This window comes from Phaethon aethereus, assembly GCF_964289735.1.
Source record: "Phaethon aethereus genome assembly, chromosome: 9".
Lineage (NCBI taxonomy): Eukaryota > Metazoa > Chordata > Aves > Phaethontiformes > Phaethontidae > Phaethon > Phaethon aethereus.
This window is the reverse complement of record NC_138585.1, coordinates 26,653,056-26,941,413: the sequence shown is the minus strand read 5'-3', so window position 1 is coordinate 26,941,413 and position 288,358 is coordinate 26,653,056. Positions and strand designations below refer to the sequence as shown.

The following is a 288,358-nucleotide window of genomic DNA, read 5'->3' as shown; positions in this document are numbered from 1 at the left end:
GCTTTTAAACCCCAAACACCTTCACAACGTTGTGTTGACTGCCATTGTTGCTAAACGCAGCGGGTTTTTTTCTCCCCAGGAATCGTTGGCAAGTGGAATTGTTTTGATAGTTAGCTCTATGGTTTTAGGGTGCTACTGTAAATATGTGTGTCTCCTTTTTAAAACACATGTGGATTTGCTTGTGCTCTTAAAAGCGCCCACACTCTTTAAGAGAAAATGAAATACAATTGATTATTTGGAGGAATATACCTGGAATATTGTTTCCAATTACTGGTTTGGTTTGGTGCCTAATTTTTTGGTACAGTCTGTTGTCTTCTTCTTGGATTTGCTTCTGGTCTTTGGTATGCATGCACTTGATATTGACAACAGGCGGAGACTTTGTCTTCGGATACAACACTGTAGCAAGGCAGCTCCCGGCATCTTCCTGTAAAGGTAGAATTTAAAACTGTTATCTTTAATCGAGATTTTATTTACCAGCACCACATTCTTAAAAAAAGCTCTTGGTACTAACATGTGAAGTATACATGTGGAAGTACGTATATGTCTTTGTGACACGCTTTGTATGAAGCTGTACGGGGGTCAAGAAAGTCTTTAGAAGGATATATTTTTTTTTCCCAGAAAAGTAAATAGGTTAAAACCACAAGGCTAAAGTGATTTAACAGAAGTTTTTTAATTAAAAAGTGTAGCAGAAATGCACAAAGTCATCTTGGAAATACGTTTGAGAGTTCTCAAGAAATAACATTAATTGATAAGAGGGATTTTAATTGTGTGATACTTCATTCTTGAAACAAAAATAATCTAATGCTTCATATTCTGAAAATAATTTGAATTTCATAAAATGTGCATGTAATGGAAAAGCAGATGCTTACAGTAAAATTGCTAATGACAAAATGACAACTCTCTGACAGAATGAGTGTGTGGGGGGGTATAATTAAAAAGAACACACAACTGTGTCAGCTCTTTATTCTCATTTTGGTGTGTGGACACAGCAGGAGCTACAAGGGGATCATGAGGACCATACTGTCACACTGACTTTGGACCATTGCAGAGTTTCGCTCAGGCGCTCGGTGGCCTGACGGAGCCAGTCTCTTCAGGCACTGAGCGAAGCGGGTACCTCGGTGCTCCGACCACTTGGACCCCGGCGGAGGCAGAGGACTGATTAGTTGAGATAGCCTGGTGGTGCTAAGAGTAAACCATGCCCCATGCTGGCCAGGCAGGTAGGAGCATAAAGGTGAGCCTTCCCATTGTGAAAGATCCGTTTACGACAGCAATTAAATGTACCCTGTTTTGGAAATGTCGAAGTTCGTTTAACGTACGCTGTCGGAAGAAACGCGGAGGGTCGTAAACTCACCCCACTTCTGTAGTCTTCGGTCGTGAACTGCAGGTAGTACTTGTGTCCGGAGTCGGGGATGCTCTGGAAGAGAGAAGGATTCAGCCATCAGTGTACCTATAGCCTTACCTACTGTCACATGCTGAGGTGTGACATCAGCACTGAGGGGGGAAAATGAGGGTGCGGTGCCGCGGCGACCTCACGGCCTTGTAGCACCAGGAAATTGCTCAGATGAGATGCACCGAGATGATCCCAGCAGCAAACACAAAGGGTCTTAAAACCAACAATAAATATCCTTTTTGTTAAGGGAAATTTTAAAACCTTTCTTCACAGAGATACGCAAGAAAAAAAATGCAGCTCCAAGTCCTTCACAGGACAGATTGATACTGAGTAACTTTAAAAATAATAAAATTACAAATCAGCGTTCAGCTTCTGAGGAGGTATTTTTTGCACAGGCTATCACAGTGCCCTTGAATATATAATTGAATCGAATCTTGCTGACCGATTCACAGCCGAACAGGAATTACACAGGCTAATTTAATCTTAGGGATGCTGACCTTCCTAGGGTTTTCTTCTGTGGTGACTGGAAAGGGACTAATTTCACCACACAGCATGTCAGAGCAGGATTCTGATCTGTCTGCTCTCTTTTGCCCTGGAAGTACCAGTCAGTTAGTTGCCCAATCGACTATCCAAAATTCCACTTGTTGAGGAAAAATAAAAGAATACTCCTTGCTGATGGGAAGCAGGCAGTAGCACCTCTTGTAGCACAAAACATCAGAAAAGCCTTAGAAATGTACACCTTTGAAAGTTGTCATTTTCTTGGATTTGGGGGTTTCTCGGTTTGTTTTGGTTTTTTTTTCCTGTTGCTGACAGAAATGGTTCAGTTAACAAATTGTATTTTTTAGTGTGGGATGTTGCAGCCTGTCCTGGCCTCACACGTGCTGAAACGTTAACTAGCTTTTAATGTTGGCCATGAAAAATACTAATTACCCTGAAACAGGATCGGTGTCTCATTTAATAGTGTAAGAGCAGAGCCTCATCAAAAGTATTTGCATTATCTGGTCTTTACTTCATTAGTCAGTCTCATGTTTTCCTACCAACTTGTATATTCACTTCTGAAATTTCTATATATATTTTTGAGTGGGGATTCCGAATACCACATAGTACGGAAAACTTTATTCAACTAATCTCTTGTAAAATGACATTATGTGTTGTATGTGACTCAAATTGCTGTATTCCAGCAACGGCACCAATTTGTTAGTCTTACTCATTTTTTAGACAGTGCTCTTCAGATAAACAGGGGAATTCTGGCAGTTTGCACAATTTTGAACATTAGAACGCAAAGCAAACGTGCATGTGTTTTATTTCTCTGAACTTGGGCCTTTGTGTTCCCACCATACTTTCTTCCCCACTGAACACACAGCACAGTGTTAGCAAAGTTTCATCCCCAGGGCAAGGTCGTCGGCCCGGCACCTGCCTTTAGTACATACGCACTGCAGATAAGAGGGCAAATTGGTTCAGTCACTTGCTCTATTTTTATGAAATCCCCTCTAGAAGCTTTACGATGAGGCAAGTCTGGAGCTGGACCCAGCTGGCACCGTGAAGGGAATGGAGGGCATGGAGAGAGGATGAGTTCAGACTTACAGGCTCTTCTCTGCCTCCTCGTTTTGCGTATTGGCTAAAATCTTGTCCTCAGAATGACAGAGATCATGGCATGAACAGACACTCTTAGCATAGCAAAAACTAGCTTTCTGAAATGGAAGTTTACAAAAGAATCAATAACTCATGGCGCTGAAAGAAGGGTCTGATCTCTCATGATAATCTGTGCAGTTAAATCTAAGTTTCTAATTATTGTAAAGCTACCCAAGAGGTGTTATCTCTATCGTTTCTAACGTTCTTCATTTGATCAATTATGGGTATTTTTTAAGCACAGTGACCTAGGCTTACTCCTTTTCGTGTCATCAGTACTGCAGATGAGAGAACCTGAAATTGAGTCAGTTGAACTACAACGCTTCTGAAGCGGGAGAAAAAAAGCCCCTTTTCCTCAAGGGGCACAGTACAGCAGCCTGACTGCACCGTTCCAGTTACAACATCAGGGTCTTAAAGTCTGTAACAGAAGCTCTTTTATGGTTAAGCTGGATCTTTTCTGTCCAGCATATTCAGTCATTTAAAATATGTTCAATTTTTCTTCCGATATTATTCGTTCTTGCGTTGGTGTCGCCTCTTCTGTCTGCTGAAGAAAAAATTGTTTATATGGCTGCGATAACTTTGAGAATAGTAATCAGATTCTGACAAAATGTCTCAGCAGTTTCATTGCATTTGGCTGATATCAAGCACCAATGAAGAAAACAAAATCAATTGGAACTTTTTATAAACTAATTATTCAGCCTCTGATTCTTCTCAATAGAAGGATATAGAAAAGCTTCATGACTAATAACTGGGTAAACACTCACTTTAAAAAGAATACATAACTCTGTGCGTATGTGGTTTTTGAAGCAGATATTCTCTCTTCATTTGCAACAACTCCACCGTAGCAATACTACTCACCTAGAAAACTTTGAAGTGGCACTACACAGCTAAAATACATGTTCAATCTGGGTACACATACCAGAGGGTGGCTTTGATCTTACCAGGGAGAGGGAGAAGGTACATTTGGCAGGAAATAATTTTACCTTGTACTGAAGTATTTCTAGTTTTGAAGAAAAGCACCACTTTTATTTCCACTATCATCCCAAAATGCATCACTGTAAACCATCACATAGTGTGAGTTAAATAAGAGCTCAGGAATATTTGACATCACACAGTGATGGCTGGCTAAAGGCAGCCAAAGATAAAAGTGTCCAGAAGAGAAGAAAACAAGTGAGTAATTCATTTTTCCACCGAATATCTGGGTCACGGGATTGCTTTATTTCCAGGCTCAAAATTAATGCAACTGTCACGACAGATTTTTTAGTACTGTAAAGGCCAGAATAGCAATTTAAGAGCAGTTCATTCCAGTTTTGCAATTGGTTTACACTGCTCTAACTCCCCACTGGCACAGAAAGGGGTGATCCCTCTCTCACCCCTTGCCACAGGTTTCCATCTCTTCTCCTGTGTGTCCCCCCACCAGCCTTTCTTCCCGGGGACCAGTTTTTGTCACTGGATCAGAGGGCTGACCTGGTCACTAGGCACGGAGAAGCCAGCCCTGCTGGGAGAGGAGCGAGAGGCATGTCCTTTGGGGTCTTGCCTAGGGGGATTCCCTCCTTGCAGCCCTGCCACCGTCCCTGCTAGCCAGCTCAGGTGGCCTGTGGCTTCTGGAAGTGCTGCAGATGTCTGATCCACAAGCAGCCAGGTGTGCTCTCGGGCTGCCCCAGGCAGGAGGGAAAAACCAGCAGAGGAGGCTCTTTTCTCCACCTCTCCATATCTAGCTTTCCCTAGACAATCTACCTACCCTGCCACTGATTCTACCTTTCTCACCCGAACGTGGGGTCCTGACTGTTGGAAAGAGTAGAAATCTTTTAACTGACTTCCTAATATTAGGACCATAGTCCTGATACTGCGCTGTTTTGTGTCAAGATGAGCTTGCAAAGAGAAATATCCACCTGTAAAACTGTATTTTGTAGTCCTATTTAAGCAAATGTTGCTATTTAGTTGGGATTACCTTTAGACTTCACCTCCTGGTTCACCTACCTACCTACAGCTCAGCTATGATTTCCTGGACAGCTTGGTACCAGAGACTGCTATGTCAGTGTTTTGAAAGTTTCTCTCTTGAATTCTAGGCTCTTCAGCTGGCACACAGTAATGCTTCTCTTCTCAAAGATGTATTTGAAAGTGCAGCTGTCAACAATTCCAGGAGATGCATGCTGCTGTTTCCTAGAAGATACTCCCTTAAATTAAGAAAAAACCCACATCAACGAGAAGGGACAACAAAAAGAAAACTGCAGCCAATGGCAAGGTAGGAATTATAGTATGTTTGGCATATCTCTGATATTTGTTGCTAGGAGGGAAAAGCACTGAAGTCTCATTTTACCTGAACTTGAAGAAATCCTTCACATTTAACAGAGTTACCGTAGTGGTGATTGTCTCCAGTCCTGTTTCTAATTACCACAGTTTCACTGGCTAATAATGTTACTTTTAAAATACAATGCTCATGATTAAATTCCATGATAAAATTATACTATTTTTACTAGATCCAGTAATATACTAACCAATTAGGAAACTACCCTTATTAAAAAGAAAAAAAATATTAAAAAAATGAAAACCCAACCAAACAAGAAAACCCAATACCCCAACATTTCTGTCTCTTGCATTCATGTAATATAGCACATTCCTTCCAGGAAATTCTTTTCATTTTTTTACAGTGGAGGACAGGAAAGAAGGAAGTGACCGTGTGTAGCGCATTTCTCCTCTCGTTTTCACACAGCGTGCAAAGAAAAAGGGGAAATAAACAGCAGAAAGGGGTTACAGCAAGCTCCTACAGCATCAAGTACTGTGAGGAAATAATGAGGCATTTCACTTCTCTATAATGAACCAATTTTTGTCTTTCCTATATTAAAAGGCAGGTGGCTGATGGTGGAAAAAATCCCTTCCCCTCCCCACAACCAAAACTACCTGGCAAATATTCAGTTACACTGGGGTTGGAAAGAGGATCTGCACTGACCTCTTACTTCCGCTATGTCTCTTTACAAGACCAGTGCGCTGCTCCCAGGGGCCATGCTGTTGTTCTTAAAAGAGGCACAAGCATTTGTATATGTAAATATATACGTCCGCACACTGCCCAGTAAATACAAAAGGAGCACTTGAGGCTTTTGAGAGAAGTATCAAATCTCATAGTACATTTCTGTCATAGATGTCTGCAGCAATTTCACAGGAAGAATGCAATGCCACAACCATCCTCAGCACCTATTACGCTACCAGTTTACTGACGTGTTTGGGAATGATGATGAGAACAGAGTTACCTAAAGGCTATGGTCTCTGATAAATCTATAGCCGGACGTCGTCTTTGCATTCCCAGACAGGCAGCATGAATAACACTATCCTTCAGCCTTGCGTTACGCAAATATACAAATTCCAAATAGTTATGCAGTAGTTTGTGTTTTGTCAAATGTAATTGGAAATTGTTCTGGTCTGTTAAATATTGTGCGCAACTCAAACATGCTTCAAATTGTTCTGGAACCACTGTTCCTAAGCTATATGTGAAAGATTGACGCTCAAGTTCAATGATGTAAGGAGCACAATAGTACATCTTAAGGCTGGCTTGGAACTTCTTTCTTGAAACGAAAGATTTTACACTACACCATCTTATTCTCAATTTTAGGAGTGAGGACTGAACAAGCTGTGCATGTGCTGAAGGGCAAATGTTGTAAGATCTCCTTTTCAGATGCCAGAGCCATGAAAAGGATCCAGTGGAATCCAGTGCTGTATTGGGCACTTCAAGACTGGGAATCCAAAACAACCGGCCCTTGCTTTAGGGAGCTGCCCAGCACTAGCTGAGAGGGAAAGGGTAGAGCGCAAGGACTGGTTTTAAATCCCATCCACTGTGATAGCTTAGACCCTCCTCAGCTCTCCAGGAAGGTGGTGCTTTCCTTCCAGGAGCTACAGCCTTGGCCAAATGTTCCCCAGAAGTTTCTGCCTGTTGTCTTACTTTCAGAAACTGAGTAAGCTGTTAAAAACCCAAAAACCTCCAAAAAACAACCAACAACCCAACCTGTGGCCAAAGGAAGGGCGGGTGGCATGGCACGGTGCTCGCAGGCAGCGGCTCTGCCCATCGCGGTGCAGGCACACCAGTCATGCTCTGGGCACCTCCTCGAGCATCCCTGACACGCTCTCCACGACGTGAAAGCTCTGGCCCTGTAGCCGCTCCTATCGGGGACTCCTGCCCCTTTCTGTCACCTCACTCTGACATGTTTTTTGGCAGGTAAAGGCATGTTTTCTGATGGGAAATGCATTGCCTTTAGTTTGCCTCTTGGACTCTGGAGACAGAAAGAAAAAAAAAAAAGCCGAAGCCCTTTCCGTCCCTACTCACACGAAGTAGACGGCCGCTCCAGAAGCGGTTCTGCTGAATATGCTCCCTTATCAAACTGTTTTCCTTCCATCATGTGCCCGCCATGTCCCTCGGTTTCCTCTCCCTGGCCTGCGCTACGCTGCTTCCGATTCCAGGACCGGTCCCTCGGAGCCACCTCGGACAACACACCGGCCGCTGGGCTTGGATTTGGGGGATATTTAAATCGTGACCTTTCCGGGTGGATCGCTGCTCCCCACGAGCCCCCTGAGGGAAGGGGCGGCGGGACAGCGGCTCCCTGACCGAGGGAGGCGGGAAGGCGCCCGGTGCCCAGCGCGGGCCCGCGCTAACCTCCGGGCGGCCCCGCTCCGCACCGCTGCGCTGCTCCGTTACCCTTATCCAACCGCGCTTTGCCCAGCGCCGCTAAAGGCCGCGCCTGCCCGCCAGCCGAGCCCCTCGCCCGCGCAGCCTCCCCGATGCCCCGCCGGCTTCCCCCCTACCTTCAGCGTGGCCTTGCGGACCTGCCCCAGCGCCCGCAGCGCGCCGGGGGACGCCGCCTGCAAGTTGAGGTAGTGCAGAGCCACCCGCGCCGCCCCCGCGGCCGGGCGGCTGCCGGGGTTCAGCTCCCGCTCGGCGCCCGGCGCCGCGGCCGCCGCCAGCAGCGCGCTGAGGCGGAGGAGGAGGAGGAGGAAGAGGAAGGCGGCGGGCGGCGCGGCGCTGAGCCCCGGCATGGTGCGGAGAGGTGGTGAGTGACCGGCTCCGCACTGAGGCGGGCTCCGCCGCGGGCCCGTACTAATAGCGGGGGAGGGGGGGGCCCGGCCCGCTACCTCCCGCCCTCCCTGTCAGTGCCGGGAAGCGCTTGGGGAGAACTCCTGTCTCTGGGCTACTCCCCTTCCCCTCATCCCTCCCACCTGCTGCAGCCCGGCCGGGGGGCTTGAGGGGGGCCGGGGGGCCTGAGGCCAGCAGAGGTGCCGATGTGAGGCGAGAGACCAGATGTCCGGTCATAATAATACGTATCAGAACAAATACAGGCAATTGCACGGGCAAAACCCCAGTTACCTCCTCCTCGGCCTTACGACAGCTCAACGCTTCCCAAAACTGAACAGGCTCGCTTGGAGAGGAACACGCTTTCCCTGAGACGCAGCTGAAATATTCCCAAAATTGCGCACGAGAAGCCGAAGGAAGCATTTCCTCCCTGAAATAAATGTCGCTACGTGAAGATTTTTGGAACCAGTGCGGTCATCTCTCTCGTGGCGTGAAGAAAATGAACCGTGACAGCAGCCCGGCGGCCAGATTCCCTTAAGATGATTTTTAGGACACAAGCGGGCTTGCTGCCTTGCTGCTCCTGGGAAGATCTCTTCTGGAAAGACTGAATGTGGTATAACGTAAAAGACTGCAATACTTCCTGGGTTAAAAACGCTGGTTTTTTAATGACCTACGCTGTTACTGAGCAGATGGGTATTAGTATGCGCAGCTGGGAATCTATTTTTATGCTTCTGCATGTGTATTGGGGCATGCTTCTGGGCTGGGGCGTCAAAGAATTAGATCAGAACTCTGGTTAAAGGCTCAAATTGCCTCTCACAGAGCATTAGGTTGCCTTTGTTACTGTAATGCTTTTTCACAGAACTTACTTAAAATTCAGTATTTTTGAGGTTTTCTGAAGTGAGGGAGAGAATTACTACAATAAAGGCACAGTAGCATTCCTTATTACACTGTTTTCTGTGCCACCCAACTCATTTAATTACCCTGATTTTGTCGGTGATTCTGATTGTCCTTCCCGAAATACTTTCAATAAATAATAGTTTGTATCTTCACGTTCTCTTGCATGCTGTTTTCTTTCTTTCCACTGGGGCAGCAGATGCAAATGTAGTTCCTCCCTTTTCTCTTACCTTCCCAGGGACCCCATGCTGTTTCTGTTCTGTCCCTTCTTGCTTTATTCCTTTTTGTTGCTTGTCAGCCATGCCTTTGCAACAAATTCTGAAATAACTAAGCAGAAATGGGCCATGTTTTGTGTGAAAATGTAAGACAAAGACAGCTGTATCGGGTCAGGCCAAGAGCTCGTCCAGCCCAGTATCCTTCGACAGTGCCTTTGCTTGGTGAAGGCTGAAAGAATAGGTGATGCTTCCCAGGAATACGCTCCCGGCTTCCCGCCACTTGCGGCTCCGGGATCTCCCGAGTCGCAGAGGTCTCCTCTGTCTGGTTAGTAACCTTCAGTAGATTTCTCTTCCGCAAACTAGTCCAGTTTCCCCATGAGCCCATGTCAGGCGCAGGCAGGCGAGGCTCTCAACACTACTTAGTTTCATCTTTTTTTTGTGCTGACTGTACTCCTACCCTAGTCTAATGATTTTTTTTTCCTAATACACTACGTTTGGATCCAGACAGAAGTACAAACATGTTCTTTTCTCATCTCTTTCTTTGACATTATTTAGCTTTCTCTCTTCATCCCCAGAGTGTCTGTATAACCTGTTGGCAGTTTTCTCCAGGACTTGTACTAGGAAAATAAGTTTAAAAAATTGTTCTCTGATACCAATCGTACTAGAAGACGGTAAACTTTTAGTAGATTCGGACAATTTCAGTAAGTTCAGCATCCAAGAGAGAGTGTGCAGCTCTGCAAGTTTGGGGTTTTTTGCCTTCAGTCTTAACTGACACCGTCGATAACTTATGCAGCAAATTAAGTTTCTTTTGTCTAATTTAGGGGCCAAACTTCTCATCTGCACCTGAGTTATATCCCATATAGAACTTTAGATTAATTTGATATCTCTCCCAGTTTTACAATGCGCTGCTTTACTTAACATCTTATCTGGAGTCACACAGCTGCTTATTAGAGGGTAATGGCATTTTTCATATAATTTTTGGGGGAACTATTTATAAAATTTTGCAGAGGGAGCAGGCTAATTTTTTCCTTATTGGAACAGTTGCCATGTTTGTCTCCAATATTTTCTGTTTAGCTGGAAGAAACCAAGATCCAGCCTTTTCTCATTTATCCTCGCCACGATGACAGCTCCGATGTTACTTCTAAAATGAAATAGAAAGCGTGATTCTCCTTAGCTGACACTGGAGGAGTTTGGGCAGCACCAATTGTTTCCCGATGCTACCAGTTTGCTTCGCGCACTTCATTTCTCATGGCAGCGCTGTGGAAGGAGGACGAGGGGCTGAGGACGTCATGGGAGCGGAGGAAGCGCCGGCCACGGAAGGGCAAGCAGCGGGCTGAAGCAGGGGTGGCTGGTGAGAACAGCTTTGGTGCAGGATGCGTTACAGAGGGTGGGGAGGGAGGAGGCGAGGACTGCGAGGGGCCAGCTTCTCCAACTCAGGACTTTTGTATCCTCGTGTGCTGCAGCTGTCCCTGTTCAAGGAAAGAAGTTAAAACCACCCTGCACAGAAGTTGCACGCTCAAGGTTTTGATGCCTTAGGTTTTGTGGGAGTTGAGAGGCTTAAATGAGAGGTAAGAGCTGAAAAAGAGGTAAGAGCTTGTAAATCGGGCTCTTCTGTCACGCGTGCTGGAAGAGCCTGCAAACCCTAGATGTCTCAGCACTGAGCCATGAGGCTTTGACCTGGTCCGTAACTTTCTATGCACTTCCTTTTCTCTCAAGTTCTCCTCCTTTTCCTGCTTTCTCGGTCAGCATCGCTGTCAGTGATATGGTTGTTTCCTTCCTCCCCAGTGCAACAAAGACGGTTGTGAGTAACTGGGACCTGAGGGTCAGTATGACAAGGACAGAGAACCTGTATCACAAAGCAGGGACAAGAAGGAATTTCCATGGCAATTTCCTAAATTGCTGTAGAGATTATGTTGCTATAATTTGCTGTTGATCAAACATGACTCTGAATTGACAAAGCATTTTGACTTGGGAAAACAAAAGCTCAAATGCTGAACAGGTCCAGGTCAGGGCTGGGAGGATGTTCCTAAATATGTACAACACAGGCATTTGCTGCTTCCACAACATTTAGAAAATTTATTTGTTTTAAGCCTGGATTTTATGTGGCCCTTAAAAGCTGAAAGTGCATCCTCTGACAGCCAGGCCTCAAGTGAGGCTCTGCTCACTTGCTTCAGACTCTTTGCTTAGAGTAAAAACGAAGCTCTACGGCATGTAACGTCTGAACAAAAGGCACCGACGTGAGTGATCTAACTTGAAGTGACATATATATTCGAGTTAGCCAGAATGCAGTGCATGTAGGTTCTGTCCTTCTGTAACATCTTTTTACCTCTCATCCCACTTAACTTGGTCCAGGTTCAGAGAGGACGGCGGTGGTGCAAGTTACACTTTAATAAGCCTCTCTCACTCTTGCCTTCTCCGTTCTTCTTTAGTCAACTGTACATTATGACAAATTTCCCAACATTAACACTGTGCGGTGGTTTGCATCACGCTTATGTCACATCTGACTTGGACCCTTTGGAAATGGAAACGAGGGTTGTTTCAGGCAGCTGGTCTAAAAAGCGTTCTGAGGTTTTCATTTTTGTACCATCCTTTTTCATACATCAAATGCTCGTTTCGAGGCCAGTTATGCCTAATTTGTTTCATATTTGAAGACTGTTTCTATATCCTTTGTAAGCATTTTACAACAGACCGCACTGGCTTATAATCACTAACAGATGGCTGTAATATAACACAATGAATTTGGACAAACTTCAGTTTATTTTGTTTTGCAACTTTTCCAGTTCTAACTTAAGCATCTTGCTGCAGTTAAAAACAAGCTCTGTTACTTGATTTTAAGTGAATTGCTTATGGCTTCCCCCCCACCCCCCATCAATAATTACGGCTTGATTTTATTCCTAATAATTAATCACAAGAGCTTATTTTCTGTGTATTTAGTCTCCAGGTTTTTTTCTGGATAAATCAAGCTTTGAATAGGTGATCTTCTAATGCATTGCTGGGCTGACCTTGCCTATGGCGAAGCATGTGCATAAAAATATGTGTGGTGGTGTTAGTGAGGCTCATTTTTTCCAGGGAAATTTGCTTCTGAAGGCTTCTGACTATTTTTAAATCTTTCTGGTTACGGATAGGATTTTTTTAGAAAGACAAACGTGTATGTTCAGTGTCAGCAATGACAGACACCATTCTTGCACACTCAGGTAACAGAATTTTCACAAGGGATTTTATATATGTGACTCAACACAGACTGTGTTTCCTGCAGGTGTTAGTGCTCAGTATCTATGATTTTGCAATATCATTGCATTTTTACAAAAGGGCAGGCTATGTTAAAGCCAAAATGAAGTCTCTTGTGTTTTGAGTGAGTATGCGGTGGACAAGTTTTCTAAAAACCTGTGTGTAACATGTCGATAGGCCTATGGGGAAGTTTGCTGTGTAGCTGCAATAGTTCTATAGGGAACTAGTAGAAAAATAAACAAGAAGACAGAAAGCGGTTGAAGCCAATAAATACTCACTGTGACATGAATTACCTCCCAGGCCTTTGACTTGGTCTTCTGTTAAACTTATGAGATGGTTGTTGACTGGAATTGTTAGAGCCAGGAAATGAAGAAAAGTGAAAGGACTTGAAAGCCATCACTTAAATGCAAGTTATTTGGGTCAGTACAGGAATAACACTTGACATGTAAGGGACTGCAATATCTATGTCAGTCAAGAAGGTCTAGTAACCCCTTTGGGTCAAAAACCTGGAAATTGATTGGTGCTGTTTCCATTATTTTGTATATTTTTATATCGCTTTTAAAATGCATGCCAGCATCCTGTAAAAGCACAACAGTCACGAGCAAGTCTCAGAGCTCTCTTTTAACTGCTTCTGTGCTGTTGACAAACTTTTCCAATGAACTATCCATCAGGGCTTCTGGACTCGTTGCTTGGAGGCTACTGCAGTTCAGAAGCGATGTTTGATGGTGTAAATCATCTTTATCTCCCATTCTACTCTCTTCCCCTAAGGTGTTTGAAGCCACATGGCATTTCTTTCAACCTACTGTGGCTTTAGTGTATCGAATCAATACCTTTTACAGTGTCAAACATTTAAGTGCAGAAAAAACTTTGTGAACCCAGTGAAAAAGAGAGGCACAGAAATTCTCTAGTACACGAGCATTTACAGGATCCTCTTTTATTGTACTTCCCCAAATACGAACGGTGGTTGCGGTGTAAATGTGCTAGCATCAATTCTAGTAACACAAAGCACGTGCAGTTTGGATCCTCGCTCTTTCATGGCGGCGTGGTACGTACCTGAGGAATTCAGCATGAAACCGTGCGTCACTGGGCTGCATCTTCGGCCGTTTCAAGCGACTGATGCAACGCACTACACTGATTCTTCAGGGGTTTCTTGAGGGGTATTTCATTTAAAGTCATCTACCTTGGGGAATAGTCACAAAGCTAAGATTTACCGCATTTACAGCTATTTTTTAGTTTTTTAATTAGATTCATTCTTAATTAATTTCTTAACCTTTACCAAGTGTACAGGACTGGTGCTACATGAGTTGCGGGGCCAGCACCTCTGGAGTCTGGTAGAAAAATAAGCTGCTCGGTGTGTCAGCCTGAAAGGTTTGGAGGGTATTTCTTGGGATGGGCTTTGCTTGGGGGTTGCTGGGCTTGGGAAATGAAATATGCTTGTAGCAGTTGGCTAAGTTTAAGAAATAAATAATGGAATCAGAAATGATATTTTGCTAGAAAATTGGAATAAGTATGAAATAACCTAAACCCAAGAAACGTGAAAGGCCATGCATTATAACCGGGGGAGCAAGTCGTTGCAGATTATTATCACTGTTATTCTAACACTGAAAGGAGACACAGAACATTTTGCTAACCTATTTGGATAATTTTCTTTCGATTATGGAGCAGGTATGGAACAGAGAAATCTTAGTTTATAGACTGGCCCCAGCAAACAGATCCCTTACATGCCCAGGGAGATGTAAGCATGCAGAGCCAACAATAAACCCAAGCAGTAAATAATGCCTATTAATGAACTGAAATCACAATTCTGCCTTGTAAAACTGTAACAAATGGATCTTGAACACATGCTCGGGCCTGTTTAAAAATAAATAGAAATTAAAGCAGCCATTTAAAGATGAAATGCTGATAGGAATACACACCTATTTGAGTGTTTTGTACCACTGATGGCTGTCACAGAGGAACGCAGCTGAAAGGTTGGGGAGAGCTGTGATGTCTGGTTAGATTTAGTTTCTTCATGAAATTGATTTTAATTTTAATTTTGTCCTTCCTTTGTACAGCTCTGACAGCTGTACTGTCTCTCCAGAGATGTTTGGACAGTGCTCCAGATCCCCAAAAGATGGGGTCTGAAACGAAACCTCTAAAGCACTTGTTTATATTAAATTCCTCCCGGCAGATCCAGATGGATGCTAAGTCACGACCCCTTGCCCCACACACAAACTATTTTAATTTGTTTGAGGCTAACATTTACTCATAGCCGATAGCAATAAAAATCCCCTTGAAATACTGGCTTTTTTTGACATTGGTTTTATAAAGAATCAATGTATGTCACTATTAAATAACTATTGCAACAGAACAATTATTTTTGAAGTGTTTAGTTGCACAATGTTTAAACAAGGCATTAAATATTTGCACAATAAGGGAATGACGGCTCAGTCTTTTTAAAAGATGGGGACAAATGAGCGAATTCTTACACTAAATTCCACACCATTGTATCACAAACTGCCTTTCTTATGAGGTGACGTGTTTGAAAAGATCCAGCAGAAGTAACAACTGAGAGGAAACGCATTTTCCATGTCTTGCTCCCTATATCCTCCCGTTCGCCCTCTCCTTTGTGACCGCTGTTCTCTCTGTCCTTCGCAGCGACCATTTCCAGGTGTCTGCTCTCCCCAGGAGCCGTGGATGCCAAGGTGTAAGGTTCCAAGCTCCTATAATCAAAAGCCAAAATGGGCAAAACACTGGTAGAAGCAGAACCGGGGACAGTCCTACACGGTCACTCCTGAACAGACCATTCTGGGCAGACAGCCCTAAAAGGTGATCCTATTTTTTTTTTTTCCTTCGTAATTTCTGACATCTCTCAGACAAAAGATAAAACACACACAAAAAATATGCCTCACTGCGGAGTTCCCTCGATTAGCTAGGGATGATATTTAGGCTGGAAAATAGATAGAATTTACTGTTAATTCTCTGGTAAGAAGAAGTTTTGTTGCAGGGAGACATTTCAGAGGTTAATTGATTTACGTGTGGCATTTTATCTTCAGATACTGAATTTTGTACTTACATTTTTTTAAAGATTTGCTCAAAAATAAATAATGTTATCTGTATTTATGTTAGTAGACGTATTACCTCATTTCCATCTCGCTCCTATAAAGTGGTGTGATGACAATTTCCAGGTCACAAATTTTACTCTTCTGTGGGGTTTCTGATATCACCAGATGATAAAGTCCTGAAGCCAGCTGACCGCCGTGATAGCAATAAAGGCAGATTACTCTTCAGGACCTTCTAAAACAATCTCACAGAACAAATCAAAATCCATATTACGATTTTTTTTTTTTTCCATTGCAAGGGTCATAAGTAGTATCTACAATAACCAAATATGTGTCTTAAAAAATAAACTTAAAAAATAAACTATATTTTCACTTTGAACATTAGATGAATATAGTATAAAGTCATTAGAGCACCTGTCTCCAGTTCTTTAAGTAATTCATGTATGTATTATCTCCTTTACATACTAATGAATGGTTTGTTTTCTCAGCACGTCTTTCATTGGTCAATGACAGTTTTCTTATCATTGCTCCATCTCATGATAATCTCATTTTCTCATTTCTGATTAGGAATAATTCCTTCTTTGTTCTTTTCTGCATCACCGTATGTTCCCAGAACTTCTGAGAAAATGATCTTTTTTCTTGATTAGTCATACTGTTTTGACAAATACGTACTTGTTTCCTCATGTATACATATAAGAACTATTGTGTTTATTTCTCCACATTGCGTAGTTGCTGGATCATGCTGGAGTCGAAATTAAAATCTCTCTGTTAGATTTAAGGATTAAAGAAAATATGGAAAAATAACACCGCTTACAAAATGCAGACTTCAGCATGGCCAATGTGGTCATGGCCAATATAGTCACTGAAACACAGTTTATACTGAAAAAAATCCAAGTGACAACCGGAATCTATGATCTCAGTGGTGGCTTTGATCCTGTAGTAAGACTGACTTGTAGCTGTTTAAAGCTCAAGGAAAGAACAGTTTGTGAAGAACAGTAGAGGAGCACTACACAGTAATTTTCAGGGCCATTAATTCCAGTTGGGAGAGACTACAAGGAGAATGTTCTTCAACTTTCATTGCCATTAAATTTAAGTGAGTTTGTGTAATCTGGCAAACCTCCACTGCCAAGAGCTGAATGCTGCACAACTGCATCACGCTACAACAAGGAGTGAGCCGAGCACTTGTGTGGTCGCCTCTCACCTCACTGCATGCCGTAGTAAAAACGAGTTTTATGCCTCTGGTCAAAAATGCTGAAATAGGCATTGATGCTTTGCATTTTTCCTTTCTATTAGGAGTTTCTATGAGAAATAGAGCAAATGAAAATGGGAAGTGTCTAATGTCATGTGTAGTCTAAACAGTAGTTCTGGTCTGGGAAAATAAGCCTGTGGTATATTCAAATGTTCGATATATTTGATCAGATTTTTTTTAAAGCTACACCCCGGTCTCTTAATTTTACACATCAACAGATTGGTAGGTCAAGACTCAAGAATTTTATTGATTTTTACTGGTATTTTACTGATGGTGAATGTGATGTTAAATGAGTTTCCCTGGAAATGATTGGCATATTAGTATAGATTAGGACATGTTTATGCCCAGCTCCAGCACAAACCACAGGCCTGTTTTTGGGGGATTTAAAAAAACCCCCTAGATCTAGACGTAACGGCATTGAGCAGTCATTGGGTTTCTCCTGCTATTTGTAGAACACATTATTTTTCACCTGGTGACCAGCCTTTCGAGCACTGTGTCTGTTATCACCAGCAAAATGCGTCTAACTCATTAGCCAAGCTGCTTCTGACAGGGGATACAACGTGAGCTGGGGTGTTAATCTGCTGTTTCACTAGATCAACCTGAAATGTCAGGGATTTGGGTTTGATAGCCTCCCTAGTCTTTAAGAAAATGCAATTTATGGCAGAAACCGGGTGAGTATTTTATATTTTACCGATGCAAATTTGACATTTTCTGGTGGAAGATCTCTGGTTCTCCTGCTGACACGCATTTGCAATGAAAGCCTGGGATAGGGCAAGTTCTGACCAGAAGTTGTATGCGATGCATCAAACAAAATACTGCCATTTTCCTCTTATGGACACTCTTTTTAATGTCAGAGTGTCTGTACTGATTCAGTGCTGGCATGAGGTGAGGGGTTTGCATTACAATGTAAAACTATGTTCAGGATGGTTTTGCTAATTTTTTAAAAAAGAAAAAATGCATTCACAGTTGTGGAATTTTATTCTTCCTGATATTGATATTAGGTGTTATTATAATGTGCTGAAGTATTTGTGTCGACATCTCAGATGAAATTATTTGCTGCCAGTTTAAAAGCCTGATGCTATAGCCTTCTGTGAGGTAGGACTGGGCTTCAGATCTGTAATAAGTTCACGAACAAAACATATTGCCACATATGTAATTGCCATATACATATGAAGCAAATATATATATATTGACAGAGGTGTAACACTCATCATTGAAGTACTGCTGTGAATATTGTGTTTAAGATTTCCTTCCTGAATTCCTGATCGCATCCACCCCTTCCTTTTGGAAGAATTTGCAGTTCTTTGGAAAAATGGGTAGTATTCCATCCTTGGTCTTGTCCAAACACATCTAGAAGATTTAAGGGAAATTATTGTGTAAAAGAAAAAGGAGGAGAACTTTTACTTTTTTCTGTGTAAGACATGACAATTATTGCAGAGTTTTCCAGGCAGATAGCTCAAACCTATATTGACATTTTGGTTTGACTTTTTTTAAATAGTCCTGGCTGACCTTGCTTTGAAAGGGGAATGTGACAAACAATAGCAAGGGAGTGAATGTTGAGCACGTTTAAAGCACAATAATGGGAACCGCTGACGACCTCCCATTGCCACCGAGTCCTTTTCCTTCCCCTGGCAAAACCTACGGCTTGTCCCACCACTGCGCTACTGGCCCCTGGTTCCGTGAGCCTCTTCAATAGGATAACTGTTATCAATGTTAAACACGTACATACTCCAGTGGTAACATTTTAAGGGTACAATGAAATCTTATCACAACAGGACTAAGATAAATTTTTTAATGCATGCATAAGGTGCTGTTTATGATAGAGACGCTAATTTTTTAACAGCAAATTTCTCTCAGTAGCATCTTCCAGTTTAATTTCTAATGAGTTTGGTCAAGTACTATTAATGCTCACTTTGAATATAAACACTGCTGATTGTATACTTCTTGGATTTTTCCTCTTCACTTTTTTGGGAAATGGGAGATTATGTTCCAGAGGTCTGTTATATATTGGCTTCTATACAATAATAGATTCGTTTTAATAACTGGACTATTGTACTGACCTGAGTTAAAACAAAAGCAAAAGTAACCTGATGTAGCACAGCCATGATTTAAATTGAGAAGCTGAATACAAGTTCCTGTCCTGCTCTCATTTCTGTATATTCTGTTATGCCATGGAATCATAGAATCTTTGGGTTGGGAGGGACCTTTAAAGGTCATCTAGTCCAACCCCCCTGCAGGGAGCAGGGACATCTTCAACTAATATTCCAGATAGTTAATTTCTATAATATTCATATTCCAGAGGGCTTCTTTGGAAGGTTAAACATGAATTTTTAACTGCTATAACTTTGCTGTAACACACAAACTGCAGACAGATTGAGAGAAGTGAAGGACTTCCACAGGAGCTGAGCATTTTCAGCAGCCGGTGCTTGGCCCTGTGCAGGTCGCAATTGCAAAATTGCACAAGAGGACGCCCAGGCAAGGCAAAATGTGTTAACGGGCAGAGAGGAGAAGGCAGGGGATTTTATAACGCACTTGTGAGAGCAACGGAGTTTTGCCCGGGAATACATCACCAGAGGCAGGAAAAGCAGGGAGGATGACACTTCTATCCCATGTTTCCTCCTGGGCATAAATGCAATCCCCATTTTGCCCTCTGAACATTTGTCAGTGCAGAAGACTACAGATTTAACCTCCTGTTACTCCTGCAGAGCTTTCATTCAGCCTTTGAGGTGGAACCCAGTGTGATCCAGTGGTTTTGTAGTATTAAATCGGTGAAGTGTGACCCTGTTAAAAAAAAAAGTCTCAATTGTGCAAGTGCCTCATTGTGAACACTGGGACTGCTCAGGGGTCTGGTTGTAGTTGAGAGTACATCCTTTGTGGAGGGTGAGCTCAAAGCTGCACGCCCTTTACCATCACTGAGGAATTAAGATTAAAAGGCACAAAGAAACACGCTGCCTACAAAGGTAGAAGGAAATGCCTCTGGCTGGTTTTCACAAGTGATGTTACAAACTGGGCACTTACCAGCCTCTGGTGAAGACAGATAAAAATATTTTTGCAATTATAAAGAGAACCAAAATCTACTGGAATAGATTAGTTTCAACTGAGATTATACAGATGTTATGATTCAGGTATTTATTTTTAATGAATTATTTTTTCTACCCTTCTGGATTCTAATAAGCAACTTTGCATATTTGTAGTGAACGCAGGATTCTAGAAGGAGCAGAGTAAATTTGGCATGAGAACTTGTTCCTTAACAAGACAAAATGGAGGGGGGTTGATACTAATATTTCACTTACGAAGGCAGCCCATTGAGCCAAGGAGGAAATGCCTGGCAATCCCAGTGAAAGAGTCACAAGCACCTGCTCTTAACTCAAACAGATTCTTGGCAGGAATGATCTAACTGCTCATGGTAAGTGTGGTAGAAAACATTTTCTTATACAAATAATAAAGGTACCTGAAAATAGAAGACCGTATCATGATGTGAGCTCACTGAAATTGAAGAAAATTTTAGATGAGAGAAGGGAACAGAAATCTGCTGTTTTATTAAGAAAATACGAGATGGTGGAAGCTCAACACCAAAAATCACAGACAATGGGATGGAAATGGACCTGGGGAAGTCACGTAGCCCATCTCTCACTGATTGACTCTCCTGAGAATAAAGATTATTGTTTATCACAGGAAAAGCCATGGTTTTGTCAGGGTAGAACCTATAAAAACCTTGACTCCTGATACAGCACTGGATCTTGGCCTGCAGTTTGTGGTGCTCTGGTGTGGGCTGCATGTGTGTGTTTGTGCCTGTTTGTAGACATATATATATTGATATACCGGATACTACAGATACTAGTTGTCAAGTCTGTAGGTAGCTATATCTGTTTGTATTCTTTGTTAGACACTGTACAATTATACCTGCCAATACAATTCCTCTTTGTTTTGTTCATGAGGTTGGCGCTGTGAGGACTTAGTGTGACAATGTCCTTTTCTAAAAGCTTGCTGGAGAAGGGAACAAAATTTCAGATATGAAAGCAAAGGTACTATCTAACCTATTGAGATATTTTTAATTAATCTTGAATATTAGCACATAATACTTTCCAGTAGTTCTATGAAGTGTTAAGAAAATTTTTTTTTTTTTCCCTTCAGTTATTTTTGCTGTGTTTCCATCTGCCAGCAAAGTAAAAAGGGAGCAGGAGTTTAGGACAGTCTTGTTCAGGACAGTCTTGCTGACGCTTTAAGCAGTTCAGGTTTCCCCAATCAATCTGTCTAATAAAATAAAAAAACAGAATTGAAAAAGATGCTGGATATTTTTGCATTTTTCTGAAGTAGGCTGCGGTAGACTTTTCTCAGACTAAAACAAAGACAACCTGTTTATGAAGCCAGCGTGCGTCCAGGGGCTGCAGCAGCTTTGCAGTTGTTGATGGGAGAAGGAATTGAAGACATAAACTCCTCGGTTTTATCCCTCTTTTTTCTTGCTTATCCCTTAGCTGAGAGGTGATGAGAACAACCAGCAGCCCCTCAGGCGGGTGTGCAGGAGCACCCGACAAGCCCTAGGAGTGAGTTGCTGTTTGGGAGCTGGACTTTTGTTGGGCTCTACAGCTTACCCTAAGACAACAGCATCAAAAGTAAATCGTCACTTTAGGGCGAACGTTTAGTGCTAACTCAGAGACACTGCCGGATTGCTGTGGCAGATATTAATAGTAAGCATACAAAATAAATCCTGAAGGAGGAGAATATCTTAACAATGCCTGGTTGCTAAATCTATTTGCCAAGTAGCCGATGCACACGTAAATGAGAAAAGCATTGCAACAGCACAAAGATATTCTTACAGATTCAACACATCATGCTGCGTCAGCAAGACTATTTGCTGCCAGACGCCATCTCTTTTCTTTTCTTACAGCCTCCCTGCCCAGACCCTGCCCAAGACAGTTGCTGCATACATCAGGGTCGGCGTGGCACGGCTGTAGGATGAAGCATGGTTGTAGGCTTCAGCAAAGGGTCCCCCTCAGCTCCCCCCGCGAGCCAATTACGACATTTGGAGTTCGTTTATTTTTCTGACTTCCTTGAAGACAAGCGTTGTGAGCAGTGATTCATCTGCCAGTTCTTCCCAGTCCCGTGGGACCCGTGAAGGGGTTGTTAAAAGCGCTGTGTTTCTTTTCCATTTCCTGGAAGCACTTGGTGTTTGGGGCAGGTCGCTGGGCTACACGCCGCTGCTGGACACCATCCACAGCCGCGCCGGGGCCAGGGCTGGCCATCGAAACGTTATCTCCTGGGCGTAATGTCCGTGACATTATCATCTCCCTGAAAATCCCAGCCCTTCAGTTTTGTAGGAAAACTACTTTTCCTATGGGGGACAGAGGGTTTGAGGCTGGCTGTGGGCAATGTACCCAGGGAATAAAGGCTGGGAATGTGCTGAGAGCAGCATTGCTCTTTCACGTGTCAGTCTAAGAAACTTACAAAAAACCTTTGGTCTTGCTTGTTGAGCAGAAAGTGCAGTAAAATGGGAGCCAGAGCTAGGAAAAACTGGACTGGAAGCTGAAAAGGTGTTGGGACAGCCAAGGATGGAGGCAGGAGGGTCCTGTAGGGAAGATCCCTATGAAGAGTCACCCTTGAGTGAAAGCTTATACTGAGGTGTTTTGTTTTGCTGTTATTTGCATTCACGAAAAAGCAAAGCCTGGAAAACGTGGAAGCCTAAACCCGGAGGCTGTCTTTTCTGCTAAAGCCTCTTTTGCAGACTCCTTCTCGCGGGGTTATTGTTATGGGTGCAGAGTTCCTGCCTTTGCTTTCTTTTTCAGGGGGGGCACAGTAATTTTCAGCAGCCAGTCAGTGACGCTCACTTCACCCGCATCCAGGCTGTACACAAGTGCTGTGTGTCATGCACGTCTTGTCTAAAGCATCACTGCTGCCCAGGTACCGCTGGTCCATCCTGCCCCTCACCCTGGGAATATTTGATGCCGCAGCTCTGCCTGGGCTGGTGTGCTTCTTAGTAATTGCCAAATTACCACCCTGGTAGTGGTAATAACCACCGACGGAATTTTATTTTGGGCCCATTCTTCACAAGGCTTACAGCAGATAGGGATCTCAAGGTGCTGGAAAGGTTTTTCACTTTGTCAGTCAAAGTGTGCATGTCATTGTCACGTGCATTTGCCAGTCAAAGCATGTGCAATACTTTCAATAACCATAACAGATCTGTTGGAGCATACTAATATACCAAGAAGAATTTGGTCAATGCTCAGCAAGAAAAGCTGAGCTGGGCATAGTAACAGGAAGCCTTTAAAGGAAGAGAAAACTTGAAAATGTAGATTCTAGGCAAAAATTTATAGATGAAGAATTATGATTAGTTTGCAGTGTGACTTTGGTACATGTGAACTGACTTTGGAAAATGAGATTTTTGACTCCTAAGTAGTGCAGATTTTGAACACCTAGCTATCAAAGCTATGTTTTTGCTCAGTGTGAATAGTTGTGACATTTGTTCACTAAATCATCTAAATCTAAACAGTAAAACATCTAAATCTGATTCAGACATACAGGTCTAGATCCTCAGTCACACTGAAGTGCTTTTCAGGATGCAGGACTAAATTATTGGAGGAAATGTAATCTTTGGGAAGTACATACACGCTACCCTGGGCGGAGGAATGACCAAGGACAACGCCACTTTTAATGACATTTAATGGCATTTAAAACGTCATTGCAAAATGGTCCTTTTTAAAAAAAACCCACCACCATATGATCCTGGCGCCTTTGTGAGTTTAGCCCTGTGTCAGCAGCCCCTTGGCTGCAAGAGGAGAAGGAAGCTTTGTGCTTGCTGGTGCCACCCCTCCTGCACAGCATGTACCGGAGCAGGATTTAGATGCAAATGCCCTGCTCCACCCCTCTCACCTCCAATGAATCTGCTGACTCTCTAATTCCCTGGAATAATCAGGTTTTAAGAAGTTATAAAAACACCAATTGTTTGTTTTTTCTATTTTTGTAGTGATGTAAAGACTCCCATGCAGCACAGAAAAGCCATCTAAAACAACAGTCGTTACCAGTGCTTGGACAGAATCCGAGGGATACATTCCACAAAGAAATTAAGAGTCAGTTCTTGTTCACCAGCGGGTTATATGTAAATTGGATAGCAGGGCATTTAATAAGAGATCTCAGAGACCAAGTTTGCCCCAAAGCACTTATTGTTTGGAGTGTAACTATAAGCTGGAAGAAGTGTGATTTTGTACAGTTTGCTAAGGGTTGCGAACACCCCAGATCTTGTGCAGGAGCCAGGGTGGGGTGTTATTACTTGGCGTCACTCTCAAAAGTAGGATTTTTATCTGCTCCTTTTCCTGAGTTCAGTTTTTCTCTTTCCATTTCACATTCCCTATAATTTTACAAAGCAGTATGCTTGGCATTTGGTGTTAGGTGTTAGATAATTTGAAATAAAAGTGTCACAGCAGTTCACTGCCTTGTTGTATGTTATTTGAATGCTTTGTGGTTGCAGATCTCCTTGTAGATACTTCACAGGAACTGACTGCTCAAGTTTCCAGAAAAAAAATCGTGTTAGCTTTCCAGATAAGAGAAAAGAAGAAAACTTCCTATTTTTTCCTCTTTAATTTCTTCTAAACTAAGACTTCGTCTAATGGTTACCATGCAGACCCTGGGCTAGATCTGTGTGAGCAAAGCACTGGATGTGCAAGGGAAGTCTCGGTAGAGAGCTGGTGTTCACCCAAGGTCCGGGCTGGGCAGGAAAGGAAGTGGAGGCTGGTACTCATGGAGCATGCAGCCATTTACACATGGAGCACCTGAGATGGAAGGAATTCTGACAGCTCAGGATAGGTGAAGCCAGTACGATGTCTTTCCAAGCCATCCCTCCTAGGCCGATGGAGAACTCCGGGGGTGTTCAAGGGACAATGAGGAGTGCTCAGACGTTTCCGTACAGGCGTCTGCGTGGTGTGAGCTCTTTGAAGGTTAGCTTTCCCTTCAGCCTGGGGCTCTGTTTAAAAAAAGCAAACAACTTCTTGTAGCTCAGAAGGGTAGCTGCACGTCTGAATGGTGTGTCATCAAAACAGAGTCCACAGGAGATGTCCACAGCCAGTTCAGTGTAGCGTGATTTGCTTTACTCTTCCAAGTGAAATCATGATTTCTATGTCCAGTTACAGTAATTTAAATATTATTACTGGGAATTTAATTCCTGACGGAAGCAGGGAGAGGTAAGGTCGCAGCCTTCCTGTACCACTGGGATCGGTTTCTTGTGTTGCCCAACTGCTGGTGTTTAGAAGCAGACATAATTCAGGATTTACCTAATGGATGAAGTTAATATATAAATAAAATGAGTTGTAAGTGGAAGGTTATACAAGCAAAGTGTAATTTCCAAGAAGAACTATCTCAGAAGTTTTGCTTCACTCATTTGCTTAAGCTCAAATAAGGTTATTTTTCTTTTAAAAGTCTTTTTCTTTTTCTCAGGAACCAATGTGCTTTGCTGTGTGTAGGTCTGGCTCAGGCTGCAAACAGGGGACACGCACAGCACGATTTTTCCCGGCTGCACGTGTCAAGGAAGGACACCTTGCATGGCAGCGGGGTTAGGAGTGTGTGCCCTCTCTGCTCAGCCCCGACCCTGGACAGTGCCCGGGCAGTTCCCGAGCTCTCGCCACGCAGGAGGGAGGGAAAGAGGGACCATGTCTTTCCACCAGCTGGTGTACAGCGCCCTTGGAGCTGTGGTGTTGGTGGTGTTGCGTTGATGGTCGGACTTGATGATCTTAAAGGTCTTTTCCAACCTTAATGGTTCTGTGATTCTGCAATTCTGTGTTTGCTTCTCCAGGCACTCGTGCAAATGAACTCACGTCTCCAACATAGAACAAGAGTATTTAAAAACTTCAGACAGAAATCTATGCAATATATCCATTTTACACACCATCTACAGACTTACACATAACAGTATATGCTATACATACAAAGCATACAGTATATACAACAAAAGGATGCATGCCTGACACTAAACCGTCCTCTCCACCTGTCCCTACATTGTAGAAGGAAGGTCTCATTAGAAACAAAAATAAACGTAAGGTAGAATTTTCCACATTAACAAAGCTAGAATGACCTTTCATTGAAACTCTGCCCTAGGGATAATATTTACTTTAACACACATTTACTCAGTATTGGTTACCTCCATGTATAGCAATCATGATATGCCTATAGAGCCAGGAAACGTTAGTGTAATATTTCAGTTAGTCACCCATATAACCTGTATTTATTCACTTGTCATTTATGTGGAAGAACATGAATCTACTTGATTTTTTTTTTCTGATGCTATGAATAATATTTATGAAGTTGTTTGCACTACAAAACCACAAGGTGGTGAACGCCAAGATATAAAAATGCAAAGAATTGTAATCTCTAAGGAATGAAAATGTAAAATCGGGTATTGAGCAAGATGCTTCTAAAGGAAACAATATATTTTCTGAATTATATTACAAGTGATTTTCTTGCTGTGCAGAATAATTTTTCATTCACTCTTGGAAGGAAAGTAAAAAAGAAAACCGTGCATTTCATCCCCTTCTCCAGCCCCTTACTTTAACAAATGCTTAGGCAGAGTATCTTGTCCTCATTTTATTTTTGATTATCAGTTGGGGAAATTTTTTCCTCCCCTTTCCAGGTAGATAAACTGCTAGTTTCCAATTCTTTGCCAAAGAGGAAAGAATTATGGTGGTTTTTTTTTCTTTCTCCCTCTTTTTTCTTCTAAATGAGAGCTTTTTGTGGTTTTTTCCCATGGTATCACTTTCTTGGAGTCATGAAACAGAGCAAAGCCTCATACTCTCAGAGATAAAGCTGGATATGTGGAGACGACTCAGAATTATTGGAGTGATACTGATTTTGCATTTCTTGGTTTTCTTTTGAAAGGTCTCAATCCAGTAAGGTATTAACATATCCAGAGATTAACATAACCATGTCAACTACAGGTAAAGGGTTTTTTTTAAAAGAAACTAATAGGTGAAACTACATCACTCTCATCTTGATTATTTGCTGCTCTTTATGGACAATCATGCAAGATGACTGAATTTTGAGAATTCTTGCAGCGGATGAAATATCTTCTTACACTTGTGCCACCTGCTAAAAGCATTGCAGCTAGAATACGAATTCATGTAAATGCTGGAGCAGCGGAGCAAAGGGGAAGTGACCATAAATCAGGAAACTAAAAATTGATGGCAGGGTGTCTCCTGGAATAACAATTGCTGGATAAGAGCATGTGTGAAGTGGGGCAGTAGTTATCAGGGTGTTGTCAGGAAAGAGCTCGTGCTCTGAAACTGGTTGTACCGAGATAAATAGGATCTCAAGTAGAAGGTCGCACAGTGGAAGAGACATTTCAAACAAACACGCTTACAGGTCAAAAGTGGAAAGCAGTTCCTCAGATCAGGGCCTAGGAGAGATGGCGAGAAGTGAACGGCACAAAGGTGAGAGGATTCACTTGCAAGCGAACGATCAGGTGTATCAGCAAAAGAATTAATGACAAAGTTCAGGGAACAGCGGTGCCACTGAATAAAGCTGTTTGCTTGGAAAGATCTGCTCAACTCTGGGCTGCAGCCTAGAGAGAGAGGGGAAAAACCCAACCCGCCTTACCCACATCTTGGAAACTCTCCAGAAAAGTTCAATAACTTGAGGGTGGAGGAAATGCCTGATGAGGAACTGCTTGATTTGCATAAAATACTCAGCCTTGGGGGGAAAAAAAAGGAGTTTGACAGGAGATTTTGTATTGCTTTTGCAATACAAGTAACTAAGGGAGATAATATCGAGCTAGGTGGGGACATGGTGAGGCTTTATGCTGCAGTTTGGAAAGTGGGGGTTCTTGTTGGGTACTTAGAATGTATGGCAGCCTGCTAGCTAAATTACTGTGTGGTAGTTATAATCATCAATTTAAGACAGAATGGTATCTGTGCGTGAACTATGCACATTATGTATTTACAGGGTTATTAAGGGTAGACTGCAAGGCCTGCAGCAGCATCAGTGGGAAACAGTTTCTTTCTCTCATCCGTTTCTATATGCTTTCATTTCAAAAGGAAGAAAAGTCTAGCCCCGGTGACAAAGAGCGCCTTCGCACCGCTCTCGCTTGGTCATCAGCCAGCGGGAGGGGAACAAAGCCCTCGTCAAGGGTGTGAACTTCCTTCGTTCCCAGGGTGGCTGGGCCAGCGAGTGGTGGTGGCGTGTCCCACCAACTGTTTGGCATTTTATTCAAAATCAAAGCTTCCTTCCGAAATTGCTGGGCTTTGTTATGAAATACTTCATGTCCATCCTGCTGACAGAAACAGAGTTTTAAAAAACGTTTAAATGTTATGCGAATGCATCTTTCCAATAACACACTATCCAGTAAATGCTTTGGTTCAGTGTCTCAGGCATCTGTAGCTGTTCAGTATTTCAACCAAGTATCCCAGAGGTTTTTAAAACTTAGTACTGTTAACATACAGTGTTACTGTGGTGAGAGACGGGAATATGTGGACCCTGAGGAAAACCTTTGCAAGCACAAAGGGAAAATTGTACATTGAGCAAAGCTGAAGTGTTATCTAGTAACTCAACTATAGTCCCAAAAGCCAAAAGTTGTGAATTCCCTCCTCTCCCGGCTCTTCACACGTTATTATTTGGCTCTAGCCTCATTTGTGCATGTTCAGATAAACTTTATCAGCCTTCGATAAACGTTTTTTCCTTAGAAGGCGTGTTAGGCATAATAGCTGTTTCCAAAGTGAAAAACACTTTGAACTTCTCTAGGTTACACTTGGGAAAGCAACAAGATGAGAGAGCTGAAGTGAGCTCTGGAGTAGACATGCCGTGCCCTCCTGCAGGGTGCTTGAAATTACACAGCTCCGCTCACCGCTGTCTCCGCTGGGATGCGCAGGGAGAGCGGGAAGCAATCTCTCAGAGCCACACGACTGGACCCAGCAGCTGGGAAATGGGCCGGCTACACAATTACACCTGTGCAGGCGAGCCTGTGAAAAACAGCAGAGAAACTATAGGGAAATGGTGATTTCTGAGGCAAGGTGATAGATCCAGAGGCCTTTTATAGTGAGACGTTATTACATATGTGTGCTGTGGCCACCACACTTAGAGTTACACCACTCAGCAATGCTTTGGCCGGTGTGTCCTCACTAGAAGCCGGCCGCCAGCATCTGCCTGTGTTTCTGCCTGCCCCTGGGGTGAGGCAGTGAGCCAGCCCCACAGCCGGTGCCCCTCACGTTGGTCTGCATTGGGACGTTAATGCCTGCGGAAGCGCAGGCACCGAGCACCTACCTCTTTATGAAGGGTCAGTGTTGGCAACAAGAGCAAACGGGTCCCCAGGGCTTGAAAGCGTCCAGCTACGGCAAAGCAGCCTAAAAAGGAAACGGTACGTGAAGGTTTAGAGGTCTCCTACATTGCATTATATGTCAAATGACAGTCTCATCACAGGAAGTTAAATGAAGTTAATTAGCAGTCATTTTATCAGTCTGCTCTGATTCTTTTTTTTTTTTTTTTACATCCGGCTAGGTCAAAGTACCCAGGTAGTCATACTAAAAAAAAGCCTCCTGAAAGTCCTGGCTTGGCTGAGGGACTACACATCATTAATGATGCCCTCACACTCTCACTGCATGTCTTTTTTTATTACGCGAGGAGATCTGGCTATTAGAGATACAGCCTGGTACCCACTTGTCTTAGGGAATAGCAAGGAGCTTTAAGTAATTATGGGAAACACAAAGAGCAATCTTTCTTGATGAGTGTACTCAGAAAAAGGAGCAATAAACCCGCAACACTCAGTGCTGTGGTCTGTTGTCTGACTCAGCTGAGAGGGGAGGAGGTGTTTGCTTTGGCAGAGTATCCTTTCGAACCTCAGGAGGTTCCTTATGCCAAGATCTTTAGTCTCAGATAGATTTATGGTGCAAAAATGCTTCCTCAGCCTTTTCCCAGCTGTTTACAGAAATTAGATGTGTCTTAAGGAGATTGTACACAAGTCCAATAATACTTGAGTGAGACAGGAAGAGCACAGGACACGGAGAGCTTTATAATAACACATTCCTTACCACATGAAGTGATTAAAGAAAATGTTTGCATGCCTGTGTATGACAGACCTTTCATAACAGGTTTCTAATGCATGCTGGAGGCAAAGCACAAGATTTTTCTTTCAAAGAATGGATAACAGTCTAATGATGGTGAAGTAAATTTAATCATGCTAAATGTGGTTCCTGCTTCTTTGCAATTTTGCCATATTTTGAAGCATCTTCACTGAAGATGGTAGTTAACTTAGAAGAACTGAACTCTGAAAGCTAATCGTTGTTTCACGTGAGTATTTACTATCCAGAGTGTTCATCGGACTTGATTGATCTGGGCAATGCAAAAAGGTGAGGCCACAAGCACAAGAATTTTATAGCACCTATAAAGTACTGTATACAGTTTTTGCTCAATTTTATGCTGTTAAACTAAGCAGTTGGTATCATATGGCACTTTAGGTACTTTGATTTATGTTAAGACAGAAATTGCATCTGCAATAAACATTCTAAAGTACGAGTTTAAGAGCAATCTACTGTATTTATTTGTGACATAAACACTCACCTGCAATGCATTTGAGAATCATCTTAGACTTAACTCACACTGCGCATTACATCCATTAAGCTTCAGGCACAGCAAGGTCATATCCAAGGTGAAGACGGAAGTGACTGGAAGAAAGGGGTGGCATGGCAAATATTTTGAAATAGCAAATGGAAAAATATTATTCTTCTCCTGTTAAATATTCCGGATACCTGAGTGTAATTTCTTACCAAACAAGATAAAGTACAAATCCAGTCTCGTTTAATATGAAATATTTAAACACACAGCCATGAAAATAACACGAAAAACCCACTGACATCTTTGAAAATAAATACAACAAAATTGCATGCGTTTATAAAAATTCCCTCACGGATGGATGAAAGCACAGAAAACCCCTTGTTATACTGGAACCTGCCACGGCTGTGCTCCATGTGATGAATCCTCTCACCATTATATTTACTATTTTGGTATTGAATTATGCTCAGTGGAACCTGCTTAAGAGTGACATAAAGTAGTAATTTTAAAATTCTTTAGGTAACTTTTTAAATAGCTTAAATAGCTGAATCCTTCCATCTTTACATATTTTTGTATGATAGTAGTAGAGTGGGGGAATGGCAATAATGTGATTGATATTATAATGGATGAATGACAACGCTTTGTTGGCAGAGCAGGACATTAACATTTGTGCATTTATTTCCTAGGAAATCATAGAATAAGTGAATTCAGATAGATCTCTGGTCTCCCAAGAGCAGGCAGAAGAGAGGACAAGAAAAAGCAAGACACATTATGGAATCATGAAGTTTTCAGGATAACACAGCTCATTTGGGTCATGACTTCAATAAAAAAGACAAAACGAGGATTGTTTAGTATAGATAATAAAATCAGAGAGAGATTACTAAACAGTATTTGCCCTTTGAGGTGGTATGTGCTGAACTAGCCTTGTTTCACTGTTTTTACAGGAAAAGGAAGGAGATGCTGTCTTTTTATGTTTCTGTTACCTATTGATGCAACAATGGCACACAGAATTTCTTATGGTAAAGAAGACTTGGACTGTAATGCTACAGAGATTTCCATAAACTAAAATGGGACAAGAAGACAAGAAACCAGTGCTCCTTTTTAAAATCCTTCTGCTAAGTTAGCAGAGAGTCAGGATGATATTCATTGCTGAGGATTTATTTTTCCAGGAATCCTTTGTCATCGTACTTGGCAGAGGCGATCTGCCACGGTTGTCAGAAGCCCTCAAAAGTACTTCTGCAGAGCACATTTTTTTGGTCTTTAGTGTACAAAGCACCACAATAAAAGTACCCAGGATGAAATCCTGACCCACAAGCCAGCTTGAAAGATTGCAGGATTTTCTGTGGTAGTTAATTGATTAATTGAAGTCAGCCAAACAAGAGCTCTGGTGAGGATATCCCTAGAGCCTCTGAAAGCTGTCCCCTTCCGTTCTTCCCATTGGCATACACAGCTGAATCTGGGCCAGAATATTATCACCCTACAACGGAAACTGCAGTTTAATATGTTTACTTGCTATGTGGTTTTGCCTATTACTTTCATTATGGGGCTAGAAAGCCTTTTTGAGACTTAAGAGGTAAAATCTGTTTTTCTAGATCTTCCTTTAAATATCCTCACTGATAAAATTGATCAAATGTTACATGAGACAGTTTCTATGAGATCCTTCTGTCGAAGTGCTGGCATCATGTCACTGTCCATATGAGTTATACATTAGGTTGATTTGAAATTGATATGAGAGTGTATAGTTTAAAGAATAAAATAAAAATCAAATCAAATCATTATTACAGCTTAAGACAATGACAAATCATTAAAACGGCACCTCGGAGCGTGTACTGGTTACATCTCTCTCGGCTTGAACTACCACTTCTCTATGTGCTTTTTGAACCGACATTTAAAAAGTTAGAGGGAAAAGGCCAGTATCTTTTTGATGATAATATTCTGGCACTCTACAGATTTGTTAAGTTTAACTTTGCTGGGTACATCAGCCTGGAATTGGTGCCTATCATTTTATGGAGTAAGCTGTGCAGTTCATTTCTTGTTGGTGAGGATTACCTTCCTTGGCCCACAATATAACATCTCAGGAAATCCTGTGGTTAAGATTATGCTCGAAATGGAGCAGGAGAAGCAGTCACAAGCCATAGAGAAACCCATTCCATTGACTCTGGCTCTGTATTTCACGATCAGAGTGGGCTGGAGCTCCCATCGCCCTCACCAACGATGGATCCAGCTGTCTCCTGAGGTTTCTCAGCATTGTCTTTCTGAGAATGGTGGTGGAAGGGTAGTTTGGGGACTCTGGCCTTTTGCATCAGCCATATTTGTGTCCTGGAGGGAAACTAGAGTGTGTGCATGAATAAAAACCATTTTCTGTGGATCAGAGAGACCTAGGAAAGTAGCAGGTGGCATGACAATGGTCTCCTGGAATAATTGGGCTAGTTAGCTAGGAAAAAGACTACTTTTTTTTTTTCCCGTACACAGGCTTTCACTCTGCTCTCCAAAGTTACCCCGTTTATCTACATATGTAAACTATCTCCCTTTAATTATATCCCTATGAAACTCAAGGTGATCTGCATAGCAACGCATTACCTTTGAGCTCCCTCAAGCGGCAATGAAACCCTGGAGTTTATTGCATGGGTGCTTTTGCAACAAAGATTTTAAGTTCAAGACTATGTTTTTAAGAGCAACTATAGTAAACTGAAGGAGCAGCTTCAATTTCAAGGAATCTAGACTAGTTTAGGGCAGTTGAAAATGTGACCCCATAATTTTCTAACATAGTTCTCTTTTGACAGATCTGTTGAAAGGCACATATTGAGCAAAAAGTAAGCATTTTCTGCCCAATAGTAGTTCACAGTAGATGCACAACAAGCACATGACACCATGTTTTGAAAACTTATTTTGATTTTCTTGAATGGTTGCCCACCCAATTAATGGCACAGCAGCTGGAAAGTGGACCTCTTCGTTCACAGCATGTCAGGTAGAACTCAACACTTTCCTCCCTATCATCCTGAAAAGGTAATAAAACCTTTGGCTTAAGAAAGAAGTATTTCTGTCCTCATTAAGAACATATTTTAATAAAAAACCAGCATCCATCGCTTGATGACATGCACACAGGATTCAGGTCATCTTTGGTGTAAGAAGATGAAATGTGACAGAAGGCTGTATCTTTTACAGTGAATAAGTAGCTTGTTCAATGGTTTGTCTAACATGGGAAGACCTTTTCGGATGAAACAGCTCAAGTAAAATGACATTAATATCCAAAAGGAGGATAATGGGGCAATTTTATGATCTTTTGCATTTCCCTGCATGCTTATTGTAGGGTTTATTGCAGTCTATACTTTAACCTTTTTTTTTCCTAGCTTGCTGTTGCTTATGAGAGGTTTATTCCTCTTGAATGTCTCAAGTAAAATACTGAAATAAAAAAAACAAAGCCCAGCCACAGGAGGAGAAAGGCTGGCGAAGCAGTGGAGGAGGCAGGGACTTGTCTTGGCCAAAGCATGGGCTGAGATTGCTTCTTAGCACCTCCAGCTCCAGGCAGAGAGCGTGTGGACTGGGCAACCTGCCTGCAAGAAAAACAAATGTACCTCTGGGGTTTTATGTTTTAAACCAGCCAGAGGCAAAAGAGGCACCCTTCCCTCGCTCTCCATTTGACCAAGACGGGCCTGCCCTTAAAACGCCTTCAAATAGAAGAGGAGGCTATAGGTGCTAAAACCTGAAATAACGTCCTGCCAGCTGTGTTCCTACCACACAGTTTTGTCACTGCTGCAGTGCTGGGCATGCTTTATGTAGCTAATGCCCTCACCATGCCATGAGGTCAGTTTAGGGGTGCGTTTCAGGGGGATTTCAAGGTTTTTTTTGCCACTGGTACGTTCCTGGTTTAACTTGGAAGCCTCAGGAGTTACAGTACCTGGTGCTCGGCATTTCGCACGTCTCACCTGAGCGACCTCCTCGTCTCTGACAGGCGTGGCAGGTTTGAGGGCTTTAGGGCCCACAGCCGCCGCAGCCCGCGCGGCCGCTGCCATAGCAACGAGCCGCGGCGCATTGTGGGCCGTGCCCGCTGGCCGCTCACGTGACGCGCGGGGAGCTCACGTGACGGCAGCAGCTCACGTGACGGCGGCAGCGATGGTGGAGGAGGAGCGGGCGCTGCTGGGTCCCGGTGCCGGTGATGGCGGCGGCGGTTCTCCGGGGCCTCCCCGTGCCCTGCCCGTCGTCTGCGATCCGCGCCGCTTGCCGCACCGCCTCCTTGTCCTCGCGCTGATGTGCTTCCTGGGCTTCGGTGGGTGGTGGCGGGCGGGGGGGCTGGGGTCTCGGGTGCTGGAGGCAGAGATCTGAGGCGTCCCCTTCCCCTTGCAGGCAGCTACTTCTGCTACGACAACCCGGCGGCTCTCCAAACGCAGGTTCAGCGGGTGAGCAGCAGCCTGGGACGGAGGCTGGGGAGGTGCGGGCGGTGGCCTGCGTGGCTCCGGCTAGGCGGGGCCGGTACCTCGCCCTAAGTGTCGCCGCGGTAGAGCGGTCCTGAGCCTGGTCAGAATGTCTACTTAATTTCTAAGTAGTTCTGCTTGGGTCCATGTTCTGTGTCCCTGTAGTTACCTTGGGGGTAATTACCTTTTTTAATTCCCCCCTCCTTTATGTAGGATATGAAGGTGAACACAGCTCAGTTCATGGCACTCTATGCCTGGTATTCCTGGCCCAATGTGGTTCTCTGCTTCTTTGGAGGTTTTCTGATAGACAGAGTGTTTGGAATACGGTAAGTGTGGTGTTAGTATCACTCATGTTCCATGGGTGGTAGACTTAAAGTGCATGTGAAGCATAGGCTTTATAATATAAAGGGGTTTTTTTTTAAACTACAGTAGGCTTTTTCAGATTTTATTTTGCGTGATCTAAATTTTTACTGGTATAAATGAGCTTCCTTCCCTTTATGACTTAAATAAACTTCAAAAATGCCAGTCTGTACTACTTTTTTTTAGGAAAGCTGTCAAGCTGTAGCATTTATTGCAGAGACCTTTCATGGCATATCAACCTCCCCTCGTTTCCTTGGTGTAGGTCTAATACAGTGTTTTAGAGGAAAAGAGATCCTAGCCATGCATTAAGTGATTTTATTTTTCTTACAGGTTGGGAACTATAATATTTAGTATCTTTGTTTGTGTCGGGCAGGTAAGTGCAGATGAGGGTGAAGGATGATATATGTCTGAAGCATCTCTACCAGGGGTGGGGGGAAAAGCCCAAATGGCTTCTCGCTTAGTAGTATATATTTCAGATGGAGTAGGCAGGTGAAAAGAACTGAAATGGGAGAACCCTGAATTGTATTGGGGTAACTGGGAACAGATGTCCATGACAGGTGAGTGAAATAATGTGAAGGAACCAAATGTTTTATCGGTTTGATGTGAAACTACTCTGTAGGTATATTTGGGTAGGATGTGATGATAAAGGTGAAGCATGACTTGAGCCTCTAGAGGTGTTTTCTAAGTGCAGTTTCAGGGTGGGCTGGGTTGGATATTGTGTAGCCGGCAGGATGATGTGTAAGGCATAAGGAGCAACGGCAAAAAGCTAGGAGTGGGAAGTGGGTGTGAAGTATTTCTGCAGGTCTGGGACGGGAAAAGCCTTTTTGTTTCCAGTTTGAGATGGTTCTAGTTTGTTCCATGTTTCAAATATAAAATCATAATTTTCCCCAAAATGTTTATCTGGCAGGTGATTTTTGCTTTGGGAGCACTACTTAATACTTTCTGGCTGATGGATGTGGGCAGATTCATATTTGGGTAAGTCTAGAAGAGTGTATTATGTGCTGTCTGAGGTAAGGACCACCTTTCAGTGTCCTAGAAAACTGCTACCACATTTACACTTGGAGACAAAACTGTTGGATTTTGAGATAGGCTGGGAATGTGACTGAAGATTTTTGCATAACTTAAAGTTAGGAAACAACAAATAGGACTTTGCAGGTCTTATTGAATTCAGAAATTACGAAATTACCCAAATAAAGACATGGAGTAAGCTCATAAAACTGTGTGAGTCCTCCTTTTCTCTTAATTCTTACTTTCCTCAGTAAAAAAATATTCTTAGCAACAGTACATGTAACAGGGCTCCTATGGTGGCAAAAAATGAGGGCAAATGTCAGAAGAAATACCTCCAAGTTTGTGAATGTGCCACAGCATAAAAATGTTAGAAAATCTGACCAACGGTACTGGGAGGTGGGCAGATGACTCTGTTAAATATGGATTCCAGGTAAGAACGATGCCTGCTTTTGGTTTCATCTGGGTCAGGATCTATACCACTTGGTTCTTTAATACAGAAGAGAAATTAGAAGCTGCTGCCCATTGATTTAACTTCTGTAAATAATTGCCTTTGGTCATAATCGCTCCTAGACTAATTAAGATACCTTGTACTCTTAATTATTCTTAAGACACTGCAATTCTCTTTTGAATTGTCTTGAAGATGCTGCCTTATATATATGCATTAAATCTACCTGTACATAGATAAATTTCTCTGTCCTCTTGGTATTACCAGCAACTGATGGACTGCTTCCTTGTTGCTTTGCACGTTGCAACTCGTGTGTTTTGTGCCTTCCTTCTTTTTTAGAATAGGTGGAGAGTCCTTAGCGGTGGCACAAAACACGTATGCAGTCAGTTGGTTTAAAGGCAAGGAGCTAAATCTGGTGTTTGGATTACAACTCAGCATGGCCAGAATTGTAAGTGTAAAACTGTATGGCTTTAATTCGTAGACTTTAAGGTGTGCAGCTTGTCTGGGCAGTGAGGTGAGTGGAAAACAGCGTTTCTAATGCTCCCTAGGGAGTTTTAGTTCAAAAATGGATGTGAAATTTAAATTTAAAATGTTAAAAATTTGTGGTAAATGGGCAAAGGGTACACAAGGAAATGCGTTAATAAGATTTCTTAGAACCCTGGTCACAGCTGGTTCCGGGTTGATGTTCAGGCTGTTGCTAATTAGCAGTTGCCTCATCGCAGCTGAAGTGTAGTCTGTTGTTAGCCTTGGGATTGCAGCCATGGATCCCTTCTCTAGGGGGAGAATGGTGGGGGGGAAGTGCTTCTTCCTGATGCCTGTCAGTTGGGATTTGCTTTAACATGTGGTATTAAATTCAACTCAGTTTATGAGGTAATGCAGTGTATGATGTGGAGTTTATGGCATATCTGAAGTCTCCATCAAAACTCTCTTAGAGTTGTATAAAATTTCAGTTTGTGATGGTATATTATTGTTGTAATGATTAAGCTGTTCCCTGCTGGTTTGGTCAGTATTTGTAATAATTTTATCGTTGTTGCTGGTGGTCTGTGTTCTCTGTATCGCTTCTTACCTGTTTGTTTTAAACAGTGTTCAATAAGCAGTTTGCCTGATGTTCCCTCTGAATTCGTAGAATTGTGAAATACATGATTCTTCACATAAGTCTGTTCTGCCTAGGGGAGCACAGTGAACATGAATATCATGGGATGGATATACTCTAGAGTTCAAGATCTTCTGCGGTATACTGGTCCCAGTACTCTTGGGTTAACTCTTATGATAGGTCAGTAATATTTTTGATTTGATGTCACCTGCTATTTTAGGCTTCTGAATTTGAACAGCATGCATATATGCTAATGATTTCTTACTAAATTGAAAGTAGGACAAATACGTTTGAGAGTAAGAAGAGCAATTCAAACACTGTTTGTATCAATGGCTAGTATTCTTATGCAGAGCGTACGATCATTGCATCTGATAAAATGCTCTGTGGTTTTTGTGGTTGCCACATTCAAGTTTGTATCTCACGGCAATAAAACATTTAATGTGCTTTGAATAAAGGACAGACTTGAAGAATCTTCAGAAGGGCGTTGTGTCAAAGCTTGCATGTAATTGTCGGATGTGCAAAAGCGAAATCTCAACTGCCTTTGGATCTGTGTTGTTCCTTCAGAGCCATGGGTAGTAAGGCCTTGGTGTTGGTAACATGGCCCAGGCTTTCTTTCTGTTCTTACCAGGTACAGATGAGCTTGGCTGTGCTGGGTGGGAGCGGTGGTAATGTTTTAAATAATGTGTAGCTACATTTTTCTACTCCAGTCCAAGGCAGATGTCTCTCCTGTGGCAGGCTTCACTATTTACACCTTAGTGTATGTATGGCTATGGAGTCTTATACATAAGACAGCCTGGTGTTGAACTTGGTTTGTTTTAGATATGTAAAGGTACACTACACTAGTGCTTAAAAGCCAAATTACTACTTGAGTCAACAACTTAAACATGTCGCATTGCCTTCCTGCAGGTGGCATAACGTGTCTCTTTTCACTGACCTGCGCGTTAATCCTTGCTTATCTGGACAAGAGAGCAGAGAAGCTCCTTTGTAAAGAGCAAGGGAAGACGGGTGAGTGGTGTGGCTGAACCTGCCTTGGTCTTCGTTCTTTCATCCTCGAACAGACCATTCCAGCTACTCTGTGCATGGTGCAGGTTTGCATTTTAGGCAATTCAGTGGCTGCTGCTTAACAACCTTTTCACAATTATAGCTTTAATCATAACTCTTAGTTCATTTTTATATCAGTAGGAAGTTTTAGTAGTTTTAAACACCAGTTTACAGGCAGATGCCCTGTCATCCGCTTCATTTATAAAGCGTGTGGAGAGCCTCACAGTTCACACCAATTTGATCTGTGCCATTGCCACTGATACTTTGTTTTGTTGGAATTGGTCTTATTTCCTTTAATAGGTGTGCAAAACCGTGCAGCTCTTCTCTGTCAGCCTGTGTAGTGTTTTAGTTTGTGGTGTGGGAGAATTTAGACCAATTAAAAATAAACTAAATTTGAGATCCGAGTAAAAGCATATGACATGAGGCTTCAGATGTGAATTTTGCTAGCTGATTAAACATTTCCTCAAAAAAGTGGTTTGTATTTAATTCTGCTGCATAAGGCTTTCAGAGGCTTTAGAGAACCTGTACATCCAGCTTAATGTGGGAGAGACAATTTGTTCTTGGCTTTGGCACTGTTGATTTAGCACTTAACTGACTCTCACTGTATAAACTTTGAACAAGAGTGTAGACAGTGGCAGGAATACATGCTTTAGTAGTGACTTGTGATCTCTTCAATGTTTATTCAGTGTGGATGAATCCCAGGTATGCTTATGCTGACTGAAACAATATTGTTTCTTGCCCCACTGCAGGTGAAGTGATTAAGCTAACCGATGTGAAGGACTTCTCTTTGTCCTTGTGGCTTATATTTGTAATCTGTGTCTGTTACTATGCAGCGATTTTTCCTTTCATTGGACTTGGAAAGTAAGTCTCTCACGTATGTAGCTGTTCCGCTTGAATTTGGCTGGGGTTTTGACTAGCTACTTGCAAAGGGAGAGTTGCAGACTAATACTTAAGAATCCCAGATGGCTACAGAACCACTGGTCTCCCAGCAAGTCTGTGCTGTGGTTTGTCACTTCTTTTGTGGCGTAGTTCACTACACTTGGTGATACAAATGAGCACGACTTATAGTTTCCTTATCTGCTGAGCTTTGTGGGAAACCATTGCTTAGCATAGGCTGAGTTGTCAGAACTCAAAAGCATAATGCATGCTCCATTTCTTGATTAAAACTTGATAATAGATTTAAAGCATGGCATGAGTTTTGGTGTGGAAAGCTGTGGACAGTTGTCATGTAGAATTCCTTCCATACTCAAGCTATTGACTGAGTGTGGGGTGGGGGCTTAAATGTAGTTACAGCTTTGGACTGAAGTTCTCTTACTGTGCTGACTTTGGTATATATCAAGTTGAAACTTGAAGCATTCATATGTAGGTTTCCCTTTTGAAGCACATGATCTAATAGCTCAGTCAACTGGGTTTTGAATATACTTGGAAAAGAAAGAGATCTCTTGTGCTCAATGCGTGTTTTGTGTTGAGCGAGATGGAAAAGTCTGAGATGTCTTGGAGAAGTCCGTATGACTTGGAAAAGTCTTACAGTCAGCAGTGTAGATGCCTTTTTTTTTTTTTTTTTTTTGCTTCTGCGTGTATTCCAGAAATCCTCACTTTGGTCTCTTGCAGTATGCTCATTGCTAATGTCTCATTATTGGGTTACATGTCAGTTATGTACTTCAGATGTTTTCCCCAAAGTTTAATTTGAATAGTCCTTACACAAAAAATTGCAGCGTCTAATAATAAGCTCCAAAGTGCATTATAAATGAGGATCTGTAATGAGATGTTTGTCAAAGCTATATTTAAGTTTTCTGTAAACTAGGTTATTGTGTTTTTACTTTGTCTAGCTTAATTTTTCCTTCATGTGATACAAATACGCATTTTTCTAAATCTGTTTGGCTTTTTTCTTTAGGGTTTTCTTTATTGAGAAATTCGAATTCTCATCTCAAGAAGCAAGTGCAATTAACAGGTATATTGTAGTTGATTCAACAAGTAAATGTGCTACTGCCATATTCTAGGGGTGTATGTATCCTTGAGCTCTGACCATGTGTGAGGAAGTTTGGGATCTGCTGTTGCAGGTGGTGATTCGCATTTAAGTGGACAGATAGATTTCACATGGCCTAAGGAATATTTGGGAGGTTTGAGTATTTGTTTAAATAAAATGTCTTAGATGTTCACATTGAGGAATCAGAAACAAAAGGATCTGTCTGAAGGGTATTATTTTGGTATTTGGTAGTATTTGGTATCCCTTCTGAGTGATAGAAGCAGTTTAATAGCAACACTAAATGAACTACATTTTCCTGGTTTGAAGTTGAATTTGTGATGTGGCAAAAAACCAAATGAATACAAGCCAAAACAGTTGCTGGATTCCAGGAGCTCCAAGAGTATCTCTAATTCCTTGGATGTTGAATGTTTTCATGTCCCCAGATCTTTTGGTAATTTTGAGTTCTGGAGTCTATTGATTGGGGTTTTTTTTTGTGTGCGTTTTTTCTTATGGCCTCACAGGTAACGGGAATATGGTGTTTTAGCCGGAGACACTTGTATTGCGTAACACCTAAAGCTGTCCGTGGCTAGATAGTGTTCAGTTCTCTTATTTTTATACTTTTGTAGTATTGTGTATATCATATCGGCACCCATGTCTCCAGTCTTTGGCCTCCTGGTGGATAAGATCGGAAAGAACATCATCTGGGTTTTATGCGCTGTAATAACTACGCTTGCTTCTCATATTATGTTGGCTTTTACCTTCTGGAACCCCTGGATAGCAATGGTAACTACTTCTCTGAGACTTACGGCTAAATATGACAAAATAAGAAATCGAGCTGATGAATTATTCTGCATGAATTGCCACTGTCTTCTGACTTTTCAGTTAGTCCTCAAAACCTACTTTGATATCCCTGACTTTAAGAAAGATATACTATATGAAACTGAGTCTAAAGCTAAGATGGTAAAAAAGCAAAGCACGCATCATACAGGCAAAACTAACGTGAGCTATCTGTGCTACTACAGGTAACGCCTCAGGTTTTGGTTTATCGTGGAGGGAGGCAGTAGTTACGTGTGGTTTGGGGTGAAAAAGACTGGCTGCTGTCTGTAGCAGTAATTCTAGAGTGCAAAAGGGTGTTCAGCTTCTTAGGGAAGATGGGATTAGACTGGAGGGCTGTATGGAGCAGCAGTTCCTTGTCCCTTCAGAGACAGCCTTAATTCATCACAATATATGCAGCTTGGCAGCGCTGTGTTGCACAGGTCTGCTCTCTTGCTTCATGGACACTGCTTACAACTAGCTATCGCTAGATTACTGTGCTAGGTGCTCGCTTTTCTCCTAAAACTTCTTCTTTTGGTGTAGCTCTGAAGCTTATTACTATCATATAATTCAGCTACTTTCAATGATTTTAAACTGTACTGGATAGTGGTAAACCTCAGTAAAAATCTTGGTTATTGATTTTCCCTTCCTAGGACAGATTCCCTGAGAAATTGCCTTTGAACTAAGGTTTACAGCCTTAAAAGCGCTCACCAGTGTATCAGGGTTAAAAATAGGGTCCTTGTTTTTCAGGTATTTTTCTAGTGAGTTGCAGCGTTGATCTCGTCCTCTGCGTATTTGAGTCAGGCTCTTTACTTAATGCTAATTAGATAGGGTTTAATTTGTGGGTCACTCCTGGAAAAAGTTCTTTCTCCTTCTAAATGTGCATATTTATTTAGGATGGTATTGGAGAAAGTGTTACTTGTGTGCTGTGTTGTTTCCCTTTTCGGGGAAGGGTAAACCTAATATGTTCACTTGTTAGAACTTTACAGCAAAAATGCATCTCATCTAACATCTGTTTACTTGTTCTTATTTCACCAGTGTTTGCTAGGAGTGGCCTACTCACTGCTTGCCTGTGCCCTGTGGCCCATGGTGGCCTTTGTTGTTCCAGAACACCAGCTGGGAACAGCTTACGGCTTGTAAGTACTTAGATCTGCTGCTCTACAGAGACCATGCCCTGATACTATTGAACCATTGGATGTCAAGCAATTCTAACATGTCAGTGGTTAATAATTCCTCTAGGTTCAGTCTAGCAGGAAGTTTTGGGATGTCCATGTGTGGTAGAGCACGTGGTTGTGGTAAATGCACAGAAACTTCTGCAAAATGTGGACTCGTGACTGTCATATATGTCATAACATATGGGGAGAAGTTAACCTCATTGTTTGTTCAGTGCCACTAATGGTGTTTTCTTTAAAAATAAGTTTCTGCACAGTGGTAATCCTTTGTTTATGTGTCAGTATGCAGTCTATCCAGAATCTCGGTCTGGCGATTATTGCTATAGCAGCTGGGATGATTCTGGACACAAGAGGATACTTGTTTCTTGAAGTCTTCTTCAGTGCCTGTGTTTGCTGTAAGTAGTAAAGACATTGAAAATGGATACTGTACATTTAGGACACTATATTAGGCTTTTTAATATTTCCTGTAAAACAGTAATAACTTCCTTCTATCCAGTGGAATAGTACGAGGTTTCAAACAGGGCAATGTTGAAAGTAACTCAAGCATAGTGAAGTGTTTAGTGGCTTTCTTGAACTGATTTAGTGTAAGTAGTTTAAGTGTTTGGGAAAAAAAATCAAGAGTAAGTAAAAGGGTAGGTGAACGATAGTCCTAAAGGCTATGTTTATGAGAGCAGTTATTAAAATAACTAAAACTAAAATAACCTTTTCTGAGTTACTGTGCTACTTATGAGCATAGTGGAATTTTCCAAAGTGATTAAGAGATGCTGCTGGCAATAATATCCCCTCCGTTAAAACGATCATGGAAAATCTCAGTTGCTTGGTTGTATGTTAAAGCTGTTCTTCTGTCATTGTTGTAAATAATTTATTGTCAGCTAAAACGGTCCCCCCCTCTTTTTTTTTAGTGTCGCTAATAGCTGTAGTCATGCTGTATTTTGTGAATCACCTCACAGGTAAGTGTTCTCAGCTTCTTTTCATATTTTTATAATATTTTTTCATAATTCTTGAAGTTATAAAGCTGATCTGTGTATAGGTGGTATTGTACAGTCCCGTGTCAGGTGTGACATATCCAGCTCATGGATTTGGTAGCAGGAGCATCTCTTAATGAGGCCTGTCCTTTTAACACCTTCTTTGTAGATGCTGTAGTGTGTAATTCCTTGAACCTTGCTGTGAAGTTTAATCTCATCAGCCAGGGCAGTTGTACCTACCCCTTCACCTGACTTGCACAAATATGTAGGATATTCTGCAGCTCTTTCTAAACTGCATATGAAACCTGACTATGTATGTATCTGCAAATATAAAAACTGAATTCTGTAGACTTTCCTTCAAATAGCAGTGTTTTTTCTCTCAACTATTTTTTGAAGCAGTAACTACTGAAAGATCTGGAAGGGATATTAGTTTCTTTCCTTTTGTAGATTACTGATTTCTTTTGTCAAGTGTTCTGAGAATTTCTGTAGTACAGATATCTTCTGATGTAGGATATCAAAGATATAATACAAAAAGACACAATTTTAAAGTTTCAGAATACATCCCACTTCGTTGCAGGTGGTGATCTCAACTGGTCTGCAAAGGAAAGGGAAAAACTGCAAAAAGTAGCTGCAACTGAGTAAGTATAAAGAACAGTGTCGTTATGAAATGTTTAACCTGAAGTAATTAAATAGATCACTGTCTGAACTCAATCTGCCATTTATATCGAATGTTATTTTCCCACTTACAAGGTAGTAGTAGGATTTTGTATTCCTGCCTCTTGTGAATAATTAGAGGAAGTAGCAATTAACCAGGTCTCCTTTCCTGGCACTCTAGCTTGTTGTTTCTCTTTATTAATTCCAGTTACCTTCCAACTGAATGGAACTGAAGTGTTTTAAAAAACAACAAGTTCCATCACTTATTTAAAAATGTGCTTCATTTATATATAGTGCAAATATTAACCTGGATTTAATGTCAGGTAGTGTATGGACACTTTTTTAAGCATCAAATTAAAAACCAGATCTCTCTTCAGAAGGTACTACACTCCAGTCACTTCCTCTTCACTTTCAGCTTGGTCCTCTTGCTGTCTTATTGAGAAGTCTTAATTCAACTTGTCTGAAAACTGCGGCTTGGGTCTAAATTGCAGTGCTAGTGTGAAATTCAGTTTGTGGTCAGATCTATGTCGTAAATGTTGTTGACTGAAGTTTCCATTTTTAGAAAAAAAAAAAGTAAAATTGGGCCAGGGATATTTCAATGAAGTGGAATCCTTTTGCTTTAAAAGCAAATGGAGCACTTGAGGTGGGCTTAGGGCAGAAATTGTTGAAATAAGCAAATTTTGACAGTTCATCCAAGTAAGCAAACTTCATTTTGCAGGGGACTTGAATGTCCTGCTTTCCTCTGTACAGAAAATAAGTGACACTCTTTAGAAGAGTAATTTAAAAAATCCTCTTCCTTGGTCTTGGGAAAACATTGGGTCCGTTGCTGTGCATAGACCTAACAGCTGGAATTGGGTACACTTGCTTTTTAAGAGTGGTGTTTGATCAAGCATGAAGGTATCAGTCGCCTGCTGTTGGGATATTCCCTGAGTTCTAGGGCACTGGACTTATCCCCTCTGCACAGTAGAAAGTTTACTTGCTTTTTTGTTTGCTATCTGAGAATGCTGAATGAGGGGTAAAGCTCTCACTGGGTGTGGAATGCTGTACAACAGAGAGAAACACTGGATTAGTCTTATAACTTTCAAAATAATTGCCTTGTATTTGGGAAGAGGAGAGAAAAAGCATTGTATGGCAAAGTCCATTAAGAGATGTCACCTTAAAGGCAAAACAAAAGACTCTTCCACTCCAGCTTCTCCATTATCTACTTGACTGTCTAGAAAAACTGCTTTTTTTCAAGTAGACATAATGTAACGTCTAGAGACCAAGACTGAGTTTGGGCAGCTTAGTTTCTGTCCTGATGACCTTGATGAAGATGCTTCTTCTAGGGGTGTTGCAGCACCCAAAAATGCTGTTACATTTTCCTAATGGAATGTCAATAGGGATGAAGTCTTGGTTAATGTACTGATTATTTTTAAAATGTATTTAAAGCAGATGTTTACTTTGCGTAAGTGTTAGAACCAAGTCTAAAAAATCTGAAGTTCTGCTGTTCTGATTTGAATTTGTTTTGGTGAGAGTGTGATTGGGACCTGTGGGAGAGGGCACAGTATATGCATTTTGTGACTCTAGTCATAGTTTAACATTTGTCATGTGACAAAGAAAGTCAATATGCAGCTATGTCACAACTTTAAGGATAACAACTGTAGAATTCAAGCTGCTTGTATGTGAACAGCACAGAATTTTCTTCTTTTGAAATGCTTTCTGTTATGACCTAATTCATCTCAGTGAGTCTCTTCAGATCTTGAAGAGATAAATACTTTGCTAACAAGACATTTTATAAATGGACTTTATGGATTTCTCTGAAATGATACTTGTAACTGTCTACATGATGATACTTAAGTTGGTCTTGAAAAAAACAACAGGTGGGGTGTAACAGGGTTTTGATTCTTGTCCTAATTTGTGGGCTTGTTACACATCAGTCTTGAAAAAAGCTCAAGGAAACTAAAACCTGGCCAGACCTGGTGAACATGCTAGCTTAGTTGTGATGAGTATCATCCTCGAGCCAAAAGGTCACAGCCAGTTTTTAATACAAATGCAACAAAAAACACCTTGTACCCAGGAGCAAAGGAATTCTGTACCCAAGCAGAGCTGCTTTTCAGTCTGGCTGGCCCATGTGGGATGGGTGTAACACTTCCAGCGTTTCCTGTGAAAGATGGCTTTGTATTAGTGTATGCTGTGGGATATAGTGCCTTAGAACAATATTTTCAGTAATTTTTATTACAATGTTTTTTGCAGAAAAGAAATTTGAATAGCAAATATCATCCAGAAGTGGGGAGCATTTGATCAGCATCATGTCAACTTGAAGAATATAGTGTTGTTTAGTTTGGTGGTCGCTCTGCACAGTAGTTCTTTGGAAAAGAAACTAACACGCTGGGCATTTTACAGTAAATGGCTAAATTTTATGCTTTGTAACCAGTTTTAACTAATGCCAAATCATCTCTTAATTTGAACGGAATGGGTTTACAGTGTTTTACACTGTGTTTATGCTCTGTCATTGGAGAGGGTACTCTGCAACCCAAGACAAACATCTTCATCTGAAGATAAAGACTAGTATAAAGTGTATTCTATGTGCAACACTAATATTCTGGTGGGGATGGAGATTTCTTAACGTAAGGGCGTTTTATGTTCTGTAATAAGGCTTGTTGCCTTACAGAGCTTAGAAACGGGTCACTGTCACTACCTTTGTCACTGTCTTAATGCAAAACACTGTCTTAAACTTATTTAGAGCTCTGTTTGGTCCTGTTTCTCTTTAAGTCTTATAGGAAGATGAGCAGCAACGCTCTTACCAAATATTGACTCTTTTGTAGGAGACTGCCATTAATTCTGAAGACTGCTGAGCAGTCTTTTATTTGCTTTTTTGACAATTGATTTTTTTGTATTGTAATCTTAAGGAGTGAAAGCTTGTTTAATAAAGAGATAGTAAAATTGTTACAAAAGCTCATTGAGCATGTTGTAATTTGTGGAAACCAGAAGATTTATCTTTCTAGTGAAGTCTTGCGATCTAAATAAAAGGAAACTGCAGAAAACAGCCTCTCTCTTTCTTTACATTGAATTAGAGTAATCCATTCTTTACATTGAATTAGAGTAATCCATACACATCTTGTAGTCTCTTTTTAATCTGATATCCAGTATTCATCTATAAACATTACAAGCTTTTTCTAGTTATTAGAAATCACATACACAAGATAAAGTTGCTTGGGTTTGCACTGAGGGGTGCAAATATCTTAAACCAATTTTCTTTTCCAGAGCGGAAGAACAAGAGAGACTCAGACGTCAAAATGAAGATGACTTGGCTAAATTACGGCCAAAAGCTGATGACTTTAGTTTAAGGAATAAATACCTCTCCAAACTAGGCGCTCAGGTATTAGTAACAAAGTAGGGGTTTTGATAACAAAGAATAGAACAATGAGGTTTGTTTTAAGAACTTGGCTTATTGTTTCAAAGAGCCAGCAAATCAATCTCTGACTAAAATGCTAAATGTATGTTTCTTCTCAGAAATGAGGTCTCACCACTGGTAATTAAAAAATCTAATGAAGAAAATGAAAATGAATCAATAGCTGGCAGACCAAATAAGTTGAGGAGCAGGCTTACTATGATGCATGACTTCTTAATTTTATTTTTTTGCAGCTACCAGGTAATTACTCCTCCTATTTATCAACAATGGTACACAGAAGTGTGTTGAAATAGCATCTTGCCCCACTTGCAAAAGCAGAAAGACATTGAAGTTCCTGGGACATAAAACTTGGTTTCCAGTACTGACGACTGCCACAGCAAAAGCAGATTGATGCACCATACTTTTTCTGCAAGCACAGATACTATTTTTAAAATACTTGGCTTATGTCTCTTACCCCCTCCGCACCGTGGGTAAATAACACAGATACTGATGGAGAACCATCTGGCTCTTTATTTGAACCCATGAGCTACGTACTACACCCTCCTGTCTAAAATACTCAGCAAGTAGCTTGAGTCAATAGCTAAGACTGGATCTCTTCTCACTACACAACGATGTCTGAAAGGTGAAAGCTTTGTTTCAGTCATCAAATTCCTGCGAAATGAGCCTTGATGTAGGTATGGATTACCTAGCCTCTCAAGTTGGACAACTTTGTTACCATGGTGGAAGTGGTCTGTTTCATCTTTCTTATAGAAAAATGTGAGAAAAGACTACCTTCTTATTTTGGTCCTAGCAAGTATTTCAGAGGAAACTAAACTATTCCATTTCAGTGTTATAGATCATTGAGTACTAGCTCACAGGCTTAGCAGTAAACCTCGTGTAAGTCCTGATTAATGTGAAAATTGATGTATTTTTAAGAGGTTGCGACTAAAAAAAACAATGAAGAGTTAAATGCAAGAACTGAAGTTTGGTGTCCAGTGGAAAAATGTTAAATTTCATAAAGAAACTTAACACTTTCCTATCATTTCAGTGGAAGGCTTGCTGCCTAAGAGCTAGCTCCTAGCAACTCCTGCACAGTGCGTTTTTGTTACTCATTAAGGCTTGCTTATGTGATTGGACAAACTGTTCCTAAACTAAGCTAATCTTGCTTTAAAAGACAAGAGCATCTGGCTTTCTGGAGCAGTAGGTACACCAAACTGCTCTACAGCTAGAGGATAAGGTGCACAGGGGTGAGTGAGATTTCCTTGGCTCGCTTCAGGGAGTCTGCGTGCCACAGAATGCTTAAGAGCCTTTGAATTGCTTGACTGCAGAAAAAGATTTGTTGTAACAAAAATGTCACATTATACCCGTAGTATTTTTTTTTTTTGCCTACGGGAATTTAAGCAGAACTTCTGGAACTTAAGTTGGGTTTTTTTTAGGATACTTTTTAGCAGAGATTTCTTTTCTGTTCCTAAAAGATTAAACCAGGACTACTCTGGTTCATAGTTCTGTATGCAGAAGAACAATCTAGGAAAATAAAGGAGCAGGTTGTGAACTCTGCCAAGCTTACTGCCAAAGGGGAGTAATACACTGAGCTGTGACAACCTTTATTGGTGCTTTCTGTGCTCTCTTCAAGAACCAAACACTGTCAGCTCTGAGAATGGTTGATGCAAATTGGTTTATTTTTCCTTGTAGACTTGTAAATTCTGGATTTTTTTAATAAAAGCTTCAAATGGATGCTGGTACCTGTATTTTTCTTACCTGTTTAGTGATGGATTGTTGCCCTTGCTGGTTGTTGAGACATATATGCCTTTTTTTTTTTTTTTTTTTTTTAAACAAGCATGACTTCTGCTTTCCACTGAGAAATATTTAGTTTCCTGGGGAAGAATCTTTGAGAATCCAAAGGCAAAGTTTCCCCCAGTTCCCTCCACTCATGGGTTATGCATTTTTCTTTCTTGGGGCAGGAAAGGATTAGATTCTTGTTGTGCTGCTCTTCATCTCCTTCCGCTACCTGCTTCTGCTCTAACGCTGATACGTTACGGTTGTGGATAACTCTTCTGCTCTTACCCATAGGTCAGCATTTCATGTGTGACGTGACAGACAGTAACTGTGAACTTAATGTCTTGTTGAAACTTTATTTTCAGTTCCTAAATTCTCTGTGCCATTGAGCATCTTGCTCTGGTGGCCTTCTGCAAATGGTGTAACTTCCCACGTCAGCTCAACTCCAAACGCCCTCACCTTTGCTTTCTGAGGGATTTCAGCCCGCTGATCTCCTTGCCTTTTCAGTTGTGGATGTGGAGCATGGGAGGGATGTGGCCTTTGTTCCCTTATCCCCCATTTCTCTAATATATTTCTGGTAGGATGGAGCTTTCCTCTTTATATGGCCAGCCCTGCGTTAGAACGTCTCATGGCTGTGCCTCAGGCTTTCGATGCATACTTCATAGGTTCGGGTTGATCATCAAGAGGAAGATGGGAAGAGGGATTTTTGATTTCTGAAATGCGGTTTCTTTTTGAGAGTAAAGAATCTGGTTGTGATCATTGTGGGAGGGATAAGGCCAGCAGTGAGCAGGGTGCCTGCCTCGGCCAGGGCAGGGATGGAGCTTGTGCCGCTGGAGCGTTATGTGGCAATATCTGCACAAGTCCTGTTTGCGATCAATTAGGAATGGCTTGAGCCAAAAGCTGCTTATCTTTGTATGACTGCCTATTTTTGCTTGCAGATCTTCCCTTAATGGCTTCTACCCCCACCAGCATGAGAAGCTGTTGGTACGATGCAGCTTTCCTGACTTTTTTTTTTTAAATACAGAGCTTATGGGCTGGGCACCGCCTCTAGACTGTAATGTTCTGACTAAGTCCTGCTGGTCGATGTGCACACTTGCCTGGAGATGTTTATAGAAGACTTAATAAATATGGTAGTAAACAGTAGTTCAACACTGTATTTTATTAAACTTATCTAGGCAAATTTCAGAGGGAGATATAACTTCAGAAGAACATAAATGGTGTTACCCATCCCTGCAGTTACTCTTGCTGCTCGCAAGGGGTACCCCCAGGCATGGGGCAATCCCAGTTCTGCTGTGGCTTTAGGGTGGTTCTGTTCCTTTCCTTTGGGTGGGGTGGTTTTTTTCTTTCTCCTTTTGACATGACTTTTCTTCAAGGGCTATTGCTGGATGTTTCAATAGACGTCGTCATTTCAAAAACTGGTTAATATTCCATTGCCTATCTTACTACTGTAGGTGCTCTCTTATTGCTTCTCCTGTTGTGCATATGGTCAAGCAAAGAGGCAAAGCAGAGCTGTTCAGGTGAATGCATCTCGGAGTAATGTGAACACCTCTATTCCTAGTATGTTCACGGCGTGTTCTGTTGGACGGGCAGATGTGCATTGGCATGAATGGGAAGCCAGAAGGCCCTAGACTTAAGTACACACAGTATGTTGTATTGTGCAGACCTCTTCAAAAGGAAATGTTTAAAGCATAGAAATACTCGGTAAATATTTAAACTTCCCATGCATATGAATCATGATGTACCTCTTTCAAACGTTCAGTAATGGAGTAGCTGCCCCAGTGACACTGAGGTGCTTCAGATCTCGTGGTGTTCTCCAAGTGTGCAAATGTGTTTGCACATTTGAGATTTTTTTTGTAAATACTGCTCACTAAGAACGGCACAAGAAGAGCATTTGTGCCATAAAGATAGTACTTCTGAACAAGCTCTTTATCCTCCAGCAAGTTTTATAACAGTAGTAGTAGCAAACTCTTCTTCACCCTGAACCTCGCAGGAGGCCTGTCTTTGAGGTGGCCCCAGAGCAAGACAGCAGGAATGGTTTTGTTTGTCATTATCCATGAGGAACTGTGCTGAAACCAGCTTGTGTGGCCCTGCTAAAGAGCTGTCAGAAGGGATGGATTTCAGTTGCTACCAACCTCTGCTGAATTTGAATCAACAGATTGGAAGTTCAAGCTGCACCGTCTCATCGCCAAGCCCCCGTCTGCTCAATGTTAGAGAAAGAGCTAGAAGCAGCTTTGGCTAACGGGGTGGCTTACTCTGGATTCCCTAATTGAGTTTGCCGATGATACTTGGTTACGCCAACCAGGCTCAGGTGGGGAGAAAGCAAATGCACTTCTGCCCAGACTTCTGATGGAGGTGATCGGGAGCATTGGAAGTAAGCGCTTTGGATTTGTTTCAATTAAACAAGGAGAAAATGTTCATAAAATAAGTCAAAGTGGTTCTGTTTGCTCTGGGTTCTGGTTTGTGGCAGCATATGTAAAATTGGGTAACTGAAGCAGTTACCATGTCCTGGCCATCTGGTCTGCCCTTCTGAGAGAAGCTGCCACTGCTGTTGCAGAGATGATTTGAAAAACATTTTTTTTCCTGAATTTTGGGTTTTTTTTTGCCAAGTTCCTTAAAGTGAGTACTATGAAGAGATGATGAACAAATGGGACCCAGGTTCTTGGCTTTTCCTAAGCTTGCTTTCTGCTGCTTCCCAGGCGTATACCATGACTGCTTTTCTGCTTTTTTTTTTTGATTCTGATGCTTGTGTGGACGCGGTCAGGCAGTGTCCCAGCTAGATCACTTGTTGCCAGCCTCTAGCAGTGTTTTCTAGGTCTTGTATGGCTGGCGGCTCCTGATGTCTTACCTTGCTTCCTCTCTAATTGCTGCTCCCAGCTGGCTCCAGCGGCGGGCTGTGACTCAAACGTGGTGGGCAGCGCTGGGTCTGCAGTTGCCTCTAGCTCAAATACGGGGTTGGCAGCGATTAGCACTTTCCAGGAACAACAGCTCTAATTGTATTTCTGTTATGGTAGCTGCTGAGGTCCTTATCAGCTTCTTGCACATTAAGTTCTGTACAGATAGTCGAAGCTTGTTCCTATCCCATAGTGCCCACAGCATTGAAACAAAATGTAATGGGGTTTGACGTTGTGGGTGGGAAGAGAGCAGAAGCTCCCCATTCCTCTGAGCACCAGGTTAGCTATTTTATTTAGTTGCCTTTATTTTATTATGGCCTTATGTTAGGCAAACCCCTGCTTCTTGGCTAGTGAGCTCCCTGAAACCTTTGGCTCCTGCTGCTGTTACGATCTGCAGGGTGGCTAAGCTGTGTCTGAAGATGCTGTGGAGAATAATTCTGTTACCTTTTCTGAAATACACTACGCGTAAGGTAAAAGCCTCTCTTCGTAGTGCATTTAGTGTGAATAGTCCTGGCTAGCAACAGAAGGGGTTGCTACCCCTTAGCGAGGGTGCTGATGTGATGGACCCACCAAGGATCAGATAGTAGCTAGGTGGTAGCCATCCTCGAGGTAGCTCTTTGAAATATGCTCATAGCATTTTAAAAAATCGTCACCTAATGACTGGTTACCTCTGCTCTGGTGTCTTCCTCAGCTATTCACCATCATTTTTCGTTACAGCCCTCCTTACGACTGGAAACAGTAGATGTGCCTCTTGGAAAGCATTTCAGCTGTATTTAGTCACAGCTGGACCAGGAGATGATGACATCTTGCTCCCTTGGTCCTTCATAAAGAGACTTCCTTTGTTCTTCACCTAAATTTATCCTTACTAGAGTTTGCCCTCACTCTAGGAGAGTCGTAATTATACTTTTTTTTTTGATTGTGCGAATGAGTTTTATGTCTCTTCAAGTCTCATACCCAGTGAAGGGGATCAAATCTATGAGAGAGCAGCAGGGATGTGCTTCCTCAGCGAGGGGCAAGTCTGTCCCCACTGTGTTCATGGCAGGCCTGGCAAGGGGACCTGCCTCGGGCAGTCTGAGCTCCGAAGTGAGCCTGGCCCTGTTAGTTTGGCCAGGAAGTAAGTAGAGGAGGGGGTTGATGCAGCTTTTGAGGCTCACCAGAGGCCTCCAGACCTTGTAAAGCAAACTCCGGCGCTGTAGGAGTTGGCGGTCAGCTCCAGGTACACGCGAGTGAAGAGGTAAGTGCTGCGCCTGACGTGAAATGGCGGTGAACAGGCAGCAAAAAGCCCGCAGAGGAGCAGAATGGTTCAGGTCGACTCGGCTCGGGCAGCGCCGCTGGTGGGGTTGGTGTCTCCAGTGCGCTGGGTGAGGCTGCTGGTCCTGGCACCACAGCAGACTGAAACGATGAGGGAAGGGAAGAGGAAAGCGGATGCAGTTAAAACCGTGCCATACGGGGAGTAGCTGCCGAGGTTCTCCGGGCTCGCCATGCCGTAGCAGACGCTGTGGTTGTTGATAACACCCGTGCGAGCTTAGATCAAGGTGGGCAGGAGCTGCAGGAACGCCAGCGCCCAGGCCGGAGCTGTGCCGGTGCAGCCAGGAGCCGGGTCCGGCAGGGTGGGGGGTGCGCGGGGTAGCAAAGGCCCGGGAAGCGGTGGGCGCTGACGGAAGCCAACAGCAGGAGCCGTACCAGTTCGCAGGGCAGCTCCCCAAAAGGCCTCGTGTCCTGCAGGATGCAGCTAGTGACGAGCCAGGGCGAGGAGAAAAGGCGGAGCAGGTCCGCCACAGCCAGGTTCGCCGGGTGGATGGCCCGGCCCTCGGGCCTCCCCTCGGCCACAGCGTGGCTCCGTTGGGGAGCCCAGCACGAAGAGGGGGCTGTAAGTAAGGGGTGACCAGATGTATTTACAGTTTTCCGTGAGAGGGCACAGAGCCTTCCCGGAGGTGCTGTTCTCCCTTTCCTTCAGCCCCTCCATCGCTGGGTGCAGCTTGAGGCACCACACAGTGCTTTGCCGTTGCTTTAAAGCTCTCCCTGCCAGAAATAGAAACACGAAACACCCAAGAGTCGTCTGTCACTCTTGGCCCTTGCCAAGAAATCTGTAAAATCCTAATTAAAGCACGTGCAATCCTCTGAAGAGATGAAACTGCGATGGAAATGGTGCGTCGAAATGCAGGCTCTGCCGCGCGCCGAAATTCCTCTGAGCTTCGGTCGCTTTAGGGGGGCAGTTGAGGGAAGGGCTCAAGCGAGCACACGTTTTGCAAGGGGCAGTGCCTGGGACTGCTGCTGGTTTGGCACTGCAGTTGCCTGCAGGCTGGTTGAGAAGAGGCGAGTTTACAGCTGGCCCATCGCCGCAACAAGAAAACAAGCTTGATGGATAGCCGCAGGCAGCCTCGCTGGGGTGAAGGCAGAGCCAGGCTGGGGAAGGGTTTGCTCAAAATGCATCTTCGGTGCAATCTGAGAACATACGGATGTCGTTGCCCTTTTCCCACAGGAGTGGGGAAGAGATGTTTTTTTGCTTTCCTCTTAGTCCCATTTAAAAAATATTACTATAACTTGTATAGACTAAATTTTTTTTGGCGGTTGTCCCCAATATGCCTCCTGAATGTCCCAGAAAAGCAAGGGAACCAGGAGGGGTTCGTGAGCAGGCATCCCGTTCTAAAGAGGGCAAGGATCAAACCAAACCGAGAAATGACTGAATGTCTTTTTTTTCTTAATTTAGGGGAAAGCTTGGTGATTTCTGTGTGTGGTCACCTGAGCCAGAGCTGTTGAAGAGTTTTATTCTGGCAGGAACGATGATGTATGTGTTTTGGTGAGGCTCTCTGGTTTTATCTCCCTGGGATGCCCGTTTTACACTCTCATGCCAGCCGTGGAGGGTCCCGGCTGGCTCCTCTCTGCCCAGCCTCTGCCTGATCATCGTCCTTACTGCACAACCCCTCCAGACACGCACCGGCCCCTGCGTATGGAAAAGGGGTTTAGCCCTCATGAGGTAGTGATGTAAATATCTTACTTAAATATCTCAAAATCAGTAACCTACTACTTGGCTTTTGAACCGTTGTACTAATTTCTTCATAATCTGTTTCAGGTAATTTGAGCAGCAAACTTTTCACTCGGGTACCTTTTAATATTTTGACCCTTGGAAAAACTGTTTTGTGTGATAAGGAGACCACGTCCGTGGTATTAACTGGGAGCCCAGTGCCCAGGGTTGCTGGGAGCTGCTCACCCTCCGAAGGTAGGGGACATGGATCTGGGCTGGTGGATGGGATCAGGAGGGAAGAAGTGAGAAGTAAGGTTTATCCCAACAAATGCTCCTGTCTTCTGGGTTATCTGTCACTAGAGGTCAGCACTGCAACGTTAATACACAAGAAATGTTTTCTGTATTAGGACAAAAAGTCTTATTTCAAGGCTGCAACTGCTGTCATTCATTTCTGTCACTTATTTACGTGACTTTGGAGCTTGGTTTCCAAAGAGAAAGATTGATACCAACAGTCTTCAGCAGGAAGAAGTCGCTTTTATTTCTTCTCATACAAATAAAGCAGGGTAGGGTAATAAAGTGGCCAAACTTGCCAATTTTTAAAGCTGAATTACGGAATGGTTGAGGTTGCAAGGGACCTCTGGAGATCACCTAGTCCTGCTCGAGCAATCATAAAAGTGTATGTCAAATTTTCTGAAATCCTGGCCCATTTGTGTCCCCTGCCAGCTGCCTGAGGCTGCCGCGGTTTGCTGCTCAGACTCTGCTACAATTGTCTTCAGTCCAATCTTTGGAAAAAGCACTTGTTCCCCGCAGCTCTGTTGGATAATCTGGTGGAGATGATGGTTAACTCCAATCGAGCCTAGGGCAGAACTAACTGAAGCTGCTACCATCCCACCTAAGATGAATGCAGCAATGGCTGCAGCCATTGCGTTGTCTCTTTGGTGGATGTGCAGCAAACCGTGGCCCCTGGTTCATGCAAGGGGATGGGTGGCACCACAGCCCCCTCCCCAAACCGGCACTGTCGACTGGCAGCATTGGCAACCTCAGCAAAAATCCTTTTGACCCCACTCAGATGTGTTTTGTGAAGCCTGAAGTTGCCTAAAAGAATGTAGGTTTAAATTCTAGCTGGAGTGATCCCTGCTGTCATCCATTATATATATGAAGCAAAGTTCTTTAAAATAACTCTCCAAAAAAATCCAACCTCCTGGATTTGATGGAAAAGGAAGTCTCCTCAAAAAAGTCCTCACATTTTGCAGTCTAAGACCTAAATTGTGTCCTTCATAGAGAAGTGTTGTGTGCACTCGGTCGTTTCTTACATAGCTGCGTGCGTGTTCAGGCGCAGGGAGCACTGCTGACCCCTTTCATGATCAGGGATTGGTGTTCCTGTTAAAAAACCTTCTTGTTTTCTGTAATTTCACTTCTATCAAGAGCTCATTCAGTTGGTACAGTCTTGCTGGGTTGCAGCAGAATAGAGAAGTTTCTGCTGCATGGAGTCCTGGTCCAGGTAGTTACGTCCCCCAAATCCCTCACTTCTCTTGAATTGAAAGTGTCTCCAAGGTGGGTAAATTCTTGGTCTTCTGTTTCCTTGGGAGAGATTCAGTCCATGTCGCTGGCCTGGGAATAATTGGTGTTGGAGACTGGTGCATTGTTCATCGTGTTACTGAGCAATTTTGGGCTGTTGTGGGGCAGCTTTGTCCGATCCGGCTGGAAAGGTGCCACCGGCGAGGTGTCACCTGGGTCCTGTAGCTGGACCTGACCTTTGGAGGAAAACCTATGTATCCGTCTAGGGTATCCGTGGATTTAGGGCTGAAATCTTTGTTCTGCAAGGAAAAGGTGGGGCTTTCCAGCAAACAGAAGGAAGGAAGCAGTTGTTTCCTCTGTACAAGCAAGTTTTACTCTTTCTGATATTTTTACACAGCATCTACAGGTCTGTAAATATCAGGCTGTTTCTCAAATTATTACAATCTATGTTACTATAGTATCTTAATTAATTGTCTTGCTTACATATTTACAAAGCTCTGTCTGTAGGTATAAAACAGCTGTTAATGTCAGTAATTCAGAAATAGTGGAGCTGGCATCCTGCATTTCTCTTGTCAGCTGAAATGATGATGGAACATAACTGGCCACTTCAAATTAAGATAAGTGAAGTAACTGCCTTATAGAAGCTGGGGTGAAAAGGCTCACTTATGGCTGTTACAAATTGATGAAAAAATCTTAGATGTCCCTTAAAGACTTATGGGAAATGTTAACCTACTTAATACTGAAGACTTAAGGATGTTTTTAAAAAATTCTACTTTATTCACAGAGACAGAAAATGTCTACAGGTGATGGTTACATATATATAAAAATATTTTATATTTCTAGATATATATATTTGGGGTTTGTCTTAGGGTGCAGTAGGAACAAATCAGCTTAGATCTGTTGGTCAAGATGAGGTCTTCTCGGGAATTATCTCTTAAAACACCTTCACAGTGTTTCCCACTGGCCTCTTCCATGCTGGATGGTTTCTCGTGGCTGTTGGGCAATCTCTTCCAGTCAATATTTCTGGATAAATCAACCTGCTAACCCAAGTTTAAAAGCATTTTGTTTGGCTTTGCCGTTGCTTTAATGTCAGCTTTAATGTCAGGCTGACTTGTGGTGACCCTCATTTACTGTCCTGCATTTCAGACCTACCTTGAATACGAGCTAAAGGGTAAAACTTCATTTGTGACGCTTAGGCCATCAGAAACTAATATTGCTTTTAAGAAGAGTTTCCAAAAGCAGATTTTTTCAGTCTTTGTATATAAAATTCACTTAAAATATTTTTTTGTGAGACTAGAGGTGATATCCCAGTGTATAAAATCTGTCAGAAATGATTGATACACATATGAGAAGCTGAGCGAAAATTCAAGGAAAGATATGGATGGCATTGCCAGGCTTCATTTAAATACAAGAGCTATGCATTTAGATTGATTTATTTTTATGCCAATAGGTTCTGACATAAAAATAGTGATATATAATGTATTGACTATAATGTCAACATTATTTTAAAGCTGACTCGAGATAAGATATCACGTTGTTAGTGCTGAAATACAACGCTTTGTTCTGCTGACGGGGAAAGCCTACAATTAAATAACCTCTTTCTTAAGACCCTTTGTAATGGCTCTTAAAATGAATCAGTAACAACAGAGGTGACCTGTCTCAGGGCAACATTATTATGTCGTGAAATTATTTTGGGACTTCAGGGCAACAGCAGAATGAATAAGAGAAGCACATCCCGTGCCGCTGAGGCGGTGGCTGTGCTCAGGCAGCCCACTGCTGTGGCTCATGCCTTTGCCTTCTGTTTTGAAGTATCTTAAGCTTGCATCCACACTACACAGCAGGTTGGCCATTAGTTTTTAATGCTAATTACAGTTTTATACTGTGCACTATAGATGTTGTACTATGTTAAACTACATGGATGTTTGTTAAACTAATGAAGTCTGTTGGCAAAATGCTATTGCCCTCAACCCATGCTAAGATGTCAAATGACCTTATTTGAGTTTTGCTTTGAGGTCTTTATTTTTCTGGTGTGTTTTGGAGCTAAGCTTGCTAGGGGTGGAGGAACTGCTAGATGTTTTTTTGGGGAAAGGATAGGTATGCATTGAATGAACAGTCTGATGCGAATGAGATTCACCCTTTTTCTTTACTGCCTCTGCTCTTTACCTTCTGTTCTGAATTTTCCAGGTTAAATCTCTGGATAGTTAGTGAAGCAGCATGACCTTCAGGACCAGGTTAATTGGTGTTGGCTGTAGCCATTGGAAGTCAGTGGAAACTGCAGGCTCACAGTGGGTCTGCCTTTCTCAGTCCACCCTCTTGTTGGTCCCCAGGAGGAATCTTCCAGCCCACTTCTGAGTTAGACACACTTCTTCCACATCCTTCTGCACCTGCTTTATTTGCTTTCTTTAAAAAAAAAAGCAATCAAGCCAAAAAAAACCCCCAAAATCCCCAAACCCAAACCCTGAAAAGTTTCTTTTCCATTAAAAACATCAGTTGACTGATGCCTTTGCATTCCCTCAGTGTAGGTATGGGAGCTTTGCTGTGCAAATAGTGGAAATGGTGGCCCCAGGGTGGCTGCAGCACGCTGGGCTTGTGGCGTGGTCCTGCTGTAGCCCATGAACCATAATGGCAGAGAGAGACTGGGCTAACTGAAGGCTTTTCTTCTGTTGAGTATATTGTTTCTTAGCTGGCATTTAGTCTGCTTAAATTATGCCAAACTGTATCAGTTTAGCTTAAGTCTACCTGGGCAAATTTTACCAGCTTACATCCCGTTTTATCCTTAGTAACTTTGCAGTAACTTATTCTGAGCGTGTAAAATGCATAGGAGTGGTTGGGGCTCGCTGCTCGGCGCTGCAGCTGAGAGGCGAGGCACAGTCTGCCGTTTTGCTGGGAGCCCGCTGCCGGTGTACGACTTCGGAGAAGCCCCTTAGACCAGTAATGCTGGGTTTCCTGAGTGAGGTGACCTCCGGGTGCAGATGTGCTGAGGATCTGCCGGTAAAAGCTCCACCTGATTATCACCTCTGCAAATCACTGCCAGGTAACTTCATCCCAGCAACCCCGACTCGTGTCTACGGTACTTTTAGGCTGGCTTCAGCCCGCCAGCAGGGAAGGGCAGCTGTCGGGAGCAGGGGCTCAGCAGAGGACTTGACTCCCTGCCTGCGTCGCAAGCCCTTGCAGCGGGACCGGGGCGCTGCCGGCTGCCCGCGAGAGGCACGATGCTCAGGAGTAATGCTTCCACCTGGGTCTGGTTCTGCCTTAACCACTGAATGATGCATTAATAATTACATATATGTGTTATAGCATATGACCATAATGGCATTATAGTCACTTCCATATTGCTGTACCTATATGTTTTGGTACATCGGCAACCGTGACGTTTCTATTCGTATTTGAATTGTTTTAGAAGTGTCAGATGGAGAGTGCTATACATAAATGTAAGCGCTTTCCCTTTGCATGAGATTATTTTTTTCTTTCTCATTTTCTCCTGCATTTTTTTACTTTCACTTTGTACAGGCTGCCGATATAAAGTGTTTATTCATGAGGCTAACCTAATTACTGTCTTCAGAAACAAAGCCTGTTTCTACAGTGAATATCCTTTTGATATCCATCATCTGAATATTGCCTAATAAAGTTAGCAAATGGCCTCCAAATGAACCAAAATGATTCAGTATCTCATCTAGCAAAGAATGTATTATGGCCTTACCGATACTGACAGGAATGTTTAAAATTCTCAATGCATTGCTTTGCTGGTGGATTAATATGCATTTTTTCTGTCTTGAGATGAAAAACACTGTCTGGATTTAATGCAACACTTACAAAATTGCTGATGTGAGTCTCTGTTAAAGCTATTTTATATACACACTGGAGAGTTTACCGGGGACAACTGGAAAGTTCACTTTGAGTAGCTCCAATACTTGTAATCAGTAACGAAAATGTATTCATGGACTTGCAAGACTAAAAGGCATGAATTTAAGTGCCTTCATATATTTTCCTTGCTTGGAACAAAGGTGATACATTTTTCATGTAAGCAAAGCTCCTTGGAGTTGAGTATGCTCTGGGGAGATAATTAAGAAAGATCAATATATACTGATTGATTGCATTTTGAGCTGAACATATGGTCTCTGTCCACATATGGCGATGGCCAAGCTCTAGAGTACGCAGCGGGTGGCTGGATCCCTGGGCTGGCTTAGCTTCTGCTGGAGTCATAGAATGGTTTGGGCTGGCAGGGACCTGCCAAGGCCACGTAGTCCAACCCCCTGCTGTGAGCAGGGACAGCCCCAACCAAAGCAGGGTGCTCAGAGCCCCTTCCAACCTGACCTGGGGTGTTTCCAGGGATGGGGCATCCACCACCTCTCTGGGCAACCTGGGACAGGGGTTCACCAGCCTCACTGTCAAAAATTTCTTCCTTAGATCTAGTCTAAGTCTGCCCTCTTTTAGTTTAAAACCCTTACCCCTTGTTCTGTCGCTACAGCCCCTGCTACAAAGTCCATTCCCATCTTTCTCCTCAACCCCTCTCAGCCCTGGCAGCTGCAGGAAGGTCTCCCCGGAGCTTCTCTGCTCCAGGCTGAGCCCCCCCAGCTCTCCCAGCCTGTCCTCCCAGCAGAGCTGTTCCAGCCCTGGAGCATCGCTGGGGCCTCCTCTGGCCCCGCTCCAGCAGGTCCGTGTCTCTCCTGTGCCAAGGGCTCCAGAGCTGGACGCAGCACTGCGGGGGGGTCTCCCCAGAGCGGGGCAGAGGGGCAGAACCCCCTCCCTCGCCCCACCGGCCACGCGGCTTTGGGGGCAGCCCAGGACACCGCTGGCTTCTGGACTGCGAGCGCACGTTGCCGGCTCATCTTGTAAGATCTCAATGTTGGGTTGACATGGGGAATAGTTTACATTTGGTCAGAGTTCTCTGGCTTTTGCGTGAATGTTAGTTTAAAAACCTGACAGAAAAGCTTGTTTCAGCCCTTCCTGGTACTTGTCTCAAGACAAATATTCCTCGCTCTACTCTTTCATTTGTCTCTTCTTTTTGGGGAGAAACAGAAACGGTAAAGTGAAGGAAAAAATGACCTTTTTTTTCCCCTAAAGATGATAATTCTATTAAGTGAATTCCTGGACATCAAAATTTAGATTTTGCTTGCCTTCTCTGAAGCAGAAACCCAGCTAATCCTGCTAAAAAGAGTGTAACCAGCAGATTTCAATGTTCTCACTGCTGCCTACCTGCTTGATTCTTGCAGGTATTCATGAAGGAGACTGGGGCAGTCTTTATGTTCTTAATCTTCTGCCTCTACTTGGACTGGAACTTTTATAAATAATTTAACTTAATTATATCTTTATTGGGAAATATTAGTTTGCAGGGGAACATTTCAGAAAGCATACTGACGAACTGCCTTGCACCGAGTGCAAAAATCCAGCATTAAGCGACAATAATGTTCGATGTGTCCAAAGGAAAATCATTATTTCAGTTACTTCTTAAATAGCTCTCTGGATTGGAAAGAGTATCTGAATTAATGGTAGTTTGGCATCATTATATATTAATGGGCTCCATCTGATTTGTTTTTTCTGGCAGTTATCCACTTGCACGATGTATTACGCCTGCCCGTTCCATTTCCCCTACTATTGAGTGGTAGATGGTAGATTAGTACCTTGAACCAACGAGAGAGGCTGCGTGGGAACATAACGGGACCTCGCATCATTTTTAATGGTGAGTTATGGACTGTCACACAGAATATCTGGACACACGTAATAACCTTCTGACGACAACTGTTAACAGACATAAAGTTACGTGTGGTCATCGAGCTGCTAGAGAGGCAGGCCCCTGCTCGCCAGATGCTGTTACACTGCACTGGGCTGTCTTTGTAGATATTTTCATAATTACAAACTTTTTCCTAGCTCCAGTAGTGCTTAAATAAGAAATTGATCCCATGGAATTATATTGCTGAATATTAAAGTCAGTATTTATTTGCAAGAGTCACTTTGGGGTGCCTAATTTGTCCGTGAGAGCAAGGTTTTCTGCTCAGGCTGCAAAACGGTGCAATAAAAATCAGTGATTGATGTTTATTATCAGATTAAATGGTTTAGCTGTGGGGATCAAAGTTATAAATTACAGCCCTCCCCAAGCTGTGATTGGCCACCAGAGATCTTTCGAAGTGCCAGCGTTTTGTAATGAGATCGTATATTTTCAAGGCTCTAACAGTATCAACTTTTGTAGTTTATTGAAATTGCGTTTAAAATAACTGCTTACCAGGTGTCAAAATTATTGGATATGTTTTATATTTGCTTGGTCAAACATCCCAGAGGGAAAAAACCCACGAGTGAAAAGCGGGGATTTTGATTCCCAAGCAAAATGTGAGGACTTGGGGATGTGCGAGGGATGCCATCCTCTGGCTCTATGCTGGTGTAATTTTTGCTGTTTCTGTTTTTTGGTAATTTCACTATAAATGTGGGGCCTTAGCATGCAGCATATGCAGATGCTCTTGGGCTGCCGCCCTGGCACGCTGCAAAGGGGAACTGTAACCTCGTTATTCATAGGAATTAAATGTTTCCATTCCCCAGTGTCATGGAGAGACTACGGCGTTAGTGTAGTACTGGTAGGATCAAAGTTTAATGGTAGCTTTTTCCCTGTTGGGAGGCTGGCCCCAGTGACACCAGTGTTTTAGCGTGCTGTTCATCCGAGTAGAGGAAACTGGAGATTGCTCTAAATAGCAGAAAAATGTAAATACCCTAATATTATTTGCCTATAGCTGATAGGGCATGCCCTAAATATCAAAAGCATAATATTTAAATAATAGACATTTGATGAAAGGCATACTGGAATAATGTTGTTAGATTGCTTTTAAGCTCTGTATCTGAAAACCAGCAGTCAAAGAATAGCTAAAATTTAGTCTGCTATTAGGGAAGACTAAATTATATTTTGTTACTTGCTATGGGAGATTTATAATTGGGGCAAAATCTTAACTGTGAATGCATTAATCTCAAGTACGGTATTGGAGCATCAAAAGCATGACATTGTCTTCTTGTCCCCAGGACATTCTTTGTTAGAAAATAATTTGTTTTACTCAAAGCAGGCCTTTTTTTCTTTTTATATTAAAAAGTTGGGGTTTTTTCTTTCTTTTTTTTTTTCCTTTTTTTTTTTTTTTTCCTTGTGGCTGCCTTTACTCTCCGGAGGTTCTGATTAAGAAGCTCAGTTCAAAAGAGTTTGCACTGTACGGTCATTTGAGGGGGGGGAATCATTAGCCATGCTGTGGGTATTGCAGCTGCTCAGCCGGGGGGAGTTTCAAGGCAGGCTCTCTTCTTCCATTCCTCCTGCATCAGCACATCGGATGCTCTTCCCTGGGCGTCAGGATAAATGAGGGGCTTTTTCAAAGGTGAGAAAATATTATTTAAAGTGATGTACAAGTATCGATTGGCTGCAAAGCAATCAGCCGTGCGGGTGTTCTTTCCCTCGTTATACTGGTGTGGGAAGGACTCGCCCCCAGCACACCTTGGGCGCAGGGGAACCCCGTTGCTGTGCCCTGCTTTGGTGTACGCGTCGCCGGAAGGACATAACGAAGTAACGCTTGCTGTAATTACCACAGGTTCATACATAGAGCCGTTTGGTCTCTTGGCGAGTCAGATTGGGACAGTTAATTTTTTTTTTTTTAAATTAATTATTTTTTTAAAGGCTAAAAGGAGCAGAGGCAATCTGCGACTACCGCGGCGGAGGCAAAGCCCGACGCGTGGCAGAGGTCTGCGCTCAGTGGCGGGGCGCTGGTGTGGGGCGGTCAGGGCAGCGGGCACTCCCCGGGCGCGAGGAGCGGCCCTTGCTGCTCCAATTGCACCTTTACCTTGCAAGCCCTGGTGGAAAATAATTAAACTTCATAAAAGCCTGTCTCGTTTTGAGCCCCTGAGGGTATCGAATGTAATAATGGTAACTGCAGCTTTTAAGCAAATACGTAGTGCTTTTTTAAAGAAACGAGGTGATGTCTTTTGCACAGCATGGAGCAGAAGACTTTATTTCCACGTTCCCCTCGCTGTAAGTAACCACTGCTGTAATGGCTCAGGAGGGACCTTTCACACCCAGGAAACAGAGGCAGGAAGGTGTTCAGGGGTTTCTCTGGTGGCCAAAGGCAGGTCTTGGAGCTACCAAGCAGTGCCATCACTTTGTGTCATGTAGCTGGGATATTAACCTTAAGCTGCCCGAACCAGCTATTGCCATTGATCATCTGGCATTTTTAGGAGCAAGTCACCATAGATTTTTCCAGTGTCTTGCCACAAATGAACACACTCCCCACCCCATGCTCAGGTGCAATGCAAGGATTTCTTCACCTTGGGATAGCTGCTTAAAAAATAAATCCATGTGGACTACCCGCCCAATCTGGAGGCTGGCCCCTTCGGATGCTCGTCGCTGGGCTGCAGCTCTGCTAGCAGCAGCACAAGTTGCTTTAAAGGAGCATTCGAGAAACAGCACGCACCTTCTGCAAGGTTGCATCAGAGGGAACTAAACCACTGAAATTATCCTAATAAATTATAATAATTGTGCCTGGCAACATGCGGTAATTTAAAATAGATTAATCTAACAGACCTTAAATATGAATAAATAATAAACATCTTCATGCATTGGGAATCTTATTCTGCTTACTTCTGAATGAATATTAATTACCCCTCATAAACCCAATGCAAAAATCAATCCGTGTGGAGAAGGCACAAGGTATTAAGTACACCAAATTGGACAGAGCCCAGATGAATATTCTCAGCATCAATTAAAGTCAGATTACACTGCTGCTCGACTCTGTCCCCAGCTGCCTGGTGAGCAGAAGCAGGCTTTGAAATGGGGTCTGCGCTGTTGCGGTTTATATTTGATTTTGCATCCCTTGTTTCCTGGCAGGGCTGGATGGCTGGCTTACTGCTGGGTGGGATAATTACTGATGGGTCAGGAATTATCTAGTGTCCCTGTGAGAAAGAAGGAAACCACAGGTGATGCTTGGCCATCGGAGCGGTGGCTGGCGCCGGCAGCTGGCATCCCCCGTGCCACGGCACGTCCTCCATCCTGTCGCCTGCAAATCCACGGAGCTGAGAATCGGGAGTCTCGCCTCCCAACTTCTGCAGGGATAAATATCAGAGAAAAACTTTCTTGCCTGACAAAATGACCCCTGGGGCCATGGTGACATATTGGGTAGGGCAAGGTGCCGTCCTGGGCGGTGGTGCGATACTCTGGTGCTTGTTGCGCTGTACCTCGCGTGGACAATGAGTGGGGATTTCAAGCGGCACAAAACTGAAGACCTGCTCGGTTTTGAGTGGGAACATATGGAAGATGGATGAGAGGGAACATCTGCACCATCTGCTGCAGGGGAGCTCTATCCTTCATCCTCTCACCTCGCCACGTTGCTGTTGTGTTTGGATGATATCCTTCATTCCCTCCCATTATCGCCGTTCTCCGAAGGCCAAGTCTTTCTTTGCTAAAACGCTTTGCTTAGAGTAGGCTGCACTGGGAGCTCCTAAACGGAAATTTCCTCTGCTGCCTTTTTCTGTGCATGGCAGATATATTTTGCCTGTACACATTGCCTGTCCAAGTGGGCATTGGGATCTTGTTTTGGGCGAATGTAGGCTGCGTGCCAGAGGGAGCCGGCGGGGCGTGCTGGCTGCGGCGCGGGGCGTGGTACGGCAGGAGTGATGCTCGGGTGGGAAATTGCTGGGTAAAACCTGGTTTGTGTACGGGAGGGGAGAGCCCAAGGCAGGCGCATCGTGACCAGCGTGCTCCTGGGGTTGCGGGGACGGCGTTTCGCATCTTGCTTTAAGTCGAAAAGCTGGGCAGAGTTAAATGAAGGTCACTGGCTGTAAAAAGTGACAGGGACGTTTTAAGACATATCGTAAAATAAACTGTAGCCTAGAAAAAGCTTGTGATGGTATCTGCTGCGGACTTTGGCCTCCATTTTAAAGCTGCCTTGATCTTTTAACATGGAAGCGATTCACTGCCATTGTGCCATGCCTGAGATCTGCAGATACCGTACTTAAAAGTGTTTGGAGGCTGCTGGTATCCGCAGGGTTTAAAGATAAGGGGGAAGGGACGGGGGGAGGAGGAGAAATACGTCCTTGTGGCTTCCTGAGCTGGGCCGGGGGCTTTTTTTCGGGTGGATATTGAGCAGCTGCTGACGGGCTGAAGCGTGCAAGTAACGGGCGGCCAGGAGGGCGCGTGGGACGGGAACGGATGAAGAGCACCGGCGGGGATGCTGCTCGCCTCACTGGGGTCTGTGCGCCTGCAGGTTCTTCTGGGACCTAGGAATCCAGAATGCTGCCGGGTCGGTCCAATATCCGAAATTACGTGGCTGTCCGGAGCTGCTAGGAGATGGAGTGACGCAGCATATGTGTGCAAGGGGGTGTTCAGGTTAAAAGCAGGTTTGCTGGGAATTGCACAGAAATCTTCATCCTTTTCCTCTGCCTGTGTTGTCGCTCTTGGGTAAGTGAAAGGTCTTCACCATATACTGCATGTAAGAAGTGTTACAACGTAATTAAAAAACCCATTGGCCCCCAAGTCTAAATAGTTCCCATTTCCCCAGAAACCAGCAATTAGCAGATGTCTCTGCAGATTACCTACAGCACAAATACCAAATAAATATCTTCCCTACTTGCAGCAAAATTCAAGAAGCATTAGCAGTCAGCTTTTCGTGCTGAGATGGACTATTACAGCAATATTTGCTCCAGTTTATGAACCAGACCTCTGCAATCTGGAGCACAAGTCTGATGAGGAGCGGCTGAGGGAACTGGGGGTGTTCAGTCTGGAGAAGAGGAGGCTGAGGGGAGCCCTCATCGCTCTCTACAACTACCTGAAAGGGGATTGTGGTGAGGTGGGGGTTGGTCTCTTCTCCCAAGTAACCAGTGATAGGACAAGAGAAAATGGCCTCAAGTTGGGCCAGGGGACGTTTAGTTTGGATATCAGGAAAAATTTCTTCACCGAGAGAGTGGTCAAGCACTGGCACAGGCTGCCCAGGGAGGTGGTGGAGTCACCATCTCTGGAAACGTTCAAAAAACGTGGACATGGCGCTTCAGAACATGGTTTAAGGGGCATGGTGGGGTTGGGTTAACAGTTGAACTTGATGATCTTGAAGGTCCTTTCCAACCTGAGTCATTATGTGATTCTGTGAGTCTTTTTTGAATATTTAATAAAAGTTTTCAGAGACCCTTTATATGAGAAGAGAATTCTTAAATGGAAATGTGAGATCTGAACCTCAACATGAAGTAAGAACCACCCTGGTATCAGGAGGCCAGGACTTAGACTTAAAATGATACAGCTATTTTGAAGAATTTGAAAATACAGTGATGGCTTTAATGTTTGTATGAATTTGAGGGGTTTCTGTATTTCTACTTATGGATGTTTTCTGAATTTCCTGACAGGTCTTTACCGAGATTACAGATTCTTTGGGTTAGTGCCTTTTGTGAGGGTTGTGAAGAGCCTGGGAAAATGATCTTCTGGTACACAAATGGGCTTGCTAAATAAAAGCACTGCATAAAAAGGTGACAGAAGGAGCAGATGATCTATGGGCCAGTTTCCCTTCCGCTTAGAGCCTGCACTGTCGTTTACCATTTGTCACCCTAAGGGCAAATTCTAGCAGTGACAGGTACACATTTTTGCCAAACCTGACTTTTTTCCATTTCATTTAATACGTTTCCCCAACCAGCAGATATTGCATTTGTGGGGAAGGAGGAAAAAAATCAGTATTAACATCTGTGGAGCCCGGGCATAGTCAAAGGTTTGTTGAGCTTTGGACCAAGCGCAGTGGCTGCTGTCTCCGCAGATCTCCTCGTCAGGGGAAGGTTTCCCAGCCCCTGCCTGGGCAGCGGAGGGATGGGGATCTGGGAGAGGAGCAGGCGATGGCTTGCAGAGCATCCTGAAAGGCACTCGCCCGGGGTAGTTAATCGATATCTAGTATCGCCGTGGCATCTCCTCGGTGCACCCAAGTATGCTTTTAAATCCAGAACAGCCATGGGAGCAGAACTGCCAGCTGGTTGCTGGTTTCCAGCTGGCTCGTTTTCATCACTCTGGTTGCAATGGTTTGTGCATATTTTGAAGCACCCGTGCCATGGGAGGCAGCGATGGTACCAGCCCTCGCACTGTGTGCTCCTAAAAGCCACTGTCGATGATAGCCAGCAATATGAAAACAAGGCAGAAAAGTGCACAAAAAGGGGGTTTGTAAGACTGGAAGCTTGTGTCTTTAGAGGATACTTCATCATAGCTTAAAGCATTAGCTCAACGTATAGCATGAGGTTTTTTTTAAGATGGGGAGCCCTGGAGCAAGGACCAAGTTGCAGCAGCTCATGCGGATGTCACAGCATCCGCAGTGCTTGGGGAGGTGAGGCAAGCCAGGGGAAGCACGTACAAAACACAGTGAATTTTAAACATAATTATAAAGTAGCTTGTTTTCATCCAGGGTTTTCTGGAAATACCTTAAATCTGATAGATCCCATTAAAAAAAAAAAAAAAAGAATTCCTGTCCTCCATGCTAACCTGGAGACCACCAGCCATTTTTTACAGTGCAGGGAGATTGGCTTGATGTCATGGGGACAGAAATCACTCGTCGGTTGGCATTTTTTTCATCCTGGTGTGTGGGGGTGTGAGTGATCACTGGCTTGGCCCCTGCTTGAGCCACACCGCTTGCTGTGGTGCGGTGGGCTGATTCCCAGGAGAAAGTGTTTGGGCACAGTCGGCAGCGGGTGAACCTGGCATTTACAGGGCAACATCCTGAAAGCCGCGCGTGACCTGCAGTATGGTACCGGGGAGAATGGAAGTTGCAGCAAATATGGTCTAGCTGGGGACTTTTAAAAGCAATTTATATAGATCCATTACCAAGGACTTCGGAGAGATTGCTCTTTGGACTTTGCTGCAAAGGGAGCAAAATATTATGAGTTTGACCTGTCTGGAGAAGCAGTTGCTTTGCCTTGCTGCTAGGCAAGATTTAAATCCTGCTGCCATATTGCATTGATCCTGAATAATTGCTTTAATAGCAGTCTCAGTGTAAACAGTGAGTAGGTTTCTGTCAAGTAATGAAATTACATATATTTTTGCTGTGAAAGAATTTATCCTGCAGCTCAGTGTTGTCTCCCTAGGATGAGGAAACTCCTTGTTCTGAGCCTGGGCGGTATGAGCCTGCATCTCCCAGGAAAAACGAATTAGGGGGAATGATGTAGGGAGGGCAGAGGTTTGGGAAAATAAATTCTTTAAGGCATCAAGGCAGTTGCTTCAGTTAGACAAGAGGATAACAGGTTATTGCTTGTATTGTAGACTGTAATTCCAAGAAAATGTCTCATGGTTTCCCTTTGTCTAGACTCCTTTAGCAACACCCAGCATGATTTCCCATTTCACTGAGTAGCTGCTCTCCACTTCGGGTGATGCTCTTTCTCCATTTGATCATATGGAAATCATATGGGTTTTGATTAGAAAAAGTCAGCAGCATCTTTCTCTCTCCTCCCCATCGCAGTCTATCTATCTTGTGACCAAATACAGACCACTTCTTGCTCTTCCCATGACAATCTTCTATTTATTTACATTGGTTTGCATTTCTCAATTTCCAACAGCGGGCAAGAAGCTAACAGAAATTGTAAGGTGGGAAAAAAGTAGTTTATAAACCAAAGGTCCAAGTTCAAGAATAAGAATCACATCATCCCAGCTCAGCAAGGTGAACTTTTGCTGTACCAGAGCTTGGGAGCTTAGTTTCCTTTTTCTTTCTTTATATTTTTAAATACCCATGAAGCACTTTGAACGGCCCGGCACGCAGCCCAGGCTTCAGCCCTGTCTTTGTGCAAGCGCATTGCTCCTGGTGAGAAACAAATTTGTGACACCTGCAAATTTGTCTGAGAGTTTTGTAGAGATATTTACCCTTTGGCATAAAGCAAGTGAAGAAGATTCTAGCACAAAAATGAAACTCATAAACAGCCCAAAAGGGAAACCATTACAAAACCACAGCAGTCACAGCATCTCCACATGTAATGAATGCCTTTTACTTGAAAGAGTCATTTGCAATATAGCGATAACTGGCAAAATGTGTATGCTTGGGTCATAAATTCTCAGTAATGAGGAGCTCTATAAACAGTTAGCAAAATTCACCACGTCTTTATAAAGTGCGGAAAGTATGCTTGAAATATATATATTTGCTACAGCACGGTAGTTTCATATGGTTCTATCTACTGCGTACAGGCAATTTGCATGTGATTTAGTGTGATATTTATGCCAGGCATTTGATGATGGTCTAAGTAAATAACGTAGTGCCAGCAATCCTTTTCATTATTAATACCACTAGAAGTAATGATTTTGTATACCAAGTTGCAGGTTTTCAGCGAGCAGATCCCTAGTTAACGTAATGTGTTTGACCTTCACGCTTAGCGGGGTGAGCTCTGATAGTCTATCTGTTGCGTAATTGCTTTTTGATGATTATTCACCAACCCTGGTATTGTTTAATGGGCAGATTAGTATCTTGCTTGTGAGCTTTGGTTCATAACCACGGCTCTACTAAACATTGTGCTATTTTGTCCTTAGTGAAATCACCATAGTAACATTGCAGAGAAAATAACGTGCCTTATATTATTATCCTATGCCGAAATATCAGGGCTGGCTAATATTTTTCTTACTTTTGTCCACCTCTCATCTTAAACACTTGTGGAGGCCAGAGGAGGTTGTACCTTTGGCTTCAAGATGATTGCAGTTTCTCCTGTGGACGTGGATACAGCTGGTCTGTGCAAGACCCCAGGATGCTCGTGGAGTGCAGGAGCACATTGGGTAGTAGGCTTCTTATGCCTACTGTAGTAGTAGGTAGTTGTGTAGTAGGCTCCTTATACCACACTGCTCTCAATCCCTTGGGCTGACCGCTACAAGCAAGACAGAAGATAGTCCTTGTTTCAACCAACTGGTAATCAAATGGCACAAAACCAAACTTGATTTTATGCACAGGCGATTGAGAAACTGGAGTGATTTCAGGGTATTGTGTAGAGTGTTGGGGTTGTGTTGTGCCAGCCTGGGTGTTTGCTTCCTGCAGAAGGTCTCTGCTCTTTGAGTCCTGTGTCATTCTCATTAATCAATCTCTGTGTTCAGCAAGCATTTGTCTGTTTAGATGGATGTTTTTGAAGGTAGACTTATCTTCCTCCTTTCTTCCAAGAAGACTAAAGGATTTAGTTCCCCAGCAGATCTGTGCGTTCTTGGGGGAGTATGACCGCGATTTTGTTGACAGCGATTGCTGAGCTCTGTTACCTTCAGGTTCAAAAGCACAAGCAGCACAAACTATGCTATTGCACCCAACGCTGCACACGGTGACGAGAGCACCCTTGTCCCAGGGAGGAGTGGAGTCCGGGATCAGTTGGCCCATCCCGGTGCTGCGATGGCTGCAGCCCATAGGTGCTGCGTGCCTTCTCCCCGTTACCTGCATGGGGGGCTTTGGCTGGGGTTTCCCTGCTCTTTAAAGCACATTCCGCTGTGTTATGTGAAATAATACATTGATAAGTTAAACTCTGTAATTCTAAAAATAATAATTGGGTTGCCGGTACGTTTTTAAACAAGGGATAAATTATACGTGGGTTTTGGCATGCAATTTTACCCCTACTGGTCCAGAAACTCATTATAAAGGTAGGAGTGATCGCTAGCCAAGATTTCCAGCTTCCATTCTCTTTCCAATAAGACTTTATACTATTGCCTTATAATCTTTGGCTGATATCAGCATGTATCTTGCCCTAACTGCCACGGGTGATAAAACGTTTGACAGTTTTCTGCATCTCCATTAAATAAAACCCAGTAACGGAAAAATCATCCAGAGCAATGTCCCTTGGCTGGGTACAGAGCACGTTGTTTTTCAGCCTGAACCTCTCTGAGATGTGAAAGGTGATAATGTGTGTTTTCCAGCCCCATGCAGCATTGCCCCTTTCCTAAAAAATATTGGGGATGGTTTTGGAAGCCCTTATGGTTGCTGTTACGACTCTTAAGTAAGGGGGATCCTCCTGTAGTGATTTTTTTTTCCAGAGAAGTCCTGCTGTGTGGGCAACCAGCCCAGTGTGGCCAAGCTGTGGTGGGAGGCTCCTCTGCAAACCTCACTCCCCTCCCTACCCGCCTTCCCGCCACGGCAAATAGAAATCATCTGCTCTACTTGAGTTATTTTGCTTTGATATGGAGAAGAATACGTTAAATGTGTTCCTTGGACTATGGCTGAATAGTGGGTCAAAAACGTGATGGTATTTTTGTTTCTGATCTGAAAAAAAAAAAAAATTACTCTCTGGGGTGTATACTGAGAGGTATCACACATGCAGCTTCCACAAACAGAGCACAGCTTTGGCAGGGGTTAGCTATCCCTCTTTGGCACAATGATTTGTGGCTGTGTTGCTGTGTTATTGGGTTGTCAGCTTGAAAGAAAAAATACCCCTCTGCTTTCATTCATTACGCCTGGAAAAGAGGGCCCCCGTTGCTCTCCTCTTGTCTTGATTCATCACGATGTGTAAGCCCGAAGCACGCGGGGAGGGCTGGCTGCGTGCTGGGATCTCTGCTCCCCTCCTAAATACTTTTGTAAGTTATGGTTTCACTTAGGGCAAAATGGAAGATGAAACCTGGCCTCTTGCAGCTGCTTGCTTGCCATTTTTGAGGTATTTATGGGAGAAAATGGAACCCGCATGTTTGAGGAAGAAGGCTAGCATATCAGCTGGGATATTCTTTGTAGAAATTCAGAGAGGAGGAAAAAAGGGTCACCGTGGCCTACCTTTAGCTTGAATTTTTCCTGTTTTGTGCAGAAAAATGCTATTGGAAGACATGGGCCCAAAATCATTAACGAAACCATCTGCAGACCGTACGTTGGCACAGATGGGTGTTTTGCTTCAGTTCTTGATTAATTGAAGACAAAAGTGTGTGTTTCCCTGCTCCTTATGAAGAGAAACTGTTCCGTAGAGAGCAGTAAAGCTTGTTTTGGTGCTTGAAGCAAAACCTGTCCTCCTCCTGGAGCAGCTTGCTTGGTGGTGTGACCAAGGTCAAGTCTGCAAGTGTGGGATGGGGCCGGAGCGGGGCTGGATGCCGTGAGTTGGGGAGGCAGAGACAACACTGCTCCTGCCAAAGCAAATAGCGGTGTGAGGAGTTTATAGTTTGGGTTGAAATAGTTTGATATATAGATAATAATAGAAAAGCACTCAATTCAGAAGTGCTTAACATCAGGATATTTATGCATCTTCGTTGTTACAAAAATAGTATTACAGTTTATAGTATTAAGTATAATAATATTAATAATATAAGTATGTATAACAATAACAAAATAGAATAATACAATATAATATATAATAGTAATATAATAGTATAAGTAAGTATAATAGTATTAAGCTACTCCTTATTGCCTTTCTTTCACTTACTATTCTTATTGCCTTCTTTATGTGTTTTGGTTTTTGGGAAATGCATTTTTAATAGGCTGCTTCAGGAAACAGGTGTCAATTTACAAAAACTCTCCATCTATCTATCTATCTATAGTAAATTATATATATTGTAAAGGGTACCTACTTTTTATTGGGTTTTTGTTTTTTTAGGTTGCTTGCACAACTTAACATTAGTGAAATCTATCCAGGCAACACACCAATAGAGATTCCCTTAGCGTAATGTATTCAAAATGAGGTTTAACCATCCTGCAGAAAAAAATATACCGCCTGCGATTTTATTCCCAGGTCACGTTAAGTGCAATTACATTTATGTGGCTCTGAATCAGTTTCCTTAAATATCTGGGCTATATATTTAACGTCCCAATGAAATGGCTTATGTTGTAAATATTGAGGCCATCCAGGGTGATTAAATATTAAAAATGACATTTAAAGAAAACCCTAGTTGCTGTGCAAGCTGAGCTTTCCCAGCTTTTGGCAAAGTGCAAGCGGATAGCCAAGCTTTGCATCCGGCCACTGATGCTTGTTTCTGTGGAAAAAGTGGGAAATCCCCCGGGAAATCCCACCCGGGGGTTATGGGTGGGTGTCAGAGCCCTCCGTGTCCCCAGGATGAGGGCAATGGGTCCTGAGCTTTAATGTCTTATTACCTCTCCCTCGCTCAGCATCTGGCCAAAAATTTCCAGCATCACAGAGAAGAAAAAAATAACCCCAGGTCTAGAGGGCACTCCTGGTGTTGGGGAGAAGGACCCTATTTACTGTCAGCTTGCAGGGGGCTTCTCCCACAGGGACTTGTGGCGTTCAGCCTGTGAGCCTTGATGTGGGCATGCCATCAGGTGGTAGATTTACTACGTGAGTTTCCAAAGAGCAAACCAGAACCAAAACACCCCAAACCCGCGGCAGAAATGCTTTCCCCTGACATGTGCGCCAGCTCCTCGGGCAGGAAGGTGTCTGGCTGTCCAAGTCTCCTCTCCCAAAAGGTTATAGCATCGCTGAGGGCAACGATGGAGGCACTGCTCTAGTGTCAGAGTTGTAACGAGTCAGGCAGTGGGATCGCTATGTTATAAGGCAATTGGTAAATTAAATCTTATTTTGCGTAGCGTCTTTCCGACAACTGGTATGAAACTCCTGAAGCAAATATATATAGAACAATTACAACGGTCTGTTCAAACGCTGCAGAAAATGAAGCAGATTTAAGGAGAAACCTTAAAACAGCCTACTTGCTTCAGGTATCACAAGGTAATTCATTCCCCCATGAGGAGCATGGTAATAAAGACTAAAGCTCTCCTGCCCAGGGTTTGACTTCTAGAGGTCAGGACTTTCACAAGGAAAGAAGTTGCAGAGTAATAATTCAGGGCGAAGGCACCCTACCCGAATACAAAGACTTTCTATATGTAATAAAAATCCAGTGCATGTGCAGCCCTTGGCTCTGTTGTAATCAGAATTAAATAGCCTGACAGATACTGTTGATTTTTTAAAATTACATTTGTACTGTACCGTTAAATTCCACAACTGACCTAGATGGGAAGAGGAGGATGGGGAGGGAGGGCGGGTCTGTGCGCAGTGTACGCAGGGTGGTACCCAAACGAGGGGGTCTCGTGTCGGGGCAGCTGCAGGCAGTAGGAAGGGAGGGGTAATGGTCCAGCTCAGCCTTGTCTTGCTCTGATGTGGCTGCAGGGGTACACCCCAAATCCAGCCTGGGCTTCCTGGAGACCTTTGCCTGGCCATCCGGTGACACCAAGCATAACTTTCTTTATTACCCTCTCTGACAAGGCTTACTGTTTGTCAGTCTTCAAATAAAGTAGTATTAAAAGTCAGAAATTTATGGGATCTGCACGCCTGTGGGAAGGCTGTAATTTCAGGCCATTGATTTAAGGGGATATAAATCAGGAGGGAAAAATAAATAGAGTAGATATCAACTTTAAGATTGCAGGTGACATGCATTGTATTTGGTTAGGTTTTTTTTTTTTTTTTTGAAGAGCATATAGCCATCGTTTGCTTTCAGTGGAATCAGGAAATGCTACAGATGGGTTGCACAGTGATCTCTGTCCGAGTGGGAATGAGCTCCTGACCACATCTCATTCATTATCCTGCAAAACCCAAAGGGAGCCTGGGAGGCTCCTCAGGCTGTAGATAAGTTGCTGCCTGTGCCATCTCTCATGACTCGTGGGTACTTGTAGTTCACTTTGTTCAGCAAGATAAACCTGTTGTAAGTGAAACGGAGGAGACAGTGGATAAAAAGGCCCGGGATGTCTTTGCACACTGGTCCTGCAACTGTTGTGTTCACCAAAACAGAGTGTGTGGAGAGGACAGAGAAATCTGTGGCTTCCGAAAAAACAAAGAAAACCCAACTAAAAAAACACCCAAACATACAAATGACAGCTGTCATGTTATCACAGCAGCCATGTACTGAATCTGAAAAACACCCAACACAGCTAAAATTCTGAAATAAATTTTACAGACCATGGGAGAGAATAAAAATTTTGGTTTCCGTCTATGTGAGCAGTGAAATTCAATACAACTGTGCTCATATTAGTGGTTTCAGTGACATACGGTGAATGCATGCTAATTTTAACTTTCCATCTGGAAACGTCACTAGTTAAATGGTGAAGTGTCCTCATCATACTTTATTTCAACAGGAAGGTACTTGAGGCTTTTGAAAACCTCAGATTTGAAAAGGCATTTGCAGAGCGGCTGAAAACCCTTTACTGAACCTGTATTAATGTGTGCATTAGACGTATGGGTTTACCTGTGGAGCTGGAGGTCTGCAAAGCTACGTGCAGAGGAATGCTCCTCTGCACATCTGCTGAATCACTTCTTATATTATTTGTGACAACCCAGTATGTCCCCAGAGGTCAAGAAACGTGAATGTGTGTCCCCTTCAATCGATTCCCATCAAGGACGGTCATGAAGAAGGACTTTTCTCAACTCAACAAATATTGGTTTTTTTCAAGACCTCCGAGATGTTTTGACTCAGCAGGTGAGTTGCTACTTGAGTTTATCCATCAATGGTCTTGGAGAGACTTTTGTAATAAAAGCCAGTATCTGAGATTAGTGAGAGGTTTTGTTTAGGTTCCTGTTGGGTGCCTGATTGCTTTCCAGCTGTGAGCAGGTATTCAGTTTTGGCCTGGATCTTGCACTAGAATATAGAGCTGCCCACAGCTCCTGGTGTTTTCTTTTATGTTTTTCCTTCACTATTTTTTAAAATTCATTTAGCCATTCATGAATGTTGTAAACAAAAATTTTCCTATGTTTTTATGCCAAATGATCTTTAGATCTGCAAGAGAACTGTGGGCTTTTTATGTTATTGCTGAGGTTGCACTGAACTCTACTCAACCTGCATCTCCAGTAACACTTCCCAAATGTGGAGATATTTCAAAAGCCTGCTCCGAAGTTAACGCTTTCTTTTGGTTGCTCTAGCGGATCAGGCAGGTCTGCATACAACCCCAAGCTAGGAACCATGGTAATGTAAGATAAATTAAAGATGATTAAACGCTTTCCTTCTTCCTAGGGTGAAGGGCAAGTTGGGACACCATATCTAACTAATTGGTCCTGGGTTATATGGGAAATCTATAGTATAGTAGGTACTTGAACTCACATATGAAGGAAGTGTCCTATAACTGCATCTTCAGCAGGCTGTGGATAGATCTGTTGCTCAGCTGTCAATGGGATAATGGACTTGCTTGTTCCCTGCCCTCCTCAGAGAGCAAGATTCAATGTATGTGTTACTATGGTCACAAAAACAGTGATTCTTCTTGCCTCCCCCCATTGCAACTATGATGGTTTGAAGGTGAAAGTAGTCTACTGCACGTTCTCCGAATTGGTAATAACATGCAGCAGCGCTGATGGTCTGACTGTGGGTATGGAAAGCCCTAGTGCCTAACTTGCTTTTAATGAGAAAGCATCAGCGCAAGAGTCATTAATTTGTCGGTATCAAGAGGCTCTGCCATGTGTGTTGGCAGCAGCAACGGTGTGTGTGGTTCCCCCCATGCAAGGACTGGAAGTTGATGTAGGCTTGTCATGTCTGTGCTTTTAGGAAGACTGTAATGGAAAAAGGAAAAGATGTTGTGACTAATCGTCTTTTTTTGTTCATTTAAGCTTCTCATGTCAAATGTCAAAGTATTAAGATCTCAGTCCAAGAAGTTACGGTAAGAGAACTGAGCTCGTGAGCAAAATTTTTGCCTTGGCTGCTGCTACCTGTGTTTCTCTGCAACTGATTTTTCTTCTTATGGGACTTGAATTCTACTTCTAAACTCTATTAAAAGAGTATCCAAATACAACATGCACTTGAATTAACCAGCACCTTCATGCCACAGACTCACATAGAATCATTAAGGTTGGAAAAGACCTTTAAGATCATCAAGTCCAACTATCAACCCAACACCACCATGTCCACTAAACCATATCCTGAAGTGCAATGTCCACATGTTTTTTGAATATCTCCAGTGATGGTGACTCCACTGGGCAGCCGATAACAATGCCTGACCACTCTCTTGGTAAAGAAATTTTTCCTAATATCCAGTCTAAACCTCCCCTGTCACACCAGAGCATGTGAGTAGACTGCAACCCTCTGCAAGCTTGCACCAGGGGGGCCAGGCTCAGGTGAGGGGCTTAGTGTTGAGTTTTCCTGAGCAACAAATGAGCTGAATGGGTATGTACACACATCTCCTCTGAAGATTTCCTCTGTGCCCAATGCAGGCAGCTCATCAAACACAATATCTGAGAGTGTTTACTGAGCTGCTGGGTCCTTTCTGCATTTGGCTGAGAGATCATTTTGCATTTTGTCCCTGAGACACAGGAGGGATGGTACCAACCCACTTCTCCTGCACCCACCACCCATTTTCCCCATCCCAAGGGGACAGCCAAATGCTGCTTTTTTGGGATAACTTTCTTCTATTTGCACATGTTGATTTTAAATCTTGGTAAAAGGTTATGCTAACCAGTTTGAACTTTGTAGGATTGCAGTACAAGGAAAACCTGTTGGTTATTAATATGTGGGGAAGGGACGTGAAACATTGAAGGTGAATCCTGCAAGAAGCCACTGAAACCTTGGAGCTGGGGATCACAGTGAGTGAGTCCTCCCCTCCCTACTAGAAAGCACCTGCAAGCTAATTTTTATTTACTCACCCTTTCTTTCTGAGGTATGTGTCGTTTTCTGCTCGCTTCAGCCCGTAAGGTGGTTGCACGTGAGCCAGCCTCGTGCTCAGCTTTGCTAGCTGCAGAGGGCATGGACGTGTTTAATTGCAAACCACTGGCATGGCCTCATTAGCCACAACCTAATAAAGCAACGTTTTGACACACTGGGAAGCAAGCATCGCTTTTGTGCACTGAGAAACGTTTAAGACAGAAAAATTGTTCTTTTGCTTGGTCTGCACGCTCCACAGAAATAACTCTGGTCGTCAGTTTTAACGGGGGCTTAGTTAATGGCAGACTTTCTTCTGCCATTCACTCCCCTTCCATTCCGTGGTACCAATAAAGAAGAGGCTAAATAATATCCACCTCTCCCAAATCTGTGGATATTGCCTTCGCCCCAGTGCCACCCACCCTATCAGCCCCTGGCTCCTGCCTGTCTCCTGCCTGCAGGCAAGAGCTATTGATTAACTCGCTGCCATTAACTAATGGCAAGCATTAGCACGCAAGATGGAAAATGCTAACTTTATGTTAATAAATGCATTTGAGTAAGTGCTTTTGGTAACACTGAGGTGTATATATATATTTTTTTTTTTCTTATAGTACTGCAGAATCTCCTGGGGTTTTTAATACAGTTTAAAAACAAAATTGAGCTGAGTAATAGTATTTAAAATAATCCAAACACTGCTATTTTACCTGTGAAGTGGCCTCTGGCTTAGTTCCAGTATAAATCTACCTGGCTATTAAATCTGCCATGACTGATGTGGCCCTTATTTTTCAGGGATGCATTAAGGGAACTGTGATTGAAAGATGACATAGAAATTATGTGGTGTTACTGCTGAGATATCTGTGATTATAGCTGCCTTTTATATCTTCTGTAAATTCCTGTGTTTACTGTGTTATTTCCCTGCAAGGGTTTGTAAGTACTAAATTAATTTGGTGGCGTGAGGTTCTAAGAAACAGAAGATATTCGTGTGCCAAGAAAAACTGTAAACACAACCTTATCTGAACTTCATCTCCTCCTTAGCAGCCTTGTTCTTGCGGTAGGTGAGTAGCTCAAGGAAAGGACCTAATTCAGGATGCAGTTGTGTGACTGTTGACTAATTGCAAGAGGAGGCACGAAGCAGAAATGAATTTCCTTTAATGTTAATTTTTCTTTCCGTGGTTTCCCTGAAAATGTAGTGTTTATCCATAAGGCATTGCAGAATATACATCTATGTGTGTGTATACACACATGTGCCTCGTTTGTTAGCTACTTCTGTGGGGTCTGTCTTTCCTCTGATGGTTAGGGCATGGAGCAGCACCCAGGAGGATTTTAGTTTGTTTAAGATGCAAATGATGGGGGTCACACAGTTGTTTATAAAAACATACAAATATATATAATGTTTATAGGCTTTCTGACTAACTCCAGGACTGTTGCAGCCTGTTTCAGAAGGGCAACATCAAGTAAGAGGTGAAGATCAGAACCGTGTAACTGAAAAATAAGGCGAACGCAGCATCTGGTTTTCTTTCTGTTGCAGCACAAGACTTCACCTCTACCTTGCTAAATAGTTCTTAAGAGAGCTTATCATTAAAATCTGGCAGTGACTCAACTGGAGTACATATGTGCGCTGCGAAATCAAATCTTTATTTGAGTGTGGAAAATTTGAATCAACTGACTGCTCAGTTCGTGGATTAAAAAAAAGAAAAAAAAAAAGGAAATCTATAGTAACAGTATTAAATAAACCCCATTTTCAGTGCAAAGCTGGAATAAAGAAGGTCACTGCAGCAATTCCTCCTTTGGTGAGTGACCAGGAAGGAGCAGCGGCTGGTTCCCCAGCGCTACCTCCTGCCATGGCTCCTGTTTGCCCTCGCACCCCTGGGAACCAGCTCAGCAATTGCAGAATTGTTGTAAGCCAGTTTTTTCCCACTGCTGGTGCCTGTAGAAATACACCCTTGCTACAGACAGCCCTTCTTGTGGCTGTGCGTCTTCCCAGGGCGGGATGCCCACCACCACGAGAGAGGGGCTCAGACTGGAGTGGGATGACCAAACCCCAATGATGTACAAATGAATACAGAAAACATAATACTTTTAACGAGATATAGGACATAGAAACATAATGGATTATTAACTAGCCTATATTTAGATAACATGTGTTTTATTGCCTCTGCATGTTTTATTTAGCAGAAATTCTTCTTACAGTTAGGAAATTAACTGTTGTATTATCTGTGACTATAAATTCTTACATCACTGGATCCAGCATTCGTACTTAAAACAATTCAATGAATTATTATTTTGAATGAAGAATTATTGTCTGATGAAGAACGTAAGTAATATTTTTGCAGATCATAATGTCAGAACTTGGATATTTGGGATCAACAATGTTTGCTTTGAAAATGTCAAAGCTGTTGGCTTCTGAATTGTGTGCCTGCAGGAACGGGAATGTCCTTGGTGTGAAAGGCTTTGTAGAGCGATGCTTGGTATGGTTGTACTTCATAGGGTTAGACACCAAAATCACACCTTGGGGTTCTTCTGTCCCGTCAGAGCTAATTGGCAAGTGCACATGGAAAAGAATGACTGCTGGCAATGAGCTATTCGTTATAATCCTTGGAGTGATCTCTTCTTGGGGTCTGTCCTGTGTCACTGCCTTTCTCCTGTTCTTCATGTTCAGTGATAAAATGGAGGAAAAAAGGAAAAAGCAGTAAATGGTTGAACAGAAAACAGTCGAATACAATTTTTCTGTATACACATTCACTAAAAACTTAAATGAAAAAATCTTTTTTGATACTGCAGATTTAAATGAAAATAATTGTCTTTTTAGATACTGCAGATTTTTTTCTGTAAGTAATATTCCAGTCATCTCAAGTGTATTAAATACATTCCAAGTAGTTACTGTTCTCCTGCATAATAACAATCTGAAGAAGCTAAAATGCTTGCAACTATTTTTTCCGGCATAAATAAACCTGAATTTTGTAGATACTGAAAGTTATGAACTTGATGTGTGCAATGAGGCAGAATGCTATATTTTAGGTACTTACTCATTTACTAGTTGGAAACAAGAAATGGTGAATGAACAGTACTGTTTTTCAATAAATATTATTCCATTTCCCTCACTAATTCTTGACCTACTGCAAAATTTCTTGTTACAAAGATTAGGTCATTAATTATATTAAAAAAAAAAAATTTACATGTCCTGTCTTTAAAAAAGAAACTCATGGAAATGTAGAAGCTTGGAAGTAATGGTTTTCATTTTCACCAGGGCTTTAACGCTTTACAAAAGACTTGCTTTCTGTCACTGTAAGGCAGGTCATGCCCTTTGCTTTAGAGGAGTGCAGCCAGCTGTGGCCTCTAAAGTTAGGGCTCGCTGCCGTTAAACGGCTCTTTTAACGTGGTCCCTGCTTTGCACAGATGTGTTACTGATACTTTCTTTATCCGGCTGATTAGGAAAGAAGCAGCCGCCTGGGTCGGCGAGAGGCATTATCGTGGTTTCTGCGGGTTGTGCCGGGGTGCTGGGCTCCAAGTCACTCGAAAAGCTAGTGGTTCATCCAAGGCATCGGCTTCAGCAAGACCACGCTGATGCACGTGAGAAAGGCTCGTGGGGGTGCAAGAAATGATGCGGTATGTGGTTGAAGTGTGTTTGCACCAAGCAATGCCGCTCTGTGCGCTCAGGCCCGCCTCCAAACCCAATGCCCGTTGAGATGAGAAGTAGACCATAGTTTGCCTGCCATCAGTAGTAAAAAAAGACACATTTGAGGAGGCATCTTCAGTGCATGAACCAATACATGTCGCATGGGCTATTGTGCTGGTTGGCAGGATGTTCTTATAAGGAAAAGTGTGCCAGTTTCAGGAGGTTTGTCCCTCTGCAAACACAGTCTGTGGCATTTTCTCCTTCACTAGTAAGGACATAAGTTTCCTTCTGAGGCTTCCTAGGACTCTGCAAGCTTTAATGCACATTAAAAATGCATACTTTTTAGATTCCTGCTTCATCACCTTGTCAGCTGCTATTGAGCTGCCACAGGGAAGGGGAGGGATGGTTCTGCCGCGTGTCAAGCAGTCGGCTAAAAATGCCTCGCCTCTACGGGGGGTGCTCTGAATGAAGGCTTTGCAGCGCAGCACTAATCGCTTCGGGAGGAAAGATTGAATACTCTTCAGCTGGGAGGGAAAATTATAAATACAGATATCAGAGCAAACACATTTTTGATGACAGAGGCTTTAAGACCCCTTAGAGGCAAGAGATCCAAGTCATGATAGGGTGCACCTTGTCTCTGAAATTAATTGAAGGGCAAATGAGAGGGAAGGCTAAAGTCTGTGGAGTCCTTGGTGTGACATATCGTTTCTGAATTCCTGGGAAATGTGTAGCACTGTCTTAATAGTGAGCTTCCAAAAAAGGCAAAAGGATTAGATTGAGGGAGAAAGAAGAGATAAGAACGATCAGGTGGCTGAGCAGCCAGGTGGAGGGGGTAATTGCTCACTATAATTGAGGAGGAATATCAAAAGAACTTGACACGAATGCTTGACTTAAAACAGTAGGAGGAATTATGAAGAGACTTTAGAAAGAGTAATTAATAAGGGAACAAATTTCATCGGTTTTGTAGGTGGAAGAAGATGTTCAGACATTTAGCTGGTCCAAAAACCTTCTACACTTTATCCTATAGAAAGTTAATTCATCTTCCCTCCAGTCGTATGTGGGAATTTGGTGTAGGAAGCTCTGGCTGCTTGTTCTTTGGCAGAGGAGCAAGCCACGTTTCATGGTGCAACAGCTTATCAAAACCATATCAAACTACATGCAAACTACTAAATTATTGTTTATACCCTAATACTTTAATGGACCAAAATTGTAAAATTGTGTAGCTCTGAGGGTTGAAAAACAGCATTACAAAAAAGATGGGGGAGCGAAAGTTCAGGAAGAGACATACAGGGGGATAAAACCTCTCATTGACATTTTCAAGCCGTGGAACTGCTGCATGAGAGTAACGTGCTAAATTAAAGGCTAGGGTCTGATGTGCTTGCTTATGTTGAGTAAGTACTTTGATCCTGTTGATTTTAGTGTACTGATGCATGCTCATGGTATTTTACTCCTTGAGGTACTTAAAATCCCTGGTTTCAGTGACTCACTTGAGGAGTAATCCTGCTTAATATGAGGAGAAGTATCAGAAAACAGCAAGGCTGTTTATGTAAATTCAGGTGGTCTCAAAGTTTTGGGTTTCTGTCCTTTACCAGAGACTCCAGCATTACTTATAACTTTAAAGATCTTTAAGCAGTCATTTTCACTTGAGCAAAATTTATCATTAACTGCTTTTTAAGAAAAATGGATGTTAGATCAGAGGTTGGCAAAGTAACTGTTCCAGACTACAGTTGTCCAAACGTTGTAATAGCCCTGCAACTGGTACGGAGTGTTTGACAGGCAGGAAGGGTTAAGGATTTTCCTTATGACTGGAGGGATGCAGACCTGATCTGAAATAAAGGCTGTGTGTGAAGGATTTTTCGAAAGCACACAAGGCAATTGAAAAACAGATGAGTGACGATTTGTGTGACTTCCCTCGAGTAGGTATGATTTAGTTGCACCCAGAGATGCACTGAGGTGGGAAATGATGCTGTCCTTCCCTTTCAAGTCAGGAACCAAAGTAGCAGGAGGCTCCCAGGAGCCTCCTCCAGCATGTCACAGTGCAAGTGTGCTGCTCCACAGGGACAGGAAGGTTTTGCCTGAAAGGAAAAGTATGCCATCACCAAGGCTAATAAAAATGTTGATTTGGTGTCATATAGGTTAGCCCAGGCACCTTCCTTCAGCGTACCTCGGGATTTTGAAGTCTTAATTTATGTTACCAGTCCCAAATAGCTAAGATCAGCTCATGGGAAAGCATGCAAAGATGTTTCTGTTAGCAGCATGGCTTAACAACCTCATTTACAAGGTACTTTGAGATGGTCCAGTGGGATAGCCCATGTGCATGAACCTGAGGACAGGCAGCCCGAGCCGCACCCAAAACTCATCAGAACTCTTATACAATTCTCCCCTGCCCAAAACATACACGGTCCCTCCCAAGAACTGTTTTATTCAGATGTGGCCAAGAAACTGGCCAAAAAATACAAGTGTTTTTGAGAGAGACTGATAATTGTAGATAGCTAAATACGTTAAAAGTGCTTTTAGCTACTGCCCTGTGTCGAAGCGATTCCTCTTCCTTTACCTGGTGTTGCATTGTCACTTTGGGGGACTCGAATCATGTCATGATTTGTGTGTGAAGACTTCTTAGTCTCAGGGCAGGGGGGACTCTTCAGAAGGAAATATTTCTTAAGGGGGAGATGGAAAGTCTTTTTTGAACTTTCAATGTGTAATACACATTACACTCCCCAATACAAAGACTATTCATAATTTTCCAAGAAGAAAATTGTTTCTTTGCTGCTTGTCTGCTGGGGTGTTTCCTAATTGTGTTCATTTTCTGGATTGCCGGTTCAGTGTTTGAGAGTTCTACAACCTCTAGAAGTCTCTTGCAGAGCCGGGACACACCGTTTAATCACTGTAACAGTCTCACCTTCCCCCTTTCCCAAAAAAGTGTTCAGATCCTGTCACTGAAGCATTACTTGGGAGGACAAATGCTTCCCTCAGTGCCATCAGCTTTTCCCCCAAATGCAGGCAATATGAAGAGCTTCCAGTGTTTTATCATCTTTTTCTGGGAAGACCTTGCTTGAAGGTGGATCGCTTTAGGTGTCTTGCCTCTGTGGTGTAAGAACTCGCTGCCTTTGAACCCTTCTGTCTTTATCGTATTGTCCTGACTGATGGCACGTCATCTCCATGGATTTGAACCACCTTGGACTGCACTCATATTTCTGTGTGCTGAGGAACGGAGGTGGCACCAGATCACCCAGCCTTCTGCCTGTCTCCTCCCAGCTCTGAACAGAGGGTTTCCTAAACAGTTTTCTAACAGCAATGAGTGAGAAAGTCAGTGAGATATGCCCTACGTCCTATATATGTGTACACATGTATATACATACACCTACACACAGAAATTAAGACAAAGGCCTTGTTTGTATGTGTGTGTGGGTGTGTGTATGCCTATATATATATATAAAAACATAAACCAGAAGTCATCCTAGAAAATGACTTGTGTTCCCTCTTGGCAGATCTTCTGGTCCATTTTTCTCTGTTCAATCTTCCTTCCACAGCAGCCACCACACCATAAGCGCTTTCAAAGATGAGTGTTGCACCTCAGGCTGGAGGGGAGGGTAATGAGGGACTTGTGTAGGACTCCTTCTGGAGGTGAAAATCAAAGGAATATGTAGCTTTTTATTTCCCTGGGAAAGAATTTATGCACATTGTTCAGAAGACAAAGGCAGATCAGTAGATTGCATATGATGGTGGTATTTGAGATCATAGCTTGACTTTGGGTGCTTATTTTCATTTTTTTCAAGTGTTGTAACAGAAACGCTGATTGTCTGCAGTCGTGGTGCAGAGGTGGAAGGTCGTGGCTGCATCTGCACCCGTTCCCTTCTGCTGAGGATAAAGCACAAGACTACTAAGAGAAAGCTGTATCGCCCATTTTTTGGAGCTCCAGCACAAACCTTCTCAAAAAGTCTGTAGAGGTTAATAATTTATTGCACGTTTTTACGGATCTCACCTGCATCTCTTCTGCTGTAGCAGAACGGAGAAGCCGGTGCTCAACCTGCTGAGTGATCGGGGCTTTGGGCACAGGTCAGGGTAGGCAGCGGATACCCAACAGCGGCCACTTCCCAAATTGCTGCCCCAAGGGCCTCCTCTCCTGGAGGGGAGACAGTGCTCAGGGTGAGAAGCCACCGTACCTGTCCTGGCACACCTCAGCGTGCACAGGGCACTGCGTGACCCTGACTTCCTCCGTCCCTTTGGATTCAATTCCTGCACAGCAGCAAGACCAGGGCTGCATTACAAGCATTTAAAATTAAAAAATACATGCGTATGTATTTTTAACAGGGCTACGAGTTCACTGTTTGGGGTCAAAATGGGTTTCCTACCCAAGGTTTCAGCGCTGTGCATGACTCAAGCTGCCCTGGGAGCCCCGACTGGCATTTGCAGTTACAGCATCTTCAGCCGACAGCAGGAGACCTTTTGCATGTTTTGCTCTCAATCCTTGCGTCTTCGTGTCTGGAAAGCAGATCGTTTTCTGGGAAACGGTAAGTGGCACTAAGAACAGAACAAGGAGGCTGGGGGCAGGTCGTCTCTGTTCGCCGGAAAAAGTTAATAAATGATGTGACAGGATGGAGTAGTAGGAACATAAGTCTCTTTTGATCTTCACTGCTGGCTTATGAATCATGTGAATTTAAACAAATTTGATTATACCTCAATCTATTAGTGATACACACTGTCATTACAGGTCTTTTATATTTTCTGTTTATGAAGCCTTATTTAACACACAACAGTCAAAGTGTCATCAGTCAGCCAGAGATTTATTGTTCAAACAACAGTTTGTCACGTATCTTATTTCTTCCTAGACTCTTCTAGGTTTGTATATGAATCTTTATCGTTCACTAATGAGAGCTGTGGGGATTTGCAAAACTGAGATCTAGTTCACCTTGGCATTGATAAAATGTCAGCAGCGATAAATACAGCACTTGCTTTGCAGTGGAGGAGAGGTGGTTTCCTTAATGAGTTAAGATATAAAGGTAATAAAGAAGCTATCACAATTTTCTTTGATACATGAACTACCTTGTTATTTAACGTTGCTTCTGTACATTGTCATTCACGGCGATTCCTCTTCGGAAGCATCCACAAGCATGTTAATGCAACCCAATCCCCAACTGTCTGCTTTTTACTGAATGAAGTGACAAATTTCAAATACAGTCTTCCATTTAAATTCAGTGAATATTTTGTGTAACTATAGATTGCCCCTTATTTGCTATATAAGCTTCAGCCTGTTCTCGGTGGTACTTGAATCACGCAGTAAATTTTGAAAACAATTAAGTATTGCCATAGCTGTTAGACGATGTTGGTCTTCTGTGTTTGACTTTGGAGAGACTTTGTCACGTTGTCTGTGGCTCTCGTCCAAACCCTTACAACAGATGATTTCATATATAATTTTGTTAGGGATTGTTCAACAGTACAGGCACAGCAGGCTAGTCTGATGGTGAAATGATAGAACAGTCCTCAGAATGAAAATAATAATAATAAAAAAATAATCCAGGACTCTATAAAGAAGTGGTTGTACAGAGAAAGGGCAGGTTCTTCACTGTAAATATTGGAGCTGGTAGAAAACCAAGAATGTAGTGGATAATATGCCAATTGTTAATTTTAAACAGGGCTTTAACTACTTGGCACTCCCTGCTGGCTGCTGCTCAGTGCCCGGGGAGTGGTGGAGGTTGAAGGAGATGCTGGGGAGCATGGCTGGGAGCAGGTCCCTGCCAGGCCAGGGGCAGGGGGCAAAGCTGGGCAGCCCTGGAGGTTCCCATCTGCTCAGAAATTAATTTTTAGGGTGGTCATGGGGCAGCGTGAAGTCAAAAATTATCATTTTAGAATAAACATGGAAATCTGTGGCTTTAACTTTAGTTAGGCTTTAGGGGTATATTTTATTCAAGCTGCTGCTGAGTAGAGAATTTGCTCAATAAATAGCCAAAATTATGATTAGGATGAGCCTGAAGAAAGTTCAGCTGCAGATCCACATCCATGTTAATAGCATCAGCCTCATCTCTAGTGAGTTGTGATTTGTTTCCTCATAGTTTGGAAGCCAAGTTGGCCGCATTGTCCATACCTTGCTGTGGTAACGTGCAGCGTCTGCAGCAGAGCCACGCTTGCATTTTGGACTACGTGCCGTCAAGTGCTGATATTATTACCATTTAAATAGACATAGGATGAATTATGAGTTTATCTGGGGGTTCGTTATTGTAAAGTACCACGGACGAAGTATCCTGGTGCAGCGCAGCAGCAGGACTGCGCAACAGCTTTTTTCCCAGGACGTTTCATGGTGTGGTATGAGGCACAACCCAATGCACGTCCTCCTCGGTGTGTGACTGACTGAAATTTGTTTGACAAAGGGAGAAAAGGAGTAATTTCAATTAAGGTGGACAGGAAAGACAGTTAGAGGGAATGGCTCTGAACTCACTTAATCCACAAAATTAATTTGTGAATGCGTATTAATTTCTACATTTAATGCCGTGGCTTACCCGACTTCATTTTCCCCATCACGCCAAGGAGCAAGTGTTGAGTGTCATCCACTGGGCAGCGACGCGGGAGGTGAAGGTGCCGTGTCTCAGCCCGGGGGGTGCGAGGGCAGCAGTGAGCCTTGCCTGGGGGCTTGCCCGCTGGGGGATCCTCGGCACGGTCACTGGTCGTACTGCACGGGGCTGACATCAGCGGAGGTGCTATGTCTTACTAAACCGCGGTGGGTTTTAGCAGCACAGTGTCGGACTGCGCAGGAGCGCGTGCATTCTGCAGCCTGCTGCTCTGCCTGGCAGAAGCCGCTCAGCAGCAGGTTACAACTCGGGATCTGAATTTTAGTTCAAGAAATCAAAGGAGGCTCAGGGGGATGTCCTAATGTGAGATTATTATGTGTTGAACATGGAGCAAGACTTGAATTAGAAAAGATGTTACCACAGCTCAAAAAACGTCTTACCAGTCCTTTTCTAAATTAGAGCAGAAATTGCAGGTTTTCCCCAGGTGACATTTAATTTACATAAAACCCAATAAATTCAAAGTTTACTCATCTATTATTCCATAAAACAAGGTGCAATGCATTGCTCACGTTTGGCTTTGCTGGGATTGTATTAATGAACTTGTTGCTTGTGCAATGCAAACACGTTCAGGAGTGGTGAGGAACCTTCCCTGCACTGCCTGGGCTGCAGCCCTGGGGCAGGGGACTTTGCTCGGAAGGGGAATTCAGTATGAGGTGTTCGTGGCTAAAGGATTGAACCACTATCTAGAGGTGCTGTGCTTATATAGGTTTATATGCAAATCAAAATACCCTATTTTCACCCAGCTGAAATGATGTTTTGTTTGTTTGGTTTTTTTTTTTAGCCCGTCACGTAGTATGTAGTAACTGCCTCTAGGAAAAACGTTCAGTGTTGTGATGTGAAAGCAGTCTCTCTCATTAATCCAGACTGATCTATATGGATTAATGCATTGATTTTAGCTTCAGATAACGGGAGAGTTTCTTGCAGGGGCGGTGGGTATGAAGAGACGTGCAGAAGCTGGTGATGCAAAGGTCTTTGTTCAGTTTGCTGAAACTCATTAAGGTCTTTCTTGCATAATCTGGTATTATGCAATTTCATTAAAAAGAAAAGTTGAGCATATTTAAGGGTGGTTCCTATAATTACCAAATTTCTTTGAAAACTCAATTAAGAAGCCATCTGGCCTAGGGATTTTATTGACCTGTCACTGGGTAATTATGTTGAAAATTTAATCTTTTATGATTACCATTGGTAACTGCCCAGCGCTTTGAAAAAACCTTTTCGTCTCCAAGTGTTGCCATCTTTAAATTTCAGAAAGTAATGAGGGGAGTGTTTTTCTAGCATTAGAGGAAATATTCTCTTAAGAGTGAAAACCAATATATTATAAATATAATTGAAATGCACAGCAGTCAGGAAATGTGAAAGTCTGGTTTTAGAGCCCTAATTTCAGAAAACACATGGAAGGGCTTGAATATATATGTCCTTTCCCATAAAGTCATCTTGAGACCATGGGACTCGAGGTCAGTACTTTACGTGCTCCAGCAGACGGGGCATCCCGTGTCCTTCCATGTGCTTCACCTCTCTGCGTCCCTTCACACAGAGCGTGTCCAAGGTCCTGCGGGTATCCGCAAGCTAGAAATGAAGCCAAATCTGCAGACCACTCTTTTGGGGAAGAATACTGTTGGACTGTGTTGTCATCTTGGTTTTATTTCATGTCTGCATGCTGCTGGTGCTTCCCCATAGCTGCCAAGCCCTCAGCTCACTGAGCGGCAGTGACTGCGTGGGCAGCGGCAGATCAGCTTGAAGAAGCCTTGCTTGGGAATAGTGAATCTGTGTGTGAAGCATGAATGGAAATTCAAAGTATTTTGAATTTTAGGTGATGGCTGGGAGATGCCCAGCCTGCTTGTTCTGCTGGAGCAACAGCCTGGGGATGCTGGAGGGATGTGCCACCTCCCTTCTCCCATTCACTGTTCTGGGTTTTGTCTGTGTGAGCTCCAAACACCCCTTTGGGCTGTAGCCTAAACATGCGTATCAAATCCTGCCCAAGACAGATGAAACCCCACTCACGTCCTGGAGCTGGAGAACCCAGGCATGAGTCTCCCTGCCCGTCCCATGCATCCCATCTAGGCAGAGTTGCTGGGTCCGTACAGAGGATTTTGGCTTCAGGCAGGCTGAGTCCAACCCATCCCCATCAGTCACCCGGAGACAGCGCTTCCTTCCTGGGACACCCTCTGGAAACATCCACTCCCCTTTTCGCTCCTTTGGCTCTGATGTTTTTCCATCCTGCCCTTGCATCCCACGAAGAGTTGCTCCGTCATCTTGCTATTAATTATGGATAGTATGACACTGTTCTTCAGTGTAAACCAATTAAAATAAATTACATTCAGGTGAGCATTAGGGCATATTGCTTTCGTTTCCCTGAAGCATCTCACAGCGTTTGCCAGCGGGAGCTCCTTCCTCCCTGGGGATTTTCTCGGCCTGTCGTGCATGGAGAGCTTCCCATGGCATTGTTTTAAATGGAGTATTTCCACTACTGGTTATTTCTTAGCACATGCTTTCTCACTGCTGCCATCATTTTGGAGGCCATATGGATACCAGGCAGCTGATAGCCTTCGCTGCAGACCCCGGGACCAGCTGGGTGGTAGAGGAATTTTTTATGTTGAATCCTCCACAGACAGGTGGATTGTGGCAAATTATTAAGTACTGTAAGGAGAAAAGTTTTCCATCCCACTTAGCCTTATCAGGACAGACACTTCTTCTGTATAAGCAATAATTTAGCAAAGGAAAGTACTGTGCTAATCTTTGGCAAACCCATGTTGCCTTATAGGTGTTCTTGCCTTTGAAGATCTCTTTTGAAGTCTTATGTATGTTTGAGGTCAGACTAACAGGTCCCAATCTCTTTCCCTCCATGGCTTAAATAGGAATAATACATTTGGAATTCTTCAATGGACTATGTGAAAAACCTCAGCTTAGCAGGTAACAGTACAAGGCGCTGAGTTCTGGGCTTGTTTTAGGATATATTGGATTAAAAAAAGTGTTTACCTATTAATGACTCATTTTCCAGTTGAGTCCTTTAATATGAATTGCTGTTACCAAAGAAGTACTATTTTATCTGGGTTACCGTTAGCCTTCCTCCATTGGCTTCTTACTGCAGCTAATTTAGCAAAATTGCATTTAAATGAGTCCCTGATGAGAGACCCAGAGTTCACATTTTTCTTTTAATAGACATGTTAGTCTTCCTGCATGCTAAAATTCCATAAATGGCTCTTTACTCTTCACATGCGAGACAGCTATTATATATCAGCCAGTGCATTATATTCCCAGCCTCACCTTGGGGAATTACCAAGTAGTCATGGCGCGTCTTTCAGCTGAAAGACAGGCTTTTTAAATTGGATAATTTATATTTATCTAGTGGTTGGTGTCCTTTATCAGAGAAGTCTTGTAAAAAAGCTTCTTTCAACAAAGTTAATTTCAAAAAATAAATTAATTCAATACAAATAAGATTATGTCTTTCTTCAGGCTGAAGCCTTTGAAAGTTAAATTGTTTTAATTTTGGGCTTGCTGTGGGCAGCCTATTACATAGTCCCGTGAAATCCCACAGCTGATGCGTGAAACGCTTTAGCTGGTGAAAATACTGGGATGATGCAGGGATTCGCTGCTCCTCAACCTCAGTTTGACTTGTGTGGAAGTACCTTTCTGGCTAGAGATGAAAAAACACATGAGCACAGTGGGTAAATGGGTCCTTTCTCTTTAGGCAGGGGAGCTGTAGGTAGAAAAGCCAGCTAGAATAAAAGGAATGAGCCCACAAACTCCCCTGTGGGGTCTTGCACCGTTTCACGTGTAAGAGGAGCATCTGCTCTGCAGGCGTGCTGGTCTGTGGCAGCTCCGCTGCTGTTTTAGTAGCAAAAGTTGTAAGTCCAATTAAAATATTTGTCTTATTCCTGCCTGACCCGTGGAAGCCTGCAGCTGCTGTTCGGTGCTGGGAGGAAAAAACCTTGCTTTTCTCTAATGGGTTTCTACCCACGGCAGTTTAAGCTGGATTTTGTGCTTTGCAGGGTGGAATACTTTCTGTGAGTTTAGTGCCGTGGTCGCGGTGCGAACCCAAAGTCAGTCCCTGAACCAGCCCCACGTGTGCTACGAGAACCAGCTGACATATTCTTAATTCTCTGTACTCAGTATGAGCACAAAGAACATGTTTTGCTCCTACATACTCAGGTGCAGGCCCTGCGTTGCCTACAGCTGCCTATAGAAACGCGTGGAGCAATTTGCCTTTTATGCATGAAGAAAAAAACAGTAAGGCAGTTGCCATCCAGTTTGCATCCTCACAGGACTTACTTTTTTCAGATGGTTCTTGGCAGAGGCAAAATGAACTAAAAGTGGCAGATTTTTTAAAATTTTCTATTCATCTGAAGTAGCTTACACCGAATTTAGTAAAAAAAAAAAATCATGTCAATAAAATGTCATTTTCTTACTTGTGACTACAACATCTGTGCTATTGATTTTGCAAATCTATTTGCAAAGTTCTCATTTAAGGCAAGGCTCTCCCTATTCTCTAATATTTGCAACTTTAGGTTTGGGGTTTTTTTTTGCCCTAGAAGCTGTGTTTCTGATGCACGTGAGAAGGGTTGTCGGGGAGGATGGATGAGAGATGTTGGTAAGCAATGGTGATGCAGGATGCTCGGGGCTGAGCAGGGGACACGCCTGTGGCCCTTCCTCATGCCGTGGATGCGCTTCCCATGAAATCTGAGCCTTGAACAACACATCGGTTGTGGGATGCAGCACCCGAGTCCTTTGTTACTTGAAAAATGCATGTGAAGGCAAAGTGTGGGTACAAATGGTACGTTTCTGTTTAAATTAATTTTATTCGTAACATGAATGCCATATTTCAGATAGGTTGGCTGTGTCACGTCCCCCTGTACCTCGATGTCACCTGAGCAGTCTCTTGAGAAGAACATACTTAAATTGTCCCTGTAACATCAAAACCTCTTCAGGCAGCCGGTAAAACTGCAGCAAATGGTTTGGTTGGCGTTCCTTGCCCAGAAAAAAGGGAGGTATGGATCAAGGGAAATATTCGATGAATTCCCATGAATTTTGGTTAAATGTTTCTGGTTGGGAAAAATTCTACACAAAAATGTTCATTTTGATATTTCAAAGAGAAACACTGATTTTTTTTTATTTTTCCTATTCCAAATCATTTTATGTCTAGTGTAACCAAACTGTACATTAAGTGCTGGTGTTGGTCACAGAGTTCTTGTGAACCCCGTTAAATTGGCTTTGGCAGATGCTGTTGCCTATATAAAAAAAAAAATACGGCAACATCCTCCCACAAAGAGGGACTTTGCTGTCATTGCCTTTCCTGCCCGCTGGGTTTCTGTGACAGCCTCCAGTGGTCCTTTACAGTTTAGATCCACGTTGCCACCAGGACAGTTTGGTTGCAAAGCTGGTGCCCGCTGCTGTGCCGATGTCGAGGTCTTCGCTGCACCACGAAGGTGACGCCGATTCCCGCACTGCACGAAGTCCCGTTTGCAGGGTACAAGCTTTGCCACTTGGCTTGTGCTCCCAGGGAATGCAGATGAATCTCTTCTCCTTATTTTGGAGGTTTCCTATATGTCTTGAATAGCACGCTGGCAGCGGAGCTCCTTGCCACGGTGCACCTTTTGGAGGAGGCTCCCCGCCGATGCCATCCAGGCTCCCGCAGCAGCCCATCAGTCAGGTCCGGGCTCAATTAGTGATAATCCAAGGTTTTACTTTATTTAGACTGATGCAATCTTTTAAATTTTATAAATCAGAAGAGACCATTTATCTTATTCCCCAGGCACCACTAATGACTAATTAAAAACCATAATTAACTGGAGAAAAAACATGAGAAATTGCAAGGCAGCAGAAGCGCAGCTCCCGGCCACCTGGAAGAGCCCCCCCTGCGCTTGCACCCCGAGGGCTGGCCTGAGAAGGGGGCTGACATAGGCAATGTAATGACTTTTTTTACTGTTTGCTCTTGAACGTAAAGGTTTAGTATACAAATAAGATGATGAATTTTTCCAGATGAATTTTGGCTTAAAACTCAGAAAGGACGATGGGCTTGAGCTGATAGTGCTGAAGGGATAGAGCCAATGAGCAGACCTGCCCTGAGCAGGGGTGGATACCCACACGTATACAGCGATGTATATGCTCAGTTATTCAAGGGCTTTGTCTCTCAACAGCAGCCAAAACCCCAAACTCTTTTAGTCATGCAACACTAGCATTTACCCCCACGTAAGACTTCGTGTTCCCTTGCGAAGCTTTGGTGTTTCGGCTGGCTGTAATCCCCGTACTCCTGAAACGTACAGGCTGGAAAGGGCCTTTTAAAGAACTTAAATCATGTCGGTAGGAAACAGGATGGTATTTTGAATTTTCTCCTTTCATTCCTACTTCAGTCTGACAGATGCGATGTCTGGATTTGATCTAAGCTCAGTGGGAGTTAGTCGGGACTGCGCTTTAAATGAGCAAGGGCATCTCGCCAAGTAGCCTATGGAAAGACAAATGTCGTACGTTCCAAGTGCTTCCACTTGTCTTGCACGGTGCAAGGGCATTCAAAATAAACATTTTTGAGATAAATGAGTTTCTAAAATATATCATTCGCTCAAAGTACTGGTCATTGCTCTTGGAAGCCTCCTGATGAAAAAAATAAGCATTGTGAAGCTGTAAATAGGGCAGGATTCACAATAAAATTGGAAAGGAGAACTACAGCTGAAACACGTCCTGGGCAGACTAATTAATTCTAAATGACAGCTAATGAAAGCGATAGGAATGAGAGCACCGAGTTTAAAGAAAAATTAATGTGAATCTGCATTATTTCTGCTGCTTTTCCTGGGCAGGCTGGGCTTTGTACCATACAGCTCTGCTCTGGCATTGTAAGGGGGGTTTGTGCTACAAATTTGTTGGGTTTAGAACAGAGATGTTGAAAATATACCATTATTTAAAAAAAAAGTGGAGACTGTAGTTGGACCAATAAATATATAACAGACTGAACCAGGAACAATATCATGGGAAAAGACTTCTAAATCAGCCATGGTATTAGAAGAGTAATTGAGCAGTATTTACTTACAATTATATCAAATAACTTTTCTATGCTGTGATTAATTAAATTCTAAGATTTCCTCATAGTCTCCACATATATTAAACATGGAAATTAATTTTCTCCAACAACTCATTAAGGTCCTGAAATGCTGTGTATTCCACTGTAATAAGTTATTCTTTACTTTGCATTGTAAATCTTTACATGCATATCAATCAGTCTGAGCTCTCAAACACAGCCAGTGGGGAGCTGCAAATTATGGCCGAAGCCACTTACCTCTGCTTTTATACAGTAAATTCCAGCTCTGAGTCTTCTGAGGAAAATAAAAACAGTTCCCACTTAAGCCGTTAAATTTTTTTTTGAACGTTGGGTTTTAGTAATCTGCCAGGTAGGACTGAAGGGGGAATTTCACAGCATCAAAATGCAGGCACTGGAGTTACCTGCTGATGTATACGGGAGCACTCAAAGTCATCTCCAGGTGCTTTCGCGTCTAAATCCTGTATTTGCCAGGTGTTTCTATGTGGAATGGTTTTATTTTAAAATAATCGTTCAATCATAAAGTCTTATTCAAATACACAAATGCTTCCATTTTGTGCACAAAATAGGTGAATTCTCTCTTTTCATCCAGAGAAGGATATCTGAAGCAAAATCTGAGGTCTGAAAGTGGTGAGTCCTGGGGGAGCTGGGACTGGGCACACCACATCCTACCAGAAAAGGTGGGGTTTTGTACGTACCGCTTGGCCCCCTCAATCCCCTTCCTCTGGCAAAATGGGAGATGATAACAATGTCTTCATGGGTGCTAGGAAATGGCATTTTCCTGGCTTAAAATGAAACAGCCATTTTGAAAGGAGTTAAGAGATTCATACAGATACCCCCGTGTAGTAACACCGCAGCAAGCCGTGTCCAGGATTTGTTTTCTGTTGGATAAATATGTCTGGAATCAACAGAGTGCGGGCAGGATGAGACAACTTCTGCTTAGTACAATATTTGAATGAGACAATTCAAGAATTGCATTCTTAATTATATTAAACTCTGTTTCCTGAAATCTGGCGAAGGCTGTTAGAATGGTCCAGTAGGTTTTGTTTGGCGGTAGTATCTAAGAGTAGAAATCCCAACCAGATACAGTACTAAGAGATTGCTGGAAATTTCCAGCAAGTGTTTCCACGCTAATTAGCTCCCCAGAGGTCTGAGATTTGAGCAGAGGGAGCTAACTTTGCTCTCCTTTTCCATTGGCATTCAGGGAGGGTAGGGCTTAAAATCTCAAGCCATAGCTGATTGCCATAAATGATTAATATGCTATTTATAGGATACAATTTCTCCAGTATACAATAGGCACATTTTAGTCAACCTTTCAAGGCTCTTAAACCCAGATTACAGTGAAAGACTGCTTGCTAGGTCCAGCACTGGTCAAAAGCCTGAAACAATTCAACCCATAGCCTTTGGGTCTTGTGAAGATGTATTGACATAGCACATACAACACACGTCCTGTTTGATGATGTCAAGGACAGACCTTACAAATCCCTTTTCTTTGATAGGTGACAGATTGCCTGGGCTGTGGTTCGGGAGGAGTTGCCTGTACCACGGACGCGCCCCGGAGAAGAGGGGCGAGACGTGCCCGGCTCTTGCCCTGAGAGTTGGGGATGCCAAGGAGCATCCTGCTCCAGCTGGACCAGCCTGCTCCAGCCCTGCCTGGGCAGCGAGGGTCAAAGCACTGTAAAACACAGGAGAAATACAGTTAACTTCAGCAGATGGGAACTGCTGCTTTGGAAAAAGCTTTGGTTAAACCATATTGTCCCTAGTTAAATTTTATGTATGTATATATATACACACACACACACACATGGCTGTATATATATTTAGTGCTAGCTCCGTAGACCACATTGCATATCTCTTATCCAACTAATTAGTCGGATGAAAAAATGTGTGGGCTGACACTGGCTGGAGGCCAGGTGCCCCCAAAGCCGCTCCATCACTGCCCTCCTTGGCTGGGCACGGGAAAGAAAATATAAAGAAAGGCTGGTGGGTCGAGAGAAGGGCAGGGAGAGATCACTCACCTCCTTACTGTCATGGGCAACACAGACTCAACTTGGGGGAAAATTAGTTTAATTTATTACCAATCAAATCAGAGAAGGGTAATGAGAAATAAACCCAAATCTTAAACCACCTTCCCCCCACCTCTCCCTCCTTCCCAGGCTCAACTTCCCAGGTTCAAAAAACATGTAGACGTGGCACTGTGGGACATGGTTTAATGGGCACGGTGGTGTTGGGTTGACAGTTGGATTTGGTGAACTTTTCCAACCTTAATGATTCTGCGATTCTGTGAACTTCACCCCCAATTTCTCTCCCTCCCCACCGAGCGGTGCAGGGGGACGGGGAATGGGGGCTGTGGTCAGTCCATCACATGTTGTCTCTGCCGCTCCTTCCTCTTCCCTCACACTCCTCACACTCCTCCCCTGCTCCAGCGTGGGGTCCCTCCCACAGGAGACCGTCCTCCCCCAACTTCTCCAGCGTGAGTCCTTCCCATGGGCTGCAGTTCTTCACGAGCTGCTCCAGCCTGGCCCCCCCACGGGTGCCGTCCTTCAGGAACAGGCTGCTCCAGCCTGGGTCCCCCCATGGGTGCCGTCCTTCAGGAACAGGCTGCTCCAGCCTGGGTCCCCCCATGGGTGCCGTCCTTCGGGAACAGGCTGCTCCAGCCTGGGTCCCCCACGGGTGCCGTCCTTCAGGAACAGGCTGCTCCAGCCTGGGTCCCCCACGGGTGCCGTCCTTCAGGAACAGGCTGCTCCGGCCTGGGTCCCCCCACGGGTGCCGTCCTTCAGGAACAGGCTGCTCCAGCCTGGCCCCCGCGGGGTCCCAGGTCCTGCCAGCAAACCTGCTCCAGCCGGGGCTCCTCTCTCTCCCCACGGGGCCACAGGCCCTGCCAGGAGCCGGCCCCAGCGCGGGCTGCCCACGGGGTCACGGCCTCCTTCGGGCATCCCCCTGCTCCGGCGTGGGGCCCTCCCCGGGTGCGGGTGCAGATCTGCTCCCCCGTGGGGCTCCATGGCCGCAGGGGCACAGCCGGCCTCCCCGGGGGCTTCCCCGGGGGCTGCCGGGGACCCTCTGCCCCGGTGCCTGGAGCCCTCCTGCCCCGAGCCGGGGGCTGCAGGGCTGCTCCTCTCACACCTGCTCACTCCTCTCTCCGGCTGCGGCTGCTGTGCCTGTTTTTCCCCCTTTCCCCCATTCCCCAGAGGCGCTGCCCCCGTCGCCGATGCTCGGCCTCGGCCAGTGGCGGGTCCGTCTCAGCACCAGCTGCGCTGGCTCTGTCGGCCATGGGGGAAGCTTCTGGCAGCTTTTGGCCGCCGCCGCCCCTGCAGACCCAGCCCTGGCCACGCGAAGCCGGTACAGAAAAACGCTCCTTTAGCTTTGTTGATTTAATTCCTGGGTTGATGGCTGTGTACAAGGGGGTTCACAGGCAGTCTTGGGTGAGGCACAGGAATGCAGGAGCTCCTGGGTTTTGGTTGACTGGCTGTCTTAAAATCTGCTAGTTGGGCAGAAAGCCCTCATTATTTAAAGCCACAAATGGGAATTAAGCAGATTGGATACGAGCAACTTGCACAGACCCTCGCTTTCGTAGCTACAGCTGCATCCTTCCTGCTCTGCCAGGCACCGTGCAGGAACCAGCTCTTCTTCCTTTCCACCTGCTGCCCCAAGGCCGCCCATCAAACCCTTGCCGTGGTCGTGCTGCTGGGCCATCGGCCCTTGGGAGCGTCGGGAAGGGCACCCATGGCTGCTGGGGAGAGCAGAGAGGGCTTTCCTGCATGGAGGTGAGGAGGGGGGGCTGGAGCACAGCAGACCCCATAACGTCGTGGAGAACTGGGTTTTGAAGCTGTGAAGAAGCACTGAGGGTTGGTTTTGTCCTCTTGGCACCAGACTTGGGAATGAATGGAGGAATGTACTGCCCGATCCATCGACAGTCAGTCTTTCCGGCTTTATTTTGTGCTCAGAAATCAGGGTTTCTGGCTGAGAGCGGGCGCGCGTGTAGCTTTAGTGCGGCGTGGCGGGAGGCGGTCGTGCAGCCTTGCTGGGCAGTGTTTCATGGCGCCTTGCCGTGGCTTGCAAACTTTCTCGAAAAAGGCTTATGGACATAATATTTTAGATGGATTTTTCTCTCTCTCTTTTTTTTTTTTTTTAAACTTGGGGTATAATGTGGCAAGTTTAACTCCAAGGCATCATTAACAAGGCATCATCTGCAGCATCTGCAGGGCAACTGCAGGGCAGAGAAAGGCAGCACGTAACCTTTGGAAAATCCAAGTTTCTCAGTAATTCTGCTCATTCCTCCTTTAAACAAACTGGGTGTTAAAAAAATCAACATCTTTGCAGTGGCTGTCAAATAGTGGTGCTCAGGCTTCATTTACAGGAATAGGTGAGTATTTATTTTCGAATTCACACAGTTGATTGATTATGAAATCAAAAACGCTCTTAAAAATGAGGTTTGCTGCAGATGGAAAGGAGAAGTGTCACGGCCCTGCATGGACGGTGGGCGCCTTATGTGTGAGGGGCTCAGAGTGCGCGAAAGTCGCTGGGACCCCCAGGCAGGGCCAGAGGGAGGGCGTGAGGGGACACAGTTCCTTCTGAGTCTGATGGAGCCGGTCTGTTCCTAGAAAATAGATCCTCCTTGCCGGATTTATAATTAGCTGTCTTGGAATGATATTAAACTGCAGTTAATTTTAGTTTCTGATAAAAATTGGATAATAAAAATCGGATCTTTTTCTAATGGTGCATTATTATATTACCGATAGAGTAATTCAGCTTATTAATTATTCCAAGATTCCCAGACTTCTTTTCTTTAAGAAGAAGAAAACCCACATTTCTTTTTCTCCATAATCTTGTCTAGGACTAGTAAAAGTTGTCACCATATGCCTTGTGTAACTGTATTTTTCTGCAAAGCCCTGTTTGGGATCCCTCTTTCGGAGGGGGACAACAGCTCGCAGCCATGGGCTGTGCAGGGTCTGCCAGGAGGACACGGATGCTGCGACGGGGTCACAACAGCCCACCCCGGGGACAGGGAGGACCCGTCAGCCCCGCCGGTCCCAGCCTCAGGCGGGTGCCAATGCACCCAGTTCAGATCCTATGTCTGGAGGAAGAAGCAACAAGCATCATCAGCTGCCTAAAAAAATTTGGGGCTGACGTCCAGGCAAAAACTCACTTCCAGGAGGAGCCACCCGGTTTTCTCACAGCGAGGCCAGAGAAAGTCCTTTTCCCTCTCTGCACATGGATTCGTGCACGACATGGCTCATCTGTGGTAGGCAGGTGGTTGCTGCTGTTGACTTTGCTGTTTCTTTCTTCTTCTGAATTGTTTTTGGTTTAGTGTATGAAAAAGTGGTTATGAACAGAACCTCAGAAACCTGGTTAAGCCCAAGTCCTTCTGACGGGGTGTATAAAACTGAGCTGACCGCAGTGCGGCAGACACGGGGGTAAGCACGGGTGGGCCAGAGCTGGACCTCTGCCACAGACCGTGTTTCCTCTCTTTTTTGCGTAGGCAAATGATAGAAATGAGCTCTGGGATCTTGATAAAGCTCTTGGCTCAAAGAGCAGCTTTCTAGTGATCTTTTTATTCGAGCGAAAAATTAAATTTTTCTCTAACCAATACTATCCAGACTAGAGATGCACCTTTTTATGGACATAATTTTGGTGCTGTTATAGAAAATGAGTGTGCCTGGAAATTGAAATGTAAACCGAAGACTGAATTTGGAAATGCTGTCACTGGTGCTAAGGAAGCTGCGGGGGGTGCGTGTGTGCAACGGCCTCGGGTGTCCTGCGGAAAGGGGCCCGGTGCTCCCCTCCACAGCACTCCCCTGAGCCCCTGGCACCAGTCGACCGTAACTTTTGGCACTGGAACTGGATTTTGACAGCAGGGGAGAAGTGCAAATGACTTGTTTTCTTTTGTTATTTATGTAAGTTATATTATATAGATTTATATAAATGATATTGCTCTCTGCAAAACTGCTCGAAGGGAGACAGGGGTTTTCAGTCAATCACCTGCTGTTATTAATTGAAAGGAACTTTGTGAAGTGTCTGAAGGCAGAAATCCAACAGTCTGAGGAAAAAAACCCTGGGGCGCACCTGAAGGCTGCGTAACAGAGACCTTAAAGCCGTTTCAGGCCAAGGTGTTTTGAGTTCTGTCTTTGCTATGAGAAAAGCAATTGCACGTCAAGCTAAATGAAGAAGTGCTGGAGCTGGAAGTTATGGCTGTGCTGGTGTGGTTGTTGGGGCACGCTGGCTACGAGAAGTGATGTGCACAGCAGGCTGTCAGACAGCAAATAGAAAAACAGCAAAAAACCCCCCAACCTCCAATGACATTAGCTCCGAGCAAAACATGCTTCATCAGCTCAGCAACTTTCATTACCTATTGGTAATGATCTCTCTTCAGTCACAGGGAGACAGAGGACAAATTGAAAAAAAAAAAATCTACTGAGCATGTTATACATTTCAGACTTTCAGCGCAATATATAATTTAGACAGAATCCAGCTCAGGAAAATCCCTTGTATAGCTAATATTCAGATGCTGGCTTTCTGCTACCGCTCATTCCTCTGCCCAGCCCCTCGGAGCCTGTAACTCTAACAAGTTACGACAGTTTCAGCATCTTCCCAGTCAAAAAAGCACGTGTTTCTTTTTGTATGCCAAAATACTTGACAGAAATGGGTATTTTAAATGCACAAATGTAGCAAGAGGGAACGTGGCTGAGGACGGGATACTTTCCAAATATTTGCTCATGTTCATCGCGAGGCGATGCTGGGTCCGCGCAGCTGCATCTTGGACGTCAGGGACTGCACATGGGAAAGTCTTGTGGTGCAAAGAAGTACCTTTGTGAGTTAGTTTTGCAAAATCCAGAGCTGTTTGTGCTGGGACAGCTTTTGTCCCCGGCTCTGCCCCAGGTGTGGAGCTGTTGTTTTGAGGGGGATGCTTTAAAATTGATGGACTCTTGCACAAAACCCAGGAATATTTTCCCGTGATGCAATTACTCCTCAGGTTAAATCCTGCAAGTGGTAGAAGATTCTTTTTAATCTCAATCCTTAGAAGGAACCATTGATCATCTGGTCTGACCTTTTCTTCATCACAGGCCATGAAGTCTCACCCGGATGCTTCTGTTTTGAGCCCAGAGACATGAGTTAGACCAAAGTGTTAACAATCCTTGAAAAACTCACAGTGTGAGGCACCTGTAGGGGCAAGGAACTTGTGGAATAAGATATGATCCTACCTTTCACAGGTCTCCCAGCTTTCACTTCCTCCATGCAATCAGAGGTTTAATCCATTTTTATAGCCCTGATGCATTTTGTTAATTCTTGGCAGGGTTGCTTGCTAGATGGTGAAACTGGCTGCTTCGGTCTCTAGGTCCTTTCCTCCCGTGGCAGCAAGAAGGTTTGGGGGAGCTGCTGGTGCTACATGGGGAAAGTCAGGGAGAGTGTGATTGAGCAAGTTCAGCTATCACTTATGGTTGGGGGGGGAAATTAAAATAGGATGCGGGAAGTGTGATGCAAATCAATGCTCTGAGTGAAAATACTTCTCAGCTGATCGGTAAATGAAGATACATGGAAAAGCAAACTCGCCACAAACAATATCCCAGTGAAAGACGGATTAAATTTAGGGAATTCTAAATTTGAAAAAAAAAAAAAAATTGGGAGAAACTTAGGGAAAAGTGGAGGAGAAAATGTGCATAAGTGAGAGCACAGAAGGATTGTTGGAAAGTCAGCATGGATTCACATTAAAAACCACAAACCCAAGCATGTGTGAAAAGCCAGAGGCTGTTCCCGTCTCAGGGGCATGTTCTCGGGGCAGGTGCTGCCAGTACCTTTCCCTTCTTTATTGACTTATTAATAAATAAGGGAGTGGGGCTGTGCTGCTCCTTTGCGTGTAAGTCAAAGCAGGCTTGCTCTCGATTGCTTCCCACTTGCTGCCGGCAATAAGATCCCTGCCTGAGAAGCCGGTGGGTGACCGTGCTGGGGGACGAGGCAGGCGAGGAGACAGCTTGCCCCGCTGCAGCATCCCGGGCTCTGCCCCAAGCCCACCTGAGCCGGCACCTCACCGGGAACTGAAGCACGGTTTTTAACTGGGTGTCCGGGGTTCAGGTGTCCCACCGATGCTCTGCCTTGCCTCTGCATCAGTCTTCAGCTTCCTACGTTTGTCCTGCCAGCTGGTGGTTTGCGCGGGAATTTCAATCCAACTTGGAGGCAGAAAAAGCCATCAGTCCCATGCTCAAAGTGGAGTTTGCCAGCAGTTTTAGACAAAAATGTCCAGTATCGACCTGGACACGATGGTACGTGCAGTCTCCAAATCATCGCTTTTACTTTCAACAGTAATGGTGCCTGGGCCGGTCTCTTCATGTCCTGAAATGCCTGATCTTCCCTACTTGGTTAGAGATACCCCCTTTATTTCGCACTAATGAAGCTCTTAAAAAACAGGTTACCCACCAATATAAACACCCACCTTCCCTGGTGAGAAATGCAGATTTGCAATGCAAACCAGCTAGAAAGTAAGTTTTGGACAGAGTTTTCAGCTTATCTTTAGGAGCTGCGTTGTGGCGGGTTGGTTGCTCAGCCACCACAAGGAAACCTCCTCCTTCCCAGCCCAGCCTTGGCTTCTGTGTGTGTGTCTGTGGAGAAGAAATGATCTGAGGTCGTGAGCAGGACACGCAGCCAGCTGCAGGGTGGCCATGGACCTCCCCAGCCAGGATGCACTTGCCCCGTCGGAGCTCCCACCCAGCAGCAGCGTGCCGCCGTCTTCGGAGCCAAGGGGAGATGCGCACGAGAGAAGAAAAATGGGATTATTTGAAAAATGCCTTTGTGCTTCTCCGGGTGGCAGATGGACGTGGCCGGTGATTACTGAACGCAGGCACGTCCCAGCGCTGGGGCGGTGGGGCCAGCCCGGGTGCCGGCGGCCATACGGTGCCGTGCTGGACTTGCCATCACCACAGCTGGGCACAGCTGGTGCCGCTTGGCCGCTCTACCTGCAGGGCTGGAACTGAAAACTGGAGAAGAACCAAATGTTGTAGCATCACGGATGTTAAGGATGTTTCTGCTTCTTTATATCCAAAAATAGGTGGCAAATATTTTGCTCTTTGTCCTGGAGCTCCTCTGCCTTCCTCGGCATCGCCTTCCGTGTCACTAATGAATTCTTGTTTGTTTGTTGCTGTTTGATTTTCTTCCCACAGAGGACTGATTTATTAATAGGAAGAAAACAAGCAATAAAGCATCCCTCCAGTTATTTAGCTTAGCTTGACTTCTTACTTTTCTTTGTCAGCTAAATTAAAAGCAATCCAAATCTACAGGAACCTTACTTCTAATTTGGAGAGCTGTAATTATTAGGAGCTATATTTACCAAGACACTGTCTGAACTTGCAACCAGATTTTAAATGAGTGCATTATCAGAGTAGGGAATAAAAGAAGATGAGTTCAGTTATGCAGTTTAAGCCATGCTGTGTGGAGCCTCTTTTCCCTTCTCATGCCAAGAAAATGTTTATTTACAAATTTTTCATGAGTTGACATTCACTTTGCATACACGACTGCAAAATATCTAAATGCAGCAGACTGCACATTCCTGAAACGTGCCGGAGCCAGGGTTCAGTGCAAAACACCAAAATTATCCATGTTGACTCCCAGCATTTAAAAACACCAATTTTTGCATTTTCCACAAATTCCTATTTGAACTCTTTCTTAGTGATCAGGGTTGCTTATGCCTTATGGAGTCTTTTGACCTATGAAAAATTTGCAGCTAACAATATTTCTTCCTTATTATTTCAACTACGGACTCGTTTATTTTCCTTCTATTGGCTGAAAATGCATAAATGTTTGGACAATTTTAGTCTCAGTGTGCTGACACTTTTGCCACATGCTTGAAAGCGTCCGAATTATCTCTGTAAAATGTATTTTGGCTTCCTGGTAATGCTAGAAAAAAACTAAACAAATTTGTTTATGAGCCTAAAGAGCATTATAAAACCTTGTGAATCCACTTTGATACATAAGAGGAATTTGAGTTGCCACTGTAGCTCTGTGCTGGGTTTAATAAAATTCACAGCAAATAGCTGATGGAATGAGCCATCTGAAGTTTGTGCTGGCACCTTGGCTTATATACGTCTGTGTGTGTGTGTGTGTATGTGTGTATACATACATACCGTACCATTCGATTTTTGATCCAGCATTGTTCCTAGATGAGCCTTGTAAAAAGAGCTGAGCTGCAACCTGCGCATCTTTGCAGAACGATTAGAGCAGGATCCAAATCCGCCTGTAAATTCAAGTTTCCCTTCATTTCCATCGCTATACGTCTCTGAATGACAACGAATTCATTCCTGCGCTGGAGACTTGCCAGAAGTTTCTCATCTCGCTGTCTGTGGGCTGCTCGCTCCCTCTCTGGCTCTTTTTTTTTTTTTTTTTCTTTGAGGTTTTTCTGATGCCTATAGAGTGAGCTCAACTCAAAGGTTTGCAGCTTCGCTCTCCTCTGCTATTCTGTAAGAGCCAGCCTGGGCGCCGGTACAGTCAGGAGCGGTGCGTGAACGTCGGATTTCTGCCTTATTTCCCTGCAGGTGACTCAGAAACTTCACAATGCGTCTGGTAATGTATTTAATTTTCTAAATAAATACTTAAGAGTTTCTCTTGTGCTGCTTTGTCGGCTTTTGGATAGACCGGCTTTCTTAGAACTAATTAAATGAAGAGATGTCGGGGGGTGGCGGATGCCTACTGGGACACGGATGCTGTTTGTTTTACTCGCCAGCCAGAGATGTACAGGCAGATTTCCTCAAGGAATCTTAAATCAAGCAGCACTTTTTCCTTTAGATAAGGAGGCTTGAACAAATACAGATTAGCAGATGCAATTCCTAAGGTGCTCAGAGCTGCAGTAAGTTTATTGGGGAACTGAAATTTAAGACTGCATTACGTTGTAGGCTCAGAAAGGAGAGAATCCTCTTCATGTGCTAACAATTTAAAATAGTGTTTGAAAAAGATGCCTGAGGATTCAGAGGGCTTTGCTGAGCAGTGGTCATGCTGCTGTGGCAGAATTTCTCTAGGTTTAACTGCCCTTTTCTTTTTGCTCTGTAATTATTGGAAAAAAATGTGGCTACGGTTCATGGGGTAACCCTACAAGGCTTTTCAGCTTCGGCATTCAGCAGGCATTTCAGCTCCTCTTAAGCGCAAGCCCTTGAATAGTGAGCAGAGCAGTGCAGGGCTCCTGTAGCCAAGAGTTCAGCTGTTTGTCAACATGTAAAATCTCACAGCTTTTGTCGGGTGATTCCTAGAATCAAGAATCTAGCTTGCTAAATTCCTATGAAGTCATCCAGGAAATGCTGCAGGGACCAATCCTGGCTCTGACAACGGTCAGAAGACTGAAGTAATTAATCTCAAATTGATTTTTTTTTTTTTTGTATTCCTAACAGTAGTTGTAAGTAGCCAGAGATTTAGTTTGGAGGGGCTGGTTGTACGTATTTAGCACCAAAGCTCTTTTAAGAGCGAATTCCCTCTGTCTTCCTTTAGCAATACTTCCCTCAAGACTAGTTTACGCAGCGTGTTACCTTTATACCTGATGCAAAACTGTACATCATCTCAGTACAGGGCAGGAATAGCCCATGAGACTTCTTCATTTTCTTCTGCTTACAAACAGACCGCTTCAACGTTGTCTGCATCATTACAAAGCTATCCATCCAAAGGCAACGTATTGAAATGGCTGTATGTAAATACCGCAGGGTAATAAATAAAACCAGGTGCTATTAACCCTGAGGAGATAGAGCAGACTAACGCGCTCCTGAGCAACACATGGGAGTTAAAGCGAACGGTGAGTGGTAGCTCAGGCATTTCACGGTGAGGTTTCTGACGCAGCAGGTGAGGATACATCCTGCGCGGGCAATTCCTCACCGCGTGGCGTCCGCTGCTTCTCTTAATTCAGTGGGAAAGGAGGAGGAGGTTTAACATGTTGGTATTGATATATCTGACATGGCATAGAAGATATGGCTCTTAGCTCTAGTGTGGGTGGATGTAAATAAGCAAATATTGAATTATCATTTCTACAAAGCTAAAATTAATCTGAGCTTTTATGTTTTCCAGGATGACTTATCAGACAATGTAAACTAATTTGCTAAATTACACAGGAAAAAAGAATGCATTAGGAATATCTAATTTACCTAGAGCTGAATATATTTTGATTCCCTTTATTGCCTGTTTCAAGTTTTCCAGCTTTCCAAAAGGCTGGATAAGCTCTATAGGTAGTCTTATAAATGAAAAAAAATACATCAAGAACTTACCTTAGTAGTAAGATGCTGGGATTCACTTAATGTTCACAGTGCCGCACCGTAAAGCCTTGTGCATTGTGTCAAAATACTTTTTGCACCTGCTTGCACTATGCACTTCAAAGTGCAGATACCATATGAGACCTTCACTTGCTTTAAATTTCTGGCCTCTTAAAACTCTGATTTTACGTTACTTAAGGGTCCTGCGGGTTCTTAATCTTGCAGTTCGTGGACTCATGTAATCTCAACAAAATGAAGGAGACTCTTTATATGCCCAAGGGCTGGATGATCTGGTTTGTGTTTAAAAGCTTGTATAGACCTGAAATACAGAAATGAGATCAAATGCAAGGAGGATGCCTATACTTACAGTAATTTCCCTGGATGCCAAAGAAAATACAGTAACAAATGCCATTGTTTGCTAGTATGCTCTCTGAAGGTGAAGTCTTACTGTTTCAGAATACCTGGAATTATTACACAGACTTGTAGCTTCACAGTAAAAACAATATTTAACACTTTTTACACCTGAAGAGCCTGCATTGTGGCATCCTGGAGCATTAGAAAGGCAGTAATTCAGGTGGAGAGGAGAAGCGTAGCCTCCAGATGTTGTCCCAGGTCACTGTGCTTGTCCACTGAGCAACGGGGCTGCTACCTGGGTTCAAATATACTCCTCTGTGACAAGTTGGGTGTGTAAATACAGTGTGCAAAATCACCCACAGCAACACCAGAGGTAACACGAACATTTCTCAGGAAACAATGATGCTGTCAGGAGTTTAACTAGAGCTTGGTCATGAGACACATGAAGTCAGCTCTGCTCTCCCTGAATTTGGCAGATGCTAGATGTGGAGACATTTTGACTTGGCAAGGTCAGATCCTTGGAAGAGTGTAGAATGTGTTTTTGAGAAAAAACAGTACTTGGGAAAATATCTACTAGGTAAGAGTGATGATCAGGTCTCTTCTTCAACATCTCTGTAAGAACAAGAGAGTCAACTGAACTTAACCAATACTTCATTTAAAGGTACATCAAATAAACGAAGATAGACATGGCCTAAAATTCTCCTTAGGAAAACTGGGAACAATGATAAACTGGTGTTGGTAGGACCAGGCTAATATGACGTGGTTTGTATGTAGACATGGAAATGGGCCATCAGATTGGACTAGACGATCCAGACTGGGCTGTTGGGAGACAAAGTGGAAAGAAGCTCCCAGCCACACGACTGGGTGCATTTCCCAGGTAGTCTGTGTGACGGATGTAGAAACCTTCAAGCAAGAGGCTTCAAAGCAGAGGCAGCTGCCGTTGGAGACAGCATTTGGCCCCAAGCATCAACCGTAGCGACACATCTCAGCTGCGGTCAGTCCTCCTGCTGGCCACGACTCCTTGGAGGATCTGGTTCCTGGGAAGACGCTAAAAGTGAAATACATATAATTTGGCTAAACAGGAAAGGATTTGGAACATAAACTACTCGCCAGTCTGAAACTCTGTAGTTTTCAAGGAAGGCAATTACAAGGAATTATTTATTGTGGTAGGAAGAGATATAATGAATAAGATGATAAAGTCATAGTTATGCTGAATATAAGAAAATTTTCCTGTTGTAGGGTCTTTTTATAACATGCAAAATAACCTCTACAGGGAGCCGAATGAAATTTTACTACTTAAGCACTGAAAAAGAGCTGTGACAAGCTTTGTGCCCAAATGAATATCGCACATATTGGATCAGGCAACTGGATTCATTTTTTAAAAATCTCTATTACCATTCTGTGGCAAAAGAAATTTGTAGTAAAACTTGAAGTTATTTTCAGAATTCAATGAGGTGTTTAAATAGGGCTATTAAATTACAAGTGTTTAAAACACCTATAAAATGTAGGTGTTCAACAGGACTATTAAATGCAAAGCGTAGCTGAGGTGCATGTCAACATCAGCAACACCGTTCAACTTTTCTGGCAAGAAATTAGAACAATAAAACCAGGAGAACATGGTAAACTTTTCCAATAATTCTTGCTCAGGTCTGAGAATATTGTATCTGATGCTCTGTGCGAGTCAGCTGGATGTGGAGATTGTTGTAATCAACCCACCATGCCCAATTTTACTGACATATCTGAAAAAAAGCTGAGCTACTTAAATAAAAGGCATCTGCAGGGGAGTGCTCCCGAGCCCTTCGCCTCTCGGGGCGGGGGGCAGCACGGTTGCCAGTCACTTTATGGAATTACCCGAAAGTACTTGTAAAAACCCTTTGTAGTACCGGTACAATTCGCAGCGGCACGGATCCACCGCTGCCACCAGCAAGAGATTTCGCTAAACTTTCTCCACCCAAAGCTCCCCTTCCCACCCAGGCAAACAGCGTGGGAGCAGGAAGAAGTTAAACGTGGTGGTGGTCTCCAAGCACATTTCCCTCCTGGGAGGTTTAGTTCTTGCAGCAATTCAGAGGTTTTATGAAACGCACTCAGTGCATTGAGCTAAAGCCAAGAGAGGCTTCTGCTGCAGGGTTTTCTGTTGTAATTACTCTTACTGCTGCACCTGAAATACCTGTAATTAGCCCCAGCCTGGCTGGCTGAGGGTGTAAGGAGCCAATTACTGAGGTACCAGCATCTCCACCCCAGTGGGGTGGGAGCCAGCACTGTTCCTTTCCCTGCCTCCTCCTTGGGTAGGAGCCAGTGCCTCCCGGAGCAGGGTGAGGGCAGGTTTGTCCTTCCATTGCCAGATGTCCAAGCCATCCTCTACCTGCTGCTTCGCTCTTGCACTTGAGTGGTAGTGGTGAAAAACAGGTAAGAGAGTGTTATTCCCCTTCCCTTCTTGGATAGGGCTGGGGATGCGAGCGCTGCGCCTGTTTGCGTGAGAAGGATCTCCTGTCGCTATTTATCTTTTATATTTCCACCTTCAAGAAGGAATCTTAAAGTATGTCAGGGGAAAAAATGTGTAACTTATCATATAGAAACATCCTGCAGACTCTGGAGAGAGGTGACTGCTTTTCTCAGGCAAGGCTTTTCCCTGCCTGCCAGGGTCCCAGGTGGGTCTGGTCTGCTACCGCGTTTGTCCTGCGGCTCTCTGGAAAGCAGGCTTTGTCCCCAGGCTGTGCTGAGGTGGGAATGGGAAAGCCTGTTGGGATGCTGTTGGGCAGAACCTGCTTTTCTGAACAGGTAGGTTACAACCATGTTGTCTATGCAGAACTCCGGTGCCTCCCTGTACGGGATTTTGCGACTGCGCTCTAAAGCGGAACGACCCCCACAGACCCTATAGCTAATGCGTTTTCTTTGATTAGATGTCAGTAGGATGCACCTGACCCGGCCTCGGTTTCCTTACTGCTTCCAAATTTAATGACTGACCGAACCTTTATACGAGGGAACGGACTGTACTTTGTAATGTTGTTCACGTGGTATGTTTGTCTACCTGAAGAACACAACGTACTATTTTCTTTGGGGATAGATACTTGCTAAACACCAGATTTGAGAGGAGGCAATTTTCCCTGATCACAAACTGGGGAGAAAAAGAGAAAAAAAAAAAAAAAAAAGCGCCTTTTGTTCTAAACTGTACCAAGCACCCAGCAGCTATTCTGTTAGTGTGTGCCGGTGCTGGGAATGCTGCTCTGGTCCATGCCTTCCATCTGCTACAGCCTCGTGAAGGTGTCTGCCAGGGCCTCCTGCACATAGATGGGACCGAGGAAGGTCCCACCACAGGTCCTGCCCAGTGGAGCAAGACCCACCAGGGACAGGCTGTGGTCAGATCTGGAGGGGACCTGGGGTTTAGCGAGGGAAGGGGCAGAAAGCTCCTGCCTCTCTCTCTCCAGAAGCTACGTAGCATTTTGGTACCTGGAGGCATTGCAATACCCGTTTGGTGCTGTTAGTGAAGGGTCTGCGGTACTGCTGTTCCCAAACCATGAGGGAGATCAGAAATCTGGTTTTTTTACAGAATACAGTGTTACAGACGGGTGAGATAGGGTGCAGGTATGAACCATCGCCTATAGTCCTGACGACGCTTTTAATGGGGCAGGGCTGGGGCTAGAAAGTTCATGGTGGTGAAAGATGGCCGTGCCAGACCCCCCTGCTGAGGGACTCTGGTGGCAGCACCATGGCATCCTTGCTATACCATCTAGTGGTGTTCTGCTCCAAGCCATGGTCATCTTGGTTTGCGTATCTAGAGTGCCAGCAGTTTTTCTCATCTTGTATCTCACTCTGTCACCTGCTGTTTGCTATCTCGGCGCTGGAGATGGCTCCCGAGTCCGGGAGCTTGGCTAGTGTTTCCAGTGGCATCAGCTGGTGTAATGAAAGATAGTAGCTCTGCCCACAGACCTGCTCTCTCCCACAAGAGAGAAAACAAACAAACTGGCAAGTTCAAACAAGTGATTTTGTTCCTTCTGGAGTTTCAGGGCAAAATATTTTTCGTTTCCTGTACTAAAGATAAGTTGGGCAGCACCGTGTCTTGTGGAAGAGTTGCAGGGGTTACCTACAGCCAATTTAGTTGCAGATAAATGAATACTCTGCAAGCTGCTGCACAGTAACATTGCATTGAGAGGTGATGGCACTGTAAAACTTGTTATTAATTTTTAATAATCTATGGATACCTGTTGGAGGGATGCCCTCCATACAATATTAGTCCTTGCCCTTTAAAACTCCCGCTGGAAAAATTGTATGGTAGCAAATACCTATTTCCAGGGGCTTACAATCAACTTCTGCTTGTTTGAAAGTAAGTGGCAAGGACCGTGTGTCTCCTGTCCACAGGAGGCATGTCTGGCTGCAACTGCTCAGGACAGAAGCTTTTGATTACGGAAAATGTAAGTTGTTCCTAGATTGATAGAAGCGTTTTGAGAAGGCCCTAAGGAAAAGGTAAATCAAGTTTTAAGAACGTTACAACTCTGCTCTGAGAATGATCAGAAAGGCGGAAAATCCTTTTGGAGTGACTTTTTTCCCCTCCCCTTTCCACAAGCCCTACCATATATTCATCCATGTTAGTGAGTCTTAACTCTGGTGTGTTAATTTAGTGCATCTTGCTTATTCTTGATAAGCATGAGACAAATTAGGGCATGTTAACACCTACCGCAGTCCTGCCTCAGATTGCCTCTTGGCAGATATCCTCGCATCAATTTCTGCAGCACCGGAGGTAGCTGAGCTTGATCTTTCTTTTGCCATCCTGGGCATAATCCCAGAAGCATTAGGTTTGGATATCTTTCAGCAGAAATGGCTGGTGATTATGCTAGCTGCCTGCCAACGCGTCCCTCGCCAGGAAGCCGCAGGAATAATGGCCACACCTCGACAAATGGCTTAACGAGCTGAATTCACGTCGTTTGGAAACAGGTTATTCGTGAGTGAAAAGCAAACCCAACAGCTCTTTTATTTCCTTTTATACTCTTTTAAATATTGTGTTTTCTTGCTTTTGGTAGATCAGTTTTGAATAAGCAACTACTTCTGTGTTGCTGCTTGAGCGCTGGTCAGTCACTGGTGTCGCAGAGGGAGCGCGAGGGCTGACCATGGATGGCCTTTGCTGGTTCCCCAGCTGCCCCATCTCTGCTGGTGTGATGTGATGTAGCCAGCTCTGCCAACAGCCCATCTTGCGCAATGTAAGATATTGCAGGCTTTCATATTTAAACGAGGACATAAACGACTCTTATGAAAGCACAAGGAAAAAAAAGTATCTTGCATGCAAGCTCAAGGGATGTGGAGATTAGTGGGGCATCGCGACCTGTAAAACAGCGAAGGACAACCAAGGATGTTCTTGGTGGGCTATTCCTATCATTGACTTGTTGGTACCCACTGTCGACAGGAGTGAGTCTCAGTGGATGTGCCTTTGTCACCAGCTGTAGGACTTCTCTTTTCCTTCTTGTTTTCACATCCTTCTCCAGGATGAAGCTGCAGCTGCAAAGGTCGCCAGACGTCAGATGCTGCAAGTCAGTGTTGTTATCCTTGGAAGAAAATTGCATCACTTAACTACCAAATGGCATTTCTCTTCTGAAAAATTACATACCCGGGCTCTCTAGGAACACAGAGTGCACAGCTTTGAAAGCAAAGTCATTCCTAAGGCTTTTTGAGCGATGTGATTTAGTTAACCTACTTCCTAAAGCACAATTAAGTGTAGCTGAAGAATGGCTACACAGAAATGACCTTTCCTCAAAAAAATCTGGTCCTTGTGCATTTGGTGTTTCACTAAGAAGGTTTGTACAGCAGCTAGCATACCGTTAGTGCTCAAAGAGTTACCAAAGGCGTGCCCTGGGCGGGTGAGCTCCTCTCTGCTCTTGATTTCCTCTTGGCTGCAGAAGGGTTAGCACATGTGAGCTGCTAGCCAAAGCACCCTCCCTTCAATTTGTCAGCTTCACGGAAAGCAAAGGAATTAAAATCTTTGGCGCTCGGACACTGTTTGAAGATGTGGGGAAGCAGAGGTGTTTGAGAGTATTGTCTGGTCTGTAGGTAGCTGTTGGAGGGGTTGACAGGCAGAGTGGCTTCTAGGTTTTGTGGTCTGTATTTGTTGTGTTGCCTTTTTTCTTTTTTTCTTCCCCCCCCCTCCTGTAAGAGGATGGGTGAATAGGTGGTTCCCCTTTCGTATGTTCCCAGCAGTTCATATCTTATGCTGGATAAATTCTTGCATAAGCCTGGATGTTAACAGCAGTGGTACAACCCAGGAAAGGTTTGGTCTTGTTTCTGAGCACTTTCAAGATATTTTAAAGCCAGATGCAAAATCCTTAATGTAACCCTTCCTTTCATCCTTTCTACATCCTTTATTAATAAAATAAAACTCTAATCAGTACAAGAGAACAAGTTTTGAAAAATTGTAGTCAAAAAAGTGACCTCAGCCGTGATTTCTCAAGCCAGTTGGTTGTCCCTGAGTCTCTGGTATGAAACCCGAAGGCAGGTTTTGGTGTACCTATATGCCATCAAAAAAAGTACTGAAAGAGCAAAACCTGAAAAGGGAAGGTTGACTAAAATCACATTTTTCAGATTTGCTGAGCTTTTTTGCATCAGGCAGGGTTGGATGAGATATTGTTGATGCATCAGTATTAAGAAGAGCTTGCTGTTTGTTTTTCAACTCCATGTTTCCCAGAAATATTCTTGCTTCACCTTTTTAATGAAATTTTTTGCCTTCTGTGCAAATGTGAAGTCCAAAGGCTCAAAAACCCAAGGGCAAATAAAACACCAATATTTACAGCTCTCTAGAGTCACTCTTTTTAAATTGAGTTTCATGACATTTGGTGTTTTGGTTTATGGATTTTGAATGATAATACACTGTTTTTGAAGTATATTGCAAATTACTAAAACTGGATCAGATTTCGTAAGTTAAGCACTAATGCTATAAACTGCCATTTGAAAAACATTTCTTTTTAAACATAGAATTATATTTTAGAAATGCTGTTTTGAGAGATTTTCTCCCGACTCATAAATTACTTGGAAATTATTTAAGGAAATAAGAAATAGAAAGCAAAATTGAAGCCTTTGATGTCAGGTTTTGTCTATTTTTATCTTTCTCCTCACTTTTTATCCCTTTGCATTCCAAGTCTTTCATGCAGTGACTGAGGACAGCATTCCTCGTCCTTTGCATAAAATGTAATAAATGGTAGGCTTATTTTTAACTATTGCTATATTGTCTAACTGTCTAGATTTAACAGACATTATGTGCATTAATACTGGCAACATGCAGTCTCAAGGAGGGGGGGAAAAAAAATCTTCCTGTTCTTATTTTTCTTTTCTTATATTTTTAAGAATCTGTCTTACTGAAGCCGCAGGCTCCGGGCACTGCGCTGGCCATCGCGCAGAAGTGCCCCCACCGCAGCGGTAGCCTGGATCCCGAGCGGTGGTGGCCGGGGCGGGTGACATCCTCTTAGGTGAAATCATCCACAGTCCAGCTGTGACTTGTGGCCCTCTGTGGTCAGCTATACGTTGCATTATCCTTTCTCCCTATACACCTAGACCTGTCTTGCCCTTGACATACTGCTGAGCTGTATCTTCTCCTGATAAGGAGCTCCTAAGCTCAGTGCCTGTTGTGTGAGAGCATTTCATAGAATCGTAGAACGGTTTGGGTTGGAAGGGACCTTTAAAGGTCACGTAGTCCAGCCCCAAGTTTTCTTCTGGTCACATTTGAATTTGCTGTTTATTTTCCACTGAATGTGAATATTTGGTCCTGAAGGTTGCTGACATATGGTCCCTGTAATGTGCCAGAGCGTTTATGGGGACTGTTCTTCTCCATCCTCTTCCTGGTGGGAGAAGCTCCAACACTTTCTCTGGGGATGAGGAACTTTCTCCATAGCTTGGCCAGGCTGATGACTTGTCTACAGGCTGTTGCTTCTCAGTGGAGGGACCCGGGTCTAATATCCCAGCTGCAGGAACCATAAACACCGTTAGGTTTGCGTGTAAATCTAATTATATCCTCCAGTGGCCATTGCATTTCACGTGTTAATGGTAAGTTTAATCTGCCCTCAAGTTGACCAAATTTCAGTGTTCTTTATGGCCTTTGCTAGGTTTGACTGAATAGTAGTATCATCTGCAAATCTTGCACCCTTGCTGCTCATATATTTTTCTGTACCGATAATGAAAGTAATATGATGGAGCTCTGTGAAGCTCTTCTCAAGCTGTGAAAGTTTTGCTCATTTTATTCCTGAATGCCGCACAATGTAAGTCCTGATATTCAATCAGGGAATTCACTTACATGCTATGTATCGCTCAGCTACTGCCATTTTGTCCCTGTTTCAGAATATTATTTACATTTATTAAAAAAAAATCAACAGTATTTGTCTAAGTTTATTTAAAAAACCCAATGTAAACCAGCTGCTTTCAGAAATACACAGATATTTCAGATGACTTTCCTATTAAAACTTTAAGCAGCTTCTATTAACCTGTTTTTGAAGTATTTAAAGTGTTTTACATGCTCATAACTGCATAAATGAGCCGTTCTTTAAGCAAGCTTTTGTTTAAGACAATCTCTGCGGCTTGTGCATCTCCTGTAGAAATACACGGTTGCAGGGTGAGAGTCATTTTAGGTGATTCTGCGTTTGTGCTCTGTGCCAAATAGTCTTGACTCTGGTAAAAGGTTACTGGATTTTAGGCATATATTAAAGAATTTATTTTCCTTGAGCAAAAGCTCATTGCACAGAGGTCGCTTGGCACCAGCAGTGTTCCTAGGTGGGCAACTTTTGATTTATATGGAAATAAAAGTGGCAGAGCAATCCTATTTCCCACCTTACGACGCGTCTCCCCCGCTGTTCTCTTGTCATTCTGAACGAGGCCACTCTTGCTGGGTCTCACTGCGTAAACTGAAATGCTCAAACCCCTTAACGTTGTTGGCCCTGCGGTGTCCGCATCTGTGCTGAACTTCAGCGCATCCCTCGCTAGAGCTGATGCGGGGTTTGCTTCATGTGGGAAACGTGGTGTTGTTGCTGCCCAGTCCATACGTCATTCGTCTGAATTTCATGTACATGCATGTGATGCACGAGGTGTGTAGAACATCACTGTCTTTGCACCATGTGAGAGAGAGCAGGGGGGAAAAAAAATCCTGAAAACTCAAATGAGCAACAGAAACCCAGAGGCTTGTTCCCTCTGTTCTCATGGAAAGTAATGTTCTCATTAACAGTAATGCTGATTTTTCTGTTAACCTTAACAGGAACAGGCTGAAGCAAATGCTGAGAGCATTTAAAATTCCCTTCTGTGTATTTAATATAATACTGTGAAAGATCTTAGTGTCACGAAACAGGTTTTGGTTTCTTTTGGTCTTAGGACTTCAAATTTACTATGAAAATTGTCATAAATCACACAGCAGCTGAGTTCTGTTCTCACTTTCTACGAGACACACATCACCACCAGGCCAGTCTGGCATGTCCTACCTGTTTTCATACCACCAAGAAGGTAGAAAGTGTTTCATATGGCCAGACTTGTCTCACAAACGTGGAATCTTACTGGTTTTGTCGACCGAGTGGGATTTTTGCCCTTTAAGTTCTGCAGGTGATTTTTTTCAAATGTAATCCAAATATGTAGTTAAAAATAACCATCTTCTCTGTTGCTTTGTTTGGCTGCTAGCTTGGTGTGGTTTTGCATCTTTTCTGGCTATGATGGACAGGAAAACCTGGCTGGGTGAGCCTTCCTTAAGGCTCATCCCTCTGGAGTCAGCGGGCACCTTCCAGAGCCCTTGCTTGGGCTGGGAAAGGCTTTCAGGCAGCTCATCGTGTGCCCATCGCTTTCGTTGTCTCCCCACCTCATTCACCGCTTTTGCTTGGGAGAGAGCAACGTGACTTTATTCCAGTCCTTTTGTCTGTTTGTTTTTGTTGTCTTGCTTTGGATGAAAATTGCCAGTCAGGGCAAATGCTGTCTTCAAGACTGTTTCAACTACACGGTGAGGGTGGCTGCCTTCGGGCACTACTGTAATCATTGCTTTTTTTTTTTTTAATGTTTTATTTTAAATCCACCACAAAAAAATTCTTGAGACTATAACTTCTTATCCTACTAGGAACCTACAGAGTGGTGCATTCAGTTTTTCTAAGTTAGTACTTAGATGCTTAAATTTTAGGGTAGTATTAAAATAGTCTACCTCCTTCTTTTTCCTCTCCACAAAACGGGCTGAGCTACTAGCCTCTTTTTGTCTTTCTACGGGAAATGCAAGAGGCAACCCGATAACGTCAGCAGTGACTGATGGGGCATTTTCCATTGAACAGCAACACGGTGGTGGTGGTTATTGACCTGAAACGTGGGCAGCAGCGTGATCACTGTGAAATCGTGGTGGAAAATGTCCTCTCGCAAAGGAAGAGATGCAAAAGCTGCCTGGAAATGCTGGTGGGTTTTAGCTCAGCAGGGTCAAGTGTTGTACATGTAAGACCCTCTCAGGTCCATTCTTTGGTTAAGCGTTTCAGCAACCTATTAGATTTTTGTCAAACTCCTCATCCTGCTGATGTCACAGAAATGGGATCTGCTTATACACAAAAATAAAGACCCAAACTGGGTAAGATTAAACCGGACTGTTAAAACTGAACTGTATGTACCAGGAAAAATGGATCTTAAATTGATCGATCTTAAGTTATCCATTTAAAAGCATTGCTGCTAATTGGAAATTATTCTCAGCGGAGGCCTTAGTTAAAGGCAGTATCACAGAAGCACGTGGACACAAAATGCAACTGATTTTAATGTGATTGTGACTTTGGGCAAACTTATCTTTTCACGAAGTCTGAAAGCAAGGTAACATCATCTCTTCCTTAGTACAAAGAGCACCAGCAAATTAATGTCACTGAAGCAGAGAATTTAATGGCTGTTCTGCAAATTAAAAGCTACTTTCTCCTTAGGTTTATGATTTGAAGCACAATTCCTGAGTGAAGTGTTGTAATTAAAAGTAAGACAGAGGCCCGAGGATGATAGATGTGACCCGCGGCGCTCACATGCTGAGAAGTCTGTGTAACTCTTCCCCAGCAGAAGGTAGATGGGAGATTCATCATCAGGACAGCAAACATATCCAAGCAGGGGTGGGGGAAGCAATTGCACAGAGACCTGTCACTACGAGAAGCCTATGAATATTCTTACACAAATTTTAATTTAAAATATTGGTTTAATTGTCTGTTAGGGAACTTCATGTTCACTCCATAAGCGAAGCAGTGCGTTTGGTGATGGATATGTCCTATCAGACTGGGAGGTGTTCTCTGCGTGAAGATGAAGTGGCCTGAGACACCGAGTACTAGTGGTGCCTGTCACAACCCTAAAAATAACAGTATTAAGTAATTTAGCATCTTAATTTATAGCTGAGTATGACTTATCCAGTGATCTCTGACAGTGTAAATTGTATTGTACCAGGGGAGCTCAAACCAGTGGGCAAGATTAATGGTCGTATAATGGGAAGAGAAGTCTGAAAACACTTTCTTCATACAGAAATTAAGAGGCATTAATTTAGACATAGAAGGCATAAATGTTTGAAGACATTGGCTTCCTAGGAGTGATAACATGTATAATAACAGCACTTTTCAAGTTTATTATTGTTTTCGGTAACACAGATGGCTGCAAATTGTAGGGCTCTCTTCTATTGTGTCTTTCCCCTCTGCCAAATTAACAAAAGAATGTTAAATCTTGGCTAGCCTTAATACGGTGCATATGTTAACGAGGGAAATTGCTTCATTGTGCTACTAAATTGATGGAAGCAAGACAAGATGTGGGGAAATGTGTGTGTTTTAGTTGGTACTGGGTATTATTTTGGGATTGAGACTTATGTTCTGCACATAGTGGGGCTCTCTGGAAGATGAATACATTTGCATTTTATGTTTGCCAGCACATTTCTGTTTTGAGTGCTTTCATGTTTGAGTTGCTACTGGGTATATTTCGGGACAGAAACTTATGTTCGGTATAAACTGGAGCGCTCTAGAAGGTGAATGACTTCATATTTGGCAGTAGGCTTCTGTTTTGAGTGATTGCATCCCAACTGGCCATGCATTTCTGATCAACGTGTTGCTTTGGATTATAAAGAGGCAATTGCCCCGATCTCAGCCTGGCTTCTGGTGACTGGAGAGGCAGACTATGAACAAGCCCTGGAGATAACGCAGGGCTATAGCATGCAGGAGGTTATAGCTGGCCAAGCCCTATGTCGCTTGTTGCAGATTTTGGGAAGTGTGTGGGTGAGATGAGGGACTGCAGATAGATGAAGAGTATTCTCCTAACTAATGGATTTGAATGCTATGGGGCGATCTTGTCCTCTGAACTTATCTCAATGACAACATTTGTGTGTGGATCATTCAGGTCATGTTTCAGAGATCCTGGTGTGATCTTTGCTATTCTGGATGCTCAACTAATGACCTTGGAGTCTGAGCAGTCACGGTTGCATCTGAAGTCTGTAAGTCCCAGTACTCTCCAGTTCTCCTCTCCCACTCCCAACTCCAGTCTGTGTACCCAAAATGAAGGAAAAGCTTTGCTCTTGGTCTCTCTGTGCCTCTGATCCACTATGTGAAATGGAAATTGTTTCCATTTCTTCCCCAGACTGGATAATGAACTGCCCTGATGATATTGCAATAAGCATATAGGAGAGACCAGAAAGAAAAGTAGTGATTTGGACAAAGGTTTGAAATGTGTCTGCAAAGGTGTTGGTTCCCCCACCAAACAAAGAAGAGAAAGCAATCAGTATAGAATAGAATATTATTTATAAAATAAAACAGCTTTTTGTGAAATAGTTTTAACTTTGATGGACTCCATCCTATGGAATAGGATGGAGGTGAGGTAGAGTTGAGTTTTGTAGTTAGAAAAAGCACCAGGAGTGCATGAGGTGGCTGAGTGTTTGGGTTAGGCTACTTTAATTCTGACATTTAATTTGGCATTTAATTCTGGCAGCTTAAATGCTGACATTTAGTGTGACATCATTTTTCGTGCTATGCATGTAAGGTCTAAGACCTTTTTGTTCATCCTAGCTTTCCAGGCAGGCACAGGAGTAATATCTCTGCTAGTCCCAATCTACTCTGGACCTTGTTGGCAGAGGTCACTGGGCCAAGAAAGCATTGCACCTGACAGATTTGGCTGGTCAGCATAACTTTCTATCCTTGCTTTTTCAGTGGTGTGCTCTTAGTTTCTCTATCAATTTGCAAAGAAGATAAGTTCTAACACATCCATGTACAGAAAGAATTTTTGTAGCATCTGCCATATGACGTGGAAGCCCTCCCCTGTAAAACCAGTAGAAAACTGGATATTTGTATTTTCTTATAAATAGATCTGCCTCTGCTACTGGAAAATGTCTCCTGCTCTTACCCACCCATGGTTTAAGGAAAGCAGACTGATGTGAGAGCATAGCCACTTTGCTCTGCACTGGTTTAATATCACTTTTGTGCAGCTCAAGTGGCTTTTACTGAAAGTCTTAAATTATGCGTTTAGTGCTTTCTTTCTGCTCATTTTAGGCTCAGTGGGAAAAATTGCATTGCCTTTGTCCACAATTTCCTGGAGTCAGCAACTGGGCTTTCTTGAAGCCTATCCTCTTTATTGTTCAACAAAACATAGCTCTGTTTTCACTTATTCTGCTTTTGAGCCATTTTGTAAGGCATTGTGTGGCAGGGAGGCATGGGAAGACTCCAGGATTTTCTTGTCATAGTGACTTGCTGATCACGTGGCTGTTTTCTTATCTGTGTCCAAGTGTGTACGTACAGGTGTGTTGTGCAATTCTGAACTAACACATTGGTCTCGGTACAGATCCCCCTTCAAGCCCCATCCAGAGTGGGGCTGTGATTATCTCCTGAAGATCCTGAGATTTTCCTTAGTGTGTGTTTGAGCTGTGGTAATATGGTTTGCCAAATAAAGACTTGATATCAAAACTTGATATAAATAGGTCTCAGTGACAAAATATTTGCAGGGAGGTGTATCAAATTTTCTTGGAAATCAACACATTGAGCTAAAAACTAAAGCTGTTTTATTTCAATAATAAAGAATTGAACATATACTTTGTGTAGGGATGGTAAGGAAGAAAATCACAATTCATTTCAGCCTGCTTGGAACACAACCTATTCTGTATATTTCCTTGTGAGAAGGTCCAAACGTGTAACCAGATGCTCTCCTTGACCTTTCTGCACTAGAGTAGCCGTCCAGCTAAGTCTGCTAATGGGCTTCACTTTAATACAGTAACGTTGCTGTTTGGGGCCCATTCAGATATAAATTATGGCCATGAAGGAATCTTTTTTTCCGATTCAGCTCTTCCACCTGCGGAGCTGCCCTGCGCAATCTCTGAGCTCGTGGCTCTCCAGGGCCACCTGTGATCCATCACCGCGCACGGGCACTGCCGAGACCTCGGTGTGAGCAGCACGGGGAGCTGGAAGAAAAACCCGCTGTGTGTTGTGATATAATTTATGCTAGTAAGCAGATTTAAATTATGTAAATTACTGTCTGCGCTGAATCTGCCATCTGGAAAAAGTTATGCATACAAAAATCTGTCGGGGCAATGCGAGGGACAGAGTATCATTGAAAAGGGAGATGGATTGATGGAATAAAACCAACCTGCTCTGGAAAAATTTATTCACCTGCTACAGTCCAGTGGTAAAGCTATTCTTCTGTAATAGCCAGTTTAATTTAGTAGGACTGAAACAATTGTTTAAAGCTACTTTGGAGTTTGAAGACTTCCTTGTTATCAGGACCAGAGAACTGCTGGTTAGGATGTGAAGAAGGAGCGGGAGGGAAAGCTGGTACACCCAGAGCTGCAGGCGTGCAGGGACCAGTCAGCACTGTAAGGGGAGGTGCAGGGGAGACGAGATCGAACTTGAAAATTTTGGGGCAGAGGATAGGTTCTGCACCTGTTCTACATGTAACATTTCGTGCAGTAAATGAGAATTAGAGGGACAAAAGGCTTTGTACTGCCTCTCTGGCGTTAGCCATGCCGGTGCCTCTTGGGTCGGAGCAGACATGTCTGGTTCCTTCTCTCCCAAAGCGAAAGCTCCCGTGAACTGGAAGAGTGTGCATCTTGGAGTTGTGTCACCTACACCACGTGTGTTTTGTGGGCAACGTGTCCTTTTATGAGCGGGTATTGCCTGCTCTCAAGAGGTCCCAAGGTAAGACCTCTGCAGAGTATGTTACAGAAATCAATGTTAACAGGGGGATAAGGACTTGTACGACTGCCTAGAAAGGCGGAGTTTCATTCTTCACGTGCACGTGAATAGTAAAGCTTCTTGGCTTTTCAACAAACCCACTTGCACATTTCAATGCTACTTTTGTCTGCCTCTGGTTTAAGGAAGCAGCAGGCTCTCAGTGATGTGTCATTCATTACAAGAGCGGCACAGTACGTGTGTTAGTAATATTCTATAAAGCAGAGCAGTAATTACAGAATGCTTTGTCAAATTTTATTATCTGTTACTACAAAGTATTGTGTATGCTATTACAGGAACTTATAGAGAAACCTTACTGACTGCACGCCTATTAACTCGGTAGGCATGGTGTTTAATTTAAAAAAATAACAGTTGGAGACTGTCAATGATGCTCCCATAAAAAGTACGCCAGCTTCTGCTGCAATGCAGAAGGGAAACAAATGGTTCCCATTTAGACTTGGCATAGTGTAACCCTACAGAGCTGGCTTACCATGATAAACTATTGTCATGGAATTGTATTCCCATAAGCCATTACTATAGCCTATTTAAAAAGCGTAATGTGATCTCATGTATTTCTAATTATTTGTGAGATGAAGGGATAAACGCTTCACACTGCTATTTTTTGCTTACCAATCTCATAACTTGCAAAGCAGCTGTGAGTGCCTTGCCTCTTTCCATTACTGTTTATTAAACTGCTCTTTAATGAAATGGGTCAGCAATATTGTGAGACTGAGCTTTTACCTTGGACTGAAAAGTCTGTATTAATAGCTTTAGAGAGCAGGTCACTGGACAGTGGAGCAGCAGCACTGTTTTTTGAGAAAATAAGGCTGGTTAAATTGAAGGTTAGAGTTCTGAAGAGGAGAGTCTCTGCAGCTTGGTGCTTTAGCAGTCTTGCTCTTCACAGCATACACTCACTTCTTTGAGGATTAAGTTCTGCATTACCGAGCTAATGGACTGGCAAAGTTGGTCGGTCTTTTGAGATGAGCTATGTGTGGCAAGCTTTGAAGAGAGTATCAGTAAAGCCTGTTGTGGCAGGGATAACGAGCGAGGAAATGCATTACCCCCGTGCTGCATGCTGCGAGTCACTCCCACCTTCTCAAAGAGCCTGGGCGAAGCGTAGCTGGGCAGTGGGAGTCATGCAGGAAAGGACTAAAGGGGTAAATTGGTGCTAGTGGTGGGGTCCGAAGTCTGCATAGTAATCCAAGCTAAGATTCCCTGGTTCATCACTTTTGATCCTTTACAAAGACCAGCAGCAGCACACTCCACTGCCACCATAGCTCATGTCCTCACAGTGTGGTGTTTGCTGCTGGATCCTGTCCTAGAGCTGCTCTTCTCAGCCAGGGTTGTTGCATGCAGCACGGAGCATGCAATCTGTTCACCGCTTCCTCCACCATTACTGGAGTCTTTTTGTGTGTTGAGGTGTTTGTTTTTTTTTTTTTTTAGTGAAGAAAAAGCTATTCAACTTTCTTCACAGAGAAAGATCTGTAGTCCTCGCAGACAGTCTTAGAGGAAGCATGACTATGCCCATGCTCGATGCCACTAGGCTCCTTTCGGAAACATCACCTAGGATGAATTGCTGCAGCACATCCCCTTTGCAGGGTGCACAAGCTCAGCTTCCCACCCTGTGCCTTCTGCACTGCCTCCCCATAGGGCATCAGGTCAGGCTCACCTAGACAGCCCTTACGTCTCGGCTGCCAGAAAGAGACGGATGCAAGTAGAGAATGAGGCCAAAATAATGACAGCGGTAAGGATAATCAGTGACCAGAGCCATTTGCCCATGGGTGTGGTGGGTCGTCTCTTTCTTGAAGTTCCCTCGTTAAGGTTTGGGGGTCTGGTTTCTACCAGAGGTGTCTTTGCTCAGCGAGGGGTTATGTTCTTCAGTGTTGGAATGGATAGGGGAAACGGTATGCTGTGTCAAAGAGCAAATGAGACTAAGCAATCAAAACTGCTTTATGTCCTTAAAAATCCATTATATGCAACTGCTACGAATGGATGGCTTGGTGCTTTGGTGTAAGAAAGAGCAGCCTGTTCTGCTAGCTGGGTCAATCCCTGGATTCTAGCCAGGCGATGGTTTCAAATGTGTGTTGATTGTTTTCAAACCTTATAATATTTAAATAGAAGAGTCTGATGGGATAAGAGTAAAAAAGCTCGTTCTACCCATGAGAAGAATCCGGCCCAAAAAGAAAGCTCCTCCATCTGCGCTGGAGACAAGGCTGTCGCTCCAGGGTGTCTTGCAGAGCCCACGCTACTGATACTCAGGTTTTAAAAATGTGCAACAACCTAATGTGTGATGGCAGGAAAAGTAATGACTCCACCGTAGATACAATAAGTATTGATTAAATGTATTATGCTGCTTCTCTGCCTGGTGAAATTAGAAAGGGAAAACATAAGATTTAAATAGAAATCCATTTACTTTCTCAATAGCTTTTACTGCCTCTGTGCTAAATTTAGTGATAATTAAGTTCTCTGTCCTTGTAACAATGTGCTTCCTTCTACTGGTAGCTCTTTCCCAGTGGTCAACCCTCCTGCAGAAGCACAAGGGTTTCCCAGTATCAAGTAGCATTGTAATAAATTTGTGTAATCCTGTGGTATGGGGATTAGTCTGAAACTAATGATCCGAGTAAAACCTTTCTCTTTCTTAGAGGATTTGGCTTTCTTGTTTCTTGGGTGGGTAGGAAAACCTCCTTGAAAAATACCTTTGTTTTCCTCTAAGCATCTAACAGGAAAAGCTTCTATTTGTAATTCAAGAGATTCAAATATTTGTATAGCTCCTTGTATTCTATTACGAAAGCAATACGTTGTAAAGAATCCATATCAATTTGGACTGGACCCTCAACTGATGAAAGCAAGGTTCCCTTTTGGTAGTTTGATCTTAAAATGGTATTTTAGCACTAAGCGAACTTAGAAAAATACTTCATCCCTGTTGTGGTTGACTTTGGTGCAGAGATGAGCTTGGCTGTGCTTGCAGAGGAGCACAGCAATTCTTATCCACCTCTCCAGAAACCACAAGTCCTCTTGTTCCTGGCTGCTCAGGAGATGCTGCTGGTATGCCCAGCAACAAAATTCTCTTCGTAATCTTCCAAATGATGAGCGTTGGCTGGCTCTGCAAGATTACATATCATTATTGATCTGACCTTTCTTTCCCATGGCCAAAGTTTATCCACTTGTAAAGAGTTTTCTGTAGAAGTAGTGATTTGACCTTTACCGCTTTCAGCAATCCATGATAAATGGAGCAGATGAACACCCAGTGCCAACATTCACTTTTTTTAAACCTGAATCTCCAGATTTTGACAGATATATCCTGTTAATACTGCAGTTCCCAGAGATATAACCATAGCATTAAGGCAGCATCTTCAACTTAACATTTATATAGCATTTTCGCTATAGCTTCCACCCTCACCCCACCATACGCGCACATACATACTGAATCTGTAGGGATGTGACTCTTTGTGACCGTTTGACCTTTTCTTCAGCTTTTCAGTCAATAAAGTTCACTCCTGTGACCTTATTGTAGCTTGGCAGTGGTTCTATGTTATGATAGTGGTATTTCTTACATTCTTGTAGTATTAAACTTGACAAAAATGGGATGTTTCCCTTGTAGGCTCAGCTGTGAAAGATATTTGGTGTAATGGGCTAACTGTAAAAATTGAAGGCACTATAAAAGCACCTTGAAAAGAAGAGATATAATCAGGCGAGTTCTTTCATGTGTGAACCTAAGGGCTTTATCTTGCTTTTTGATGACAACTTTTCACAACTTTGGGTGAACTGAGTTTTTGTCCTTTCTGCCACTTAGATGGAGGAAGGATGCAGGCATTTAAAAGGAAGGGTTTTGCTGTGTTTTTTCTGACATTTCATGCTTTTGAGTTCAGTCATATTCAGTTTTTCTCTCGGGAACCCAATGTAGAGGCTACCGTGTCCTTCGTGGCAGAGACCTGTGCAGTGACACCAGACAGCAAGGAAAGGGGTTTTCTTGTCACTAAGTATTGGGGTTTTCTTTTACCCAGAATAATTATTGCAGCATTTTTATTTAGCTTGGAGAAAGGGTGGATATGGAGCTCCAGAACAAGATTTTGTGAAGTATTTTCTAATATAGCTAAGTAAGAGCCAGCACTGGTGATACTACCCCTGGGGGTTTTCAGTGAGTGAAGACTGGTGTGGTTTTTTGTTGCCCTTTTTTTTTTTTTCTGAAGCCATCCAAAAACTCAATTACTGTTATCACAATGTGCAAGCCACAGCCGTATTGCCTCTTGCACAGCAAATGAAACGACGGTCCCAGCCGCGTAGGCTACCTCAAAGCGAGCCCACATAAGTGTCCCCTGGCCTATCTGGCTTTGTACGCTGTATCAAAGACTTCGGTCTCTCTGCTCATTGACCAGCCAGGCTTCCTTAGAGTCCAAATTAATAGGCTCATTAGTGGAAATGGAGACTACGTGTTCTGCCTGCCTGATTTACTAATGGTCCTCAGGTGTCTTTCTGCTGATCCCCATCATGTAGTGAAAGAGGTGGAAAGTATTTACAAGAAGAATATATTAAACTGGGGGCATGTTTTTTGTCTTTGCTCTGGCCGTTGCTCAGAGAGTATGTCCACCATGGTCTTCTGCTTTCTGTCAGGGAAAACATTGCTCAGAGTGGTGGTGTAGCTTGGGAGAGGAGGAGGAAGGTGTCAATGTCCACCAGCAGCTGCAGTGGGTGCATCCAGAGTGGTCCAGGGTGGTTTTATTCCCAGACCAGCTCCCATGCCATTGCTCAGGATCTTAATGGGACCTATGGGTTAGGTCCAAATCCACATCCTTAAAATGGTGACAAACCTCAGTGTTAAAATGAATGGGCTCGTCTTACCTTTCCCGACTGACACCATCTGGGGCTGCTCAGTATGTGCAGTTCTTTTGTTTGTGGACACTGTGATGTGAATTTTTTTTTTTGTCCTTTTTTTTATCTGATGTTTGTGATGTTTGGGAGACGGGGCATTAATTTCCTGTCCTGTTTGGATCTGTCTCTTAAAGCTTCCTAAGAATGTATGCTTTGAGGAAGCTGGGAGTATGAAAAGGCCCCTTCTGCACATCTCATTTGCCACAACGCAATTGCAAATCTCAAATAAGTAGGGCAGAATTAACAAGCCAAATCAAACCAATACTGTATAATGTAGTCATTATAGACTGACCGCATCTGGCTGAACTAGCGAAGATGCTGCAGTTCATGAAGTCGCCTTGAGATTTCACAGGAGGAAAACTCAGTGGACCGAGACAGGATGCTACAGAAAGCCAGCGGGTCCGAAAGATCCTCCCCTGTGACTGCAGAATCAGACTTCCCTGGTATGTCTCAGCTGGGGTTATTTGCTATTAGGTTCTTGGCTGAGCAGCAGCAAGTGCAGTTTTATCTCTTGGGGAAGGCTGTAACCTGTTTAAAACCTTCAAGTAGTTATAGTCCCGTCAGGCTGGGGACGCCCACAAAGTCAGGGCTTTTTTATTCAAGACGCCCGTGGAGTCGTGTGTAGGTGTATGTGTGTGGGAGTGCCCCATGGCAGGTTTCACTTACACAGTGTAATAGAAGTGTAAGCGTTGAGGCTGGGAGTTGTGTGTCTGCTTGGGTGGAACAGCTCTGAGGAGGAAGAGCTTTTCAAGCTTTTCAGGATGGAGCAGCCACAGAAATTACGAGCAACAAAAATTTTGCGATGTTGAACAAGCTTTCCTGCCAGGTCTGGGTCAGGTCAGCGGCGCTAGATAAAACTGTCACAAGCTGAGGAGCGGGGTCAGGGGCCCCTGGAGACTTCTGAAGAAAAGATCAGTTTTAGTCTGCCTACAACATTTGTAATTAACTTACCCTGACTCTTGTTCTTCAGAGCAGCAAGTCTGCAAAGTGAAAACAAAATTGCTCTGGAGACGATCCTATTTCCACTGTCCGTTAAACATCAGTACACATATATTTTCTTATTACTTGAAAGCACATTAACAATTAAAGGTTGGTGTGAAGGCTTAACGCACGTGGCTGAGGCTTAGGGATCTGCACCCCTGAGAGGAGTCTGCTTCGCACTAATGCCATGACTGGTGCGGCTTTAAAAGAGACGTTCTGGGGCTTCCTCGCACCCTGTCGATCCGCAGTACGTCTAGCCCTGTCATTTCAGAGGCTCTGTGAATCCTGCCCAAACAACAACAACAAAAAACCAAACCACAAAACGTCGGTGGAAAAGGCTGCGAGGAGGGAGGCTGCGGGAGGAAGCCCGGCAGCAGACCGGGGGGCACTGGGGGTGTCTGGAGCTGCTGGAGCCCCACGCTGGCTCAGGGCTTTCGAGAAAGGACTTGGCATCTTATAGCCCCAGTGAGTCTTTTTTTGATTTCTTTTTTTAGACTTGAAACTCTGAGGTGAAATGGAAGAAAGTCTTAACACAATGTGCGACAGAAAGCCAAGTCATTTTTTTTTTCCCCGCTCAATTTTTTTTCTGTTTATTCAAGTAAAGCAAAACCAACAAAATCCCTGTGGCTCTATCTGATTGACATTGTCTAAACTCATAAATATCTACAGCTCCATCACCTGCGGCTTTTCAGTAGGTGCTTCTCAGGCCCCAAGCTGCGTTTCGGCACTGCAGGAGTGCTAAGCCTTGCACTAGCCAAACAGGGCCTTGCAGACTTGCTTTGTCCTGGAGGGTTTTTTCCCTTCCTCCTGTTGCTCGCACCCCGAAGGAGGTCTGTCTGGGTGGATTTACGTGAAGATCCCAGAAGAAAAAACTTATTTTTTTCCTACTCTTGGTACCGGTTAATCCGCTAAGCATGCCGATTCATGCAAGATGTGTTAAAAAGACTTCTTGAATTTTCTTGGTAGTATGTGCCTAAAATAGGAAGAAAAATAATTGCAGTAAAAATGGTAGTCTGTCTTCAGCCATTTTGTTCTCTGTCATTGTTCCGAAATGTGTGTGTTGACAGATAAATGGTAAATTGGCTGTTTTAATAAGTAAAAAGCTGCTTTATAGCATCTTGCGATTTGATATGGTATAAACACATGCAGAAGCATGACTAGGACCCTGACAGCGGGCCCTAGATTGTTTAAACCTTGATACCCTTGCCCAGGGTGCATATAGGAATGCACAAAAGGTATCTGTAGGGGGAGGGAAAAAGAAGTCTGGATGTTTCCACGCGGCCTGTGAATTTGTCTCTCTCAGCCCGAAGGCTGACTACATCTGAAGCCCCTTTGGGGCGTGATTTATCCTCCAACGCGACCACGCAGACGAGTCTTCAGTCCATGCCTGACCTCAGCCCATCCCCACCATGCCCAAGGTCTTCCTGTACCTCCCTCTGCTCCAGGTCTCCCGCGGTGCCTCTCGCCGGTCCCTCTCCAGCTGAGCCGTGCAGAGACCTTTGCAGTCGCGTGGTCACAGGGAAGTTGGGCTCCGTTTCCCTGGGGATATTCAGAATATTACAGTATTATTACTGCATTTTTCTCAGTAACCGCTGTAGTAAAGCTGGGTATGAGAGAGGCTGTGAAACAAAAAATCATTGTTGGTCTAATAAATCGGGATAAAAGATCAAGACCCAAATGAAGAATCACACTGCAAGATACCAAAAACTTCTGACGGCACTTCAACTTCTGCCTCAAGCAAGCTGCAAGACTAAGCTCTAAGTTTGTATTAGAATATTTGTTCCTATTTTCTCCCTTTCAGGCCTAATCTGTTGGTGCAAATTTGTTTCCTGATGGTAGAACCATAGGAAAAACGCAAAACCTTAGGCAGGCTTTTAAGTTTCTAGAACAGTTTATTGCAACATGAAAAGGAATAATTTACGTGTAGGCGGGGGGGGAAATGAAAAGATAATTCAGACCTGAACGAAGAATTTTCAGTGAACTTTTTGGCTTGTAAAGATATGTGTGCACGTATGGATTTATGAGTAGTACGTACACACGTGCAGATTGAGGTATAAATAAGTGTTGCGCTTGGACGTAAAAATCCAAGAATCGAAAGACAATTACGGGATGTTCCTTACTGGACTCTTGATAAGGAAAAATAACCCTGCAGTACTGTGTGAAAATACAAGTAGGAATTCCACTGATAGTGGATCAACCAGACTGATACAGACCTGGTGATAAATGACAGGCTGCATTTTCCCATCATGCTTAAACTGGTCTTGAATCCTGACTTACGACTGTGGGATCTAGTGTTTAGTTTTCCTTTCCCTTTGCTTTCCATAGCTCTCATCTTCTGACTGTACGGAATTTCCATTTTCATAAGCAAAATCAAATTCACTCCAATCTTAAACAGGGAAGGTTGTGGGAGGTTTTTTGCTTTTGGGTTTGTGTTTCCCCCTCCCCCCCCAGGCTTGAAGTGGAAAGCAGGAAACTGGAATATGTTTACTATTTAAGGTCTGGATGATTAAGAAATACTTTTTGCCAGGTGTTAGAAGTCTACATTTCTGTTAATATAAAAACATTTCTCTTAAATGCTGAGTGGAGTAGATACTTTTGCTCAGGCCAATGACTAATGAAGCAAGATATCCTTTCTCCCTTTGGAGTACTGAATTAGGATAAGGATGATTATCTAGTTGTAAACTTGCTATTACAAAGTATCAGTGTATGAAATGGCACTAGGTGACAAACCAGTTGTTATTATTTCCTGTGAACCACATTCATAAAAATGTAGATGTCTTACTAGAATCTAATTTCTCTGCAAGCCTGTCCTGAGAAGTGGACTTTTATTTCCAGAGTAGGTCAATATACCTAATTACCACTTTGAAGTTTTACCTTTGGATGATACTATGGCAGTAAGCTTTGAAAATTAAGATGCTGCTATTTGAAGATTTACTTACTGCCAAATCACTGGTCAATGTGCTACCGGTTTTATCTGAAATTTTTATGTCCTTCCATGACTTTCTGAAAAAGGGCTTGACTAGGGCAGTGACAAAGTTCCCTTAGGGTCCTACGTCGTTCGGGTTAATGACGATGGTTGGTTGTGAAGAGTGGCTAAACAAACATGTAACCGGGCATTACATTTGCAGATGAAGCTCGCCATGGAGAATGTAAATCGAGGCATATGTGGGGGAAAATCTGTACTTCACATCTAAAATGATGGGCTCTGAGCTGCTTGTTACCACAAGGGAATGAGACATTAGCACTGTAATAGATATCTTGATGAAAATGTCAACTCAATGCTCAGGAGGAGTAAGAAAAGGAAACGCAATCCTAGTCATTATTAGGAAAATAACAGGGGAGACCATCATGATGTTATCCGGATGCTGCTGTGTGCAATGGTGCCCCTGCATCCCAGCAGGACAGAGCAGAGCTGGAAACACGCCAAAGGCAGGCAGCAAACAAAATCACTTGTGGAGGATCCTCTGTACTTGGACGAATAAGCCAGGGCTTTTCAGTCTGCGGAAGAAAGAACTGAGGTCAGGCATGATAGATGATTTTATAATCGTGATTGCAATAGGAAGGGTGAACAGGGTCAACTGTTCACTGCCTCTTCTGCTAATGTCTTCCAAGACACACTTCCAAGGCACATCCAGTGGAGCTGGCAGGTACCCAGCTGGAAATGAGTACCAGCTGAGGTGTCCTTCGGTGTGTGCTTATCCAAATGATTGCAAGGGGTACCTGCCCATCTCCCATTCTGATACAACTGGGCTCGAGAAGCTTCTGGTGGTGTTTCACAACCATGTGAACAGTCCAGCCTTGCAGCCTCTCAGCTGGGACATTTTTTTTTTAACTGTATTTTCTGTTTTTTTGGGGTCTGGAGCACAAGTCTTATGAGGAGCGGCTGAGGGAACTGGGGTTGTTTAGTCTGGAGCAGAGGAGGCTGAGGGGAGCCCTCATCGCTCTCTACAACTGCCTGAAAGGGGGTTGTAGTGAGGTGGGTGTTTGTCTCTTCTCCCAAGTAACCAGCGATAGGACGAGAGGAAATGGCCTCAAGTTGCGCCAGGGGAGGTTTAGATTGGAGAGTAGGAAAAATTTCTTCACTGAGAGGGTGGTCAGGCATTGGCACAGGCTGCCCAGGGAGGTGGTGGAGTCGCCATCTCTGGAAGTGTTCAAAAAATGTGTGGATGTGGCGCTTCAGGACATGGTTTAGGGGACATGGTGGTGCTGGATTAATGGTTGGACTTGATGATCTTAAAGGTCCTTTCCAACCTAGTGATTCTGTGAAATCCGTTTGTTGCTTGGGCATCTCATTTGGGGAAAAGAAACCAGTAGGAGTCAGAAATAAAGTTGTTAAAACACAATCTATGCAGCTAGAATTATGTTTAAAGTGTGAAGGGGAGCACATTATTCTTTATTAATTTGGAGGAAGATTAGCTTTCAACCAAAGGTATTGTATGCATGCCAATCACTGCTTTTAAGGACAATTTCACAAAAATGAAAAAAAAAAAAAGTAGACAGTCAATTCTATAACCAGAACATGTCTCTTTCTCTAGGCAGGGAGAAAGGTGAGACACTTTGGGTCCATGTGAAAGTGTTAATTTAAATAAGTGAAATCACTCAATAGAGCATTCTAAGAACAAGAATGTGCTTTTCCTGTTGGCAATTATAACTGTAAATACAAAGAATGAAATTGTTTAGATGACTTGTTCAATGTCAGTTTGCTCAGCATTAAGACTTTTGAGCAGGGAAGCATAGATAAGACAGGTCTGGTAATCCAATTGATAAATTATTAAAATTCCCATTAAAAACATGGAGCTAATATTTGGAGTTATACTAGTATGCTGGGGAAACTCCACTAGTAAACCTCCTTCATTGCAGTGATGCTATCTCAGGCATATTTTAAGTAAAGTCAACAGAACCCTTGAAGTCAAGGTCCTTCAAGTTCACAAGCCATGCTACAAGCAACTGTCACCTCTGGTGCTCATCCCAGTTAGGGAATTTAACTGCTGGGAGGTATGCAGCTGCTTGTGAATGTTTTTATTTAATTCTGCCTGAAGTGCAGACACTCTTCCAGCAAAAGCCTAAAGGAAGAAGCTAGACGAGTAGCTGGGCTGACTTCTGGGAAAGGCAGCGATGCCCAGAAAAGAAGAGCTGAAACTACAGTGAATTGTTGCTGTGGATGTGTAGAGGGTGTGGACCTGTGCAGGATCTGCGGGGCCTGCGGCAACCTTTCTTTTCAACAGGCCAGTTGGTATGAAAACCCAGGAATTCCTATTGTGCATCAAATGTGTCTGAGAACACATCCCATAAGGTTGTTTTATCAACCTCGTAAATATTCACCATGACAACCCAGTTTCTAGAGTTACAAGAAACTGTGAATTCATTTTGGGAATTAGTGTTGATTATAATAATTTGAGTATAGGGCCCAAATATGTAAACAATTTCTACAGGATTATGATGCTAAAGCTATTTGTTGCTTGTTCTTACAAGGTACCAGTTATGCCACCTAACAGAAGTGAAGGGTTTCTGCTAACATTGCCCAAGTGTCACTTCTAGCAGGGTAAATTGCTATTGTAATTAATAGAAATTTTACTTGCAAAGATCTGATCCAAGAATCACAAAGCAATTTAAGTTTAGGGGAATCTTCCTTTTTCTGTAGTGTTAAAGAGAATAGAGCTTGACAACTAATATCTCTAAATGTGAAGTTCTATTAAAAAGTTATCTGCATTTGGGACTCTTGTCCATGAAAACAGTCTTTCCCCATTAATTTTCATTAAGTTATTGTATTCACACAGGTCCAGAGTGAAAGCGAGCCACGTGCAGCCAAAATGATGCTTGAGACTATTTAAATCCAAATTTTTTTTTTTTTTTACTTTGCAATGATGGCTGCTAGAGTTCATAAATTACATCTGTCTTCTGAATGCATCTGCTTCCTGGTGGAGAAATCTAAATTAGCACAAAACTTAATTTGTATAAAGATATTTCTAGTTAGATGGAAGTTCACCTTCCTCATTATGGTGAAGAAAAAAAAAAGAGGAGAAGGAAAAATCATTTTCAAATCCTCTAAGAAGACCTTTGCAGTGTCCTGGCCATAAATGTTCTTGGGTATGTTCTTGTTCTATGTGAGAAATTTTTTTTTCCTTTAAAAGTGTTTTGGAACTTGGTTAGTTTCAAAGAGGACGGAGCTGGGCTGTGTCTGAAAGCGCTGCTAGTTTCCAGCTGAAAAGATGTTTGTGGGCTCTTCGGCTCACGGCCAGATTGCCCTGACTTTGCTGGATACACGAGTCCGTCACTTAGTGTTTGGCCAAAGGTTTTGGGAGTTGTGGGGCTGCGGGGTGAACTGGTGTGTGGGTGCACGAACATAGTCAATGGGATTTTTTATTTTATTTTAGGCAACTTCACTAAAATAATGAAAACAACTTTACTCCTCCGAGAGCTTGTATGTTGATAGTTATCCTAGTGCAAAACCTTCTGTGGCGAGTTTGAAAGCCTCCAGCCTGTGACAAGCACACTTGGGTGGAAGCGCTGATGGCGTAATTACGGCGGGAGAGGTGCGGAGGTTTGCGGCACTTGCAAGGATCTGCGGCGTTCCTTGCTCCAGGAGCAGGACGGCGCTGCAAAGGGCCCCGTCGCTGTGTGGTTGATGCAAATCCCAACTCCTCTGCAAGCACCCGCTCTCCTCACCCCGCCAGGAGCAAGGACCTGGAAAGGCTGCTAGCGTTTCCACTGAAATGAATGATTACTCAGCAGTTGTTCTCATACATAATTTTGAATACATGGAGTTTCTGTATGTATACACTCTATCTACAAATTAGTGCTTGAAAATGGGTATCTTTTTCCCATGTACTCTCTCTTCTCACTTTGTTAAGGGTTCAGAGGAGAATTCACAATTTGTCATAAAAAAACATGGCGTGAAATTCAGGATTTATTTCTGGGCAGAGCACTCCCAGCCTCTTGGAAGAGCATGCGTGAGCAGCCCTAGTTTTTAACACAACACGGAGGGCCCCGGAGTCCCACGGACAGGCACAACTTAATCACTGTGACTCTCTATGTAAAGTCAAGCATAAATCATTGGTTTAAACTAACGCTTGGGTGTTGTTTCGTACAAATTTAACTAATTTAACTCTGCTATATTTTTGTAAGATGTGGGTCAAGGGAAACTTGTTTTTAATGAATCACTTAATACAAACGGGGCTTGTGCTTTACAGCATGAGAAAATTTTAATTCAGAATTGCAGTGCATTTTGCTGTGCTATTTATATTAATACTTACTATGCAGCAAAACTAACTTGAATAAATGGACAGAATTAGAATGTCATCTTTTCTTTTAAGTAGCCTTACTGCGAGGGCCAGTTCTTTCACCCTGGGGGACGGAGTGAATCTCAACTCCAGTAAACCTCCTCCGCCAGTGCATGCAGCACGGAGCCGTCTCCTCCTGGATACCTGCGCCTTCAGGTGGCAGAAGCTATTGAAATGGCTTGGGCAGTCTTCACTGCTCTTTGTTTCTCCAAATCCAGCCTAGCTAATGCAGCCGGAGGTACAGCTGCTGCTGTGTTTCTTCTTTGGAAAAGCAGCAACAATACTGTTTACCTTGAGGATCCACCCAAGTAACTGGATTAAGAAAGAAGGAGCTTGTACACATGCCAGGGACAATTCCTAGAAATAATGGAATTAAAGGCTCAGAAAAATGTTTTTAATCAATATTCTTGTACGTCATGTTCAGATGAAATGCTAGAAATGCTTTTTGACATAACTTCCTCTGTGTTTTGGGCTTTGTGATTTTTCTCTTTCTTTGTTCTCATCCTAATTCCGTAGGAGAAGCTATCTTGTAAAGAGCTGTGAATATTTGGGAAGAGAAAGGCTGGCATTATAAACATGTCAGGGTTCCCACTAGCTATTTTTTCTTTTTAATTTGCTGATATCATTAATTGATCTGCAGCCCTCTCTAGCAGTTATACAGCCTACAGCACTGATTTCTTACATCCAAAGTAATTAGGAATGTCTGTGAGAATGTTTTGGATTCCTTCTATAAGCTAAGATGACCTTTACCAGAATTGCACCATGTTCACGGTTACTCACATTCCTTGGCAGACTATATGGGGTTTTTTTAACATTTTCCGTGCTAATTTGCTGTTATTGAGTGAAAAACTCCCTATTGTAGCAAATAGCAAAGCTGAAGACTGACCATGAAGGATGCGTTCCTCAGTATCCGAAAGCATCTTGAAGCAGGTGCGTTGTCTTTTCATGTTCCCTCTCTGCGCTGAGCGGAGTGGTCAGGTTGGCAACTGCCGATGGGTTTCGTGGAAGAAAGCTCTGTGGGTTGGGTGGGAAGTGTCTGAGCGGCAGAGGAGGTGGTGACTGAACACTGTGAACCTCAGCACCCACAAAATGGGCCATCTCTAGCTGACGTCTAGCCAAGTGACCTAGGACAGGGTGAATGTATTGTGAATGCGTAACACATCATGGAAAAATTGCATGGGGAGAATATGTTTGGCTTGGGGACATGGACAGAGGAGGACGAGCAGCCCAAGCCCTTTGTCACAATGATACCTCAACTTGAACCCGAGCAGGGCCAGACCCATAGCTAGCTGCCAAACATCAGTCCCACTGCTCCTATGTAGAGAGTAGACGCATTCCTCACTTTCTAAGGAGAAATATCGTAAAAAAAAAAAAAAAAAAAAAAATTGATAAATGTTTCTGAATAGGCAAATACCGTTCATGTGCATCGCCTAGGAAACACACAGCAGTTTATCCAACGGGTGCTTGCTACATGTGTTGTGGTGGCACTTGTGCTTAGGCTTTTCTCTATGTAGTTAAAGCCATCAATGGATATTAAAATGGAGATGAACCCCTATCTTTGAAAACTAGCATCAAAATGGAATGACTGTCTCTTAATTTGGAGATGAAATTCCCACTGGCTGGAGTTTCCTTGGGGTAGTGGACGAGGTTATGAGTGCTGGCGAGGGCTGGGGAGCCGCAGCTGAATTCATGGAAGGGTCATGGAAACAATTGTTGACTTCATCTGTAAATAAAGACCCAGCAGCCTATCTTTCAAAGCATTATTGACAAATATCCCAAGGCATAGCTGCAATTTAGAAATCCAGCCAGTGCCACAATGTCTCGGCAACAGAACTGGGCAGTGGAGTCCTATTTCCATAGATGGTGCATAAAAGTAGCCATAGCAATGCTAATTTGTGTGTTGTCTAGGGAGCAAGCACAGATCGTCAGAACGAGACTAATATCCCTCTGTTTTTTCTAATAAAAAGGAAGAACACTAAATAATTAACATGAACAAATGAAAACTAATTTGCCAATTTTTAATTTTTACCCAATTGCATGATCCATGTTAATGAATAATTTACAAGTCAGAAATGAATATAAAACTAAAATATTTCTCTGGGCTCTGCTGTACATGTTATCTCAACATCCTATCTGACTGTTCATTTATATATACATTTAAAAAAAAAAAAAGAGTAAAAAATAACCCTAGAGAAAAGAGCATTCAGCAAGAACCAGGCTGTAATAAAAAGAGCTGCAGACTCCAGAGGTTTTACCATTTCCTTATAGACCTGGGATCATTTGTCTGAGGCTGTTTTTGAATTATTCATATAAACTGTAGCTCTTTGCTTTCAGAGATTGAATGCGACCAGCTTCTATCGTATGGTTTCACATGCTGCTTTTTTGTTTGCATTTAAGTTTTTTTTTATAGGGTGCCCTTTATTCAAAGGCTCTGCTGGATGCTGCAGGATTCTATCAGCCACACATTAAACATTAAGAACCTGTATTGTGGTTAATACTGAGGGTTTCACACAGCAAATAAGGCAGCTGGCGGGAGGGCGAGCCAAGAAAACAAGGGACTATAATAACTGAAGAGCTAATAAACCTTGGAAATAATGCTGTGGTTCTGCTTTGACTTTGGAGTGCTACCACCAAGGAAAAAGTATTTATTATTTTAGCTCCAAATGCTATGTGTTGATTTGAAGACTCATAGATTTATAGAACAGTTTGGGTTGGAAGGGACCTGCCAAGGCCATCTAGTGCAACCCCTGCCATGAGCAGGGATATCCCCAACCCGAGCAGGGTGCTCTGAGCCCCGTCCAACCTGACTTGGGACGTTTCCAGGGATGGGGCATCCACCACCTCTCTGGGCAACCTGGGCCAGGGGTTCACCACCCTCACTGTGAAAAATTTCTTCCTTACATCTAGGCTAAATCTGCCCTCTTTTAGTTTAAAACCATTACCCCTTGTCCTATTGCTACAGGCCCTGCTAATCTTCTGCATCCCGATGCCCAGACCTATGTAAGACTAACAGGACATTAGATTGACACCAGTGCCTCTATATTAGTGTTTTAGTTTGGATCAGGAGAGTGTCTTTGGAACAAATTTCCTGATTGCCCTCCTTTACTGTACTTGGACTCAGAACACCTCGCAGTGTACAAGCGGTATCCGTCACGGCTGGAGCTAAGCTGAGAGCCACTGGTAGGTGTTTGCCACTAGGACCGGGTTGTTGATATCCCCAATGGCTTATCAAAGCATTGGTTTTGCCATGCAGATCTACTCCTGTTCCATCTCGTTACTTGTTAACGTCGGTATCACCGTGGGTCACAGCAGGGTGTCACACCACGCCTTCAGCCTCCCACAAGAAACTTGTGATGCTACAGGGAAGTGCAGTAGTTTAACCTTCCTACCCCTGCCCATGGCTTATCAAGTCTGAAGATGGCAAAGAGGGAAGGGAACATCTTGGCCCTATCGGAGATCCTTAGATCCTGAAATACAGGTGATGATTGCTCTCTTTATAATTAGGAGGACATATTTTGGGTGTAGCTGTCTGAGCTGGATGACTACATAAGGCTTTAAGTTTTGTTTCTGTCTTAGGTAGATAACTTTCTTCTAGCTTTTCTAAATAAAATTGAAAATGTCGGTGTCTGAATACCTTGCTAGCAATATTTTGGTCAAAACCAAGGAAGCTCTATGGGGTCTTCTTCTCAGAAAGGAAAGACTTTCCTTTGGCTGTCTTTATTTTCTCCTCAGTAGCTCAAGGATGGAATTTGCAAAATGTTACTTTAACTTCTTTTTAACCATCGAATAGCAGCATCTTTATGTAAAGCATTATGACCTTATTGTCATGAGATGGGCAGCATTCAAAACTGGCAACCAGCTTAAGCTACTCCTCTGTGCTTCACTTGCCTAGTGTCAGGCATATAGAACACTGTCCTGGATCTCAATTTTCAAGTGTTTACTACCTCTGCCAGTTTTTGAAATGAGAATGAAGATCTAAACCAAGGAATAATAACAAAGAATGGAGAGTTATTTAAGAGATTACAGAAGATTTAAATGGAAAAAAGGAAACTCTGGCTTATAGTTTGATTCATGTAGTTTACAACCAATGATTCAACATGATTCATCCCGCAGATAAAGAATACATGTGGGACAAATTCTCTATGGTCCAGGCTAATTAGTAGTTCATCTACATTACAGTAATAGCCCTCTAGAATCTGGACTTCGGCAAATAGCTCCGTAACTGCAGCCAAGCTCTGATAGGGATGTCCTTGGCTCCATACTTTGGAGCGATATTAGAAGATGTGACAGAGCCCTGCTGTGTATCCTGATAGTAGTATTGTGATATGGAGATGCTACATCAAAGGCAGTCTCAAGAGTACTTGCCAAGAAAAAGCACATTTTGCAGCCCATTCCTGCAACACCAGCTGAAGCGTTGTGCGACTCACCCTGGGAGAGTCAAAAGCCCAGGCTTTACTTCTCATAGTGAAGGCTGAAGCTTGGTCCATGTAACACTGAGAAAGACTTCTAGCACATGCTGAAGTTCATTCTAATCCTCGACAGCAAATTAACATGTTTTTCTGAGTTCTATTTGACATGAAAAATCTACGCAGATGCTCAAGTACTAGCTGGAGAAGGGTTGGGTTTTTTTAACTGGGACCTTTGTGGTGGTTAGATGTTCAAATCGGAGCTGGGTAAGATAAACTTGCCTTGAAAACTCTCCCAGCACACCTTCTTCTGAGGCTTGCCCCCGGCATAGTTCTTCTCTATCTTTCCAGGAACCATTGACCTTCTTGGGAGCTCTTTTTACAACCCGTTTTGTGTTTGACATGCCAAGGCTCATGAAAAACGTCCCTTGCTCCTCAATCCAGCTGTCTGGATTACAAGCTTGCACTCCCTCCAAGCCCCCCTTGCTACCTCTTGGCCCTGCGGTACCCAGCCAGGCTGCTCCCCACACTGTGAGCTGGAGTGCTGCTGGTGAGCAACCCTCTGAAGGTATCCGGAGACCCGAGAAGTGGGTCTCATGCGCATGAGACTGAACATTCAAATAGGCAGTTCCCTGGGGTCTCGTAGCCTGTTATTCTGCATTTGGTATTTGGGGTTTTTGGAACATAATGAAGGCAACGAGAATAGCCTTTACTTGGCAAACAGCATTCTGGTCATGGCTGGGACAATGCACACGAATCTTTTCTGAACCTTAAATGCTTAATTGGTCACTATGTATTAGACCCCGACATAGCAGATCACGGAACGTGACAGAAGTAAGATATAAATGTCAACATTTACACTAACATTGTAATGCAAAAATGTTGAAAGTGAGCTATTCAAACATTTAATATCTTTGTTACGTAGCTGTAGCACCAATAACCAGCTCTTAAACTGCTTGTAAAGGCTGGTATAGTAGCAGTCTTTACACAGTAATGTCCAGTTACAAAAATTATGAGGAAATCTTTTTCTCTGTGGTCTGAAAATGTGCTCTTCCTGATGCTTTTCAAAGAATCATAGGCCTGTTCAGAAAAACATCCGTGCGTGATTGCGACTACTCTAGTATTTTATCATTATGTGTTCAACTGCAGTGAAATCTTTCGAGTAAGAAAAATCCTGTCAGTGCTATCTCCCTCTTGATAAGCTCTGGTTGTGAGAAGTAGACCAAAATGTTTGTTGGGCAAGAGGAGGAGGAGAGAGCTCTTCTGACCTGCAAATGAGTTTCATTGCTTTTTCCCTGCTGATGGGTATCAGGTTAGAAGCATAACTTCTGGAAAAGCACTTGCAGCTCGTTGTAGCCAGCTATTTCATTGCTGCTAATCAGATTTGTAAAGTGCCATCCTGATGTTTATCTGCTCCAGGTGAAAAGCGTCGCTGCAGCACAGGGGATGCAGTTGCTAAGCAACCGCCTTCAATTAAAACATCTTCTTAGATATCTGCAGTATATGAGAAATTAGATTTAACTCCTCAGGAGCTCAAACAAGAGCAACCTCTGAACCTGGCAGATATTGCCATAGATCCCTCCTCCTTTACATCAGCGGCTGCTGCCACTTTGCCTGTAGTGTGACGTTTGGGAGTGTTATGTTCTCCTTTTCCAGGTTAGTGATGCGTCTCCTGCAAGTACTTGTCCTTTGCAAGATGCCTGCAACTCCAGAGAAATTTAATGTTGGACAACTCTGAGGAGGGAGAGAGGCTTAAACCACCCTCTGACCTTAGGATTTTTGGAATTCAGGCCTGGGAAACATAGAAATTCAAAATGGCTCAACCTGAGTCTCGAACCAGAGCTCAGATCTAAGTGCTGGAAGAGTGTTCCTTTAAAAGAAGCTCTGGACGGATGAACTTTTCAAGATGGACTCAAGCCTAGATTTTGAAAGGAGTTTGCCACCTCTGCCCATCACCGCCGCCTGCCTCTGCTCCATCTACCCTGGTCCATGGTGGTCATAGCTAGTCCCTTCCCCCTGCTCCGAAGGACTCCAGCATGGCCAGGCTGTTCTCATGCTGGGACCCTGTGACACACACCTTCACATAAAAGCTTGGAAACACAGCCTTCGCTTCCTACGCACCACAGGCTCCTCGGGTTTCCTCCTAAAAGCAACAGAAAGATGATATTTGGAAGAGCTATCATTTTTAGCATGCTGCTTTCAAGCCTCCCAACAGCTGGAGTAGAAATATGAGGGAGTTTCTCTTACAAATTAGGAATATTTCCTGCCTGATTTTGTGATGTCCTGAATTCCACAGCTGGTTTGTTGTTTGTGAAAGATAAAAAAAACAAATGGAGAGCACTTGGAAGGTAAAGTGCTGCTGAAGGATGAGGAGGGACTGGAAACGCAAGACTGAGACGCCTTTTATGTTGGGACGTTCAATAATGTTAAACTCTGGAAATCCTGTATTCTAATCTTCACAGTGCTCAAATGCCTAAATTTTGTTGAAAATTAATAGAATTTGAGTGCTTTTTCTTGTATCCTATGAAAAATCGCACTGGAGCTGTTTCTGCCCTAAGATCCCAGCCAGAACCACAGCTTTGGGTTTGGAGATGTTTCATGGCATTTGTTAATTTGTAGTCTACCTCAAGCTTTTTGCTTAGGACCTGTGTAGCTTTTGGAGAAGCCAAGACAAAGACAGACTATTCTGCTTCTTTTTTGAAACAATCTCCAAGTCACTTTCCTGGATGAAAGTGAGCCTTCTGAAGGTGGTACTGGAAGCTTGGAAGCATTGGCAGTAGTAGATAGTATTGGAAGCTTCTGCATGCTGCATTTTAGAAGTTGATACTAAGCAGCATAAATACAGAAAAGCAGCAAACATCTGTTTCATTATATTTTTAGAAGGTCCAGTGCCTTCACCCTTTCCACTTGTTTGAAAAACCCAATGCTTAGCATCCTCCAGCACCTCAAATTCCATAACAGAACTAACTTCAATACTGAATAGCAGCAGAAATGTAGCGTAAGCTGTGAAGTAGCTACATCCTATCTTTTTAAATGAAAGAACTTCATATACCTTTGGTGCTCTTCTAGTACTTGGGGGTTTATATTGCTATTCACAGAAGAAAAAGGTCCACATCATTGCTCAGCTGCTGAACAGAGTATCCCACAATTTGCAGTTATATTTAATTTTTATGCAGAAAATCAGATAGGTGGGTTTTGACGGGTATACTTGCTCTGAAACTTGCTATGTTCCGTGATTTTTTTTCTCTATGTTTTTTTTTTTCTCCAGAATTCATACAGCTATAGATAATGTGCTAAAAACACAACTGAATAGTTTTGTAATTTGCCTCTGAGACTAATCTGTGGCCATCTTTTTAATGGGATTGTAAATTAGATGCATTTTATAAAGGGACTACAGTAGACTGAACAATTGTGTTAATGACTCTTATCAGGAGATTAACTAGGAAGGCAGGGTGTAGAAGATTAGATTATTTCACCTGTGAGATTGCCAGGGGAACATCTTTATGACTTGTCTAATTATCTAGGTACCATTTTATAGTGGTCCCCAGCAGTGCTACAAAAGTTAGAGGAATTTCTGCTGTGATCCCCATGTTAAGTTGCACTGTCGCTGTTTGCCGTTGCGTTGGGGTGAAATGCCAGACCATAAGCAATCTCTTTTTGAAGGAGCTTTAAAAAAATCACTTAGCAAGGTGCTCTGTGTATATGAAGCCTCATGCACATGGTGATATTCTGCCAACGCTGGGTCCCCACCTTGAAAAATTTGCTATCCAGTTTGCATAGAGCAAGCTGGAGACTGAAGAGAAGAAAAAAGAACAGAAAGAAAATTCTTGCTAAATTTAACTGATGAGTTTTGTGAGGGGTTATTAGTTGGACCTGTTGGCTTGTGCAAGAACAGTAGCTGATCAGGAGCCCACATCGGCTCCCTGGCTTACAGCTCAGTGCTGGCAAGGAGGTAATGATATACAGACGTAGGGTGCTCTTATCTCAATCCTAAAATGCAATCGATGTTGGGATCCAACGAGGACCGTGGCGTTTGCTTTACCCTAGGTAACCCTTCTGCTAATCTCCCTACTGATTTAATTGGCCTGTGCGTGCCTCTTCACATAATTATGTCCATCCTTAAAACCGTTATAATACAGATTTACTTCTTGAGAGTGCTGAGGAATCTTTATGGAACTTGCAGTCAGATCTGTACAGAAAAATGCAAGTCTGTTGTTACTGCCTGACATCTGGGATGTAACGTCCGGAGTGGCTGATGGGGCACACTGGCTAGGCTGGATGCGGGGTGCTGTCCTGCTGCAGGGATTTAGCCTGGGAGGACTGTTTCTCTGTTTGTCCAGCTGTAATGATCTTTATGGCCGAGCAGTTTCTGGCTGCTGAATATAAAATATTTTCCACTTGTTTTAGAAAATATCATATTGTGTGATCAAGAGATGGTGGGGATGGAAAGGAAGGTAGCACAGGGGTGGACACTGAAATCGCTTGTGCTTCCTGTCTCTAGAAAGCACAGCTCGGCTGGCACATTACTAAGTGGGTTGCTGGTTTCTTGGTGTGCTTGCATAGTTATAAGCATCCCAACGAGTGAGTAGTCTCATTATTATCAGCCTGGAAAAGCTATTTCTCATGTTGAAGACAAACACAAGAGTGTTTGGTGGAAATTACAATATACATAAAAATTAAGAGCCCACTCAAAACTGCTCAGTATGTAGTTCGTCATAAGAGAGTAAATAGTGTTTCTGTGAATGCACGTATTCTTCCATGAGCCTACAATCTGTAGATGCAACTGTTCTTCTCTAGGGTCCTTGACCAGAGGTTTCCCGTGGCTGCTGGCTGTGCTGGCACCTCTCACTCATGTGCCTTGCAGGAGAGGGACCACGCTAGTGACAGAGTCTCAAACACCTAAAAACAAGAGCAAAGCACAGCAGCCTGTGCGTTCGGGAGGCTGGGAAGTGGTGGCCCCTTCTGGGAGCCAGCATTGCTCCTTGATGCTGCGACCAAGAACAAAGCTGCTGTACGAACAGCAGGTACATGGCGTGGGAAGGTTTGATGAGCCAGGCCATGCTGGAGCCATCTTCTCCGGCAGCCTCCTCCATGCATGCCCTTCCACACTCATCATGGCTCAGCGCGGCTCCACGCTTCTGACTCGCCTCCGCCCTCACCGCCCTGGCACGGGGGGACACTTTTCCTGCCCAGGGATAGGTGTTCCCATGCATGCAGTGCTGGAGGGCAAAGCTTCCTGGCATTGAATCCTGCAGGTGCGTTGTCCAAGCAAAGGCAGTCACTGTGAAGTTGGTGGCTTGGGGACCATTTTGTAAGTGCTGCTACTGTGCAATGTGCCTGCTTTCCAAAAAACAGCTCTTTTGGTTATGGACCAAATACATACTGCTTGGTCTAAATGGGGCTTTCAGAAATGCGAGAAGTGTAGAAAAGCATTTCTGTAATAGATGTGTGATTTTTTTTTTTTTTTTTAATTTATTTTTTTGTAGTAACCTTCTAATTCCTAAACTACTTCATCAATCTTCTCTTTTGTGAAAATTAGTAGACAGTACCACATGCTGAAAAGCTGAAAATTGGATTAATATATTTCTTTTCAGTTTTAAAACAGTCGTCTGTTGTTGTCATTAGAAGTAATAGGCTCATGAGCTATAAAAAGAGCTGCTCACTTTTTCTGGGGGGAAAAACCTCCACTGGGAATTCAGAAGAAGGATCTGTCATGTCAGATTTTTCCCCTTCCTGGCATGCTGAAATCCACACTAGTTTGGTTGCAATCTCATATCTCTCTCAAAATTAATCTGGACTCAACTGTAATATGGAATGAAAACCTTAGAGGGAGACGGAAGGTGTGGGTTCTTCCAGTAGAGTGGGTTGGGTGCAGATTTGTGTCCTTCATAAAGCAACCGTTAGACCACAGCACTGGTGTGTCTTTAGCAGGTGTAATTCTGCAGTCTTCAGAGAAAGGGTAAAGTAATGGTTCAGATGAAGAAACCTGGACTGTTGGTGACACTTAAGGACGGACATAAAAACATTCACCTACCATTCCCTATGTAACTTGGCCAATGCTGTTCTTTCCAAGGTGCAGCTTTTGTGCCATAAAGCAACACAAACACCAGGGTTGCCATTTACTTTCCTTTCTTGAAGATTAAAGTACTGTTCTGCATGTACCAACACTGGGTTGGAAAGCTTCATTTCTTCTGAAATATGTTGTTGTTAGGCTTTGCTCTCTCTTCAGTGCAGTGTTCACAGGTGGTCAGCCCTGGGGAGCTTTGGCCCTGTTGCCTCCATGGCTCTTCCAACACTGGACATGCCCGTTGGGATTTTGGGGCTGCCTTTTGCTATCCAGGACTTGCAGGGAAGGCTGGTTGCTCTCACAGTGGGTCTGGTGGCATCTGGCATGTCAAAAATGTTGGGTTTTGGTCCAAATGGAAACTTGCTTTTGAAAAAATCAGTGTTTCCTACAGCACGTTGGTTGCTGTCTTGACCAGTTCTGGCTCTCATGTCGCTGTAGTAAAGGCAACATATGGTGGAAAACATGTAACACGTTCTCTGATTCAGTGAAGCTATGGTGATTTACAAGGTTTTGCACTGTCACATCAGGTCCCATACAAATGGCATTAAAATCCTACATATGGTTATAGCATCTCTTCATCCCATAAGGGAATCATTTAGTGCCTGCTGCCACTTGTAGGGTAGCTGTCATAATTAGCTCCAAAAATTTCTGGACTTCAGTGAGAAATTGGTTTTCTTGCCGTGGACTTGCATCCCTGTGTGTGTGTGGATATATAAATTTTTCCTATTCCCTTGACCTATAACCTATGACATGCTTTCTTTGCTGAGTCTCCTATAGCACTTGTGTTGTTCCAGACCTTTTCCTCTGTATTCAGACTGGCTGTAGTTTCAGAAGCACTTTGGCAACAGAGAAGCCAAGATGTCAAGAGGCTTCATTCTCTCAAGTTGGTTCCCTTGGCGAAAGTTAAAAGCTTGTGTATTTTGAGGCAGAAGTGGTGCTGATGAAAGCCCTGACCGCAGTGACAGCATCAGAAAGAAGAAGCTTTTTAAAAGGAATCTGACTTGGCTTTTTAATGGTATTCATCCTTGTGCAAGGTTTCCAGAGCTGCTGTAACTATGAAATAACGTTCTGTAGCCATGGTGCGATAGATTACTCTTCCTGAGGGCAGAGCTGAAAAAAGGAAAAGAAAAAATTATTGATATCATGGAAAGTGGAGAAGAGCTCAACAGGTCATCCTGTGAGTGCTCCCATCCCCTGGGAGATATCACCAGCATTGCTGTGTTTCTCTTCCGGCTGTTTACACCCGCTTATAAGAGGAATTAATATATCAGCTGTCCTGGGCATCCTTACGTAACCAGGATCGTAGCAAAGGGATTAGGCACAAGCTCCGTTCAAATATACAAAGGCCAAGACTTTCCACTTTTGTTCCCTATGCTGGGTTTACACTTAGTCAATGAAGTTTTGTATTGAGTCCTATTTTGTTTAAATGAGAAGTGAGGAGAGAGCAATGTCATGCCCTCCTCCCTCTTGGGAAGAGAAACAATTAGATATTACGTCCATAGGGTATAAAAAGGGAGGAAGGGCTTTACGTGAAGAAAATTAAAATATTACCAATTCATCTACTAAGTGATGAAAGTGTCCTGTGAAATAGGAGGCAAATGCATCCCCTGGGAATTTTAAACTGTAATGAGTAAAACTCTGAGAAAGGATGCAGCGAGGAGTTTACCTTTGGCAGAACAGTAAACTCGCTGCTCTAACAAATCTTTTCCTTCTCTGCCTCGTTAGATTTTCAGTGAAGGGACTGAACGATGTACCTAGAACCCAACATTGGGCTCCAGCTCCTGAAACCCAAGCCAGCCCCAGGCAGGGTAAGGGACTCAGCTGCCAGTTGTTGTGTTGGGTCACACAATGTGCTGAACAGCCCAGGGTGCAAAAAGCAGAAAGCAGTCTAGAAACTATCTGAAGTGCCGTAGTATTTCTGCTGCAATTCTTTTTTTTCTCTGTGGGACAGTGTTAGAGGAAAGCTTGATTCAAATGATCCCGAATTTGCACCCCTGGCTCCACCCTGAACTTCTGTGGTAAACCTCAGAAGTCAATCTGAAAGCAGTCTAAAGCAGCACAGAGATTTCGGAGTGCTTGGACAAGAAGTCCCTTTAGCCAGAAGGCACTTCTCGGTGCTAGCGCTGTAGGTAATGCTCCGCTGCTGTGCCTGGGGGATCCTCATAGACGTGCGCGACATGTCAGGGATGGGAAAAAACCAACGGTACAACAGATTTCTAAACACGCCAAACTGAGCAAGAAGCCACAAAAGACTCGTCAACTGAGTCACATGGTAAAGAGGATCTAAGGGGACATTTGGAAAATTAGACCATATTCTGTAAAGATATTAGCTGGTAAACTTACAGGAAACTTGTTTTTGAAAAAATTCCCCCGGAGTTCACCTGTGCTGCAGAACAGTGGAAAGCACTGTGGTCCTTCTTTTCAGAGAATAACTTAAATTGTAGCAACTGGGCTCTACAAGCATAACTTTATTCTCAATAAACTAAGAAAATGCATAGTGAGTGAAGTATCTCTCAATGACCTAGAAATGGAAACAAGGACAGCAAGCGTGTGAGCTAACTGCCTAGTGGCCGCTGTTCCCGTGTGTGCTCCGTTTATCAGCCAGATCCTCACGAACCTTGCTGCAGCACCAGCACACGCTCGTTTGTGCTGAACAGCCATGATGCTTATCGGTCATCCCAGTGGCACTCTGGTTACTGGTAACCTCTTGCCAGCCTGAAACGTTTCAGTCACCCTTGCCCCTTGTTTCCTACTCTTGGCCTCCTTTTCTGTTCAGTGTGACACTTTCTTTCCTTGAGCAATCCTCGGGTTTTGGTTGACACCTTCTTTGGCTTGTTTGGAAAGACAAGGGCGTGGACAGAACCTGCACTCACCCTGTGCTCACCAGGAGCAACCTTTGTAGCAGAGGGACTGTGGTCCCCCTGCAGTGAAGGTGAGCCATGGAAGGGAAAGACAGGCAGTATTTGATGGAAGAGTCTGAAACTGTTTGCTATTAATCAGCGGTTGATAACCACATTCTATTTCAACTAATCAAGATCAGAGCCCTCATGCACAAGTGAAAAAGAAGACCTGTTACCATCCCTGAAGATATTGTGACCTAAATGGACGAGATGCACAGAAGAAAGGAGGTGGAAAGACCTAGCAATAGAATCATAGAATGGCTTAGGTTGGAAGGGACCTTAAAGATCACCCAGTTCCAGCCCTCCTGCCCTGGGCAGGGACACCTTCTACACGGTCAGGTTGCTCAAAGCCCCATCCAACCTGACCTTGAACACTTCCAGGGTTGGGGCATCCACAACTTCTTTGGACAACCTGTTCTACTGTCTCACCACCCTCATAGTGGGGCCATCAGAGGTGAGCGGCATGCTAGGATACAGGATCCACCCTGAAAGTCCATGCTGCGTCTCCCTGCAGTAACTAACCCATGTCAGTGAGGCTAACTTGTATTTCGTTTCTAAATCTGAATGTGCAACTTGTTTAAGTAGGTTTAGGTAACTCTATTGGCGGCACAATTTTTTTAAGTGATCTGGCAAATCGTTCTGACCGCTGTGGTTCGCAGTGCCCCTGCAGCTATGTTAATCTTGTGCAGTTAACATACTTTTCTTGAACATTCATAGCTGAAGTGTTCAAGGTCCCTGTTGGGCTGCCAGAGCAAATAAAACGGGACCGTCCTCCTCCATCCCCAATACACAAAAGCCTATACTATATCTGCTGTGTCTTTTTGTTCTGAGGTACGAAGCAGTTGTCACCATCTGATGTTTAATTACCAAATTTACCAGATGCTCAGCGTATTCAGGGAGTAGCATCAGTTCTTATGTTCCAGCCCCCAAAATGGGATGCAGAAAGCTCTATACACCCCTGAAATGGGAATTAAGGCAGATGGTCTCGTGCCTGCCCAAACCGGAGCTCTTGTGCCTCTGATGTACCCCCATTCCAGGCACACAGGTGCCACCAGAGATGCTGCTTTGGGGATGACCCCCCTGTTGTGTACTGAGAGGAACAGGAGCTTTTGTGGGGGGCTGCTTGTGTAATCCAGCGTGTTTCCCATGGGAGCAGCCCCTCCATGCCGGCAGGAATGGGCGCCCAAAATGCTGAGTAGAAGCCTTCACCACGAAGCAGCCTGATCTTTCTATCCTTTTTAGACTCATTGTATCCTGCTAAGAGGCTTAATTAACACACCGTGTGACAGCCCTTGTCAGACTGAAATGTGGACTCTACATCATTTAATACAGGGGCCACGGTCTTCCCTGGCAAAACTAGGCAAAATACAAACAAAAATGAGTAAGATGAAAAAATACAAGATGAATAAAACCCAAGATATTTCGTGGACACAAAAAGAGTCGGGGGGGTGGGTGGGATGGAATTTGTTGTTAAATGGGAAACAAAGTCTTAAAAACATGGCTAGCACGGGTAACGCTCACCGGCAGGAGCGGCTGGGAAGCTCCAGGGATCGTTACCGGTATTTCCAAATTAAAGCTCTCTGCGCAGCACCGGCAGGCTGACGAGACGTAGTTCCTCGAGGCAGTGGTTGGGCTGTGCTCTGCTGTGCCGCGTCTCACCCGGGCGCCGTCGGGCCGCGCTGGTGCTCCGGCCCTTCCAGCACCCTCCCCGTGCTCGCCAGCACCCCGCAGCCCAGCGCGAAGGGCGCGTCCCGCCGTAGGGTTTCTCCGGTCACTGTGGCCTTTCTGTGTCAGGGGGTCTCAGACTGGCGCTGTGGTGGTTCATCAAGTGACTTGCAAGTAAGGAGAAGAAAAAATGCACGTAAGTGAAGTTTTCCTGCATAGTAGGAAATCACTATTCAACAAAGTTCTGATTAAAATTTGAAAGAACACCGACGAGAGAGAGTACTACCAAAAGCTGACATGTTTGAATAACTGCTATACTCACTCTTATTTATAAAATGGAAAAAACCCCTTTTATTACTGTTATTTTTGGGCTCCAGTTCTACTGAAATTGGCACTTTCTCTTCCCATCTCCATCTCTCTGACCTCTCGGGAAGCACTGTTGTATATTCATTCAGCAGCAAGCGACAGACTTCTTAGGCAGACATACTCAAGGACTAGCGTGAATGTCCAAAAATTATTTTGAAAATTAATTTTTAATATGTGGCCTCTGCCCTGTTTTCTCTGTGCTGGTCTAAACCCACAGGTATAAATAGCTCCACCGACCTGAATGGGTATTTTTAGGTATAGCAACAAAAAGGAATCGTTGCTTGCTACTTGAGGTAAATATTTATCTAGCTTTGATTTAACATCTGCAGATTTCTTCCCTTAGAATTTGCACTAATAACTGTTTTTTGAAGCAGGAATTTAGGGACTAGTGCATTTAGGTCGTTTTAGATTTCTGCTCCTCTGCGTCTGAACCTGCCCGGGATGGCTGGCTGCCATCGCTCGTCAAACGAGAGGTGGCATTTCTGCGCAAGCCCGAACAAGGACCAAGGTCTACGGCAACCTCTGCACCCCTCCATTAAAAAAAGACCCTGAAAACTGCTGAAGGCAGCTGGGTGAGGTTGCTAAATCATCACACTGGGCACGCACACACAGAGCCTGTCCTTGGGCTGCTTGGAGCCCAACACAGCTGATTTGCAGTGGAAAAAGGTAGAGGGACCCAGAATCTTCTTGCTCTAAGTAAGAACTAACAGCAAAGCCAAGCCAGGCTTTTACAATGCACCAACTGCACTGGGAGCCAGCTCAGTGCAGCTTAAGACAGCTCTTTTACACAGGCTTCTCCTTGGCCAGGGTCTGTAGGCTTGAGCCCCTTGGTCTTTTCCATCCCACAGGGTTACAGGGTTTCCTGGCAATAGTTAAGTCGTTGCAACAGCCTAGCTTCCTAAAAGTACAGACCTACAGGCTGAAAAATAATTCATGCATAAGCAGAATGTACACGTTGAAGACTAGAAAAAGGCACTTTAGTTTGCTCTTAACGCTGGTCTTGCACTTCAAGCTTTCGTTGCTTTTTCTTTCTTAGGTATCTATGTCTGTCTGTAGCTACCCGATTGCTGTTAATATCAGTGTTCGACTGAAGCAGGAAAACGAAAACTGCAGTAAATTTTACAATATGTTTACATTATAACAAGGTTTATAGAGGCGTCGTAGTTCCTCGTGTGTTCCAACAGAAGTATGGATCTCTTCCAATTTAATTTTCTGAAGTTCGAGTTTGCAGCTGGGTCACTCCTGGCGTAAGTGGGGAGATGCGTCTCCTCAGGCTGTGTTGGAAGAGCAGCATCCCGGCTGTCGCTGCCGCCCACCAGCTACCCCGCCGGGGGCTGCGGGCAGAGCATCCGAAGCGCTTTCTGTGGGCGCAGCAGCATAGCTGGCTTCATAAATTCTGTCGCAAGGAGCAATAATCAATACTTCATGGTTAATGACGCAAAACTGAAATTAGTATAGATTTTATGTCTCCTTCTCTTTCCAATTATGCAAACATTACTATGCCCCTTCTGTAGTTGCCTTGTATTACGGCTTTTACAAAGACTGTCCGGTGATGTTTAATTGAAAGACTGAATAGTCAAAAATGTCACAACCAATTTTGGTTTTTACTTTTTTTTTGTTCAGTCTTCACCCTGAGGTTAATAGAAAATGATGTCAAACACAAGGAGTGATTTATGTAAGTCATGCAGGTTTTGTCACCCAGAGCTATATATAAAGTCAACTGCAAATTGTTTTCCCATTCTAAATTACTGTACGTAGCTCTGGGATACACTGAAAAAATGACCGGCGGAATAATATGGGAGAAGAAAAGGTTATCTTTGAACTGAACTGTGCTTCAAAGAAAACAATTTTGAAAGTTGCTTGTTTTTAGTATGCCAGAAGAGGTTTTTCCTCAGAGCAGGCCAAAAAAAAAAAGGAAGGCAAAAATAAAAAGAAATTTCATGACTGGATTATTTCCAACGGCTGATGAGCGGAGGCAGTAGCCAGGCCTCCCAAATCACGTGCACTGCCTTATCAGCTGCAGCGTGTCCAAAATGGTGCTACAATTAGAAACCCAGAGGGGCAAAGACTGGGGAAACATCTAACCTGTCGTCTTGACAAATCTCATTTATGCATAAAACATATTTTGCAGTAATAGTCCTTCCAAGGCTGGAAGGAAATGGAAGCTCTATTAGGAGTAAATCAGCTACCAACTGTGAACTTGTTTCATGTCAAACAGGGTGGAATCTTGTACAGGATTAAAAAGCACGACATAAAATTTCTGTGTTTTACAAAATCAGCTTCATTTGGGAAAGCGGGAGGTAGAGTTGGCTGATCTGTTGTGTTCCTGGAGATTGCAGCAGTCTTATTGGAAACAAAATTCTTTGATACATCCCTGGGTCAGATAAGATACGCAAAACAAAAATATCCTTGTTTTGTCTTTTTAAAGTTCTTAGCCTTCCTGGGAATCCTGTGTCTGTATGCAAGCTGGGTGTGAAGTAAATTACGCTTCTTCCTTATTCTGAGTAGCTTTTGCTTTTACATTTGATTCCCAACTTAATGAGCTAAAAAAAGTCATGGGCTAACATCTTTGTGTTTTGCATAGATTCCTCATTTTCCAGTGTTGCTTAATTATCAAACAGTTGATGTATGAACACAAACCTGAAGGCATATCCCCGCGTCTCGGCAGGGTGATGCTCTTGGCATTGCCTCACAGGGCTGCAGTCAAGGCGGTTCAGCATTTGCTTGTCAGCCCAGCTTTTAAGGAGACTGGGACGTGTGTCCTCTGCACATGCATGTCCCAGTGACACCAGGGCCCTCTGTGGGATTGTGCCCTGTGAGGAAACGGGAAGTTCAGCCCAGGAATTGCATCCCCTGGAGCACGCACTTCATTGCAACCAGGTTTCCTCTCCACCCCTCAACTTCCACTCCTTCTGAACAAGAAAACCCCACCAGCCGAGTACAATTTAGGTTTTTAAGCCGTATCTCTGTGTTGAACACCATGGGTAGATTTTCCCGGAACATTAGCATGGATGCAGGGACCCCCAGCTGTGCATCTGCAATTAAGTTTGTGATATCTCTTCTGTTGAAACAGAATCTGATGCAAATGCCCTGGTGAAGGCATCGGGCTGTAAATCTCAGCCAGTGACTCTTAATTATGAGACTGAATACTGTTTGGTTGTGGAAGAGAGAGAAGTGCCTGAAAGTATGAGCTGATGCTCACTTGCCTGTTACCAAGACCATCTCTGAAATCAAAGCAGCCGCACACCTAAGACATGAAAGAATACTTTCCTCTTTTGCTCTGCCTATTTTTTTTGTAGGTCTGATATTTTCCTTCAAACTTATCTGCTGGACATTTTGATAAATACATTGGTTTCTTCATAGTTATTTTGGATATCTAAATTTGAAAGCAACCCCCTAAACATTACCCAAGGGACAGTTTTGTTTAGTGGTTGGCTCACTACGTCTTGAGGTTGAGGGGGAATCTCCAGTGTCAACTAAGGTTTTCCTATAAGCGTATTGAAATATTTTTTCTCTCCTTGTAGGAAGAACTCAAAAGGCTCCAGCACACCTTGGAACAGGTCAATGATGGCAAAGACTTGCTTCAAAGGTAAATGTGTGATTTCCATGATATCTCATACGTGAAATGGCTTTTACAAGGCAATAAGCCCTTTCTGAGGGACAGTCTCTTTGTTGTAGACCATGTTTCTCACTTGGTAATATACTAAACACTCAAAGTTTTGTATCTCTCCCATAAACAATTCTTATCTTTAGTTACAGGAGGATAATTTCTGAAAACTGCTGCTGATTGAACGATGTTATTAAGTGTCCAGTAAAGTCTCAAAATAACTCCACAGGTTGGGGTCTAATCTTACAAATTTTCATGTGAAGACCTTTCATTCATGTTTCTAGTCCCATCCAAAGCAGCCCTGAGATGTTTGATTTTTATCTTCTAGCATTTTAAAATTGCTTTCTCAAAGCAATCGGTTTGCAGCATCAATTCCTTGGTCATCATTTATTACAAAGAATTTTTTCTTCATATTCCTGTATGGCTATTGCTGATGCAATTCATTTGCTACTGGCATTACCATTTTTACTTTCCATTTTACTCTCCAGCTTTTCAAATGTAGCCCCAGGGATGAAAGTTAATTTAGCAAGAATATCTATTATATTTGTCAGGGTTGGGTTTTTTTGTTTGTTTGTAGCAGCTTCTTTGCTGGGTGTGCCTGTCTTTGGAGCTGTGGCATCTGGAAGGTTTAGTGCGAGGACTCAGGCGGGCTCCGATCTGGAAACTAGGTCCAAATTGGTACTTCTGGATAACAGTCAAATGGGGCTGGAGATGGGGAGCCAGATGCCTTCCTCCAAAGACAGCGATACCTTATAATGAGCAGCTCTTGTACGTTCCTGTCAAAATTTCTGAATTAATTCATAGTGATTGCAAAAATGTCACACTGAGACACATTAAAGCCTTTTTTTTTTTCTTTTCCATAGCCATCAGCTTGCCATGGATGAAGAAAATAATATTGAAAAATATCATATCAGCTTACAGCCCTTGGAATCAAAAGTGAAAATGTAAGTAACAAAGAATGTCTAATTTGCCTTTAAATGCAGCTGAGTTTGTCCAGCTCCTGAACTGCAGAACCCAGACAGTGTATCCATCATGAATTTCTGTCTAACTTTAAGAAAGCCTCAATTTCGCAAGGTAGCTAAGCCCTTCTCTACCTTTACGCATGCGAACATTCTCTTTGAACCGAGTTTCAAGTGTTAAACTTCAGCGTTGCACTATGTTGTGATTTCCTCTGTGAAACTATAGAATACTTGAGAATCTGCTAGATTTTTCATATATACAGAGAAATCCTGGTGGGGAGACGTATAATACAGAGCAAGCAGAAGCCTCTGCAGTGGTATTTTTTCACATCTAACATGAAGCCTGGCTAAAGCTCCGCCATCAGCTCACGGGACTCCCCTGCAAGGAGCAGTCCTTGGGTTTGCACGGGGATGGAGACGTAAGCCTGAGGGGACCAGGGCTCCTGGGCTGGGGGTGCAGCACAGCTTTGTGGCTCTAAGCAAGCTGGGTTTTACTGGAAAGTGAGGCAGTTGCTAGCCCTCAGCCAAGGCACATAGATGACATCTAGCTGCACCACCTGGAAGGAAGAGACAAGCATCCCTGTGTCCTGGTAATGAACTCCCCGACTTCCAGATGCAAACATTTTAGCCTTTGTAATACATTTCCCACATGTTGCATTAGTTTGCCAGGGGGTCAGTTATTCTAAAAGGCTTGACCATGTTGTAATACACGTGGTAAGCAGGGATATAACCTAAAACTTACCCGTGTGTCTATCAATCCGAGCAGAGGACTCCTCTTTCTGCCTGTTCTGGCGTTGTGCCTCCAGCCCTGGTGCAGGCATTAGCTCCATCCAGCTGGCACCAAGTCTGCGCTAACGCAGTGCCACCGGACTTCCCGGCAGACAGCGGAAGTTTAACAGGGCTCCACTTACATCCAAAAATATGACCATCTTTACACCGAAACCCCTTCATAGCAAAATTTTGCTTTACACAGAGTTGTATGAGTTGCTACATTACATACTGCATTTCACTCTCGGCTGAAAACCTGCAGCTAACTCGCTATACAGGACGTTAAAATATTAATGCTATATTAAAATATTAAAAGGACATGAAGTTTCAGATTAAAATCCAGCCAGCATCTTTTAATCATGCAAATATAAGCCATTTGAAAGAATAAATTTTCAGAGAAGGGTAGTTATGACTTCAGCTCAGTGTATTCTCAATCTTTGAAATAGAAAGTATATGCAAATATAAATTTGTAAATATTACTTGTATGCAGTAAAGCTGGAAACTGAAACAATGCAAAGTGTAAATGTTTGAGGTGTGAAGATGTGGGGATGTTTTAAAGCAAAATGCATTTACTGGAAGCTCCACCATTGGCACTCACATTTGGGAGCTTTGCTGTTCATTTTAAAGCTCCTGTATGAAAACAGCACAGGACTTAATCTACCTGACTAGCTCTAAAGTGCACCTATCCTGGTGAGGCGGCAATGAATGCTGCTTTGTTTCCGATCTGCTATTCTTCTAAAAAAATAATAGAATACATGTATTTGATTTCCTCAACCTTGAGGTGTTCAAAATGCCACGTGTGTTGAGAGCGTTTTTCCCTCACCAGGAAAAGTTCCGTGCCAAGAGGCACTTCCTTCCCTCTGTCTGGAGTTCCCAGCTCTGTAGGCAGAAGCTGTGGGTGTCCTGGTGTTGAGCTTTGTCCTCCTCCTGCAGAGCCAAGAAGTTGGACATGCCAGTCTGTAATCAAATGCCTTTTCAGCGGTGTCTGGGTGCGAAATGTTTTTCTGGCTTGTGGAAGTAGGAGCAGAAATGACATTTTAACTGTTAAAAAGGCAACATTAAAAAAAAAGAAAAGCATTCCTAGGACAAAGTAAATCCGCACCAAAGTCTTTGGACCCTTTGGTTCGAACCGTGAAGCGCACGGTAAGGTCCCTTCGGGAAGAAGCGTTGCCCTCTGCACTGCCCTGGGGTGCAGGCACCGTGGGTGGGAGCAGGGCCAGGCGGGGTTTGGGTGTGGGACCCCTCCCGGGGAGCACCCCAGCAGCAAGGCTGGGTGCTGAGCGCCGGCTCCCCCCCGCTCCCCGCACAGCCGCCTGGGCAGAGCAGCGCAAGAGCTTTGCACCGCTGAGAACAGCTTAAGCAAAGGTCAGGGTACTCTGTCTGACTGACAGACACACCGAAGGTTTTACTGATTTGATATCCCTGTGAATAAACTCTCAATTGCTTAAAAATCCTAAAAGGAGCTCTTTCTAGCTCATTGCACTGCAGCAACACTGCTGAGTCTCAGGTCAGAATTTAGCTCCGCTTTTTTGCAGAGTTCACAGGCTATCCTGGCGGCAAACAGCCACATCCTTAGTGTTAATGCCGTTACTATTGTAAACACAGTTTTAATTCCCAGCATCTCTCTCTGGCCTCCCCGGCACCTTCGGGAAGGCACAGGCAGTCTGGCACTGCCACCTGGTGAGAGCTGCCCTGGCCCCCAGCTCCCCGGCCACCGGCTGGCACAGGAAACCGAATTCCTGTATGGAATTTCACATCAGATTTTTGAAACTTGGTCAAAGTTTAGTGTTTAGCTCCTACCACAATCCCCACACATTGTTTTGGAGCAGGTTTTAAGTCCCCAACTACCCAGGATGGAGGAGATTTTAAAGGAAACTGGTCTGGCTCTGAAGTTCCAACCATATCTGCGTTATAATCTGAAAGCCGATATAAAATATTGAAGGCTGTTCATTCTTTTAAACAGATAATTGCATGTTTTTATTTTGTTTGAAGATGTAAGAGAATTGCTGAGTTATGTACAGTCTCAAATTTAAATCACTTCTGTATGTTTAGAGACTTGAAATAAAAGATACCTCAAGTTGTACTAGTACTGGCTGATATAAGACCTACAAAAGGTAGTTACGTATGATCATTATCCAAATCGGAAAACAAAGTGCATTAAAAAAGAGAAAACCACCAAACCCCACCTCTTCAGTCAAGAGTATATATGTTTAAATCCTTTTTGGTGCGGCATTCCCCCAACCCTGTGCCTTGGTGTTTGCCTCAGCATCCAGCGAGCATGGCGTGAGTACCTGCAGCGCCAGGACCTGCCACAGCACGAGCAGCTGGACAAGCGCAGTCCCTCCCCGCCATCCCTCTCCTCGGACAAGATGAGCAGGTCCATCAGCATGAACACCTTTTCCGACAGCAGCTCACCGGTGAGTAGAGCATCAGCACCCATTTCCCTATTTGTTGCTTTTTGTTGGATTCCTCTCTAGGATTTTGGATAAATGAAAGCTAAATTATGGGCTAAACATGAAAGAGGGACTTTTGGAGGAGTAGTAGTTCTCAAACGAACCTGCAAGCAGATGTGCCTCTTGTAGGTATGGTTGAATATATGACTGTGCGTGTTAGATGTGGATCTCAGCAATATTGTGTATTGGACACAGCAGATATTAGCAGTGCTCTTGATCGGAATAGGTGTTTCCAAATGGTGTTGCGTTCTTCTGCAGAAAGCAGGGATCTTCACATGTGTTTAGCACTCCGTGTTCCCCCAAAAAACAAATTGTGGTGCTTTTCTTCCAAATAAATGTGGTTTGTAGGGTTTGTTGTTTTGGTTTGGTCTGGTGTTTTTTTTTTTTTTCCTAAAAGAGACCTAGAGAAGTTGATCTAGGGATTAAAAATGAAATTTGATTTTGGAATGAATATTCATGCCACCTTGCAGACTGGGTGACTAGTGGCTGGAGGCTGTACTTCTCTTTTTTTAAAATGACTCTGAACTAGAAAGCCAAATGTAGAGCCCATTTTTTGAAAATCTGTGGCTTTGTGACTGTCTCTGGAGTGGGATCTTTTAGGTCAATTAATCAGATATAAAACCTATAAATATTGCTTTCATCTTTGTGATGGAGTACATCTGTTTTGAGGCAACTGTAGCGTAGAGCTTATGAAATAATTCAATAGTTAAAAAAAAATACTGGAGAGAGAAGTTGCCATGGTGTGTGTTAGACCTGTTACATAAAAGCAGGATGTGTCCCACTGTTCGACTGCGGTGTGTAGGACAGTGGTGACCAGGTTGTTTGGGTCCTTGCTAGGAGTGCATGTTGGTCAGCTCCATGAAGATTTGTTGTCAGTCACAGGGCAGCATTTGGTGGCTTCTGAGTTCACTACAAAAATCTAGAAATCCTTGCTAGTGGGGTCCTTAAAGTAGATGGAGCCCCTGTGTGAGGAAGAGATGTTTGTTAGTTCAACTCTGCCTTCAGTTGTAAAGTTGGAGTAATGCCATCCAACGTAAAGCACAAGGCAGGCTCGCGGATCCAACATAGCTTTTCTGTGCTAAGAACTCTGGTCTTGAACTTACAGAGACAATTGGACTCTTTCCTCCATTGAATCGGGTTCAAACTGAAGCTAGGTGAGCTGTTTCCAGCAGCTATTATATTTGTGACACCGAGGTTAGGCAGGCTGCGTTAGATTTGACAGCATTTAATAAAATATTACTGAGAGTGCACTGCTTTATTTTTAGATGCCTTGAGTTCATAGCTGGAGACCAGGATGGTAAACTAGATTGCAAGATTGGCTTATACACTAATGTGTCGTGTATTAAGTGAGTTAGGTTCCTCTAATGAGAGAGAGAAATTGGGATCTCGTCTTCATCTGCCGCTGGCGCTTGCTGGAGCCCGGCTGCAGTGCGGGAGCGCTGGGCCGGCCACCACAAGATGTCCCTCGCAGCCTGTGCAGGGAGGCTCCCGATGCTCTCAGGTTCTCCATCAGTAACCTAATTCGGAAAACAACGCGTTTTCAATGCTTTCGGGTCGTTCAGGGTAAAGTGAGCATGTCTGGGAGTTACATATTTGTGGGGAAATGAAGCTTGGACACTAGAATTGCTACTTAGTTTGTATTAATGCAACACCCACTCATCTCACTTCTACATCCTACTTGTTCAGTGCAAAGGCAGATGAGAATATTTTCTTACGCTTTTCTAGTGTCAAGTCTGTCAATAACCTTTGAAAAACCAGGACGCATTTCTGAAGCCTGTCGTGGTTTAACCCCAGCTGACATCTAAGCACCACGCACTCCTCTCTGCCCTGCCTGCCACAGGATGGGGAGGAGAATAAAAAAAAAAAAAAAAAAAAAAGGTAAAATTGATATAAAGACAGTTTAATAGGAGTTTAATAGGACAGCAAGGGAAGAGAAAATAATCGTGATGATGATCAAATAATATACGAAATAAGTAACTCACAATACAATTGCTCAATTGCTCACCACCCGCGGACATGCCCAACCAGTTCCCAAACTGTGGTCACCGCCTCTCGGCCAACTGCCCCCCATTTATACACTGAGCATGATGTTACATGGCAGGGAATATCCTTTTAGCCAGTCTGGTCGGCTGTCCTGGCTGTGCCCCCTCCCAGTTTTTGCACCTCCCTGCTGGCAGAGCATGGGAAGCTGAGAAGTCCTTGACTGAGTGTAAACACTACTTAGCAAAACCTAAAACATCAGTGTGTTATCAACATTATTCTCATCCCAAATCCAAAACTACATCAAATCCAAAATACCAGCTACTAGGAAGAAAATTAACTCTATCCCAGCTGAAACCAGGACAAGGCAAAGGAACCCCTATCTATTTAGTGTGACCTTGATTACTGCAATACCTGAGGCTGTGGGGGACCCACATTTTTATGTGCAGGATGGTCTTAAATTCTGGGATGAAGCACTGTGACTCCAGGCAAATGCCATTGTACTTTTCAAGGTCCTCACAACATCTTTCAAACCAGACCTACTGGTTTAAGATGTTTTTCTGTCTTCATCAGAGTGTTCTGTGGGGCATCATGAAAGTAGGGAGCAGATGAAAGGGGTGAGAAGCTTTCGGTGTGAGAGCTCAGCAAGTGCCCTAAGAGGGAGCTGGTTGAAGGTGTGAGATCTGGCGGGAAGGCACTATATGGGTGAGGTCTGAGAACAGCTACTGCCACAAAGCAAAAAGGCAGCAACACTGGGGTAGTTTTGTTTCCTGATTGCTTCTGATGAAGTAAAACAGTGCTGGCCCTGTGTGGATCATGGTCTCAGCTTCTGCAGTGCGTGGTTGGGTGCACAGGTGTGTGCACAGAAATGCCACCACTGCGTGTGCCTCTTGGAGCTGGGCTGGGTCATTCTTGCTAGTCCTTGGACACATATGCTAAGGATAGACTCTGACCTAAGGCAGTAGTGAGTATGTTTCTGTCTGATACACGTGTGTTTTCATGCTGGCAAATGTCACATATTTTTGGTTCAGAATTGATACTGTCAGGTTCAGGGCAAGGCAAGGATAAGGTCAGAACAAAACAGGGACAATTAAGCTTGAATTGTTGACATGTGAATGAGAGAGTAATTGATTGTCTTAACACAACGAAGACTTGGGCAGAATTAAATGTACCATTTGAACTGAGCCACATTTTCTGCTCAAGTGCTAGGTAAACTTAAGGAAGGAGAAAAAAGGTCTGAGCAGAGAAACTGCTGCTGGACCCATCTGTAATTTTGCACTCTATGGAAGTTTTGTGTTTACAAGACCCAAGCTGGAAGCAGGGGAGAGGAGTTGGGAAATAACCAAGCAGTCAAAGACATCCGTTTGCCAAGTCCTCAGTTTGGCCCACATTCCAGAACTAGACCTTTGACAAATGGGCCAAACTGTCTACTCTGCAGCTCTGCTCTTATGTGGATTTGACTCTGCTGATTTCACTCATAGTTTATACCGGTTGTTTATTAATAACGTGCCACCTGAAACAAGAAGAGGTCCCCTTTTCTTTTCATTTGGCTTTCTTCTTTGTCATACACTGGCCAGTCCTAGAAGGACTCTCACAAAGGCTGTCACTATCCAGGTCTTAAGATGTGTATGTGTGCTCAGTGAAATCACTGTTAGTTCCCTAGGCTCCTGCTAGAGTGCTTACTACCTTTTTAATCCAAAAACCTTTCAGGTAGATCAAATTATCAGGTAATGGGTCATGCTTTCTGTTTACAAACAGATAAATTGTTCTTAAGATTGGGGGGAAAAAAGTGATGAGGCTATCTCAAAGTGTTTGTGCTACAGTATACAACATTCCCTTGGGCGTGCCTCCCCGTCAAAAACTGATATAAAGGGCAGAATGACAGAGAAATGACATAGCTTGAGTGATGAGATGGGAAACAGACTTTTCTTGTTCAGCTACTGCTTTGTAGGCTAGCGAAGAAAGGGTTTGCAAACTGCCTGTGCGTAGTACAGGCAGTTTCCTAACTGTTGGAAAAAATCTGTTGTCAATCACTTACCAGATTACTGTATTAGGAGCACACAAGCAGTATCTGTACCATCTTTAGTTTTGTTTGTTTCCCTTTTGCATGTTTATTTTTAATTAAAAAATAGAAGCGAGACATATAATAGATTTGAAAACAATGTTCTTCCTTAGAAATACTTTATTTCTTGTTATTGTGTAGAAAGGTGACAAAACTTACCTTCCTATGAGGTGTGTGGCTGAGTTTCTGCCTTTTTCCCCCCAAATGAACAGCGGTATCTACAGTTAGTAAGAAAAAAAGATGATGCCAGATATGTCCCAGTAGCATGTGGTTGTGGTTATGACCTGTTTTCATGATGACATCATTGTGTCTCTTTAAACGGTTCCATCATTGCAAAGACATAATCTGTGAAAGCCACAGAAAACCTGATCATCCTCAACAGACAAGCAAAAGCTGATGTGAGACATACCTGCATCCAGAGTTCTTATGGAATTCCTGTGGAATCTTGATTTTTTTTCTTTTTTACTTTAATCTGAAAATTGGCATGGAAACAAAATTAATTTGTTCTGCTCTGGGTAAAAGTGGCTCCCGCTGTGCGTGCTATGAAATTACGTGTCCAGGAGGACGTGTTTCCCCCAGCAGCCAGCTCCCACCTTGCTGTAGCTTCCGAGGAGAGAATGGCAACACGCCGCCCCCCCCCGCCCGCCGCAGCCCCTCGGGGTCTGCTCTCAGCCGGGGGCCGCGCTCCCTCCCCGCCGCCCTTCAGCACCGCGGACAGCGGCGGCGCGGCCCCTTCAGTACCGCGGACAGCGGCGGGGCCGCTGCGCGCCCGCTGCCCGTTCCTGGGGTCCTGCCCCTGACCGTTTCACTCCTGCCCGGGCGCACCGACAAAGCACGTGTGTTTTCTGCTGAGAACATCCATGCTGATGTTCAGGAGGATGGTAATAACTGATTCTGCAGAATGACCATTTCTTACTTGAGCGCAGTGCTTGGACAGGCTGCTTTCTACTAAGAAGTGGTCTTCTTAGAGCTATAACCACGTGAAACGTGCTTTTCCAAATGTGACCATGTGGTTATTTTTCTACCTTTACTACATTGGTTAATGTTGGAGAAAGCAATTTCCAAGGTCTTCCCTCCTCCCCCCAAGCTGGATTAGCTGCAAGTACAACATAAACCAAATCCACATTGAAGACCAGATACCTACTTTGTCTCATAAGAATGCTATTTACAATAAAAGAAAAGTTATTCAAGCTGATTAATGTCAAGTACCTGATATTAATTCTCTAATGGGCAGGACAAGAACAATGAGCACAAACTGAAAGACAAGAAGGTCCATCTGAATATCAGGAAATACTTTTTTTCACTGTGAGGGTGACCAAGTACTGACACAGACCGCCCAGCGAGACTGTGTGGAGTTTCCATTCTTGGACATATTCAGAAGCCATTTGGACATTGTCCTGGGCAAACTCCTCTAGGTGGCCCTGCTTGACCAGGGAGGTTGGACCAGGGGACATCCAGAGGTGTCTTCCAACCTCAGACATTCTGTGATTCCGTAAAGTAATAAGTAGGAATTGGATTGAGATAGCTGGAGCTAGACGTGGAGCATAATACTGAATCAAAGGTAATACAGACAACTGCAAAGAAACATTTGCATCTCATTCTGTTCATAATTAAGCCTCTTATCTGGCTGGATTTCTTATCTTCTAGCTTGGGGAATTTCGGCTGCAATAAACAAACCCCAACATTTCTACTTAGTAAGAATTAGCTCATAATTTACTAAGTTTGCTTAGGGGAGGGATCCTTTGTAAAGCAGCAAAATAAAAAGATGCAAAGTGTTTGATTTTTTAATGAAAGTTTGGGGTTTTTTAATAAATTAATAGGGGTGCATATACAGCTTTGCTAGCTTCCATCACTTATCCTCTGTGTATGTAATTTTCTATATTACATATCTGAAATAGTAACCTTTTAATGCAGATTTACTACTAAAATCTATAGCTACTTACTGTGGGCACAATGTAAGTGATGATTTTTCATTAAATCATAAAATTTACAATGTGCAAGTACTCATGATGTGTGGGAGGGTATCTCTCCAGAAAATCAACAGTTCAGAACATTTTCTTTGTAACTTGCAAACTTCTGTAGATGGAACAAAATAAAAAAATAGCCACGTTGTTACCGCATGCTGCTTGCTGAAAATTATTTAACTCTTTGATAGCAGTTTCCTTTTTAGCTATTACCAGGCCTTTAATAGATGTTATTTTTAAACACTGTCTTGTTTGGATGAAATATATTCCTTTGTTTTAGTACTGGTTACCTCCTTTGCTGATCTGGAACTGCAGTGTAGCCTGAAAGTTCAGAAATGCAGGGTTTTCTAAAGAAAGAGTTTTGAACAATGTCATGTGTTTTTGTATTTAATTTGCTCTACCAGAATTTGTTGACCTTATGGATTAGGGAAAAATCCATCCTCAATGCTTTCTAACATCATATATTTATAAATCTTGCCACCTTTAGCTAAAGTGATCTTGGCTTTGTATACTGCAATGCAGTGCTATTTAGAAGCAAGAAAAAGGCCTAGCATAAAACCTAGGCTCCACTCATGGCAGGTTTAAAACTTCTTTTGACTTAACATAGACAGAGCTCAGCCCTTCAGGGTCTGTATCTGGGGGCTGGGCATTGGGATTTTTTTCAATCTTATCAACGTTTTATTTAAACTTTTTTAAAAAAGTGAAATTTAACATGTGAGATTAAAGAGATTTTTTCACTCCATTAATTCATCTTTTTTTCTCACACTGATGGAAAGTCATACATCATCCTGCATGACCTGATTTTAAATAAGATATTTCCAAAAGAAACTTGCCTTCAATCAAAAATGCTGCCCTTAAGATTCGAAAGTAAGGACTTGTGATAGTGGTATCTCCACCCTACTCTTTCTGACCGGGCTCGGACGCTCGGGCTTGTAGGCAGATTGTCTTATTGTTCCCATTTGTAGTGTGAATCCTATGAGTGTTTATTTCACTCATTTTGGAGGCTAAAAAAAATTCTGTGTATTAGAACCATGAGAATTTCATGTTTGTTGCTATATTCTGTCTCAAGGGATTTTGCAACATACTGTAGTTAAAACACTGGTATAAAAAGGGGAAGTGGTGGAAGGCAAAACCAGATGCCATCAAGAGTGTTTTCTTGCCCAAACCCCATGCCAGATGGTACACAAACTAAAGGGTAGGGTTTGCTCTTCTCTCCTCCCTAGCACTGACTCCAGTTATCAAGTAAAAGTGTGGTTGTGACTCTATCCTGAACTATAATTGCCGCTCTGACGCAGGACTTGTGACATGATGACACAAAATATGGAGATTTTTAGTTCTTACTAGATCAAATCAGTGCCCAACACGGAGCTTGGTTTCCCTTGGACACTCTGAAGCTCAGCTCTAGTAACTGACTGAAGACAGTGCACCTAGGAAGGGGGCCAGATGATTCAAATCTGGGCTTTGAGACATTTCTCCATGCTGATAGAAACTCCTTTTCCTTCACCACAGCACTTGTGCATTCTCCCACTCCCTATTTTTCCTCCTTTTCTGTTATTTCCTGCCTCCCCTTCTGCTTGCTGCCGCAGCAACCCCCTGCACACACTCTCCCCCTGCGTGAAACAGTAAATGTTTTCTGTCTTGAGTACTGCATAGGTAAACCACTGCAGGTTATCTCTTGGTTGAAATGACAACCCTCGTCTAATGCTTTCCCCCTACTTCTGTTTTTCCTGTCTTTTCTGTGCTGTTCCTCTGTTCCATCTGCTTCAGCACTACACACCAATCCTGCTCTTCTGTCCTGCTTAAAATAAATAAGACAGTACACTGTAATGCATTTAAAAAAAACCCCAACATTGAAAAAATCAGGCTTCCACATTTGGGTAACCAAAAATAACTCCAGCTTTCCAAACAGAATTCCTACCTTGTCTGAGACCGAGTCCAGGACAGCTCTGATGGGAGAGAAGTGTTTGAGAAAAATAATATTTTCTGAAAAGTAGAATAGGAATTGTAAGCGTGATTTTGTAATTAATTAGTAATACTAAGTCCTGTTGCTTCGCCCTCGTTAAAGCTAAATATTGCTTCCCTTCATTTTCTCTATGGCTGGTTTGTTACTGAGAGTAAATATGAAACTATCATCAGCAGGAATTTTTCAAATGTGCACCAGTAATGCTGTGTAGCTTTAAACAGACACGGATTAAGGTAGTAGACGGTACGAGCTGGGACTGTAAAATAGATTTTTCCCTCTGGCAGTGAACAGGCAGTATTAGCAGGAGGGTGGTAGTTTGTTTAGGTGGAACTTCCACCAGCTAATATAATTTGTTCTGATTAGCAGAATGAGCTCCAGTGCCAAACAGAAAGCGTGACTTGATTCACTACTTATGAATCTGTGACTCAACATTACAAAGAATCTCAGAGACATTAATTGTGATAAATGTATTAATGTTCTTAATGATAATAATATGTTATATATTTGCAAACCAAACCTCTCGCTAGCAAAATACTGATGCCTGTGCCAGAAAATCTCATAATTGTGTTCTGGAAGGTCAAATGAAGAATTGTTATTACTATTTGTGATTGTCTGGAATGGATTAGTAGAGCCCTCATAGCAAAATGAATCCAAACCTAAGAAGTTTACGAAACAAGAGCAAATTTTACATTATATAAAGTTATGAAGATTGGAAGGAAATATGCAGCTGGGAAAAGAGCGAGTGTTGAACTACCCCTGCCACCAAAGGGCCAGTGTGCCTGGCAGTCCTCCTCACCCCGGCTGGTGCCTTCGAGGCTGCATTCATTTTGCTCAGCGACGTATTGAGATTTGGTTCGGAAAGTGGGACAAAATCTGTCTGCAGCTTTTGTGTGGTTACAGGTCCCCACACCTACAAGTGATACCTGTGCTTATGCCGACTTTCCTCAGGTGTGTTTTGCACATGCAGGAACGATGAGAAGAAGCCGAGGTGAAGGGGACACCAAACCAATGAAGGCAATGCAATCCTAACAAGCACTCTTTTGTGTTTACAAAGCTATGCCTAAAGGGAAGCGGAGCAATGGTACGGGGAACGCTCCTTCTTTTTCTATAGGCTTCATGAACGTGTGAAGAGCAAAAGAGAGAAGGAGCTTGTCTGATAAATATTTACAATGTGCTTTCTATATAATGTAAAAATGCAAATCTTTGCATGAAGTCATTTTGCTCTTCAGTAACGTAGACGGAAACGTAATTAAAGATGAGGAAGACAAATCCAGCACTGGGATGAAAAGGGCTTAATTAGAAATCAAATATTTGATGCTTTTGTGAGAAACATTAATGCTGGTGTGGGCTATAAGATAACATTTGAAATTAAGTGAACATGGAAACAAAAGTTGTTTTCAGTCCCTTTAATTTGCTTCAGATAATTTCAGCTCTAAATGTAAGCAGAGAATACATGATGCTTCTGACCTAACAAGGCATTTATCTTCTGAATGGGTATTTTATGTAGAAATAGTTTTTGCAGGGAGTTTGTGTATATATGTGTACATACATGCGCTGGTAATAATCTGGAATGACTACGTACATTTAGCTGTCTTACAAGCAGCGTCCCATGGGGTGTTTAAACGCTGGGATACAAAAGGGCCATCTCTATTCCTTTCTGCCGGGGGTAGCAGAACGCCAATAGATTTCTCTGTGTTGTACATTCTGAATGTTGATTATCGATATGATTAGTCAGTTTGATACACTGCAGTTTGGTAGCAGCAAAATCAATTCAAAAATTATCTCGGTTGATGACAAAATGTCTAACAAGATATTTCTGAACTATAATTCTGCGGGAATATTCAGCGTGGACGTGCTTCTTGAGGGAGTTGAAAACAATTTTGTTGTACTTCTGGAACGGGGCTGGCTTTGGTGTGATGGCTCACAACGGGATTACCCTCTTCGCTATTGATGATAGGTCTTAAAAGTAGTAGGTTTATTCTAGAACTTCTCACGTTCCACCTCAGAAATTTAGGCTGAGTAACTCCATAAATGTTTTCTAAGACAATTTTATCTACAGTATCTCATTTGTTCCCACGGCATGGAAATTCCATACCTTGCCTTCTTACAAAGCCAGGCCCCAAAAATGAAAATAATGGCAATAAAGACTTTTAATGGTTAATCAAGCAAGTGGGTGCAGAGCAGAATCAGACCATTATAGAAAGTTCTTGGAGGGTTTCTCTCCAGCCCCATGGCAACATCTTGAAAATTCAGAACTCATTTGTCTGAGGAATATCCCCCCAGATCACATTTCACCTTTTTATAGGATGTTAGATACATCTGTTCTTTTATTTCTCAGTGTTATCGGCTCATGTAGAAGAGGGCTAGATCTGGGGGCGGGAGGGCTGCGTTCCTCTACAGGTGTTTGCCAGCAAGCGCATGTGCTGGCTGCTGGGGTAGCACGCCACGGGCACTGACAAATGCTCTGCGACCAGTGAGTCTCGACTGATGGTATTTGCAACCTCTTTGGGGAATGATCCCTCTCCAGTTGAAAAAGGTCTGTTTTTTTAGTTTTGCCCTGAAAAGACCAGGTTTTTTCCTGCTGTTTAGGGTGTGCAGCTAAAATATACTAAAATACGTTGAGTTACTAATGAGACTGCCTGGGGTCCCAGCTTTGTACCCTGGGTGTCGGTGACAGTTTGAGAGCTGGGCAGAGTTGAAGAGAGAATAGAGCAGAGTACATGGATCCCAGTTCCTAGGGTGTGTTGGGGAAGAACAGGCATTGGCAAATCCAAAATACAGAGATCTGTTGTTGTCATTCCTCCCCACGTGTGGGGACAGTGCGGCAGAAGACAGAGGTCAAATAGGCAGATTTACAGAGACAAATATTTGAGCAGTGCAGACAATGAGAAGGGCTTTTGAATGGGGAAGCGAGGGAAAACTAAAAGCTGAGCAGAAGTTCCCTGCGGTTTGCTCTGACCCACTTGGCCACAAGTGCTTTTCTCACCTCATGCACGGCTCCAAGACGGGCTCTGTTATGGTATTCCTCCAGTGCTAAGTACAAATTACTACTGAGAAGAGAAGATTGTAGAATTGCTTTTCTTTCCAACTACCAGTGTTTCTGTTTCATTTTTCCATGTGTCAGTTGTGTGGGAAGAGTACATGGTGGTACGTCTCCAGCTCTAAATTATTTGAGACTGGGAGATTTCCAGCCACAGGTTTTCCCTGAGGCAATTACCTCCACTCCCTGGAATTAATTATATTCTGATGTTACCAAAAAAGGGGAAAAATATGGGAAATCCAAGTAACAGACAATACAGTCATGATTGGTAGGACCAGAAGGAATTAAATATATAAAATACACGTAATAGAAATTTATTAATGTGTAGGGAGAACCCTGTTGAAATAGCCAGAGCCAGATCCATTAAATTATATTAGTGGCTATATCAACACTGAAATGTGGCAACATCACTTTAACAGTGTCTATTACAGAACAGTGTATTTTCCCAAATGTATTCAGTTTATATCCTCCCAAAGTGGAAAATATTTATTTCTGCACATAAAATAAATTTTTGGATTAAATATACCAGAAAAATGCGTTTTTTACCTGAACTATGTTAGCTATTCCTCTCACTGCTATGGATTTAAGCAACCAAATAGCAAACATTGTCCTGGTCTTTGGGAGATTCTAAATCTATTTCAATAACTACATTTTTGGAGCCAGCTTGTCTGCTTACGCATACGAAATGACTTCTTTGGGTCAGCTAAAGTTCATTAGTAAGACATATATCATCTTTTAGGAGGGAGAACGTGCTGAACAGTTCTGCCAAAGGAATACATTTAAGGCAAAAACCCTTATTTTCTTAGGCAATTTCTCTCAAAGTAGTGAATTATTTCACACTGAGAAAAAAAGCCATTATAATAATAACGAAGAGCCCAAACTGCCGCGGCAGAGAAGTGCCTCGTTGCTAGCGATTCTTTTCCCATCTGCTCTGCGTGTCGCGGAGGTGAGCCCCGACCACACGGGCACTGCTTGTTGAGAGGAAGGTTTGGCAGCATTGCTGCTGCCCAGCAGCTCAGCATCGCTCCAGCACCACTCCTCAATAAACAGAATAAAGACCGCACAGAGCAGCAGGACGAGGAAGCTGATGGGATCAGCTGTCCCCAGCACAGCATAACTAAATCCAAATTGACTTTCCACCAACAGCAGTTTAGAAGCCCTGAGTACTTTTGAAAAGGTCTTGAGTTCAACGTGAAGATGATACATGAACTTTCCATACAGGAATTATAAAATCTTAGTCATAACTGGAATTTGTGTAAATTGCTGTTTGGTGGGTTGACCTCTTCATGTTATCTATCCATTTTTCCTTTGGTCACATTCCAAGAACAAATTACTTTATAAAATCAGCTTGATTCAGACTGTCTGTCAGTTCTTCTATTAAAAATGATCATACATTATTTCTCTGTGCCGCTAATGTGCAGCAGAGAATCATTTCCAAAATGAGTTCTTGCACAACTGGGTGTTAATAGTAATAGTTTTGTGAGCGTATCCTTCCCTGAGGTAATAATTTTTTTACTCAAACGGATTAAGACGCAATTTTCTGATGTATTTGGTCATTGTTTTGTTTGAGAAGTGATACTGTGGATATTGGATATGGAATTATTGCTTCATTTCCCAGGTTCGGTAACACTTGTCATGGATGCATTCTCACAGGTGACGTGGGTTTACATAGCAGATATTTAAGCACAACCTTGCCCCATGCCCTCTGTAGCATGCAAGTACCCTGTGTATGATGCAGCTTCCCAACGTGGAAACCAGAGGAGCAGCCCCAGACGCGTGGGGCCTGTGAGGGACGTGGCAGCCACTGGGGAATCAGTGGCACGGCGGGGAAAGCGTATGGGGGAATTCTCCGTCTTGAAATAACGGGGAAAAATTAACTCTATGTAGCTGTAGAAGTTTTGTTCCTCAGTCATCTCATTTGTTTGGACCATGTAAGGTCATGTACGTCTTTGTAGTTGTGGATTCTCGGGTGGGTTTAACATAATTAACGTTACAGCCTTGAATTCATAGGATTTCATTAAAAATATAGGTGAGGTGGCAGCCAGTAACATTGCACTATAGAGCACTTTATTTTTTTATTTATGAATAGAACTCGTTACTGGTTTAGTAAGCTTTTGGGCCTTTTTGGATTAGTTGCATTGACGTGACTGTTTCAGGACTTCAATAAAAAAGAACAACGCAGAACATAAAGAACAACCTTTTCTTGTAGTTGAAATCTTTTGGCACATGTCTTATTAACTTTTATTCTGATGGATGGAGATTCATATGTTATATTTTTTCAGGTTCTTCATGTTTCTCCAAACCTCATCTCTGATAACAGTATTTTTTAGCAAGGCCACCCTGCTTCATCAAAGGCCTTCAAGAGATCTGAGGATAGCAGTGGGCCTTTGTTTTTTATTCTGTTATGAATTACTGCCATGACTCGTTTGATTCTATCACTTAGCTGTCCACTGCATATGAAACCCGTTTGGTCAGTGCTTAGAGCTGAGAGAAGATTGCTGCTTTTCCCTGGGTAAAAGTCTTTGAAAATATTTTCACATCTAGGGTGGGGTTGGGCCCTCCAAGGAACCTAATTTCTTACAGCTTGCTCTCTGTATATGTTCTTATTCTATATTATATTCAGTTCTGTCTAAACCATGACTGCAACAGGAACAGGTTCTGGTTGGGTTCTTTTTCTTCCTCTGCAGGAGTAACTGCTCTTTTACAATTTTATTTGTCCTTGGGATTTTTTGTGTTGCTACTAATTGCTCTTGACCTTTTTTCGCTTACGCTTTTCTTACGGCGTGGCCTGCAAACAGACATTTACTGAGCGTAGAGCAGGAGCAGCTTACACTAGGGGGAAAAAGTCCCTTCTCTTCCATTTCTGTGACTCTTTCTCCCTTGCCTCTAATCTATAACAGCCATTATGAGCCTGCTCCACTTGATACCCCAAAACTTCCACTGTCCGACCCAAGTAACAGTAAATGTTGAAGGGGATTCCCATTTCTTTGTTCTCATCTTGTGCTCTTCTATACAGCAATTTTTTTTCAATCGTTGCCAGGCTACCTAAAACAGCACTCAGACCGACGGCACAGACTCCTGGGCTTTCCTCCCTGAGGAGCTGAGCTGTGGCCAGAGCTTTGCCAATGCACCAGCCGTGTCCTTATCCCACCTGACTTAAGCTTTTCTTCAGCGGTGGCTTCTGAAATTTTAGACTTTATTTTGCCCATTTGGGATGGTTTTATCCTTTTTGACATCTTACCCTTTCACTTCCATCCCATCCAGTTTGCAGAGAGCTCTGCTGCCTGCTGAGTTAGCCGTGCCAGCTCTGAGCCCACCAGCGTAAGAGACAGCCTTACTTACGACATGCCTGGATGTCCCTTGTTAGGGGACATTTAATTAAACATTTTTCCTCCTGTTGGACAAGGTAATTGTTGGAGGGAGCAAAAATGATGGGTGTCTGAGCAGTTAGCATCAGGAAATACATAAGTACAGGGTATCAAAAGAGCCATAGGTGAACTGTAGAATATTGCTGTAGTCTATTAGATTTGACATTTTACCGCTGTGTCTAATAATGCATTCTTCACATCACGTGCTACAGTCATGTTGCTTCATTATTTTAAAATTTAGAAGCTTTTGTTTTTCAAACTAAAATCTAGTTCCTCATTACAGAGCTGGTTTAATTGCATTACTCCTCTCATTGTGAGACTGAGTATGGCCATTCAGCTAGAAAAATGCCGCTACAAAAATGTAAATGGTCGAGCTTTGGTCTTTCCAAGGTATTTAAAATTCTATTGCTGTTCTCATAAGCCACAGACAGTGGATTATTTTTCATGGACAGACAGTACATCCTTCTCTCGGGGGTTTTATGGACAGACTGTATAAAATGATAATGCAATGAATGGGGCATCTGCCACACTCTATCAGCTGCCTAAATCAGCTGTTTCAGACAGAAATTCAATACAGTAGAATATGTTTCAAATAGATTTTCAGGTACAAGGTATAACAAGGAATTTCAAGAGTATTCTTGATACATTTGCACCAAGATAGCTTTAAAGACATTTATGTTGCTTCAATAAAGATGTAGTTAAGATGCTTTCAAACCATCTTCAAATAATAAAATGACTTTGGTACTCTGAGGAGCTAAGAAGAGTATCTTATTATTATTATATTTGATTACGATAGTGTCCAGAAGTCTTAAATATTGTAGTCCCTATTGGATAAAATACTACTGTTTTAGTGAGGAACAAAAGGAGCGTCTTGTTCTAAAGAGCAGTTTGGGGATGGAAAGGAAGAGAAGGTTTTGCATGCAGGATTAAAATCCTCCCCAGTAATGTTATTTTTATGCACAGCAGGTGCAATGATGAAACATAAAAAGATTAGCATGTCATAACACTTTACATGCTAACTCCATGGTATTTACGCACCCCGCAGCGCTGTTCACCCTCGCCTGTAAAAACCTGTTGCGCACACTCCTGGTAGGGGAGCAGCGCTGAGTGCTTGTGATTTACAGTGCCTCCCGTGTTTAATTTTGCAAACTTGGAATGAAAAGCCAAAGATTAAATCCTGAAGCCAAATTTCAGAAAGAGACTTCCTACCTCAGAGGAAACTGAAATGCAACATGGAGGTGCTACGGAGAACGCAGCATTTTGGTTTGGTTTTTTTTTTTAATTAAAATTAAAGTTATGACCATGGCTTCTCTACCAAAGACTGGCAAAATCCTGTGAACAGCAACTCTGGGAATCCTGGTGTGGCTTCTTGCCCACTTGGTGCCCATTTTGATGTTTTTCTTCTTCATGGTAAGATATTTTCTAGATTTTCTTCTGAAATCATTTTGAAATTAACTTCATGGGGTGGAGTTGCATCAGTTCTTGTTGGGCAGCTCTGGACACCCGTCTGCCCCATCTTATTTCTGAGCTTTCTGAATCTCTGCACAAAACCAAACAAACAAGCAAACCACTTGATTGAGACATAAATCTTCTCTAGACAGCATGGTAAGAATCAGCGGGGCTCAGAAGAGCTTAGATGTTGCATGTACAAATCCCAGTTTGTGTTTTCCGTTTCTCTATTTCCGTCCAATCCGTATTATCCTGATATACTTTGTTGTTAAGTACATCTGCAGGAACTCTTTCATTCTCTTCTAATGCAACGGATCTTTTGCTGATCCTTAACCCAAATGAAAGGGAGTTGGACAACTCGTGCTTGGTGCATGATTTGTGACCTTTCAAGGAGAGACTCTTGCCTCCCTCCTGGAGAAGGCCTTGTGAGGGCACTGATCTCCTGAAAATTTGAGCTTGAATCAGCACATTATTAGACAACCCCAAACCCAACCTGATGCTGTAAAAATATCCCAAAGTTTCTCAACTCACTTTTCAGGAGGAGTTTAATGATCCAGAAAATTAAGAATATTCACATTTTGTCAATGAAGACATATTTTAATTTTAAATGCTCATATTTAAATGCATCATTTCCCTCAGAGCCTTTAACATAAGCATAAACCTTTGCTCCTGGGCACTGTATGCGGTATAGATGTCTTTTCAACTGTCCTCGTCTTTGGGAGTGTATTTCTGCCATGCCCCTGTTCTAGACCTGACTCTTAGACAGAAAAGCATTATTTCATGCATTAGAGGGCACGCACAACGTGAGACTCTGTATAATCATGCCAAAGAAATTCGAGGCTGTTACTGAATCCCTCTCACTATGGAAAAAAAGAATGCCAGTGCCACTGGCTTTCAATGAATGTATTTTCCAGCATCACTGAAGGGCTTTATTTGGGGCTTCTACAGCATCAGTGTCGTTTGTCTTAAGCCTTTGCTGTGCAGTGTAACTCCTCTGTGATTGAACGGTTGATGCCAACAAAGTAAAAGGTCCTGAGAATTTGTGGCATCTTTCTGGACACATGAGCCTCACTCTAAATAATGCTTTCTTACATCAACGTGAGCATAAAGCTGTATTAAAAGAGAGGTAGAGTTACAGAAAGCACTCGTTTAAAACATGCCAGAATGAATCACGTCTGGGCAGGTTTATTTCAGCCTGTGCATCTTGGTTTATTCTCAAACCGTGGTTCTTCAAAGAGGGATTTTTTTCTTTTTTTAGTTATTATTTTGTGCAAGTCTAGACTCTACATGCGCTTGAGTTAAAAGCAATTTTTATCATAACCTAATGTTTTTGTTCTTTTTTTTTTTCCCCCCTTAATAAGGACTAAAAAGGACCCTGAGTATAAGTCTGATATTATAGCTGGTGTTTTACCCTGTGTAAGGTGTAAGTTTAGCGTGTTCCCTAGTCAGTGAGCGGAAAAATCAGTGGGGACGAGCTGTGTTTTTAATTCCACGGTGTTTTTGCAGCAGTGCTATTGAGTGGGTATTCTGGACTGATTGCTGGCTAAAAGTTACTGTGTTGGCTCTTTTGTTCCTCCTGTGCGTTTTAAACATACGCTGTGCCCTGCCATCCCAGAATGCCACGCCATCCTGAGTTCAGGCGCTTGGTATTAACCAGGGCACTGTTATGGAGCTGGGGAGGGTGTCGCGGGGTGTTGTTCATTTTCTTGGTTAAATAACATCTTGGGCCTGAAATAAGTCTCATTTCTGTTGAACTTCATTTAAAGCATGAAAAGTGCATGAGTTTTTGAGAATTAACCTCAATATAAATGATTGGGAAGTTTAGCTGTATTTTAATAGAAGTATTTATAACTGAGAAGTAATTTATAGTCGCATGAGCAAGATGTTTGCCTATTCCATATAACCTGCATGGACATGTGCAAAACACAAACATACTTTTTTTTTGCATTTTCTCCCTCCTTTGCATAGAAGGTTGACACATAATTATGGAAAGGATTAGCTAAATGTGCATGTTTAAAGAAAGAAAATATGCTTTGCATTAAACTTCCTCGTTCCCGCGACTGAAACGCAGACGGTGTTCTTGCTGAAATAAGCTCTAAACAGGACTGGTGTGAGTAACGTTCCCAGAGAGTGAAGTGAAAAGAGAAAATAGCATGCCTAAGTTATTTACCTCGTTTTAATGTGGGTTTCATCTCCACTATTGGAAACATCGCAGCCATATTGGGCTAAAGAGTTATTGCAGAGTATAATACGGTGGTTTCTTTTATGGATTATTTTAATAGACAAACAGAGCTATACCATCTTCTCCACGTGAAACGCTGGGTCGAGAGTTTTAAAACTGAAATGCCTGGAGCACCCTCTCCTTTCAGCACTACAGCTTTACAAACTGATTTATCGTGCGTGGAGGGTTTCACAGCTGTATCCAAACCCCCGGGAAAGCCCCGGGATACATCTAATCCACGTTGCTCTCCTCGCCCACTGCCGCAGGCGACCATCTCCCCGTGAGCCTCACCGTAGTCCAGACGCCAGACTCAGCTCAGTGCCCAACTTTAATTCCCAGCTTGATGAAAGATCTAAGCCTAACTTACTCCCATCTAATTCCCTTCTTTATTTTAATCCATGTTTTGCTGCAGCCACATAACAACTTTTTCTCTGCTGCCCAAGATCTGGAAGAATGCTGGAAATACAGTATTTAAAGTCTAATTACGTGAGATAGGGTAATGCCAGGTTAAATGTTAACTTGCAAAGACGTACCTATGAAAATTTAGGGCTAATTCAATAGATTAAGTATTGGGGGGGAAAATGGTGCCGTGCACCAACTTACTCCAATAATTTGGCAAACCTAAGTTGCAACGGAGGTAGAATTTGACGCACAAACAGCAGCGAACAGGAGCACCTTGTTCAACCTCTCTTCAGTGATTTCTTATTGGTTTAAAAACCAAAAAATCTTACAAATTTAAAAATCTACCTAGGCATTCAAGTGAAAGAGGGAGTAGGGAGGGTTTTTTCTGTAACTATTCTGAAATAGTTGGAAAAGAGGGAATTAGTTAGTTTGCAATAGCAGGGTTCCTTGGCTTATACGATTGTGAAGAAGTTATCTATCTGGAAATAATGTAAAGAGTTTATGTTTCATAATTTTTCTTTATTGTGGAAATATTTTATGCAAATATTCAGGGCAGGAAGATGTTGCCAGATGGAAATGCAATACTTGTGGAATTTTTCCTGGCACTTTTGACAGAATATATAATATTGAATGGCTTTATGCTAATGCTTTGCACTGGAATTCATATTTTATAGCTACTTTGAAATGCAAATTAAAAAAGGTTTCCGAACTGAAAACCTTGCCCTCTAAGAAATACAGTAGTATGCAAAGAAGTATTCAGATATGTTAGCTCCCACGTATTGCCACGGCCAGTGTGTAAGAGGATGATCTTTATGCCATGAAATGTGAGCTGGAAATCTTAAAATGCCACCTGTCCTGCGGGGACTTTCTGCATTGCTGGGTAAGTGCCATTGACTCGAGCTTTTGAAAAAAGTCATTTCTTCCCAATGGTGAAATATTAAGGCTCCAAGGGTCATTGTAAATACCACGGAATTAATGTTTCAGGTAGTTAGCAATGCCCCCATGGTAAAACCGCTGTGAGTCTACTCACAGCGACCCAGTGGATAGGATTGGGCTCTCAGATACCAACTCACCTTTCATATAATATGGCAGCGGCAAATATCAAGATATCGGAGAATCTTATTTCCTGCCAGTTACATCTCCTGTGAGTTACTGCTAAGGTAAAGTTTTATTGATAGTCATAGAAACAACTAAGAACTGTGGGAAAGCTAAAAGGCAACAACGCTTTATTTCCACCTCTCTCCCTTCTCCTCCTCCACTCATAAAATACGAAGGTGGTCAGATCCAGTTTAGGATTATTTATACCCTAGACTAAGCTTACGTCCCCAGTGTTTAAAAAAAAATTATTATAATCCAAAAAGTGGAAATCTATACATAGCACCCAGCAGAGCAGAGTGAAAGTCTGAAGGGTGCTGAAGGTGATCCAAGATTTGAGGGTTTTTGGACTGGCATTCAGCCACTGCAATAAACTGCAATTCATAATCTGCTAATATAGTGCCAAATCACACTTGCATTCTCATCTTAATTTATAAAACATGTATTTCACTGATGTGTAAGGGGTATTTTACACACTGGAAATATTAATGTTCGTTGTGCGCATGATTTGCAGTTTCAGTATGGTGCAGTCAGTTCATTCACCATCAGTGAGCATGCCAAATTAAGAGCTGACAGAAACGAAAGTATGTAAAAGTGAAAGGAGCCATCTAATAGTCACATGTATTGCAGCACAGATTTTCCAATTAGGTCTTGAAAATCGTTTTGCTGGAGCTGAAGTTGTGAACTCCACGGGCCAGACGCAGAATTTGTACAAATTGCTTTGATGTAGAAACATGATATGTGACAAAATGTGTTGTCTGCTTGTTTTTTCTTAGGAATATTAACAATGGGAAAAGCTGCATTTAAGTTGTTTCTTCAAATTTTTTTTTTTTTTTATTGGAAGATAATTAGTGTATTCTCTGCCAATCTGCAGATGAGGAGAGGAGAGGGAGCTGATTCGGGGACTCGATATCTACCTGCAGCCACGGTGTTGTGGAGTACGCGCAGCGTCCCTGGCTGCTGAATCAGTACTCAAATCTTTTCCACAATCGTAGTCTTAGGACAAAGCCATAATTCCCATTCATTCTTAAATAGCTGAGATATCAGCGGAAGACAAGACCCACACAGTCATTTCGTGAGGTCATTTCATTTTTCATGGCATTATTTTACACATCTGATCAACCTCAGCTAATCAGGAATGACTCATGCTGCATCCAACACATTGGAGGTAAAGTAGGGATCACCATCTGGCAGCAAGATTCCCTTAAAATTGTTCTCCCTTTTTAATTGAAATATGCTTTAATTAATAACAGACGTGTCAAGTAGTTTTGTGCGTCAATTATTTTAGCGACAACAATTTCCAAGTTTGGAGGGACATACGCACCAGGGGAGGATCTCCGTCTTTTCTCTGGGGCAATATTGTGCCAGCTCGGGGCAAGCACGGAAATAACGTCTTACACTTCGTTAGCATAGCACGGAACATAATCAGTGACCATTTACCAGAACCCAAACTAAACAGAACGTTCGGGATATTATTAGTAAAAAATTGTACTTTTATGTTTTGCCATCTTGATCTCAAGATTGCACGAGGCTAAAAGCGATGGGGATAGATTCCCAGTACTCAGACTGGCTTTTGAAGGGTGTAACTGCGTGGGGGGAAAAATGTGCTTTGGACACAAATTATGCAGAAGATTATTAAGAATGTGCGACATTCGTAGCAATCAAATGTGGGGTTTTTTACACATTTCATTAATCATCCACATGCACGGTGGCTGCTGCTGCCCACACAAATATTAACTGTACATGTAAATCAGGCAGAGAGATAAATGTGTGTTCTGATGTGCACAACTTCCAGGAAATTTATTCTCTTAGGTCTGAAGCTTTGCAACAAACTGCCCATCTCAGGCTGGCACAGGATGCTCCCCATCGGTTGTAGGGGAAGCGCTTAAGTGTGTGCATCTCTTTTTACATACAGTAGAAATATACCCCCTCACTTACGTGTAAATTGTTCTTCAACAAGCCATAAAAGACTGGTCTCATCTCATCCAAATTTTAATGTACATGTGTTTCATGACTGACACGCCAAGAGGGTCTAGGACATACCAAGGCTCCCATAACATTGTCCTCTGAGCTTTGGTAAAGGCAGCCAAACCTGGGCAGTACAAGCACACTTTCAAACGTGCCGTCGTTCATCCTTATCTCAGTTGGCCAATTGCTCATTTCCCATGTTTGCTGGGCTGTGGTCATCGCCGTGTTAATGACGTGCAACTCAAAAGACAGGCCAAGGCTGATGGGGAAGGGAGGCTGCTCTCAGGGCACCATACGTTTTTAAGGCAAGTGCCTTAAACAGTTACCAGCTTATTTTAACGGTGCGTTTTGAGAAAGACTAACTTATCCTTAGGTCTCCAGTAACAACTTTATTTATTGTTGGTGGCACCAGAGTCATGAAATAAAATGACCTCGATATCATAGCCTTGAAGCAGATTTTGAACAGCTGGCAGATGAGATTTATTCATTCATAAAATGCTGATTTGGGGAAAAATGTCCAAAAATACAAAAATCCAATTAGTCCATCAAGTATCCTGGTGCAAACAACAGATCTACTGGTGAGAGAGAGAGGAATTAGGGTTGTTAAAAGCAAAGCTATTATAATTTAATGTTCATTAGCATAGCTGGCAGGGTTTGAACGTGGGGCTGTATGTATTCAACTGACCCTCAGATCTTAGACACCTTCCCTGTTCTTCTCGTGCAAATAGTATTTCTTGTTCCCATTTCAGGAGGGAAAAGCTAATTAAAAAACTGAGCAGGAATAATTTTAGAGATACTTTCTGCTTGAAAATACTTTGTATTTAATAACTTTGGACCTTCAAACTACCAAGATATTCAAACACTAATGAGAAACTTATTCAACTTACTTCATAACTTCTGTTTTGAAGGCACTTTATCAGTGTTAATAAAAAAATAATCTGACTCTGGAATAAAAAGTTCCATGTGGCCTTTCATAGTGAAGATCTTGCAAGATAGAAATGAAGAATTAACTTTCTTAATATATGGTGCTCTTTACTTGTCCCGTGGAGCTTAGAAGGACACCCAGCCATACCAGTTTAATCCAAGCTTCTGACTTCAAAAATGATAGCACTGGCCAGTGCTGAGGTAAGAGTTGGAGCTTCGACACAAAGCAAGCCCCTACGTTCAGCATCAATTTCATGGTAGCTTTGCAGCTGATGCTAATTGATAATTTCTAAGTTGGGCAAATGCTGTTTTTTCATAAAAATATTGGACCCCTTTTTTCTCTCTTTCATGAAGTTCAGAAATACAGGGCATGAATCAGTAGCTTTATGCACCAATAAAATCTCTCTGTAGTTGAGCAGGCTGACGAGATGACTCAGGCAGCAAGAAACAGTTATATCAGAACAGAGTGAGCAAAAGGCATCCATCTTGTCATTTTTACTCAAGAAAGTGATATTATGTGTCATCAGATTGCGCTTTCTGAAGAACTCTGAAACTCATTTACCAGGTGGCGGCTTTGGAAACTCGGAAACTGCCTTTGGAGCCCATTTCTCATCCGATACCTGCCTCTCTCTTCCCTGCCTCTCTTAGGGCTCACCTTGTCCTACACATCTCCATGGTTATTTCTTCCCTCACTTACTCTCAGTTCCCAAAAAGTCAGTTTGGTAACCAAAACTAAAATATGTAGGAGAAGCAGAAACTGATGGTTGCACCGTCTTCAGGGAGGCTGGGATTTTAATCCACCTGAATATGTTCATTATATGAAGATTTTAACCTTTTCTTTAGTTTCTGTTCAAAAAATATTTCACTATTTTCCTTGTGATTGGTTATTTCAAAGTTGAAAAGTTTTGTCTTTAGTACCTAAGCACTAAAGTCTTACTACACTAAAAAAAGCAAAACGTTTGCCTGCGATGTCCTTTCGGTAGGCTGAAATGCGTTCTGCAAATTGCTTGGAAAATTGGAAATCATGAAAAGCTTTATAAAAGTGAAATTAATTGGAAATAGCGCAGAAGCAGAAGAGGTTCCAGTGATTCAGATAATAAAAAATCTCGTCGTATAGGCCAGAGAGCTGCAGTCAGGAGCATCCAGCATCCGTCTGGTGTCCAACCACTTGCCCTCGCGCCGGCCCGCCGGCTCCCGCGCAGCCCTGGCAGAGGGATGCTCCGGAGTCTGGGTCTCTAAAATGAGCTCCCGGAGATGCTCTCCAGCCAACATCTCCCTGGCTCCGTGATTTGGTGGTCCTTCAGAGAAACCTGACCTTTCCCAATGACTAATAGCTAAACTTCCTACACTTAAGTAGCTAAATTAAATGATGTAAAAGCCTTGCTCAGTGCAGCTTGGTGATTAGGACAGAGAAACCAGAATTAGAAATCGTTGCTTATTCCCGATGCGCAGTAATCTTAAAAAAGCTGAATTTTGAAAACCAGCTGGTTTAGGAGATCAGCAGGCTGGTATGGAGATGGAGAAGGTGCAGTGAACCTCTCCTGATCCTAGCCAAGAAGCCTAGGAAAATATTTCCACAGTGATACTAAAATCTTAATAACCTGTCAAACGTGGTGCTCGGAAGACATTTGGAATGAAAAATAGCTCCAAGATTTCCAGCTGAACAATGCAGAGTTCATTATACATCCATCAAAAGCCAAAGTGAAAGTTAATTTACCTCAAGTCACGCTGCTGATGAAAGCCAGAGCCTACTTTGTGATTTTAGAGGAGAAAACCGGCAGTTTCTGCCATGGTTTTCTAACTGCCCGTGTTTATAGGTACTGTGGTAGCATGGAAAGAGAAATCTGTGAGTGGCCAAATACTGGAAGGCCTATTATATTTAAAATAAGCATTACCTAAACACACAGAGTGGGGAAAAAACCCCAACAAAACAACAGAGCCCTGTGGACCACAAGCACAAACTGCTTAATCGACCCAACAGGTGGAACCTGAGAATTACACCACTCAGGCGAATTTTTTTTGGACGATCTGATTAGGAAAAAATGATCCCATAAAATACGGTACCCCGGGACCACGCAGAAGAGAAACCAACCACGCGCAAGAGAAACCAACCACGCACAAGGCTGCATTAATAAGGCGGATTTGTAGCACGCCCATAAACTTCGCTGGATCTTCCCAGCGGCACAAGCCCCACGGGGAAGGCAGCAAAGTTTCAGCGTACCGATAACCCGGTGAGCCCAGGCGTTGCTGCTGGCGTTGAAGAGAGCCTGGGCACCCACGTTGTCAGTGCTTTCAGGTGTCCTTCAAACCCTTAGAGAAATACGGGTTGTTCTCAGGGAGTTTGTCTCTGAGAACGGGAAATCCATGCCTTTTCCCAGTGTTAAGCTCGCAACGATGCTCTCTCCAGCTTTGCGTTTTTCCCCGTCACCATGGTGTTTGATTTGTAAGCTGTCCCCTTGTTTTGGGGGGAGCTGGTGTGGTCATAGAAATAGCCTTGATTTTCTTTGGGGCTGACGTGTTCCTTTGTAACAGGGACTTTTTTAGCAGGCCTGCTGTAGAAGAAAAGATAAATTTTTGATCCAATTTGAAGATGGTTTTAATGAGAAAACAAAAGCTGTAAGTAGACATGGCCCCTTGGTTATCCCATTAAGAGCAGCAGCAGATCTCCGAATGCTTCGGTGCAATAAGCCACGAAGAGAACTTTTGTGAAGAAAATCTTTAACAAGGGTGGTACAGACAAATTGATGACTTACCTTTTCATGTAATTAAAAGCTGCTATCTCTAAAGTCCTTGGCAGAGAACAAATTAGGTGGGAACCTAGAATAGGAAAGAGTCATTACTCTTAAAACAGGAGGCTACATTTCTCAAGTGCACAAGCTGTTAATTAGGATGTGGAAGCTAATTTAACAAAATGGGGAAGCTTAAATAGAGGTGTTTCGATGAGAGATGAAATGAGGAAATTTGAACTCCTCCTGAGAACGTACAAAAAGCATATTATTGCTGAGGCTGTGCTTCCTCGTGAGCACCCAATTCCCAGAGGTTTCCTCCAGAAGGACGTGGAGATGGTTACCGGCGGGGCACGGCTTGGTGTGAGGCCACCCGGAGCCTCCCCATGCCCACGAGGGCACCCAAAGGAAAAGGGCAAATACCCAGAGCAAGGTTTCCTCCTTTATTTCCATCTTTTTCTCACCAGCTTCTGAGTTTCTTCTCCCAAGATTGTTGCTCTTTATTTGTACTCATGGCATACAGAGATGGTTAAACATGAGATCAAATCTCATCTTACAATTCTTGCAGAAAAGGTGCAAATTAAGGGCTTGTGTTACGCATTGCATGCGAATGACAGATAGATCTGGTCTTTGGCTCTTCTTTTATAATAAAGATATGGGAGTAAGTAGCTGATTTAGTTCCAGTGCAGACGGTATTAGGTACAGTACATGCTATATTCCAGAAGATAAACTACAGCTAATGATGACTCATCCCCACTGCTGCAATAATTATAGTTCAGCCAGGAAAGATGTAACGGAATTAATTTGAGAATGTTTAGCCTGAAGGTATCTGACAGTATCTAGAAAACCTGTGAAATGTGTTTTCTTTGGGTAACTTTTTTAGAAAGAAGGCTTTTTGTAGCTTGACTAATCTAGTGGAATGACCTATCCCTCCCTCCCAGCCAAAACCCAATTCCCAGGGTGCCCTGAACACCCCCAAGATAGCCCAAGGGAAATCCACCCTCCAGGTGTATTTTTTTTGTGTATTTTGATGTGTGATGGGGTATAAGGAGGAGGAGGCTGACCCCACTTGTGCCACGTCGACTGTATTTCACACCTACCCAGCCCAAACCCAACTATTTTTGCTTTTTTTAAGAGGATTTTGCATCCCCTGAGAACAATTGTGAGCAGCAGCCTGGGGTGGGCTCTGCCTGTGTGCCTCTCATACAAGTACCTAATAAATACAATTAAGTGTCTAATATCTACAAAAGTCTTACCTCCGTGCTGTGTATTTTTGTGCTAGGAGCTTCCCATTTCCTACAGAAATCGGTTGATAACTATCTTAGCCTTGCTTTTCATTAAAAGGATCTTAATTATACAATACATGGAGCACAAAGCCTTGTCTCGTCGGCCTCCAGACAATGGAAATTGGTGATAAAATGCATTAAAGCCTTCGCTGGTACTGTTTACACATTTACAGCAGTGGTTGTGGTCTCCAGCGATAGAAAAGGAAATAAATAAAAGCTGTTAGGATTGTTCTTTTCATTATCATCTGATTTTATAGCCTTTGGTGCCTTAGCCACCCATGCATAAAATTGACTGATACCATTTGTAATTACTGGAAATAACTACTCTTAATTCTGCTGACTGATATTTAAAGCTCTATCTGGGATCTCGGTGGGCTCTGACACCACTGCTCTGTGCTGCACTAACCTGGGCACGATCCCAAGCGTGAGAGTGGGTGAGGAAGGAGGCACATCTCCTGACAGCAAGCCCTTGCCTGCAAACACCAAGCCCATGCAGCTGGAAGAAGCCAGGAAGAGCGTGCAAACGTGCAAGGACGTTCATGCTGCTGCAGAAGGCGTGGGAGAGCAGGACTGCAGCGGCATGCCAGGGCACGGCACGTGGGAGAAGCAGGATTTGGGTCAGCCGGTGGCACGGCGATCGATAGCTATGCGTAACGTCGATGGATGGATGTACGGGGGAAGCTGACGGCATCGCAAAACGCAAAGGGAGAGGGAGCCGGCCGCGCTCAGGGCGTTCCTCAAGTTTAGAGAAGTGTCTTGAGGAGGGGCGGCTGCGTCTCGTTGCACACAAAGGTCTGAAGCTGGGTGCTCGGGATTTGCTAGCTGTCCCTGGAAATGGGGTGGCGGAATTGATTTTTAATAAAAAATAGGTTTCCTACCAAGCAAGCTGGTTTCTATGTATATTTTCCACTTTCTGTTGACAATTCAAGAACTGGTTGCTTTTCCAGGCTTTTTAAAGAAAAGCCAGAAGTGCAAATAAAGCCCTGTTGTTGTTGGGTTTTCTGCGTCTGTGCGCGGTGACTGGGACACCAGAGTCCTTACCGGGCTCTCACTGCACCAAAAACATGGCGCAGGGGAAATATTTCGTCCTTTCTTTTACGGAAGGGATGGCAGCTACCAGCATTCCTGCCTGCAAGGCTGGGCAAGGACCTCGCTCTTCTTTTTTCCACTGGCCACGTTCTTGCACCTCCACTCTTCCCTAGGAAGTCTCATTGCCTTGTATTTGAAGTAAAATTTTGAGATGTTTTCAATCTGATACCTTCCCAATTTAAGTCAGGGCCCTACGCTGGAAGGAAGGTGAAGCCTCCGTCAATTCTCCTGACAGAAGGTAATTCCTTGTCATCATAAACTCACCTGTAGGTCTGTTTTATGGGTGGTGAAGAAGGTCTGTTCATTCTAATTCACCGATTTGTTTCCAGCCTACCTGTGACTTGGATTTGATCGCTCTAACTTGCCATCTAAGTGAGATTCCAATGCATTAGCCAGATAATAAATTTGCTTAAATGTAGATTTATTTATTTAACCTTCTTAAAATGAAATCCAAGGAAAAGTACCCAGAACTGATTTATTCTGCCGTGAATCATCAACTCTGAGCTTGCTGATAACCCTAAGGAGGACAAGTGCAAGTCACAGAGCTCTGGTCCCCCGGGACCCTCAACGAGGTGACATCGTTTTGGGGCAGCGGTGACACCAACGCAGGATCAGCCTCGTGGGCCCATCTTGTACGGGGGGCACCTACAATACTGAGGTTTGGTTTACCTTGACTTTGGTGTGAGTGGGGTTTTTGGGGGGTTGTTTTGGGGGGTTTTTTGGTTGTTTTTTAATTTTTGCTCTTCTGTCATGCTGCCTGCTGCTTTATTTCTCCCTGCAGTAGATTCCCTGGGAACGTTACATATGCATAAGGAAAACCGGAAAGGAGGCTTAAATCTGCAAAGCTGTATGAAGTGCATTTTAGTTTACCTTTCACACAATCAGTCATGCCTTTAAGTGCAGAAATTGTTATAGACCAGCCTGAGACAGACAGCGTAATTTTTTTTTTCTGCTTTAAATGTCTCTCAGTTATACAGTATTTTATGAAAAAGCGACATCTCACTAGTCAACATAAGGAATGGGGAGACATACTTTAAGGAGTTTATTTTAACCGTTATGCATTTAAATTGTTCCATTAGAGTGGACATGCTCTCCCTACTGACAATAAAGATCAGTCTTAAGAGAGCAATGTAGGCTCTTCAAGGAATTATTTTCTCTATTTCAAAGTTTAATCTGCTACTTATTTTATGAAAACAATGATTTTATACAAACGAAGCAGTCTTTGGTTTAACCTTTGTGGCCACGTATTTATTTTCTGCGATTGCCATGTGACGCTGTTATGTATTATTACAGATTTACTGAATAAATGGGTTAGCAGCAACCTGCTCAGGCCCTCAAGGCACCGTATGGATCCAGACTTCTTGATCACCTGCCTACCAGCCAGCAGCAGTCACAAGGATGCAAGTAACTATTGTGAGCATTGAAAAATAGAGGTGGCATACACAACATTTTCCAGCGGTGCCTTTTGTCCCTATATGATAATAACAAGAGCTGAAATAGGAAAAGGCAGGACGTTTAATGCCTGCAGTGTAGTGTTCAGCCCTGCTTCCACTTCTAAAGGATTTAAGAGAAATTTAAATATAAGTTGAAATATTAAAAAGCTCTTGCAATAAGTTATATGATCCTAAAAATATTAACACCTGAAAATTATCTCTATGAAAGTCTCAAGCAAGACTCATCACATGAGGTAATACTTGTGGGACTCTGAAGCACGACTGATGCCAGAGACTGACCATATTCACCGTGTTCTCTAGAGGACCTAAAACCTTCCAGGTTGCTTGTTAAACGGCAGCTGGGAAAAACCTATGGAGTCTCTTTGAACTCATCATTGCAACACTTACTTCTGTAAAAGAGAACGGCAGAGAAAAACAGTTGATATTTTCAATTACCACTTATTAAGATATGAAAACAGATTAAAGCAGTTGCTGACAGAATCCAGTATTAAAAAAAAGAAAAAAGAGCAAAAGCACACCTGCATAAATAGCATTTGCTCAATAATGGCAAGACTGCCAGAACAGTTCAAGTTGGCTGGATAAATCATACACAAAAGCCCAGGATCCAGGAGCCCCTGTCAGACTTTCACGATCCCACTGCTTTCCCTTTACGTTGTTCCCAACAATCAGCGTGAAGGCGATGTGCAAAGCCTGGCGAGACCTTCCAAAAAACTGCTAATGTAAAACTCCATAGAAAAACTTCTAAATTAAGGAGGAGATTAAAGTGAGATTTAGCAAAATAAGGGCAAATACATGTTTGTGTTCTTTTAATTGGAATTTAGCTCAAATGGTAACGGGTGGTTAGGACCTCACTTGTCCAACCCAGTGTCATGTGTAACATGGTGGCAGTTTCAAGACACACGTGCCTGCATGCACAGACGTGTATACATGTGCTCACAATTTATTTTTTCCTTCGGTTTACAGGGGACTTTTAAAGTCATTTAAGGCTCTCAGTGCACGTGAAGGATTTTGTGCTGTACCAGACAGCCTTTTAAAAAATAGGTGAGTGTGTCTGTGCTCTGAAGACACCTATTCCTGCAGAGCCAAGGGAAACAGGACCCAATGCATTAGACTTTGAGGCTCTAGCAATTCAGGGAACGCTAATTATTGAGCATCCAGAAAACGATGTCATTCTAAGTCCCATTTCAAAGCTCATTTTCCCTCCATGCCTGGTAGCCTTAGCTTTCAGACAAGTATTTCATTAAGCTCGCTGCTCTTCGTGCTTGAGACAGCTTGTCTTAAAGCCAAGTGAAGGTGAACCTGCACACTGCTGGTTTATGGCGCTTCCCGGGAGGTTTGTTCCAGATCCAGCAGTCTTTTTTAGGAGAGCTGCTGTCTGTAGAAGGGGAAACAAAGCAGCTTTTTCCAGGGAAGGTGGAGGGTAGTGGGTGGAGGCCCTCCATCAGGGGCTGGAAGAGAGGGCTGCCTCTTCTCCCGGCCTCTGCTGCCGCTCACCTAGCTGAAGTAATTTAGAGTATTTTGACCAACGAGTCAAATATTCTCCTCTGACTCTTCTGACCACGGCTGGTTTGTTCTTGTCCCAGCAAGGGTGTTCTGCAGTCTTCTGTCTCCACCTGTATCGAATGTAAGACTCATCTTTCCTGTATTCTCCTCTGCAGCCTACTAGCATTATTACTTTTTAAATTACCCTAATTTTCTCTTTCTACCCAAGAAGCTATTTGGAAAATATATTTATTTTTAAGTATCTACATCCCTGGACTTGTAGCTCTAATTACAAATAATCATTTGATGGGGCAAGTGAAAATGATCACGCTGGTGAGTGAATTGCAAGGTTCAGACAGCCAAGAGCCCTGTCTTACCACCTGCAGCAATTTCAGGAAAAGAAAGTGTACAATTGCATTAAGTGATCATTTCCATCGCTGTAAGACACGTGGTGGCAATCTCCACATTCTCCCAATGAACATCTTCATGGCAAATAGCGCGAATCTCAGTGACCCTTACCCCATGATTTAACCTTGTCCAATATCAGCCCAAAGTATTATTTATTTTATTTTATTTTATTTTATTTTATTTTATTTTATTTTATTTTTAGAAAGGAGTGCTCTTTTGAGATGTGGTGCAGAGAGACGTGCTGACCTTTGAATAAGAAGGATTACGGCAGGACAGCTTTGATTATTGGTTAGCTGGTTAAGCTGGAAAATAAGATGTAGTCTTGTTTGTCAGGGATGATACAGATAAGCTGTCAATTTGATCACGTGGCAATAACTTGGGATGATTTGAAAACAACAATTCATCACCGAAAACTGCCTAGTTTTGAAACTGTGGCTGTCGGTCTGCGCCAGCATGGAAACGGGACCATTCAAAACCTTCCGTGTGCGGGAGCAGAGGGTGAGAGACTGCGATCCGTCAGAAAGCCACAGCAGCCAGGCGCTGGGGACGCGTGCCCCGGGCACACGATGCAAAGACATCGTTGCAGTGTTTGCTCTGCTGTGTTTTGACCAGCGATTTCCTCTTGGGCTTGAGAAACTTCCTCAACAACAGTTTATAGAGAGATGCTTTGGTTCAACACAGCAACGTTTAAAAGAAAGACAGGGAAAACTTCCTCGCTCACCTTGACTCAAAGATATCTCCTCTTCTAGCAGGAGACCTCTTACAGCAGCCTCTTACCTTTGGGCTTCGGCGGGACGTGCAGCAGAGGTAAAGCAGGTGACTCCTGTTTGCATGATATGGGCTCCTAAGTGTGTGCCCCGAGTGAGAGAACCTGCCAGCCAGGAAAACGAGGCAACGGAGTGCCGCACTCATTTAAAGAAAATGGGTAATATTTTGAGAGCGGTTAGCCAGTATTAGCACCGCACTGACACGGCTGAGGATGTATCCCAAAAAAAACCCCAGGAGACCTGAGAATTTACTGCATTTCAGTGCTATCCAATTTTCTAAACTCGGGCTTTGGACCAATGAGTGCTTGCACAATTCAGCAAATAATTCTGGGCAGAGCTGGTAAACAGGAGACGAGCGCTTAGTCAATGCTGTTCATACAGTAATTTGCCAAGGATGGAGCAGAATTTGGTGCGCTCTCTGCCAACCTGCTCCTCAAGCAGAAATGAGTGCTGGGGAGCAGCACAGGGCTGAAACCAGGCAAGTTCTGTTTCTTCTCTTTGAAAACTGGTCAAGGATGGAAAAGACAACTTCCAGGGAGCCGAAGGGAACGTACAAGCAGATACGAAACATGATCAATGTTTCTTTCCAAATTATATTAAAAAAAACCAACAAAAAAACAAAAAAGGGATTGTGAAAAAGAAAAAGGAGAAGGAAAAAAGGAGAGAAAAGAAAACACATACAAAGAGTTATGACGTTTCTGTTGTCATCTACCTTTCATTCTCAGACTAACTTGCTTCCAAGGGTTAGGAGTTTCACTTAGATGGAGGGTATGTATTAAATCAGTCTGCTGGTTTTGCCAGGATCTTTATTTAAAACCTTACCCTCTAAATTTTACAGCAGTTATCTGACAGAAAGGTGATTGAATAAATGAGGGGTTATTACAACATTCTCGAGGTGAAAAATTAGAAAACAACACCTCCCTCTGCCCCCAGGAGATCTGGCTGTTTCATTAAGAATTAATAGAAAAAATTGACACTGTGAGAGCTGCAAATCATGCATTCTATTTACCATGAATAAAATAGAGAGTGTTGGACTCAAATATGTTTAAAGTATTTTTAACTGCCGAGGAACCTGCCGCCTCTTGTTTGAAAAGGTTCTATGTCGGCCCGCTATTTTGCCTGACGATAGATGGAGAAATGGAAACCAGCAAAGTAAATTGTTCTTCCCCCTGCCTCAGCGATAAAAAAGTCATTACCATGAAGACCACTTATCTTTCTGAACGGATATGGTATTGTTCGCTGAGTTTCTTTTGACATAAGTTTCCCAGGTAAAGCTGTGGCTCTCAGGGGCGTCCTGAGATAACACCGCTATCTGGTTTTATCTGTCGCTGAAACGATAGCGAGCATTTTCCTGACGCCATGCAGCGCAGACCTGAAACCGCTTTCCTCTACCGAAAGCTCAAATAATACGATGCCACCGGAGCATCACGCTCGCCCAGCTGATTTCTCGCCTTGTTTTAACGACGGGGTGCTGCGCTCAGAAAAGCTCCGCTGCAAAATCACCGTTAAATCGCCTGTTTGTGCGGCGATGGCCAGTCCTGCCTGTTGCGGGCAGCTGGCAGGATGCTGCCCGCCGGAGACGGTGTGCTCCGACCCACCAGGAGACAAAAATAGATATTATGCCTTGTTTGGCCAGATCGCCTCGCATTTTGCCTTTGCCCCAGGGAGTTGCACAGCTCTCTGAGAGTAAAGCCTGACGGCACGCGAGGAGTAAAGAAAGTTGCTGATGAGGTCTGTCATTATTTTGGAGAACTTTCTGCGCCCCATAATGTGATCTAGCGGTGCTTCCCGCAGTGCATGGGAACGGCAAGGGTCGATGCAACCCCTTTTTCTTCCACCTCTTTTAAATGCTTTAGTGCAGGGAGCGTGCGCCAGCTGCGAGAGTGAGCTCCAGGGAGCAGTTACCGGCCCCAAGCCCAGACCTGTTCTGGTCCAACACAGGTGAGGGATGCTGGTTCATTTAATTTGATTTTTCATGGTATCAATGTATTGCTTTCCTTTTTATCTTCTTAATCCTTTATTTGTTCTGCCATGCAAATAATTTCTAGTATCTGTCCAAGGAGTCTTTATCAGCACAGATGTGCTGCCCACAAGCAGCTGCACTAAAACACTCGGGCAAGGGCTATGGCTGCAGTTCCTCACTAAGAAAAATAACGCGATGTGTGGAAAGTGGTGCCGAGAGAAGATTTTGACGGAGCGTAGCTTTCCTGGGAAATCTTAAAAGGCACTGGGCCATCTTCGTGTTACTCCTTTTTAGTTGTTCAAGTGCAGTAAGGTACATTTTGAGAGGAGCACACGAGCATAAGCATCACAAATTGCAAAGATGGTCGATCTTCCTTATCTTCGCCATAAGCGGGTTTGCGGCGGCCGTTGCAAGAGTTGCAGAAGGCAGCCGTACCGTCAGGTCTCCAAATCTACCTCTCTTCTGACAGAGAAGGCACAAAAGTGACTGAAATTTAATTTCCTCTTGGTCCCTGGGGAGGGACGGTGCTCAGCAGAGTTTCTGCAGAGGGGACATGGAAATCTGGCAATGTTACCAAGCGCCTCCAGAGCCTGAGTCGTGCCAGTAAAATATTTGTGAAGTAGCTCAAAATCTGTGAATGAAGTGTTCTGTAGTTTCAGCAAACAGTATGACTTATTTTCAAGACTTCCACGGAAGCTCTTAAGGACAGAGCTTAATTTTTAAAAAGGTAAAATTTAAAAATATTTTCAAGCCACGGCTTTTCTGTTTACCACGTAGTATTAAATTACCGTGGCCTGCAGCAATGTTTTCAGTCGACGCTTTTAACGGTTGACCATAAAAATGGCAGTCAAGAATTTTTGCAGGGAATTCCTCACGCAGTCAGCTCGTGCTGATGCTCGGGTGTACCAGTACCTGGGCATGGTGTATCGATACCATTCACCTGCGACGTTCCCGCCAGCCTGAACAAGAGCTGGAGGCACTTTGAGTCCATTATTATTATTATTATTATTATTATTATTATTATTATTATTATTATTATCATTATAATTATCATTATCATTATCATTATCATTATTATTATTATTATTGTTGTTATATTTATTATTATATTTATTACTATTTATAGCTTTTTCTCCTTAAGGGAATAGCTATAAATTAACACACCCTGCACAGACGTACACTGTTAACGAGCCACGTACTATGCCTGGAATAAAAAGGGCTCCTGATTAATATGATGTATTTATTATATTGAGTTTCCGGGTGCCCGTGGGTGGGGAGGCAGCGTGGAGCCAGTGGCAGGTAGGACCCTCTTGCGAGCATCTCCCTGGCTGGGAGGAAGAGGGGGAAGGAGGAGGTGGCTGAAGGGCTGATGTGTTCACCCCGTAGTGATATCCTCTCCGCCATGTCCACACGACTGTCTGTCTGTCGGTATTTTACGTTCGACTGAGCCGGCGGATCAATTACAAAGTTATAGAGAGCTTTACTGTAATTTACATTAATTAAAATTAGACTGCTCCATTGCTATGGTATTAATCATAAAAAACGTAAGTCAATACCACGTTTTCACTGCAGCCTTTTCTCCAGCAGTAGAAAAGATGAAAACAGTAAATAGAGAAGTCAAGCGCAGATGGAACCTTGAGCTGTTAAGTGGTGAAGCGATTCAGGGGAGCGCCGGCTGTGATAGGGAAGCCGGTTGGATTTATATATGAGGGATTATATGTGTATATATATAAAAAAAGGGATTGAGAGGCAGGATTCTGGCAGGGTGGGGGTTTAATGAGCTGCTCCTCAGCTGCAGCAGGGGCATCCCCACCTGGTTAGTGGCGGTGGTGGTTGCTGCTGGGACGCTGAAGGAGCCGCAGCCCGCGCCGTGCGAGAGGTGCTCCCCGAGAGGGGCTGCGGTCCGGCGGCGCGGGAGCGGCGACCCCCGGGCTGAGATGGCCGGGGAAGGTCGCTGGCTTCGCCTCGCCGAGCGAGAGCGTGTGCCGGGGAATCTCAGGTACGGCTTTATGTTTCTGTGTGTAAACCCACCTCCCTGCGCGTTCTGCGCCGGACGAGAAGGAATCGAGGCAAGGGGAGGAGGAAGGCGGAGGCTGGGAGCCGCTGGCAGCGCGGCAGCTGAGGAAGTCCCCCGGCCTCTGGGAACGGGACCTAACCTGGGAAAATACCTACCGATCCATCCAGCAGGCGCCGATAGCAGCGGACGCGCCGGTTTGTGCGCGGTCCTTGCCAAAGCCCGGCCTCGGTCGCAGAGGGGATGCCGAGGGAGGAAGGGGTGGGGTGTCCGTAACCCCTGCGGCGCTTCCCTTGTGGCGAAGCTCCAGAAAAGGCTTTGGAGAGAAAATCCGCCTTGCTTGCACCCTTCCCCCTTGGTAAAGAAAAGGTGCTGGTCCCTGACGACGGCCGTGGGACTCGCTTTCCCCTTCGGCCCCAGGCAGGAGGGACGCCCTTCGGGGATCTGTCGCACTGGGGCTGCAAGGAAAAAAACGGTAACTCTAATGAATTTTTCTGTTTTCATGTGTACAACACCCTGACGTTAAGCAAATACTCTCCTGGTAAGAATTCGGGAGCTTTCTGAGGAAGCCCCGAGTTCCCTCTGGTGCAGCGGAGCGCATCTGCGCTGCTCTTTTTTTTAGAGGATCTCTCAAAAAGACTTTAAAACTTCAAGTGTAACAGCACAAGTCCCGACTTGATGCAACTTAGGGGTAAAAGAAGTAGTGACGAGCACCAAACCTGAAAGATGAAGTCCTTGGGGAAGAGATCATACTGGGGCGATTGGAACTGATAACACAGGGATTATATTTGTGCATCTGAGGGGCACAAAACAACTGTTATACCAAATTCCCTGTTTGTCTATACTCTGAAAAATGTCTTTTCTCACAGCGATAACTGGAAACTAAAGCAGACCAAGCTGCCCTATTTTAGGGAAATCTTGGGCGATGCGAGTCTGCGTGTCGCTTTCCCGAGTATCTCGCCTTTCTGACAGGAGAAAACGGGCTTAATTGTCGTCGTTGCTCCTTTTTTTTGTTGTTGCTCACAGTATGACGAGAGCATTTGAACGGTTCCTGCAAACAAGCTCGTCAATCACGTTTATTGTTCCTTGACGTTCTTTACAACATCTTAAAACTCGCGGCCGCCGCGTGTCGAGGTGCCGGCGTGCGTCGGGGGCTTCGCCACGCCTGCGTGAGAGCTCGGGGAGTTAATTACTGCCATTAGAGGTTATGGCTCAGGAACTACTAATCAAAAAATGGTAACGAAATGCATGTTCATTTCTGCCCTCCTTGCTAGTTTTGGCTCCTTACCATGGGGGATCAGCGCAGTGTGCATCTCTTCACTGTTTCCAGGGTTTTTTTAGAAAGAAATGAGGCTTTGTCTACAAATAATTATCGGCACTTTAAGAAGCGCGGGAGCTAGGGAACCAACTCCACGCATCCCCTCAGGCCCCTGAGAAGGGATCTTTTAGGAAGAGAAGGATGCAAGCCAGGAATATTCTGAAATATTATTCACCGTATTTTAGAAGTGAGACCCGCAGTCCTGTCTGGGCCTGGCACGCAGATGAGAACATTAACTCTTCATTCCCCAAAGCTCAGCTACAGAGAAAATGGTGTTTGCACATTCACCGCCGCGGACAACTGCAATTTTTCCTGGGAAATAGGCTGTCGTTCGTAAAACAGCAGGTTGTGCTCCGAACCGGTGTGACCAAGCGCTGGGGATCTAAAACAGGCGAGCGCCGTAGCGTGGTGGATGGGGTGGGTGGTGGCACACGGGGGAAGATGGGGCAGAGAGAGGCAGATGTGGGGTTTGAGGGCTAAAAATGGAGATCTGCAGCTGGACCTGCCCATTTGACCTGTCACTGTGTCCCCCGGGCTGCACCGTGGCTGTGCCCCATGGCCCGTGGTGGCCAAGGCTAAGCCCTCCGGTGGGCAAAGGGCTCAACCTGCAAGCGGCTCTCGAGCAGGTTCCTCTGCAACTGTTAACAGCCTTTGGAAAAACTGACTGCAGGAATTTCTCTTTAACCTATTGTCAACATTTGGCCTTGAGTAGAACTGCCAGGAGCTCATCTGTAATTTTTTTTTTTTTTTTTTTTTTTGCCTGAGTTTATCACGACTTCAAGCTCGTGTTCCTCTGTACCGCCCATTTCTCCCAGGGATGCAAATGAAAACCTCAGATAACTTTTGAAAACCTCGTCGCTGGCTGTGACACGCGCCTAGAAATTTTCTGACGCGTTAAGTTAGTGCTGTTACCGCGTATATCTCGAAGATGTATTTTGACGATGGTTGTAACTCTCTGGAGCAGATCAATGTTATTTTGAAATCCGGTGTCTTTGGTGCATCGCCGTGTGATGGTGTGGCTGTTCCTTACAGTACTAACGCACGGGAGTATCGAGGCTGGGTGTTGCTCTTATTAAAGTCGATGAGAAATGAACCATCGGTTTCAGAGGCAGAAAGATGTACTCTTTAAAAAACAAGATATTTTGGGGGAAAATCTCCTTATTTCTGTGTTACAGTAGATGTCTGAAATTCTCTGTATGTGGAAGAAAACTCAAGTAGTTATTTACTCACATATGGCAACTGTGGGCAGGTATGCAGAGGTTAATTCAGCTGATTCTAATCACCAGGGTCAGAACCCGAAGAATCAACACATTGTGCAAACTACCCCTTGTACCCCATCCGGCCCCCTCCTTCGGAGAGCCAGCATCCCAGGTGCCCCAGGCCTCTAAAACTGGAGATAAGCATGTGCACCCTTACCTATGAATCGTCAGTTTTGGACCACAACAGATGTTATTTAAGAGACTTTTCAATGAGAGCACGCGTAGATTTGACTGCGCAATATTGCAGGAAGAGTCTGCTGTGCAGTAAAGAAGGCCCAGCGATATATCTAGCGGGGGGAATAATGTAAAAATTTTACTAGGTAAATACTGTAAGAATTTATAAGCCTGAATAGGGTTTGCAGATCAGTGTTTATACAGCGGTTGTTATGTGCGTGCTGAACAAGACATGCAGCATCCTGCGGCTTCGAATTGTACAGAGATAAAATAAGCAACACTAGACAGGCTGCTGCTCTTAAAAGATCTTTACTGTTTGTTAAATTATCTGATGCTGTCATCTAATGTTTTGGGATTAATGATGCTCTGGACTGCATTTGTGCTGCCATTAGTTGTTGTTACTGTTTTTCCTGTGAATGAAATTTATACTTGCGCTACGTTAACACCGTTTTGCATGCGGCTGCGCCCGCTGCCCACGGGCTTGGATCAATTGAACGAGAGGAGCCTTTGCTAGCTCATTGATTTTCATTTATCCAAACCCATCTGTTTACTCCATGTCCAGGTACGGTGCATGTTTAACGCATGTTTAAAGGGTTCAGGGCATGGGCTTGCTACTGCAACCAGGTATTAGCAACATGCACGCGATGGAAAATGAAAGCCAGTATGGTTTTATGGCTTGGACATAAAAAAAGTAAAAATAATAAGTGTCACCCCAGTTAAGAACTTGTGGGTTTAGTTGTGGAGCTCTTAATGCTGTGGGTTTGTCTGGTTCTGCTGGCATCAAAGCTGTGCATTCTGCGTCCCTGGTCTCCACCAACACGCTCAGCGCTTCAACTCACTGGCCTGAAATGCAGACAATAACCCCAATGCAAAGTACTTATTGTTGCTTAAAAAAAAAAAATCAAAACAAGGCATTGCTCTCTCCGGCTGGACTGCATCTGTCCTTAGGCAGAAGCGCTTTGAGATCAGAACTGGCCTTCTGTTGTGGAGCAAAGTGACTTGGATGCTGCTGACCTTGCCACTGAGGTGTCCTTCAGGAAACGTAGGACAGCTGCTCCGGCCCAAGGCTTTGGACCCTTTTTTGGGGGATGATACGCGTAGTCCAGGAGCTCTCTAGTGTGCAGGCAGTTGCTCCCTCGCCCTATTTGAAAGCCTCTTTACAGAGGAGCAGGGACGGTACATGCAGCCAAGCCCAGGGCTTGGAGTCATGAAGAGAGATGTCAGTAGGTGGCTGGGCGGTGGGCAACAGCCAGCTGCCTGCGTGGTTTGTGTGTCTGCTAAGGACCACTTGCGCTTTGGCTATCTATAAAACCGAGACCAAACTCCTCTCCCATGAAGTGGTATTGTCCTAATTACCTGGTTCAGCTGGTTTTTTTTTCCTCAATCTTTTACAAAAAAATACTTTCAAAAAAGTATTTGGTAAATGTGGCTTGGTTGGTTGGTTGCTTTTTTTTTAATCGTTGAAAAACAAGTAGTACATATCTCTGGTCATAATATTAACTCAGATTCAGCGTAAGCCTCTTGCATCCCTGCAAGGCAGGAAAAGACAGACCATGAAAACAGGTCTTGCTGAAAGTGGAGAGAGCACTTGGTGACCTCCAGCCCCAAGCATTGCAGTGACGCCATCAAACCACGAGATCTAGCTGTGGCCTTCTGACATCTTGTAGCTGCTCGGTATTTATTTACAGTATCTGTTCCACTCAAATCTGTTGCTAATGTTGATTTGATTGTGTTAGGGACCTTAAAGGGGAACCAGATTGTGTTAGGCTGTCTGGGGAAGCTGAACGGGTCTGTAGCAGCGTGAGGTCTTTTTTCTTTCAAATGCACCACGCTGCTTTTTCCTCCGAAGTATTGAATTTCATTTGACTTTCAGGGGCACCAACCTGCGTTTCCTACGTCTAATTACTCTTTAGATTCAAATGGCTTTCGAGACCACAGCCTCTGCGTCTCGCTGGGCAAGCTCTCCCTCCCCAAACCGCCTTTTCTCCTACTAGCAGAGAGTTAGTGGCCATACATGCAAATAGCTTACCATGCAAAATGTCCTGGAGCGAGTGAGTAGAGGCCAGACAGCATAAATTCTCCATCAGACATTTTCATTAGTAACTTCTGCCCATCTCTGCAGGGTGAGGAGGTCCCATGGGATCCTGATGAGCAGAGAGTTGCGTTGCTCCTGCCCCCCGTCTTGGGGTCAGGATGAAGTGGCACTCAGCAACAGCCGGACAACAAGCCAGTTGGAAAAACCAGGAGAGCAGAAGGCAGTGAGGTCCGACCTGTTTTGGGGTGATCCTTGGTAGGGACAACCCTGCTTAGGCTGCACCTGGGGCTTATCTGGGGTCACCCCTTAAATCTGGAGGAAGACACACAAGTGCATCGTTCCTAAAATACCAACTGGGGATGGAAAGGTGGGACAGGAGGGGAAGCTGGAAAAGGCACCATGGTTAAACCATTGAAATAACCACTTTTGGGTAGTTTTAACAAGGAAATGTCACCTGTAGTGTGGGCAGCAGGGAGTATGCAAGCTATAAACTTCATAAAATGCTTTGCTGCCAGCTCTATGTCTGCCTGTGCCGGAGAGCGGTGGTGAACCGCCGGCATCAAACCTGGCGCTGCAAGCCAGGCTGGCATCACCAGGAGCGGGCAAAGCACTAGCCAAAATACGCTTGGCAGAAGACACTGGAAGAATTGGCCTTTCCTGCTCGGTGCTCTTATTGGGGGGTGTACTCACAGACAAACGTTGGGATCCGGGTATTGTATTTCCCTGCAATAAACGGATATCAAAAGGCAGAAACTGAGTAAAAGTCTTAGTCGTGCTGAGCTACCACTGCTCTTTCTACATAGTAATTTTGGTTCGGGGCTTTTCCTGCTTTCTGTGGAAAGTCTTATCCATAACTTATACATGTGCATTATGGTATTGGGTCTAGATACCGTATTTTGTATCTTTTGATGGCTGTAGCATTCCAGTTCCTTAACTCTGCCTGTAGTCAGTATTAGCTCACCTAGCTTTTTTTTTGTGCCGGAATATTGGACTGTTGGGTACCTCCCAGGGATTAAAGCTTGCTTACTGCCGTTCTTCAGAGCCTTCAGAGTTCAGGAGAAGCAGGCAGAAGAAAGCATTGCACTCAATGCCAGCAAGTACCCGTGCTGCCCGCAACTGGTAACTCAAGCCAGAGCTGAAATCCCTCCATAACTGTTCAATCCTATTAAAGGCACACTTGGCTTATCTTTGCTGTTCTTCATTGCTAATACCTCTAGAGGAAAAATAATGATCACAGCAATTTGGGGGGGTTTTTTATACCCCAGTTGCACTGGGATTTTATTAGGGCAAAGTCCCGTCCCACACCTTCGGGGCTGTGTAACACAGGCAGCCAGTCCCCTGCAAAGCTCTTGGTGAGGGACTGCCAGAAAAAGGATAGACATTGCCACAAGGTCTGATCTTAGCACCTGCTTTTTTTTTTTTGCTTTTTTTTTTTTTAATTTATTTTCAAATAGAGCAGGTCTTGCTAAAGTAATTAGGCTGCCTGTGATAACCCTGCTGCTGTTCTTGGTGCTCCCAGGATGCTAGGGCTCATCTTGAATAAAAAAGCAATTTGGGGCTCAACCGTCTGTCTCAAGGGTCCCTTTTTGTGCGCGCTTATTACACTAGCTCAACAATTATGAATTTGGACAATGTTTTAATTGCATTCCCTTCTCTGCAAGAAGAAGTGTAGAATAAGCCATATCCCTGATTAATTTTAGAGTTTTATTAAACTGTGAAAATGCAACATTTTTATTTTAATCATGCTGCACATATATTTACATGCATTCACGTGGACCTTGCATGGGATTTCAGCGAAAACCCAACATGAGCATGGCTTTTGAGGCTTTATATTTGTGATTCAAACGGCTTAAAGGGAGGAGAGCGGGGTAGAAGTGTAGCTAAAAATCAGAAGTATCATAAGATTGTCATTATTGATTGTCCACCAAAGAATATATGCTGTAACTCATACCGCGGGCGTTGGGTAGGGTGCACTGAGGCCAGCTGTGTGCCACGGGGTGCAGCCACCTCCCTGCATCTCGCTCCTGGACCGTGCCAGGATCAATTCAAACCTTTGAGGATTTGGGGCCTGAGCTGGGAGCAGGCATGTCTCCCCGGGAGGAGAAACCCCAGGCTGAGGGATTAGGTGTCTGCACATCAGGTTCGCAGAACCCATAGCAAACCTCAATTGACCATTGAGGCTACGGTCTCTCCGGCATGCCCAGAAGCACCCGCTCACCTGCATTAACAGAATTATACCTACAGAGAAGGGTCAAAATGTCTCTGCATATTGAAATTACTCACCTCACACTGACGGATATGCCTCTGAGGAAATAAACAGCACTTCCAGAAGCTCAACTACTGTTTTAAATTAGATCTACATAAGCAGATCAAGCAATTAGCTTTGCCTGCAGCTTCTCTGATGCTGGAATTTCCTCGCTTGCATCTTAAAATTTTGTTCAGATAATTACTCCAAACTAACAGGGAACGCAAACCAGAGGCAATTAGTTTGCTCTCGGGTGTATTGTGGGGGATGGCACATGGAGAGGACAAAATGCCGTTGTAGGACTGGGAACAAGAAATGGAGGAGAAGGGAGAGTTCGGTGGTGGCTCCAAAAGCAATGGATTATCTTGAAGCAATGGATTGTGTGGCCTGAAAGGACTGAAGTCTTGATGGGCTGTTTAGTATTTCTCCCCAGAAAAAGCATACATGAAAACACCCTGCCTGCGTAACACATGTAAAATGCTGCCGTAATTTGTGCGGTCACATTTCCCCTGGCTTGGCCAGAAATGTTCCTTAAAATCTTTGCTTTTGTCTATGGAAGCACTTCATTTGCAATTACACCACTGGTTTTATCAGGACCTCCACTGAAAAGAGGTGTGGGCTGGCTGGTTGGTGGTTTTATCCCAGTGCGTTCCCTCTTTCTCAGCCTTTCTAGTCCCACGGCCGGTGTCACGGTGCCCCGTCCCCTCTGGCGCTGGGGGTGGCCGGCGGGGTGCCCCCCGGGATCCTCCTCTTCCCAGGGTGAATGAGGGGGGACCCCCAGCCCCCCAGCCTGGCTGCAGAGCCAGCCGGGGGGGCAGACCAGTGGTCCCCGTGCGTGGCGCAGGGTTGGGCATAGCCCGTTGATGTGGCACGTGTTTATTTTGCACGATTGCTTTCTGCCTTAGAAGTGAGCCCGACGGCGGCCGTGGTACACGGCTACCACCCCGAGCGACGCCGTACGGCTGGTTCTGCTTCCTACCATGACAGGTAATCCCAGCTGGGGTGGGCTTAAAGCTTTCCAGCCCAGCTGGACCCGCCATCGTGCCCGTCCCGCTCCCGTACGACACGAGAACGCGCGCCGCGAGCACGGAGGGCGCCTGCCCGAGCACGGTACTACAGCTCGCCATCAGTAGCCAGCCAGGATTCGCGAATAAAACCGTAGGGTTACTTTGTCAGCGCCACTGAGTGATGTCACCCTAAAAATGCAAATTAATGCATCTGCTGACTCTACTTTTTATAGTTGTATTGAGCTCACTGATCACCTGAGTTCACCAGCAAACTAAATATATCTGTTTGACTAAACCTAAGAATAGATTGTTGTAACGTTAGGGCAGAAGGGAACATTTACAGGAGGTATTTCTTTTGTCTTCTGTATCTTACAATGTAATAATTTTATTGTATTAGATGATAATCTCCTTTATTAGATCTACATCATCTAAAATCAGTTGTTTCTTTCTGATTAAGTATCTTGATAAATACAAGATAGGTTGTAGAATAAATTAGCTTTAGGATCAGAATTTTATTGCCTCTAAATATTCAGTACTCCTCCAGGCTCAAGCGGAACATATTTTGCCTGTACGAAGTCTATGCCTGTATGAAGTCACTAGGCATTTAAACATTATTTTTGTTGTTAACTGGTTATTGTGAAGCAGGGTTTTTTTAAGTTGCTCTATTTTGATCACTGGAGCAAAAAAAAAGAAAAAAGAGCTGTGTTCCAGAAACTATGTGAGAGAATTTAAAGATGCATGTCTTCATGCATCAGTAGCAGAAAAATCACACGGCTATATGCTGCTTAGACAATTTAGGGGTTTTGTTACGTTAAAAACCTAGAAACTCCATAAAGAATTTTCCTTTGTAGCATGGATCTTGCCTGAGCATCCGTAGCCAGGTCCTGCTCAAGAGGGATATAGGTTATTACCAGCCTAAATGGCCTTTTCATGACTTGAATGGTTTTTCATGTACTCATTAGCTGCAAGCTAGAAACAATATGAGTCTCAGAGGCTCTTGCGTTGCGGGAACGGTGTTCTTCTCCCGGCGCTGCCCAGAGCTTGCCCGGGAGAGTGGACGTGGGTGGAAGGGAGCAGCGGCGATGGCTCCCGCAGGGGACATCGATTGTCTCCTTCACTCAATGAGAAAGTGAGAGCTGTGGTGCAGTAAAGACACCTCCTGCACTCCGTTGACATATAACGAAGACAGTCTTATGGATTCTTCCTTTTGAAGTTGGTTGTATGCACTGCTCGGGCAGCAAGCTCGAAGGTCGTCCTGCTCTCTGCTGGCCACCACCGTCCTGGCACCAGCCAGGGCTTACCGCTGCCTGGGTCCTGTGACTTCCCCAAAACTGGAGGTGTTGCTGACAAGCAGCCCAAGGGAGGCACGATGTAGGATCAGGTAGGACTGAGCAGATGCAGTTTGTAACTCTCTTCCCTTCCAAGAGCTCCTCAGTGCAGCGCTCTCAGAAAGGCTGTGAGAGTTTGCTCTGTCCGTGCTTTTCCCTGCTTCCCGAGCAGGTGACTGAGCAGGCTAAAGGAAGGCCATGAAGCAAGAGGACTAGCCAAAGAGCTCCCCACAAAGTTTTTGCCTTTCTGAAGTTGGTCACAGTAGTTCATGGGGAACTGGACCCAAAATCTTCTTGGTGGACTGGGGAGACCAGCAGAAAGTCTTCCCTGTGCCTGTTCCGCTGAAGACTTAATGACTTTTTTATATCCCTTGGTCCTCGCCCTGTGCCGTACTCTTGCTTGGGTGCCTTGTGGTCCACACAGGTTCACACGTTGCATCCACAACTGCTGTACGACAGGGGATGGTCTGGACCCACAAGCCCTGAGCTCCCAGAGCTGTGACAACAACCAGTGTGCAAATCAGGTCACTGGCACCTCTGAAAAATTGATCCCAAGGACTGGAATTAGTTGCAACATAAAATCATGTCATGGTAACATCTTGCTGGGAGTTTTGCTAGCAGGGAGAGCTAGAGGTTCAGCAAGCCTACTGCAATCAGGCTTTTTTCATTCTTCATCCTATGGGTGCTGCAAATAAGAGAGGAAAAAATAAAGACAATGTCCTTCACATTCAGAAAAAAGGAACCCATTAATTTTGAGTTGCACCAGCCTGAGGAAAGGCCAAAATGACACCGTGGAAGATGTAATTGGGAAAATGAGCTCTGGTCTTAGCAGAACTACCTGTGGTGTCTCTAGAGCCTTGCCACTAGAGCTGTTGGCTCTCTTCAAAATTTCAGCAAAAAGAAATGACTCCAAGAATTTCTTGCGAACAGACGTAATTACACTGACCTACCTCGTAGCAGCAGTAAGAATAAATGTCATAAAGAAGGTCAATTCAGACTGTCTTCCCCGTAGGTATGGCTTAAAATGGATTCTTCCCCCTGAAGCTTTAATACCTGTTAATTATCATCTTATGAGGAAAAATGGTTTCCTACTCACTGAAGTTAGAGTTTTAATTAAACATTCTTCTGGTCCTAGTTAATAGGATCTACACCTCACATGAGGGGATTAGTGCGGTACTTTGTAGTCATCGTCTAAGTACTGTATATATGAGGCTTTCTCTTATACTCCACAATTTACTTCAGAAAACCTGAGGTGTGATTTTTGGTTGTTTGCTTTTCCTCTCTTTTCAATCAAGTTGCAAGCTCTAGGCATGCTTAGTAATGTACACTTTTAAGGAAAGATGGACAATTAAGCCCAAGGTATCTTCTTTGCAATTTGCCTATGGAAGGGAGAGTGTGAAAGCCATTAGGAAAGAACGGATTTAGCGTATGGAGATACCCGTGCATCCCGCTGGGATCCTGCCCAGTGGCTGCAGGCATATGGCTTTATGAAAGGAAATCGGACGTGCACTGCTTGCTAGAACTGAGGTGGCTTCCCAAAACACACGTTAAGAACTCATATATCAGAAAAATCATAGATACCAAAGAAGTTTGGCAGGAAGGCACACTGTTCTCTCCTCACATCTCTATTGACTCACGTGGTCAGGAAAGGAACACACAGTTTAAATGACCAATTATATTTAACTTATAAATAGCCAACTTAAAAATATGGGCCTTTCAAATTTTATTTTGTATATTCAGTGATTTCAGACAACTAAGCAGAGTTGTAATCCCAGTGGCCAACATGCTGCTGTTTCCCTCTCGACCCCCCTGGAAACACGGTAAGGTAGAGTTCTGTAGGAGCTGTACAGTTATGCTGAAGCCTAATTGTTTCAGATCAGTCTTGATTCGTCCGCTGTCCAAAATATAAAGTAGGGTGGGAACTGTCAGTTGAAGAAACATCTTGGTTCATAAAGATAAAAGCTGAAACGGAGAAAGCATGAGCAAGCTGCGTGCAATGGAAGTGGCTTCTGCCCAAACACAAACCAAGTGAGGTGGGATCCGCCTTGGCATTAGTAGGGAGAAAGAGGAGAAGAACATGGGCTTTGTTTCAGGTGGGTTTTAACCAATTCGGTGATTACTGTCGCATCACTTCATCACTGGAAGTGTTCAAAAAACATGTGGATGTGACACTTCGGGACGTGGTTTAGTGGGCATGGTGGTGTTGGGTTGATGGATGGACGTGATGATCTTAAGGGTCTTTTCCAACCTTAGTGATTCTGTGATCCCTCACTACCACATTCCTCCCGGAGTGTCTCAGCCATAGTCGGGCTAGGCAGCTCCTGGGGATGCTGCCCTTGCAGGCAGGCTCGCCGCCCACCCCGCTCCGGTCCCCGCGGGTCAGTAACTCGGGCAGGAACACCAGCGCGCAGAAGGGTGTCTGAACGCTGCGGCTGGAGTAGATGAGTGCTAGTCAATGCTAACCTCACCCCCGAGAAAGCGGGTCTTAGGGAAGCGACGCGGGTTAGTCTGGAGCTGCGACGGGGTGTGCTGGTAACTGAGGGCTTTTGAGCGAAAGCAAGCAGCACGCACCAGCGCCGTGGGGTGCTGGAGGCGAAGTGGCCATCAGACGGGATGGGGATGGGAGGCAGCTGCCTGCCCTCCGGCTGCGGAGCCTCATCCGTGCTCCGGAAATTTGGGAAGAGGATCTGGCAAATACTATCTGCAGTGGGACAGGGAGGAACAGCCAGCATGAAGCTTCTCCTCCTCTCCAGAGGGTGAATTCAGAGGAGATTTAGATGGAATTCGCAGTTATCAGCTCTAAATATCAAAGCTTAATAGCGGAAACTACGTGTGGTGTTATGGCAATTCATTCCGCATTCAAGTGATGCAGAGTACAAAAGCCAAATCATTTACCTCTTGAGACAAATTATTCAACATTATCATTTGAGTGACCTAATCACATGCTGCCATGGATCAGGGGAGATTATCCATGTCGCTGTGCAAACAAATTAGGAATTCCTCTTTGGAAGAAAACGTATGAAAGCACGACACATAATTTACATAGAAGTATTAATACTAAAATCTCCCTTCGAGTTTAGCAAAGGGGAAAATCTGTCATATCGGCACAACTGCTTTACCAAGATGAATTCGGGCCAGGCTCAGGTTTTGTTGGGAATGAAAGGTCGGGATATTTTATTTGCGTAATTCCCGAGATGGGTGACCGCAGACGGGTACGGCAGAGCTGCTGTGGCTGGGTATGTGGTGACCACGGCTGCTCACAGCTCTTGGTTTGTTACACCACTCCCGTTAAGTGGCTCCTTCTATCGGCTCTCGCTCAATAGCCTAGAAAACAGACCGGTTCGGAAGCTGTACCTGGGACACAGACCCGACGTCTTTTCATCTGTGAAAGCCGCGATTTATTGCACTGAATGCACAGCGTTGGCAAAGAAGCGATGATGCATTTAACAGCTCCGCACTTGGTTATATCGGGAATTCCTGTGGGAACATAAGGGAACACTCCTGCCCGTGCTCTTGGGGTCTTCTTGTAGGAACAGATCAGTGGAGCAACCTCTGTCTTTGGATAGTAATATAGTTCTGGTCTAAAGAAGTTAGTCTCCCAGTATTATTTTAAAACATTAGATTTTATCCTGGTTAGAGCATTAAGGTGTTTGCATTATCCATTTGAGATGCTTTCTGTTTAGAGGTGGCTCCAGACAATCTCTGTCCTGGGACTTGTTTGCATGCCCAAATGGTCTTGTTTGCTCTTTTTTTATAACTGTGCTATCAAAAAAACCCACCAAACAGCAATTAAATGCAAATGGAGGTAAATCCTTAGTTGAAGTTTATGCATTTGAACAAACGCTGGTTGGAAACTGTTCCTCGTGATTCCCTGGGCTCTGGTGGTTTGGAAAGCGCCCATCAGATGGTGGAAACTGCTCCTAAACCACCCCCCTCTCCCCATTTGGGTCAGCATTCCCAAAGGCAGTGATAATTCAGACTGGGTGCTATTTTATTCCTCAGGCAGTTCTGAGGGCTGGGCGGCCCCCGAGCCACGTGCTGTGGGACTGAAGGCACCCCTGGCTGGGTGCCCCCCGGGACCCAAATATTTTTGCCCCCATCTTTCCCCAAAGCCCTTGGACTTCCCTGTCTGATTCCAAGATTTACTCCTGCCTCACGTGCACATCAAGCAGGGCTCAAGTTGATGTAATTAGTGTACATTTAACGAAGGAGCCATTTGCACAAAGGCTACCGGGGAGTAATTTCTTACACTTGGAAGAATCTGCGTTACGTATTTTGCCGTTCTTGTCTTGCCTGTTGGGGACAACCCCCTTCAGCCCTCTGCTCCGCGCTGCCCGAGCCACGAGCTCCTGCCCTAACGGCGCTGGGACGAGCAGCACCCTTGCCATAAGGAGTACGGCCTCGTTACAGCTGGGTGGTTCGTTGCAAACAGAGCAAAGGTCCAGCAGGACCCTAAGGATATCCCTTTATCTCCCATCCACCGTGCCCAACCGTGACCCGGTGGCACCACCGTCATGACCACGCCAGCCGTGGCTCATCATGTGAGCCGCTGTCTCACGCCCGTGCTGCAGGTGAATGAGTGTTTAAAAATAAAATTAAAGTTCTTGTGTAAACATTTGCATTTTAATTTTCTTCTAATTTCACGAGGCCCGTTACGTGTTTGTCAAGGCATGTAACAGCTTTGTGTTAACGACACAACAATGCATCGTTAAACATGCGCCAGCTGTTCCTACCCTGGTCCCCGTTACCGACAGCCCTCGACGGCTCCTGTCAAGGCGGGGGAAAAATCCACGCTTTGCTTTAATAACTAACACTAAGGCTGCAAAACAAGAAGCAATAACAGAAGGGCCCTGACATGTTTCTTTGATAAAATACTGCCTGGGAATTCATTAGCTGAGCATGCCGAGGAACACCTGATCCTGAGCGGGACACGCAGCAATTCGGAAATGAAGGTTAATGCCAGGAATCAAACTGTTGATGTTATTCCTGATGACAGGTTTATTGATGACTTACGAATCCCAAAGCTCCAAAGCAAATACTTTAAATGACGGCGAACGCTTTCTGCAAAAAATGTTTAGCAAACCTGATCAAACCCCTGCTAGGTACTGGTGTGCTCCCGCGGGATAGCGCTCCGGAGCTGGGAGAGACGGCGGGGTGGCTTGCGCTGCGGCATGGCCTGGGGTGGGAGCCCAGGTCTGGGCTGCAGTAGTTGGCTCCAAGGTGGCCTCAGGACCATTTCTGTAACAGTCCGCTCTGGGCTCTGCTGGCACATGAAAGTTCATTCCTGCTTATTTTTTTAAGCTTAAAAAAAAGAAGAAAAAAGCCTATTTTTATGGTATGCCTTCGCATTTGTTGGCGAGCACAAAACCATGGTTTTATTTCAACATCTGTTTGATACTCCGTGCGTACCGCTAGCGCGATGAAGTGGGCCGGTGTCGGAGTGGAAATCTGTCTTTCCACGGTGCTCTCAAAGCGCAGAGGAGGAGGAACCCGCACCCCGGCCGGCCGCTCGTCCCCGCCGGCGGGCTGGGGGAAGGACGGGCTGCCCACCCCAGGGTGGCCGCTGGAGGACCACCCGCTGCGGGGCAGGCGCACCAGGGAGGCACAGCCCAAACCCGGGGGCTCCTCTCCGGGTGGCAGCCCCGTGCCAGTGGCCGGCCGGGGAGCTCGTGGGTCCCGGCTCCTCCCGGGGCTCCCTTACATCAGGTGCTGGGTGCTTGCCTCTTCCAGCCGGCCCGGCCCGTACGGCTCAAGATCTGCACGGGGCTGGAGCTCCTGCAAGAAGCTGGCACAGGAGATTTTGTTGGGGGGTATATTAGGGAGCCGTAGCTCTGTTTGACGCCAGTCTCTGCTGACAAGAAGCCTCAAACCCATTTATTTAGGGTGGTATTGAGCGACCAGATGATGCTAAATTAACAGGTAGGAAAAATTACCTTCTTGTCATGGTCCCTTAAGGGATTAATTAGCTTGTGTATCACTGACAAGATAGAGTATCGCGAGCTGCCCGAGCTGCCGCGAGTCAGACGCGCTGATTTTTCTTGCGATTTTTGCACTGTAAGGGTTTAGCTGGCCGAGGTGCCCCAGCGTGACGGGGAGCGGAGTGGGGGGCTGCCAAGCCCCGGCCCTGCCGCAGCGCTGCTGGCTGCCGAACCCACAGACGTCGTGAAACCAGCTCAGACCCGTTTATACGCCGTTCTTGCATGCTGCCCGCGCAAGACGTCGTTATAAGAGGTTCAAACAGCTTTTTTCTATATTATGAAGAAGAATTCAGTGTCGGTGATTTGGTACTTCAGGAATGACAGTCGATTTGCACTTACCGAACACACAAGAATATATCATATTTACTCTAACATACAATAATGGTATATTTTAGGTATAGCTCATGCACCGGCGCCTGCTTTTTGTGGGGATGGACACTAAGAAATCCCTGGAGGGCAGTGTAAAAGTTTGCATTTTGTCTGTGATTTAGGTTCAACAAATGAGCAAAAGGTTTAAATTTATACTCAGAGGGACAAATTATAATAGGTATAGTTTGAGTTTCGTCACTCTCTGATATATTAATACATAGATATTGTCCTGCAATTCAAGGTTATCGTGTGAAGTTAGAAACGTTGCTGTGAAATCTATTACAGAATATTACTCTGGAATGTTTCCTCTTAACGGATGGGAAGGGTTGGTTTGACCCTGAGCTTGGCGTTTCTCTCCCTTAGGTTCAGCTGTGTGAGAATGGGCTGTCTGGCCCGTGATTGACCACCAAAGGAACCCGGGTGACTTGGCTTAGACCAATCATTAATGTTTGTATTAAGGATAATAGTAAGAACATCGTCATTACTAGCCAATAGGCAAGGTTAGTTTAGGAGTTTAGTGTATTTTATTTCTCTGTTTTTTTCTCTCCTTTTGGCGAACACCTTGGCTTTCTTATCTTTTTCCTGCCAAGTCACCTCAGGCCTTCAAATGCTTAAGTCAAGGATCCTAAGTCCGTACAGAAGTTGGTGAGAGGACTTGTTGCCTTCCCTAGCTCAAATTTTGTGGTGCGGCTCTGGCAAAGATGGAGAAAATGCAAATTAAAAAGGGATGGCAGGTCGGGACGACTGTGGTACCGCGATAATATCATGTACTTGTTCAGCCAGAGGCACAGGCGCATCCTGACGGTGCTGTCAAGGTGCTCCGACGGTAGGATGATGAAGGCTATGCACGCGTGTGCCTTGATTTTGCTTTTCAAGCACATACACCATCCAAGGGAGAGACACCCCACCAGCCACCAGCGCCGTTTTCAGTGCTGCACCAGTTACACTTCTCCCAGTAATGCTGGGCAGCGTAATGTCGAAAACAGCATCCATTGGCGGCAGCTCCCCCGTATCAGGGTTCCCGGTGCTGCCAGTGCTGGAGCTGATGAGCTGGCACCACGGGTGCTTCTCCCCAATGTGTCCGTTGGCCATGAGGAGCTCCCAGCCGTTGGCGCAGGGAGGCTCCGTGCAGATGGACTGCCAGCGTAGGAAACATCATTCCCAAGGCATCCAGCCAGGCTTTTACAGTTGTAATTCTCAGCCTTGTTTTATTGTCACCCAATTGTGGGATTATTTACAGAAGCAACCTTTGGTCCTGACACTGTTGATGCTTAAATGCTCACCCAACATGTATTATTTAGTAGTTGATATTTGTTTGTCATGGAGTAAATAAAAGACCTGCAAAACCATATAATGCTATTTATAAGAACATTTTAATTAAGCTTAAGCCTCTTACAAAGTAGCCATAGCACTAAACGTGGGTGGACGGGGTGAAAGTTTGCATTGCTGGAAGCGATTACGCAGCGCTGTTGGGCTTGTGCAACACTTGCTCCAAAACCCCAGTCACCTTTCTCTTAAATTCCCCATTGATTTAAAGAACTTCCTTTATTACCTGACAAGCTTCCTCATTCTCTGCATTTATTTTGATTTTGTAGAGCTTTCAGCCATGCCTTTATTGCTGCTGAGGAGTAAAATATCTGTTATAGCCAAAGCCATAAATCTCCCCTCTACTCGGGGACTATATCCTCATGGCTATAGATCACTGTAGTTACTGCCAAAAAGTGCCATCATATCACATTGCAAATTAGGGGGCCGAAAGACAGGGCTTTGCTGATTATGCCGATTAGGTGTGTCTGAGGAAAATCCTTTACTCCCCGAACTCGGTTCAGAGAGCTGGACAAAGCTCAGGGATAAAATCAGAAATGGACGGTCGGTGACGTCCGCCTTTCCCAGGTTCTTTCTGAAGATAACCCCAGGAGGGGAAGGGCGGTCGCCAGCGCGCGCCCGATGCCGTGGGAGCAGGAGGGCAGGACCTGTGCCCTCCCGGGGGCTTTCGTCCCTCGGTGCAGAGTTTTGGTGCCCACACCCTGACAAACGGCTTGCTGAGACCCCGTGCGCGGAGGGGGCCGGGCATGAGAGCTCCTCCAAACGACGGGCAAGTGATACCCATGGCGAATTCACACCCTGAATTCATCACCGAAAAAAAGGAAAAGTACCCGGCCAGTGTCCTCGGTGCAATGGTACCCACCAGCAGCGGCGCCGGGGGTGCCCCATCCCCACCCGGAGCCCGGCTGCATCCCGGGGACCCACTTGCACCCCGCTGCGCTCCCGTATCCCCTCCGAAACGAGGGGAGCCCGGAGCGCTTCACAATCCCTCTCTCCGGGATGGCATGGAGCCGAGAGCCCGCAGCCGAGGCGTGGGGATACCTCCTGTTCGTGCCCGAGACGCCGCGAAAGGCACGTCTCCCCGTCCCCTTTTGCGCGAGGAATTGCTTAATCAGTGCTGGCTTTTAACAGGGCTGATTTTCAGACACCTCGTTGATATAAATGGAGATCAAAGTACCCTTTTAATGTGAAAAGTGTAGCGAAACATGTGTCTTTTGTAACGCCTGAAGTGCAGGAGAGAAAAAGCAGCCGTGCCGCTGGTGGCCAGAGCTTTGCTGGGCTCTCCCGGGCTCCCACCCCTCTCCTCGGGACTACAGTTACACAGCCCCATCCTTTAAGCCCTTCTTTTCTCTCTGGAACATTAGCAAAGTAAAGAAATATGAATAAATTAAACGCAATATTAATTATTTACCAGTCTGAGGCATCTCTTTCTGCTTTTTCAGAACCCAGCATCCCCCTCTGCAGCACAGCTCTGTTTTATTTTTTAAATTATCTAACATTTCTTTCAATTTTTAATTCTCCCCCACTATTTAATAATTAATACACTTACTTTCTCTATAATATCTTTTTCCAAGCAATGCTGCAGGGCTCAGAGAGAGGCCTCGGAGACAGGCGGAGTGGGTAGCCCAGCATCCTGCAGCTCTTGGTCTGATCCTGCCCCCGGTGCGGGTGTTCCCTGTACCCTCAGCTGCCCAGCTGTAAAATAACTTCTTTTTTCCTTTTTTTTTTTTCACCCTGCTGGTGTGACTTTTCTGGTCGCTCTGCTACTGCATGGATTTTTCCCTGTCCTTGTTGCAGTTGGTCCAACTTCTTCCCTTTATCTTTTCTTATTTTATTTTTTGGGCTTCTCTGTCCTACAATTTATCTTCTCTGCCACTGCCACCCAACATTGATTTTTCTCAGGTTTTTTTTCTTTTTTATGTTTTTAAGATCCTTTTACCCCATTTTTTTACTGTTGACTCTACCCTCTCGTATGGTTTTCACTCTTGCTTTGCTCGGTGGCATTTCCTACTAGCTGGCCATGCTGGAGACACTTTGCAGCCAATATATTTTCATGATATTTCCATATTTTCAACAGCAGATGGACCTAGAATGCCAAATTCTGGTTTTTGTTTTCTTTTCTTCAGCGTAGCTTATTTTTATTTGATCAGGGCGTAATTTCATCCTTGAAAACAAAAAATTCTCTCTTGAATGACATTCCTCACACCTTTTCTTAAAACCTTTCAGAAATTTTTTGCCCAGTATCACTTCCCGGAAGGAATCCCCTGAGGCTTTTAGCACATCCCTCAGCAACTGCAACGGCAAAAGATAATGTAGTGTAAATACCTTTTCGTATAACTTTTTTTTTCCTGAAGGAGGCTTGCAGGCGGTGGCTTGTGCACACTTCTCAGATGCTCATCTAACGCCATATTTTACGTATACCTACAAAAAAGACTCGAAGCAGGGCACTGAGGACACCTCTCCTGGGATCCTCTCTCTCTGAGTGTCAGCCTGAATTTCCTGTAAGGAAGCAGAGGATCCCAACATCTGCGGTTAAAACTCTAAAAGCTTCCTTTTAGTCCATTAAGGAAGAGGATTTTAGCATTCACAGCAGGCTGACCATTATCTAAGAGAATATTTCCCCCTGACGGGGGTAAGCTTTCCAAGCTTCGTTAAGGAAGAAGCGGATCATGGGAACTCAAACTGTAGAAAGGCGGCATGCAGCGTGGTCTTGGGGGTCGGGAGGCAATTAGTGTGTGAACACTTCAGTAGTGGGTTGCCCTGGAAAAGGGGAGACCTCTTCCTGCCCCCCACCTCTGCCCCACTCGCACCTATGGAGCCAGTAGAGGTGGGGAGAGAGATTGATGTACAAACTGCCTAACATCGGTGCTTTTGAAATTAATGCTCATTTCTGAACTTTCTGCAATTAGCTCATTGCTAGAAATATTTCCAGTTCTTTCTCAGACGGTTTATAGCGCCAGAGGCGGGGCGGCACGGAGAGTGACCTGCGCCATGGGGCGAGGACGCGGCGTGGCCAGCCGGTCCCCCCGCGGCCGTGCCTGGGCTGGTTTGCGTTGCACAGGAGGGGGCTGCTGCTGGCCACCAGTGAACTGTGTGGGTTTGGGCATTTTGTTGGTTTCATTTGGTTTAAGTTTTCTTTTTTTGCTTGGCCAGATTGTAGCATAATAGAGAAGTATCTTGGTGTCAACCAGTCTACCTGGACTTTAGTAAAGCCTTTGACAGCGTCTCCCACAGCATCTCCTGGAGAAACTGGCGGCTCGTGGCTTGGACAGGTTTACTCTTCGCTGGGTGAGGAACTGGCTGGATGGCCGAGCCCAGAGAGTTGTGGTGAACGGCGTTAAATCCGGCTGGCGGCCGGTCACAAGCGGTGTTCCCCAGGGCTCAGTTGTGGGGCCGGTCTTGTTCAATATCTTTATTGATGGTCTGGATGAGGGGATCGAGTGCTCCCTCAGTAAGTTTGCAGATGACACCGAGCTGGGTGGGAGTGTTGATCTGCTGGAGGGCAGGAGGGCTCTGCAGAGGGATCTGGACAGGTTGGATCGATGGGCTGAGGCCAACTGTATGAGGTTTAACAAGGCCAAGTGCCGGGTCCTGCACTTTGGCCACAACAACCCCATGCAACGTTACAGGCTTGGGGAGAAGCGGCTGGAGAGCAGCCTGGTGGAAAGGGACCTGGGGGTGCTGGTCAACAGCCGGCTGGACATGAGCCGGCAGTGTACCCAGGTGGCCAAGAAGGTCAACAGCATCCTGGCCTGTATCAGCAATGGTGTGGCCGGCAGGAGCAGGGCAGGGATCGTGCCCCTGTACTCGGCACTGGTGAGGCCGCACCTCGAATCCTGTGTTCAGTGTTGGGCCCCTCACTACAAGAAGGACGTTGAGGTGCTGGAGCGTGTCCAGAGAAGGGCAATGGAGCTGGTGAGGGGTCTGGAGCACAAGTCTGATGGGCAGCGGCTGAGGGAACTGGGGGTGTTCAGTCTGGAGAAGAGGAGGCTGAGGGGAGCCCTCATCGCTCTCTACAACTACCTGAAAGGGGTTGTGGTGAGGTGGGGGTTGGTCTCTTCTCCCAAGTAACCAGCGATAGGACGAGAGGAAATGGCCTCAAGTTGTGCCAGGGGAGGTTTAGATTGGATATTAGGAAAAATTTCTTCACTGAGAGGGTGGTCAGGCATTGGAACAGGCTGCCCAGGGAGGTGGTAGAGTCGCCATCTCTGGAAGTGTTCAAAAAACGTGTGGATGTGGCGCTTCAGGACATGGTTTAGGGGACACGGTGGCGCTGGATTAACGGTTGCACTTGATGATCTTGAAGGTCCTTTCCAACCTAGTGATTCTGTGAACACAAGTAATTCAAACCCCATCTGGGCTGTGAAAAAAGAGAAAGCCATGATCTTAGAAAGTTCCTTAGAAATTTTGATTGCAATATATTAAAAGGGCAATTTTGCCTTTGAGAACCGGTTTTCCCATTTGTTTTTACAGCTCGCGCACCACAACGCTGCCGGGGCGTAGGGTAGGGACCCGCTGGGAGGTCTCGCAGGGGAGCAGCAGCCCCATCCATCCCCAGGAGCCCTTGGGGCTCCCGAAAAACCTAACCTGCGGCGTCAGTCCCTGCCGTAATGCAAAGACTTCAGCTGACTGTGAGAAATCCCGCGCGAGCCCCGACGCTCTGTAATACCTGCACAATCGAGTGGGCTGCGCACTTTAGCCATATTAGAAGTATACTTTATTCATAAATTCAAATTATAGCCATTTACATACCAGATAACACGTAATTGCTGCTTAATACTTTTACATCCTAATGCTGTTACAAAGGACAAAGAATTACTAGGATCTTTCTCCAGTGATCTCTTTTGATGAAGAAAATATTAGCTGGGAGTTCTTGGCGTTAATTCCGAGCGGCTGATGTTGATGGCTTACTGTAAGCTCAGCTTGAGCTGGCAAAGAAGATCTTTCAAAGCCCAAAGCAATACAAAGACGTGAAAATGAAGTGACACGTACGTTTGGAAAACAGCTGGAGAACAGCTCACAGAAATAAAACACGGCTTTGTAGGTTAAATCTCCCGAGGCCTGGAACCGCTTAACCCCCGCTCACTTGTACTCGGCATCCCCGGGTGCCGCCGGCGCTTCGCTTGCGATCGCGTAGGAGGGTGGGTTTTTGCTAGTAGAGGGTTACAGCGGTTCGGGGTTGTTCTTTGCTGCTGCTTTAGCAGGAAGCCCGAGTTCATCTGATGACGCGAACAGCAGGAGCGATTTCGGGTGAGTGCTCGGAGTACCCCTCCCCTCGGGAGGCGACGCCGCTGCCCTGCGCGTCCCACGTGGCTACCGCGCCGCAGTCTCCCGCCCGCTGGCAGAGGCCGAGACGGAGGTAACAGGAAGATAAACGGGACGGGTATAATTCAGGGCCCGGGCTCCCTGCCGCAGCACCGGCCCCGCCGCCTGAGCCGTGCTTTCCCCTCCTCCCGCTGCCACAGGCGGCCTTCTGGCGCCCGGCCCGCCCCACGCCGCCCCTCGCGGCTGCCCCGAGGGCGCGTTGCGGGCACCGAGCAACCCTGCAGCTCGAAGGCTTTGACCTGAAGCGTTGCTTGTTGCCCAGCGAGGCTTTGGGAGCCTCCCTGTTTGCTGCAGAGGGCCAGGCGGGGCGCGGAGGTGTGAGGAGCGAGGGAGTGTGTCCTTGCTATGGGTTCCACCTATGGGACATCTTTCCATGCCTATATTCACCTACATACCTTCATTTTCTCGGCCTTGCTGATGAGTAGTGCTGAGCTGTGGCACAAATTTTAAAGCTAGCAATTAAGCTGACTCAAGAGTAGCTAACTCACCGAGTTCACTCCAGCCGCACTGTCCACCCACGTCCCGGCAGGGCTGGTGTTTCACCCGCAGCCGCTCTGGCTTCTCTGGTGTGATTCCATCATACGGCGTGGTGAAGAGGATTAAAAACCCCACCATCTCCTGCACAGACTGATTAAAATACCAACTTTCGGTGCTCCAGCCTGGACCGTGCCCGCCCAGCCCAGCCCAGGGGTGGGCCTGGGGCACCTTCCAGCCTGCAGCTCGGCTCTGGGGTCTGCCGCACCATCGCTTCGGCTTTTTCACTTTCTCGGAAGAAGAAGTGCTGTTTCACACAATTGTATTTCTTTCTGATAAGACAGTTAAAACCAAATTTCTGATTAATCGTAGCCTGGCATGTCAAAGGCTGAATAGGTTCCTAAAATATTTTATGTTTGAGGCATTAGACCGATCTCTTTGAGTGTAACCTCGGGGAAGGCAATTTGAAAGAGGGGTTATGAAGCGATACCCATCTTTCAGAGGTGACTGCTGTCTATCAACTTACTGGAGTTTAATTAAAATGAATGATTGAGCTGTTATTGCCTGAGTAGTTATGCTGATGCTGTACTTTTCTGGAACCGATTTATCCCGCTCTCTTGTTTTCATGGACAGTGAATGGGAGAAGCCCTGAAAGGCACTTGCTGGTGCCAAGGGGCCATGCCCAGTACTGGTCAGCCGAGGCAGCCCCAGCAGAGGAGGAGGAGGAGGAGGCAGCACAAGAGGCTTTGCAGGCTGAGCAGCCCACTTCAAACACCACGCTCTTCTGCATGCATAGCAACTGGCACCGTCTGTCGGGTTAACGAACCACTGAGAGGATTTATAAAGGAGCCATTACTCTATCAGGTCAAACCATTTTTAAAAAATGCCTTAATATTGGTTTTCATACCAAGCCATTCTCACCAGCTAATAACTTGAGCAAATAATTTATCTGTCTTTTAAGGAGCTTTTCTCCAGGTGCCTTGGGATGCCACGTTAAACTGAAGCTAGAAACCTTCAAACAGGGTCCATTGCCACAGGAAAACCATCTTACCAAAACAGAGAAGAAAACGTGGCAGAGGAAGGGTTTGAGTGAGTGGTGGGTGCCCTGGGCACGAGGGACGGGTGTCCTGGAGCCGCGCAGCCTTGGCCGGGCAGCGGGTGTGGACAGAGGCACCGCCCAGCGCTGCGGTCGCGCTTACGCCTTTCGCTACCGCGCCCGGTGACCGGTTCGTGCAGCTGCACATCCGCTTCCATGCGGGCGCGCAGGGGAAGAGCAGAGCGCGTATCGCGCACCATCCCTGCGGCAGGCTGTTCGCTCGGCGGGGACCTGAGCTCCGGCGAGCACCGCTGGAAGGAGAGCAGCCGGGGTGCCAGCCCCTTCCCAGCCAGCCCTTCCCGGCAGGTTTTTGGTTGGAAACGCGCCGCTCCGCTCCCTTCTTGTTCCTTCTGCTGGTTCCCGCCCACAGGCTGCGGATCACTGTGGATGGGCTTCTCTCTGAACACCCCGGGTTGTCCCAGGCCATGTTGCCATTGAATTTCCCGGGAACGGGAGCTGCTCCCACCCGGCGTTGCAGGAATAGGCTTAGTTAGACCTGGGCGGTCCCGAGAGCATCACGGCAGCATCTGATACCTGTTTGCATAACCTCATCTTAAAACCACAAACCTGACCATAAAGGATCTGGCCCTAAGGCTACCCATGTCTCTTCGAATTCAGCGGGTTTTATTTTAGATCAGGCCTGTTAAGTAAATCAGATATAAATCAAGGGAATAAACAAAGCCCCATTATTGTGGCATATTTAAAAGGCTGCCACGCTAAAACCAACGTGCTACTGTGAACCACAGTCAACCAGAAAGAAATGGAAGTGTATAAACAGAGCTTGCAATAAACGTTAATGCATTTTAATCTGCTGTACTACCTACCTGCCGATTAAATTTCACAATACACTTGTAATAATCAAATAAAATGCGGCAATAAAAGTATACAGCAGAGTTAACCCTCGAATGTCTGACAGACAGACGTGTGGGAAGGACGTGCCCTCCACCACTGACCTGGGAAAGGTTTAACAGGGTTGAGGCCATGGCTGTGCAAGGAGACAGCCGTGCTGAACTAAACATTCTGCGCAAATTATGTATTTTTAATTACAAAATTATTATTACTGGATTCTAAAAGCCTAAAATGGATGAAAAAAAACTGGCAACTTTGAAAACTCTGGGGACCTGCATAATGACGTGTGCTAATTATATAGTTACAACATGAGCTGAGCGAGCAGACTGAGAAGGCAAAATTTTAAGTAAATAAAAATGACAGTGGGATTTAATTAACACAGAAGGAACTGTGTGAAACCTGTGAACTTTATCTAGCTGCTTGTTCTTGCCAATACCACGTGTGATGGAGAGAGGCTGGGAAGGCAACAATATCAAGAGTTTTTGTCTGTCTTCTGTCCCCCCTCCCCTTAAACATGAGCAGCAAAGGCTGCCAGCGATTCCGGCCAGCGCCTGGCTGGCAGGACAGCAGGGTCTGCTCCGCCTCATGGGACTGGCGCGGCTCGGTTTGGGGAGGCTGCTGGTGGGGGCCCTGGAGCGGATGCTGCCGCCCAGGGCAGAGCCGCTGGTACCCGTGCCCTCGGCAGTGGGACGGGAGCCAATGCTGCTGCTGGAGATGCTGTGACTTCATGGCACGGCATTGCTGCGGCTTTGAGACCCCCCCGCAGTGCTGCGTCCAGCTCCGGAGCCCTCGGCACAGGAGAGACACGGACCTGCTGGAGCGGGGCCAGAGGAAGCCCCAGCGATGCTCCAGGGCTGGAACAGCTCTGCTGGGAGGACAGGCTGGGAGAGCTGGGGGGGCTCAGCCTGGAGCAGAGAAGCTCCGGGGAGACCTTCCTGCAGCTGCCGGGGCTGAGAGGGGCTGAGGAGAAAGGTGGGGATGGGCTTTGTAGCAGGGGCTGTTCTGCAGAACAAGGGGTGACAGTTTTAAACTAAAAGAGGACAGATTCAGACTGGATATGAGTAAAAAAATTTTTGACAATGAGGGTGGTAAACCCCCGGCCCAGGTTGCCCAGAGAGGTGGTGGATGCCCCATCCCTGGGAACATCCCAGGTCAGGCTGGACGGGGCTCTGGTTGGGGATGTCCCTGCTCACGGCAGGGGTTGGACTAGGTGGCCTTGGCAGGTCCCTGCCAGCCCAAGGACTCTGTGATTCCACGATTCACCCACCCGCCTTTAACTCGGTCGCGCTGCGGGAAGGGGAGAACAGCCGGCGTCCCCTCGTTCGGGTGCGGACAATAGCGATTCAAACAGTTACCAGCAAAGCTCATGACTGACTTGTGGGTGACTTAGATTTGCAATTTATGTCAAATTTTAATTCTCTAACAGAAGATTTCTGTAGCTCTGGGAATAATGCTCTAAAATGTGGCTCAGAGGACACTGCATGTACCATCCCCGTGGCAAAGGAGGCCAAAACACAGGTGGCCCCTCACAGCCCTCCCCTTGGCCAGGCCAGCACTGCCGCCTCGGCGGTTTTAAAAGTGACTTGATAAAATATGTATGCAGATTACTTCAGGGCAAGTCCTCTAAGCGATCAATTTATGCCAGGTCGACTTAGCGCAGCCCTTTGGTTAAAGAAAACTGAAATACAGTGCAGGTTTCCTTGGGTGACCATCCCCTGAGCGATGACGTGGGGTTTGGGCTGCCAGGGATGGCCGTGCTCATGCAGTGGTAGGTGTGGGTGTGCACAGCCCCAGACCCACGGTGCTTGGTCCTGGGGATGGCTCGGCAGCCCACCCCTTTCTGCCGCCTCCTGCCCCTCTGCCATGATTTTTTCCCTGCTCTGCGCACACCAGAGGTGAGGGACGGGTGGCACGGGAGACGGAGAGGCTCTGTGGAGCTGGCAGTCCGTGTGTAGCTCCATGTCCTCCACGCTAACCTCAGGAAATGCACCTCCTCTCCAGTGAAGAGCAGCAAGCACAGAGAAGGCGAGAGGCAGTAACCACCCAAACACCACGTCGCAGAGACAAGGAGCTTTTGGCGGAGGCCAGGCCAAACGTATTGCCCAACTGTCTTCTAGATGACCACCCCACCTTTTTTTCCTTTGCCTTTCTCTGAAGGCGTGGGGATGGGTGAGAGTGAGGACCATAGTGTCAGGTGCTGGGGCCACGGGCTGAGGGGAGATGAGGGATTTTTGGGTTCTGTTTGAGCTGACATGAAGAAGGAAGAGAAATGCTGGCCTGGGACCCAGGGAGCAGAATGTCCTGGGTGAGATGGCAAGGACCACGGTGGGAAGAGGGGACCAGGAGGCTGTTCAGCAGTGCCTCCCTGTGCATGGGGCACAGCATCCCAGCAACTAACCCACCCTGCCGGCTTTAACACGGGAGCCTTGGGGTGAAACGATCGCATTGGAACTGCAGAAGTGAACATACGTTGTCTGACGGTGGCCTCCAGCTCTCTGAAGAGATTTCCACCTCTCTCTTTCCCCATGCCCCTGCGCCCCTCCAGCCCCGGGCACATGCCGCTGCTCGGGCAAAGGATGCTGTTGGCTTTTCCTCGATGCGCTTCATCCAAGCTGCAGCTCTCCCAGCCCTAAAATATCTCCATGCCTGAACATTTTGCTGATGGGGAATTGTGTTGGTACAGCACTACCTCACTATCAGCCCCGAACACAGCGCTTCCCAGCCAGACGTAATCAGCGCATTCACAGCCTTTCTTTGGGTTACTTTCATCCTCTTCCGCTATTCCAAATTTTGCACAGGCTCCTTGTTACGCTGGCAGTTAACAGCAGCTTCAGATGCAAATCCAACAACAGAAGGGTGAAATTGCGGTACAGACAGGAGCCGGGCTCCTGCGCCTGCCTCGAGTGCCTCGTCCCGGGGCCGCGGCGGCAGGAGCAGTGCCGGCGAAGCACCAGCACGGCACAGCCTGCAGCTGCTGGCAGAATGGGGATAAGAGCCTCTCCGTGGGGAGCTGCGGTTCCGAGGTGCGCTGAAACGGAAACTCGGGCTTCCTCACTTTGTTGGAAAACTTAACAAGAGTAGAATTGTTTACCTATGAGCCCAGGATAGGCTTGTAACTGAGGGGCTCCTGAAGGCAGCAGCATTTGGGCTTACAGAGCCCGACAGATGTGGGAGCTCCCCCAGGACCCGAGGGGGAAATGAGGGGTTCAGGGGGCTTCAGGCTGCTGAATCCATGTAACTATTACTCGATTATTTTTTTTTTTATTCATTACCTTGAGTAACTCCTTAGCCCCCAATCTACAGGACGTCTTCCTAACCCCTGGCTGTTCTGCTCCGCAGAATGGCTCGGCTGCAGGAGGGAACTGCCGCCGTCGCTGCTCTCCGGAATTTCATCAGGAAAATAATCTGTGGTCTCCCCCAGGGCAGCTCTATGTTATTTGCGTTATGAGATTAGCATCCCAGGGTAGGAGGATGGAGTATTTGGGACCCAACAAGGAGTGCTGCACCCAGCACCAGGCTGGGAGGGATGCAGGGTGCCCAGTTTTCTGATGGGGGTCACATAACCCCATGGGGAGAAGCATACCAGAGCCGAGCTGGGCTTTTGTACAGCCTCTTCCCCCAGCTACAGCTCTGCTTCCTGCAACCCATGCTCAGCCCATCGCTCCCTCCTTGCTTTAGGCGCCGCGACGTGCTCGCAGGCAGCACAGGCTTCGTGGTCTGTGCAGGCAGCAAGGAAGGCAACGTGCTTGTAGCCGCTTCAGAGCAATTATTTTGGGGAAGGTGAGCACTTGCTGACATGTATTCAAAGGATGGGCATGGGAAGAGGATGATAGCACCAGCATCAAGAAAAACTTCTTAGCTGCAGAGAGGTATTTGTTTGTGCTCCACTCTCTTATGGAATTAGCAGAAACCTATTGCAGGAAATCCTAATCCCACCTCGGAAAGGGGGGATGAAGGGACCCCCAGAATCGCTGCCGTTGGGGCCAGCCGTGCCCGTTGCCCCCCGGATCGAGGCAGCCCCACCTCGGCTGCAGGGACACGGTCCCCGATCCTGCCTCTGCCCACCGCCACGGCAGCGGCCAGCCCAGGGAGGGACCTCGCTGCTGCTTTACGCGGAGGTCGCTGTAATGCGTCGGGAGCATTCAGTGAAAGGTATTACCTGCAGGCTAGAAAATACAGAGACATGTAATATCTTAGTAGATCCGGTGCCAGAGAGAGAAATGAGCCAGCACAACCACCACTCGAATTAGGATGGAGGATTCAAGCGTAAAACGCTGCAGCAGGGGGAGCAAGCTTTGCCCGACACGCACATCCCGCCTCTAATCACTCCAGGAAAACTAGGGCACAGCTCCCAGCCACGCTGGTTAGAAATTACCTCTCAGTTCGCAATCAGTGGTTTCAAAAACCCCACTAAACTCTGAGAAATAGTTTCCCGGAGTTTTGGATCCCGGAGCTGGCCTCTCCTCAAGCCGAGGACAGCCCATCCTCAAGCGCAGCTTCACACTTTCAGCTGTGGTAGAAGTCAGTGTAAATAGTTACAATATTCACTTTTTCACCAAAAAAACCCAAACAACACAATAATTTAGCTGTTGGGAAATGTGCAGTAATTTGCCATATACCTATGGGCCGGAGCAGGCAGCCGGCGCGTGCGTGGCTTAAGGAAGGTGTGAAATGCTGGTGTGGGCGTGGGGAAGAGCAGCCCCGGCCACTGACCCGGCCCCCACCGCGCCGCTGCGTCTGGTGGCTCGAAAGCCACTGTTGGCTGGTTAGCAGCTAGAAGATAAGACATGGTTGCGATAAATTGGGAGCATAGAAATGCTCCCCAAACCTGGCTGTGGGGCAAGGGGCTGCAGGGACGCAAGTGTCCATCTGTCCTGGGCATCACGATGCTGAGCATCAGGTTCCCGCCGCATTTCTGTTACAAACCCAGTTTTGGTTCCTATGTAGAATCTATAAAGAAGGGGACTTTGTTGAAAGCGGTGGGTTATATCTGTTCCTATTTCAGCTAGATTGGAGCGGCTGCAGCCTGTGCACCTCACGCTGGGGGTGCCTGGGGCTGGGGTGGGGGCAGCAGCTGGGTGCCCTTCACCCTTCTCCTTTCATATACACAGCCCAGACTTAGCAATAAGCCCACCTCAAGTACAGAAAATAATTTAAGGAAAAATGAAAGCAATGAGTTCCGGCTGCGATTTTATTGGCAGGAGTTCCCCCGCTGCTGAAATGTCATTTCACTCTTCAGATAACAGGACAGGAATTTCAGCTCTTCCAGCCTTGAGTCGAGCAGTGGGAGCCGAGAGAAGCGTCAGCCTCTCGGCAACCAGCTAATTGCTCCATCTGACTTTCAATTAATAAGTTTTGGCCGTGGGAGAGAGAGGACCCGTTGGACCCACGGGGAGCGGGGGGCTCGGCTGCGCCCGGCTGCGCCCGGCTGGGTCCGTGCGGAAGGCATGGATCCTCCATGTGAGGATCCTCCAGGCAGTTTAATTCATTTCCAGGCTGTGGAACAGGACTGGGATCGCCACGAACCGCATCACCAGGCAAAGCTTCAGGGACAGACCCTGGTGTGAGCCGGAGGGATGCACCCGCCAGGCAGCACCGCCGGGAGCAGAGCCTGGCCCGGCCACCAGCACCAAGAATGCCTCGATTTGCCATCGGCTTTACTTAAAAAGGATGAAAACAAGCTCTTTTATAGAGTTCATAGCACCGTTACCTTCCTCGGGTTTTTTTCTCGTGATGCTGGAAGCCTACCCTGCCTTCCGTCCCAGACAGGCTTGCACTCAGGAAAATACTGCCAAAAGCGTGAGCTCCAAAGGCAGTTAGCACCGCTTTAGCTGGAACCAGCCGGCGCTATCGCTGTTCCCGGAGCTGTTCGAGTGGTATTTCCCACCAGGAAGGGCATGCATTAGGATGGGGACTCTTTTTTTAATGTAGTAAATCAGGTGGATGCTAATTAATATAGCCACGATTGTATTATTTCGAAAGCATCGAGTCATGCAGGAGAAAAGATAAAAATCCAAAAGGATAAAAAGTCATGACATATTAATGATTGAAAATGTATGCTGGAGCTGGCAGAACAGAAAGTATTATGAATAATTCAAACGAGACAGGATTTCCCTTGCAAGGTCGAGGCATATAAAAGGGAAGGCTTTTGGAAAGAGCAGCATCATATTCTCCCAGCGTTGCAGAGAGATCTCCATCCATCCGGAGGGTTAAGACGAGTTCAAGCATCATCTAGTCATTCGGAGAGGAGATTATATTGGAAGCGATCGGCACCGCGGCTCCTTCGGTGGGACACGACGGCTGCTGGGAAGAGTTAAGCCGGAATCTCTGATGCCAAACGAATTAAAAGGCTATTTTTCAACTCCACTGGCAAGTCCTGGAGGAATGGCCACCGGTGGGCAGGGGAAGGAGGGCGCAGAGCTGTAGGCAGCCGGCGCGGGGCTCTGCCTGGCCCGACGAGTGCTGGGATCTCTCACAAAATGGCTTGAAAGAGGAGCCTGCGGTGGAAGATGAATGTGAGTACGCTGCAGGTCGAATGCTTTCGGGCTGCGCCCTGCTTTCACGCTGGCCGGTCTCTTCCTTTTTCTTTAGCCACCTCTGTAGCAACACAGTTTGGGAGACTTTAAATAATAACCAGTCTGAAAGCCTGAGAGTGCGACTGCCCATCTGGCTTGCCACCTTACACAGAGTGTTGCGAAGGGTGATGCAGTAGGAAAGTCGGGACTTAAGCCCTTTTGGTATGATGTGAAAAAAAACCCTGCACCTTGTCTGAACGAGTTCAGACACAGCAGGATTTCTACAGGCACTGGGGAGAAAGCTCAAGGATAGTGAAAACCTTCAGTGCTTCTGATTTCAGACCCCAGCCCAGCCTGAGCCCATCTCTTGCTGCTTTTCAGCAGCTTGCAAAGGCGTTAGGGGATACGTGGGAAAATGCATTAGCTAGTGCTTTGCATAACCAAACGTATTGCAGCTCCCAGTTTGAAGCACCCGTGGGTGCACCTTCTACTAAGCAGCGATAGCAACAGCTACAACGTAGTTGAATTTCAGGGAAACCTACTGGATCCTTGAGAGAGATCCTAATTCATCCTAAGCCAATATTTTTTAACCTTAACTTGATTTATTTGATAAATTTTACATGAACTGTTTTCTTCTGGATGAGTGTATAAAGGGCAGTTGACAGGTTTCTTGGTGTGACCTTAAGCTAGCTTGTGTGTCTAGGAATTTTAAAGAAAATTATTCCAGCACCACTTTTAAGCTGTGGTCATTTGTGGGTGTTAAGTAAGACCCTGCAAGCCTCTCATTGCCTCACAGGAGCCTTTTGGGACTTGGATATCTCATTGCAACACGTTCTGCTCGGACAGGCAAACATCTACCTGCAATTCCCAGGTGCGAGGGGCCGCAGATACTGCAGTGATTTTTGGTGCTTGGCTGTGTTTGTGACTCAGCATCTTGAACCAAGCGGCTGCCCCGGCGGGAGGTCTGCAGCCAGGAGCGGGAGGCAGGCGGGAGCCCACGGTCGGGGTCCAGGGGGGTCCCCGGGGGCTGGCAGGGTGGGCAGCCCCTTCGCGGCACAGTCCTGGCGCCGGGGGTCCCTCCCTGAGTCTCGTGCGGAGGGGTCTGGCTTCGGCTGCTGCTCTGCCCTGGGGGAACCCCTGTTCCCCCCAGGGAAGGGAAGGAGCCGTTCAGTGCGTACGTTATCTCTCACAGACACGCTCCACCGTGCGGCATCGACGGCGAGGGGATGGCGGCAGAGAAAGCACCTGGGGATGGGCAAAGCAACGAGGGGGTGTCCACCCCAGGCTTGGGGGGTGCTGGGCAGGCAGCCCCCCGCTGGTTCTCCTTTGCGTCTGCTTTAAACAGATTTTGACGAGGTGCACGTTTGGCTCCTTCAGCAGGGTATTAACACTTGGGGCTCTTAAAAATAAAAAAGTTGGGTCTTTAGTGTCACAGAGGGGCCACAGCTTCAGAGCGGACGAGGTGCTGCGGGAAAATGCGGTGTATGGGTACTGCTGGCCATGCTGCCAAGAGCCACAGGAGTGATATTTAATTCATTTTAATGACTCAGACAAGACATGTTCGCATAATCACGCTCTCAGTAACAGCTGGACCATTTTGAGCGAAATTCATGATTGGAAAATGTGGCTCCAATCTCGCTCACAGGGAAAATGATTCTGCCTGTGCCGTGGGGAAGCCAGCGGGACCCCCGGCATGGCCAGCCCTCGCCGCGCGCGGTCCCCGGCAAGCTGCGCGCGCACGACCTGCGGAAACACGGCGGCTCCTGGGCGGTATTTGAGCAAGAGCCCAAGGGGTGGAGGCTGCAAAGCTGAGCTCCGGTGCTGAGCCGCAATCCTGCTGCGTACTCGGGGGAAATGGCATTTCTCAGGCTCCTGACAGCACAACTTGTCCTTGCTCCTGCTTTGTCCCCTTTTTCAGAGATAACTGACGTTTGTCAAGCATTTTCTAGAGCAGGAGAGCTGCAGAAAGGGCCGGCTCTTGCTCCTTGGCTGTGGTTAGCATCCCTCGGGGGTGTGCTGGAGGTCCCCTGCGGCAGAACACGGGTGCCATGAGGATATCATGCCTAGGGTGGACAGGGAGAAGACGGATGCTCCCACCGCCCAAACCGAGAGCCAGCCCCGGGGGAGCGGATGCCCCGGCTCGGCGTGGCTCGGGCCCCGAGGCAGGCGATGCCCCAGCGCTGCAGACCCGGCTGCCTGGGGGCATTCATAACCACGGCAAAGACGAAAAGGAGCCGGCGGTGAAAGTCATTCCTAACTGGATCTGTAGGCAGCTACCACTGTCCACCTCCGCCTCCAACCGCCTTCAGCGGGATCCCGAGGAGCACTGCGCATACAGCCACCCTAATGAGCTTATTCTCTTGAAATGGGAAGAGCCCGGTGTCATCTGCTCTGTCCGTCCGTCCTGCCTCAGGCTCAGAGGGGTTTTTCCTCCCAACCCTGCAAGAGTTATTGTAATTTTCTCTAGCCACCAGCATCCGAGAGCTGCATGCTTATTAATTCCCGTTCAATTAGTAGCTCCCCTAATCTCGTTCTGAGGCTAATCTCCTTCCAATTGTGTTGCATCGTGATAATTACACGCTTTTTGTTTCGACAAGTGCGATAAGGGGAGGAAGGTGCCTGCGCCAGGACCTGCCCCAGGCACACGCGCCTGCCCGTGCTCCTGCATCGGTACAGTTTCTCCGACAAAGCCTCCAGGCACGGGAAATATGGGAAAAGCAGCTTCGGGAAAGAAGTGCTTTCTTCGGCCATCCTCTCAGGGCATCCATGTCGTCAGAGCTGGGCAGCCTGGAGCAACCCTCTTCGCCGCAGCAAACCCTGGGCGGTCAGACCTGCACTTTCTTGGGTGCCAGCAATATTCCCATTTACGTCCGCCCAAAGAGCTGCAAAATAGCCAAAGCAGAAGAGGGAAAAATCTCCTCCGATGGTGTTTAACGATCTTGAGCTCTCTCAAAGAGCATTTGGGACAAAGCAGACTATTTTTAAGCATCGTGTCGCTTTAGAGACGCTCACAATTTTTTCTGGCAGTGCAGTGGAAAGCACTGGTTTGTGCCTACCGAAGCAATTCCCTATGTATCGTAGCCAGCCTCTTTTATCTTAAGTACGTTCTCATTACTTACAGGCTTTCACTGTTAAATGGAAAAGCTATCAAGTGTGCTAAAACTTAGCAGTTATTGGAGAAGCACGATGACAAGAGCACGCGGGGCGCCGGGTGAGACCGGCTGGGTGCGATGGGACCGTCTCCCCGGCTGGGCTGGAGGGAGGGAGCAGGGAATGCTACGGCTCCAGTCCCATCTCGTCCTGTGCATGCCTGGGGGAGGCTTCTTGCTTTTTCCCAGAAGGAAAATCATTGAAAACTACGAATTCTGTGTATAAAACAAGCAAACAAGGTTTTTCTTTGAGAGCAGTACAACTTTGAGACCCCAGAAATCGCATTCACACAAACCAAGGTACTCTGCAACCCTCTGTTTGAAAGAATAACTGTAGATTAAATACCAGTTTGGAAAAGTAAAAAGGGTTGGCTTCCAGTTGCCAAATCCTGCCGAGGCAGAAGCAACGCTTGGGCTGTACTTTGAGGAGGGTTTGCTGCCGCGGATGGGAAAGGGAGTCGGTTTGGGAGGCAAAGCGAAAGCTCAGCTCCAGGCACGTCGCCGGCTCTCGGGGCAGAGGGAACAGCCCGGGGCCACTTCCAGACCCGCTGGCCCCAGGGAAAAGCCACTTTGGGCTTTCAGGAGCGTGCCCCAGGCCCTGGTTTCTAGCGGCGTCCGTGGTGAGCCCTGGCACGAGCAGAGGCACTGGGAACCGGTCCCCACCACGCTGGGGTGGCTGGAGGGGTCCATCCTCCATCGCGGGGACGGTGCTGACGCAGTGCCGCTTTCAAGGCTTTAATTTTTTTTTTCCCTGTGAGTTATTTTAGGCCATCTCCTTCCTCCCAGCTCAAGCAGCCGTGCACTAAGCGTGCTCAAGTCTCCCTCCCGTAATTAATAACAAAACCTCTGGCGAGGCTTAGCCGCGGGTGCTAATTGGAGCGCAGCACGGGCGGCGGTGGCCGGCGCCAGCCCCGCTAAGAGGATTATTCACTTTCTGTTTCACCGACTTCCAGTTCCAGCGGGAAAACTGGCGGCACGAGGCCGTTGCCAAAGCCTGGGCTGCAGCACGTACCAACATCCACGGCAGCGATGTGCTACGCTGCCCTGCCCTTTAGGTAGTCTGGGTCGGTCTTGGGAGTTAACTTCAGGTTTTTCCTTCCGTACGATGTAGGAGCAGGCTTTATACTGCTGCAAGGCACTCCAGTGCCTTAGCGCTGCTACCCGGCTTGCTTGCAGAGGAATGCAAACGTGGGTCCCACGCTTTCTTGCAGCACGGTCAGAAATACCCAACCCGCCCGCTTTGCTGAATAGCTGAAGGTGGAATTTCTGCCTTGCAAGGGTCCTGTAAAATAAGCAGATAAAGCTCTCAAGAGCTGGATTAAATCTACCACTTCTTCTGAACTCCTGCATGCAGCATGTTGCTTATTAAGGCATTTAAATAGATACAGTTGGTGTATTCAAGATATTATCCTGGAATGACTGTAGGGAACTGAATCCGCCGTCTGTTGGGGAGCCGGCAGCTCCTATTAGACACAGCACAACCCGAACGGCAATCGCTGAGCCAAAATACCAGCACCTGTATCTCGGTTTTCAGTCTACACCTCGGAGCCTTGCTGGGAATAGGACTAGCAGGAGATGCCTTCAGCAATAACATCTCTCTCCATCATACTGAGTGCTTTTCTTCTCCGCTGCATCGCAGGGCTCGGGTCGGGGAATTCGGAGAGCTTATGCCAGCGATTATCCTCTCCATGGCTGCAGGCAGGAGACTCTCCCGCCCCTCGGACTCAGACGAAGCAGTAAGGACTGTATTGCCCGTCACCGTGCCTTGCGCAGAAGGCAGCATGCTGCCAAGCGTCGATAGCCCATGTTGGCCGTGGCGGTGTCCCCCGCACGCCTCCGCACAGCCCCCGGTTCCCTGACCCCAGGACCGGCGAGAATGTGCCTTCTATCCAGCGTGGAGGAGCTCAGAGCTCGCATTCGTGGCCTGCAGCCTCTCAGAGCTGTAGCCTAAGGACCAGCAAATTATCCCTGTCTGCCAATAATTCCGCCTTTTAATATGTACCGTGCTGTTCCCGCCGCGATAACGTGGGTCAGCCTCGTTCCGCCCTGCTGCGTCATGCCGGTGTGTCACTGGTGAGCAAGCAGCCAGGAGCTGGCAATGACACCGCTTCGTGCCTGAAGCTTTGCCTAAAAGTGGGTTACAGCCTGAGACTAGCTAGGAGTACGTCTGTTTAAATAGTGCAGGTATCAGAAATAGATCTTTTCTCTAAAGTAATAGGTCATGGCAATTTGCTTTCTATTTTTTGCTGTCCTACCCTGGCATTTGTGCGCCGAGTTCAGCAGCGTCCCTCTGACTTGCTGCTCCGGTAATGGGAGCTTTCAGAAACAGAGCTTTTCAATTTTCAGTTTTCCACGGAGCGGGGGGGAAAAGCACGTTTCTCTGTCCCTGCAGACAGTGGGGGCCTTTGTGCCGTGGAAGTGACTTTGGCCTGACGCCACACGCAAGGGGAGAGGTCGGGACGATGCCCCGTCCGGGCCGGGCGGCAGAGCCACGGGCGTCTGGGACCCTCCAAAGCCCCCAGCCTTCAGCCCCGCCTGCGAGATCTTACCGTTCTTATTTAAATCCACTTTGGCAAGAGTTCCCGCACCCGTCCTCTGTGACGGGAAACGGCTTTACGGGACCAGAGGGAGCGGGGGCTGTTGGCACCCGTGTCCTCTCTGCTGTCGCCAGGGCCGGTGACTTCCCCGCACGCTTTCGCGTGCCTCGTGGCCGCTTGTAGGTGATGCTTTCACCCTGCAAATTGGGCAGAGGTTTGTTTCGGTTGTTAAATTCAGCCTCAAAGCCATCCCCTATTTATTTCACCTGGCCTTTACCTGAGTGCCCACCCAGCGAGCCCCCAGCGGGACGGAGCCGCCTTCCCTCCCACCAGCACCAGGAAAGGAGATTATCCCTGAGCCTTCCCCCGGGGAGGAGCTGCCTAGGCTGGCAAGCACCGACGGGACCGTGGAAGGAGGGTAGGGATGCTCACCGTGGCTGGAGGACAAGGCTGCTCCCATTAACAATACGCTGCAGTAATTGTTTACTTGCTTCGTCGCACCGATTTCCAGCACACAGATATTAAATAAGACCCCTTAGAAGAGAGGAAAACAAATTCTCTCAGAGAATTATGTTCCAGGAGATCCTACAGAGAAAATCATAAATTCATCAGATGCATTTTGTAAAAGCAATTAAAAATAATTTAACTTGACACCAATAGCATTAAATGAGATTATGAAAAGCTGGAAAAATGGGCTCACCATTTAATAAGATAATTATATTTGTTACCTATCTTTTTCACCTTTTCTGGCTGAGATTGCAGAATATTCCTCCCACCAGCTGCACCCCATGCATGCTCCCACTTCCACCTTTTTTTAGGGTATAAGGCTCCTGGGGCAAACCCATTGCCTGTCTGCACTGGGGATTTGCTGCCAACCACGCTGCACTATGCCAACAGCCATCCTCACCAGCCATCCCAGCTCCCGGGAAGCCTGGCTGGTTGGCATCAAGCAATAAATTGTAGATTATATAAATCAAATTGCAGAACAAGACCCGTGGCTCTCACAGCAGCTCCCGTCTCTGGGTTGTGCAGCATCAGCCCAGGCTGGGGAGGGAGCGATGCAGAGCAGCCCTGCCGAGGACTCGGGGGTGCTGGGGGGAAAAAGCTGGACGTGAGCCGGCAACGTGCGCTCGCAGCCCAGAAGCCAGCGGTGTCCTGGGCTGCCCCCAAAGCCGCGTGGCCAGTGGGGCGAGGGAGGGGGTTCTGCCCCTCTGCCCCGCTCTGGGGAGACCCCCCCGCAGTGCTGTGTCCAGCTCTGGAGCCCTCGGCACAGGAGAGACACGGACCTGCTGGAGCGGGGCCGGAGGAGGCCCCAGCGATGCTCCAGGGCTGGAACAGCTCTGCTGGGAGGACAGGCTGGGAGAGCTGGGGGGGCTCAGCCTGGAGCAGAGAAGCTCCGGGGAGACCTTCCTGCAGCTGCCAGGGCTGAGAGGGGCTGAGGAGAAAGGTGGGAATGGGCTTTGTAGCAGGGGCTGTTCTGATAGAACAAGGGGTGACGGTTTTAAACTAAAAGAGGGCAGATTCAGACTAGATCCCAGGAAGAAATGTTTCCTAATGAGGCTGGTGAACCCCTGTCCCAGGTTGCCCAGAGAGGTGGTGGATGTCCCATCCCTGGGAACACCCCAGGTCAGGCTGGACGGGGCTCTGAGCACCCTGCTCGGGTTGGGGATGTCCCTGCTCACGGCAGGGCTTGGACTAGGTGGCCTTGGCAGGTCCCTGCCAGCCCAAAGATTCTCTGATCCTGGCTTGTCCCTCCCCGTTCCTTGGGTGCTGTAAGCCCTAGGGCTCTGCCCATCACTCGGGGCTGGGGAGATGCTGTCCCCACCAGCAGGAACCGGTGCCCCGGGGAAGAAGAAAGGTCACGAGTTCTACCATGCGTGCAGCAAAGTCACTACGCGGTCAGTGTCCACCCTCTCCCTCATTGTGTTTTTGGGGCTGGAAAAGCCACAAAATGGGGCCGTTTGCTGGAGCAAAGCTGCGTTGGGAGGCCCCAGCCCCGCACTTGAAGGCAATCAGCTGAAAAGAGCAGTGAGTGATGGAACCAAGGCAAGACAAAGCACGTACAGTTGCTTTCAGGCTAATATGTAGATTTATGCAGAAAACAAATATAAAGAGCTGCATCTGTTGCAAGCAAAGTATAATTCATCATCACGAAAGAGGGCTTGTTTCCTCACAGCTACATTTGCTGTAGTTACATATTTTATTTTCCCTGGGTTTGCGTGTCATGCGGGGGTTTTTGGGTTTTTTGAAGTTACATTTCTTACTTTGAATACAGATGAGTGCCAACATACTTCCCAGCAATGGGTGACCAGATTCCTAATGCGGCACATTAGGAATCTATAGGCGTCGGCTCGTCGATATGTTTTGCAAAACCAAGTGGGGGAAAAAAGCCAGGAATCAGCCTTTGAATGAGGGCAGAGCTGTTAGGTGTGATAACAGATATGGCTGGCCCGGCCTTTCCGGATTTGCAAGCTGTTTAGTCTCCTGCAACCCAAGGGGTGATGGAGGGAAAGCTTTCGAACTGAAACTTGCCCTCTACCAGGCGGCTGTTATGCATGCACATGTATTTTGGAAAGCAGTTCTCTTTCGGTGCTTGAAAGGAATCTGTGACCGTGCAGCTGCGGGTTCTGACACCCTTTGCTGCCTCTTTGGGCTCCTGCCTTGCCCCTGCTGCTATGGGGCTGCCCCACGGGTGCAGCACCCTGAGCCAGGCTTCGGGGATAACTGCAGGGAGATGCTCGGGGGGGCTGCTGGCTCTGCCCCTGGCCACAAGAAACGAGTCGGTGGTCTCAGCGGTACCCTTGTAAACACAGCTCTCGTCAGCCGAAGCAGAAAGGGAGAGCAAAGTGGGGGAGACACAGAAACCCACCCACCCAGCGTGTGCCACGGGCGTCCCACGGACAGCCCACGCACACAGCACTGCGCTGTCTCTAGGGAATGAGAGAGAGGGAAAGCCGTGGAGGAGAAGGCAGTGCAGGGAGTTCGGTCTCGTCCCTGAAATTTAGCAGAAAATAAGCCCAGCAGACTAAGCACAGTTCATTCTTAGTCTGTTCATTGAGCTGGTCTGTTAATATTGCACTGCTGCAAACGGCTGTATTAAGCATATCATAAATCATTAGAGGAAAGCAAAGCAGCAGTATGTACTCCTGTAAACCTGAACTGCATCTAAATGTATAGGGCTTGTAAAGATGCAGAGACAAAGAAATAACAAAAGATAATGGCCCTTGACTGGGAACTGGGAATCGGCAACAGTTGTAGGCTCAAAATTAAATGGCAATTGAGCAGCTTGATGGAACCCGATCCCACCCTTTGAAGGGGATCTGCAGCAATATCTCTTTCAGCAGTAATTGCACCGTCCCCGCTCCTGGTGCGTAAGTTCCCTCTGGCTGCTTTGGGCTGGACCTATTTATATGTAACTGGAATCCACTGCTGAGCTGAGCTAAACCAGTGGTGAAAGGACGGTAAAACTTCTTGGTAAACATTATGCTTGGGAAGCTTGCACGACTGCTCTAAGGAATAGCCTAACTTTATTTTCCAAAGCATTTTCTGTGACTCTCGTTTAACAAGTTTGGGCAAGAAATCATTTTCTGTAAGATATTTATGGTCCTAAAAAAAAATTCTCAGTCCTAAATCAGACAGTGAGGTGGATCACCTGGGGTGCAGCAAAAAGTTGGGTGAGATCCTGAACATTGGCTTTTGCTCTGAATATTACCAGCTTCAGCTCAGCCAGCGGGATGAAATCTGCTGCCGTACCGATGCAGCTGAGCACTGTCCTCCCTGGTTTTGTTAACGGCTCCCTTCACACCCCAGCTATGATAACCGCGGCCGGTATCGCTCGCCTCGCTGAAGCTTAATTAAGGGGCCGATGCCCCCCTGCTCCCGCAGCCCTCGCCCCACACCTCTGCAGGGCAGCAGCAGTCACGCCCCGAGGAGGGCGAGCGGGAGGGCAGAAACGCTGCGTAACCTTCTCCGTGCATGTTGACATTCGTGGGTTAATGCGTTTAGACTCAGCAACGTAAATATTAAGATGCGGCAGCGCTGTTGTGGACTCCTGCGTTCCAAATATTTCAGCTATTTCCCTACTCGCATTCCTTACCCACGTGCCTTCCAAACCAGTTTATAAAAGGGCATTTTTTTTTTCCACAGCCTTGATGATTACACCGAATTCCAGAGGCCCATTGACAGATAAGGAGGATCCCTATTGACCTTGCTTTTTGTTTACCCTAAGTGTTTTACTGGCCCTCCTGCGCCTGCCAGACGGGACCTGGCACGGGGAAAGCAGCCCCAGCAGGACGGAGAGCAGAAGGAAAGAGGAATTCACAACCTCACCGAGTGTCGACTGACCCCAGCAATGTGTCCTTGGTGGAAAAACATAAGATAGCAGACATATTTCTGGTTGAGAGGAGAAGGAGGAGGGTTGATGATCAGGTTTCCTAAGGTACCAAGAACATCTGCATCAACCCATCTCAGCTTCCCAGTCCCCGAGATGCCACGTGTCACCCCCGAGGACAGCGGGACAGTCAAGCGCATTGGGTGGTGTCGTACTGGAGGTGATGGGCATGGCCAGGGCGGGCTGGAGGAGGTGGGCATCCACACCAGGAGCGGTCAAAGGAGAAGGGATAAGCAGAGCTACCCTCTTCATCTGGAGATAACCACGAGCCGAGCAGCCCTTGGGGAATGCTGGCACCGGACTGCTAATAACTTAATTGCAACCCGTCTACTCCTTGAAGGGTATTTTTTGGTAATTGCCTTTAATGCACCTTTGTTAAAGCAATGAGGCAGTGTTCACTTCCTACTGATTTCAGCATAATTTCAGTTTAAATATATTCAGGTGGTAATCCCCGCCTTGCCGAGGCAGTGATAAAACCTCTGGTGTATGTATCAGCACATTTCACAGTCTTTGGGAATAAAATTAGTTATCCTGGCTGGCCAGGCTTTGGTCTCCTGAATGACAGATCTCAAGAGATTTCAGCAGCTTTCTCTTCTACCCTATTAAAATGGTCAAGAAATAGTTTTAATTTAAGGGGATTTTTTCCTTCCTTGTTTTCTCCTTCGTAATCCACTGAAAAGCAGAAAGGTGTGGTGAGTGCTGCTGAAAGCAGAGGTGTGCCCTTCTTCTTCCTTCCCCACCGTTCTCTTTCCAAGTGTTCCCCAGATGCCAGGATGTGAATTGGTCATCGGGTTTGGTCATCGGGTTTATATATATATGCATGTAAAAAGAGTTAAATAAGATATGTAAGAGACATTGTTTAAAAAGCTCGCCCCTTTTCATCTGCTTGGTTCATGTGATGTTGCCCTTCCATTCATCCTCCAGCCCATAGCAAATTATTTAGAGGAAAACCAGTTTGGACAGGGACATTTTTTTATTATTCTCTAAGTTGTACAAAGGATAGGAGACGAAGTGGCCTTTGCAGGTGTGTGTTAGCACACAAGCAATGGTCGTTTTTGCAGCCGCTATACGGCCGAGGCGGTGTTGACGTGGCCGTCGTAGACAGCAGCATCGCTCCCCGCGGTGACCCCGCCGGCATGGGGAAGGAGGGCTGCGCTCCTCCGAGCCTCGGCGAGAGGGAGCCCGGGAAGCCCTGGCAGGGGATGAGCCGCCCCAGCAGCTTTTCTGGCTGTAAAAACCAAATCCCAGTATGGGGAACTGGGGCCTGACAGAGCCGAAACAGATGAAGGCGACCCAAGAGGGGCTTAGTTTTGAGGCACTGCCGTTATCCCTCTCCTCCACCTCCGTTACCTCCTCTGCCAGCGGAAGAGCTTTAATGAGAGCGTAATCGCTCAGACTCCTGCTGCCGCGGGCGGTTTCCTTCCCCCCGTACCCCCCCCCCGAATTAAGCAAAGGATTAATTTGCTAAATTTAAATAGTTAAACCTGCAAATCCAAACTGCAGTGCAAGGTGAGCGCTCGACCCTGTTAATTTTTAAAGGAAATGGTGTTATTTTGCGCGTTTCAGGGGCGGGCTGTGTTTGGTTTGTTGCTGGAATCTCAGTTGCAGGGATGCACGGGGCCAGCCGGAGACGGGGAGCAATGCAGCATCCTCATGCTTCTAACTCCCGAAGCCAAACCATCCGGGCTGTGGCCCGGACAGGGATAATCAGAGTGTGCAGGGACTGCAGGATCTTATTTGTGATTTTTAGAGAGGAGACGACCTTTTCTGTACGAGTAAGCAGTACTAAATTAGAAAAAAAAAAAAATTGAAATCTCAGATGCAATGCAAGTTTACATGAAATGTGGCGAGTCAGCAGCACGCAAGGGCATTTGGTTGCTTGAGCTTTTAAAAGTTTGTGAAGGTGTTGAGGACCACACTGCACAGGGCTGGGGCCGGAGCTGCGGCAGCGGTCCGGACGTGCACCTGCTCTTCCGAAATATTTACCCCTCTGAAGGGATCACAGAATTTCTGTTCTGAACTGCGGACCACTTTCAAGCATTTGTATCATGGGGCTCTTCCCCTGCTACTCTCAAGCCAAAGCAATCTCATTTTCTTCCTCCTCTGGTTTTGTTCACTGGGTGGGGATCACACAGCACTTAAACGGGGCTCGAACGCTCCCTGAAACCGAAGTGCTGAGCAAAATCCCACCCAGCGCCCCAGGGGGGAAGAGGGTTGCAGCCTCTTCTCCTTCGCTTGGGACAAGACGATGCAAGAAGCCCCAGTTAGGTGTGATCACGGCTGCTCCCAGAGCAGCAGAAATCCCATGAAGTGGGAAAATCTTAGAGGGGGAGACCTTGTGGTCAGTATAAGAAAAGCTAGGGCCGGTAAAACACACACCAAGGCGTCGGTGCCCGGCTGCACGGGTGAGCAGGAGATGGCAGAGGTGCGGGAACCTGCGGCAGGCAGCGCCAAGGACAGCTGGTGGAGGGAACGGCACCTCTCGCACAGTCCTCACTTCTGTATGAGTGAGACCTTCCTTTTCCCAGCAGTGTTAGAGCTTAAATCTGACCTTTTTCCATTCCCCTGCCTAGCCCGATGTCTGCGGAAATTACTTTATAGGCACCAATCTGCCAACTTAGTCGTATCCGGGACTCTCAGCGTCACCTGGGGAAATAGCTAAATAACACCAACAGCGGCTGACCACGACAAGGGGAACGCTCCAACGTCCCCAGGTTGTGGCTCCATCCTCCTGCAGTTGTACCCAGCCCCTCCGGCAGCTGGTAGTGGGACCTTGGTGCGGCTCGTCCTGCTCTCTCCCACGCGCTGCAAGAGGTGGGTGGGAGGCTGGCACGGCTCAGCATGGCTCGGCACGGCTCGGCTCGGCACGGCTCAGGCAGGCAGCAAGCCAGGGCTGCCTTGCACAGGAGTTCGTTAAACCTCTCCAATAAAGCCTAGAAAGCATGAGCGGTTCCTCGCCGCGCTAGCTGGGGGCTAGGCTGGCTGCAGGGGATTAACCAAGCGAGGGTACTAATAGGAAACAGCGACAGATGTCAAGCGTGTGTTGCTCCTATTTGGAGCCTATAATTTGGCCTTAAAACACAAATTCATGAGTTCCTGTTTGCTTTCGTAATGTTGGAAGGTGTCTGTCACCATGGTATCTGCGTGCTGCAGGCAGGACAGAACCAGGCTCTTCAGCGCACCAAAAAAAGCAGTTTTTTTGTCCTTGGAAATGGTGTAACACCCATCCTGAGCTGTGGGGAGAGGCTGGGGGCGCGCGTGGGATGGTGGTGCCGAGGGACACCCTGGATGGAGGCAGCTTGTGGGCTCTCCTCCCTCCTCCTCCTCCTGCCCAGCTGGTGCTGGAGCGGGGCCACGGTGTGTTGTTTGGGGATGGGGACAGCTGTGGTGCCTTGGACGGGGAATATTTACCAGGGCGGATATTTTAAAGATGCCTCAGAATTAAGGCAGTGAAGTGAATGAAGCCAGGGACCCTTCTGGCTCCTGCAGGCTTAGGAAGAAGAAACCACAGCTATTGCACTTGGCTTACGCTTTATGGAAAGGCTGGCAGATGTATTATTTGTAATGAAAGATTAGAATACCTCCACAGTGAGTTCAGCAAGGATGGACCCAAGAAATATGTGGCTGAAAACTTTTGTAGAAGAAAAATAATGGGTAAAAAAAAGTTCCTGAATATAAACGGCCAGTCGAGGGGCCAGTGAATGTATTGGCCATCTGATTTTTGGAGGCCCACACTCAGTTGCGTGTGTGTTGGGGTGCAGCGCAGACTCCAGGCAAACACTGACAGCCTTTCCCCTGCCCACGGGATGACAAACCCCAGAAATACTTACAGAGGGCTTGTACCAGGAAAAGGAAACGTGCATTGATCCCAGCGCAGTCCTTTTCCTTTTCAGGGGTGGTGCGGAGCATAAATTCTTTGTGCTGGGAGGAAACTATGCTTTCCTGTACTATCTCGGGGCAGGTCAGTCAGCATCATTTCCCTGGCAAGTCCCCACCTGCACAGTGACAGCAGAAGTCAATTAAAGGGTAATGCCCCCAGAAACCCCTGCCAGAATTTTAAGGTAAATACACAGTTTCCTTGGACCAATTATGGGTCTAATTTGGGGCTCTCAGAAGGCTCCCGGTTGCACAGGTTAAAAGCAGCCTCCCTTCGCTGTGAGGGACACATTCCAGTTTCAACTGAAAGAACCCACAGGACACCATTTTGTCCTCTTCCCTTACAACTCAGCCCAAACTGAGCTAGCCCGGCTGGAGGTCCTCTGGCTGGGGCTCCTCTGGGAGAAAGCACTTTGGAGAGACTAAACCAACGAGCCTGGCAACGAAGAGAGACAGGCTTTCATAGCGGGGAGAACTCCAAACTTTTTAAAAAGTCACAATCCAAAGGCATGTGGTTAGAAAAAACTCAGATCGAATGCCAGTGCTCGCTCTTGACTGTGCTTCAGTCCATCACTAGCTGCTGCCTTCAGTAATTATCCGAGGACTGACTGATGCCAGGAACTCACCAGTTTTCTGGTGGGCCGGGTGGTCTATGTGGTCCTCTACTCCTACCTCCACACCTGCGTGGGACCGCGTGTCCTGCGCGGGGCTGTCTTAGTGTTGGGAGCTCAGGGTGGAGACGCGGGTGCCGAATGGTGGGTGGGATGAAGACCCAGCTGGTGGACCTGTTCCTGTACTCGGGTGTTTGGATGACATCTGTGAAGGCCAGGAGAAGGAGGCAGCTTAAGGGTGGTTGTGACTTCCCTGCCTTCCTCCTTCCTCGTTTTCCTCCTTCTCCACCCAAAAGCTTCTGCAATTTAGCAGGAGAGAACGAGCGAGCACATGAAATGCATTTTAGAATGGGGTTAGGTTTAGTGGCAAAATAGTAAAATGAAATAAATTTAATAGCTTATGATAATAAGTAAACTGGCTTTTAAAACGGTCCTGCATTCATTCAATGGAACTAGTATCTTATTTTTATGATATATTTGTTTCACAATAAACTCAAGATGCCTTGTTTGTATTAAAACCTCCTTTGCACTGTATAAAATAACTGTAAGGCACATTCTTTCATCTACAAGGGCTCGTGTTCACACTCCTCACCCTTTAAAATTCATATGAATTTTAACTTTTTCATTGCGTTGGAGAAGCAACCTCTTTGATGTAGGCTTGTAAAAGAGAGAAATTACATGTCTTTTGAATAACAATACGTGGTTTCTTCTTGTGAAGGGTCGAGTGGAAATATACTCTCCATATATAATTAGAAATGTAGAGGGCTTACTACAAGGTTATAAATGATTGCATCCGTCTGCAATGAAAAAAAAAAGAGCAAAAAAAAAAGAGAGGAACTTAGAAATCGTCAAACGTGTATTCTTGTTAACCTCATAAGAGAATGCCATCATTTGAAGACAGGGTAGCAGGCAGGCACTTGCAAGGCCTGGCAGCGTGGAAAAGCAGTGCTGGGGAAGTCAACTGAGTCAACTGTGTTGGCTGAACGGTGGTCACGGTGGCTGAAAGGGCCTTATTCCACCCAGAACAGGCACATTTGCAATGGGAGGTGGCTGCCACCCACACCGTGGGCATCGCACTGGCCCTGCACTGGGAAATTCAATGTGATACGCAGGAGGAGAGTTCTCTCCACGAGATGTTATCAATGCACTCGTCGCATCGAAGAAAAGAAATCTTCCTAATCAATCGGGCACAGCGTGAGACCCTATAAATAAAGCTTTCTGCAGCCTGCGACTGCCAGACTGGAACCGATGAGGCAGCTCCTCCGCTCTGCTCAGTGGATATGAGCTTCTTAGGGTAGTGGCAATATTAAAATAGACTCAAATAAAGAATTATGCCCTGCAAAGTATGTGAAATACAGGTGTGCAACTGGTAAAAACTTTGGTCAATATAATCAATTTCCAGGATCGAGGCTTAACTCTTGCTCCTTCCCGCCATTTGCTGGAATTCTTTTTAAAGCTGTATTTTGCACAGTTACTAATTTTGTGATTGCCAACCGCAAGCACCGGCAGCCTGGGAGGCAAGCAGGGACGGTGTGGGGATGGGGGAAGCAGCCTTGGCCACGGCTGCTCTTGGTTAACGTGAGAGCATCTTGGGTTAACCCTTGCTGGTAACGTGGAGAGCACCTGGTAGAGACGCTTAACCAGGGAGGTTACTGTCACCTTGGCCACATAAGCCGTATCGCTATTTGCCGTGTACTGAAGTCCCATTTTATTCCTCCCAAGCTGTGGCTAGGAGCCAGGGTCTCCCACCCCACAGGGCACACTCAGGTGAGGGAAAAGCGGGTGCCTTCACGACACCCAAAACGTTTCAGCCCAAGTCTGTGCCCTGACTCCTGACAGGTTACACGGATCTCTTGTCTGTCTGCCTCATGGTGTCGGTTTTCCAGTACCCGGCGCGTACCGTGGCACTGAAATCATGACCCTCCGTGGCACTCGGCCACTGCGGCCGAAGAGCTGAATGTTAAGTCGGCAGAGCAGGCACGGCCTCCCCCTGCTCGCTGGTGCGGGGCTGCGTCTCCTCGGAATGAACAGCTGCAGAGCAACAAGTTCAGAAGTCCCGGCAGTTAAACGGGAGCAGATGTTTCCCTCCTCCTCCTCCCTTTACCCCGTTTGGAAGAACTGACAACGCCGGGCTGGACCGCCTGTGCGCAGGCAGGGCACCGGCAGCGCCGGAGCAGGGAACCGCGAAAAGCGGATCACCCCAGCGCTGCCACACCAGACCTAAACACGCTCATGGGGTGTCTATGCCACGCACGCGCTCCGGCGTGCATCGGTGGGTGGCACCACTCTCGCCATCCGACGCAACGGGACAGTTTCAAACCCCGTGCAACCTTATGGATGAGTTCCTTACACGGCCTTCCCTCCTTCTGCCAAAAAAAATAAACTCTCGATCCAATTAAATGTTTGAATTTAATTATAATTAAGACTAGTTGCTGGATCTCCCTCTGCCAGGCCGCAGGGCATCCCATTACCATCCCCTCGCGTCTCGCCCGCCGTACCTGCTGGGTCAGCTCTGCAGGCTCAGGGGCCAGCCGGGTGCTGCCGCGTCTCCCGAGCACCACGCTGAAGGTGCGCTTCTGTTTGGTTAATGCTCGCTGTTTGGGCCACCCAACCTTAAAAGGTCTTCCTTACACGGATTTTGGAGGAGCAGGAACATTGGCGTGTTAAACTTGGCTTCAGTGACCCAGAATATTTAAACTAGATTGGGGCTTTTTAGGGGAGTTATTTATAGGCTACTCGTAACTGGTAACTTTCAATGACTACCGAAGGAAGGGAAGCGGCGAAGAGCGCGAGAAGCCGGGGTGGGGACCGTGGGCCTGTGCGTGTCCCGCGGGGTGCGTGGCGGATGCCACGCGCGGCGTAACGAAGGCGCGAAGCCCCCCGGCTCCCCCGCACCCTGAGCCTCGGGCAGAAGCGATGGCGAAAGGTGTGCCCCCCCGGCCCGAACCGCCGCGGCTTTGCCCCTAAGGGCCGTACTTGTAGGGCAGAAGAGCGCGGCCCCGCAGACCCCGCAAGGCGCAGGCCCTGCCCGGCGGCAGGCGCTGCCCGCCCTGCCTGCAGGCAGCGGGGCGGAGGTGCCGGGCGCCGCCGCGGCGACTCTCCCGGGCGCGGCTCCCCCCTGCGGCGGCAGCCCCGGGCCCCCCGGGCCCCCCGGGCCCCGGTTCCCCGCCCCGGGCCCCCGCCCCGGCCCTGGCGCCCCGGCGGCGGCAGCGGGCAGCGCCGCCCCTCCCTCCTCCGCCCGCGGGGGGGCGCTGCGAGCGCGGGGCCGCCGCCGCCTCCCGCCCGCCCGGGCCCGGCCCGCGGCGGCTCCGGTGCGCGGGGGCGGCCCCGGCAAGGCGGGCGGCCCGCCCCGCCCCGGGCCGGCGGTTCCCGTGCCCGGCGGGCAGGGCCGGTCCCGGTTGCTCTGACGCGGCGCCTCTCGCTTCTCTCCGGCAGGACTCCCGGGAGGATGGGATGGATTTAGGGAGCGACGCCGGCAGCAGCCGCTCCAGCTCGGAGTCCAACTCCAGCAAAGCCACGCCGTGCTCGGAGGGCAAGTCCTCGCCGTCCCCCAGCAGCCTGGACCTGGCGGCGCTGGAGGACTCGGAGGAGGAGGAGGAGGACGGGGGCTACCTGCCCTCCCCGCCGGCGCGCCGGCAGCCGCCGCGCTGCCCCGCCGGCGATGCCCGCTGCCGCGCCGCGCCCGCCCGCCGGAGCGGCTCGCCGCCCCCCGCCGCCGCCGCCGCGCCCCGCCGCCCCGCCGCCGCCCGCCCGCGGCCGCACCAGCGCCCGCCGCCGTTGCCCCCGCAGGAACGGCGGCGCGGCGGGGCGGCGGGACCGGGCGGGCGGCGGGCGCGGCGGGGCGGCGGGGCGCAGCCCCCGCGGGAGCCGCAGCCGCCGGCCATGGACTGGGCGGCCCTGGAGAGGCACCTGGCCGGGCTGCAGTGCCGGGAGCAGGAGCGCGGGCAGCGGGCCACCCCCGCCTCGGTGAGTCGGGCGGCGCGGCGGGGGGGCGGGCGGCGGGCGCGGCTCGGCCCGGGGCGGTGGCTCGCTGCCCGGCCGCGGCCGTCGGGGGCTCCGCCGGGGGAAGCGGGGCTCGGCGGGCGGCCGGAGGGAGCGGGCGGGGGCGGCGGGGGGGGTAAGTGGCCGGCGCCGTCCCCCTCCCTGGTGTGGCGGTGCCACCCGGGAGGCCGGAGGAGGTAACTTTGCCGGAGCAGCGGCGGCGGGGGAGAGGTGGGGGGGCGGCTGTCGGCGCCGGTGCCCGGCGGGAGCGAGGTGCCTCCGCCAGCTCTGGGCCCTCTTCGGGGTGCCGTTCCCCTGGGGAGGATGAGGAGCAGCAGCCTTCCTTGCTGGCGGGGGGCAGCGGGAGACCGGTGGTGTACGTTTCCCTCATGGAAGGCGACGAGGAGAACCCGGTGGCGGCCAAGATGAACCCCCCGCCCCCAACATGTTTTTCCAGAACCCCCTGTAAATTGTTAGGCGATGGTGTTATTTACGGAGTGTTTTAGAAATTGTGCGTAACTTCTGAGACGCAAGCTGCAGCGATGGTCGGATGCGCGAGCCCTGCACACACGCCTGCGACGCCGCGCCACTGAGACTCTTCCATAACGTATGAATTCAAAGGAATCTACAAAATCTCCTGAAACGGCTGCAGGAGCCCTGAGATGTGATGACACGCGTGATGGGAGATGTGTGCCTCGCCACCCACGCCCTACAGCCTTGCCGCTGGCGCGCTTGACTGGGGTTTTTTTGTGATTTTTTTTTTTTTTTTTAAGGCATTGCATCCCCTCACTTCCTGTGAAGTCATCTGGCTCAGGGAGGTGGGGATTTCCCCCTAAATCTTTGAATTACAACTAATTGGTGAGAAATCTGGGTGGGTGCTGGATATGAGAAATAAGCTGAGAGAGGAATGGGACAGTTGCCATGCAGGACACTTTTTCCAAAGCCTGAACCTTGTAGCCTCAGTGCACTGAGGAACTGACAGGTAACATCCTTAATTACTGTCATTTGTGCAGAACTTCAGCTTAAAAAAAAAAAAAAGCGCTCATTTTTGTGGTTTGGGAGCTTATTTTGACAGTGTTATCTGATAAACTCCTGCTGCTCTGAGCTGCTGGCAGCATTGGCAGTGCTGGAAACTCTTTGCCTCCGGGTATGTGCTTAACCAGGTGAGGTGTCACCTAAGGAATTTTGCCTGTTCGCCTCTCTAAGGATTTTCCTCCTCCATCCTTCCGTTCCCTCCTGCAAGCACAAAGGCACTGGAAGGCATTCACGCCTGCCTCACGCCCTGACTTGTCCTGCTGAGATTGCCGTGCAGCCCGGGTGCTCCTCGGCAGCATGCGGAGCCGGTCTGAACCCCGACAGGCACCCAGGTTTGGCCGTTGAAGAGCCCAGAGCCGTGAGAGCATCTCCCGTGGGGAGGGCTGAGCTGCCCGCCCTCTTACCCTCACAGGCAAACGGAGTTTCCCGCTGTGCAGGCATGAGGTTTTTCACCGTATGTGGCCCTGGAGAGACTCTTCGCTCAACCCTCCACACAACCAGCGGTCCTGGAGGCACCTGAGGAAGGCGGCTTTCGGTTTGTCTTCCTAGCCTTGCCTTCGCTCCTGCGATGCCAGGATCCCTCTTCCCCTGGCGCACAGCGGGGAGGAGGTATTCCAGCTCTGCTGCTTCCATTTCCCACCTGGGGCGAAGGGAAAGAGCTGTTGCAGCAGCCCAGACCCCGCTAGAGACATTTCACCTCCTGGCCAGCTCGGAGGAGGTGTTTGATCCCCCCCACGGTACTGCTGTCCCTTCCCGCACAGTTTGGGCTGTGCCTGTAGCACCCAGGCCTCGGCCCCACAAACTGCGGGGACTCGATACCTTCAAGGTTCTCTAAAACCAGATTGAAGAGAAAAATCTCTTTATTTTTTTTTTCTCCTGTCCCTGACATTTTCCTGCAGTTCAATATCTTGCTATTTATAACAAAACCTTGCCTTGTCCTGCTGGAAGCCGAAGTGTTTGTAAACATGAAAATCATGAAGTGAAACCAGCCAGGAAGCAACTACAGAGAAGATGGACATGCTTGCTCCAACTGCTAGCAGAATACAATAGAAAAAGAGAAATTTCGGTATTACAGGCCTTGGCTGGTGTAGTCTAAAATGATGTCATCACCAGGGATGTGATGCGAAAGCAGCTGTTGCTTTGCGTGGAGGTGTTTCTTTGGCTGGTTTATCTTATCAGGAATCCAGCATCAATGTTCTATTAAGGAAAATAAAGTCCTGAGCAACTCCTATGAAGTTAGAGAAATAGAGAGCTCTTTCCGCTGTTGATAGCTGTATTTAGTTGCTTTTTATTGTGCTCCAACGGAAGGCAGGGCAGATCTGACCCATCATGGCTCCATCTGGCATCAACTCCCTCAGTAAGTTTGCAGATGACACCAAGTTGGGTGGGAGTGTTGATCTGCTAGAGGGCAGGAGGGCTCTGCAGAGGGATCTGGACAGGCTGGATCGATGGGCCGAGGTCAACTGTATGAGGTTTAACAAGGCCAAGTGCAGGGTCCTCCACTTGGGTCACAACAACCCCAGGCAACGCTACAGGCTTGGAGAGGAGTGGCTGGAGAGCAGCCCGGCTGAAAGGGACCTGGGGGTGCTGGTTGACAGCCGGCTGAACACGAGTCAGCAGTGTGCCCAGGTGGCCAAGGCGGCCAACAGCGTCCTGGCCTGTATCAGCAATAGTGTGGCCAGCAGGAGCAGGGCAGGGATCGTGCCCCTGTACTGGGCACTGGTGAGGCCGCACCTCGAATCCTGTGTTCAGTGTTGGGCCCCTCACTACAAGAAGGATGCTGAGGTGCTGGAGCGTGCCTAGAGAAGGGCAACGGAGCTGGTGAGGGAGCTGGAGCACAAGTCTGATGAGGAACGGCTGAGGGAACTGGGGGTGTTCAGTCTGGAGAAGAGGAGGCTGAGGGGAGCCCTCATCGCTCTCTACACCTACCTGAAAGGGGGTTGTGGTGAGGTGGGTGTTGGTCTCTTCTCCCAACTAACTAGTGATAGGACGAGAGGAAATGGCCTCAGGTTGCGCCAGGGGAAATTTAGATAGGATATTAGGAAAAAATTCTTTACCAAGAGAGTGGTCAAGCATTGGAACAGGCTGCTCATGGAGGTGGTGGAGTCACCATCTCTGGAGGTGTTCAAGAAACATGTAGATGTGGCACTTCAGGACACAGTTTAGTGGGCATGGTGATGTTGGATTGATGGTTGGACTTGATATCTTAAAGGTCTTTTCCAACCCTAAGGATTCTGAGATTCTGTGAACTTTGCTGCCAGGCTGGTGCTGTGCTCCTCACCAGCATGGTGCTGGGAGACGAACCCTGCCCACGCCATCCCTGCCTCCTGTCCCTGGCTGGCAGCATCCAAAGCCGGTGTCAGGAGTTTCTGGTGATCTGCAAGCCTGCAGTGATCTGGGCTGAGTCTTTGCTGAGGGATGTTGGTCAGGCTGGAGTCACAGGAGAAGGAAATTTGGACTTCTAACGAAATGCTGACATGGTTTTAGGAGGTTTTCTAGGCAAGGAAGATCTGGGCTGAAATGGAAGGAGGGGTCGGGAGGGCTGCAGCTGGACTAAATAAAATGTTTAAGCTGAAGAGGGACCTTTGGTCACATCTGTACGTGCAGAGATCTGTCCCACATTGCTGGGAAGTTTGGAGAAAGTGGATATTAATTCCATGGGAATGGCTGCTGTTTGGCTTCCAGATGCAATCATAGAACACAAACAAGATGCAGGGACCAAGGCTGGCTCCTCAGGTTGCAGACAGGCTAATGGTGGCTGAGAAGCTCCTACCAGGAGCATTTGGGAGGAGGCTGGTGACTTCTTGGTGTCAGCAGCCCTGTTAAAAGATGTTGGTGAGAGAACCGCAGGACCAGCCGGGTTGGATGGTGCTGGGCTGCGGGTCTGTCCGTCCTGGCTATGCCATGTCCATGGGCAGGTGGTTCTCAAGATGCGAGCTTGCTGTAATGCCACCCAGGTCCCTAACACCAGATTGGTCTGGTGGCTCTGGGAGGGCTCACGTGGATCAGGTACCCATGGGAAAATGGAGGATGCTTCCTTCCTTCCCCACAAGGGAGGGTGAAATGATTCACGCCATGGGGCCTGACTTTACTCCGTGATGTTACTGCTCCCTTTGACTTCGCCCAGCTGCTGCGTTGCTTTATGGGCCCTCGTGCTGTCACCACATCCGCTGAGAGGCGGGGTGGAGACACTTAAAAAACATATCTGGAAGTCACCCATTCCAGGCTGCTGCTGCTTGGGGGGCAGCTCTAGCTGCCTGCAAGCCCGCTCTGGCGCGCGCAAGGCCAGGGGCTTGCGTGAGATGGCTCTTGAGGCTGCTGGACCTCTACCTGAGAGAAGAAGTGACAACTTTTCTGAAGGCAGTTGATGCTTAGAAGGTTCATCAAAAAGGTGCTTGGACCAGTCTCGTCACCTTTTTTTCCTTTTTGCTCAACTCCTGGCTGTATCCGAAGCGGTAACAAATGTGCCGTGAGATGATTTGTGGTGCTTGGGAGCTGTTGAGGTGCTCGGGAAGCAACGGCGCCCTGCTTGCTGTTTCGCTAATGGCTCTAATAAAATCTAAATCAGCGTTAATGGTTTTAATATTCTTTCCATTGCATCTTGGAGGATGGTAATTACAATCAATAGCGTGTATTTTCTGAAAATAATATCTGCAAATACCATAGTCAATTAAAAAAAACACTTGCAGGAGAGGAAATGGCTCAGCCAGCTGACTTACCCTTGTGAAGAGACTTGGGTGCTTGTGACAGTGTGGATGGCACTACTGAACGAATTTTGCTGTCCACGAAGCAGGCTTATTGCAGGCAGTGGCAATAAAAGCAGCCTCCAGGACTTCTGCAGAAGCCTTCTGTACGGGTGAGGGTGTGCTGGAGTCTGTATTTTCCCTTTGCCTCGCTAAAATGTTCCTGCATACGCTGTTGAGACAGATGGATGCCCGTAATCTGGTGCCTTTGGCAGTACATACAACAGGTCGCACAGCAGCACGGTCTGCCCAGACACATAACTCAGCCTCAGGCGCGTGGGCTTGTACGTTTACAGTGTGCTAGGAAGCTGAATTTGTTTCCTTCTGGCTCGTTTGGTCCTCGAGGCTGTCTTGAGGTAGTGGAGGTGGGCACGGTGCTTCCCGCTTCCTTCGGAGGTCTGGGGGCTGCTTTGGGGGGACCCTGAAGGGCAGCGAAGAAGAGCCCGAGCCAGTGGTGGCAGTCTTAAATTCACTGTCTGTAGGTTGGAAAAGTTTCGGTCTGCATTTGAAAACAGTTGGAAACCTCTGCAAAAGGCTTTTAAGGGCTAACACAGGAGATACCAAAAGCTGGTAGGATGGAAGATACCATGGGCCGTGTAAATACCCGTTTCTGCTGCCTGTGGCTTTATTGGTACTCCTCTCATGGCTGCTGAAAATTTAAGATGAATTCAAAGTATATATTACAGTGTGGGATTAAGTCTTTAAATAATTTAATAATTGGCCGTGGGCAGGGGTCTGGTTTTGATGGAGCAGCAGAGCAGCTCTGAAGAGGGAGCTGGGTCAGAGCAGCCATCATGGAAGGAGAAACATGTAGACCAGGTTGGCAAGAGGGAGTAGAGAAATGGAGCGAGCAGCGATGCTTCTGCGCCCGACGGGCGCTTGTTAAAGCCCCACGAGAGTATCGGTGTAGCAGGGCTGTCAGGAGTGCGGGCTGGGGTCAAGCGCAGAGCCTTGGTGTTGCATGTTGCAAAACTTTGGTCTACCTCCGCGTGTTGTCCCTGGCATTTAGGGAGCAAATATTTGGTTGAAGATTGGTAGTGAGTTTGTTCTCACTTAATCAAGCAATTATTACTTCTTTTAAGCTTGCTTAAAGTGTTAGGTTCTTCATCCCTAGATGATGTCTGATGTCGTCTTGGCAGAGTGTTGGGAGCGGGGCGTAACAGCCAGGGGTTTAACGCCTGAAAGCAGTTTTTCCCAGACGAGAACTGTCGGTGCATTAACTTCTGACACACTGATTTTCAAAATCGAGCTTCTGGCTTCCAGGAAATTGCATTTCTGTCATTCCTAGAGTGTAGAGGCCCAGCAAGACCTTCGCTCTCCACCTGACGGCTCTTTTACCTGTTTGATTTGACCTTTAACTCTTTGTCGGGCAACTGAAGAAAGTCAAGGTCATGACGAGAGAGGTTCTTCAGGGGAGTTCATTTGTTTTAAGGTGTAGGTGACATGAAAACCAAACCTTTTAGCTGTGGAAAATACTGTCATTTCAGCCAAACCGAAGGTTTGCGTTTGCCTTGTGCCAGCGTCACTGGGTGTGGGACCTGCAGGGGTGTCACGCAGTGGGCGATGCATCGCTGCCGGGTGCTGCGGATGAATTGAGGCAGCACTGTACCCTGGCCACTTTCCACCCAGCTCAAAGGTTAGACGAGCCTGGCGAGATATTAATGATTCTGCCAAAGTGCGCAGCGTCATTAAGCTAAGACAACGTCTATAGGTACGCTAAAGTGCTTGTTGCTTGAAGAGCGTTGGTAATTACGTAGATTGGAAAGATGTATGTTTGCTGCTTCTGAAACCGGGCCAGGCAAAATGCCTGCGATTAATAATCTTGAGCAAAAACTTTATCTCTGCTGCTGCTGCAGAGCCTTTCATTAAAGAAAGTGCTAAATACATGGGGTGGCAGCATACGGATTCTTTTTTGATGAATGGGTCTCCTTTATCTGACTGTTACTATTATGTGAATTCCTCTGCGCAATGGACCCCAGCAAGATGGCAGAGCTTCCCAGTCGATTGGTAAGCGAACGCTTCGTGTGGGATGTGGGAATCGCCAAAACAAGCTGAGAAACTTGGGTCGCTCTAATGCCAATTGCGTCGCAGGCAACAGTACATCTCCCCTTAACATCCTTGTACACGATACGGAGCAGTGCTGTTAGTGATGCTGGCTATGGAAGGCCAATGAGTATATTTTAAAAAGTATTTTTTTGTTTTGGGTATCAAAAGTAGCAAACGCTAAGGATTTCCAAAGAGAGAAGCGAGCCTTTATGCAATTATATTTTTAATCATTAATTTTTATCATCTCAGAACATAGTTTTGTTGGCATGACCTTGAGATTGGGGTATTCTGCACTCTGGAGCCCCGTACCCCTCCTCTGCTGCACCTTTGCTAATACTTTCAAATTCCCACTTAAACATAACTGAGTAGCTCGGATTGAGATCACAGTGGGCCGGGGGAACACTTATTTGACAGGATAATAATTATGTACTTACGCATCCATTTTCTTGCATATTGGGCGTGATAAAGGCAAGGTAGTGGTTTTTTAATTCTCAGAATTGACCTGTGCTGTGTAAAAACCTGTTATTTTGGCTACGGACGGACAGCAGTTACTGCGGTTGCGCTCTGCCTGGCAGCGGCGTAGGACGGGTGTCTGTAACACCTGGCGCTATGGAATATAATGCTGTATGTGGAGGGAGGAATTACAGGCAGAGGGTATTTAAAAACCGTAGGAAAAGCGTTTATTCAGTGTAACTCAACCCACGTGGCAGACCTACCGAGGAGCGCTCAAAAGCCAGGCTAGCTCCAGCCCAGCAGCAGCTGCCGGAGCTGCTGCTGGCAAAGCCTTTCAGGAGCAGGTATTAAGCTCACCAAGCCCTCAAACTCTCACAGGCAGTTAGAAAAGGTAATAAAATAAATGTAGCGAGCAGAAAGCGATCGGGTTGAAGTCTAACCAGGCGGAGATCGCTGGAGGAAGCTGGAATGGCGAGCGGTGATTTGCTAAGCATGGGGCAGCCCCTCCTGCCCCGCTGGCATCGGCCCCGTGGTCCCGGGGCTGTCGCGGCGGAGTCCCTGCCCTTTTCGTGATCCTGCATCTGTAGGCAGGAATGTCCTCCACTCCAATTCCTGCACAGGCACCTCGGGCACGTCTGCTGAAATTCCTTATTTAAATATTTTAAATAATACTCCAAACACCCCCAAAACATGACCAAGTGTGTTTTTATTAGCAGCAGAATTGGCTTAGCAGTGATACGGACAGCAAGGGTTGTTGTGGTTTCCTTATTTCTCTCTGCTTGGTTTTAAGGTGATTTTGCATTAGCTGGCTGCTGGTTGGAAAATGAAGTGCAACACTTGGTTATTTTTTAATGTTTGTGTAGAAAGTGGAAAGAAAGAACTGGGTTCTGGCTACATGGAGGGCGTCATTTCTCCTACTCCTAACGGCGAAAACAAATCAGTAAAATTAATGTCAGTGGCATAAAGCCGGATCCCCGTCTCCCGCAGAGCCCGGTGGGCTTGGAGCCCACCCGAGCCAAGCAATGCTCCTGCAATAACCTGGTGTTGTAAACAGCGTCTGAGAGAGATTTTCCAGGCAAAACCAATCCTTTTCATGGTGTGCTTTAAGCTACCCTTCAGTATTGTTTGTGTAGCATCAGCCTGAGCTGCTCCAGGGTGGAGATGCTGCCTGAAGCTTTCTTGTGTGCTTGCTGCCCGCTCCGGCACCCAGCCCTCTACTCCCTGTGCCTTCTGACACTGCTGCATCTCCTCCTGTTTTCCACCTCAACTTTTGTTTTCAGGGGAAAGAGCCCCTGGATTTTCCCTGCCTTCAGGACGGGGAGCAATAGGAGCTGCATGGGGCACGCTCGCGCCATTTATCCGCTGTGCCGGGGCAGGCAGCTGGGTGTTCATCTGTGCACAAACACGCAAAACCCAAAGTGGGTTTGCAAGGGACACTGGAGATTTACTCCCTCGTCTTAAGAAAGCCGAGGATAAAGAGAAAGCCAAAGCGAGCGTCCCTGTGCTGTGTGATCTAGTTTAAACGCTTCTATGTGGAATAAAGCATTTGCCAATATTTTGGCTAAGCTGCCTTCAAGAAGGTGAAATAAGCTTTCTGAAGGCCAGTGACTTCCCCTAGTGAAATAAAGCGTTTACTGTCTTGGGTTGGGAGGCTTCAGTTTGGTAACTGTTTTACCAAATAAGCCCATACGCTCAGCCGTGCCAATTACTGTACTTCCAGCATTGCCAGGGTGCGGCGGTGCAGCCCGAAGGAGGTTTACGGGGAGCACCATTTTGTATTTGGTGGGAAAAATGGGCTTTGATGATGCTTTTCAAAGGGAAAGCCTGTTGTGAAGGGTGTGTAAAATTCCTGAGTTACGTTACAAAAGTTAATCACCGCTGGAAGAAAATATCACTTCCCAGTTTCTCCCACTGCCTCAGTACAGGTATTTATTTTCTAAAACAAATAGCTGTTTGAAACGATCACCTCATCTGATCAGTTTAGTGTTTTCCAAGGCTGGCCACCTTGGACTGCAAGTTGCTGTGGCTGGGGGCTGCTCCCCCCTTTCTGAGGGGCGGCTGCAACTTCTCCAGCAGCAGGCTTCGCTCTATCTGGGCTGCAAAATCTTCAAATAATTCCACTTCTGCGTGAGACGTTTCCTTAGCTATAAATAAAAAGATTTGAAAATATTTCTTCCGGCTCGTGCACTAACCTGGATCTGCAATCGATCCTGCTTCTGTAAGCAAAGCGCTGATGGCTACGGTGGAAAACAAGTCTCCCTCTTGCAGTTATCTGCAGTTGTTGCCGTAGACGTGAGGTGCTACATAATCGCTCTTCTCCTCAAGGGTTTCCAGCTTTTTCAAGTACTTGTATCATTTTGGGGCGCTTTGTCTTCCCCTGTCGCGCCTATGGAGTCATTTGCGTCACAGAGGTGGTAGACCTTATTTATATCGCCAGTCTGGGTTTCCTGCTCAGTGATCTATAGATCTTCTTTAAATGAGAAAATTGCGCTAAGGCCATTTATTTAAGCTCGTCCGTGCTTTGTTAAAATGAAATCCGAGCGTTTGGCTGAGCTGGAGGAAATAGCTGCAATTCAGAGGGGCTGGGGCGGAAAGGGAAGTGCGGGGCTGAGATTTAATCCTCTCTCAGCTGGTAGATGGCAACACCAAAAAAAAAAAAAAAACCCCACCCAAAAAACCCACAAACCTATATTAAAATGCTTAATTCCTTCTGCGTACAAAAGCTGCTGTAGACCATAGGGAATTGAACAGCTTTTAGTGAGTTATTAAAAATTTAATCTAAACTTTTTATTTAATGTAATTCCTATATTGATTTTATTAAAGAGGGACTTGGGAAATATCAGAATTCCGTACCTGAGTCATGTGTGGCCACCCTCTTCTCTGTCTCCTTTGCCAGGTAGGAGTTTGATGATAAACAGTTCGTAGTAGCTTAAAAAAAAAAAATCTGTGAATCCTGTTTCCTTACTGAATTCTCTATGCTGTGCATTTGCATTAATGCGTAATGTCCCAAAGCTTAGCACGTATCCTGGCACAATCTAGCTGGCCTTCTTTTTCTTGTTCTGCTTTCTCCTCTGTTATTCCTCAGGTTGAAAATCGGGAAGCCCACTTCTAGCTGCGCCTTGCGAAGGTGAAAGAGGCCTTTTCTAGGAGGAAAACCCCCAGCTTGTTACTTCTGTAGGCTGACCTGGGAGCTCTTGGGAGCAGCAGGGAGACATCCTGTAACATCCTCGAAAAAACATCGCCGGGACCTCTTCCAGTTGTCTGATTCCAGGAAGGGCAAAGTAGGTGACAATCAGGGCACATACCTGCACACCAGACCTCCATACAGCCTTGTCCCCCTCTTCTCTCGGAAGTCCTCTAAAACTACATCCTCAAATGACCAAAATGGCTAATACTTCTATAGCTTACTAGTATTTAAATTGCACACAAAAGTTGCTCAGGAGCTGCTCCAGTCCTCCTCCCTGCACAAAGGCCGGGTGGACTGTTGTTTCCCAAGAAATACCAGTCCAGGCTCGTCCTTACGGGTGGACGAGGGCTTCCCGCATCTCACAGATGGTACCGCCTGTCCCTGTACGCCGTATGGCCATATACATCTCTACATATTTCGCTTGACGCAAAGATGCGAGCCGCGTTTTTGCGGTGCTGGTCCTGGCTCATCCCAGCCCTCTGCACGGCCGGCTCCGCCACGGAGCAGGAAGCAGCATCATCCCTGGGGAACCGTGCTGCCCGTCTGGGATTGCTCTCGATTCCCGTCTTCTCCCACGCTTCGTTGGCAGTCCCTCCTACCTCGTTATCCGTACGTTTTCCTGCTTGCTAAATTATTTGGACATAGAATCGGCCGAAGGTTAATGTAATTGAAATTGCTGACGCTAATAACAGATGCTGGAGAGCTGCTGCGGCGTCCAAAAGCTCTTCCGAGGGCTGCAGCGGCCGGGCAGGGCTGAGCCTTGAGGAAGCCATGTGCTAACGTGGCCGGAGCTCGCAGCCGGCGTTATCCGTGGAATGTAACACGCTGCTTAAGGCACGCCTGTTCATTACTCTTATTTTCGCGTTTTGCACCGGACCAAACAAAACCGGAATCGAGGCTGGAGTAGTTTGAGGTCTGGATCCAACCCTGCAGCCGTCCCTGCCGTGGTCCCCAAGGGACAGCGTTTCATCCCAGAGATAAAGCGCCAGCTGGCTTGACGTAGTAACTGTAGCTGTATGGAAAGTTGGTTTGTTTTGGGGTTTTTTTTTTGCTCGTTAATGTGTTTGGAGGAAAACGAGTAAACATGTAACGTAGTACATGTCCAGTGGAGAAATAACAGCTTCTGGTAAAATAAACTTTCCGCAGTGAAGGCCACCAGAAATATCGCCGTGCCTTGGACATGTCGCTGCTGTTTCCAGGTTGGCCATGAGTATTCCGTGGAGTAACCGGCGCCGCGGCAAAGTGAAGTGCTCCTCTGCTCCCCAGAGCGGCGCCCGGGGGCCCGGGTGATGTGTTTTGTAACTTGAAGCTGTAATAGCTTTGCCGTAGCAGCTTGCGTTACCGTCACCGTCGCGTCTTCCTCCCGTGGCTCGGGCGGTTGGTATTTCCCGTTTTTCCCTCACTCCCTGAGAATCGAGCCGTGCCGGAGGCTTCAGGCCAGGCGTAGGCCCGGCCTAGGTGGGCTGTCGACGCGAGCTCGGGCATGGCCGCCGCAGGCCACTTCCTACAGCCCGCGACCTGCAGACGCACGGCCGCGGGTGAGGCCTAGCAAAGCGCCAGATAACGCGGGTGTTACAAGGAGCTTTGCGGTGTCGGTGGCTCGCAGCGAACGGCGGCCCGCCGGGTGCCAAAGCCGACTTCTCTGGAGGAGCCGCCCGCCGTGGAGGGCGAGGACGGGCCGCGCGGCTTTGCCGGGCTCGAGCCCTTTGCGCCGGGAGGTAACTCGCAGACCCTTAGGAAAGGACTGGTGGGGGAGAACCGGAGCCAGCGCGGGGAAGGTGCCGGGGCGCGGGCGGGCCGTGCAGGCTGCTTTCCGCGGAGACGCTCCTGGGTGTGGAGGTGCCGCTGGAGGGGTGGCCACGGTTCCTCGCTTTACAAACCAAGGCTCCCGCCTGGCTGTTGCTCTGCTTTCCTGTTAAAATGCCATTTATTACCCTTCTGCCCCAGGCTCACGGCTCCCGTTGGAGGTGACGGAGGAGGAAGCTGTGCAGCAGAAAGCAAACACCTTCTCCGAGCGTTTTCTTTCTGCAAGCAGCTTTTCCCCATCCTTTCACACTAAGAGTTTGGTAAAATCCAAAAATACAAACCGTAATTTCTCTGTGGAGAGAGTCTGAGGCCCAGGAACAGCTTCTGCTTCGTGGCGTATCAAGAGGTTGTGCCGATACCTGATGGACGGGGTGTTCCCGAAGCCTTGAAGAAACATCACCGGGCTTGTTTGTGAAAGGCAGGGCTCCGTCCTTGAGCCACCTCCACGTCCGCCGGCGATGCAGAGGTGCAGCGGTGGATTTAATGTCCCTGACCTTAAGTGCACAAGTCCGCTATACCGTTAAATGCAGAGGCCGTGGTAGGGCCAAGGCAGGCGTTTTATTTGCAGCGCTGCTCGCTCTTCTGCGTTACCCTCGACCTTTCGTTTGCCTGCATGAGCGTTGGAAGTAGTAAAGCCTTGTTTCACTGCTTCGTTATCATTGTTCCGTTTAAACTTGAAAATTATATCGGGATAGCGTGCGGAGCCTGAGCGCATCGTGCATGCGTTGGTTCTGCTGGAGGAAGGGGCTCGGAGAGATGAACACGGTTTCTCGTGACTCGGGTCACCACTCAACCCAAAGGTTCAATTTTGACATAAAGATGGTATAAGTTAAAAAAAAAAAAAACAAAACCAACCAACCTATAATAAACCCCTCACGCACTTGTCTGTCAATACTGGTCCAATTCCAGCGGACACCCTAAAATGAATCACTCATGATCTTTATTCTGTTAAAGACTCCCAGAAAACAATACACCGTATTATTAGGAGAAGCTGGAGGCTGCCAGAGCCGCTCTGCCCGGAGGAAGAGAGTGCCTGAGGCAGATCAGGAGAGGGGAAAAATCTGATTTAAGAGGCAAGAGTCTTTCTCTTGCTCTTATATGGTGCTGCTCCGCCACCAGGCAGCAGCCCCACACGGCTCCCTCGCTCCGTGACTAATAAGGCTCAGCTGGGATCCACCCTTGCTTATCCTGTTATTTTTAGCTTTTTCCAGCCTCGTGTTCCATGTGCTTGCCCTACCGAGGGGTATAACTTCACGTCTCATTTTAAATACTGGTTTTGCAACCTGGCAATCTCCCGTGGAGGGCTGTGGCATCAGGAACAGGCAAGGATGGGGGTTCTTATCACTGGTGGTATTGTTTTTGGAGCTTGTGACTGATACCCATTGCAAAATGTGCCGTGTCCGTTAAATGTAATCAGCTTTCCAACCTACAGGCTGCTGCAGCTCAAGAGGATTATTATTTTTTTCTTTCTCAAGTGACAGCAAGGTTGGGAGTCAAATTCAGAAAATCATCTTTACATCCATTTTCTTAAAGGCTGAAAATGTAAAACAAACGTAACGCAAGAGCCAGGTTTTGCTCACGTGGACCTGGGTTTGCTCCCACACAGTAATCACATCCTTCCATAAAAAAAAAACCACACTGATCTCAACGGTATGGGAGTTTGAACCCTTCTGAAGGCTTATTGATTTTTGGAGGGCTGTGTGCATGGTATAAGTAGACCCCTCAAAAAAAGGAGTGGATTTCTGCCAGGCTGTGTCAGTAAGCTTGGAGTTAGGGGCATGGACTTCAGAGCTGTGTGAAAAATTCCCTTCAGTCTATTTGTATCCTGCTCGTGACTCAGAGGGAGGGGTGTCTGTGTAAACTCAGGCTTTTATTGAGGAAGCATTTAAAGGACGCTACTGTTACTTGTTTGTTCTTACTTGTATTTATGGTATTTGGCTCTGTTTGAAAAAGAGTGTTTCGGAATGAGTTTGTAGTATAGCTTGTTTACTTCTTCAACCCGCAAGTCCCCGTTCTGTGCTTTTACCATCCATTTTGCAATTAAAATGAGTTGCAATGTAAAGCCAGCCCATAGAAAACCCTTCTCAGCCGTTCACTGCCAGAAAGCATGAGGGGAATGGAAGGGGATAGATGGGCTCGAGGCGACCAGCAGCAGGATAATCCCGTCCCCACCACAGATCTTGCCGTCTGACTGCGGTGGGGCCAGTGGCTTAATTTATAATTGATAACTCAGCGCCTCATTTTTGTCCTCGGATGAACGTAGGTGCAGCCTGTTGGTACGTACCCACACGAAAGGCAAATGAATCACCCGTATTTAAATGCAGGTTCTACTGCTGTCTGCCTGCCTGCGTGGCGGGGCTGGAGTTTCAGGGATTTTGCCACAATTAATAAGGGCTTAATATTTCATCCAGAAATTGCTTTTGGGCCCAGATCAGTAGCTTAATGGATGCCAAGTGTTGAGTGTGGGATGTGGGATTCTGTAGGTGCTTACAACTCATCAACGTTTCCACGTAATTTCTGCTGTCCCTGGCCTGAGGAAGCCAAAGGCTACCCTGTCCTTTGTCTTTTCGGGGAAAATCTCTCTCTTCCCCCTCTTCTCATCCTATTTTTTTTCCTCTTCTCTCATCACCTTCAGAAAATGCATTAATTCCTCTCCCTACCCGCTGTTGTAATGCGAGGGTGTGTACAGGGGCCCACTGCAACTTTATTATTTTCAGCGATAAATTTACGTTTGAAAAATTAAAATGGGAAAAAAATAAACAGAGGATGAGGAGGAAGGGTAGGAAAGCCTGCAAGCTGCACACAGCAAGCCTGAATGTGCTGCACAGCGAGGGGAATTTGAAAATGCGTAACTGGGTTATTAGCTCCATTAAGAACTTCTACCAAATCGGTTACCAAAGAGATCTGACAAAGATGTTACTCAGAGCTCACGCATCAGAAGAAATAGCTTTAGCGATTTTGAGTTATTCTCTGTCAATATTTATACAGCTGCAGATTTGGGACTCTTCTATGTAAGACCTCAAATGTTTTTTGGGAGCTGCTGGGTGCTTCCTGCCGGTGCCGGCATCCCCTCACCTAGGCATGGCTCGGAGCAGAAAATGGGCTTTTGAGCCAAAGTCGGGGGGTACGGGCTGTCAGCGGGTCCCCCCTGTATTTCAGGGGGTGGCGTGGCCGTGCCGGGCGCGGACTCGCCGGCTGCCGGTGCCTGGCTGCTCCCGGCACAGGCGGCAGGATGAGGTCGGGCGCAGCTGGAGCGGGCCCGTCCCGGTCCGTCGGCCGGCTGGGTATGCTGCGGGGGGTCAGCCATCCCTGGGGCTGGTTTGCACGCCGGCTGCGGCGAGAGCTGGTTTGGTTTTTGGTTCGGTTGAGGCCATGTAGAAATAACAGGCTGCGACTGAGTGACGCGTGGTTGGTGCCAGCTAACCCCAAGCCCTCCACTTTCACCGAACGTCGCGTCTTCTGCACGGCACCGGCTGCACATACGGGCCAAAAATGCTGAAAATTGCTTGTAGCTGGTGGAATTTGCTACAAATCCCCTCCCAAATGGGATAGAAACAGTGCTGCGGAGCAAGGTGGATTGAAACGTTTTAATTTAGTGATGATAATACAAAAACTTACCGGTTAACCTTGTCCTGCTGGAAAGCTCACGTTCCCCATAGCGTTTTGCATACCATGGATATGGCATTTTGAAAGACAGCTTATTCTTAAGAATATAAATAAAATAGCAAGGAGGCAGCCGCAGCTTTTCTGTCGCTGTCTCCCCACGATCCTTAGGAGCTGGTAGGTAAAGTGTTCTCCACTCCTTAGCAGTGAATACTTGGTGGGCGGTCATACCTGCTCATCATCAGATGAGCTTGTGAATTCTCTGTTAAGCACGTGTGATCCGGCTTATAAATTGTACAAGTGAAAGTTAAGCCTGTGCAACCGCATCAGTGAGTCTTTCTAGATGGGTTTTGTGGAAAACTCTGGTTGTTTACCATATGTTTTGCCACTTTTATGTCACCAGCAAGTTATAAATACTTGGGTGACTTAAATTATTCACTCCAATTCCCTGTAAAGCTTTTGACATCCTGTGCATCAGAGGTATCAGGATGTGAAATTACTGTAACCTTCTGTTCCATGTTTTGAGGGAAGAGAAAATCATGGTTGATTATGTAACGGGAAGGTTGCCGTCTGTGGGATGTGTAGAAAACTGACATTTTTGGATGAGTCTCTTGCCACTAAAAATGGAGCGATGAGGCTGTTAAAAGTGCAAGGTGTGCACTTCTGCATCAGAATAAAAATACAATGGATACCCTTCCCGATGCTCCGTAATTCCTCGGCCACATACGAGTTCCAAAAGAGTAGAAATTCACTATAGAGTGGGTATTTCCCTGATAATGTCATATTTGGTCCTCGGAGGAACAAATCGTTTATTCTAACATTTCAGCGCACAATCCTAAAAATCGATCGGCTGGTACACCCGTGCTTCAGGAGGTGTTTGTAACGCTGCTGCTTGTAAAGGACTCCAGAAACCTCCGTGGAAGTAAAAGGGGCGTGGAAGAGGGAAGGGCACTGTTTGGATTCTTAAACCGTCGGAGGTTTATCCCCTCGCAGAGAAGAGTTACACGTCCAAAATGATGGAAAACACCTCAGCATCATCCTCCTTAAATAGAAAAGTGATTTTTAGATCTAAAGCATTATACCTGCATGTAATCCAAACAAATATTCCCCTTTCCAAGCAGATGTCTAGTATTAACTGATGAAAAAATAATCTTTTCCTTTTTTTTTTCTTGCTAGATTTAAACCCTGGAAAAGCTTTAGCTTGGCTTAAAGGGGAGCTAAATCCATCACTCCTAGGAAATCATCAGCAAATGAAGCTGAAATCCCGTGATGCCGTGTATAATTCCCTGTTCCCTGCAAGCTTGCTGTGCTTGGGCAAGCCTGTGGGCTCAGGGTCAGGAGGAGCATCCCGGAGGGGCCGGTGGGGCTCGCTCGGGGTGGGCTCCCTGCCTCTCCCTCCGCTGTGCCCGAGTGGTGCGCTCTTCAACTCCTACCCCGTTTTTACCTGCTACAGGATCCAGCTACATATTTACTTTGAGATCTGAAGAAATTAATTTAGGCTAGCTTTTTGTATCAATCCAAGGGGTTGGCCAGTACCGACCTGAAAAAAATAAACTTTCCCAGCTCGACCTGATAAGGCCCCTGGAGGAACGACTGTGCGCAGGAAAATGTTTCTGGCGTTTCCTTTGGCGTTAAGGAAACCCAGCGCTAGCCTGCCTTGCTGAAGGAACAACCGCTGCTCCTACCCTTTGCTTTCCCCTTGCATAGTTTTTGGTCTGAAGGGCTGTGTCGTGTCCTTGCAGCTGGTGGGGTTCAGGCACACAGCGCAGGACACGTGCATGTAAAAATAAATGTCTGGGACAGTGAGAAATGACAAACACAGAAGGAAAGCGGCTGTCTGTGGCTTTCATGTCGGTAATATATCGGGCTCCTTCCCTTCCCTCCCAGGCGGTGTGAGCCCAGGGAGGGGTTGGCTTTACTTTATGCACAGCTTTATGTTCTTTTAAGGAGTGTTTTCCTCGAGTGGGAGTGATGATGGGAGAGCTGATAACCTCCGGGTATTACCCCCTCTCTCCTGTTAATGATTTCCTTGGTCCTGGGGCAGAGGCGCAGCAGCCAGGGAAAGCGCGAAGGGCTGCGATGGGGGCAGGCGGGGCGTTTGCCACCTTCTGCCGCCAGTATGGCTGGTGGAGAGGACCAGGGTCCAGGTCCAGGGTTTGGGGTGTGCTGTAGGATCCAGCCAGGGAGCTTTCTGCAAGTTTAAAGAAAAAAAAACACCAAAACACAACAACAACTAAAAAATGTGCACAGAATCAGAAATTATATATTTTCCCCCAGAATTGGGGATGCCAGGTGGTTTCTGAATCTGTAGATGGATAATTAATGAAATCCTGTTGTTTCTCTACAAGAATTCAAGTGTGCCTGGTAAAGCTGCATCTTCTTTCTCTGCGGGGCAGCTGCCCCGGCGGCGCATCCGCAGGGAGTAAGGGGAGGGCTGCTGCTGCCTGTGCTGTGGGATTGAGTTTCTTGTGTCTGAGCATCCAGGGTGTGGGGACTGCTCCATTCCTGGTGGCCCACCTGGACCGCAGCTCGGGGGCTGCTCAGCCCAGGCCGACCGCAGCCGGTCTCCTGCCCCAGCGCAGCATCTCCCCAGGGCCTCTGGAGGAGACCTCAAGGCAGGGGTTGAAGGGAAGCGTTTCGTGCGGGTGTCCCCAGCTTGGTGTCAGCCCCTCAGTGATGTTCTCCAGGGCTTTCTGAACTACGTGTTTCTAGTTTGGGGCTGGTTTTTGGGGAAAGCTTCGGGAAAATGTGTCTAGGTCATCTCATAAGTGGTATAAGATGTCCTAAGTTCGAGGATGCCTTGATAAGAAAGGCAAAAGGAGGCAGTGCAGGTGCAGCCCGGGTTTCTCTTCCCAGCTGAGAGGGGCTGTTGGGGGTCCCCAGGTCTTTCTGGGGGCTTCCCACTGGGTTGTGCCTCTGCGGAGAGCAGCAGCGCTTCTTTGCTGCATTTATCCATCGTTTCCCATTGACCCACCTGGAGGACTGCCAGAAGCCTTTCACTCAATTTAATCACTCATTGCTTTAATTATTACCTGCCTGCCTGGCTCGTTTTGGAATGGATAATTGCGAATGGATACGGAACAGAGGGGCAAACCCAGAGGTCGAGGAGGATGCCTGGCCCTTCCCGGCTGCGTCGCTGGCTCGTGCGGGGCTCCCTGCCCTGGAGGGAAGAAGAGCTTTGCAGCAAACGGGCAGCTTTTCTGCAGCAAGTGATGTGCTAAGCTGACCATAGCTCTTTCTCTCAGGTCATTTTCCAAAAGGAATAAGCTGTGAAATAGGTTGCAGGGGGGGGTTGCCCCATGCTGCACTGGACCTGGGCACGGGGAGGTTGGTGCAGTCCCCATTGGGGATCCGCGGTGCACGGAGCAGCTCTGAGTCACCGCCGTTATAGATAGACCCGCACGTGGGAAGTGGGGGGTAATTTCAGGAGTTTTCCTTCTGATGCATATAATAAATGGCATTAGAGATTATGTAATATGCGGAGCTGCTTTTAGTTTGCCGCAGATACTTCTCCAAAGCGAGCCCAAGATTTATGCAGTATGTTGAAAAGTTTATTTTGATGTTTGGAAATACCTGCCTGGTTGATTGGGATTCTTTGCGGCTCTGGTAAAAAACAGGCACAACTTCATCCGTTCTTGAAAACTTAGGCAGAATATTTTTTTTTTCTGTTTAAACAAAAGCTTTATTTTTTCTTAAAGCTCTGCTCCTGTAGGGGAGAGGGTGTCGGGGAGGAGGGTGGGAGCTGAGACGGGTCGGGGGGGTTCTCTCCATTGGAGCTGGACGAGGACTCAGAGGACTCTCCACGGATGCTTCAGCCTGTTTGCACGGGTGAGAAGCTGGGAGAACTGTGGCAGAGCGATGATCCTACAAAGGCCTTTTTTTCTGGAGGCACATCTGGTGCGGGGAATGACATCTGAGATGCCCTGTGAGCAAGTGTTTCTGGGTTTCACAGCCACGTGCATTTCTGAACTTAGCCACAGCTGGCTGCGCCTAGGGGCAGAATAAAGCCCCATTATTTGATGAACGAAAGGCGGTGAGGCATGGAGTTTCTTTCAGTTGCAAGCGAAAGCGCTATCGCCTGCCTGGGTGAGAGTGCCCAGTGCATGGTGCGAACCCAGCCCACGGCACCGCCATCGCTCTCTGTGCATTTTGGTGCCCCTCAGATGGGCCGTGTCCAGCCAAAAATAGGGCTAGAACGCCAGACTTGCCGTGTGCTCACACCCGGGTGTGACCAGGGCCGGCCTAGCCCCAGACTCTTGCAAATGAGGCTGTCGGGAGTGCGTGTGACCCCCCAGAAAGTGAGTGGTGACGCCAAACTGAGCTGACAACCCAGTGCTCGGCAGGTTGCAAATGTGGAGGATTATAAACTATCTGCTTGTCCTGCCGTTCTTTCCAGTCTCTGCTATTAAGGACTTTTAAAACAGAAAGCAAAATTAGGGTTCAGTTCCCTCCATGTGTCAGGCCTCCAGCCTGAGTTTGCCAACAGGGAAGAAAGTTTGATAATCTCACGGTGCTATTTTGGGGTAGCAATGGAGTATTCTGCAAATGGCAGTGGATTCCTGCTGGGTGTGTGATGACGGGGGGTGCGATGATGGGGGGTGCTGCAGAGGGGCTTCGCTGTCCCCGGGCTGCGAGCAGCGGCTCAGCCCTCCCAGCCATCGTCCTGCAGAAACGCTCTGCAGAGCCAGCGCTGGGAATTAGCTTGATCTTCACAGGCCTTGTCTTCAGAGAAATGAGGCGAGAGAAGGGCCCGTTGGGGTCAGCACGGGCGTTAGGCCCAAAACCAGGTCGGGTCCATGGCAGTGCCCAGCCCAGGCGGGTGCTGGAGCACTGGAAGGGCTGTGCGTTCACCCTCGCTGCAGAGTGGAGGTAGAATTGTCTGGAAATGGTAGGATCCTATCAGAGAATCATAGTATCTTTGGGCTGGCAGGGACCTGCCAAGGCCACGTAGTCCAACCCCCTGCCATGAGCAGGGACATCCCCAACCAGAGCAGGGTGCTCAGAGCCCCGTCCAGCCTGACCTGGGATGTTCCCAGAGATGAGGCATCCACCACCTCTCTGGGCAACCTGGGACAGGGGTTCACCAGCCTCATTAGGAAACATTTCTTCCTGGGATCTAGTCTGAATCTGCCCTCTTTTAGTTTAAAACGGTCACCCCTTGTTCTATCAGAACAGCCCCTGCTACAAAGCCCATCCCCACCTTTCTCCTCAGCCCCTCTCAGCCCCGGCAGCTGCAGGAAGGTCTCCCCGGAGCCTTCTCTGCTCCAGGCTGAGCCCCCCCAGCTCTCCCAGCCTGTCGTCCCAGCAGAGCTGTTCCAGCCCTGGAGCATCGCTGGGACCTCCTCTGGCCCCGCTCCAGCAGGTCCGTGTCTCTCCTGTGCCGAGGGCTCCAGAGCTGGACGCAGCACTGCGGGGGGGTCTCCCCAGAGCGGGGCAGAGGGGCAGAACCCCCTCCCTCGCCCCACCGGCCACGCGGCTTTGGGGGCAGCCCAGGACACCGCTGGCTTCTGGGCTGCGAGCGCACGTTGCCGGCTCACGTCCAGCTTTTTCCCCCCAGCACCCCCGAGTCCTCGGCAGGGCTGCTCTGCATCGCTCCCTCCCCAGCCTGGGCTGATACCGGGGCAAGAGCCTTTTCCAGAAACAACGATCGCGCTGGATTTCTGCGGCAGAGGGTAGAGGAAAGGCATCCGTCCCCGCGCCCTTGGCTAACGGCGTTTGGGGGAGGCGGTGCCGGCAGCCGCGATCCACCGCCCCGCCGGAGCTGGAACTGCTGCCTGCCGCTGCCTGCCGCTGCTTGCCCAGCAGCGCCCCGGGGCCGCTTCCGAGCCCCCGAGCAGGGTCTGGCGAGGTTTGGGGGGGTTGGTGTCTCCCTCGCCGGCGGCGGGGCGGGACCGGCCCCCCCGCGCTGCGCCGGGGCCGCCGCTGCGCAGGCGGAGCAGCGCGGCAGCATCCATCTTACCGGCGGGCGGCCGGCCCGGGCTCCCCTCCTCCTCCTCCTCCCCATCCTCCTCCTTCTCCGCCTCCCCCGCCGGGGCCGGAGACCCCGCGGGGCGGCTGAGAGCGCTGCCGGATGATGCACGGAGATGGTACACCAGGAAAACTGCTCCTACCAGGTAAGGGGCGAGCGCGGCCTGGCCCCCCGCCCCGAGCCGGCCGGGGGGGCGCGGGCAGCCGGGCTCCGCCCGCCCGGGCTCCTGCCCCCGGCCTCAGAGCCGCCGGGGCGGGGGAAACCGCGGGGCCTCCGCTCGCCCGGCGGTGCTGGCAGGCGCTCCGGGGGCGCTCGGCCGGCGGAGGGCGGGTTGTGCAGGCAGCTGCCTGCGCCCCGCTCGCCTCCTGCTTGCCTGGATGAAACTGCTCCGTGTAAGTGAAGGAGCCGCGGGTTTGCCCTTCTGGAGTTGCCGTCGGAGAGCGGTGTCCGTTTTGGAACAGCATCAGTGGGCTGTTCTCCGCGCTTCCCAGATTTGCCAAGGCGCCAGGGCTGACCCGCACGATCGCTGGTTCCAGGCGCAGTCTCGTCGCGGTCCTGTGCTGCTAAATAATGCCTGCGAGAACGGGTGACGAGCCTGGGGACCAGCATTTCCTTCTGCGCATCCCTCGCGGCCACCCCAATCCCCGGGGGGCAGCACCCATGGCAGGGTTTGCCGAGCAACGCCAGGAGTATTTTGGTGGGGCGAGTGAGAGTTACTGTGGCTTCATTTGCCTCTAAAGAGAGGGTGGGTGCACCTGCAGGGGAAACGGCGCGGTGAGGGCTCGATGGCGCAGGCAGACCGTAAAATGCACAAATCCTGTCCACCTGCAGCAGCAGCGCTGGGAAACGCAGTTGCGTACGTGCGGCGGAGTGTGTTCTGCCAAACAGGCAACGGGCATTCCCAGCGGTGGAGCTGGACCCTCGGGAGATGGGGCTTTGCCCAGGGCAGCGGCTCGTCCTCACTGTCCCCCACTGCCGCATTTGATTCCAGCTCAAATACGTGTCTTAAGACGAAATGTCTCTCATAGCAAAATATATCATAAAGATGTAAAGAAAGATAAAAGATACCAAAGCGTGCGTATGTACAGAGAGAAGAGAGTTGAAAATATTTTTCACGGAATGTTTTCAGTCTGGCAAATGCTTCTGGATATGAATTTGCATTTTTAGCTCCTTTGCAAAAAAAAAAAAATCGTGATTCTTTTTCAGCCTCTGTTTCTGGGGATCTGATTTTTCTGCAGCTCAGAGCCTGTTGCTCTCTAATGCCTTAATAAATGGTGCCATTGTCTCTGTGCAGCGGATGTTTTCCCGGCATACTCCTAGGAAGGCAAGGGTTAAAGGTTGCGCATTGTTTCCCGGGTGGAAGCTGGTCCATGGCGGTGGGCGAGCGATGCCGAGCGATGCCGAGCTGCGTCTGCAGCGCAGGCCTGGCCAGCATCCCTGCATGTTAATGCGCTGGGCTCGCTGGGACAGCAGCGCTGCTGCCTTTTATCTGCTTTAATCTGCTTGCTTGTTTATGAGTTGGTTCCTCTCCTCCAAACCAATAAATATTAGAGTGAAAACAGCCAGAAAAGCATGCAAATCACAGAAGAAAGTCAGAAGAAACAGTCTTTCAAGTGAAATCTGTTTCAAAACCTTCCTGCGACACTGCAAAGATTAGGAGCAACCCCAGCCCCCTCCCAAACCCGTTAACCTAAAGGCCAAGTTTTAATCCTTTTGTGGCCGGCAGTCCCGGGTTTCAGATCAGACTGGAAGCCAGCAATGATAGGATTTTGGCGGCTGCTGGGAGTGCCCCGGGGGGAGCAGGGTGGCAGCCTGTAACTCTGCTCTCCTCCCTCCTCGCACCCCTTTTTCTGAAGCTACTAAATAAACTAAAACCAAACCAACCAGAGGAAGAAGCCAACACACCGGGAAAACTTGAAAACGTCTTTGTTTCGGAGAAATTCAGCAGAAAAGCTCTGACATCACCAAGTCATGGCTGGGGTGTAAGCTTCGCGGCGGGGAAGGTGCTGGGGACGGGGTGGGTACCGAGGAAGAGGAGGGTATTTCTGTCGTGTGCTGTGCCTTGTCTCGGAAGTCCTGTTCCACACCATAAATGAGCTGGCGCTGCCGCTCTTTGAAATTCAAGTGGCCGTGGGTCCTCCTGGGGCTTTGGCTGTGGCTAAGTCAGGTTCATCGCTTTGAATTTAGGCCAGGTCCTCCATGGTCAGGTGGCCCCAGCATCTGACATCTTTCCCATGCCTGCATCCTGGAGTCACGCAGGCTGCTGCCACTCTTCCTGCCATGTATTTATTTCTTTGTTATTTCTCTTTTCCTATTTTAGACTGATGTATTTTCCTGCGCCAAACATTTTGTTTAGGGCTCCATATTTCTCCTACGGTTTGACAAGAGAAACGTCAGCTTGTGCGCTTTGGGTAGCGTTTTGTGAGGTCCCGAGCTCACGCAGAATAAAAGGCTGGCATGTAAATCCAGGCCTTAACGCAGAAATAAAGGTTTTATTCTAATGCGTGTGTTAGCAGTGCTCTACTGGCCTGCAGCCTTAGCCAGTGTTTCAGTTTGCTTTGTAAATGCTATTTGCAGCGTTGCCCGACAGGTCCCCCTTTGCGTGGTGCACAAGGGGGTTCTTTGCGCTGTTGCCGGCTTCGTCGGTGTTTCTTTCCCACCACCGTACGAATGAGTAATACGTCTAGATTTCCATCGTCTCCTTGGGTTGATTTCTAATGTGCTTTTAGAAACGGAGAAACCTGCGGCAGCCAGTGCCCCGGGAGTCTCGAAAAAGGCAGTTGCCCATGGGAACCGGTGTTGGCTCCGGGCGCTGGCATCGGTCATGGGCTGAGCTATCTGCTGGCGTGAGGGTGGCTCTGGAGATGTTACCGGGCTTTACACGTGCAAAGACAATTAAAAAGAAAAAAAATCTGATGTGAAAAAAATGAGATTTGATTTGCTTAGGAATCATTTCTTAGGCAGGTCGGGGCGTGCGGCGCATCCTGCTCAGCCCTGTGTGTTCGCTCGGGACCTGCGCCGGGTGCGTGCATCAGGCTTGATTGACTCTCTGCTGCTTTGGTGACGCCAGGTCTGTGCGTGTTTCTTGGTGGGGGGGTCTGTTAGAAAGACCCCTGTGGTGGGGAGGTGCTGCCGTCGCTGCGGGTCAGGCTGGCTGCCCCGGGGATGGACCAGGCAAGGCTGGCTGGCCTCTGCCGCTCCCAGGGCCTCACCAAGCACTGAACCAGAGAAATAGTCCATAAATTCACAAGCTTAAAATATGACGTGCTCATTAAAAAAAAAAAAAAAAAGAAAAGAAAAAAAAGAGGTATTTTATTAGGTTTCGGGTTTTTTATATCTTCAGGGTTTTGTAGGCTTTTGTGGCATGTAGAAATACCAGACTGTCATCATCTTTTTCATTAAAGTGAATACAGATTCTCATGGCAGAATATAACCCCAAGAGACGGGCCTTGGAGAAAACCTCAAATGCCACGAAACCCACCGTGGAGCGCTGGCAGAGTTGGAGAGCTGCTGGCCTGGCCCCTCGCCCGTGGCTGCCGCGCCGGAGGGACGCTGCAGCGTGGTACGACAGAGGAACCTCAGTTCGTGTGGCCAAGCACACTGACCCTGCACCCCAAATCACGTACAATAAAATAAAATAAAGCCTGCATTATAGAGCGCTGAGGCTGAAGGCTGCCTCGTTTAGATAGAGATCAAAAAAACCCCTTTGCAAAGTAGGTGGAAAGCACTTGGTGTGCTAAACCTCCGGGAAGCATCACCAGAGGGAGGGCAAGGTCCATCTCATCCCTAAATTTGCAGGGACTTGTTCCAAGTGTCTTGTGCTGGCCGCTCTGCGCTGGAAGGATGCTGTGCTTCAGAGGGACTTTCAGAAGAGATTTATTCTGACCTTTACAGTAAAATAAAGGTTCGTGAAATAATTCTGGCATCTTGAGATTTCTGTGAATCTGGAAGCCACCTCCATACCCCGGCCCAAGAGCCCCATGGCTGTGAGCACTGGTTTGACAGGGAGGATGCTCAGAGTGCTTTCATTGAATTTCACTGGGAATTTAGGTTTTTATCTACCGGCTTGGTAACCAGCGGTGCGTGGGAGCTGAGCTCTGACAGAAAGAGGTGAGGGTTCCTCGCCCAACGGAGTATTGCCCCAACAGCGTTGGGAGGGTTTTTCATTGACTCAGGCGAGCATTACACATGCACGGTAGAGTTAAATTCAGCTGCTTGCTTGTCCATAAGCAATCAGCGTGTGCTTAAAGCGCATAAAACTTGATGTGTCCTATTTCCTCGCCATGCTTAAGAAGGACTTGAGCGCTGCCGTCCCCGGCCGGCATGTTCCCCACGGCGCTGGGCCCACGGCCACACGTGCTCCTGCCGCAGGGACACCCCAGCTGACCTGCTCCAGATACGCCCGTTCTGAGCTTTCCCTTCACGCTATCAAAAGACAAGCGGGCTGCGGTGGCCGTGGCCGCCTGTCCCCCACGCCAGCGTTGCCGTGGGCTGCTGGAGGAGCCGCAGGGCCGGCTGTGGCCATGGAGGCCAGTTTCCTACTGATGCGATCTGACGTGCGAGGAGTCCTTGGCCAACGTGGAGCGTACCTGGCAGCGTAGCCCCGGTCACTGCTTTTTTGTTTGTTTAAACCCTCTGCGTGCAATAGATGGGGGGGCTGTTTCAAGCGGCGGCCGGTTGCCGGAGGGACAGTTGCGGGTGCCTGCCGGGCGGCCCGGTGCAGGCAGCGGTGCTGCCCGTCTGCCCGCGGCAGCCTTTTGCGTCAGGTGGGGATGGGGCTGAACACCAAAGGGTTTGGTCCCTGCGCTGTTTTTGATATCCAGAGTTTAAATTGGCCTTTTCTTTGCTAGTGGGGGGATGCCCCTCCCAGGGGTGCAGGCTTGGGTCTGATCCTGGCCACTGAGGAAGGCACCCAAATACTCCTCCAGCCACAGTCGCAGGGGTGCAGGGGGTCCCAGCCGCGCTTCTTAACCAGGTTTGCTTTTCTCCCGTTGCCTTGAATGAGGCGGCTGCTGGGAACGGGGTTTTCACTGCAGGCTGAGACCAGCTCCGTGGGCTCTGCTCAGGGGCTGCCCGCCGATGCTGGTGCCGGAGCATCCCCGCTCGGAGGGCAGGGCAGAGGGGAGCTGGCCTGAAACCTGGAACAGGGGATAAAACATGTTAAAAAATGTGGGTGAAAAGTGCGAAATAGATTTTTGGTAAATTGTGTTGCTTCCTACCCTTAGGGGTGACTTTGATGTCAGTTTGCAGAGGACTGGCTTGCATGTAGCGTGCATTCGGCAGATTGCAGGCTCAGCCCCCCTGGTCCCAGCCCGGAGCTCCTGGCCACCACATCCTTCCTCACGGGCTATGGGATTTTTTTTTTTTTTTTCCCCCCAGATTTATTGTGTGAGTATCCATCCCCACGGCCAGGAGAGGAAATTAATTTGGTAACAGCAGGAAAGGACACAATGAGTCAGTGCTGGAGCGGAACTAAAAATAATGAAATATCCAGAGAACGACTTTGTTTCGTTTGGGAATTATAGTTACAAAGCAATGTCCTGGGACAAGAATGGAATTAAGCAACGCTGTTTATTATTACTGTTTTTTCCTGAAACTTCAGAGTAATGCTGTGATGCAAAATTTGTATGTTGTTAGAGCTGGTAACCTAACTAGAATATGCATTTTAGGTGAAATGCTGTCAGCATGACTTGGATATATCATTTAAACAGGTAAACTTCGTAGGGCTATTAAAATTATTCATCTCGCATGCAGCATAGTTACGTCGCACCAGAAACCAGTACTTTTGTTGCTGGCATGCCACGTTTTGAGGACCACTGAGAAATTGTGGCAAAAATTCCATCCTTCGAAGGGTTCTCTGTAGAAATGCCTGCCCCGAGCCCGTGATCTCCGCCTCTGGCTGCCCACCCGTGGCTGATCCGGAGCAAACGTTGCACGCCGTGACGGGTGCGACAGAGGTGGGCTCTCAGCTTGGACCCCCGAGCAGGAGTGGCGCAGGGGTCCCCAGGCTCTGCAAGCCCACAAGGCGGGTGGCAGGTTAAGGCTGGGTGCCTTTCTGAGCTCTTGCTTAATTCCCAGGGACTTTTTTTTGCACCTTAAGAAGCTGGTTTAGCCAAGAAATAGCTTCCTGGGGTACTTTCTGGTGGGTTTTTTGCCTAAAGAGTGGATCCTTCATCTTGCAGCCGGCGTTGCTGGGACCACCCATCCTCGAGCGGCCGTGCGAGGGCTGCGGACCGCTCCGGCTCTGCCCGGACTCGCAGCCCCAGCTGTGAGCAGCTCTTCCGACCGCTGGGATTTCATTAGGGTAACTGCCACGGAGAAAACCCCGGGAGAAAGCCCCTTCCTCCTGCCCCCTCTGGCTGTGACTACGCCGCCGGGCTTGGATTTTGACATCAGACACCGGGTTTTTTCCTGCCCTTGTGCAGCCGGCGAGGGCTCGGGGCTATTTTTATCCGGCGCTGGCAGTGGCTGGAGGAGGACGCGGCTTCCCTGGCCCGTGCAGCCCTCGCCTCCCTCTCTTCAGCTGGCCGGGGCTCCGGCGCTGGCGTTGACTTTATTAGGGAAAAGCAAGGTGCTCCGGAGTGGCCGGGAGGCGAGAGGGGCCGGGGGAGCGTCCCGGCCGGGGGGCGGTGGGCCGCCGCAGGTCTCGGCTCCGGGGACGAGCGCTTGATCCCGTGGTGCCGATTAAAGAACGGAGGAAGGACTGAGATGCCCTGGTGGGAGCGTTTGACCGGCCACGTGAGGACCCGGGAGTGAAGGAGATGAGCCGGGAGGGTGATGGCATGGGTGACGTCATCAGGAAAGCAGCTGCGCCGGCCGGGGAGGGGAGTTATAAAAAGGTAAGGGACAAAAAGGAGCCTTTTGTCTGCCGACAGTCGCCCTCGTGGCAGGAGGGGGACGGGTCGAAATGCCCAGCGGCGTCCCCAGGGCGCTGGGTTTCGGGTGCCGGAGCAGGGGAGCACGCGGCGGTGTGTAACGCGCCGGCGCGGGGCGGCAAACCTGCCTCCCTCTGCCCTTCGTATCACTTTCTGATAAAGAAAGTGCAAAGGGATGGTTCCAGACGCATTCTCGTACCTCGAGACCCCTGGGTTTTGAGACAGTTTGCCACGTGGCTTGAGATAAGCAAGTTTGGCTTGGTTTTGCGTTTGCCAGCAAATCCCCCGTGAAGAAAAAGGACATGAAAACAGATGCCCCGCGGTTACGATTTCTGTTTGTAAATCCAAGAATAGCCCTTGTACTCTACGGAGATAAAATAAGGCACTGCCTATGGGTCTGGAACTTTAAATATAGTAATTGTCCATGGCTGGTAATGACAGACCTCGGCAAAAATAGCCTCGGTGGCCTGGCCGGGGCCTGGCGCTGCCGGTCGGGGCCAGGCGCGGGCCGTAGCCCCGCTCCGGTGCATGGCCCCGGCACCCAGCCTCCACCCGCCCGGCTGCCTTTTCACCCCCGGCATCGCACAGCGGTGGCCCTGCCGGCTGGGACGGGGTCCCGCCGAAGCGCTGCTGACGCCTGTCGTTACGTCCGTAATTCGCCGCGTAATCCCGCTCCGCGGACCGGCAGCGCCTCGGCAAGGCACGCCTGGTGTTGGTGCGGGTTTGGTACCCGCCGGTGCGGCGCCAGCGGGGCCGACGGCGGCCATTACCGGGGGCTGCCTGCGTGACCCAAGGCCCCGGAGCGCGGCAAGGAGCCTGGCAAATGGCCGCGACACCTCAGCGCTGAAGAAACCTTCCACGTGGAGTTCTACGTGCTGTTTCGGGTGATGTCTGTGAGGAGTAGGAGCTGCTAGTACGGGTGCCGGCGTGCTAAAGGGCGTGGAGAGGTGAAAAGAGCAGTCCAGCTCTTCTGAGGTGACGTAAGTGCCACAGTAGTGACTTTGCTCAGTTTCCCAGAAAACGGCAGAAATCACCCGCTCTCCATCTTGCATCGAGTCGGTCGGGGTCGGCCTCCAGCACCGGCAGTGTCCCTGCCTGCCCCGGGGATGGCGGTGCGTGGGAAGAAGGCATATATTGGATAAATTCAGGCTTTCAACCAAAAACGGGTTGGGTTTTTTATTTTGGGGTGCCGCAGCGTGTCGGGGACGGGCGGTTAAGAGCATCAGTGGTCGTGTGTCATCTCCCAGCAGTTTGCCTTTGCTGGAACGGTTGTGTAAGTGTTTTACACGTAAGGCGGTCAGGGCCGTAATCTGACGTTGTGTTTTTATTTGTGTCCTTAAACAACGGTAGCTGTCGACCTTCCAAACTGGAAGGTCAAGGGTAAGAAGGAAAACATCTGCCCAAAACTGTTTTGCCTGAAAAATAGAAAGCAGCCTTCTGTTCAAAACAATCATCTGAACCAGGCTTCAGCTGCGCACCGGCCCCCTCTTTCAAAAATACATACATTTTTTGATTTGGTGTCAAAATGCGTGTTTAAATAACACGCTTTTATGTTTTTCTTGCTAGTACCTTTGCATTTTGAGTATTTGATCCATTATTTTTTATATACCAGGTAAGTACATTTGATAGTCGAAAAACCACTTGCAATTTTCCTTCTCAACGTATAGTTTTCAGTACGCAGCTCAGGACGTATACTGCAGCTGTTGGGTGATTTATCTAAAGCCTAAGGTCCGGTTCCCTTAGGTATCATCTATTTCTTAGTAACTGTTCCCTATTTTATAATAACAAATAGGACTCTTGCTTTCTTTATGGTCATTAGCCTGTGTCTGGTTTATCAAATGGGATATTCCGAGCTCGGTCCTGGGAGCGGCGTGATTTAGTATCCTCGGTAACGACCTGCTGGAGAAAACAAATTGCGCGTTGATTAAACGTGCAGATGTCAAACCGGGAGCGGTTGCGTCTCGGTGGGAAATGGAGCAAAATTAAAAAAGAGCCGGAGAGACAGCCCCATCTGAAAGGGGTAAATGTGTGAAAGTCTGCCTGTGTTTGTGTGTGTTTTAAGGCGAAGAAGAGTAGTTTTGGGCACGCGCAGGGTGGGTGGGTGTGCTGCCGAGGGAGGGAGCGGTCCCAGCCGGCGTGGAGGCTGGGATGTGCCGTCCCGGCTGGGCAGGAGGAGGTGGAGATGTGCTTTGGGCTCCCGACTTCTGTCGGAACACAAGGAGAATCAGAAATAGGTAGGAAGATGTGGGAGAGGATCATCTGAGCTGGAAAAACGGAGAGGCTCGATGTCCGTGACTTCATGAAATATTGATGCGCTGAGGGATGCCGCTGGCACGGGGAGACAGCCACGTGCGCCGGGAGACGGGCAGCACGAGGAACCGCCAGGGGCAACTCTGTCCCTGCCTTCAGTCCGTTGAAAAATATCTTTTTTTTACACTTTTGTTATTTTATTGTATATAAATAAATTTATATTGTATATAAATAAATTTATATTGTATATAATCTAGAAAATACTACATTTTTACTTTTTTTTTTCCCACTGTGCTGCCTTCACCAGCAGGGCTGGCTATTTTTTCTTCTAAATCTAACTGCCTCTGTGTGATTGAGGCATCGATTATTGAAACCTGAAAAAAAACAAAGTAGAAAAACATAGCTGGGCGGTCTGGGTAGAACGTGGGAAGCCGGGAGCTGAACCTGAAAACTCGGTTTTCCACTTGAGGCCATGGGCGTTATTTTTAATTTTTTAAATATTTTAAATAAAAAGAGTTAGGTTACAAATGAAGTATGTATTTTGGTAAGGGATTTACAATATAATGGGCATAGTCAGCAGTGGAGTTGGAATTAAATTGTTAGCTATTTTAAGTTAATAATTTGCAGTTTGTTATATCTCACTTCCTTGTATCAAAAGCTTTATTTTTACTTACCTGAAATATGGGAAGCACAGTTACATTAATTAATTAACACTGTGGAAGCAGCCCATGCTTACCTGCTATGTTTTCTTTTGTTGTGTATTCTTGATCGGGTATTATGTGGTATTTTAAAATGAAATGTTTGAGGGCTTCAAAATGTTCCTTCTATCAATAACTTGCCACCTTGTATGAATTTGTTGTCAGCGTTGGCACATAATCCATTAGCGACAGACACCAGGGTAGTACTGATACTAATTTTGGCTCTAGATCTGTGATTTTAATTTATTGCACATTGATTACACCGTCATCTCCATAATCATTGGTTGGTGATTAATTTCAAATCACTTATTTTGTAGTTTGTCGTTATTAAAAAAAAAAACATGCACATAAAAATACATTTTTTAAACTGTGGATAATTTGATGGCAATGTTTAAAAATACATCTCTAAGCACGCTGGCAGAAGAAGGATTGTGTGGTTTTGGAGGCTGCTCAGGGAAGTGGAAGATGCTAATGGTGCAAGTGTGGCCTCGGTGGCTGCATATGGATATAGGTACAGATACATGGGTGCACATCAGACGTGTGTGTACATAGACCTGTATATCTCCTGTGTACATGGAGAGAGAGATGCAGATGGGCTTCCCTGCTGGGATGGGCTACGTGGCCCACCCAAGCGTGGGAGGCAGCAGGGGCGACGCTGGGCGCCGTGAGCATGGCGGTGGGGCTGGTGGGACAGCTCTGCTTCCTGCCCGCTGGCGTGACCGGCGGCTTCATCCTCTCTTGTCTCCCTCCCCTTTCAGGCCCAGAAGAATGAGCGGGAGTCCATCAGGCAGAAGTTGGCTCTGGGCAGTTTCTTCGATGATGGCCCGGGACTTTACACCAGCTGCAGCAAGAGCGGCAAGCCGAGCCTCTCCTCCCGGTAAGCCAGGCAGCCCAGAACCTCCTTGGAGGTGCCTCCAGTGGGATGTCCTGAAACCTGCCCTTCAGAGGACTCCTCACTTTTTGCTTGCAGCTATATTCTTGAATTTTCCTTGTTTTAGAACAACATTTTATGCTCCAAATGCAATAGTTGTCTGTTATGTAAATAATCGTAAGTAATATGCTAAAATATGAGCTTAAACCTGTAGAGAAGAGATATTTGGATGCTCAGAGGATAAAGGAAATGAGATGAGTTTTGCTGAGTTAGGTCTGCTCTCAGTTTTCATTTAGGATCTCTGCCCTGAACTGAGCATTGCCTTTGGACTTGGGCATACCAAGAACGGTGGTGGAAGTATCAGGAAAGCACAACTGGAGTTATTGTCCTGGAAACAGTTGATTAATTTTGTTTTTCAAGGAGTTCTTTACACTGAGCTGCAAAATACTGAGAATTTTGATGCCTGAATGTCTGATTTAATGCCAGATGTGCAGGTGCAGGGCAGGGCTCGAGGATGATCCCATGGTCCCACCACTCCTGGGTCAGGCAGCGTGGTGACGGCTGGTGAAAAAACACAAGTTTGGGAAAGCCCATCTTCCTTCGGTGGCTCAGGAGGTGGCAGCCCACTGGAAATAGCTCTGATGCTGGTAGTTAGCCCTGGTGACAGCAGGGCAGTGGGGAGCAATGAATCTCATGCACAGAAGGTGCCAGAGAATGGAAAAAATGAGCTTTAACATGGCTCCCTGCCTCTCCCCCACGTCTGCGTGCTCTGTTGCGCAGGCTCTGCTCACTGGACACAGCTCCATCCCCGGGGCTGACACATTGCATAGCATGGATACCTCACTCTGATTTTTAAGATTTCTGCATCAAATACACTCTATTCAGCTGCCAGGGAGTAACCCGTGGCACTTGGAAAGCGTCGAACGCCTCCCACACTGGGGGTGAAGATCTACCTGTTGCCATGGTGTGGGAGAAGCAAAAAGTCCTAGAGAAGCATAAAGCCAGGAGGAATACTGTTATTACACCAGAGAGGCACCATTGTGAAATTAAATTGAACTGCAAGTCATCTGAAAGGGAAAACAGTTTTGCTCTGTGTAGTTACAGCTAAACCAGGAGCCGCTATCTTGTAATTATAGCGCGGGTCTAATTAATGCTGCATGGAAGGTTTGGCAGCTGTGCCACGAGAAATTACCAGCTGTACCTGAACACTTTGGCGTTTTGTTAACATTTACAGTCCAGGCAAAGCATTAGTATTGCACGCTGGCTGTTACGGGACCTACGGGAACCTTTGCAGGACCGTTGCCCTCATGCTTGCATAGAAAATAAAAGAGCATAAACTGGTGGGATTCAGGCGTTGGGGTCACGCTCTCAAAAGGCGCGTGAGCCGCAGGCCCACGTTTTGCGCTTGCTCAATTGCGCAATGCAATTTCAAGGCGAGCCAAGGGCGCATCCTGCTCCCCCGGCTGGGTACCTGCATCTGTCCACCACGGCTTAAAAGGTTGTGCAGAATGATAGAGTCATAGAACAGTTTGGGCTGGAAGGGACCTGCCAAGGCCATCTAGTCCAACCCCCTGCCGTGAGCAGGGACATCCCCAACCAGAGCAGGGTGCTCTGAGCCCCGTCCAGCCTGACCTTGGGTGTTTCCAGGGATGGGGCATCCACCACCTCTCTGGGCAACCTGGGCCAGGGGTTCACCACCCTCATCATAAACAATTTCAATTATTAATGCTATCTATTTTATGGTAATAGTGACTAAGACATTCCACTAAAATAACTGGAAAAGAAGAGTTTGCTGTCTGTAAGTGGTGATAGAAGTCCCCCCGCACTGGGAATGAGGAGTAACAGGCAGCAGAGCGTGTGCAGGGGTCTGTCCTGTCTTCAGCAGGTAGCGATGGGGAGATGCACCGAGAAGGCTGGTGGAGTTCACTCCCAAAATCTCTAGTTTCTGAGGTTAATTTTTAATGAATTTGGAAAATGTGCAAAGCCTGAGGAGATTTTATAGGAGACAAAGGGGCCTGACCTCAGTGTCAGGTGGGCGAGCTGTCCTGGGGAGCCCACGGTGCATGGGCTTGGCTGGTGGCCACAGAGCTGCTCCGCACTCTGCGCATCAGCAGGGGCTTTCACCGACACTTTCTTGTCCAAAAACTCTGGTCCTTTGTTTGCTCCCCGAGGCTGATCTGAGCAGAGGGAGCCGTGGGGTCCACCCGGAGCTTGGCGTGCCATGCTCCGCTGGGGACGTCCACCAGTGCCGCCGAAACGCCCGTTACCTGGCTGACTACCTGCCCTTGGGGGTGACTCTTGTCTGCGCGAAAGCTGGGGTGCTCTCAGCTGCAGAAGTGCTTTTCCCTCTCTCAGCCCCTGCCCTGACCCACCGCACCCGGAGAAAATCATTCCGGGGGGGGGGTGTGAATTCGGGTGGTCTTAACCTGTCCAAATAGGGCAATGGCACGGAGGGTCGGCAGGCTTCCGAAAACACAGTAATAGTCTCTTGCGGTACATGAGTGCCTCTTGGCCACAGACAGGCTTATTTATTACCCTTCTGAATAGTTTCAATCATTCACATGTTATTTTATATAATATAATAATATTTTATATAATAATATATGTTGTTTCTCTGTTTTATATACCAATATATTTCTATTTTATATATTTAGATGGAAAATATAAGTATCTTCTTTATCCATTTTATTTATAATATATTTATATATTATCCATTTTATGTAAAATGGATATTGTTTATATGTTTTATTTTATCTAATGTAATAATATAGCCACCCGTGATGACAAAAGTTCTGCAGCGTCTTGGTAATTCTGAAGTTCATCAACAGATGGTGGTAGAAGCATTAGCGTTACCCAGCCGCTGAGTTCCCATTCCCATTTGAACTGCCGCTCAGGAACGGCAGCGCTGGGCAGCAGCGGGAGCTTACCCGTGCCCTGCCGCCGCGGGCTGGGGGTCCCAGCTTGGCGTTTGGGTGGGGGATGTCCGTCTTCTTGGCAAAAAAGTGAAAATGGTTATATTTTCCTGAGGCCGATACAAAATCAGGACTAGAGCATCCTGTCGAAACACGAACGACTCGCTGCTGGCGGCGCTCCCACGTAACCCGCCGGCGCGGCGGGGAGAGCCACGGGTTGCTGGCAGCAGTGCCGGCGCGAGGGGGCTGCGGTGTCACCTCTCCCTTTCCCTCTGCAGATTACAAAGCGGGATGAACCTGCAGATTTGCTTCGTGAATGACAGCGGCAGCGACAAGGACAGTGACGCTGATGACAGCAAGACAGAAACCAGCCTGGACACGCCGTTGTCGCCCATGGTGGGTCTGGGAGCCCATCCCGCAGGGGCTCCCGAGCATGGAAACCATGAGGCCATCCACAATGGAAGCTGATAAAGAGCTGATCCTATTAAAATAGCGCTGCTAAACCCCAGAGCAGCATCTTCAGCTATCAATAAAAGAAATGCGAGAGGTTGAGGGGCAGATAGCAAACCGCCCCGGGCTAGCACAGAGCTGCTGTAGAGCAGATGCCTTCGTGTGAAGGTGTTCCTTCTTCCTTCCTTCCTCCCTTTCTTTTTGGCTCTGATAATTATCAGGGCAGTAATGGATACGAAGTGGTATCAGCTTCTGGCAGCTTTCCTCCCCTTCTCTTTTCCTTTGTGAATATAACACAGAATCCCCAGATGTTTTCCTCCAGCTTAACAAGTTTGTCCCTTCAATACCTATTGATCTGGTTGGCTTCCCTTTCCATTGAAGTGCTCGAGTTGCTATTAATAGTTAAGGGGACCTATCTGGGAATTACTCTGATTTTTAAAGATGATCTTGTGGATTAAAATCTTAAAAAAAATCAGTGCTCTTCACCTTTTCTGTAGAAAAGATACCACTTGTACAAAAATAGGTTAAGCTGACAGCAAACTTCTTTGCTGTGGCTGAGTTGGGGCAACAGGGCTGTAACGGCTGCGTGTCTGCTTCCATAGAGCAAGCAGAGCTCGTCCTACTCTGACAGAGACACGACGGAGGAAGAGTCAGAATCCCTCGATGACATGGATTTCCTCACCAGGCAAAAGAAACTCCAAGCTGAAGCCAAAATGGCCTTGGCTATGGCAAAGCCCATGGCCAAAATGCAAGTTGAGGTGGAAAAGCAGAACAGGAAGAAATCACCAGTAGCAGATCTTGTAAGTGGGGGCCGTGGGATGGCGCGTGGGGGTAACGCCAGCCCTTGTGCTGGTTGCTTTTGCTTGTCGAGATGCAGAGCGGCCGGTGGTCCTTGCTGACGGTGCTTGTAGACGTGCAGAGGAGTAGAGGAGATAGGGACCATCAGTCAGGAGCTGAAGGTTCAACATGGGTCGTCTGATCAGGGCGTTACGGGAGCAGGATGGGTGCAGGGAATGAGATGTGAATCAGCGTGAAGGTTGTTACTGCCTTGAGGCTGGCATGGTGCTGCTCATGCTCTAAGGTGTAGTCTGCTCAGCCCAGCCCATCAGATCCTGTGCTGGAGCGCTCCTGCCTTGGTACAACGCTGCTCGCCATAGCCCTCGCCTCCCTTTGCATCAGCCCACTGCTGATGCTGGTGGATCAGAAGGCTTGGGTCAAGCATTGTGTAGATGTTTCAGCTCTTTTTGGTACTCTCAGTGAAGTTGTTGAGGCAACTTGTGAGAGGGGGAGGCCTCAATGCAAACTACTGCTGCTCAGGAATATACGTATTTGGAAGAAAACATTAAAAAGTTGAAAATTTCTTTTCAGCTGCCACATATGCCTCATATAAGTGAATGCCTGATGAAGAGAAGTTTAAAACCCACTGATCTAAGAGACATGACTATTGGGCAGCTACAAGTGATAGTCAATGATCTCCACTCACAGATAGAAAGTAAGTCGTACTTGTTTAATTATTCTTTGGTATGTCCCATTTAATTGAGAACAGTTCTCCAGGATGCACATCGAAATGTTGGCAAATGTACGGTAACACGAGCATGCAGAAGAGGCACGCCGTGGTAGTTGGAGGTGGAGTTCTCTCCTGTTTGGGCTCTTTTGGCTTTTTTCTTTCCTTCTTTCAGTTTCTCCCAAAGCGCTTACTTGGCTCCGTAAGAGAGGAGGGTTGTAGCATTGTGCCAGCACCCAACACCCCACGTGTAACTCAGAACCTGGTTGGATAAAAGTAGTCTTGGGAAGCCTGCCTGGCCTGGAAGCACCTGCCATTGTGGCTTTATGGCTGCATCTTCATGTGACACTATGCCATGGCATCAAAACCAAAACCCTCTGGTTTAGCAAACATCCCGGGGTAAATCCAGTCTTGCAGCGCTTCAACACGCTTCACAGGTCCTTGCGTTTGCCCTCAGGGATGGTGCCCCAACCACCTCACCAGTCTTTGCCCTCTCCAAAAGATCCAGGGGTTTTTTTTTCCCCCCCCCAAGGGATCTCCATCTTCCAATTAATTAATTAATTAACAGTTTTGGGAGTAGACTTCTCTGGTGGCTGTAGGTCCAAAAAAAAGGTTGGTTGGGAGCTGCTGTGCTGCTCCTTCCCTACTGGCGTTGGTTAATTGGCATCCTTTCTGGAGGCAGCCCTGCTGAGGATGCAGAGCTGTGCCGTTGAGTCATGATTTGTTATTTTGTGCTGCAAAGGCAAAAAAAAAATACGCTCATTAATTTGGCTCACTTCAGAAAGCACTCAAGTATGGGAGCATAAGTGTTAATGTCATTAACACTGAGCTTTCTTCCCAAACTGAAGACGCGTTAAACCAGTACAGCTGTATTTAAGCAGCTCTGGCAGTGAGCAATGGGCAGGTACAGCCTTCAGGGGAGCTCGTGCCGGCAGGTTAATTTTTCACAGGGTTCTTTTTGTTTTCTTCTTCTTCTTCCCTGCTCTTTGACACAAGCCCGAACAAGAATCCAATGTCACAAACATCCCTCTTGCACAGAGGGGCCGGCTTGGACAGTAACCCCAAACCAGGGCGGGTGGGCAGCGTGTTCTGCGCTGCCGCAGGGAATTACAAAGCTCAACTTGAGGCTGCCCGGGCGAGCGGCTCGGCCGCTCTCTGCAGCCTGTTTCTTGCTCAGGGTTATTGCCCACAAAGTGAGTGGAAGCTGAACCAGCGGGATTCCAAGAGCTGAGAAATTCATCTTTATTTTTGTTGCTGCATTGAGCAGTTTCAGGAGGGAGCAAGGGGCTTAACAGTTTATCCTAGAAAACGGGCATCCTTTTCGGGAGATCCCTCCTGGTTCTCCGCACCAGCCTGTGCGTAACGCGGTGGGGAAGGACAATGGACGGGTCCCAAACCGGGGTCCCCCAGCACATCACAAACTCACTCCCTTTCTCCCCGGTGCCAGGCTTGAACGAGGAGCTGGTGCAGCTGCTGCTCATTCGGGACGAACTGCACACGGAGCAGGACGCGATGCTGGTGGACATCGAGGACCTGACCAGGTGACGGTGGCTCCTCGGGGTGTTTCTCTCTCCTTGCAGGTCCCAGCTCACTGTCAGCGGCGCATCGGGGTTTTCTTCTAGCAGAATTTCAGTTAGTAGAGCCTTTGCCATCAAAGGCGGGTAGGAGGTAACGCTGTGGGCTGCAAGGCACGTGTTTCTCTGCCAAGTGCCGAATGAGAAGTGGGGAGCGGGGCTGAGCAGGACGCTGCTCTCCTCCAAAACAAGAAATCAAGGCACTCAGGTTCTGGAGACCGTCAGCGGCTTTCAAGAGCTCCCCAAATGCAGGTGTTGGTGCACGCTCTTGAATTGGTGTTTTCCAAGCCCAAAAAGAGCCTAGGAAGGAGCGATACTGCAAGCTCCCAGTGCATCCAAGGAAAATCCAAGCGGCTCCCCGCATCACCCCACCCCTCTCTCTGGGGTGAGCTACAGCCCATTTGCCTCCACTGCCAGGAAGACTTGACCAACGGGAGAATTTCTGAATCTCTTAAATATTAATGTTCAATAGCCAACAAAACATAAAGCCCTGGAGAATATAGGTGGGTTTCCTACAGGACTCCATCTCCTGGGCAGCAAGGCTTATGAGGTATTTCCCTTTGAGATAATTAGCGATGTGCTGCAGAAACACTAAGAAATATCAAAAGCTGTGGGGGAAAAAAGGCTGAAAAAGATGATAGTGGTTATTGTCAGTGCACAAGGACTGGGGTTTCAGAACCAAAGCACTAAGCTTGCAAAAAATACGGCCTGAATTTGTTTCTATTTTAAACATAGCAGCTGGTTGGGATTTAACGGTGCTCTGCCTGGAAAAAGTTTCCACCAGCTGGGATGGCCGTGAGGGGTTTGGGGAGCAGTTCCCGTGCAGCCCCGAGGACACACAGGCAGGTTGTCACTTCTGAGTCTTGGGAGACGCCGTCGCTGCTCCCCTTAACGAAGGGCAAGGGACAAAAAGGGGGATTTGGGATGGGGGATGGAGCTGGGTCGGCGGGCGGACGCCAATGCCACCTCGCATCTGTTCTGTTTCTGCTCCTGCGCACGGGGAAACGCTTTGCTTCCTAAATGCAGTTAGTGGCGGTTCAGTAAATGAAATTCATCTGGGAGCCGGTCGGCACAGTGGGGGCCTTGGTGCGTGGCGGGGGGCACCAGCTGTCCCCGTCCCCATGTCGCGTGGGGCGAACGCACCGGCCGTCCCTGCAGGAGAGAAGGAAACGACCCCCACTGACCCAAAACCGCGCCGGAGAAGGGTTTCCTCTGCGCGCCCCTTCGCCCAGTCCCGGTCCCCTCTCGCCGGGGAAGGAGCCTGGGCAGAGACTGCACATCCCTCGCTCGGTGCTTGTTTTTTCCTCGGGGAAGCGCTGGTTCTGGTTCGCTGCCGACACGGCGCGGCTGCTGGCCTGGCGCGCAGCCCCGTGCCTGGTTTGGCTTTCCGCCTCCCCTCGGCGCAGTGAATCACGCAGCTTCTCTCCTCCCCCCAGACACGCCGAAAGCCAGCAGAAGCACATGGCAGAGAAGATGCCGGCAAAATGAACCCCGGAGCCCCGGGAGCAGAGCTCGAGCGAGACTTCATTTTGCTTCTGTGTGTGTCCAAGCGCTGATGCCCGCGGCGGCGCACGAGAAAACCAGTGTTAGTCATTGACCATGTCTGAAGCTTTATGTCCGGTGATTGGCCTCTGCTTCTTAATTTATTTTAATTTTTTTACTCGTGCCACTAAATATCAGGCATTTTAATAATATTATTACAAAAAATGTACAGTACTTATAACATTATAAATCACGGGTGAGAAGAGAGGGTAGTTTAACTTTATTTTTGTTTGTTTAGAGATTTTCAGTTGAACGATATTTTACCATTGACTACTTTTTTATTCTTCACTGTAGTTTTAAAATAAAGAAACTGTACTTGACGGTGCTATACAAGTCAAAAAAATACATGCCTGCCTCGTAGTGAAGTTGTAGCTTTCAGTAATATGTACATTTTAATCAGTTTTCAACATTTTGTGAATGTTGACTACCTGACATTCATTTTTAGATGTGCTATTAACATTCGGTTGGATTCAGAGAGTTACCTTGAAAGTTTTATGTATAAATATGTAAAATAAAAATTTAAAAAATTGTTTCATATGATAACGTCTTTTTGTTGCCTAGTGGTTGACTCTGGTGATGCACTAAATGTGCCATTCCTAATTCATCATCACCAGAAAGGGCCTTTTTTTTTGCCAAGCACATGAGATTACGGAGAGAAGGCAGGATTTTTGTAGAGTTATTTATTTGTAAGTTTGTAGTGTATGTATGACACGGACTTAAGAGATTCTTATATAATAACATTCACTGGGCCCTGATTTTGTGACTATTGTTAGAATCAGCAGGCACATACCGTAGATGGGGCTTTTTTTTAATATATATATTTTATTGTTTGGGCTAAATATTTAAGTGACTTACCAATGTCAGAAATAAAAAAGAAATCTATGTTAAAAATCTAAGCAGCATATTAAATGTATTATATATGGTAATTACTCACCTCTCCGCCTTTGGGCTGGGCTCCCCGTTAGCAGCCGCTTTCGTCAGCCTGGATGTGTCGTCTTCCGCACATGCAGGAGGAGGGAGACTGGGAGACTAATAGGTCTGGCTCCATCCCTCATTTATTTGATTTAATGCTGAAACAGCTTGGCCAGCCCCTTCCTAAGGCTGCCCGGCCGCCGCCGGCAGCAGACACGCGCGTCGCGCACACCAGCTTTTTACATTTTAATTCTTTTGTCCTCGGGGGCAAATTTGTCTTCGCAAAGAGTCTGGCTAATGACTTATTCAGGGTATTTTCAGGAAAGCATGAGCTGCATTAAAATTTCATCCTCCCCCCACCAAGAATGTATTTTATAATAAGGCTTTTTTTTTTTTTTTTTTTTCCCACAGAAAGTCCAGGTATAGAAGCGCCAGCCCTCGGCGGAGGTTGGTGGGGCTGGGAGGGGGGTTGGTTTAATTTAGGGTTGTTTTTCCTTTCCCAGGTGTTGCTCCGCGGGGTTTCCAGTGGACGGACTCTGTCCCACAGCCCCGTGGGGGGCCGTGTCCCCTGTCCCTGCGGCAGTGTCCTCGAGCGGGGAGCTGTGACTGCCCCGGCTTTTACTGAAAGGTGCTGGGATGGATTAGGCTGGAGAGCCCTCGCCTGCAGACCAGGGACGATGTAAACTCCTCTTATTTTGCTTTTTTTTTTAATAATCTATGCAGAAAAAGAAAGTCTATATTGGGGGTGGTAGTTCCCCTGTAGCTCTTCGGTTGGCTTGATGCTGTTGCCTGCATGTGGGCAGACCTGCTGGATTTTATCCTTCTGCTCTGCAAAATGCCACGTTTGCAACGCTCTTGAGGCCAAAACCGTCCCCACAGGGTGCAGAGCTGGTGCCTCCGTCAGAAGGTACCGGTGAGGAGGTGCCTGGCCACTGGATTTAAAGCATGAACAGCAAAAGCCCCGAATTGGAAAAGTTTGCCCTCAGATTTACAAAAAAAAAGAAAAGAAAGCTCCTGGGGGACCCCATGCCCTCTGCAGCTGCCCCCAGCATCACCCCTGGCATCGCACCCGGCCAGGGTCCAGCTTTTTGGGCGCCGGGGTGAGGCAGCCTGGTCAGGCTGGAG

At 46.0% G+C, this 288,358-nt stretch overlaps 3 protein-coding genes across 6 annotated transcripts in view; 2 read left to right on the top strand and 1 right to left on the bottom strand.

The window, feature by feature from the left end:
- LOC309408138 (ovocalyxin-32-like) overlaps nt 1-8,121 on the bottom strand; it is a 10,040-nt gene extending 1,919 nt beyond the window's left edge. Inside the window, exons 1-3 of the mRNA XM_082003890.1 lie at nt 7,811-8,121; nt 1,352-1,414; nt 250-424 (exon numbers count right to left, since the gene is read on the bottom strand). Coding sequence (XP_081860016.1) covers nt 250-424; nt 1,352-1,414; nt 7,811-8,041 — 469 coding nt within the window. The 5' untranslated portion in view covers nt 8,042-8,121. The remainder of the gene's footprint in view (nt 1-249; nt 425-1,351; nt 1,415-7,810) is intronic.
- A 26,212-nt stretch (nt 8,122-34,333) lies between these two features.
- On the top strand, nt 34,334-47,833 carry MFSD1 (major facilitator superfamily domain containing 1; the record flags this gene model as incomplete). The annotated part of the gene is made up of 17 exons (XM_082003791.1): nt 34,334-34,491; nt 34,569-34,617; nt 34,846-34,958; nt 35,323-35,365; nt 35,900-35,967; nt 36,785-36,893; nt 37,616-37,718; nt 38,445-38,543; nt 39,329-39,440; nt 40,474-40,530; nt 41,172-41,328; nt 42,397-42,494; nt 42,813-42,925; nt 43,433-43,480; nt 44,073-44,133; nt 47,393-47,507; nt 47,774-47,833. The coding sequence occupies 17 exons, from the start codon at nt 34,334-34,336 to the stop codon at nt 47,831-47,833; spliced, it is 1,563 nt and encodes a 520-aa protein (XP_081859917.1).
- A 108,247-nt stretch (nt 47,834-156,080) lies between these two features.
- LOC309408022 (schwannomin-interacting protein 1) lies at nt 156,081-286,267 on the top strand (the record flags this gene model as incomplete). Of its 4 annotated transcripts, XM_082003727.1 has the most annotated exons (10): nt 156,081-156,139; nt 157,021-157,101; nt 160,151-160,301; nt 245,271-245,789; nt 278,227-278,345; nt 281,530-281,647; nt 282,304-282,501; nt 283,070-283,193; nt 284,653-284,746; nt 286,216-286,267. In XM_082003727.1, 9 exons carry the CDS (start codon nt 157,034-157,036, stop codon nt 286,265-286,267), a joined length of 1,443 nt encoding a protein of 480 aa, XP_081859853.1. The 4 variants fall into 4 exon arrangements, with proteins under 4 accessions (XP_081859853.1, XP_081859855.1, XP_081859854.1 ...); XM_082003729.1 differs by lacking the exon at nt 157,021-157,101 and having other exon boundaries at nt 245,259-245,789; XM_082003728.1 differs by lacking the exons at nt 156,081-156,139; nt 157,021-157,101; nt 160,151-160,301 and having other exon boundaries at nt 245,277-245,462.
- Nucleotides 286,268-288,358: the final 2,091 nt, after the last annotated feature.